Raw genomic sequence first — 288358 nt, forward strand, 5'->3', positions numbered from 1 at the left:
TAGTCACAAGTACAAGCTACGTTTTAGTGCATTTGTCGAAACCCTTCTTAAGCAAGTTAAGTAACCACTTTATGAGCGTACGTAAAGTGCTACAGTTAATCCCGCCCAGGCAGTGGCCTACAAAAAGCATCACAAGTCAATTCAAAAGCACTCTATTAATAACATTATATTTTTCTTTCAGGGTCCTTGAATGGGATGTCACACAGACAGACAGAGGGAGAGGGAGAGGGGGGTGGCAGAATGCACTGTTACAGCGCGTTACACACCATACGATGAACCACCTCAGGATCCCAAATTAGGACCCGAGCGCAGCTGTGCAACACCTCGGAATAGAACAGTATGAGGTTTGTTTTTATTGTGGCTGGAGTGCCAATTCTGCCACCAAACTCTAAGTTTTCCTTGCAAGTTGGAGGACCAGCTTGCATGGCTGGAAGCAGTCATACTCAAGACAGAGCAATTACAGGGATGTCGGTTTTGTTAAAAGTAAGCAGAAATTAATGGGCAGTTAAGCGAAAACTTATCTTTTTTTTCTTCTTTCTACTGCTTCCGTTAGTGGAGGCCATAGCGGATCATCTTCTTCCATATCTTTCTGTTATATGCATCTTGCTCTGTTACAGTGGCGGGGGGGGTAGGTTAGGGTCAGCGGCTTTATTGGCCACAAGGCTCAGTACAATTTGTGTGTAAGCAGCAGGGTTCGGAAAAATATCACTTATGTATGAAAAAAGTCAAATTCTCTGATTTTTTAACCACAAATGCTTGAAAAATAATGTTCAGACTGTCCTTCTGCATCAGACACAGCAGTTGAAATGTATGAGGCAATGACAAAAATAAACATAAGCATTACACCGATAATAATTTCTAGGAAGATAAACAACTAATTTATAATTTCGTTATTAATCCGAATGCGTTCTTGCTCTGCGCAGAAAACATCCCCACCTATCACTTGTACCCTACTTTGGTTGTGGTTTTCGTAGCGTAATTATATTAAACTAATAATTAGAACACGGCTTATCAGTGCGTCTATACTATATTCTTGTCTAGTTGATGCTTATAAATGTATATAAAAAATATTGCTGTTTCTTTATATATGAATAAATCTATGCAAAACGTATCTTAATTTTTCTCTATACGTCATTTTAATTTTCTATTTAAATAGTTTAACATATTCAGATATGTTGGAGGGCGGCAAATTGAAGCACCGCCCCGCCCCGAGCGGCACGAACTCGAGCTACGCCACTGCTCTGTTACATTCATCACCTGCATGTCCTCTCTCACCACATCCATAAACCTTCTCTTAGGCCTTCCTCTTTTTTCCTCTTCCCTGGCAGCTCTGTCCTTAACATCCTTCTCCCAATATACCCACAATCTCGCCTCTCTGACTTTGTCTCCCAACCGTCCAACTTGAGCTGACCCTCTAATGTACTCAATTCTAATCCTATCCATCATTGTCACACTCAATGTAAATCTTAGCATCTTTAATTCTACTACCTCCACATGCATAAACACGGACAGCTTTTGTTTCCAAGACTCATGCCGTAAAGTGGGCTTTTTATTGGACGAAGTTGCCAACAACAGACTTCATGTTGACTAAAGCATTAGGCGGGCTTTCTAAGTAGGAAGCAAAAAAATGTCAAGAAATAGCGAAAAGAGTAAAATGCTTGTAGTAAGGTGAAATGGCAAGACTTCTCACGTTTGGCCAAAAGGAGGGGAGCATAATTAAAGGACTAAGACGAGTCGAGGACTGGTGGGGGACATGTAACATCTTTGTACCTTGACCCAGAGGAGGAAAGAGTCCTGGTATACTAAGACTGTTGTTGCAAAGGGAATATCTGGAGAGAAAGAGGTAAGTTGTGAAGATATTCCGAAAACATCACTGCACATCTCCTCACCCCAGCTTCCATTATCCTGTTCAATAGCTATTAAACTGAGTTGACAAAATTATATATTTAACATTCTAGATTTATTTGGGCTGTGAAGAATGCAAGCAAGGTTCACTGCAAGCAAAGTCTTTCTGTTCAGAAATTAGTGAACAAAATTATGCCAAGGAAAAAAACTGTAGCAATGATGGCTCATCTAGCTTCCACATCATCCTCATATTCATCCCCTACTCTTAGAACAGGAATGTCCACATTTACAACATCCATTCATTCTTCCTTATCGCCATCTTCCTCGCCTGATTTAAAGGCAATATTTTCCAGCATCATATGCTGTTATTACCCCACAGCACCAGTGACAATCTGATACCACTCAATAACTTGCATGATGGTTGCGGAAGCACATTTTCCATATACCTTTATGGCATTTCATCACGCTGCAAGTTCGCTACAATGCAGTACAGTATTTGTTCTCTATCTGTAGGTTAGTTGTAGGTGTCAAAATGTAAGGACGTAACAGATAACCTGTATTACAGCCATCACCAAACCCACGTTTTTTGCCTTCTTGCACACTACTGAATTGACCCAGGAAAGGCATCATGGGTGCAGCCTGGCCATTTTGCCCCAATTATCCTGAAACATCCTCAACTCCAAATCACTTGTAAGTGTAATGCTGAGAATCCTTATCCTTAACAATCCTGGAAGTTGGTTGCAAAAAGCTGGTAGTATGAATGGGTATTAGTGTACCATTGCATGGAACCCAGTGTTAACTTCTGCAGGTCCTCAGGGGTGGATGTAACATTGGAGCCTGCACTGCAGAAGAGTAGTGTGGTGACTTTATGCACATTTTGGATACAGCTGCCTTGTGGATTCCATGCACATCTCCGACAGTTTGCATGAATCCTCTAGCCTAACAATATCTAAAGGGTGGCTAGGAGAAGGGTCTTTTCTTTGAGTATGTCTAGAAAAGTCCAGCTTCACTTGTTCAAGAAGTGACAAAATTTTTGTTCTCAGCAACCTGCAGCCTCTTTGTGCAGTCGATCAAGGTGACTGAGGTTCTCCAGATCCACAGCATTAATTCCCATGGTTGGACTATTGCGGCAGACAATGCATCTTGGACAGTTTTTGATTTAAGACAAATATTCTTTGATGTGCTGCCATTGCTATGAATCACTGTGCTTCATGGGTAAATACTGTTCTCGTATTAAAAAAAACATTTTGTTGGAACTACATTTTAATTAGTGTAACACGATGTATGCAAAATTTAACTATTATACTTAACATGTGTGTTGTGCACACATTACACTAGTTGATCAACACATATGGACCAAAATACAAGTTTTACCAAGTGACCCCAAACATCACAACAGACATGAAACAGAATTTGGACTTTAAATATAAATTAATGTTACTGTTTTATGTCACAAAAGTCAATAACCCGCTGTTATTATGGTCTTTATTACCTTGTTATACTAATCACCACTAAAACAAATAACCCAGCAAAAATGCACACATTACCGCCTGTGAGCAGAATATAGGCAGTGCGTGCTTTAAAAAAACAAATTAAGTACCACACTGGTAACGTTAACCAATGTACGAGGTGTGGCAGAAAAGTAATGAGACTGGCAACACTGCAAGCGATCTGGCAACGCTGCGCTGTTGTTCTTGATAGAGCACGTGTATCAGTACCCTCCCATAGCTCAGTGCGAGTTTCAACTCCTTCCGTTAACTACGTGATTTTTGTGACTGCTATTAGTGAAGTTGTGTTTTTGGTTGTGCATCACGCAAAATGGAACAGCGGAATTTGGAGCAACGTTGTGCGATTAAATTTTGTGTTAAGCTTGGAGAATCGGCAAGTGTGATGTTTGAAAAGTTAAAACAGGCCTATGGGGAACATTCTTTATCCCGAGCTCAAGTTTTTCAGGGAGGCCTTCAACTTCGAAAACCAATGAAAACATCGAACGTGTGAACACTCTTGTGAGATCAGACCGGCGTTTAACATTAAGAATGTTGAGTGAACAATTAAATTTGAACAGATTTACCGTTCATCAAATTTTGACTGAACATTTGCACATGCGAAAGGTCTGTGCCAAAATGGTGCCGAAAAACTGCCCTCTCCATAACAGAATTTTTGACCTCAAAAGGCATTCCTGTGGTTCCCCAACCCCCTTATTCACCTGACCTCAGTCCGTGTGACTTTTTCCTTTTTCCTAAACTGAAAAATGTCCTCAAAGGACGTCATTTCAGGACTTTAGAAAACATCCAAAAGAGTGTAACGGACATGCTGAAGACCATACCGGTTGAAGACTTCCAGCGCTGCTACCAACAGTGGGAACAACGTCTTCATCGGTGTGTAGCTGCCCAAGGGAACTACTTTGAAGGGGATAACATTGATGTTTGAAAAAAATAAAAACTTTGGTAAATAAAAAATCAGTCTCATTACTTTTCTGCCACACCTTGTAATCACTACCCCATAATTCCCAATTTTTAATGTTGACCAAGAATACAGCCTCATAGTAAGGGAACGAGGGTTCAAATCTCTGGTCCTCCCTGCGTGAAGTTTCCCCATATCCATTTTGGTTACATTCAGGTGCTCTGATTTCCTCCCACAGTCCAAAATCGTATAGGTTAGATGGACTGGTGGTGCTAAATTGCTCTGTGTGGGAGTGTGTTCTTCCTGTGATGGGCTAGTGCCTTGTCCAGGGGTTTTTCTTGCCTGTATGCATTGCTTGCTGAGAGAGGCTCCAGGTGCCTGGTAACCCTACCCTATACAACCAGTTAAAGAAAATGGATAGATGGACTTTTTACATGTACAAGACCAAATCTGGGCTCCCTGTCAGTTTACCCACACTGGATGAGTCTTTTGGGGCCAGTGTTGCCCTGATGTGCAAATCCCAATTGAACCATTGTTTGCTGCCGATATAAGACCAACATGTTCGTCCACACTGGGCCTATACTGGCCCAATGTCAGTATGTTTGCTTTGAAATTATTTAAGATGATGCCTTACTGCAATTAATCTATAACTAATATCCATCCATCCATCCATCCATTATCCAACCCACTATATCCTAACTACAGGGTCACGGGGGTCTGCTGAAGTCAATTCCAGCCAACACAGGGCACAAGACAGGAAACAAACCCAGGGCAGGACGCCAGCCCACCGCAGGTAACTAATATAATTTAGTAAAATATTTTAGTATTCTGGAGCATTTGCATGTTATTAAATTAATGTCTCACTATGATTTACGAAAGAAGAAGCCTGTTTAAGAAGCACCTATTGTGAAGAATTTAATGTGCTACTTTAGTTACAATGGAGTTCATAACTTACCAATCGGTCATAAAGTGGAGTTGAATTTCCAAACTCAAAGCTGCATTAACTCCATTTTACGACAGATCAGTAATTTATGGGTGTCTCTCAAACCCAATTGTGTCTAAAGTAGTATGTTAAAGCCTTCGTAATCCGCCTGTTTCCCACCCAGTCATTAATTGTTAAGTTCTTCTTAAATGGGCTTCCACTTGAGCCAAACCCTTCCAAAGGCAGCAGTTGCCACTCAAAATGTACTGTACATTAAAATCACATATGATACCTCCCTGAAAATTTTGAATGCTAAGGATTTTCCTGAGATTATATTATTTTCATGATGAAATGCAATAAAGATAGTATGCCATTTCAAAGATACATTGTTAAATACATTTAAATATTAAGACTGTTAATAATTGCAAATTCATAACTTAATATTTCTACATTCATTAAAAGTTTTGAAGAACTGGTGTTCTAAGGTTGCAGTCTGTTTTGCTTATAGAGACGTTTCTGTGTTGCAGTTGGTTATGAGACGAAATGGGAAGAAAGAAAGGGGAAAGACGGAAACTGGGGATTGATATGTTAGGAGAATAGTCACTTAATCTGACATGTATGTCATTTGGATGATGAAGGAAAAAACTGATTAACTGGAGAAAAAGTCACGCAGGCATGGGAGAACATGTAAATTCCACATACAGTATACAGCCACTGGGCATGGGAGTCAACAACAACATTTATTTATATAGCACATTTTCATACAAAAAGTAGCTCAAAGTGCTTTACATAATGAAGAATAGAAAAATAAAAGACACAGTAAGAAAATAAAATAAGTCAACATTAACTAACATAGAATAAGAGTAAGGTCCAAAGGCCAGGGTGGACAGAAAAAACAAAAACAAAAAAACACCAGACAGCTGGAGAAAAAAATAAAATCTGCAGGGATTCCAGACCATGAGACCGCCCAGTCCCCTTTAGGCATTCTACCTCACATAAATGAAACAGTCCTCTTTGGATTTAGGGTTCTCATGGAAGGACTTGATGATGATGGTCATGTAGACCTCTGGCTTTCAGTCCATCAATGTTGGAGCATCATGACGCTTTGAGTAGGTGGTGGTGGCGCAGACCTCTATCACAAAGAAACCGGAAAAAGAAACAGAAGAGAGAGTAGGGGTCAGTACGGATTTTAGAGCCACCATGAATAGTTATTATGATGAATTGAACATACAGAGTATCAGGATTAAATTATAGTGAAGTTATAAAAAGGCCATGTTAAAGTAATGTGTTTTCAGCAGTTTTTTAAAGTGATCTACTTTGCCTGACGAATTTCTGTTGGCAGGCTATTCCAGATTTTACGTGCATAACAGCAGAAGGCCGCCTCACCACTTCTTTTAAGTTTTGCTCTTGGAATTCTAAGGAGCTGCGGTGGGTTGGCACCCTGCCCGGGATTGGTTCCTGCCTTGTGCCCTGTGTTGGCTGGGATTGGCTCCAGCAGACCCCCGTGACCCTGTATTCGGATTCAGCGGGTTGGAAAATGGATGGATGGATGGAATTCTAAGGAGACACTCATTTGAGGATCTAAGGTTACAATTTGGAATATAGGATTTCAGACATTCCGATATATAAGATGGAGCGAGATTATTTAAGGCTTTATAAACCATAATCAGTATTTTAAAGTCAATTCTGAAAGACACAGGTAACCAGTGTAGTGACATCAAAACTAGAGAAATGTGTTCAGATTTTCTTTTCCTAGTTAGGATTCTAGCAGCTGCATTCTGCACTCGTTGCAAACGATTTATGTCTTTTTTGGGTAGTCCTGAGAGGAGTGCGTTACAGTAATCTAGTCAACTAAAAACAAAAACGTGAATTAATTTCTCAGCATCTTTCAATGATATAAGAGGTCTAACTTTTGCTATGTTTCTTAAGTGATGAAAATGCTGTCCTAGTGATCTGATTAATATGCGATTTAAAATTCAGGTTACAGTCAACAATTACCCCTAAGCTTTTTACTTCCGTCTTGACTTTTAATCCTAATGCATCAAGTTTATTTCTGATAACCTCATTGAATCCATTATTGCCAACCACTAAAATTACAGTTTTCTGTTTATTTAGCTTGAGAAAATTACTATTCATCCATTCAGAAATACCAGTAAGACATTGTGTTAGTGAATCAAGAGAGTCGGTGTCATCAGGTGCTATTGGTAAGTACAGCTGTGTGTCATCATCATAGCTATGATAACTCACGTTGTGCCCTGAGATAATCTGACCTAACAGAAGCATATATATTGAGAAGAGCAGCGGACCCAGGATAGAGCCTTGTGGAACACCATATAGGATATCATGTGTCTTTGAGTTGTGATTACCACAACTAACAAAGAATTTTCTCCCTTCCAGGTAGGATTCAATTTAGGATATAATTTAATACAACTTCACTGGTGTGGAATTTTAGTTGAGTATTATTTGCATAATTGATTTGGTATAGAATCAGTGATTCTGGTTTATGCAAACATTACAACAATACTAATAATTTTTTTAGACAAATTACACAATCCTAATTTTGGTCTAAAATAACAAAAAAAAAGGTGCTAGCAGCCTGCCTTTGGTTTGTTCCTTATTTGCTGACATTGCTGCTTGGCTCAGTGCTGACAACTTGTAGATTTGTACTGAGAAAAAATAGGTTCAGAAGAGGCGCATTATTCTGTATCTTGATGACTTCACACCATTAATGTCTGTGATTTAAGAAAATGTACAAGTTTGGCAGGATCTAATTAATAACATTTTGGAATAAACTTTCATTTTGGGGAAAAGGATACCCATTCATTTATAAAGCCAACAATAAGCCCATTTTGGCTTGCGCAATTCAACTCATTTACACTAAAGGCCTAAATATCACCCTGGTGATAAGCCCACAAATAACCAGCTTGGGCTTGGAACCCATCAGTATTTGTTTATAGCCCTTTCTGATCCCCTGGCAATGACAAAAAAATTTCCTCATGGGGCAGCCCAACTGAAGCCTAAGAATAGTCATGATTAGCCCAAGATTACCTTGAACACAACCCTTGAATTTGCCCATTTAGAGGCCATGCCCACTTAGATCTCATCAAACCCATTTATTCCCATGTGGACATGTTGGCTTGGATGAAAATAAAGGTTTCCTTTGAGATTAAAGGATATTTTTAGATGTTTTGATGAAATATATATTTTTTAATTTAAAAATGTATAGTACTTTAGGTGGAAACATGGCCTTTGCTCACACTGGATCTGAAACAACTCAAAGTATTCCAAATGTGGTGTCTGCGACAGATCCTGGGGTTCTCACATCGTGATCGCATCACCAGCAAAACCATTAGTACAAGATATCAACAGCAACCAACTATCGACTAACAAATTCAGCAGCGAAGGCCAAGGTGGTTTAGCCATGTGTGCACAATAGGCACCAACAGTCCACTGCACAGACTCTTCTATAGACAGTAACCCATCTAGTGGAGGATACAACAAGGCTGCGCTCAAGAATGAACCAAACAAGTGGAGGAAGATCTAAAGATTCAACGACTTGACCTGAATCAGGCCAGGATCATCACCATGGACAGCAAAGCATGGGAAAGCATTAGATAGATAGATAGATAGATAGATAGATAGATAGATAGATAGATAGATAGATAGATAGATAGATAGATAGATAGATAGATAGTTTATTAACCATTATTAAACAAGTCCGAAATCCAGCGCCACCCACAACACCTTACTGGTCACATAGGCAATCGCCTTCTCCAGTCGCCATCTAAGCGGAATCTCCGTGGATTCTGCACTCCATCTAGACGCTTGTTATGTTCCAAAGACTTGTTAGCTTAATTGTGCCCATATGAATGAGCCTGAACCGCTGTCTCTATACGATCTCGAACTTAGAGAACGGACATTTTTTTTTCACTCTTTCTTTTCACTTTTTACTAGCTAGGAAAATGGCAAGCTTAACTAATACACATAGAGCTGATAGTTATACTGAGCAAAAAACCAAAGCTAGGAAATAAAACCATAACACCGCCGTTATTTTTTCCTTAGTGTGTAACTGTTTTAAGTCTAAGCTCATCTGTACACACAATTTTACTAACGTTTTATATTTTTTGCAAAACCAAAATCCAATTAACACAACATCTATTCTCAGCTATAACTATATAAATGAGCTTGATGGACTGAATCGTCTTCTCTCGCTTGTCATTTTTTTCTGTTCTTATTAAATTCTAATAACAAACAGCAAGTGAGAGTGTTTAACAATCGGATCGAACAGCTGGAGAATATTAAAATGATTCGAACTTTGGCTGACGAATTAAAAACAACGTCTCCAATGATTGACAGTCAAGCCAATACTTCCTCTGACGTCAGGCGACGAACAGGAAGTGAATAGGCGAGGTCAGCAGAAACAGCGGCGGCCTCAAGGGAAGACGGGCATAAGTGACTAGAGTCATTCGTGTCATTTTCTTTTAGCAAGAGCTGTTTTTGAATTTGAATTTTGGATAATAAAATGGTTTCTCATTCGTTAACCTTGCCAATGGTTATTTTCACCATATTGTGGGGGCTTGTTGGAATCGTAGCACCTTTGTTCGTGCCGAAGGGACCCAACCGGGGGTAAATAATTCACCGTAAAATACATCTCCATATGTTGACTGTGTCGGAGTGTGCGTATTGTGTTGTCGTGTGAGTAGAACAGCAGACCCCTCACTCCTCTACATTGTGTAATGACATTTGTTCGTCTCATCTGCGTAATGAGTAGCTCTGCTTTGGTGTTTATCGTCCTACGTTTAAGGTTAAATATTAGAATATTGAAACAAGTACATGTACGAAAGGATAATGTTCTTGAGATGTTTATATAAAACCTGTAAATTACATAAGACAGTATAGTAGATAAAAGAGAAAATTTTATGTTGGGGCTTAATATGGCGCACTGTTCATTTTAAATGCGGATACCCCATGACGATATATTATTTTCTCCTAAATCAGAAAACCATATTGTTTCAGGGACTAATTGAAAAATCATATTCTGCAGTCCAGTAGGTTTCTAGTGTAGACGTTTTCCTATTAGTATTTTTATTTGAACCTTTTGCGGCAACTTGCTGTAATCCGCGCATGCTTCCAACCTTTTGCTCAATTGAATTTCTTTTTTTTTCCCACGCAAGTGTGCACTTTTAATAGAGGTGTTTTTTAATGTAAGATCACATACCTTATTTTTATTGGTCAGTTTACACTGAGGTTGTCAGTCTTTTGCGTCTTTAGTTTTGTAATAAATTGCCTCTGTGATATGGAGTCAGAAAGTGTTATCCCTTTGGAATTTACGTGTAAAAGTACGTAACGGTTGGAATTAGAAAAGAACACTGTAAAATGATTTCAGCATCCTTTTTCAACATACAGACTATGCGCACACACTCTTTTATGTGAACATCATTTTGCAACATTTTATAATGTATGTTGTTTAAAATGTTATTTGTATTTGATGTTATGTTCTGTCCTATGCATTTCCAAACCTGCCAGGTTAAATCCCCGTACTTAAAATAATTCTGATAGAGCTGGATAAGTCGGAATCAGTGTTTAACAATCTTACTGAGAAATGAGTTCATAATAATCTTAATGTATACAAAAGAAATGTATTTGATTAAGAATGAAATCATTTGTTTTATATAGTGAAATTTACTTAAACATTTTTATTTGACACATAAATGATGCAAATAACAATGACATGGGTAGGACCCATCTGCCAAATATAAAGAAAAAGCAGCTTGGAAATCGACATGGTAGTTTTGTCCCTTAAGAGAACTTGGGTTCAGGGGTTTATTCCTCTAAAGCCTGTAGGACGTCATCATTTGGGAATTAGGTTTTATAGTACACCACTGAGCTCCTGGAAGTGGCTCTGGAGTTCTGCACAGAAATATATCTTGGTGACATTGAAAGGTTGCACCCTGTCAGAGGTCAGGTAAGCCTGCAGTTGGTAAGTGATTTAGGAAAAGACCTGCTGCAGCAAAGGAAAAGGTGCCGGCAACATAATGTGGGAAAGTGTGAGCATTAATCTTTCTCATATTGAGGTGGCCCTGGTAGGCAGGACGTTGACCCTTATGAAACAGCAGATTTTTTTTTTGTTTTTTTAGATTTCCAAATAAACATGCATTTGTAACAGTTTAAACATTTTTGGCATTATTGTGTGTTGGTGAAATGTTTGCTTGGCACTTTCTTATTAGAGTTATCCAACTGCTCAGTGATTGATTGATTTATTTTTTTGTTTGTTTTCACATACAGGGTAATCATCACAATGCTGATAACAACAGCAGTATGCTGCTACCTCTTGTGAGTGGAACCATTTTTATTTATTTTGTTTGTTGATTCTGAAATTGAATGTTGTAATGTAAAAATATACTAAAATTAATAGTGTTAATTGTGCACAGTGCCAAGATTACATATGTTATCTTGTGGTTTGCTATGGTAGAACTACTGTATTTGCTACCTGGTTATTAGTAGTAATAACAGTTAAAGTTAATACTGCACTTTAGCTTCATCAAAGATAAAGAATACATCTCTGAAGTGTCTAAGCTCAGTGAGCTGCTCCTTCGAGCAGTGATTGTTCATCCCTGTTCCTTGAAACAGATGCCGTGTATGATGTCACAGAAAGTGATTGTTTAAATATTAGATAAGAATTTGTGATGATTCAGGATTAAATACATTATTTTGCTACATGCTTAAACTTAAGCATTATTGTGGGAAAACAGCCCCTTGCAATACCAGCTAGTATTATGTTAAGGCATGGATTCATATTAGCAATACTGACAACTAGTAGATGAGACAAGATCAGAATTGCTGGCTTCAATAGAACAAGCTAGCACGTGATAAAAATTACAGGCAATAATGTTAAATTCAAACCATTAAACAGTGGCAAGACAGAATCAGTTGGTAGAGTGGAGTGGTAGATCTCTGACTTAAGGATCTGGGCTGGTAACTCAAAGGTTGCTGGTTCGAATTCTGGCAGTGACCGAAGGAATACTGCTCTAATGGGCCCTTGAGCAAGGCCATTAACTTACAGGTGCTCCAGGGATGCTATACCAAGAGTCGATCCTGCGCCCTGACCCCAAAAAAACTTTGTCTCAGGAGAGTAATTTGGGGTATGTGGGAAATGATAAATTCCTAATACAAGAAATTGTATATGGAGAATAAAAGATTAAATACATTTTAAAAATGCATATTGATTTATAGACAATTCAGAAAGAGATGCATGGATATAATTAATAATTTCAAAAGGAATAAAACGGAGGCTTTGCATTTATTTTACACATGAGCATTATTACTATATGAAGTAAATATCAGTGAGAAGTCAAGCAAAATGACACCTTTTATTGGCTAACTAAAAAGATTACAATAATGCAAGCTTTTGAGGTAACTCAGGCCCCTTCTTCAGGCAATAAAAGGTGTCATTTTTCCTTGACTTCTCACTGCATTCATAATGGCTAAGATGGTACAAAAACCTAGTACTGTACTACCTAAATATCAGGTAATGGATGCATCACCAAAGACTTGGAGATCTGTTGTCATAGAGGACTGCATTGTTTCTGAAGTGACATACGGTCACTTGAGAATAGTTAACTGCACAAAGTTAATATTTTTTTTTTTTTTGTGCAAATGAACAACTTCTTGAGTGTGTACATAAGTGCTAAAGATCAGGAGGTTAGTACATCTGTTTAATAAAAGTAAATTGTTAGCTGATATTTCAGTTCTTTATTTTATTAACCAGTCTCCTTTAATGCAGTCCCATGCAAATGTATAAAACTAGCTGGAAGGGCAGATAATGTAGAATCAGCTAAATTGTTACCAAGGGATTTGAACAGCATACAGATTTTGTGCAGATTTGTGACAGATGAAATTTAAGTGAATGTAAAGTATTACGTCTAGGAATTCAGTATATTCAATTTGTATACACAATGTGAGGCCTGAAACTTGAAAATAGCCATTATGAGAAGGACCTAAGAGTCATAGTGTTTTAATCACTACGTGCATCCAAACCGTGTACAGAAGCGATGAAGAAAGCAAATAGGATGTTAAGTATCATCATAAGTGAAGTACAAGTCAAGGGAGGTTATAGATAAGTTATATAACACTTTAGCAAGACTTCACCTGAAGTTTTTCTTCACCATATGCACATGGAATAAATTGCTAAGTGGTATAGTGGATAGGGGGATCTATCTGGTACTATAATTTAGTGTAACTACCTTAGGTCCCCTAATTTAAAATTCAAACAACTTCAGAATTCCTATTAAAACTAGCTATTATAGAACATCTGTATTATAATCTGAGCTATTGCTTCAAATGGTCAAATTAGTGAACTAACGAAAAGTCATAAATACATTTTATTATTTTTAAAAATGATTAAGACCTGGGCCTGCCTATATCTACAGTGAAAGACATCATAAAACCCATGATGATCATGTAAACATGTGCCATGTTTATGAATCTATACTAATAAAAGGCAAAGCCCTCACTCACTCACTCATCAATAATTCTCCAACTTCCCATGTAGGTAGAAGGCTGAAATTTGGCAGGCTTATTCCTTACAGCTTACTTACAAAAGTTGGGCAGGTTTCATTTCGAAATTCTACGCATAAGGGTCATAACTGGAAGCTATTTTTCCCCATATAATGTAATGGAGTCTTGAGTTGGAGATGGCCGCGGGGGGCGGAGTTTCGTGTGACATCATCACGCCTCCTACGTAAGTACGTAGAGCACAAGGAAGAACTCCAAACAGCGATGAGCACAAAACGCCATTTCACAATTGAGAAGGCAGAAAAACATTATGAAGCAAATGATGCATACAAGCATATTCATAAGTACAGCTACTGCGGAAACAAAGCACGACGTGAACCGTAAGTTTATATTAAATTAAGTTCATAGGCTACCACTAGCGTTTGTAATTTAGTGCCTGCCCATATAAGGCCGTCCATCAGCGGCAATCCAATACAAACACTGCCGGTAAATATTCACGTGTGAAGGACTGTGCTTATGCAGAGGAAGATGAGATGGTCAGGGTGGTGTTTGGCACAAACTCATTGAAACTGCGAGAGAAAGTTTTAAGTGCGAGGTCTTAGCTGACATTACGAGATGGCACCAGTACAGCTGGGAACCTTCGATGCAAGAACACCAAGCGGCTCACGTGAACTGACGCAGTGCACAGACAAAAAGCAACAGTTCCAAAGAGTGCTGAACAAAAACCGAATTACACAATTGAGAAGGCAGCAAAAAAATATGAAGCGTCTTATACATACAATCATATTCATAAGTGCAGCTACTGCGGAAACAAAGCACACGGTGGAAAAAGTGAATGTCCTGCTAAAGGAAGACAGTGTAAAAAAAACCCGTGCATGCAGTTTGTCACATCACAGATAAAAGGAAGACGAGCTGTTTATTGATGCAGTAAGGAACTAATCGATGAATGAAACCTCTTATCTTTACAGCGATTGACAAACACGGAATGTAACTTGAACACATCCTACAAATACGAGCCTGATTGAAAGAAATAATGATAATCAAATCCTTGATGACAGCAACATTCAATAACACTCACAAAACAATTACTGTATATTGACAATCATGTTACGTTATTTTTAAAATGTTCCCTTTTCTTTTCATAACTTCTACTTCTCCACTGCGATACGGGTATATATATAAATGTATATATATACCCGATCTACAATACATACTTTAGCATAGACAAGCCACATGCTGTGGCAATTGTAGAGTCTTAAGCCTCTAGCGCCGACATTCGAGGTTCGATTCCCGAGAGGGATGTACTGAGTATGTACGCGCTACCGATTCATTTTACCTTCGCATCTCCTTGGTTTGGGGCGTATGAAAAATATTAGGTTAGCGCAGAATCATGTTACGTTATTTTTAAAATTTTCCCTTTCTTAGCACAAGCACAGCTGAGAAGCTTGATGCATGTACTCCATAGCGCGTTAAAAATAACGCATTTAATCACACTTTCAATTCCAAGCAAGCGGGAACTTTTGTCAATGCATGATTTCCTGGTACATCCATTACACTGATGCACACATCACAGCTACAAAAATGTTAGAGTCGGAATAAAGCGTTCCTACGACTGATCATTTCGACTACCCGAAAGCCTTGATAAAAGCATGGTTTTGTGCACACTGAAAAGCAAGCAAAATTAGATGCATTACAGAAAGCGGACTTTGTGGCTCTTACTGGGGATCATTGGACTTCCGTGACCGTTAGTAATTCTAAATACATCTAATTACAAAATGTTCAATGATCACACTGTTTTAGCCTAATGTACAAAATAATTTTGGCTAATGTTACTCAGAGTTTAAAGAGTAAGCTGGTCAAATTACCTTTTATGTTTCTGACTTATTTTTTAAGAAGAAAAACTGCACTTTATGGTGAAATTTTGGTTATTATTATTTAAAGACAATACTATTCTGAAAATGTACTTAAAGTACTTAAACTACCACTTTATTTTTAAGTCTGCCCAATTTTAACCAGGGATGATATTTTTGTTTCTGTTTTGAATTCAAATGCAGTTTAAAGGCTTTTTTTCAGAAATTAAAACAGCTTCAGTTTACAATATTCATGTCCATGTCTATTATTTGATTCTGTAAGCCCACTAAAACCGTTTTAAATAAAAAAAAACATTTGCGATTTGGGGCAAATTTACGTCGATTACATACGATTAATCAAGATTAATTCTTACACAGCCTCTAATTAATTGGATTAATTTTTTAATCGAGTCCCACCTAATATATATATATATATATATATGTAGATATATATATGTAGATTTGTATATATATGTGTATATACAGTATATATGTAGATATGTATATGTTGTATATACAGTATGTATATATATGTGTGTGTGTATATATACAGTATGTGTATATATATGTATATGTATATATATGTATGTGTGTATATGTATATATATATAAATGTATATATATATATGTGTATAGATGTGTGTATATATATATATATATATATATATATATATATATTGTCAGGGATGCCAGGGGCCATGACCCGGCCGGGACGCCAGGAGGGACCGGAAGAGGGTCAGAGCCCTGCCTGGATCAAGTGGGGTTTGCCTTCCGGGTTGCTTTGGGGCCACGGGTCAAGGGCATGGAAGCCCTTCCCTGTAGGAGCCGTGGTCACCGCCAGGAGGCCCCAATGCCTTGGTACTTGTTTCCCCAGCACTCCCGCCACACCAGGAAGTGCTGGGGAAGATTTATGACGGCGCCGGAGAGCAGCCGGGAGGACAGCCGGCACTTCCGCCACACTTGGGCGTGGCAGAAGATTGCCGGGAACACCTGGGGCTCATCCGGTCCTCCATAAAGGGGCCGTCTCCATTCATTCGGGCTGGAGTCGGGTGGAAGGAGGACGAAGCAGTGGAGAGTGGAGGCGGCCGAAGAAAGGCATTGTGGCCAGGACTTTGGATTTGGGGTTTGTGCACGTGATTAGGGTCTGTGTGACCATTGGACTGGGTCTTTGTGACCATAATTAGTTGTAAATATTGTATTAAATAAACGTGTGGTGATTTTAAACAACATGTCCGCCTGTCTGTGCCCGGGTGCCGTTCACAATATATATATATATATATATATATATATATATATATATATATATATTTATATATATGTTTATATGTATATATATGTTTATATATGTCTGTGTGTGTGTGTATATATATATATATATATATATATATATGCCAACAACACTCATATCAATGACAAAACAATTACATTAACAATCATCTTACGTTATTTTTAAAATGTTTGCTTTTCTTTTTCATAACTTCTTTAACACACTACTTCTCCGCTGCGAAGTGCGGGTATTCTGCTAGTTATCTATATAAGTAATAACCATAAGATATTTTTAAAAATGAGGAGAACAAGTCCCTGAAAAACTGACATTTCAGTACAGAGACCACAGACATTTCATGTTTTTCAGTGTTCCTGGTATTGTATGTTATTTATACCTCAGGTGCTTTTGTTGCTTTTTGAATGTGCAGACAGAAATTTTCACACTAAGTAACATTCTAGGTGTTTTGTTTACAAATGAAACCATCCGTACACATCGATGATTCTGTAACTGACTTTCTCACAAATGTTTTGAGTAACCTAAATGAGCACTGATCAATGCTCACCTCAGTTCAGGGCCATCTAAAATTTATCTTGTGGGTGCTGAAGTTACACCAATTCATAGTTGCCCACAACTGCTAATGCAAGCCCGCACGTAAATGAATTGGAATAACTAACCATTAAGACAAATAGTGAAAAATTCATTATTAGTATGTGCTAGCCTAGCAATTCATGTCACTGTGTTGAACAAACGTCTTAACTAATAACACTTTTGATTTTGTGATTTGCTATGTAGTTTGCAAACTGCCCTGGAATTACGGGTTTGATTTTGTTCAAGAATTTCTTGTGAATTGGGTGACTTGTTCAAAGGTTTAATGCAGTTTCCAACTTGAAAGAATCCGAATGATTTTTGTCAGGCGCAGTCAATGAGCTATAGAAAGTCTGCACTAAGGTCAATAAGAACCCTGAAAAGTCGAAAACAAATAATTGTTAGAAATAAGAAAATATCTTTATAGTGTTCAGCTCTGTGTGACTCTAAGTTAAATTGTTATACAGAAGGACATATATGTATTAGTTTTATATTATATTTCAGTGTTCCACTTTAAACAATGCTAATAACAAATTGTACAAAAAGAATCGATTTTAATAAACAAAATAGTGGAATTTCATGCATTGTTAATTTGTTGTACTAGTGTGATGAGCATGAGGATCATAGTAAAGAAGGCCTTGTTTGGCAGTAATGCCTTTTTTATAATGGGAAGGCATTTGCTAGATTCTTTAAATATGTACTCATTAACCTCCCTAAATATTCTAGGATAACTGTTATCTGGTCCTGGTAGCTTTTTGATTTCCGTCTTTATAATTTAAGTGGCATTTCACTCTACCGTTTCAAAACCACGTGTGTGCTATTTGCTGTAGAGTGTTTATTTCTTTAAACACTTTAGTGTGGCCTTGCCAGTTCTAGTACTTTCAGCTTCTCCTGTTTGATTGCTCATTTACTATTAGCATATGAAAATCCCTTTGGACCATCTTATGCATTTTCTACAATGTTTCTCTGTAACTCTCATAGTAGTTTGTGTTTGAGTTGGCTGATTATCATAAGCACTATTGAGATACATAAAATTATCTTAAGAGTTAGTGAGAAACATAACAGAACTGCTTTTTTCATTACCAAAGTGATTATGCAGCTCACTGTCTTTATAGTTGATGTAGGCAAGACATACCGTATGTCATTCCAAGCGAATAAGCATATTAATCTTATAATTCAGTAAACATATGACTGGAAAATCATTGCTTCTCAGTCAAAACTACATAACCATTCATTTTAGTCAAAAATCAGTCATCCTGATTGAAATATTTTTGGCACCATTTTGTAAGTTTCAAGATTACCTGGTGGCAGAGCACTATTCTAGCCTTGTGCAAAGAGTAACACACTGCTGCCTGGAGAGTCTTATCAGGCTTGTAATGTTAGCCTTGCATCTGATCTTTTAGGAGTCCGAATACATGGTAATCTAATGAATACGTCCAGATGGTAGGAGGGGCGTGGAAGAAATTCCTGGTCTTTCCTCTCACTTTTTTTCAAGCTGAGTTGACCAGTATGGGGCATTGTACTGTGCTGCTGCAGAATGATCTTTTACTCCTTTGACATTTGTCACACAATGCATAATAGAGCTTTTTGGGCATCTGCACATAGCAGGCAACACTTGATTTTACCTGGTGACAAATATTCACTCAGGAAAGCTTCCTCATCCTCACACAAGGCAGTTCTTGTAATCTTGGAGTACTCCATATATTTATTTTAGGCAATGCTATGTGATACCGTACAATGTTCTGTTTTTCGGATTGAGGATAAAAGTAATCAGTTCAGGTATTGTTATCCCTCAATGCTGTGAAGGAAGTTATTCTCTTAACACTGAAGTATTGCAGAAAGTGTGATATTTTTTTTCTTCAGACTTTGTGCTCTTTCATTAACCAGTAAGCTTAGTACAGAGTACAGTTTCCCATCTCTCATTTTCCCGTTTCCTGTACTGCATAATGCTCTATTCTAATAACAGCTGACACTTCCCTGATTGGGACACATTCTTTCTCATGAGCTCATTTAACTATTTTTTTTTCCTTTTTCTTGCTTTTGGTAGAGGAAATACTGTTTGGGTAACACCCAGTGGGCATTTCTAATTTTTATATGTTAAATCATTTACTTTCTCTGCTCTTTAGGTCAGTAGGGGACATGCACTATATGATCTGATCTGATCCTAATTAGATGTAGTACTCATACTCATCTGTATTGTGTGCATTGTAGAGAAAGTTTGAAATCAGTAATATAAGCTGTGGGAAATGTATTTAAAAACGAGAGGACAAGAGGTGCATTCTTGAAATTGGGAGAGGAGGATGTCAGAGCTCTATTCAGTGTTCTGTAGTACATTTGTGAATATTTAAGCTGTGATGAAATTAACTAGGGCCAAGTGCAATGTGAAGTTACCGTGTATTGGTCAGTATTCTAACAAGTACAAAAGAAAAAGAACTGAGAGCTACCAATTTCCTCCACCAAGAGTTTAGCATTAACGTTATACACCTTTTCAATTATCATTTAATACAAATACAGTAATCCCTCCTCGATCGCGGGGGTTGTGTTCCAGACCCTCTATATCCACCCCATATTGGTGAAAATCCTCGAAGTAGAAGCCATATGTTTGTATGGTTATTTTTATATATTTTAAGCCCTTATAAACTCTCCCACACTGTTTATAAATATTCCCCGCAGAGTTATACAGCATAAACCCTTTGTATTAGGATTAGATATTAGGTAAGATTCATTGAAATTATGCATATAAACACACTGTTTATATACAGTAAAACCTAAATATTATTTTAAAGATATCGAGTGTCTCCGATATCACATATGTTACAGCCATTACGATAGACAGGCCACCAGCAATAAATACGTACAATGCAAGAAAAATAGTATACAGTAAATGTGTGTACAATGACACTAAACGTACGTACATGTACTAAGTACTGTAAGTAGAAAATTAATTAAGGTTACTCACCAACAATGACACGGCGACTTGTCCGATAACAATGAGTTTAATTTTACTGCACAACAAAGGAGAGTGTTACAGCTCTTCTAAAGGAGCCACTTCAGGCTATTGTGTAGCACTGCCGTCGTTCTTCTTCTGGCAGTCTTCAATCCAAATCCCTAAAGCAGATTCCATCCAGACTACTGCCTTATTACATCCACTTACAACTTGTTTTGCACCCTGGTTCAAAGGACACTGCGCCCGTAGATCTTATATTCCTTTCCTACTTTTTAAATAAAAAAAATCGTAGCCTCATTGATGCTGTAATGGCGTACTACAGCAGTGTAGCTTTTCCCTTCCTTCAACAAATGCAAAACGTTTACCTTTTCGGCAATCGTTAATATCTTCCGTTGGCGCTTGGGCACGGCCCCTGAAGCAGTAGCAGATCGTTTTGGAGCCATAATGAAGGGCTTGACTATGCACAAAGATAAACACAAAAGAGCACAAAAGTTAACTCTTTACACAGCGAAACACGTTGATGCTGAATGAGCGAGACGAGACTTCCTGGTTAACACTGCATTCAGCACACAGGAACTTAACTGTGTGCTCTGATTGGTTAGCTTCTCAGTCATCCGCCAATAGCGTCCCTTGTATGAAATCAACTGGACAAACCAACTGAGGAAGCATGTACAGGAAGTAAAAAGACACATTGTCTGCAGAACCCGCGAAGCAGCGAAAAATCCGCATTATATATTTAGTTATGCTTACATATAAAATCCGTGATAGAGTGAAGCTGCGAAAGTCGAAGCGCGATATAGCGAGGGATTACTGTATACAAAATACCACAGATTATGGCATGTCTGTTTAGGTAAGACAAGAAATGGGCTATTACTAAATAAATTTGTCTAAATCCCAAATTTTTATATCCATGATGTAAAAAAATAAGCTTGTGAGGCTATCATTCTTGTGACATTCAGTTGTATTGGCGAGTGCTTTCAATAAGACTGCCATGGAACAGGCCTACAATTATTTATTTGTACTCTGGCCCACTAGGCATAGCTTCATTTATTGTCATAGACAGTAAATAAATTCAGTTTAACATTATATTTGTTTAATGCATTGCTTTTCAGCTGGCTGATCGCAATTCTTGCCCAGGCTAATCCATTATTTGGGCCTCAGTTGAAGAATGAGACTATATGGTATCTGAGGTATTACTGGGAATAAAATCTTACAGGTAAGCAGCATTTCAAGTGAACTGTATCTCCTCTTATAATAGTCATTTTTTGTGGTTAGTGTAGTTTTCCAGCTGAATTAGGAAAATGTGCAGGTTAGGGTCTTTGACCACTTTAAATTTGGTGCTGTATCCGTGAATGTGCCTTGTGGTGAACTGGTACTGCTTAGGGTTGAATCTCAACTTGCATCCGGTGTTGATGGGATAGACCCCAGCTTCCCACAACCCTTAACTGGATAACAGATTATATATGGATGGGGAACTATTGCTTTAAATGCAGTGAGTATTCTTAGTACTTGGTAGTGGGTTAAATTTAGTCTTTAGTATTTAAAAGCATACTCTGTAAACTCATCAGAGCCACACTCTTAACATTGTAAGATCAGAAAGTATTTATTTTTCTATTTACCGTCCATACTCATGGATAGGTTGGAACTTGATTTTACCGTATAATTTCTGGTATTTGATAATGTCGGTCTTATAAGTTGAAAACTCACACAATTGGTCCAAGAGATTATGATATGCTAACGCCCACCTGAGAGAGTAACCATGGAGCACACTGCCTTTTTTTCTAGGTATTGTGCCTACCTGACCACACGGTAATACCCGAACTATTCCGAAGCGATGTTTGCACTGATTTGTGTTTTTGTATCTCAAACCCTAACACACCTTTATCGTAAGAGCATCCCTTATCTACGATGAAGCTTTTGATCAGAAGAAAATATTAAGCTGGTTTTAAATTAAACGTCATTGAAGTTGCAAAAGAAATTGGTAACTGTGCTGCTGCAGCAAAATTCAATGCGTCTGAGAAACTGATGCGAGATTGGAGGAGACAAGAAGATGTAAAAATAAAAAGAAATTTAAGTGTCGCGTTTTTGAACGGTCATATAATTTGGGGGCTAATTTTATGATCGATTTTTCGGGTTTCAAGACCCGACTTATACATGAGTATATATGGTAACTCTGCACACATGTATTTAGAATTTCTGTGTGGATTTTCTCTTTACCAGTTATTTAATACATTACAATTTAATTATTGTGCCTGTATTTAATTTCAGGAATAAGCGTTTCAGGACCAGTCATGATTCCGGTTGAATATTCTTCCATTTTTTTTCTGAATGCTTTTGCTATACCTGCAAACCTAAATTCAGAAGTGATTATTTATTTTTGTCTGTTTTACCAACCAAGAAAAAAATGGTCCTTTAAGTGTGAAACAATGTAAAGTGTGAGAATGTGTCAGTGTTTAAAGACATTTTACTAAATGTGATATTACTAATGCACTACAGAGCTATTTATGTATTTATTTATATTTATTTTTTACTTATATGTATGTTTCAATTGTTATGTTTTAGATCATCTGTCTTAATTTAATAACATGAAAACATCTATAATTTATTGGAGAAAGCTTGTATGTGAAGTCTGCTTTGCCAGTGTTTGCCCTGAGGTTATATCTTGTTGTCTTACCAGCACGCCAGATGATCTTTCCTTTGCAGAATGTTTCCTCTTTCACCTAGGAACTGGTAGGATGAAAATCTGAGCTTCATTTAATTTTTTTAGCTTGCTTTGCTGCTATTTGGACAAGGGCAGACAAAATAAGAGCAATTAGGTAGCAATATTAAAAGGTTTCTGCAAATGAAAATAAGGAAAGATTTGAGTGATGAAATAACTACAGCGTGATATGAAGTTACTTAAAATAAGTTTCGTTGGTGTAATGCTGGTGTTCAAATAAATATATTTAAACCTATTTTCTGTTTTTCATTTTTTAGTATAACTTTTAGATTAAACAAAATCTCAGACAAATAATAAAAGAAATCTTCTCTTCTGAGAAGAGTTAATTCTGTGCTGAACATTTAATTCAGTTTAAAATTGCCAGAGAAAGAGAACAATATGCAAGGTTCCCCTTTTATTCTAAATCTGTAAATGTCATCCAGATATTTCAGTATGAAGAATTATTTTGATAAATAGCAGAGAGTGAAAATGTGCAAAACAAAACATCAGCGATTGCTTGTGGAATCTGACCCAACCTTTATCTCTGCTGGCACAAGAGCCAACAGTAATAAGAGAGAAGTCCCCTTGTGTTTCTCCAAGCTGGAATAAATGCCAAGATGTTCATCTTTTGAAAGCAGTTTGCACCACTAGTTACAGTAATAAAGTACACAGTGTTGAATCACACATAGTTAAAAGTCAAAGTACACAAACAAAGCTATCTCTTGACCCCTGGTTTCAGCCTTCAATGGTAATGGTTAACTTGCTTGCTTGCCCTGCTGTCAGTTACCATACCAAACCAATCTATTTTACTTCCTGTCTCTCTTTAACTTTCACAATCCTGCTTTGTCTTATCCTGCTAGTAAGCCTTCAACCAGGCCTTAAGCAAACTGTATTTTGATGTCCTGAGGCTGACTAACCACATCCTAAAGACACTTCCATGGTCAGAGGCAGCTGTCTTCGGCACAGGGACACCAGGTCTGAACTCTCTTCTGCAGCTCCTAATGTCCTTGTATAAGATTTAAATGGCGGAGTCAACTTTCTACCTGCTTTCACACTTGCCTTGTGGTGCCTTCAACTGTTGGGCGAGAAGATACTGAATTTTTGCCAGTTCCTCCAGACTTCTTTCTATATTGTTTCCAGCTTCCTCAGCTATGACAGCATGTTTTGCCACCTACTGTGCTTTTCACCAGACAGCCCTGCCTTGTTTGAACCATTCTCTGAGATGATGATCTGCATATGCTGTAGAGGTTCCCTTTAGCATCCTGTGCTAATCTGTTTTGTTCCCATGGTTTCATACCTGTATATTGCCATCCAGCCATTAAATGGCATGCCACATAAAGGACAGAACATTATGGTTGGGAAGTGTATTTATGTGATATCTTTGTTACATTTCTCCATCTATCTATTTTCTGTATCCACATTCTGCCTTGGGACTCCTGGAGCAATCATTCTCAACAGCAATGAGTACAAAGAAAGAAGTATCAGCCAGTTTAGAAGCTGATGTAGTTGGTGTCTTTGAAATATAAAAAGAGAAAAGGGGTTCCTAGAAGAACATCAAAGCACAGCAGAGAATGCCCTTCTGTATTACATGCCTCAGGGTCAGCTTATTTGGGGACAATGCCCTTTGGTAGCATGAGTTTTAAATTCTGATTAATTTAGATACTCTAGCTGTTCTTTCTAGTCTTTTTCTTCAGAATAGAAATAACAAGACTTTCATTTGATGGAATTATATATGAATACACAGTCTTTGAGAAAAAGTGGGGCGCCATCCACATATGTATATTATTAAGTAGGCTCCTGCTCTCTTTACTCACCCAACCACGCCAGCCACTTCGCATATCTGCCACTCGCGTTGTGAAGAGGGGGGCTGAACACATGCTAAGGAGATGCGGTCAGATCAGCTGCTGGCTTGCTGCTGCTCCCATACTGCGCGATCTGCATGTTGCACAGCACTTCGAACATTTAAAAGCCTTTTGTCTCACTGCCTTGTCTCGTGGGACGTTGAAACATAGTGGTGCAACGGATCACTGTTGATCCGTGATCCGATCCGATTCCTGTCCACGGTTCAGTATGCACGTGATCCGAAGATCCGAGAAAAAAAAAAAGTTCCACTGTATTGCGCGCGTGTCTCTCGCGCACTTTCTCAACCTCTCTCGCGCAACTCGGTAGCTGTCGCACACTGAACTGCAATTAAACTTCTCTCATGCACTCTCTCTCTCTCGCGCACTAACTCTGTCTCTCTCGCGCACTAATTCAACCTCTCGCGCACTAACTCAACCTCTCTCGCGCATTTTCGCTCGACTTTTGTCCAGTTTGCCGCCTCATACATGTGGTCATGGCCAGCGGTAGCAGTTTTAAGCAGAGGAGCTCGACAAACCTCCAGCATCATTTAAAAAAAACTTTTAATCAATAATGTAACTTTCCCTGCAGCACCAACAGGAGCAGACACATCTCCTCCTCAAAAGAAGTCGGCAATGGCGAAGCTTTTTGGCGAGACCTTTCAACAGAAGGACATGGTCAGCAAGGCTTTTGCTGAAACCATCAAAGAGGAGGTGGTATCATATGAGGCAGCAAGTGGCATTCCAGTCGATGGTGATCCACTGACTTGGTGGAAAAGCAATGAATGTAAATACCCTCATCTTGCCACAATGGCAAGACACCATCTTGCTGTGCCTGGCACTTCAGTGCCTAGCGAGAGGGTGTTCTCAACAGCAGGGGACATAGTTACAGCAAAGAGATCTACACATTCCCCAGAAAATGTAGACATCCTCATGTTTTTCAAAAAAAATTGAAATTATAAGCTCAGGTCTGCTTTGCTTTCTTTCTTCTTTTTTGATGATGTGGACATAAGCTAGTTTTTATTTCTCTCTCCATGTTCAAAGTAAGAAGCAATGATGCCTTAAATTGCATTTAAAGTTGTTTTTTATTGTGTCCACATTAAAGGAAATAGTTATCAGGCCCTATATTGCACCTTGATTTGTATTTATATAATTGAGTGGAATGAGTCTTGAGTTGAATGTTTTTTAATGGGCAAAAAAGAATAAACGACTAGGACCACACTGAAGCAGCACCACATAGTGCCCTCCATGTGACTGTGCAGCCGTCAAAGTAGAAGATAAGGCAGACCACAGTCAAACAGTCTGCATAGACTATAAGGCAAAGGCTCAGTGGAGGAATGAAAGTGTCAAGCCCTGAGCAATTCAAGGTGAATACCATCTCCTGGGGTCTGTAAGTGTCGGGATGTCTCTTGTGTATATTCATTTCCTAAGTCACTTTGAACAGTAAGGTTTCATATATTATTTTTGTTGTAGTAATGCCACAGTGCTACTTCATTTTAATTTATACTTAATGCACATACACATAAAAAAAAACATTTATTCATTTATCCTCACCCACCACAGTCATTATTTTTTTTTTTGTTAATCAAGAGCCACTTTTGATTCAAAATGCACAGCACATCTGGTGTTCAGCTAGTTGAGGTGTGCACATCACTCCTCTCTTCGGAACATTACATTGGCTCCCTGCGGTGGCATGTATTACGTGCAGGCCCTTGATGCTTGCCTAGGGAGTATTCAATGGATCAGCAGTTATATACATGGAGAAAATTGTAAGGTCCTCTTTTCCTTCTTGATCACTCAGGTCTGCTGATGACTGGTGTCTGGTGATGCCACCTCTGCATCTCATCAAATCTCAGTTCAAACTCTTTATGTGTAGATCCTAGCTGGTGGAATGAGTTGCCCACCTCCATTTGAAATTTCTCAACATGTTTAAAGACTCTTGTGTTTGGTGATTTTCTGTCTAACTGAAACCAGCTTTGTTAGGCATTTTTATTCAAGGAAGTGTTACTATCTTATATTTTGTTCTGAGCTGTTCATTTGTGACAATCAATTCTGTCCTATAATGCCTGTTCATGTTGACTTCTTTTGCAAGTCACGTTGGATAAAAGTGTCCCCTAATGTACTGTCACATGATTTCACCAATTATTTTAAAAGTAATGTCACATCGTATGCCGGAAGTTGTGATCACACATTTAACTCCAAGCCCCAAGCTCCACAGTCGATTAATTGAGCTGTCACACTAAGCCTTCCTGTGAAGTGGCCTTTGCCCTAATTTCACTGTGAACCTACAGTAGAGATGGAAACTCTGCAGACACTTAGCAAGATTGCATAACAGCTGTTATATCAGTGTCTCTTGGTTGGCATTGTATTTATAAGCTTGTTGCTCTGTTGTAAATCCCACTTAAAAGCACTTCATATGGATTGTGGGGCTTTTATATTTTCATACAGCTTTATAAGAAAATGATTCTGGCATTTATTAAAATTCTTGGTGTAGTCATAGATACTTATTTTAAGATCCGTCTTCAGTAGAGTGTTTCGACTTCAACAATGTGACAGTAAAACAAAAGTATTTTAGAACATAATGTGAGTCCTTAATGAAGTGTGTGTGTGTATACTGTATATTATATATATATATATATATATATATATATATATATATATATATATACATATATGGGGGGTTGGGGCTGCTCGCTCCGCTCACCAACCCCCTAGCCTGTGCTATGTACGAGCCACTTTGCGTCTCCACCACTAGCGTATGTGGATTTCACTTTCACCAAACAACGAATCTTTTAATTCTCACGGATATGCCTCCTCATTGGGAACAAACATTACTTTTCCCTGATGGCAACACAAATTAGACGATCTACAAGTCTCCGACTTAAAGTTTAAATCTGCACAATATATTCAATCTCTTTTCACTGTTCTGTTATTTCAACAAGTAATAATTTCCCTTTGTTTGAGCTAATGCGATCTTTACTATAATTTTTTTGAAACTTTTCAATTTTAGTACTTTCATTATCTTTAACCTGCTATGCATTTGTATCGCGCCAATGTTTTTGAACCTCTTTACGACGTTCTACTTTGTCATCTACTCTTTGTCTTTTATTTCAAGCCCCAGGCGTGGTTAAATCTCTTGGCACAAAGTCTCGTCTCATGGAACTTGAAAGTATCTCTCTGAAAAAGTCACGTCTCATCCCAGACGAAAAAGTCCCATCTCGTACCAGGATTTTTTATATGATAGATATATATATAAATGATATACAGTATATATACTGTATATATAAAGAAAAAGTCAATTAGGAGACATAAAAGAAAAAAATAATTTTCAGGAACAAACAGCAAAGAATGTGTCAAAGATGTCAGGCAGTTACCAGAAAAGATCAGGAAAAAGCTGACAACTTGCCAGTTGCAGATTTCCTCTTGCAGCATTTAAGACCACAGACCACACAACTCCATATGCTGGAGGCAGCAGGAAGATGTCAGCAGCCCATAATAATTAACACAAACATAACAAAGCATTCCCAAGTCAACTTAATCCAATTCAGCGGCTTGGGGGACACAATGATAAATAAATACATACATACATACATAAATCCACCGTAATAAAAGGTTAAGTGTCTCCGTACTTGTGTGTGCTTCAGGTTTCTATGTCTCTATCATTCCACCAGAGTGCCAATCACAACCATTTGTAGTAGTAAAATGCCTTGCAGTTGTCATTCTAATAGATGGCACATCACAAATACACTGTGTGCACAATTATTAGGCAAGTAAGTATTTTGACCATATCATCATTTTTAATGCGTATATTCCAACTCCAAGCTGTATTAACTTGAATGCTTATTGGATTTAAGCACGTCAGGTGATGTGTATTTGTGTAATGAGGGAGGGTGTGGCCTAAGGAGATCAACACCCTATATCAAGGTGTGCAGAATTATTAGGCAGCTAGTTTTCCTCAGGCAAAATGGGCCAAAAAAGAGATTTAACTGACTCTGAAAAGTCAAAAATTGTAAAAAGTCTTTCAGAGGGATGCAGCACTTTTGGAATTGCTAAGATATTGGTGTGAGATCACAGAACCATCAAACATTTTGTTGCAAATAGTCAACAGGGTCGCAAGAAACGTGTTGAGAACAAAAGACGCAAATTAGCTGCCAAAGATTTGAGAAGAATCAAACGTGAAGCTACCAGGAACCCATTATCCTCCAGTACTTTCATATTCCAGAGCTGCAACCTACCTGGAGTGCCCAGAAGTACAAGGTGTTCAGTGCTCAAAGACATGGCCGAGGTAAGGAGGGCTGAAACCCAACCACCACTGAACAAGAAACATAAGTTGAAACGTCAAAACTGGGCCAAGAAATATCTGAAGACAGATTTTTTTCAAAGGTTTTATGGACCGATGAGATGAGAGTGACTCTTGATGGACCAGATGGATGGACCTGTGGATCAGTAATGGCACAGAGCTCCACTCCAACGTGGAGGTGGGGTACTGGTATGAGCTGGTATTTTTAAAGATGAGCTAGTTGGACCTTTTGCATTGAAGATGAACTCAAAATCAACTCCCAAACCTACTGCCAGTTTTTCAAGACACTTTCTTCAAACAGTGATACAGGAAAAGACCATGATTTTATGCAGGCCAATGCTCCATCACTTGCATCAAGTTCTCCACTGCGTGGCCAGCCAGTAACGGCCTTAAAGATGAAGGAATAATGACATGGCCCCCCTTCCTCATCTGACCTAAACCCTATCGAGAACTTGTGGGCACTTCTTAAACGCTAGATTTACGGGGGAGAAAAACAATACACCTCTCTGAAGAGTGTCTGGGAGGCTGTAGTCACTGCTCCACAAAAGCTGATCACAACAGATCAAGAAACTGACAGACTCCATGAATGGAAAGGCTTATGACTGTTATTGGAAAGAAGGGTGGCTATATTGGTCATTCATTGATTGATTTATTTTTTTTGAAATGTCAGAGATGTTTATTTGTAAATTTTGAGGTGTTTGTTTATTATTCTCACTATGACAGATGAAAATAAACAAGTGAGATGGGAAAATTTTCATTTTTCCTTTAGTTGCATAATAAATCTGCACACTAATAGTTGCTTATTAATTGTGCGCACATATGTATTCCCCTGATGATGTTCACACTCACATTTCCGTTGTGAAACATTCAGGTTTCAGGTTTATTAAAATTTTGGATTGACTGATAGCACTGTGTTTGTTCCATATTAAAATTAATCCTCAAAAATACAACTTGCCTAATAATTCTGCACTCCCTGTATTAAGACTGCTTTTATAATTCCCATACCAAATGGCATATAACAGAGAGATATGCATTGCATTGGCCATTCCAACAGATGGCACATTACAAACACTTGTAGCAGTGCATTTTATTACTACAAATGGTTGTGATACTCCATCCTTTGGAATGACCAATGCAATGCATTTTATTACTACATGCATTACAAAATAAGTTCCAATAGATGGTGCACTGCATACTTTAATGCTGAGGTTTACATTAGTTACTTAGACTTCTAGTATGTACAGCTAGTCTAATATATGATAAAACATTAAGTCTGTGTGTCCAGTACCTCTGAGCAAACTGATTGGTTAGTTTGGCTTTGGTAACACAACGAAAGAGGAAGTGTGAATGTGAGACAAGCATGTGAGTTAGAAATGGCAAGGGAGGCACGAGGAGAGTCGTCTTCAAAGGCAGCAAAGTATAAAAGTGAACAGGATGTGAGAAAGGTGCCTGAAAAATAATGACAGAGTCTGAGAAGCGAACTTTACTAGAATGCACTCGAAAGAAGGAGTGCCAGAAGAGGAAACTTCATACACATGAAAATACTGAGTAAAGTAGCTGAAAGTGCACAAAGGGGAAGAGACTTCCAACATTTTTTAATGTATCACCTGTCACAGGAAATAAATCAAACATTTTGGTAATGCCACCAACTATGAATCTTTATATCTCTCCACAGTATTTTTCCTGAATTCAAGACTGTCTTTGATGAACCAAGGAAAAGTGTCAACTGGAAGTCATTTGTGGAACGCCATATGTCCATTAGTCACTATCTAGCCACCATTTAGACACTGTCAGTGAACTCCGTCTGGAACAGCTCCACTTTAGTCAAATGAAAGGAAGGAATGAAATAACTACAATTGTTTTTCCTTTGACTGTTATAAAGAATATAGTGACGACAATGGAAGAAGGGAGAAGAGATGCATGACGGCCGCATTAAGTTTTATTGTGGTGATTCAGTGAGCCATCTTAGGTTGCAGGGTCCAATGTTCTCTCCTGATCGCAAGATCAGATTGGTAAGCAGATCTCAGAAAAGCATAGGTTTATTTCTCTTCATACTGCCATACACAGCTTTGTCTTTCAAAACATTTGTTTAATGAGTGTCTTTTGATTAAAAAAAATAATAATGTCAAGATATTTAATGTGACAGATATAATCAGGTTACCTTCTATTGATAGGGGACCTATTGGTTCAAGTGTAATGAACACAGGTTTATTACATTTTAAAGATTTGTTTATTGATACATCAGTTCCCAAATCTAAATACGGTATGTTTGTTTATCCATGGCTTTCTTGGACACAGTTCTGTTTGGACTGACAAAAGAAAGATCTTGTTAGATGGACTTTGCTTTCTTACATGAACTGCACAGGTTCTGTTCATGGATCATTTTTCAGCCGTGCAGTTCTTACTCTCCCAGATTGCTATCAGGACTCCTCTGTTGTGTTCTCCAAGGAGAATTCATTGAAGTTACTGCCACTCACAGAATATCATTTTGGTAAGAGCATTTCTATCTAAAGCTGCTGGAAACTAAGATGTGGAGGAAGAATTAAGAAAAATTGGCAAATTACTTTATTTACCCATCTAGCAGTGCAGTTGTCATTGAACTTTTTCACAGAATAAAAGATTGGTCTCTGTGGCCCTGCATTTAACATATGAAGTGAAATAAAACTACTGATAAGAACAAGCGGGCGGCACGGTGGCGCAGTGGTAGCGCTGCTGCCTCGCAGTTAGGAGACGGGGGTTCGCTTCCCGGGTCCTTCCTGCGTGGAGTTTGCATGTTCTCCCTGTGTCTGCGTGGGTTTCCTCCGGGCGCTCCGGTTTCCTCCCACAATCCAAAGACATGCAGGTTAGGTGGATTGGCGATTCTAAATTGGCCCTAGTGTGTGTTTGTGTGTGTCCTGCGGTAGGTTGGCACCCTGCCCAGGATTGGTTCCTGCCTTGTGCCCTGTGTTGGCTGGGATTGGCTCCAGCAGACCCCCGTGACCCTGTATTCGGGTTCAGCGGGCTAGAAAATGGATGGATGGATGGATAAGAACAAGCAGCCTCTTACCTTTCTCCGTACTGGATCAAGTCTATAACTTCACCGAGTTGGATTTATGTGGTGCATTTAACTTAATAACACATTATGTTGGTAGGATGACTAGAAAACTCTTTCTAATTCATCCACAGGTTGTTATGAATATTTATTAATGCCATATGATTTAGCTAATGCTTGGAATTCTTCTCTGCAGATGGTGGATGACATATTTTGCAGTGTATTGAGTTGTTGTTGTTTCTATTGAGGATATTTTCATTTTGTTCTTATGACTTGATTTAACATCGGTTTTGTGTATAAGAGGTCTTGAAAAACTTACACAAATATAAATTATTCGTAGAATTTGAAAAGTATGACTGTAATAAATCTGCTATTAGATTATGTGATGACTAGGAAGGATTTAAACATGGACATTACAATGACAAAAATGGTTTTGATATGGCCAATGCCTAAATCAATAAAGCAACTCTAGAGATTTATTGAATCTATCGTTTACTATAAAAACAAATCTAAAATTTCAGCGCTCTGGTTTCTCCCATTACTTCATTAACTAAAAAATACAATAAACAACATGTGTGGTCAGAAGCAGGCTCAGCACGTCTTTCTTAAAACTGAGTTGTCATTTCACTGCCTCACCTACTATACATCATGCAGGCTGCACTTTGCAGTCCATATTTGTAGTAGTTGGGATAGCAGCTTTATTATCACATTTCCCTGATTCTGTGTAATCAGAATGTGATTTTTTACTGAGAAACTATTGCATGCAGAACTAATTTATGATGTATGCAAATAAATGCATTACATAGAGATAAAAGAAAGAGCCTTGTGTCTCTCTATTATAAAAGGAAATCCTGGGACGAGACTTTCTCAGAGATAATTTCAACTCCTGCGAGAGATAATTTCAGGCCAGAAATAAAAGTAGAACGTCGTAAAGAGGTTCAAAAATGTTGCCACGATACACATGCAGAGCAGGTTAGAGATTATGAAAGTACTAAAATTCGAAAGTCTCAAAAAACTGATAGCAAAGATCGCATTAGCGCTAACAAATGGAAATTATTACTCGGTGAAATAACAGAACAGCAAAAAGAGATTGAATATATGGACATACTGTAGGTGATATGTCAGGAGTATGTAGATATTGTAAGGCTTTAAAGTTTAAGTCAGAGACTTCTAGATCGTCTAATTCGTGTTGCCATCAGGGAAAAGTAGTGTTGACAACATGGATCATGAGATGCCTCTTTTCTGGTGGTCTTTTCATCACTCACTTGATGGCTACTAGGAAATTGAACATCCTAAAAAATCCCATGTGAACACATCCATCCATTCGTACGTTCTCCTGTGTGAACTTCACCATTCTTGGTGTGTGGAACTCCAAACCAACGTGGGTCGATCTATCTTTCTATCTATCTATCTATCTATCTATCTATCTATCTATCTATCTATCTATCTATCTATCTATCTATCTATCTATCTATCTATCTATCTATCTATCTATCTATCTATCTATCTATCTATCTATCTATCTTCTCAACTCATTCCACATTTCACATGAAAGTGAGCTCATCAAGGTGCTCCATGATGGATTTTTATCTCACTCTTGGTTGCTTCCTGCTTTGTGTGTGGTGATGCTGTGTTTGGCTCCAATTTCCAGTGCCTCTTTAATGGAAAAACATGGACGGAGAGATGGAAGCTTATTTAAAAAACAGTGATTTTTCAGTCATACTCAGGCTGGTCAAAGTTTCACCAGATGTGCAGATTATCAGTCTGTCTGTGCCTTAATAAACAGTTCAGAAAGGCTTTAGTAGATACTCTGTCTAATTCACGGACTTTGCCTCACCTAGCAGTTTGAATTGTACCTTTGTCTAAAATATCAGAAAACTAAGTGTTACTTTTGAAAGTACATGACTATTGATTCACCTTAGCTTTGATGATTTCAGACATAAGGTAAATTTGCGATTATCAGTGTCTTGCGTGAACTTGCTATTCACATTTTACATTACCTTTTTTACAACAAAAAGTGATATGACTCAAGTTTTCCTCATGCCAAAGTCATATGTGCCAGCCTAATTGATTATTTTAAGTCTCCTCGATGTAGGTGCCCTCCATGACAGACTGTCACATCATCCAGGATTTATTCCTGCTCTGTGGCCAATGCTGTCAAGATAGGCTCCAGCCCACTGCAACCTTATAATTAGGTTCTGTGCATGGATGGATGGTTTGGTACAATTGACCTCCACCTTATGATGACTCTGTGCTAATAACTGTTGAAAGAACAAAGAAAACAGACATTAAAAAGAGTACGCAATTAATCAATGAGTTCACTTACAAGCATAATTTAGCAACCAATCGTCAGACTGGTAGGGATGAAAACCAGTAGCCCCCGTGCTTATCAGCAGTGGAGTTTCCCCTTCAGAATCTCTCAGACAGTTTTACAGGCACTAATTAACAGGGTGTCTCAGTTGGGGGCTGCCGGCAACTACTAGAATCTCGTGGGCGGCCAATTAAGGGGCTGCATGGCATACCTTAAGTTTACATTTTTAATGTATAATGTGATCAGGGCGTCTGGGAAGGTGTTTGGACAAATGTGTTTAATAAAGTTTTGCTTTGTTGTTTTTATGACGGTTTACTTTTGTGACCACCGACTTCCTAATGGGGTACACAAGGGATTTAGTAAGGAAGATTACAAAAAAAATGACGGCTGTTGCTTTATTGTATAATGAAAGTACAATAGTTTAACATTTTTATGAATTGAATTGCTAATCTTTCCTCCAGTGCTGGCAGCTCAGCTTCCTCTTTGGTTTTACAGATTTTTTTTTAGAATTGTGGATTCTCTGAGATTTTTGTCATAATTTTGTGAATGACTTAAACCACATAAATGGTGTCAGCCTGCTAAAGAAAACCCATCCGTGCATCCATTTCTCTAACTCAAAACATAAAAGTGGAAAAAGAAAAACCAGGAGGAGCTGGATTGTGACTTTCTTATGTGCTTCTTGGGCCCTTACATGTACAGTATATACAGTACATTAATTCTCATCCACATTAATATTCTTTTTTTCTCAACCTTAGTAATTTACAGACTATTTTTTAAACAAACTATAAACACACAATCATGCTAATCCACCTCTTCCCTTATTTTCTTTACCAGCTTTTTCCCCAACAGGTGTCACAGGTAAATGGAGTTTATCTCAGGATCTCTGTTTTTATATATGAATCACACTTAGTTAAAATTAGTATAGCAAACAACGGACATGATCATGTAAAGTGGAATGAGTGCTGCCATATCTTCCTCAAAAGGCTAATGTAATGGCTCAAAGCTGGATAATGGTCCAAAAGCCAAAATGAGGGCTGCTGTGAATGGTAACTAAACATTTAGAAATACTCAGAGTGCTTACTTTATTTTTTGTGAATTTTCAAAAATAAACTTTACCCTGATGTGCCCTTTCTTACATAGTTCCTCTGTGTTCTGAAACCAATCCAGCCTGTCATGAATGTAGACCCTGAGCACTTCTAGGCAGTGGTGGGCCTACATTTTCAGAACTCTGAATATTTAACTGTTATAGGGTTCCCTTCACAACCAGCAATGAGGTTTGGGTAACCGCTGTTATCTTCTTCGATGGAGATGTTCCATGACAGATCACTACAAATCTTAATTTTTTGATACTTTATTAACCCTTTAATTTTTATTTTATTTATTCTTTTGTATTGAATTACACTATATTATTATTTTTAAAAAACCCTTCTCATACAGTAGACACCTAACATTTTAAGCAATGTGGACTAAAGTTGCATCTAGGGTCCTTAAGCTTCATTAGTTTCAAAGTAGATTTGCCCACTTGTAAGAGCACACCACCTCTACATTCACTCTCTGACTGGTGACCAGACTTGGTGCAGTGAAAATTAATAAAAATATGGAGATTATTAAAATGAATAATAATATGGAGAATCCACTGAACAGTATCATCTCCAGACAGAGGAGCAGCTTCAGGGACAGACTGCTGTCACCGTCCTGCTCCACTGACAGACTGAGGAGATCGGTCCTTCCCCACACTATGCGACTCTTTAATTCCACCCGGTTGGAGGTAAACGTTAACATTATACAAAGTTATTGTCTGTTATACCTGCATTTTTATCGCTCTTTATTATTGTTTTTTATCAGTATGCTGCTGGAGTATGTGAATTTCCCCTTGGGGATTAATAAAGTATCTATCTATCTATCTATCTGTGGTTTGCTGATATTATGCAGCCAATAAACAAAGATTTCCATGTGACTCCTATGTGTCTCATCCCCCTTATCAATACATAGTAAGTGCAGAATCATCTTAAAATTTCAGCAAATGACATGACCTGGTGTTCTATCTATAGGTGGAGGTGTACAGAATGAAGAGAAAAGGAAACAGGACTGTCCCTTAGAGTGCCCCGGTGTTGCACAAATTAGAAACACAGTCATTGAGTCTCACGAACTGTGGTCTGTCAGATGGGTAGTCCATTATTCAGGAAGCACGTTGTAAATAGGTGGTGTAATGTAAGACATGAACTCCTTCACATCCCTGGTTCGGTCTTTCCCCTCTGCTATTCGCGATGCACCCCAATGCACAAAGCTGTCAAGGTGTCACCGTTAATCGGGAGCTGTACAGGTGTAAAAGAAACAGCTTCTTCAGCTCGGATACATCTAACACTGAACTGCCGAAACTTTGAGGTCCGCTCGCACATATGGATGGTGTTGCAGAAACAAAAGAACAAAATAACCTAGCGGACTGTAAAGGTCAGGATAATCGTCTTAAATCCACTCCTGGCGCGTTCTCAAAGTACGAGTAATTCGTTTAACTTGCCTACATAATCTGTGTAATTTATTTTGAGCTGTTTAATACACAGCTTCAAATCCATGTACTCTGGAACCGAATCGGGGTTCGGTATCTTAATGAATACATCGATCCTCGCTCCTCCATCGGTGGAGACATGTTCCCGTCGTCCGGTGCTCTGCCCTCAGCGCCGCACTGGCCCTACTTACTGCCCAAATAGTTTCTCCGTTACATCACTCAGCCAAACGGCTTTGTGAAAGGGATCCTGCGGATGAATTTCAGTGAAAAGAAAATGAAGTGACGGGCTTCATTTTCACTTTCTCTTCTCCAGCATCAATGCCTTCTTCCAGACAACAGGATCGGTAACGTTTTTGCATCTTTCTTCTGTTCTTGTTCTGAGCCAACTTGGAATGAACCATTTGTTAATGTATCAAAATGCGGGGGCGGTGGTTTATTGTCTCTTTAATATATTTTCCGTGAATTACGGATATACGTGATAATCCCTCTAATGTTTACGGTCAGTGCTTTAGCTAAAAGTAAATACAGAATTAGCTTGAAATGCTAAACTAAAAATAGAAATATGAAACCGAAAGGTATCAGAGTCTCTTTATATATCCCCTTTGGTCTAACTACGTGGTTCAGTTCAGCATCAGCTGTTAAAAACTTCCTTTTGGAGAAATAATATACTGTTTCTTTTCTTGTTTATTATTATTATTTTAATGACGGCTAGAGTCAGGGTCGCGTCTGTACATCCATTATATCATTTATGGAGTTAATAGCTGGTCGCAAGCACAAGCGATAAGAAGCATGGGGGAAGCCCAGAGTGCCTGCAAAGGGAGACGCTCCACTTTGACAGACTTCCCCTAACAGCTGACCGGTGGACTTGCCTGATGCGAGCCACATGAATGCAGCAACACTGGGCGAGTGGCGCTGAGAAGTGGAGGCGACGGTGAATGATCGGAGCCGAGGGCTTACTGACAACGTAGCGAGACGACGGCACTGGCTCTCGATTTTCTTCTCTAGCCAAGTAAGGTCACTGCGCGTTCGGGGTGGGCAGCGCCGAGTTGAAACTTCCATAGCGAGTTTTCCTTATGTGTGGTGGGTAAGCTCGATTCTGCCAAAGAAGGCTTGGCGAGGATTTAGACAGTGGAAGATAAAGTTGCGGAGGGCTAAATGGCAACTCGATCCGACTGGCAAATGTACATGCCACCGGCCCCATTGCCCTCGTCTTTTTCCTTTATAATTTTGTCATCGTCTGGAGTCCCCTTTTCGCTCTCGTAAGCAACATCTACTAACCATATGCTTAATCGCTTCCCGTTTCGACAAATGCAACTTCCCGACGCTTGCTAATGCAGCTCTTAAATTCTAATGTATTAAGAATCGGGTCCGGTATTTCATATAGTTGAAGTTTATCGTGACAGGTCGAATCAGTTCACTCGTTAGCCTTGTCAATGACCCGAGAAAGGAGGGCGTGGGTCGGTTTCCATAGTAACCTGGTAAGAGAACACAAAAAGGGAACAAGTTCACTTGCCGTTCTGAGCCAGGAGGTTAAATTACAAGTTTTAATGTAACACAGGTCGACAGCAGTACACGAAACACGTTTAATGGTCAAGAAAGGGTGTTATGTACATTAAAATAGTTAAACGATAGGGCAATAAAAATATTACCATGCGCAAGGCCTCCTGCCAACTCCGAAAGATTAAAAACCCACATTACAAATGAGAGATAACGATCAGATACACTCATCGGATTCTATTGTTTCTGTTTTGCATGGCAAATTGACTCACATGACCGGCTGATGTTTTTTTTCCATCATTATACATGATTTTTTTTAGATTTTTGCCTATAGAAATCTAAAGTATTGTGATGACAGCGGCGCTGCCCAACCCGTGACAATTTAAAGAGCCTCGAGTGTATAAATGTGCCCAGTGTTCCAGCCAAGACTGGCATCGGTGTTGTTGCCTACGCGGTTAAAGAGGAAATTGTATTATTATTGAAATTTATGTGAGCTTTACTAGATCCATCCATCCATTATCCAACCCGTTATATCCTAACTACAGGGTCACGGGGATCTGCTGGAGCCAATCCCAGCCAACACAGGGTGCAAGGCAGGTAACAAACCCCACACACCAAGCACACACTTGGGACAATTTAGGATCTCCAAAGCACCTAACCTGCATGTCTTTGGACTGTGGGAGGAAACCGGAGCAAACCCACGCAGACACGGGGAGAACACGCAAACTCCTAAATGCGAGGCAGCAGCGCTACCACTGCGCCACCGTGCCGCCCGATCTTTACTAGGTCGTAATTCGAAATCCCATATTTTTATGTGAAGGATCTTTTTCTTAAATTGTTTTTGCAGTTACTGTCTGCACGTCCGGGAGACATTGTGGCGTAGTGGATAGCACTGTGGCCTCACAGTTCCAATAGAGTTTTTACATTCTGTTATTATTATTTTTTTTTACCGTAAAGACATGCACAGCAGTGAGTGGCCGTGTATGTGTGTGTGATCCTTTTTTGTGTGATCACTGAGATGCTTTGCGTTTGGTTCCTGATTTGTGCTCACTGTTATGCGAGGATGGGCTCTTGTGTCACTGCGACCTTGACGTGAAATGAGCAGGCTCTGAAAATGGACAAATGAACGAAGCAGACAATGATCAAAATATTGAATGAATGAATTAAACTTTACAGTCGTGCAGCAAGGTTGCTATAGGAATCGGCGCATCTATAACAAGCAGTCATACAGATGATAACTGTAATATACAGTTCGGCCGAACAATATATTATACTGGGTCGTGGAATAAAACACCTAGACAAATGTATTTAAGTATTTGTGAATTTTAGATTTGTTTTATACAGTTTTTTTTTTTTCAACCTAAACTTTTAAAGTAATGGTTCGATAATCGGCTGCCACAAACTTAAAAATAAAGGTGCCAGAGGTGGTCTTTAGAACGATGCCACTGATGAGACTTTTTTGGTTCCTTTATGTCCGTTACAGGCTTCATAAACAGTTATGAACAGATAATAACAGATTTTTAAAATGTTAATTGCTTCATGATTTTAAAGGGAGTCTTGCTGCATACAATAACACATGTTAAGTTCTGGTTCTGTTGGTCTGCCAGCATCTTATCCTACTAAACAATTGTGTCCACTTATTCGGAACTTCTTCCAAATCCAAAGTACCAATTTCACGGTACAAGATTGTTTTTTGTTAAGCAATGACACTACGAGAAACCACATAACCTGTAAAGTGCCGTTAAGGAGCTGATATTTTTGGAGAGAGCTGGTGGCATAACGGTTCGTTTCTTGACAGGTTTTCCTCGTACGAATTCTATATGACTCCATTTGGTGTACTTCACTAAATGTATTCATTTTCCGTTGAGGTACTGGGCTCTCATCTTAGCTGATCCCAGTCTTTTTTTTTCGTTAATACCCGAATGAGGGTTGTGTGTCTCCGCGAAATGGTAACTTAAGCAGATGGAGGAAATTGCTCGCTTCTTTATCTATATATTTAACAGATCACTTAATGCTATGGCTGTATTAGGTGACATGGTAGTGCAGTGTGTAGCGCTCCAACCTTTCAGATCCGGCATCCTGACTTTGAACCCCGTGCCAGATTGTTGTGTTTTTGTCCTTGTACTATTTTTTCTCCCACATCTCCAAAGACGTACAGGTTAGGATAATTGGGGACTCTAAAGTGCCCCAAGTGAGGGTGAATAAAGCTTTTGATCGTCTTAACCAGTGCTGCGAATCTGAACTGGAAAAACCGTATCTGAGAATGGTTGCCTGACATTTGAGTGACGGTAAGCTCATGCAGAAAACATTTGACGACGAAATGCAGTAGAAAAGTTTAAACAGACGGTTAAAACCCACGGAAGTCTGATTTTTGAATTTAAATTAAATGTTTAAATGCACACTTTAACGCCCTCTTTTAATCAATATGTAATTTTTCAGTACGTGTTCTTTGCGTTCGAAAACCACATAAAGTACGGCGTGAAAATCTTCCAGTACAAAGTGAGTTAATCAGAACGTTGCTTTCGTCGAAGGACAACCACTTAACTAAAATTGCATCATAAAAATATCCAGGGAATTAATTCACACTACACAGCAATTGCGCGCTTCTTTATTTTAAACTGTCTATTTTCGAACAAGATTCATCTTACGAAAGATGCGAACAATTTGAATTTTGACGTGAACTTTGCACCCAGTGCTGCACGTGATAGGCTAAGGGGACCCCTTGTTAATCAACGTCTTCCGTTGTTTCTCTTTGGGCTCTTGTTTTCTATTTCTACAGACCCCACCCTTTATTATTACTTACTGTTTGTCAGAGGCCTTTATCCAAGGCGGCATGCAAAATTTATTTCATATTTTCCTACTCGTGGTCACACAGTGTCAGAGCCAGTAGCGGAATCTGAACCCACAAAGTCCAAGCCCTTTGAGGAAAGGTTTTGTTTCCCGCCTTGGTTTGAATATCGCGACATTATATTTAAGGGGCGTGTTCAGAAAAGGCATGGATGCATACCTTACCTGTGCTTTCAGTCAAGAGGTTATGTGAATTGTACTGAAAAAAATTGCCTGTGAAGTTTTTTTTTTTATTATTATGGTAATGGATTGTAGGTATTTTTTCCATGTAAATCAACTAATTTACAATTATATTTTATACGCAAGTAGGGTCTTAGTAGTATGAGCTCCTCTATTTTAAGCTGAGTTTACAGTTTGTTTAATTAATTTGCACCTCATAAAATTACTTGATTTTAATTTTGTATGTCGATTGTACATCGTAATGAAACTAATATGTTACGCTGTGTTTATTATATGTAATTATTTTATTCTAAATTGATTAAATTATTTAATCCACATGTAGGTAACTAACAATTAAAAAAAAAAACAGATAAGAGTTGTCTCTCCATATGGGCATTGAGGTTACTTTAAAGGTAACCAGGCATATTGATTATTATTGATTTTTAAACTTGCCTTTACACTACTTAAACCAATAAGTAATATTTAAAATCCATGCATTTCTGTTAATTGCATACTGTTTTGGTTTATAATTTTACCATGTTGTATTGGAAGCAATGAAAAAACTGCAGTTATGATGTAGGGTGGGTCACAAGTTTGTAATCGTGTAAAAAAAGTTAAATCAGCTTATGCAATCACCCAAACTCCACAGCATTCGAAACAAGTAAATTCACTAAAGGTCTTCATTTTCTTTCCAACTGTGTAAACGTGTGGCGATTCTCTGGTGCACAATTCAACAAAACAGCCGGATATTTATGCAAATATCATACAATATGCAAAATAAGATCATCTTCTAAATAAAACTGGCTTATCTTAAGTTAAATCCACTTAATACAACTGTGCATAGTGAAAATGGACATATCGTGTTTTGAGTCTACAAATGTGTTCACTTTTTAAAAGTAAGATTAAGGTAAAGTAAGTGACTAATTACAAAAGTCCCCGATGCTGATTACGCCTCGTTATAAGAAAATGAATTGAAGGACTTTGTTTCAACATCGATTAATTGTGTTAATGCAACAGGTTTGAGAATATGGTAGCCTGTCATTTAATCCGCATATCTCGTTTAAAGTCGTAGGAAGTCGATGTCATTCCCAGTATGATGGATTACTGTTCAGGTCCATCAGAGACACACCTGCGCACAAACAATGTCGGGCTAAACTAGATTTGGGATGGAGGAGAAAGAGTTGAACATCCAGAAGGAAGCCGGTATCCACACGGGGAGAACATACTTTTTCTACATATCCGGTATAGACTAGCAGCTGTACCACCCAAAATTATTGTTAATAAAGTTTATTTATAGTGCTGGTATTTAATGCATTAGAAGGTCAGCTGCATGTAGGGGAACGGGAAAGTGCCAAGTGTTCTCTAGAAATAGGAACAGATTGTGCTTTAAGAGGCCTGGAAAGTCCTCAGTCACCCCATCAGCTGAGCTTTAATCAAGTCGAATCAAAACGCTCGGAAGCGAAACTTCAAAGGGGCTGACAGAGGGCCGAGTAAACTGGGCAGGCGGAGCGCTCCTGTGATTCTCAAATTGCGATTACCTGACAAAGCCACTTTATTATGTAAGTTTGCGAGGCGCTGCGCAGCACAATGGCCATATTAATCCTCGAAAAAAAATCATTAAAAAGATCAGCTTTTAGGCACTCCCAAGAAAAGAAAAAGTTAAAAAAAAAATCCCCGTAGCCATTTGTAAGTTTGGAACAGAGTGCCTTCGGTTTCCGTGATCTTCGATTGGAACAACGCCCTTTCCTTCGAAATCCGGCGGCGGCATCGCTAGCTTTGATCTGCGCGTTGTAATCTGCGCGCGTTCTGAAGTGGTCCATGGAGTGCTTTGTGTTTTCTTAAACCGTCTGCCGTCTCTGTTGCTAATAACGGAAAAGTCTCAGCTGCGCCTTCACTTCTGCCTACAGGACAGAAAATTCCTCCATGTAGAGTCCTTGATGTGACTGCAGTGCTTCCTTTCAGGAACTGCATTTTTTTAGTGGAAACATTAACCCCAAGGCTGAATCACATCTCGAATTTTCATAGCTGAAGTCCGAGATGCTTGCCAAATGTTGTAAAAAATCAGAAAATGTAGCTCTGTTGTTGACTGAAATGTTAAATATGTACTCACCTGAAGTACCACTACGTCGTAATTCTGGTGTGATCAGAAGAAAGTCACGTGATTTTTCCAGCTCTGTGTTTATGACTCAATGAAAGGTGCCATTTGTAACTGCTTTACACTGTTGATAACGTGTATTGTAATGGACAGCCTCATCATGGAAAGTGCTACATAATCAATCCATCCATCAATCCAAAACTGAATCTGAATAATTCAGTTTATAATCATGTGAACAATATAATTTAGTATTTTTAAATATACATACCGTTTTTGGCTTAGTCTAGTAATTCCTTATTCCTCTGGTCACATGCTGTCAAAATATGCTTTCGGGTTCTAGAATTCAACAAAAGGATGAATATATATATATTTTTTTGTTCTTTGCCTTGCACCCTTAATGCAAAAGGGGCTCATTATGGATATACGGCTTACACCTCTCTGAGGTTTCTCCTGGAAACTTTGCAGGAAAACGAAAATTGAAATTTAAAAAGGTATCAAGCTTAGCCAGTTTCCATCTGGTTCCTGTATGCTAATGGAAAAGTGGCCACAGAGAGCTCATTCTGAAGACTTTCATTTGGTTTTAGCCTTCACAATGTCTCTGAGTGCTGTGCCATATGGAGCTTTTTTGACCCGATTCTGGCGCCCCTTTTATTTGCTACGGAGATGAAATTTGTAATTCCAAGTCCATTTTCATACTGGTCAGTCATCTTAACTTGCAGTATTGATGATTCAGTTTTAGAATAAATGACATTTAGGATATCTTTATGGTTTGAGAACAAACAAGCTAAACTATATCGAGGATAAAATCCACTAAGGTACATGGTGAGTCAAACAGGAGGACATCTCTGTTTTCAAAATATGTATATATACAATTTATAAATCTTTGCACAATATACACTTTACAAAACATGCCATTTAGAAACTTTTTAGATTTAATAAAAGGGTGCTTTACTAAAAGCCTTTGCATTTTTGAGATTTCGAGGCAACTCAGGCCCCTTTGATTACATCTTGCCTGAAGAAGGGGCCTGAGTTGCCTCGAAAGCTCGCATATTGTAATCTTTTTAGTTAGCCAAAAAAAGGTGTCATTTTGCTTGACTTCTCACTACATTCATAATGGCTAACACGGTACAACACCATAGTACAGGGGTGCCCACACTTTTTCGGCTTGCGAGCTACTTCTAAAATGACCAGGTTGAAATGATTTACCTACATTAAAAATGATATATATATAAAGTATATATATATATACTAAGTATACTTTATACATAAAATGTTTGTTGTCCTACCTTGCATAACTGAATAACCTTTATGGCACAATAACAATTCAATTCAACATTTATTACTCTATTTGGATTCAATAATCATCATGTGGGAAAAGGCTGACTCGCATAAATAAGTAGAGCCGAATAATGCAGTCAAGGAGCTTTTGAATTCAGCCGAGTGAAAAATAACGGCTGTCAGATTAACTGCGATTTTAGTTCCCTCTCCTTTCTCTTTCTCAGATCGCCTTTTGAAAGGACGTCAGTTTCGTAGTTTTTATGAACAGTTCGAAAATGCCTTTCCACATTTTCCTTCTTTGGAATAGCAATGATAGATTGACAGATCAGACAAAGCGCTTGATTGTGACATTGTGAGAAAAAATTCCTCTTCCAATTCCACGTCCAGCCCATACCCTCCCCAAACATTTTTTTTAAAATCCCTTCTTTAGTTGATATAAATTGGAAGGCTAACTAGATCACAGCCAGAGTTTTGCAGTAGCTCTCGCGTTTGATCGTGCGTGCGGGATGACCAGTGTGTTAGAAGACAAGAGATCTCAGACTGGCCGCCTTGTATGTCAATCAAGTGGCAAATGCCATAGGGAGGATATATGATAGACTAACGTTTAAAAAAAATTGAATGCAACGCGATCTACCTGCACTACCTTTGCGATCTACCAGTCGATCGCGATCGACGCATTGTGCACCCCTGCCCTAGTACTAAATTTCTGAGCTGAAAAAAAAATATTTAAGATGTTTTTATATGTTGTGAATAAACTTGATTTATCTAAGTGCAGTGTAAAATTAATTAAAGTCACTGGTGGGTCAAAACTGATCCAAAAGACATGGCACGATATTTTTAGAAGCTATTTAAATGATGGGATTTTTTTTAAACTGTTATTTGATGTAAAATGTGGGAAAAGTCACAAAAGTGTCATCCTAAACAAATAAAAGTAGGGTGATTTTACTGATTTCAAACACAAAACCAAACCAAATCTGACCTGAAGACTTTGTAATGTTTAATTCTTCTTCTTTCGGCTGCTCCCGTTAGGGGTCACCACAGTGGATGATCTTCTTCCATATCTTTTTGTCCTCTGCATCTTGTTCTGTTACACCCATCACCTGCATGTCCTCTCTCACCACATCCATAAACCTTCTCTTAGGCCTTCCTCTTTTCCTCTTCCCTGGCAGCTCTATCCTTAACATCCTTCTCCCAATATACTCAGCATCTCTCCTCGGCACATGTCTAGACCAACACAATCTCGCCTCTAGTAATGGTTAATGCATAATAAAAACAGTGGACCCCTATATTTGAGAAATTATTTTAATAAAATATATTTCATAGCAAAATAACATTATAAACAAATTAAAAAATGTAACTTTACATTGACCTATTACTACTATCACTGCCTATATTTAAAGTGCCTCATTAAAGAGCAAATCTTTTGTAATACGATATACAAAACATAAATATATTTTTCATGACAAACTTTCTCTGAGCTAATAGGTGTCCATTCATCCATCAAACCTGCTGAGTCCAATTATGGGTTATGTGGTGCCACCGATTATCCAGGCAGCATCAAGAACAAACTGTAGTAAGAGGGCCAGCATGATAGCACGTTCTCCCATGAGATGTACAGCTTCTGGGTGGAGTTCATATCTGCAGGTTACTCTTCTTTGAAGGACCTCACAGCAGACATTAGTTTCTCATTAACTGCACAGCTTTTCTTTATTTATTGCATTCTCACAATTTGTCCTCATACATAACCAAAAGCAGTTTTTGACACTGGTAATTCTTAAATAATTGGAAATTTGCATAAGAATAGGCATGAGAAACTTTAAAAACAAGTGAAGACCATTCCATACATGTGTATACCTAACATTTGATGGTTCACTCTTTCACATTTTCTTAGTCGTCAGGGTTTCTGTTGCATTCACGTGACTCAGCAGTTTGTGCCAGATTCCTGTCACCATTTAATATGAAGAAATGCATTCATGCTTCTGTCTTGAGGGCATTTCAAGCTGTGTCAATTAGAACATGTCTCAATATTTTAAATATCAGAAATTCTTGAGAAAAAATTTAGTTCTGATGGACACACTCCTGAAGTCAAGAGACCAAAACATATAAGAGCCCAACAACACTTAAAGTACAAGCACTGTTGTCTAATGGAATGGGCAGTGGCCTGTACACGTTTGTAGTGCTGATTCACAGGATGTGTCTGAGTGAGTCATGCATGTAAAAAATGTGAACAGCTGCATTAAATAAATAACATGACACTGTGATTTGAAGACTGCTGAATAAAACACTTTCTGAAACATTATAAGAAAGCTTTGTACATAATGTATAATAAGTATGCAGCACAGTACAAGGTTTTTTAGTGTTGAGAACATGGCTCATGTGATTCCTCTTTGGTCACCGGTGGTTTTCTTCATCACACACTCGATCGCTACCAGGAAACTAAACATCCTAAAAAACCATCCATTAGTACATTTTCCTGTGCCCACTTCACCATTCTTGGTGTGTGGTACTCCAACTAATGTGGAAAGCAATGACCCAAAGAGATGGACTGATTTTGATGGGACAAGACCTTTGGAGTGCACTATGAAGATACTTACTTTGCACTTAGGAGCAGCACAGTGAGCTTGACTAATGGCTTGACTACCAGATTATTTATCTATCTATTTTCCAACCCACTAATTCTGAACACAGGGTCACGGGGGTCCCAGCCAACACAAGGCACAAGGCACAAGGGTGCCAGCTTACCGCAGGACACACACAATCACCAAGCACACGCTAGGGCCAATTTAGAATCACCAATCCACCTAACCTGCATGTCTTTGGACTGTGGGAGGAAACCGAAGCACCAGGAGGAAACCCACGCAGACACGGGGAGAACATGCAAACTCCACGCAGGGAGGACCCGGGAAGTGAACCTGGGTCTCCTAACTGTGAGGCAGCAGTGCTACCAATGCGCCACTGTGCCGCCATCTATCTATCTATCTATCTATCTATCTATCTATCTATCTATCTATCTATCTATCTATCTATCTATCTATCTATCTATCTATCTATCTATCTATCTATCTATATGTCCCTCTTTTGTCCACCACATGTTGGTTCCAAAACGCCTCTTTCTTATGTGGTCGTTGTTTTGCATGCTAAAGATATTGTTGTTTGTGATGAAATCACAAATAGGGCTTCCTTCTGATGGCTGTTCTGTGAAGGCCATGTCCACATAAGTAATACTCCACAGTCTGTTGTGCTTTCCAGTACAGATCACAAGCTGCTCTATTAGTTTTCTTGGTCTTTCAGATCTTGTCTTGACCTCCATTGTTCCTCTTACCAGCCATTTCTTCATGACATTTCAGACTATGGAAACTACTATCTGTTATACACATCTTGCTTTATAGGGATCAGTTAGTTTAATTTTAATCATGGTTGGCTTATATACTGGTACTGTGAGTGCTGTGCAGAGTGGAGGCAGAACCTCTGGGTTTTTTTGCAGTTGATTCTGGGGTTTGTCAGGGGTGTGTTCCTGGTCCTACTCTGCTCAGTGCTTGCATGAACTGGGTGTTGGGCACTCCCGATGTCTTTGCAAAATGATAAAGGTGAAAGTCTTTAGAGTCTTGGTGCTTCCTGTTTTGCTATATGGTTGCGATATATGGACGCTATCCAGTTATACGAGATGAAGACTGGTCTTCTTCGGTACTGTATCTCTTCTGAGAATCCTTGGGTACTGCTGCATTGTGAGGGAGCATCAGTTGTGGCACTATGGCCATGTGGCGAGATTCCACAATGAATGATCCAGCTCACAGAATACTTATTGTTGAGGACCTGAGTGACTAGACCAGGCCAAGGGGATGCCCACATAACACCTGGCTGCAGCAGATAGATGGTCATTTCTAAGGAGTGGGACTGGACCATGTGTCTGCCTGGGGGGTTGCCAACCAGGATCCTAAGCAGTTTTGTTGTGTGGTGGGTGCAGCAATGCGCTGTACTGGTGCATGCTCCCCCAACCCAACCTGACCTGACCTTGGTTTAATTTCCAGATCCTTAGTCAGCTGCTTAAATAAGACTACGGTGGCTGAGTATTCCACAATGTTTGAAAAGTCCACCCATCCATCCATCCATCCTCTTCCGCTTATCCAAGGTTGGGTCACGGGGGCAGCAGCTTGAGTAGAGATGCCCAGACTTCCCTCTCCCCAGCCACTTCTTCTAGCTCTTCCGGGTCCCTCCAGCGTGTCCTAGGTCTTCCCTGGGGCCTCCTCCCGGTTGGACGTGCCCGGAACACCTCGCCAGGGAGTTGTCCAGGAGGCATCATGATCAGATGCCCAAGCTACCTCATCTGACTCCTCTCGATGTGGAGGAGCAGCGGCTCTACTCTGAGCCCCTCCTGGATGACTGAGCTTCTCACCCTATCTTTAAGGGAAAGCCCAGACACCCTGCAGAGGAAACTCATTTCAGCCGCTTGTATTTGCGATAACGTTCTTTCGGTCACTACCAATAGCTCATGACCATAGGTCAGGGTAGGATCCTCAATCCTACTGACTCAATCCTGAGTCCACCAAACCGGACCCCCTCAACACCCTGTCTGTGCCTAGAAATTCTGTCCATAAAAGGGCAGCCCTGGTGGAGACCAAGCTCTGACACCATTTGTACAGAGACCGAACAGCCCTTATCAGGAGGTCCGGTACCCCATACTTCCAGAGCACCCCTCACAGGATTCCCCGAGGGACACAGTCGAACGCCTTTTCCAAGTCCACAAAACACATGTAGACTGGTTGGGCAAACTCCCATGCACCCTCCAGGACCCTGCTAAGGGTGTAAAGCTGATCCACTGTTCCTCCTGAATCCGAGGTTAAACTATCAGACGGACCCTCCTCTCCAGAACAGTTTGAAAAGTCAAAAAATTAATTAGGGTCTAGAATTGTCATAAGATATTCCTTAAGACAGTTCTTGTCCAGTTTAACACCTAACGAGCTATGCCAGACCCAACTATTTACATGTTCAAGCTCTGAGACCTTACAAGTGACATTTTCATAAAAATGAAATTGCTTTAGCTTATTTGCTGAAGTTGTATTTATTGTTCTTTACTTTAAATATTTAACAAAAAATGTAGCTAGGTATGTCAGGCCTTTTGCATGGAACTGCATGCCTGTACTCTGAGAGACTCAATGTGTCCTTGCACAGCTCTGAACTAAAATACAACTGAACAGAATAAGTCTTAGATATAAAACTACCTTTATTCTAATTTCTTACCAGTCAGTCTTCAGTCTTTTTTGTCTTTGGCCTTGTCCTCCTCCACTACCCCAGATGAGCTCTTGAACTCTTGCTACTACTATAGTCCTGACTTCAAACTCAAAGAGGAGAGGCTCCTTTAAAACCTGACCCAGAAGGACTTTCAGCTTATCAAACACATACAATTGAAGCAATTCCAGGTTAGCTGAATCGTCCCATTAATATGGAGGTTGCTTCCATTGAGCCACCCCCAGTGGCTCTGTAGGCTTTTGGCAGAGCTTCTTATTCAAACTATATTTCACATGCCACCGTATGGAAGTCCAAATTGGAGCAGCACCATAGATGTGCTGCTAGTAAGCTGGTAGAACATACTGTCCTGGTAGGTAATCCTTCAATGTGCTTTCAATGTACTTCCATTCAATGTGGCTTTCTGTCTGGGAATGGTAACACCAATCACCCTGGGTGAGTTGCCAATCCTTTGGTGACCCCGTTCATAATCTATACTAATAAAAGGCAAAGCCCTCACTGACTGACTGACTCACTCACTGACTCATCACTAATTCTCCAACTTCCCGTGTGGGTAGAAGGCTGAAATTTGGCAGGCTCATTCCTTACAGGTTACTTAAAAAAGTTGGGCAGGTTTCATTTCGAAATTCTATGCGTAATGGTTATAAATGGAAGCTATTTTTCTCCATATAATGTAATGGAGTTGAGCTCGATGGCTGTGGGGGCGGAGTTTCGTTTGACATCATCACGCCTCCCACGTAATCACGTGAACTGACTGTCAACGCATTACGTAGAAAACCAGGAAGAGCTCCAAAAAGCGCTGAAGAAAACATGCATTATATAATTGAGAAGGCAGCAAAACAATAAGAAACGAGCGAGTGACACATACTCTACAAGCATATTCATGCCTGCAGCTACTTCAGAAACAAAGCACGGTGTAAACCTAAAGTTTAAATTAAGTTCATAGACAGGCTGCCCACGGCTAATGCGGGATACAAGTTTAATGAGAGGACGCAGGGTATAAACGACAGTTTTGATCACTTTGTAACTAAGTTAAAATTGCTGGTCAAGGGCTGTGCTTATGCAAATTCCGAGAGACTGTGTTTGTGGGGGATTGACAGTTAAGGCGGGTGGGGGAGTCACGTCATCATCTCCCCTCCCATTCACCTCATTTCGCTCTGAGCTGAGCTCCGCAGCTAACGCGCAGTGTTACGGCGACTTTGTGGCGCTGCCACCAAATACTCACAGAAAAATCCACAAGTTAATACACACGCTGTCTCTACAGTTTCTCCACAGTGAATCCTCCAGGCACAACTTACAGAAGGTTGCATTGACAATCGTGTTACGTTATTTTTAAAATCTTTCCTTTTCTTAGCACAAGCACAGCTGAGAAGCTTCGATGCATATGCTCCATAACACGTTAAAAAATCACGCATTTAATCACACTTTGCAATACAAGCAAAGGGGAACTTCTGTCAATGCATGATTTCATGGTACACCGATTACATTGATCAGCGCTTCCCGATTCATTTTACCCTCGCACACCCTTGGTTTGAGAAGAAGTATGAAAAAATATGAGGTTAACACAGAAAAACAGATCACCAATTGAAGCTTTATGAATAATCGATTTGCCATCAATAATTGTTTTGGTAAAGCCATACTCAGTGTATTCATTAGATGAACGGTAAAAAAGTAAGAGTGAGGGGAAGATGACTTATTGAGGCACGCAGGCAAAACCACAATAGCACGCTGGCTCAATGTAGTCGCCAACTCGATCTGAATTGTGCGATCACATTCTAAAAAATATATCTTTTCAAGTTCTATTTAGTCCATATGTGTCAAACTCAAGGCCCTCGGGCCACATCCGGCCCGGCGTGGAATTATATCTGGCCCACAAGATCATTTTATATATTATTATTATTAATGGCCGGGGATATGAAGCGCTGGTAACACAATAAACTACAGATCCCATAATGCAGCGCTTCAGCTGCCTTGCCGAACACTTACCGTGTTAATCAAGTCTAGCTTATGATGCTGCAAGTTATTGCGAAGCTAGCCCACACGATGCCAAAGAGAAAAGTTGATTCTGAACATAGAGCCTTTAAAAACCGGTGGGAAGCTGAGTATATGTTTACTGACATTGCCGGTAAACCTGTGTGTCTCATTTGTGGAGCTAATGTGGCTGTAATTACAGAATTTAATCTAAGACGGCACTATGAGACAAAACATCAAGATAACCTGAAAGACCTGAATGCAATGCAGAAGATACAGAAAGCAGAAGAGTTAAAGAAGAATCTGACACTTCAGCAAAGTGATTTCAAGTGAAGCTGCTTTTATGGGAGACACAAATGCACCAGTGCAACTTGCCCCACTTTCCCTGTTGCCAAGTAATGTTGAACCAAGTCGGCACAACGGTGTTCCCAAATACGCACTTTGCTGATAAACTGAGCGCTGCGCACTGAGTTCGCGGCACTTTGGTGACTTTGAAGAACAAAAAAAGAATTTTGAGTTGTTTAGCAACCCATTTGCCGTCGATGTGGAAACTGCACCTGTGCAGATTCAGATGGAGGTGATTGAGCTGCAGTGTAATGGCACACTGAAGGCAAAGTACGATACTGCAGGGCCCGCACAGTTTATTCACTCCATTCCCGCAGAAATGCTCTAGCTCCGTCTACATGCAGATCGAACCTTGTGCATGTTTGGTACCACATATCTGTGTGAGAAGCTCTTCTCAGTCATGAAGACTAACAAAACAGCACACAGGAGTCGCCTCACTGATGAGCACCTGCAGTCCATCCTGAGAATCTCCACAACACAGAACCTCACACCAAACATAAACGAACTTGTTGCCAAAAAAAGATGCCAGGCGTCCAGCTCTGATAAAATGACATAAGAGCAAAGACAACTGAATGATTTGATTTGTTATTGCTGAAAAGAACAAATTTTATTTATATTTCCAGGTTTTGTTATGCAGCATGTTCATATTTGAATTTGTATAATTTTGACAGGATATATTTTTATGGAGAGCAAAATCTTTTGGGATATTTAAAATTTAAGTTTATTTTTATATAAAATTACATAAGAGTAAAGAAATTTGAATGTTTGTTCTTTTAACGTTTACTTTATTTCTAACTTGTATAATTTAGACAGGATATATTTTTATGGAGAGCAAAATATTATAAGTTATTTAAGGTTTGAGTTGATTTATTCGAATAATATTCCTGTCTGTTTTATTCATATTTATGTTCAAAAAAGTTAAGTTTTAAAAGTTTTAAAGTTTTAAAAGTTTAGTTTTAGTGTGTTCAATAAATGTTTATCCTGTTCAGCCCGACCTAAAGTGTGTTTTGGATTTTGGCCCCTGTGCAATTGAGTTTGACACCCCTGATTTAGTCGACAGAAATATCTTTGGTTGGAATGTAAGGCGAATTTACTCTTTACATTTGTATGGTGAAGAAAAATGTATGCAATGATGCCTACATTTAACTTCCATTCCTACCAAAGATATTTCTGTCGACTAAATAAAAATTCCTTCTATTTAAAATTTAAATAGAACTTGAACAGATATGATAGTTCATAATATCCACACAGACTTGCACATAAGAGCGGGAGTCATCCGTTTTAACAAACAGCGTATTGCACTGATACGAAATAGCCTGCCCATTTAATTATTTAGGAATGGATAAATAAATCAAGATTTTGTACAAATAATGTTTTCATTTTTCTTCCTTGATGGATTCTGCCACCCCCAGCAACAGTTGCTCGCACCCCAAAGAGTGTATGTATATGTATGTGTGTATATGTAGATATGTATATATATGTGGATGTATGTGTATATACGTATGTATATATATATATATATATATATATATATATATATATATATATATATATATATATATATATATATATATGACAGCAACACTCATCACTCACAACAGTGACAAAACAATTACATTGACAAATCATGTTACGTTATTTTCAAAATGTTTCCTTTTCTTTTTCATTACTTCTTTAACACACTACTTCTCTGCTGCGAAGCGCGGGTATTTTGCTAGTACTATATAAAAGAAAAAGGCAACTTTCCTCTTTTACACCTTTTTTCCTTTTATCCCATACCAAAGCCTTTCTCTCTTAACACTGCAGAGGACACAAAACTAATTTTCTTTAACTGCTGGTAATGCCGGTAAGGCACATTACCAGAGGCAGAAATTTGGACGTTCACATAGAAAATGTAATTTCTATACCACAGCCGCGTGTAGCCTTTCAAAAGGGATCTACTACCGAGAGATGATCCATATACATTTTAGCTGCTGTTAGTACTACTTACCTGTTGTGTTACACAGTCTTTAAAATGTAGTTTACCCGTAACCACTCCAGTAGTGCTCAATGTACCTGTACTTCTTAAAACGTTAATGTTTTACTGTTTAATAACTTATAGACTACATTTTATTATTTTTCCCTTGCACTCAGTGACCAAAGCTATACACACATATATAAACACATACATATATATACACATATATATACCTGTGTGTATGTTTGTATGTATGTGTATATATATATATATATATATATATGCACACACACACACACCTATCTACATTGTATATATATATATATACACACACACACATACACACACACACACACATATATAATTTGTGTGTGTGTATGTATGTATGTATGTGTGTGTATATATGATGTAGATAGGTATGTATATATATATGTGTATATGTAGATATGTATATATGTATATAGATAAGAAGATATGTATGTGTATATATATGTATATATGTATGTATATATATATATATATCCATCCATCCATCCTCTTCCGCTTATCCAAGGTCGGGTCGCGGGGGTAGCAGCTTAAGTAGAGAAGCCCAGACTTCCCTCTCCCCGGCCACTTCTTCCAGCTCTTCCAGGAGAATCCCAAGGCGTTCCCAGGCCAGCCGGGAGACGTAGTCCCTCCAGCGTGTCCTGGGTCTTCCCCGGGGTCTCCTCCCGGTTGGATGTGCCCGGAACACCTCACCAGGGAGGCGTCCAGGAGGCAACCTGATCAGATGCCCGAGCCACCTCATCTGACTCCTCTCGATGCGGAGGAGCAGCGGCTCTACTCTGAGCCCCTCCCGGATGACTGAGCTCCTCACCCTATCCTTAAGGGAAAGCCCAGACACCCTGCGAAGGAAACTCATTTCAGCCGCTTGTATTCGCGATCTCGTTCTTTCGGTCACTACCCATAGCTCATGACCATAGGTGAGGGTAGGAACGTAGATCGACTGGTAAATTGAGAGCTTTGCCTTACGGCTCAGCTCTTTTTTCACCACGACAGACCGATGCAAAGCCCGCATCACTGCGGATGCTGCACCGATCCGCCTGTCAATCTCACGATCCATTCTTCCCTCACTCGTGAACAAGACCCCGAGATACTTAAACTCCTCCACTTGGGGCCCCCCCCAACCCTGAGAGGGCACTCCACCCTTTTCCGGCTGAGGACCATGGTCTCGGATTTGGAGGTGCTGATTCTCATCCCAGCCGCTTCACACTCAGCTGCGAACTGCTCCAGAGAGAGCTAAAGATCACGGCCTGATGAAGCAAACAGGACAACATCATCAAGCCCTTCCGTGAGAATCCTAAATCCTAAGAGGACTGTTTCATTTATGTTAGGTAGAATGCCCAGAGGGGACTGGGCGGTCTCATGGTCTGGAATCCCTACAGATTTTATTTTTCTCCAGCCGTCTGGAGTTTTTTTGTATTTTCTGTCCCCCCTGGCCATTGAACCTTACTCTTATTCGATGTTAATTAATGTTGATTTATGTTGTTTTATAATTGTGTCTTTCATTTTTCTATTCTTTAATATGTAAAGCACTTTGAGCTACTGTTTGTATGAAAATGTGCTATGTAAATAAATGTTGCTGTTGTTGTTATCTGCAAAAAGCAGTGACCCAATCCTGAGTCTACCAAACCGGACCCCTTCAACACCCTGGCTGCACCTAGAAATTCTGTCCATAAAAGTTATGAACAGAATCGGTGACAAAGGGCAGCCCTGGCAGAGTCCAACTCTCACTGGAAACGGGCTCGACTTACTGCTGGCAATGCGGACCAAGCTCTGACACTGGTTGTACAGGGACCGAACAGCTCTTATCAGGGGGTCCGGTACCCCATACTCAGGATTCCCTGAGGGACACGGTCGAATGCCTTTTCCAAGTCCACAAAGCACATGTAGACTGGTTGGGCAAACTCCTATGCACCCTCCAGGATCTGCTAAGGGTGAAGAGCTGGTCCACTGTTCCGCGACCAGATGAAAACCCCACTGTTCCTCCTGAATCCGAGGTTCGACTATCCGACGGACCCTCCTCTCCAGAACCCCGAATAGACTTTTCCAGGGAGGCTGAGGAGTGTGATCCCTCTATAGTTGGAACACACCCTCCGGTCCCCCTTTTTAAAGAGGGGGACCACCACCCCGGTCTGCCAATCCAGAGGCACTGTCCCCGATGTCCATGCGATGTTGCAGAGACGTGTCAACCAAGACAGTCCTACAACATCCAGAGCCTTAAGGAACTCCGGTATCTCATCCACCCCGGGCCCTGCCACCAAGGAGTTTTTGACCACCTCGGTGACTTCAGTCCCAGAGATGGGAGAGCCCACCTCAGAGTCCCCAGGCTCTGCTTCCTCATGGAAGGCATGTTAGTGGGATTGAGGAGGTCTTGAAGTACTCCTCCCACCGACCCACAACGTCCGAGTCGAGGTCAGCAGCGCACCATCCCCACCATATACGGTGTTGACACTGCACTGCTTCCCCTCCTGAGGCGCGGACGGTGGACCAGAATCTCCTCGAAGCCGTCCAAAGTCGCTCTCCATGGCCTCTCCAAACTCCTCCCATGCCCGAAGTTTTGCCTCAGCAACAACCGAAGCCGTTCCGCTTGGCCTGCGGTACCTATCAGCTGCCTCCAGAGACCCACAGGACAAAAAGTCCTATAGGACTCCTTCTTCAGCTTGACGGCATCCCTCACCGCCGTGTCCACCAACGGGTTGGGGGTTTCGCCCCGACAGGCACCGACCACCTTGCGGCCACAGCTCCGGTCAGCCGCCTCAACAATAGAGGCACGGAACATGGCCCATTCGACTCAATGTCCCCACCTCCCTCGGGGCGTGGTTGAAGTTCTGCCGAGGTGGGAGTTGAAGCTACTTCTGACAGGGGACTCTGCCAGCCGTTCCCAGCAGACCCTCACAACACGTTTGGGCCTACCAGGTCTGACCGGCATCTTCCCCACCATCGGCCAACTCACCACCAGGTGGTGATCAGTTGACAGCTCCGCCCCTCTCTTCACCCGAGTGTCCAAGACATATGGCCGCAAGTCCGGCGACACACCACAAAGTCGATCATCGACCTGAGGCCTAGGGTGTCCTGGTGCCAAGTGCACATATGAACACCCTTATGCTTGAACATGGTGTTCGTTATGGACAATCCGTGGCGAGCACAGAAGTCCAATAACAAAACACCGCCGGGTTCAGATCGGGGCCATTCCTCCCAATCACGCCCTTCCAGGTCTCACTGTCATTGCCCATGTGAGCATTGAAGTCTCCCAGCAAAACGAGGGAATCCCAGAAGGTATGCCCTCTAGCACCCCTCCAGAGACTCCAAAAGGGTGGATACTCCAAACTGCTGTTCGGCGCGCACAAACAACAGTCAGGACCCTTCCCCACCCGGCGGAGGGAGGCCACCCTCTCGTCCCACGGGTAAACCCCAATGCACAGGCTCCAGTGGGGGCAATAAGTATGCCCACACCTGCTCGGCGCCTCTCACCGGGGGGCAACTCCAGAGTGGTAGAGAGTCCAGCCCCTCTCAAGGAGATTGGTTCCAGAGTCCAAGCTGTATGTCGAGGTGAGTCCGACTATATCTAGCCAGAACCTCTCCACCTCGCGCACTAGCTTAGGCTCCTTCCCTTCAGAGAGTGACATTCCACGCCCCAAGAGCCAGTTTCTGTAGCCGAGGATCAGACCGCCAAGGTCCCGCCGCCACCACCCAACTCACACTGCACCCAACCTCCTTGGCCCCTCCCATAGGTGGTGAGCCCATGGGAGGAGGACCCACGTTACCTCTTCGGGCTGTGCCCGGCCGAGCCCCATGGGTGCAGGCCCGGCCACCAGGCGCTCGCCATCGAGCCCCACCTCCAGGCCTGGCTCCAGAGGGGGGCCCCGGTGGCAAGGGAAAACGTCGTCCACAGTTTTTATTCTTCATTGGAGGTTTGGAACCGTTCTTTGTCTCATCCCTCACCTAGGACCAGTTTGCCTTGGGTGGCCCTACCAGGGGCATAAAGCCCCGGACAACATAGCTCCTAGGATCATTGGGACATGCAAACCCCTCCACCACAATAAGGTGACGGCTCAAGGAGGGGATATATATATACACTCACCTAAAGGATTATTAGGAACACCATACTAATACGGTGTTTGACCCCCTTTCGCCTTCAGAACTGCCTTAATTCTACATGGCATTAATTCAACAAGGTGCTGAAAGCATTCTTTAGAAATGTTGGCCCATATTGATAGGATAACATCTTGCAGTTGATGGAGATTTGTGGGATGCACATCCAGGGCACGAAGCTCCCGTTCCACCACATCCCAAAGATGCTCTATTGGGTTGAGATCTGGTGACTGTGGGGGCCATTTTAGTACAGTGAACTCATTGTCGTGTTCAAGAAACCAATTTGAAATGATTTGAGCTTTGTGACATGGTGCATTATCCTGCTGGAAGTAGCCATCAGAGGATGGGTACATGGTGGTCATGAAGGGATGGACATGGTCAGAAACAATGCTCAGGTAGCCCGTGGCATTTAAATGATGCCCAATTGGCACTAAGGGGCCTAAAGTGTGCCAAGAAAACATCCCCCACACCATTATACCACCACCACCAGCCTGCACAGTGGTAACAAGGCATGATGGATCCATGTTCTCATTCTGTTTACACCAAATTCTGACTCTACCATTTGAATGTCTCAACAGAAATCGAGACTCATCAGATCAGGCAACAACTGTCCAATTTTGGTGAGCTTGTGCAAATTGTAGCCTCTTTTCCCTATTTGTAGTGGAGATGAGTGGTACCCGGTGGGGTCCATCCGCCTCAAGGTTGTGCGTGTTGTGGCTTCACAAATGCTTTGCTGCATACCTCGGTTGTAACGAGTGGTTATTTCAGTCAAAGTTGCTCTTCTATCAGCTTGAATCAGTCGGCCCATTCTCCTCTGACCTCTAGCATCAACAAGGCATTTTCTCCCACAGGACTGCCGCATACTGGATGTTTTTCCCTTTTCACACCATTCTTTGTAAACCCTAGAAATGGTTGTGCGTGAAAATCCCAGTAACTGAGCAGATTGTGAAATACTCAGACCGGCCCGTCTGGCACCAACAACCATACCACGCTCAAAATTGCTTAATTCCCCTTTCTTTCCCATTCTGACCCATTCTGACATTCAGTTTGGAGTTCAGGAGATTGTCTTGACCAGGACCACACCCCTAAATGCATTGAAGCAACTGCCATGTGATTGGTTGATTCGATAATTGCATTAATGAGAAATTGAACAGGTGTTCCTAATAATCCTTTAGGTGAGTGTATATATATACTGTATATATGTAGACTCAAACCCATTATGACAGCAGCAATCCAAGCTGTGAGAAAACAGTAAAAAGGAGGCGTGTCGGACGTCGTGGTACATTTTCTGATGCAGCTTGACGAAAACAACTTCGTGACGCTGCCGCCAAATACACAAAACAATTACTTTGACAATCATGTTACGTTATTTTTAAAATGTTTCCTTTTCCTTTTCATAACTTCTTTAACACACGACATCACTGCGAAGCGCGGGTATTTTGCTAGTATAAATATATATCTATATATCTACAGTCTATCTGTATTTATTTTGAATTTTTTTCCCCCTTCTGTACCTCTTTGCATGTTTGGCTGAATTCAAGTCTCCACTCTTTGCTCTATGACGAGACTGCTCCTTTAATCTTTGTAAACAGTTTTGAGAAGAAATGTAATAGATACTAGTGAAGAATATTGGCTTTTCCTAAGATGTGCTCTCTCCTTGTGTTTATTTTAATAACAATATAGAAATAAGTGGATAACCTCTTAGTGAGCACAAAGTATCGAGGCTGCTAGGTGTAATTCATAAGAGAGAATGCACACATCTGTGACAGTAACTGACAATCCCTCACACCAATGTATGCTGAGGTCAATAATAAGTCAAGTTTTAAGGTCTTCAAGAGGCTGTTTTCCATCACAGTGTTATGCAGTTGTTTTCATATTTGTGATATCTTATTTTGTAAAGATGTGTTTTCTCTTATTTTGATTAAATCTCCTTTTTTACTTACTCTAAAATTAACAGCTACTGTCACATTTGCTTATTACTGTCAGTAATGTAAATACTTGTCTCAACTATAATAGTTTGATGTGACTTTGGTGTATGTGGAATCTGCACATTACTTGGAATAAGTAAAAACTGCATCAATTTAAAAATAAACATAAAATAAAGTGTCAGAAAAAAGGCTTTAAAATATTTTTATGATATACTGTCGTGATGGCATGAAAAACAAAAATTTAAAAAAATACCAGAACATTTCAGATTGTTGTCAGTAGCAACAGGGAGGATAAAAAGGGAAAAAAAAGGCACCGGTTGCCAAAAAATGCTTAACAGGCCCTAACAATAGCCTAATGAAACAGCTAAACCTGAAGGTCATTTATAGTCAAACCCACAAGTCTTTACATCATGCGTCTGATCCTTTATGATCAGATGTGTGTGTCTGCCAAGGGTAACTAACCTCTAAGTGACTAACAAATAAATGAATCAAATAAATAGACACCAACCAGGACAAAGCAGATAGTGCCAAAGAAGTTTATTTGTTTTTTAAGTAAGCAAAAGGAGTATTAGGGTAACAGTTTGGCTTATTATAAAGGATCAGAAGAACCAATAATTTCACCATGTTTCTATACTTTTTGTTATTTGAAGAAAAATGGCTGCATTCTACTTACATGGTCACATCTACAGCATCATATAGCCAAATGCTGTAAAAATGCAATGTTACTGCCATCTTTGATCCTGGATGTGCTATGGACACTGAGATAAAGGAGAGTACCCAAATAATAATACCAATACAGAGAGGATAACGAGAGGAATGGCACCAATGGAATAGGCAAAAATCATGGTCAGGGAACAGGTTAGGGTGGTAACCAGAAACAGCAGAAGAACTGATAGTCAACCCAAAAATACAAGACCAAAGTAAAAATATAGTGTAACAAAAAGGCCCCAACTATAGCTCAAAATCCCTAGCTTGAACTACAACAAATTGCAAGAGAAAATGACTGATCTGTAATATCCAAAGCTTGAATGTGGGAAACTGTGCTTGGCTGTCTTACATGGACATGAAATCCCAGCAATATGACAACAGTGATTTATTGATTGTTGATTCAGCTCTGGCCATGACAAGGGACATAAACATCACAGCCCTGAAAAGAGAAGGCTACATTTGAACATAATCTAGAACATAATAGTAAAAATAAGAGCAGCTCACTACTCAAAATGTTTATTTTGGGACATGGGAAGGCTCGAACCCATGAACTTTTGAATAGGAGCTAGCTGCCCTTATCGCTGTACTACCAAGCAGTCACTACAATGATGTACACTAACTCGATTTCTTTTTCTTCAGTTATAGTCTTGAATAAAAGATCACTTGTTCTGCTATATTTATACCTTTTGTGAAAGTGCTTATTTGATATTTGGACTTCAGTCTTCACATATTATATATTTCATGTCAAAATTTTGCTGTTAGTACTAAAACAGGAAAAAAGTTTCTTGTCATTCTACACTTACATAGATCTTTGTAGATACGGAACACACATGAAATGCATGCATATTTTTTAACCTATATAGCTCTATATAGTACTACCTCACTCCCATATAAACAAGGCTTGAGCTGGGAGAGGTTTTTGCCATTTCTGTGGCGGTGGGAGGATGGGATAGCAGGCTGATTGCTGCTGTTGCTTATCAGCACAGTTATAAGACAAAAGACGCTGAATGGAGAGGTGCGAAGGGATTTAAGGTGGGCCAGGTTTACAAATTTGTTCGTAGGCGTTGATAATTCTAGTGTTAAACATCACAAGTGGATGTACAGTGCTACGTTCAAAAGAATATGAAAAAGATTGCAGATTCATTGAAGAGAATGATAATTCCATGCATAAATAGTTTGTTAAGGTTAGAACTAAATTGTAGTTACAAGAAGGCCAAATTAAAAAAAGTGGGTTTTTATGAACTCACCTTTGATTTTTAATCAAAGAATAGAAAGATTCAGAAGTGTGGTTTGAACAGGAATAGTTCAGGGTCATATAAAGCCTTCGCCAATCTTGTGTACAAAAAATACTAACACTGCTGTACAAGAAATTTGCCCTTTGTGGAAATAGTACATTTTGTGATAATATTGAATACCTTATCCTTAACATCCTCAAAAAGATATTCATACCTGTGTATTTGCAGAGGAAGCAGACAGTAACTGTCATGTTGGTTCAGTTATCAGTACGGTGGTGAAAAGGCTCCATAATAACAATTAGAATCAGAATAGAGACAGATAGGTGCCTTCCTTGAACATGTATACTTACTAGGTAGTGTTTGCAATTTAACTAATTCAGCCATCCTTTAACTGCACTAGATGTCCACTGTATTGTGATGTTGAGCCAGAACCTGTTTAATGTAGTTGATGGGTCAACAATCCATCACAATGCACATGCTTGTGCATACAAATGTGCATGTCTTCAGAGATTTTCTGGAGAAATTTGTTTTAATGTCATTTTTGATTGTGTAGTTCCTATGTGGGCAATCAAGTTCCCTGATATTCCTTGTGTTTTGTGGGTGGATCCCCAGCAGATGGGGCCACCATTTTCTCATTGCAAAGGACTACTAAAGACCTACAAAGGCTGGATGATAAAGCAAGTACATTTACCTGTAATTTGGTGATAGAGTGTGATTTGTATTGTTAGCATTGCCATTATTTTTTATTATTTTTTGATTACTGGATTTTACATTGGAACCTGGTCACTGTGGATTGCCTTTTAAAGGCAATATTTTTTTTTCCTTGTTCTATTTTTGAGTATTTTCTTATTTTTTCCATTATTTTACATAAAAGCTTTTTTTAAATAAAGATTTATTTGGCATCTATCTCTTTACAAGCCAGGGGTTTATGGTAAACCTTTTTCTTGTAAAAACATTTTGATTAGTTTTTGGGATATATATACACTAGGGGGCTCTGCCTCCTACTCGCTTCGCTGCCAGCCAGCCTTAGTTGCATCTGTTGAATTTACGAAAGCTTTACGAAATTTCTTTAAACACTTTTTTTCTTTTGAGTCCCAACATACTGAATCTTTTAAATGAGGTCTGTGAGACATGTATTTTATGACTTTCTACCATAATTCAAGATAGGTTTCTCTTTTTGGAATTTCAGCACAGAAAAACTGATTGACATCATCAGCAGTTAATAATTTATTTTGCAAAGTAGCCAATAAATGCATGTGAGGCAAACCCCATTTTTGAAATTTGATTGTGTAAATGTATGCTCTGATTTGACCAAACATCACCTCTAGTTCTTTCAATAAAACTAAGACTTTCTGATAAAACAATCTACTTACAAAAGTCGGAATATCCAGGGCCGAAGTATCCGGTGGCATTGTTCTCAAAAATCAACGTATTTTTGGCCACTGTGGATTGCAAGTCATTGTAATAAATAAATCTTGCCATTGCATCATGATATAACTGTTTCAATGCTCTTGGACTAGCTTTATATGATGACCGTAATATTACTGCTTTACCTACTTTGAATTTGTCGGAATTCTTTGAATTTTGAACGTGATCAAAGAGACCTTGCATATGTTCCGTTCTAAGTTTTGCTTTATTCAATTTAATAAAGAAAAGACGATTAGCTTTTAGATACGCATTAATAATGTAATGTTGTGATAGACGTTGAGATGACAGAAGTGGGTTAAATACATTGGGACGTATTACTAATTTTGACCCAAAATATTTTGTGGGTGTTATTCGTTTTTCTGATTTTGTCTTTCATATTCTATGTTCATCCTGTTTTGTCATCAGGGAAAAGCAAAGGAAAGAGTAAAGGATCTTAATGTGGCAAATTATTAGACAGAAATGACGTTTCGTGCTGTGCTTTTGAATAAACATTGTCAGGGATGCCAGGGGCAACGACCCGGCCGGGACGCCATGAAGGACCGGAAGAGGGTCAAAGCCCACCCTGGATCACGTGGGGGCCACCTTCCTGGTTGCTCTGGGGGCCACGGGTTGAGGGCATGGAAGCCCTACCCTGTAGGGGCCTGTGGTCACCGCCAGGAGGCGCCCCAATGCCTTGGGGACCTGTTGCTGGGGGGAAGACTTTGGACGATACCCGGAGAGCTGCCGGGAGAACAGCCGGCACTTCCGCCACGCTGGGGCGTGGCCAACGGGGGAGTGTCGGAAGCACCTGGAGCTCATCCGGGTCATGTATAAAAGGGGCTGTCTCCCTTCATTCGGGGCTGGAGTCAGGTGGAAGCAGGACAAGGCAGAAGAGAGTGTGGAGGCAGCCCGAAGAGAAGGCATTGAGTGGCCAGGACTGTGAATTGGGGTTTGTGCACTAACGTGACTGTGTCTGAGTGACATAATTATTGTAAATATTATAAATAATAAACGTGTGGTGGTGATTAAGAACATGTCCACCTGTCTGTGTCCGGGTTGGCTCCACAACATGAATATCAACTCTGACTTTGATATCTCCGTCTTTCAAAACTGTTATCACTGACACTTTGTCACATGTTGGTTTATTATAAATGCGACCGTTCTCTTTCAGAATCATATAGAAATTGAAGAAAACTTCTTTGTCACTGTTTTGCAGATACATTTTATGTAAAGTGTGATACTTTTAGACGTATGGATTTGTATCCATTATTGGCTGTAGAATTTCCAATATGTCCCATCATTTTACTCTTTCGATTCTATGTTGCATCACTTCTCCTTGATCATAGATATAGACCTGTCTGAATTTTGGTTTCTTTGAAATTAAATTTGTAGTAGCTTTAATTGTTGTGGGACCACAGATCCTCATAGCGTATGGTCCAGAATCGTGTAAATCTATGTTTTGAGCATTGAATGATGTGTGGTTGAATATGGTTGAAAGGATTGTGGGACTTGAAAAGATCTCCTTGCAAATGAATGAATGTTGAGAGCGCAGGAACTGTGTCTGACAAAAGCATTAACATGAATGAGAGGAGATTGGACCGTGTGCATGGTTGAATATGGTTGAGAGGAGTGCAGGACTTATAAAGATCTCCTAGCAAAAGTCTTGTTTCATGGGAGTGCATGACTTGAAAAGATCTCCTAGCAAACAAATGAGTTTTGAGTGCGCAGGAAGTGTGTTTGACAAAAGCATTCTAACGAATGAGAGGTGATTGGACCATGGGTGTGTCACGCAGGACTTTAAATTATCTCTTGGCAAAAAGTATTGTCTCAAGATTTCCTTTTATAATAGAGAGATATGAACTTTTGAAGGCAAAGCTCGTTATATGCATTGTAGGCCATACCCATCCATCAGAGTAGATAGCTACACATAGCCTGGGAGTAAACTTATTTTGGCAGGCTGGCAGGGAGCCTGGCCTGCTTTTTGTCTCTGTTTTGGAGGTCTTGCATATACTTTTTAAAAAGTCGTTACAGTTTTCACTTCAGCTCCATGGCTTGGGATTTTGTTCCAGATGTCCATGACTTTTTATGTGATGAATTTTTTTCTTGGTTCCTTCTCCAATACACTTCCCCTAATTTACACTGGTGTCCTTGAGTATGTCATTGTCTATTTAAAAATTAAATAATTCTGTTGAATCGATTTTATAAACACCTTTGAAAACTTAAGGAAGGAACTTGAAATGGATCCCTACGTAGCCTTCTTTTTAAAACTAAAGATCCCTGCAAAGTAGGACATGTCCTTTTGTCCCAGATTCACTTAGTTGCTGTTCTCTGCACAGTTCGTAGAGCTGCTATATCTTTTGTATTGTAGTGACCTGAACTGTGCACAGTACTGCACATATACTCATACAACCATATTATAGTGTCTGAGCATAACAACATTTTGATATATTCACCACCACATTCTTTAAAGTAGTTTCTTTGTTATTGTTTGTCATACTAATGTTATATGAGCATAATGTCTCTTGTTTTATATTTAGCAGCTTTTACAATATAACATACAATTCTTAGGCCCACTCAATCTAACTCAGGGATCTGGGCAGAGCCTAGCCCAGCAATACCAACTGTGAAAAAGACACCAGTTTGTCACAGGACCCACTCACATACCCCCATTGTGAGAATGTGCTCACTCCAGACCATAAGATTTAAACCCAGGAGGAGAGGTCTGTGAGGCAGCAATGGTAACCACCGTTAACTATTCTCTAGACAATGAACATGTTGTGTTATTATACACCCCAAAACCATTTTAGGTTAGCGTAGTTCAAATTAATGTTACTTTTTTTACATGTCTGTTTTAAATTATTTGCATTTGTGCCCTGTTTTGGAAATGATCTACAACGAAAAGTTGTGCCACTGTAATCCATTTCATAAATTTTTCAAAGCCTTTCAGCCGCACTGTCTCATATTTCAAAAATTTACACTGAACTGTGCTTTTTAACATAAAATGGCAGTAAACACACAAAGAGCGGCTCCAGAAACAGAACAATGAAATGTACCACTAGCACAAAAGAGTCCAACTAAAACACTTTAAGCATGCTAATGCAGTGAAAAGTATTGAGTTGCCCAACAATACCCACATGAATCACTGAAATAATTTTTTTCAACAGTCTGGCAATTCACTTTGATTTAAAAAAGCCAGTATACCCTTTACAACTCATTTTTAGGATAATGAGACAGGCCCTTTTAATCCCACACTTATCCATCCTCCTGTCTTTCTGCTCCTTCTTTTCACTTGAAGTACTGGATTCTTGAAGAGTACTGTTAGAGACTGGCATTATCGAATACAAATTTCTCATAAAGTATTCTCACCCTCCCTCCCTCCTGCTCTGTCTCTCACACAGGGAGCATAGAGAGATTAGAAGGCTATTTTGGGGATCTAGGGCACAGACACAGGCTTCAAATAAACAGATTCTCTCTGAGGCACAGTGAGAAATGGAGATGTGCAGAAGCTGGCCATCTCTCTCTCTCTCTCTCTCTCTCTCTGAGGGATTATGTCTAAGGGTTTATCACAGGATCCATGCTGATGAAGCATCCCTGTCTGGAGCACATTGAATAAGCCTTGTTTGGACAACACAATGAAACTTTTAAAGTGTCTTGATGCACCTTATGTGGTATGCCAGCCACTGACAGGGTCATGTCTATTGGTACTCTGTCATTTCTCTAGTGACTAAGATAGGACCTTCTACACCTACAGTACATAGATTACTGAAGACTTGTACAATTGTTTCTACTCCCATGGTTGAAGGTGTTCTATATAGTCTGAAGAATGCTATCTCAGGGTATCTTTCAGCTTTACACAGCAACATTTTCTGACAGAACAGTGCAATGCCGCAGATGCTTCAAGCAGACATGCTTTGTGAGCTCAGCACTGTTTGAGTTCATTCATCCATTTTCAAACCTACTTAATCCAGTTCAGCTTCACAGAAAGTTATTACTATCCCAGTATTATTGGTCTGCCTTGCCAGTTTTATTCTGTTGGCCTATTTGCATCAGACTTTAATCCCTCTCATGGATAATAGGCCAGTGATGGTTATTTTTTACAAAATATAACTGGACTTTTGTGTTTCCTCTGTTGTCAACAGTAAGAACTTCTATAAAATGAGTGCTTTAGCATTGTGGAATATGGCTGGCCAGTCATCCCAGCCAATACCCCCAGGCCGCCAGGTGGAGCCCTCCCTGCAGTATGGAGGTGCTCTGAATGCCAGCAGGGAATCATGGACAGTGGAGTTTTCCTTTACAGCCCTGCTGGATACCTTGGGGGCCAAAAGAGGACGCTGCAGGGAGGCCCAGAGACTCTTACGTGCCCTATAACCCAGAAGTACGATTTGGCAAACAGCGACAGGAGGAATGACGTACTTCCGGGATGAAAAAAAGACTTTTGATTTGACCCAGAAGTGGACTGAGGGTTTGGATGCACTTCTGGGTCATGGACTGTAAAGGACTGGGAAACGTCCCAGACGGACGAGCTGAGCTGGGTGGCAGGGTGGCAACGCATCTGGGAGTGGAGGATTGTTTATTGATTAGTGAATTGTTTATTTATATGAGTATTGTGGAGTGGAGGGTGCTTTGTGCACTGTATAATTATAATAAAGTCAATATTTGGACTTTTACCTGGTGTCTGGCGACTGATCTGAGGGTTCAAGGTGACGACAGCACCCCCAATCTGTCACAACATATACATACTTAAGTAAAAAGTGTAATTATATGAGCCGCTTAGCAGTACTTTAGGCTGAGTTCAATTCTTCACATGGTTACTCTCTGTCTGGCGACTGTACACTGTCTCCCCATCTATTTCCATGCTGGCTTACTTTGGTGTACCAGTTACCTCTGCACTCTAAAGACATGTTTTTACTGTAGATAAATTATAAATAAACATAATTTATTAAACCCACTTAATTAAATTTAATGATGTGGGAAGCTGAAGCCTATGTTGGATACACTTGGAGAAATGTAGTGTAGAAGCCTTATTTATTTTCAGCCAGCTTTTATTAAAAATGTGAATAAAGTGCACTTGCAACACTAGAATATTCTTGTCTTGCTATCAAATGAAATGTGTGTTGTTCTTAAGTATTCTGTCATTTGGGCAAAGAATGCAGCTTACTGTGCAAACATTATTTAAACAAAGGGCTAAAGTCAGCATTTGCACTTGTTTGTGCTCTATCTTTTTACTTTTATAGAGGCCCTCATGTTTTTTATGCTCAGACCAGGCTAAAGTTGGGGCTAAGTAATCATTCGTTATAGCTGGGAGAGAATTCATTGGGGTCCCAGGGTTTATGGACAATATAGACTTGAGAGAGAGAGAAGAAACATTGCAAAAGTGTAATGGACAGTCAGAAGGGGTGCTGCCATCTGGCCGTAAAAGAAGCCAGTGAAGAAGGTGTGTGTGTGCTGTGTGTGTGTCTGTGACAGAGAGAGAAAGAGAGAGAGAGAGAGAGAGAAGATATCATCAAGAACTTAAAGGAATGTTACTTACTTCATGTGGTAATGTAATTTCATGTGGTATTTTTAATCTCATGTTTTCATACAGAATGGAGCTAACAAAGTGTAAGCTTTAATGGAAACAGACAGTGATCAATGCAGGATAAGAGCAAACATTATCAAAACATCCATGAAAGAATTTCACATTACTTGTGTTGTATAATCAATGCCAGATCATCCAGTCTTATACTACCAACATGTAAAATACAGGCATTTTTTGTAAAAAAATATTGTTTAATCGATTCCGGTAACATGAAAGAAACTTACTACCTGGGAGCCCTTTCACACAATGTCTCACTTTTGAATTGAAAACAGGATTCTTGGCCAGTGCAGCAATTTTCAAAAAGAATCCTGGCTTGAATTTGCTCATGGAATGGGAGAAAGAGAATGCATATGGTGTTGCGAACGAGCAAGGGGTGTAGCAGAGAAAAGATGCATTGGATGTGCATGGGAAGAGACATAGAAGATCAGAGCAATGAATGGCAGAGGTGTTGATGGTCAGCTGAGGAAGGAAACTGCTTGAAGTAAAGTTGGAATGGGGTATTAGGCAAGAGTACCAGTAATGACACCATCCATCTTCTTCCTCTTATCCAAGATCGGGTCGCAGGGGCAGCAGCTTGACCAGAGATGCAAAGACTTCCCTCTCCCCAGCCACTTCTTCTAGCTCTTCCGGGGGAATCCCGAGGTGTTCCCAGGCCAACCGGGAGACATAGTCCCTCCAGCGTCTCCTGGGTTTTGGTGTCCAGGAGGCATCCTGATCAGATGCCCGAGCCACCTCATCTGACTCTTCTCGATGCGAGTCTACTCTGAGCCCTTCCCAGATGACTGAGCTTCTCACCCTATCTTTAAGGGAAAGCCCAGACACCCTGCAGAGGAAACTCATTTCAGCCGCTTGTATTCGCAATCTTTTTCTTTCATCCATCCATCCATCCATCCTCTTCCGCTTATCCGAGGTCGGGTCGCGGGGGTAGCAGCTTAAGCAGAGAGGCCCAGATTTCCCTCTCCCTGGCCACTTCTTCCAGCTCTTCCGGGAGAATCCCAAGGCGTTCCCAGGCCAGCCGGGAGACATAGTCCCTCCAGCGTGTCCTGGGTCTTCCCAGGGCCTCCTCCCGGTTGGAAGTGCCCGGAACACCTCACCAGGGAGGCGTCCAGGAGGCATCCTGATCAGATGCCCGAGCCACCTCATCTGACTCCTCTCGATGCGGAGGAGCAGCAGCTCTACTCTGAATCCCTCCCGGATGGCTGAGCTTCTCACATTATCTTTAAGGGAAAGCCCAGACACCCTGCGGAGGAAACTCATTTAAGCCGCTTGTATTCGCGATCTCGTTCTTTCGGTCACTACCCATAGCTCATGACCATAGGTGAGGGTAGGAGCGTAGATCGACTGGTAAATTGAGATCTTTGCCTTACGGCTCAGCTCCTTTTTCACCACGACAGACCGATGCAGAGCCCGCATCACTGTGGATGCCGCACCGATCCGCCTGTCGATCTCACGCTCCATTCTTCCCTCACTCGTGAACAAGACCCCGAGATACTTGAACTCCTCCACTTGGGGCAGGATCTCTCCCCCAACCCTGAGAGGGCACTCCACCCTTTTCCGGCTGAGGACCATGGTCTTGGATTTGGAGGTGCTGATTCTCATCCCAGCCGCTTCACACTCAGCTGCGAACCAATCCAGAGAGAGTTGAAGATCACGGCCTGATGAAGCAAACAGGACAACATCATCTGCAAAAAGCAGTGACCCAATCCTGAGTCCTCCAAACCGTTATGAAAAGTTATGAACAGAATCAATGACAAAGGGCAGCCCTGGTGGACTCCAACTCTCACTGGAAATGGGGTTGACTTACTGCTGGCAATGTGGACACCAGTTGTACAGGGACTGAACAGCCCTTATCATGGGGTCCGGTACTTCATACTCCCGGAGCGCCCCCCACAGGATTCCCCGAGGGACACGGTTGAACTCTTTTTCCAAGTCCACAAAATACATGTAGACTGGTTGGGCAAACTCCCATACACCCTCCAGGACCCTGCTAAGGGTGTAGAGCTGATACACTGTTCCATGACCAGGACGAAAATCACACTGTTCCTCCTGAATCTGATGGCCCCTCCTCTCCAGAACCCCCGAATAGACTTTTACAAGGAGGCTGAAGAGTGTGATCCCTCTGTAATTGAAACACACCCTCCGGTCCCCATTCTTAAAGAGGGGGACAATCACCCCGGTCTGCCAATCCAGAGGCACTGTTCCCGATGTCCATGCGATGTTGCAGAGACGTGTCAACCAAGATAGTCCAACAACATCTAGAGCCTTGAGGAACTCCGGGCGTATCTCATCCACCCCCGGGGCCCTGCCACCAAGGAGTTTTTTGACCACCTCGGTGACCTCAGTCCCAGAGATGGAGGAGCCCACCTCCAAATCCCCAGGCTCTGCTTCCTCATTGGGAGGCATGTTAGAGGGATTCAGGAGGTCTTCGAAGTACTCTCCCCACCAACCCACAACATCCCGAGTCGAGGTCAGCAGCGCACCATCCCCACCATATACAGTGTTGACACTGCACTGCTTCCGCCTCCTGTGATGCCGGATGATGGACCAGAATCTCCTCGAAGCCATCCGAAAGTCGTTCTCCATGGCCTTCCCAAACTCCTCCCACTCCCGAGTTTTTGCCTCAGCAACCACCGAAGCCGCATTCCACTTGACCTGCCGATACCTATTAGCTGCCTCCAGAGTCCCACAGGATAAAAGGGTCCCGTAGGACTCCTTCTTCAGCTTGACGGCATCCCTCACTGCCAGTGTCCACCAACAGGTTTGGGGATTGCCGCCACAACAGGCACCAACCACCTTACGGCCACAGCTTCGGTCAGTCGCCTCAACAATAGAGGCACAGAACATGGCCCATTCGGACTCCATGTCCCCCACCTCCCTCATGATGTGGTCGAAGTTCTGCTGGAGGTAGGAGTTGAAGCTACTTCTGACAAGACATTCCCAGCAGACCCTCACAAAACATTTGGGCCTACCAGGCCTGACCAGCATCCTCCCCCACCATTGAAGCCTACTCACCACCAGGTGGTGATCAGTTGACAGCTCCGCCCCCTCTTCCCCCGAGTGTCCAAGACATTTGGCCGCAAGTCCGATGACACGACCACAAAGTCGATCATTGAACGGAGGCCTAGGGTGTCCTGGTGCCAAGTGCACATATGAACACCCCTATGCTTGAACATGGTGTTCGTTATGGACAATCCGTGACGAGCACAGAAGTCCAATAACAAAACACCGCTCGGCGCCTCTCACCGGTGGCAACTCCAGAGTGGTAGAGAGTCCAGCCCCTTTCAAGGAGATTGGTTCCAGAGTCCAAGCTGTGCATCGAAGTGAGCCGACTATATCTTAGCGGAACCTCTTGACCTCGCGCACTAGCCCAGGCTCCTTCCCCTTCAGAGAGGTGACACTGCACATCCCAAGAGCCAGCTTCTGTAGCCGAGGATTGGACCGTCAAGGTCCCCGCCTTTGGCCACCACCCAACTCACATTGCACTTGACCTCCTTGGCCCATCCCAGAGGTGGTGAGCCCATGGGGAGGGGGACCCATGTTGCTTCTTCAGGCTGTGCCCGGTCGAGCCCCATGGGTGCAGGCCTGGCCACCAGGCGCTTGCCATTGAGCCCCACCTCCAGGCCTGGCTCCAGTGGGGGGCCCTGGTGACCCGTGTCTGGCTAGGGAAAATGCCATCCTAATTTTTTATTCTTCACAGGAGGTTTTGTTCAACTGCTCTTTGCCTCTTCCCTCACCTAGGACTAGTTTGCCTTGGTTGGCCCTACCAGGAGCATAAAGCCCCAGACAACAGAGCTCCTAGGATCATTGGGACATGCAAACCCCTCCACCATGATAAGGTGGCGGGTGGTTCGAGGAGGGGCAGTAATGACACAATGTCAGCTAAATAATATTATACCAAATCATAGACAATGAAGATCTATCAATATATTATTTTTGTCATACAGTACATTCACCAAAGGATATGTCAAAATCAACACATAGATCAAAAACACAAATATATCTTCATAGATTGCCAACTTGTTTCACTGGACAAAGTACTAAATTGTGTTGTACAGAAATATTCAGCATGATTCATGATAATGATGACAACTACTCCAAAATAACAAGATATGCAAGTTCATGCATCCTGTCACAGAAAAATCAATCAATGTTTCACTTCGATGGCTGCTGGCCTTAAGTCTCAAAGCAAAACTGAAAAGTACTTGTTCACACTGCACAGTTGAAGGACATGCACAAACAACCCAGAAACATTGTAGTGGTACCAGGCACAACGAAAATTTCACAAACAAACAAAACGTCTATATGTTGGCAATTTCACTGTGCTCATCATAGAAAATTAGAAAAAAAATCTTATTCTCATCTGTAAGTACAATGTATAGACTGTAGTGAGGAAGTATAAGAAAAGGCGTGTTTAGAACCTCACAAACAAAAGAGAAAACATACTGATGCCTTGTATTTTCCATACCATAACAGAATGGAAAAAAGAATTAAAGGGCAGTGATTGCTGCTGAAGTTGCTTTAACTGTTAACCCTTCATAAACCACCGCTCCGTCGGGCAACAATTCTATTGGCTGTCAGAAAAGGGGCAAACACAACTGTACTGGAAGATTTGTTGGTTTGTAAATATCGCATGGAATGCGATGCACAGATCAGAAATGAGATCAGCAACTGTGATTGGCAAATGTGAAAAGCCCTATCACAAAACAATTGTGCAATGTGACATGAAATGCTATTGCAAGCTTATTATTTATTTAATTTTTAGACAACAGCACCATTCCTTGGAAGATGGGGGCAGTCCCCACTGGCTCGTAATACCGAGATTCCTCGTCTTATGACATAGTTCTATTTACATTTAGCATCTGAAGAAACAATAATCAGTCAGGGTTTTTTATTTTCTCGTATACAAAGTATAGGGAAAGTATTGTAATCATCCAGAGATTTGATGTAGTGCTGTGTAGACCTCCCTGACTTTCTTGTATACGAATCTTTCAAAAATTCTATTTCAAAATTTTGACGAAAACCGACGTTTTTAGACCTCCGAAAATGCCATTTTTGGAATTATGCCTGTGTGTCTGTCTGTGTGTATGTAAACACAATAATGTGGGTATGCTTTCACTTAGGTAAACCAAATTTTGCACACAAGTATTAGATACAAAATGTGGATTTCTATCAACTTATGTATTATTTCCATTAACCGGAAATGGTACTTTACCTTTTATTCATGCAGCTGCAGAATCCGATTTATTCAACTTTACTTTTATAATAATTGGTCAATATATTATTAATTTGATTTAATTTGTTGCTGATGGTTCTTTAATGTATCTACTCTATATATATATACAGTATATAAAATCCTAAGCCTAAAAGTGCAAGGATTGTGTGCAACGATTTTATGTGACTTTTTATGTCACATTTTTTGTCATGCTTTAAATCGGGCTTATTTTAAAACCTACATATATATGTTTGGTATCATTGTTTTCAGAATTTATCGAACTTTAATGTAATGTTGTTATATTTTCAGATTCTTATTCCATTTTTAAATTATAAACTGAAAAATATCAAGAACATGCGTCCCACAAGACGAGTCTTTGTGCCCAGACATTTAACCCCGCCCAGGGCCGAAAATAAATGACAAAGAGTAGGACAGCTGCTGTACAGGCTTTTAAATGTTCGAAGTGCTGTGCGAGATACACATCATGCGGCTTGGCAGCCGTAGCAATCCAGCAGCTGATCGAGTAAAGAGGAGGTTAAAAAAAAGCCGAATTTGTTTCCCATTGCTTAAGAGGGGGTTTCAGAGGAGCAGCAGCATCTCCTTGGGGTGCGTTTAGCCCCAGTCTTCACAACGCGAGCGGCAGAGACACGAAGTGGCTGGCACGTAGCGCAGACTGGGGGGGGATTGGCGAGTGAAGCGAGCAGAGGACAAACCTCCTAGTATAATATAAAAATATAATCATTGTCTTATAGTTTTGAGTCTGGCTGCATTTCATAGCCTTTTCCATGCAGAAATTCATTCCTGTTCTTGCTTTCTCGCTATTATTTTTCTTCCTTTGAAAGTTATTTATTTAGCCAAAGTATAAAAAGTATTTTACCTATAAATATGTGTGATGGTCTATAGTGTGTCCGCCTTAATACCAGTTAAAATGAATGATTAGACTGTAATTGATTGTAATTGGATCTTGCAAAAAATGCTTCATTAAATGAGTCCAAATATATCAAACCTTTTATCATTATTATTATTATATTACTACTATTATTATTATTATTATTAGGGAATATTCCTCTGATGACCTGGCATGATATCAACATATTTGAAAGTCAAAAATGCCACCATTCAGCAGTTTGACACTGTTTTATTTATTATTTATCTCTTAATGCTCTTGGCTTGTGCGTTGCAGGAGTTCACATTTACCTAATTTTAATGGGATACTCATTTTTACAGGTTGCAATGATGTCACACAGCTATGATGTGAATAATGTCGATACATCTCAGTAGTCCAGCATTTTGTGCAAATACCAACTTCTCTTGTGTCCATACTGATTCACTCCAGAATTGTTGAACACTCTTCAGAAGCACTGGACATGCCTCAGGTGCGTATTGTTTTGCTACACACATTCTTAAAGTTCTACATTTTTGAGGAACTTCCTTTGACTAACTTGTATTTTCATTTATGCTGTGTACGTTCAATGGAATTAAAACAAATACATAAAAAATCTTTTGAATATGATGATTCTTTGGGGCGGTTTTTATTGATTGTCTCCATACTGATTGCTGCTCCTTCACACACTCTGTTAATACCTGTTCATCTGATGCCTTACATTCTGAGAGAATTTCTTTCTTTTCCCTCTCTAGCCTGGAAATGGGATGGAACCTGCTTTTGGAGACTCCTACAGGATTTCCCAGACTTTTATTAATTCTGACCAAACAGCCTGTCAGTCAAGCTGCCGAGCTGAGCTTGATATTTATGAGCAGGTAAATCTGTAATTTCTTGCAGTGGGTGGATTGCAAAATGTGAATGCAGCTAAATCTCTCTTGCTCTGAACTGTTAAATAATGCAACGCTTGCTGCTATCATTGTACAGAATAATACGTAAACGAAAATAAAAATGGAAAATGTATTTGTCTTTCGGTTTGGCTTATAATAAAGCAAAGAGAAGATTATTGTGAGGCTGTGTTCCTCATCAATAATGCAGGTCATGTTTGCCTATTTGAAATTGAATTATTCACTTCATCATCTCAGTCTGCCATCCTCGGGTCCAAACAAGTGTAGGATATTCACAAACGTCAGACAATACCAACTCTACATTTCTGTGCATGAGACAAATGAGTGCAATCAAGTGGTGCACATAAGCAGCACATCTGGTCCAATCGATTGGTAGTACCACCTTGACTTTGTGTGTCTTTGTCCTCCCACATTTAAAGATGACTTGCTTTACTGTATGACAGTAACAGTGTAAAATGGAAGTCCATCTATTGTTTTTTTTTTTATACATAGTAATTTATTTGTCTCAAAAGGGAATTTAGCTTTTACAGACGTTCAGTAAATATGCAAATATTATAACATACAACAGCATTAAACACCTCACACACACAGAAGAATTGCAACAAAGGGAAAAATGTTTCTTGACACACTTCTGCTGAGCGATTTGTTTGGTAAATGTACTCAGAGTGTCGTAGGGAGAGGATGCACAGCATTGTTCATAACAGCACTCAGTTTTGTCTTCATTCTTTCCTTCACTACTACCTCAACCATGTTGAGAGTGCCTTCTATAACTGAGCCTACCTTCTCTTTGATTCAGTGGGCCTCTGTTGAAGCAAAGTTACAGGCCCAGTACACACCCTAGCACAAGGGCCATCTTTGTCAACACTAAGATGTAGAAAATTGCACAGGCTATCATAAAAAAATCTATAAAAAAAAATTTAAGGGACGTGACTACTGTCATTAAAGGAGTGCAGTCTCTAAAGATAAGAATCTATTATTCCTCTTTTTATAAAGTTGTTCTGTATTATAAGACCAGTCCAGGCTGTCATTGATGTGGACCCCCAACTATTGTGTCATCTTCACATGCATTCCCTGAATAGTGACTGGCTGCAGAGGCTCTTTGGTGTGGTGAACTTTAACAAGCAGATCCTTGGTTTTTGCTTATAATACGTTGCACCAAGTTCTCCACCTGAATCCTATATTCTTTCTCATCCCCCTTACCAATACACTGCCACTCACCGAATCATCTGAGAATTTCTGCAACTGATATGACCTGATATTATAGTTATAGCTGGGGGTGTACAGAGTGAAGAGAAAAGGAGACAGGAATGTTTCTTATGGTGTTTCAGTGTTGCTCAAATCCACATCAGAGACACAGTCTTTCAGCCTCACAAACTGCAGCCTCCCAACAGATTATGTCTACAGGGTGTCCTCGGGTTTATGACATATTTCCATTCCTACAACAGTGATGTAACCCGAATTTTGGTGTAAGTCGAAACGCACCCTATCCTAAGTCACTTACCTATCCTAACACATTTGAAAAATCATAATCTAGAACATAAAAACACAACTAAGCCACAGAAAAAGGAAAAGGACATAAATATACTGTACTATACACTATAACAGAAAAAAATGAGTGTAAAAAAAATCCTTTCTTTTATTCCTTCTCACTTCTCAATTTATGTTTTTATGGGAGTGAGTGTTGTAAACTCGAAATGTTGTATGTTGAGACGTTGTAACCCAAGGACCCCCTGTATTATAGAGGACACCATTATCTAGTACATTAGAATCCATTATCCAGGACACCACAGGCTTGTCCAGCTGTAGATCTCTGAACTTACCTACACCTTAACAAGCATGGCTGGATAGTACTGATGGCAATGGAGAAATAAAAAATAATAATCCTTACAGTGTTGGCAGCTTTGTCCAGATGGGAAAAAGCCTTGTGGAGCAGACAGATAATTGAACTTCTAATCTGATCTTTGACAAGCTGCAGAGGAACCAGGTGGTCTACTACAAGAGAACTCATATGGTCCAGAACTAGCTTCTTGGATGTCTTCTGTATGTGGGACATAAGAGCTTCATCAAAATTCACTTCACTCCAAATGCAATTCAACCAGAAAAAATATACTTCTGCCTGACCAGGTTATATTTATTTATCTTACACAACTGACTTGACTTGAGATGAAAGGTCAGCTTTACATCACAATATGAAGAATTTGGATAGCTTTGTTTTTAACTGAATTGTCCAATTTGCAGCTCCGAGTTTGTAGGGTGCTCACATGAAAGTGTCAACTTGAATACTTGTATTTACCACCCATCCAATAGTAACCAGAAATCATCTTTCAGAACCCAATGCTTTAACCAAGAATTCAAATCTCAAAGAAAAAGCCACAAGTCAGCAAACCCATAGGACCAAAAAAATTGTTTATAAGAAATTTCAACTAATGTATCCACAAACTTGGACAAAAATGCACATGCACCGCTGACTTAAATATTGTCACATTGTTGACATCAAACAGCAAACCTCCAGTACTGTGTCCCCTGACAACGAGCCATCACATCATAGTAACATAACATTTAGAATGGAGAGGCCAACTAGAAACAAGGTGGCATTGTACATATTTTCAAAGCATAATAATTAAATAAAATTACAAGTCCAAAAATTAACAGCAGAAAACTAAAGTGAAACCAAATTCTACATAGTTCAAAACTGGAAAAAAATAAAAGGTCAAAACCTGACATTCATAACAAAAAGAAATCCGATACTAAAACATTTAAAATTAGTCTACTAACTAGAACAAAAACAGATTTCAAATACTGGCACTCAGAAATGCGCTAATTGAAAGATCAAAACCACCTTTTAATAAACTGATTTTCTTTTGTTATGTAAAACCTTGGATACAGCCGAAGTTGTGCCACCATCTTTTATAGGAAGAACATGATGACTTAACTGCAGTGGGCTGGCGCCCTGCCTGGGGTTTGTTCCTGCCTCACCTTGTGTTGACTGGGATTGGCCCCAGCAAACCCCTGTGACCTTGTGTTAGGATATAGCGGGTTGGATAATGGATGGATGGATGATGACTTAATATGTCACATGACTTGTGTGACTGCAAATGGGCATATTAAATGTAAATAATATGACTGTAGCCATAGAAAATCAGAAGAAAATGGCAGTGTTGGGAAAGCCAAATGTTGTCACAATGACATCAACAAACAAAGCAATAAAAATGAATAGGAGTAAATAAAAATGTATAAACCTCTGCAAAAATGAAAAATTGAATGAAAAAAACAGGAATCATAACAACCCATACCAGGAGTAAGGCATGATAGCATTATTACAATTTGGTGCTGCTTTGCTGCTTAAGGGTCTTGACAACATTGAATCAACCATAAACACTGCTTGAGTATAGCCGAATTGTACAATGGATAGGAACAAAAAAGGGAAAGGTTTGTAGTGACCAAATCAAAGCCTGGACAAGAAAAGCTAAGTCTGAGCAGAGACATTTTTCCAATTTTTTTGCCTTTTATTCTACGTGTATAACAACCTTTTTTCTTTTTCCTTGTGTGGACTATATGCTTTGAATTTTTACTAAATCTTTTAAAATGGATTTTTGGACTGAGAGATTTCTTTTGGCATGCATTGGACCCTTGCTCGATCCTGCCTTACGTACCAGCAGCTACAGCGTTCAAATACAACTATTAAAGAGAGTTTAATATTTGTTAATGATCTGAAATTATTGCATTGTAAGAATACTTTGAAGGATATAAAAAAGGAAAAATGTATAGAATAGAAATGAGGACCAGATGACCATACAGTCGATCCACACATTCCAAGCTTGTATTCAATGTTTCATACTATACAAAAATACACTGAAACTGAAATGTTCACGTATGTTAATAGATACAATACTTTTCAGGGGAGAATTAACTTTTTCACAGTGCTGTAAATGTTCTCATGCTCTGACTGATCTACTAAACTGTAAATTAATGCCATGTCTTGACTTCTATTTAAAAGGCAGCGTGTCCACGTTAGGTCTCTTTAGTCCTCATCAGTCCTATTTGAAGATGTGCCATTAGCCAATGTTAATCAACTGGCCATGTACTATCAGTTTAAAGGTAACAACAGGCTCTTTACTAGCAGCTGATTTCTCAGAAAACACCATAGTAAAGAATAATAAAAAACAAATCACTCCTTCAGCTTTTCTTCAGTTGTCCGAGGTCAGCACAGACAGCGCCAATAAAGGATTCTGGCCAAAACATCTGGATTTTGGTTTACATTGTTATTTTCAATATCTTTGCAAATATGCACATTTTGGATCATTCTGAAGTTAGGAATGCTGCATTTGTAATCGTAAACTATTATGAAATTATCCTTTCAATACAGATTTACCAGCCAAGCCCCTTGCATGCATAAAACTCTTACATGAAGGAACAGACTTTTCTTTTAAAGGCTGATAACCAATGAATGCTCATATGGAAGTACAGTGCATTGTATGTAACAGTGCATAGGAATAAGGAACATATTGGTGTTTAGGACCTCACAATCGGAGGAGAAGGCTTGTCTGTCTGATGTCTCATGTCTTACATACCGGAACAGAATGTAAAAAGAAAAAAATGGGCAGAGACTGTGGCTAAACTCGCCATACCTGTTAACCCTTTGTATAGCTTCAGCTCCGTCAAGCAGCATGTTATTGGCTGTCACAAAAAGGTGTAGCGTGACTGCACTGGAAGGCACTCAGTCGGTAAATGTGACCTGACCAGCGATTTTACAGTCGTTCAAAAAGGACATGGTCCAGTGATGAGATCAGCAACTGCAGCTGCCAAATCTGACATACTACTCTACTAGAAATCACATAATGTGACATTGGCTTTACTTATTGTTGCCTCACAGTCAACATTTGAGTCTGGCTCAATAGCATCCCAAAGAAACCACAGCTTACGTATGTGGTTTATGATTGATATGAAAGTGTGAAACTGTCGCATAAATGAATAGATTCTTTTTCTGGGCTAACCAAAATCCCAGCATTACTTCTTTCACGTGATCAGCAAATTATGGCTCGAAAGAGTAATAAAGTAAATTTTTAATTCTGCTGTCACTCAAAAAATATGTTCTATATGCAGCATTGATTTCAAAATGTCATTATCAGTTTTAGTACTAAACAAAATGGTTACCATTTTTCTGAGAATATTTAAAAATTTTCAAAATTAAAAACTAGACCTAAATCATTCTTGATGTGAGATCTTTCAGCCTTCCAAAAAGTTGATTTTGCTAACGCTGTAGGGAAGTTGCAGACGGAGGAGAATAATTACATGACACAAGCTGGTGAGTTGGAGCTTAAAATGACATTTGTCAGACATACATTTTGCAGAGAAAACTTTGTTTGTGTGTCTACGTGGACATTGTGCTTCTACTTGTAAGTGCCATTCCACCATCAATGAGTTATTCCCATCCAAAGCTTAAACAGTATAGTAGTGCAATTCAGGTTTAAAATAATTATGGCTTGATTTTTTCATTTTAAGTCAGTCAATTTCCAACTTGCTTAGTCCTGAATAGGATCACAGGAGTGCTGGAGCCTGTCCCAGCCAGCACAAGGCACAAGGCAGGAACAAACCCTGGACAGAGCGTTAGTTCATCGCCGGGCAAATACACACATACACTCACACACAGCCACAAACTAAACACACACAGAGATTTTAGTGTCACCATTTCACCTAACCTTCATGTCTTTGGACAGTGGGAGGAAACCGGAGCACCCGGAATAAGCCCACGCAGACCTGGAGACAACATGCAAACTTTACACAGGGAGCACCCAGGATGAAAATAAGTACTGTTTAGTTTAAAATGTATGCATTTTTCTTCTCTATTGAAACAGAATACATTAATTGCTTCATTGTGTAAAAGGAAAAAAATGGTGTGCTAAATAAATGTGTTATCTGAAATGTCATTTATGTCTCTTTTTTTTTAATTTTTTATCAGCTGGACTCAACAGCCAACAGTAAGGGCGTAGTGCTAATGCTAGGCTCTTGTGGGACTCCACCAAAAGGACCAATTGAGTTGCTGAGTGACCTTGTTGATGATGATGTCAGGGAAGACCATCTGTCAGAGCGCTGGGACATCTCTGCCTTGGAAGATATTACTCGTTATGCCAAAGGAGGAGTGGAGAAAGAGTTTGGAAGCTCTGAGGGGGCACTAGTTTATCATGAGGCCCCTCAGCATCAAGACACCCCAGCACTAAATGTGACACATGATAGCTCTAGTGGTCAAAACACCACAGCTTGCTTAGAATCCATGAGAGAGCAGGAGGATGAACATGGTAGCAGGATGAAACTGGAGAAGCAGGCAAAACCACCAAAGGTACTAACCACCTCATGGAAGTGTTTGAAAGCTGAGCAGACTCTCAAGTCCAAAAGTGACAATCTAATGAGTACAAACATTGAGGTCAATGTGGCTGGCATGAAGAGACCAAGAAAAAGAAGTAAAGAGACCAGCTCGTCTTTATACAACCAGAAATCCTTAGATGCAGTTTTGGAGCTCACCAACGAAGAGCACAATTACTCGATGCAGGCTAATGCAGAGTCAAGTCACAGTGAGGATTCAGACAGCGAACGCACGGCCAGTGAAGGGGAAGAAGAAGAAGAAGAAGAGGATGTGAAATTGGCAGACCAGGAAATAAATGAATCCAGTTCATTTGATGAGTCGGGTGAGTATCTGATAGAGACTGATTTTGTGATATGTTTTTAGAAATTATATGTGTCAGTGAGATATGGATTTTCAAGTCCATATTAGCGCTTTACTGATTTTAGTGGTGGAGGTATCAGCTGACACTTTCTGTCTCCTGTATGGAATTTCTAACTGCACTGCATTGTCACTTTCTATAAAGGATGTGACTTCTGCCTTACTTAGATGTTGTCTATCCTTTAAATTTTATTTTATATATCGACCTCTTTAAATAGGAACTATCGTAACACATCTGGCAAAAATAAACAATAATGCAATAAAAGTAAGGCAGAAAAAGGGATAAAATTGTCAGTTTCCAAATTCATCAGATAAATGTTTTCACTTCATGTTGGATAAGACTGTTCAAATTAATGGGAGTCTAACAAAGTAAGCACAAAAGAGAGTTTCAAGAGCAGGCACAGTCAACCCAAAGGAGTGCTTTAAGGCTTTGGAATAGCTGCTGAACACACTTACCTGGGCTGAAAAGCCTCAACAGATACACCAGGGGTTTAATTTCAGAGCTTTCAATGTGAGCAGCAGGATCTATAACAGTATCTTCTGTTTTTCTACTTGAGGGCTACCAAAACTGTACTTTATGGGCTTTGTGCCATTTTTAAGAGAAATCATTTGTCATTTTTTATTTCTCTTTTTTAAGAAATAAGGAATTGGTCCTTGTATTAAAAACTGAAAAGAAATGATTATATACTGTACAAAAGAATAATACAATTTTTCATCCCTTCCATGTAAATTTGTGGCCTTTTAATTTTTTAGTAGTTGGTTAAATCTATAAAATTAGAATGACTGCAACTTAAATCTGCTTTAAAACCTTTATTTTTAACAACTAGCGGGCTCTGCCCCATGCTCGCTTCGCTATCCAACCCTGGGTGCTACATGCTAGCCACTTCATGGATCTGCTGCTTGCATATGGGGAAGCGGATGTACAATTTAAACAGATTGTTATTTTAATGGGAATTGTTATATGCATAACAGAACTACATTTTTGTTCATTTTGGCTTTAAAATTAACACGTAAATACGTTTTAAACTTACACTTTTACTTTAAAACTTCAGTAAACTTCAGTTTTTTGTCAATATTGCATTGAATTTTGATTCCCTGTTTGGACTTACATCGTGACAATGCAATACATAACTGCCTGTGAGTGAATATCGTTTCTTTCTCTCTAATAAATAAACTGACTTTTTCGAATGTTTGTCCCTGTGATTGGTTAATTGTCATAGCAATAGCTATTCTAACTGGAAACTGTAAACGTTTTAATATGAATGGCATATCAAGATCTCCTTTGGTGTCTAATGTTATCCGAGGAATATGTACTACATTACCTTTCTTGTCGCCTGTTAAAATTTTACATGTCATAATTGTTCGACCAATTTTGAATACAACTAATCTTGTCCTATTGCATTGTCCATCACTCAGACATAATTACGCAATAACATTACAATACATCCTTCTTTCAACAGTAATTCGGTTGCAGATATTCTACGGGATATTGTAAATTGATGTTTTCATCTTCCGCAATATCACCACAAACTTTTTCTGCATAGTCTATTGATACACATTTAACCAATTTGCCGTGTAACTGATCCAATAATTTTTGCGTTAATTCATTTGACTTCATCGTTTCTTGGTGCTAGGATTGCCTGTGTACTCATTTCTTCTGTTGCTAACTCTTTGGGATGAAATTCTTCAATATGATTTGGACATAATTTCATCTTTTATTCGGAACTTAAAGTGAGAAAATGTAAAAATTTATAAGAGCTGAGAGCGCAGGAACTGTGTCTGACAAAAGCATTCACACAAATGACAGGTAAGAGGACCGTGTGCATGGGTCATTATCCAAAAACATTGTTGACAGGAGGGCGGAACTTGAAAAAATCTCTTGTCAATAGTCTCGTCTCAACATTTTCTTTTATAATAGAGAGATATGTCACAAGAAACCTGTTAGAGCAGATATCCTATAATAATCAAAAGACAGTGCTCTAAGACAGCCATCATAGCAAATAAAGCTTCTCCTAGAACATAATTCAGGTGTTTGTTCTGGTTAACAGGAGACCCTATCTAATCTTTATAAACAGCCAACTGCTCGGCCACCAAGCCCTCTTCCAAAGACTGGTGCACGCGTCTCTCATATCCACTCACTCTGTGTCTACATCCTACATCCACTCACTCTGTGTCTACTAATTGACAGAACCGACCCTGTGTTTTGCCAGCACTGGCAAAGGGAGCTACCACTTTCGCTGTGCAAAGGAATTGAACACACCAAAACCTTAACAACAAGACTAATCACAGCTTAAAATATTTTATATAAAAAGAAAACGATTGCAAAAACAAGATTCTTTACCACAAATCAATAAAACATCACAATCAGGCAACATGAACAAACCGAATTCACCCTGTGGCTGTCTTACTACACTCCCAGTTTTCTGCAGCTGCACGAGTTTTCAGCGCTGCATTTAAGCTGCATGCCTGCATCCGCGTACAAAGTTTACCCGTGAAGCGGAAGGTGGACAGATGGAAACTCAAGAACAAACCCAACGGTACGACTAAAACCTTTTACAACTTTACAGTCTTTCAAATGTTTAGCAATGGGTAATGGACGATTTCTATTTATCTAAATTTGTAAAAGTATTACGCTGCGTGAATTTCCATGTTGGGCTGAATGGCCTACTCCCCTTAAATTTTTTGTCATAAACTTGTGTTCTTTAAAAAAAAAAAGTAGAAATAGAGGGAAAAAGGCACAAATACAGAATTTATTTAAAGTTCTAGGACATCAAAAAAACATACTAAGTGCACAACATCCAAAAATGATCCAGGTGTTTTGTTTTGAAGATGCTTTTGTGTCTCCTTGAAGTCTCAATTTTGTGAATCAGGTTCACCAAGCGACAGTGTAGTCCGGGACACTGAAACCAGTGTCTTCTGTCAATAATTCATAATTACAACCGTTATGGTTTGGGGAAATAAGGTGCTTGGAATTGATACAGCACTTATGTCCGACATTAAAAGTATACGAAGTATAGAGAAAGTTTTGTAATTGTCCATAAGATTGGATATCGAGATTTTGATGAATATCGACGTTTTAGAACTCCCTGAATCCGAAGATACTATTTTTGGAATTCCGTACTGTATGTGTGTCTCTGTGTGTGTATGTAAACACGATAACGTGAGTACGCTTTCACATAGGTCAACCACATTTTGCATACAAGTATTAGGTACATTACTATTAACATGTGGGCTCTTTCCGTTAACCGGAAGCGGTACTTTACCTTTTGTTCATGCAGCTGCAGAGTCCGATTTATTCAACTTTATTTTATAATAATTGTTCAATATATTATTAATTTGATTTGATGTAATGTAATTTTCTTGCGGTTTACTCCTCAAATATCCATCGTCATATCTGAGTATACGAGGAAGTTTAGAGACCACTACCGTTTTTTTCCGGTAGCATTTGGAACCGTGTGGAACCAAATTAACTAACTGTGGGTCCTATTTTACTTGGGCTGCTTTTATTTAAGGTTCTCTCTAACCTGTGAAATTTCTCAGCACGTTGCATTCATGCTCCAAATGACATACTAACTCGAATGAAAATAACTTAGGTAAAAGTTACTGTGATTATCTTCACCCGTTTTTTTAAATAAATATCCAATATTGTAAGAAAGAAACGTTGTTTTGGCTGACCTTGTTTAGTATGATTGTGTACTGAAAATATTAAAGAAGTTGGAAGAAATGGATGCCTTTCACTGCACAAAACAGTGCTTAGAAAAATAAATACAACTTAAATAAGAGTATACAGATAATTGGCAAAAAGTAAATAGCTTCACTGTATTTTTCTTCATATATTCCATATGAGTAATTCTGAAAATATCAGTATCTTATAATTTATGTCATCAGTAATCAAATAATCAGCATAATTGCTTGTAATAACTGGTGTTAGGTCATCAGGTTCCTCCTGTTTCCTAGAAAAGCAGAATTAATGCTTTTCAGAACTGGTACAAAATACACTGTCTTGATAATGTTTGTGAATTATTCCTTCCAACAATCGCATTTTCTAATCTTGTAAATGTAATCTTCTGGGGCCTCATGTATAACGCCGTGCGTAGAACTCGCACTATAACATGGCGTAAGTTAATAAAGTCGAACTGTGCTTACGCACAGAAAAATCCAGATGCAGAAATCTGTGCGTACTCCAACTTCCACGTTCTTCCGCTACATAAATCCCGATCAGCATGAAAACTAACGCTCATGCATGCGCTTTATGTAACGCCCCAACTCCTCCCAGAATTACGCCTCTTTGAATATGCAAATGAATATAAATCACCCTTAAGCTCAGCCTTCTGTGAAAAGACAATGGGAAAAGCACGGGGGAAAATATAAGAATTTCAGCGAATACCAAGTGGAGGCAAAGGAAAAACATACTATTTGTTCAAATAAACCGTGGTATAATCAACAAAATGAAGTTGATCGAGTGACATAGCGTGTTGGAGAAACTTGAAAGCTCACGTTCACAAAATCGCACAGTGCCGGAAATAAAAAAGAAGTCACATATCAAAGTCGCCGTGAAAAGGCGAGTTGTAGTCCACTGTCTTAGTGTCATGTGAAAGCTTATTAGGGTACAGAGAAAAAAAAGCACACAGTGGGGACAAAGCACGAAATGTCAACTTCAATCTCGACATTTCCACTTTAATCACGTAGTTTATTTTGTCATTAAAGTAGAACATCATAAACTTCATCTTAAAATCATTTAATTAACCAGTTTCTCAAATCACATCGTAATTAAAGTAGCACGATAAATGCTTTATTTTGTTTTTGATCTTCTATGTGCTCTATGTGTGTGAATCACTACTTGCTTCCTAAACCGGCTCTCTTCCTCCAACTGAACACAGAATCCATTACATTCGTAATATTACAGTTCTCTGAATAACTAAAATACTGAGATGTATACGTGATATCATTTTCATGATGATAGGAGTTAAAGCACGTTATTAAACATGGGTTTCACGGCACAGTGATTGTGTGTGACCTTCGATGAAATAATTTATTGCAGCAGTACTCATGGGCGGCTCTAGGCTTGTGGTGGCACTGGGCAGAGGAAGAATCAATGTCAATAAGGTAGCTTATGCACGGTGGATGGCCACGTCCGTTACGGACACTGCGTAGCCGCCTCGTGCTCATGACACAAGCATTTAACTTTTGCCGAAATTTTTTGCTGCGTTTTTAGCTGTGTTGTTATTTTCTCTTTCTGTTTTATATTAAATATATATTGGCGTAGCCGCCACTGCAGTCCTTGCTTTTCTTTCTCCAAGTAACCGATCGACACACAATCAGCTCTGTAATAGACGTTAAGCCATCTGTAAGCTTAGAGCGCCGATTCTTCAAAACGTTTAAGGAACATTGAAATATCTTCGTAGTACATGTTTAATTATTCTATCCTTCACGACACTCCCAGTGAAGAATATAGATTATTTAAATGAAGTTAAAGTTTTATCTGTATAATATAATAAACATATTTTGCTGCATTTTATGTTAGAAATGATATCGTCATCATATGTAAATACGCACTTTATAAAGTGGCACAGATTGTGTAATATTATAACTGTAGTGCAAGTTTACAGTGAGGTAATTATACTTATAATTACAAACAGTTCTACAAGGAGCACTTGATTGGCTGCATTTAAAGTTCTTGGGCTGAAACTGTTTCTGAACCACGAGGTCCGTACAGGAAAGGCTTTAAAACATTTTGCAGTGGCTGAGACAGCGTGTGCTTAATGCCGTATACCGATAATTCTCTTTCCGATCAGCTGCTGCTGTGATTCACACTCAGATATAGTTATATACAGTAAATACTCTGAGTGGTGCAGTGAGAATAATATGGAAAAAGATGATCCGCTGTGGCAACTCCTAACGGGAGCAGCTGAAAGAAGAAGAAGAAGGTGCAGTGAGAGTAACAACGGTAAAGCAGTTATGGTATTTGGAATACTATGGCTGTTCCCTCTACCATTATATTGTTACAAGTTAATTACAATCAGATGCATTACATTAATAAACAATATGTGGTTAGTTTCAGTGTATTTATAAAGCCGCGTCAGGAAAATAAGGTGTAACCACACAGGAACAGTAGCACTGCTTTGACGCTGGGTGCCGCCAGTCTGCAAAACCGTGGAAAAGTGCGTGGCTTTACGCCAAGTGTAGGTTTTATACATAGCGATTTGAGCGTGGAAAAGTTCTTACGCAACATTTCTGTGCGTATGCACCGTTTATACATGAGGTCACTGGTCTTAATTGTTCTATTCGGCCTTCAACTATATTTGTACTTTTGCCAAAGCATTATAGTATACCATGTTTTGATTATATAAACCAGCATGATGGATCCCCATGTTTTAATTCAAAATATACTTTAACGTTACTCATTTTTGTCAATTTAAGAATCTGTGTTATTGTCCAATTTCATTACTGTTCTGTATACCTGCTTCCTGCAAGAAAATATACAAGGTATCTTTAATCAATAATATGTAGCCATCTTCTTATATAATACGCTACCGTGGCTGCTCGTTTGTCTTTCCAGGATTTTAAATCACCTGTAGCACCAAACTGTTTCACCTATTGACTTGAAATTTTGTACACATATACTACGTGACGTCTACTATCCGCTTTCGTGGTGATGATTTTTATTACTCTTTTTATTTTATTTTATTGCAGAAAAAACTCTCAGCAGCGCGTGGCAGGGCGGCTGTGCGGCGCATGCGTACAGGCGCCATTCTCATTCCCTAATAGCCTTCGAGGTCACGTCCTCTACCTCTTCATATCTTTAATCATTCTTGAGGCAGATTGAAGACTTAACTGCCAGTTTAAGTTAAAAATTAAATTAAAAAGATGCAGATGAAAGAAGAAAAAGAACAGCTGCTCAGGAAGCAGCAAGTGCATCAACCTCTGAGCAAACAAATTCTAAACGTACAAAGAAAGAGGTGCAGTACGCCGTTACTGTTATAAAGTAATACAATTAAATACCAGGATGTCCTTATTCATAGTTGTATATAATTCAAATAAATAATAAATTGTGTAACTTAAATGGCAATCCAAAGAAGTTTTTATAAATGTGTAGTGTGATTGTTTAAGCACTTGGCAGTGGCAGAGAGGATTGGGCAGTCAGAGAACTGTTTTAGAGGCGGCAGAAAGGCAGGCCATTACAAATACGCTTTATACAGTGGTTACAGCACTACATGATAAATAAAAGTTAGCCTGTCCTCATAAAACAAAAATTACCCATGTAATCGCCAATCAAAATGTCATACACTTAGCACATGCATTTCATATTTGTAAATGACCTTTGGAGCAAGTGACACATTTACACTGTGTTTTTAAAACAAGTCACTCAATAGAATTATGTTTGCATAAATTTAATATTTAATATAATTATGATGTTTGTTCATAAATTCATTCTTTTGTCTAAATGTTTATACCTCATTCAACCTGTTTCCAATGATCAGCATGCAAATGAAGGCAAATATACAGGTATATAAACAAAGGCTTGTAAATGTTCATTAAGAGAGCACATTTTTTCAAGTCCTTCTCATTTATCATTGGGATTGGCTTGATGTGACACTGGCATAGATTTTATCCCATCTTTGCCATCCCTGCAGTTTCTTCAAATGCAGTTTTATGTCTCAAATGTTTGTCTACAAATCTTCTTTCAATTTATTTAATTTTAGACTATAGCTAGGAAAGAAAAGGAACAAACTAGTTCACATTCTGATCCAAGCCGCCCCTTATGTGTAGACCAAGGATGTCCTACTCTAGTCCTGGAGGGCCGTAATGGCTGCAGGTTTTCATTCTAACCCTTTTCCTAATCAGCGAACAGTTTTCACTGCTAATTAACTCTTTTTCCCTTTATTTTAATAGCCCTGTTTTTAAGGATTCAGTCCTCTGAATTGATTTGTTTCTTCAATAAATGGCAGCCAAACAGAAATGAGATGTGAAACGAGCCGACAGATGACCAGCTAAATTGGCTGGGGTTTGATGTTCCAATTTCACTCCAGTTCACTTCAGTTTCTTAATGAGAAGCCAATTCTTGTTGTTAATTAAAGCCGTTATTGAATGTCATGACTTGTTGCTGCTCTCATTCTGCCACAGCAGACTGCTGATTTTCTGTTTTTTCTAAGACCACCGTCAAGATGTTTTGTTGATCTGTGAAGATCAAATGTGACAGAGACCTTCACATTTTTTTATTTCCAGGTTAGCTGATCATGTGGCAGCTTATTTTGTGTCTCATTATTGTTTGGCAGCTCATTAAGGAAAAAGAAACAACTAAGGGGCCTGAGTCACGTCAATTAAAATGAAGGCAAAACAATTTAATCAGCAGCAAAAACGACTCACTAATAAAGACGGTTAGACTGAACACCTGCAGCCTTTGCCTCCCACGAGGACCGGAGTTGGACACCCCTGTCATAGACGATACAGTTTGCCAGTGAACATCCGGGCCTGTACTTGTGTCTTTTTGAGCAGGGGGACTTGCGGGCACTGCAAGATTTCAATACATTACAGCATAGTGTGTTACCAATGGTGTTCTTGGTGACTGTGGTCCCAACTGCCGTCAGATCATTAACATGCTCCTCCCGTGTAGCTTTGGGCTGACCCGTCACCTTTCACATGATCATCCTCACCGTATGAGGCAAGATCTTGCATGGAGCTCCAGCCCGAGGGTGATTGATGGTCATTCTATATTTATTCAATTTCCGAATAATCGCACCAACAGTTGTCGTCCTCTCACAAAACATTTTGCTAATGGTCTTGTAGACCATTCCAGCCTTGCGCAGGTCTACAGTCTTGTTCCTGATGTCCCTTGACAGCTCTTTGGTCTCGCCTATGGTGGTGGAAAGGTTGGAATGGAAGAAATTGATTATGTGGACAGGTGTGCTTTATACACATAACTAGATGAGATCAGGAGTATCTGTGATTGATTGATTGATTGATTGTAGTCTGTGTGTGCCACATGGGCACACAGCCAGTCTGTGGGAGCCAGAATTCTGGCTGGGTTGTAGGGGATCAAATACTTGTTTCTCTCAATTACATGCAAATCAATTTATAACTTTTATGTAATTTGTTTTTTTCTGGATTTCTGGTTGATATTCTGTCTCTCTCAATTTAAATGAAACTACCATAAAAAATAGAGACTGCTCATTTCTTTGTAAGTGAGCAAACTTACAAACTCGGCAGGGGATCAAATACTTATTTCCCCCACTGTATCAGTAAGTTGATGTCCTTATGGTTTTTTTTTTCAATTTTTTATAACTTGCACAGTTAAATTGTTACTTTCAAATAGGCTAGCTAACCAGGAAGGCAACATCCTTGTTGGTGTTGCCAGGAATACATTTGAGGGTTGCCTGAAACATTTTGTTGGCAGCCAATACCAAGAAGAGATGTTCTAAGGATTGGCAGAAAACAAAGGCACATGATGAAAGGGTGATCAATAAGGAAGCAAAGCGAAATGTTAGCTACTTGTGTACTTGCAACTGCTTTTCTAAGAGACCTGGAATCAGTACACAGGGCATTTACTGAATGAGGACAATGAATAGGATAATAATGTTATTTGTGAGAAAAATAGATGGTAAAGGCTGTAAGATTTCAAAAGATAATGTCATAAGACTGCTGATAAAGATAAGGATAGGTAAAGCACTGGCTCTGGAGTGGTCTCAGGAATGTTGCATGCAGAGCTGAATGGTTTTCAGACCTGTGCGATGTAGTTTGTGAATGAAAGAATCCCAATGATTGGAAAGAAGCATGCTCATATTCTCCCATACAAAAAGATAAGGGTGATCCATTGGAGTGTGAATCATATCAAGCAACCAAACATGTAGGGCCTTCAAATGAAGGTGATTGCTGGAGTGCAAGATAAGAGTCAAGTATCAGGTAAAAGGCAACTAAATGAACTTTAGTTTCATGCCAAGGAAGGAAACAACACGTGATTGTTATTGTCGTGCAAATGCAGGAAAAATGTCTGTCAAAGGGAAAGGCACTCCATTATACATTTGTAGGATGTAATAACAGCTGGTGAAATGGGCTTACAGAATTATGTGTGGATGATTAGTATCTGCAGTGATGTCCATTTATGAGGAAGCATGAATTGTGGTCAATATAAGATGGGGATAGTGAGTGCTATTGGTGCTACACCAGGGATCTGTTCTGAATCTCTTCTGTTTCATGATCGTGATAAAGTGGCAACCAGAGAAGCGTGTGAACATCTGGTGAACTTATATTGATGACTAAATCTGAACATGGATTTGAAGAGATGTTGAAATGGAAAGCTAGTTTGGAAGTAATAGGCTTCAATTTTAATACAGGAAAGACTGAGGTGAGGGTTAAGGACAAAGGGATAGGAGACACGGAAAAGGAGACATATGTGGTAAAGGTGTTAGGAGAAACTCAATCTAATGCATGGTTTGTGGGAAATGGGTACATAAAGATGTAATAATGTGACAATTAGTTTGCAGGTGGCAGGTAAAACCATTGTTCACAGAAAGTCTGTGTAAAGGGTGCAGAAGGTTGATGTAGTAAGTATAATTTTAAATATTAGCAACAGGGTTAGTTGTTTTGGAGAAAGTAGGGATGTTCTGTTACTTGGGTGTCATGTTGAGAGTAGATAATGGTTGGGCACAGTGAAGAGGTTGCTGTAATTCAGAATTCAGACCAGCATAAGCAGATAATTTTACATGGTTTTCTTGTTGAAGCAAAGCTGTTGAAGATTATTTGGGGAAAAAATTAGGAATCCATCAAATACATCTGGATATCATGCAAGTTAAAGAAATACCATTGCTATCTGGATTATGGCCACTGACATAAAAATAATTGGAATGTCGAGGCCCATGAAAACAAAATGGTAAAGTGAAAACTACTAAAAATAATACATGATACATTAATTACAACACTATTTCAGACAAACACATTTATCAGTTCAATACATAGAAGTTATGAAACAAATGGAGAGAAAGGTGCCATATAGATTAATTCATACCTGATAATCAAAGCTTAATAGCAAGTACTATAAATTAGAGTTTTACAAATATACAATACTGATGAAGCACATGGACCTACAGTCCTAAAATAAAATGCAAATAACATGTATGCACTGTATCCTGGGAGATTAACAGAGGCTCCCATTGATGCCAAAGATAAGAAGCCGTTGATACTTTTTATGTTTTCCTCATAGTTACTACTTTGTCTTCCTCTAGAAGTTTTAATGCATTTTATTACTTCAGGTAGTTCATAATAAAGCAAGCTGAAATTTTCCATTTTGGCAACAATTCTTCTGTCTTCACCCTTTAAAATACAGCTGCATAGCGATCACATTGTTCGTCTGACTTTCCTAAGTAACGCTCTTTAAACCATCATTGATCAAAGGATGCAAAAGCAATATTTACACATGGTCGGATCTTTTGAGTCTTTGTCGGCATGCATCTCTGTCTTGTTCTTATTCTTGCATTCTGTATCCTTCACTTTGTCTTGTATATGTACGAGTCAATGTCCACATTCAGGATTACCTCTTGCTTGTTTATATGCTTCAATGTGCTATTGTCTTATTATTTCTCTTTCGTTGTCACTTGTGTCTTCTGCGATTTGCTTGATGGTTTGCAGATGTGGCTTTTCTTCTTGTTCCTGCCATTATGGTGGTTAGCACCCCACAAACTATAACCACATGACCCCAGGTCACTTTGCCATTCTTGATGTGCTTTTATTGATGTTCGATGATCAATAAATACAGAAGGCAAAGTAAGGATCCTTATGAGTTAGGAAGCGGAATGTATGGCACAACAAAAAAACTAGACTAGATATAAACAACTGCAAAGTCTGCCTGTTTACACACATAAAAGCTTACACTTGATTATGAATTATGAAGTGTATTTTTATTTGACGATCCGTTGGCATTTGTCATTTTTATTATTCTGTATTCCATACTTAACACTTAGCAGATTTTGCTACTTATCATGTTCTTTGTCACGTAATTGACTTCTGCAATTTGCATGTTTCTCAGCAGTTAGCACTGCTCTTCTTTTTCTTCCTGCTATGTCACTTGGATGTGCAAACACTGTGCTTTAATAAACACATGACCACAGGTCACTTTGCCAAGGTTGTTGCTGCTAAGATATTTAGAATTTTCAGAACATATCTGGTTGTAAGCTTTCGATTAAGACCAAGATTAAGGTTCTAGCCCAATTATTACGTAACTGCATGTCAGACAGACAGATCTTAGCATTTTTTTATATATACAATTTAAAACAACATCAAAGAGAAGGTATCAAATGTCACTGAGAGAAAGTTAGAGGCCAGAAAGCTTTTATTACAGGCTTGCCTGAATGTTGACACATGGTCTGTAATTGTGATGTCACCACAACTTCACTGAGGCCTTGCCAGGCTGTCACAGATTAGATATGTATGATAAGGTGCCATGAAAATGCACTTGCCAATGCTCAATACAGCATCACTCACTCTGAATAGTCTGCCACCTACCCTGCTGTGGCCTAAGCAACATTGGGTGCTCTGACATAGACCATTTCTCTTTTCTGGTTCTGATTTGCATGTTGCCTTCTGAGTTACTTTACCAAACAGGGTCTAGCACACCCTAGCAGACCCAGCATTACAAACTGGTCCACTATATGGCTGTGTCTTTTACCAGTACTGTGTCTTTTAAAATTTGTATGTGGAACTTTATCCTGCCATATTTTTTTTTGGTGTTATCCTTGCCCTTCATAAACTTTTTGTTAAATCTAATCTTTGTGTTTGTGAGCTGTTCATAAAATTTATAAAAAAGCCAGCAGTTGGCTAATTCACATCAGTAGACAAAATAGAGAAAACATTGCTTTTTCTATGAGTCTAAATGGGTTTTAGATTTCTAAAATGTGATATTTCCTGCTGAGTAAGTAAAGCTGTTAAAATGCAATTGTCATTGCAATTCTATACTGGGTGACTTGTATTTTGCTGTGTTTCCATTTGGTTTTAAATTGTCAGCGGCATTTGTGACTCCGTTTAAAAAGGTTTAGAAATGCATCCAAAAGTTAGTTGTGTGAACCTACCGGAGTGCTGCCAGCAGATTGTATAGCCCCAATGCGTCTAAGCAAAAACATTTTTCCGAAAGTCCTGTCTAGCCTCAGCAACTTTTGTGTCTGCAGTTTGGAAAGTGAAACATTTTTTTCTGCATTCTGTTAGATGGAAGCATTCCATCCACTGTAAAGCATTTTGGAACGCTTTGCCAAGGCCATATTTTTGGTGGAACTAGGAGGGTAGCCAGTATTTTATTTGTTGTCTGTGGGAGGTTAAGCAACTTTCTGTTCAGCTGCAGATCTGGATCAATGATAAAGACCCTGTGTTCAGCTTTTCGTTAAAAATAAAATTCAGATTAGAGACAAATGATCTACTAAAGTGTAACTCCATTGGCTTACAAAATGTAAGAATGTGTTTTAAGAAAAGACAAATGAAAAAAGAAACTCCCAATATATAACATAAAATACAAATCCAGTGTGTTTCTGACTACAGAAACAGCAGAAAAAGGCCAGATAGTTAAACCAGCCCTTTATTTACTGCAATAACCCTTGCTGTCTGGAGCAGTGATTGATCCATTTGTCTGCTATATTAAAATACACAGACCTTCTTCTTCTCAGCTCTCTCTGTCCTTTCCTCTTTTTCTGTCTCAAACGTATCCTCTTCCTCCTGCCAAATGGCCCTTTGCACAGTCTATTCTTCCAACTGCAGACTCGGTTTTCCTCTTGCCATGAATGTTAAGAATTCACCCGTGATCAGTTTTTTTTTTCTTTTCCCTCTGTTTCCTGAGTGTTATTGATTTTCTTTTTCAAAATATTTTATTGTAGCACTGTTGTTAGAAGCACAATTAGGTCTTTTCCTTATTTGTTTTTTGAAGTTTCTTTGTGTTGTTATTGCCATTTTTTGTCATTTACTTATCTCCATGACATCATCACGGTATCAACAAAACAAGGGACGTTGTTTTATTTATTTATTTATTTATTTTATGGATGTTTTTATATTGTCCAGGGTTGGTCACTATTTTGTCCCATTCCTTGACTCAGTTATATCTGTTCAACACAAAAACAGGAGATTGAAAATATTTCTCAGTCATCATTACAAACTAAATGTGATAAACATAAAAAATTATTTTTTGATTGGAGACCCACAAAGGATGAGATTTATTATTGAGAATTTCAAAAAATAATCTGTTTTTAAGTTTTTTTTGCTCTTGATTAGTGGTTCTGATTAGTAATTTGGTTTTGAGAAACATTACATACTTCCAATCAAGGCCATGCCTCTGGCCTTGCTGGGATACTCGGAGTTCTGCATATCCACACTGCCACATGTAACAAAACAGTTTGTTTTTATTTTGCTGACATTGTAGCTCTCTCCCAACTGTGGTGGCTGTGAGACTTTGCCTGACTCTCAAGAATATGCAGGCACAAAGGCTAATTTTCACAATATGCGCACACATACATACATACCTAAATCTATATAAGAATAAATGACGATAACGAAACATTTGATCCAACAAAACCTATCCGTTCTTGTTTATGTACTGTCTGTCCAAAACAAGAAGTATTAATACTGTCACACGTACAGGGTACTGTGTACTGGTCGTCAGAGCGCCGAAGAGCAAACAGCAGCTGTGCAGGATGTTTGAGGTATTCTGCAGTACTTTATGATCTTGAGCTGAGCAGGTGCAGTACCAGGATGTGATGCACTTGGTCAGGACGAATTCCACTGTGCAGCTGTAGAGGTTAGTAATAGAGAAATATGAGTTGCCTTCAGACATTGGAAGCAGTAAAAATATTGAGCCTTTTGACAACAGCTGAGATGTCTTGTATGCATTTCAGTTGGTCAATGATGGCCACTCCCAAGAAATGTAATTGATTTAAGTGTAGTCTGCCTTCTACTTTTTGGTCTGTGACCATTGCGTCAGCAGGTAAATCTCCTCATCATTGTTTGTGATAGCAGTAGTATCAGCAGATTTAATGATGGAGCTGGAGCTGTGTTTGGCTGCATAGTCATATGGGGAATAATGAGTAGAAAACGGGGGCTGAGTACACTACCTGTAGGGATGACCTGATACCAGAATTCTGGTATTCAATACCAATACTAGTAAAATTTCATGATACTCCATACCTTGATACCACAACAAAAACAGATATATCTAATTCAACCCCTTTTTTTAAACTGTACCTCCACTATTAAAGTGAACAGTATTGTGCCTTTCTCTGTAATAGTATTTATATATTTTATACTCTAATACATTCACTTATTTGACTGACACCTTTATCTAAGGTGGCGTTTTTATATTTGATATATAACTGATTCAATTTCTCTTGTTTTTTTCAATTGGAGCACATACAGGTGAAGTGACCAAGTCATGGTCACACTGTGTCAGTAGTGGGATATGGACCCACAGCCCCAGGGTTTGATGTTCAAAGCCTTAACCACAAAGCCGCAATGCCTGCCAAAAACATTGCTACACTGCCACAGTAATAACATCAGTTTTTAAAGAGTGGTATACATATCAAGAAGTTGCCCAACTATCATTTAAGTAAACTAGTATAGACATTTATAAATATCAAAATATAGTGTAATCTTGAGGGGACTTCAGCGTAAGGTTTATAAAGGATGATACCAAAACATGGACTACCTAATTTCTTATCATATGCACATTCCAAATTTGTTCCCTGACATCTCTGTAGTAACTGAAAAATACAACTTATCAAACATTAAAAATTCAAATGTTTTATTTATACTGTTAAATTAGTGAAATCCAATATAATTTAGGATATTTTAAATTAAACAAACTCTTTAAATCTACTTTTGTAACAACATGCTTTTAAAATCTGGTTTGTCAGAGAATCCCTCTTTTAGGTTTGAAACATTTGCTATTGTAAGATTTATATTTATTTGCAGCATTAAGTGGTTATAAACAATCTAAACAGTAACGGATAAATCGCCGATTCAATTTTCGAATGTCACAAAATCCTGGAACTTTATTTTTACAAAATAGGACTTCCTTTTTTTTAAATTATTATTACCATATTTACATTTATCCAATCTAATTTCCTGCATGAAATCGTGTCAGCTTTACATTAATCCATTATTTCAGAACTCCTGTAAGACACTCTTTGTTGTGCTCTTTTCAGAATATCCTGTATGACTGATTGGACTTTGTTATTGCTTAGTCGGTATACAAGTCCAGAAGTAAAATATTAACTGGACCTGCAGTTTAGCTGGTGGATTGCATTACACTTTCCAACGTACCTTTCAATTATATGACATATGTGCTTTCACTATGTTTTTTCATATTTTAAGAGATTATACAAATGGATATTAGCTTCAAATACAAAATGAAACACAAATTTAGCATTTACATATATGTATTTAACAATGAAGTATATCGTTTTGCCCGTCCTGCCAACTGGCATAATCTCAGTGCTTTGTAGCACTAAATAGATTTTATTTTGGTGTATTAATAATTGGAGCAGCTCATTTTCATTACCAGAGTAGGCAAGCCAAGTAGCCATTTTATTTAGAAACTTGCCTGAACTATTGCTTGCTATAGCTGTTCGCACTGCCGGTGCATGCAATCACATATGCACAATGCATGGTGGATGCAACATTTCCTTGAGTACCACGAACTGTAGAGTACAAAACCTGTTAGAAAATGGATGGTTAAATGTACATCTGCAGACATGTCTGATGTAATCCGAGAAAGAGTGTAAAACATTATGTTCCTTTCTAGTGGCTGTATAGAACAAAAAATTAAAAAGCAATTCATCATGCCATCATTTTGCCTCCTCTTACAACATCATGACATTACAAGTTGAATTATTAAAACTTGAATCTGATCAATCGTATCATTACACTAACAAACCATGCATGAAGCTATTTATGAACTAACTCTGTAATAGGATAACTGTTGTAATAACAAAAGTCTGTGTGTGTGTTCTGACTTTATTAAAATATTAAGCATGAGCCCCAATTTCATGTGCTGATATTCTTCTCTCTTGAAGATAAAGTATTCCTAGACATGATTTCTGTTTTTCTTTTCGACATGTGAAGATGTGGTGCTGTATCATCATCACCATGAGTCATTTTTATATGGAGTTCTTATTCATGTTTTTCTCACATATTACTTTATCCACTTTCAATCACATAGTACTGTCCAGTACTTACTTTCATTGTAGCTTTTTTCAGTCTCGGTAGAATTGAATGGTTATGTTTTTGAAACATTAGTATTGACCTGTACTGAAAGTATCATTTGTTTTGACATCCCTACTGCTAATCTACATATGCAGCAATCTGCATGTTAGAAAGTCATAAATCCAGTTTCAAAGGGTGGTACTAAGCCCCAGTTTTAGGAATTTGTTGTACAATCAAAGTTAACCACCAAGTGGTCGCTTATGAACAGGATTTTGGCTTAAGTTTTTCTTAACCAGATGTGCTAGGATGATGGACAAAGGTCGATCCTCAGGTATGACTTCGCCCAAGACAGACTGCACTTAGCTGCTACAGGCAGGCTTTGGCCTGCACAGGCCTACAATGGAACTCTGACTTAAACTTCAAAATATACTTTTAAATATTCAAAATTTACAAACATATCCTTCAAGAGAGAGGGACCGTCTGGCTTGAATAGACAAGTCCCAAAAATAGTCTTTATTAGTGGAAAAATGCATACAAATCAGTGAAAAGTCACACAAAAAATAGCATTCGGTGACATCATCGTGACACCATCTCCTGGGTTTCTATCCATAAAACACAGAATCAGTAAACATTTAAAAACATAGTACACAAATAACAACAAATAATAAGCAAAACCATCTAAAATTACATAGACATGGGGAAAAAATCACAACTGACAAACAACAAAAAGAAAATGTACCTAAGCCAGGGAATAAACCCTGGCTAAAACATAACACTTGTGAAGTGAGAAGGCTATGGCGTTTCCCCTTGGACCCAGTGTGGTAATGTTGTGCAAGTGCAAAGTGGCTATTATAAGAATGTTTACTTGCAGGGTGCTATATAAGATGCTCCTTTATAGTGTGCTACATATGGTGCAATTTAGTGAACAGGGACTTAGGCTGTAATCAAAGTGCATTTTTTTCAATACTTAAATCTTTACTGCAGCAATGTGCTTATTCTCGTACAGCATGCACCAGTCTCGTGGACAGTGGTAAGTCCTTTGGGACTCAAGTCTTTTTTTAAGCTGTCCTTTCAAGTTTCAGACTTCTTACTCTGGAATTGTATCTAATATTTTCCTTCAAATGTGTAAAGACATTTACATATGTTTGCCACATACCATATCTGCCCATTTCTGACATATGTCCAGGTTTGTGTGTATTATTTCAAGTATTTACTGTTCAGTCTGGGCGGCACGGTGGCACAGTGGGTAGCACTGCTGCCTTACAGTTAGGGGACCCGAGTTCTCTTCCTGGGTCCTCCCTGCGAGGAGTTTGCATGTTCTCCCCGTGTCTGCATGAGTTTCCTTTCCTCCCACAGTCTAAAGATATGCAGGTTTGGTGCATTGGTGATCCTAAATTGTGCTTGGTGTGTGTGTCCTGAGGTGGGTTGGCACCCTGCCCAGGGATTTGTTCCTGCCTTGTGCCCTGTGCTGGCTGGGATTGGCTCCAGCAGACCCCCGTGACCCTGTGTTAGGATGTAGCGAGTTGGAGACTGACTGACTGTTCAATCTAATTTTATGTTTAAACGTTATTCATATTTTATATTAGCCTCAAATAACATGTTATTTTTAAACTTGCCCATGATTACCCCCCTCCCATCAAATATTTATTTTTTGGCGACTGCTGATTTAAACAGTTTCATGAAAAGAATCCATTTTTTTTTTTTTTTAGATGTTAAACCTACATTTGTTTTTATCAGATTTGGAGCCGGGAGAGCAGCCCTTGGAACAGACTCAGAAGAGGAAATGCTTCTGGGAGTACAGTTACGGATATGAGTCAACAAGCAAAAAAGGGCGAAGTGATTCTGCTGGAGCCTGGAATGCCAGCACGCTGCCAAGCAATCTGTACCAACGACTGAACACCTTGTCCACAGGTGGGCAAAGCAGGTCAAAAGTATGGTGTCTGGGAAGTAGCATTAATGCGTTCTTTATTCTGTTGACATTTCTTACCCATTACTAAAAACTGTCCATTTCTCCTCTCTCACTCCTAATAATCTCTAGCCTATCTGCCATCTTACCATTGTGCCTTTGTTTCAAATTGTGGGTATAATTTGCCACTGCCAGATAAAGGTACATTAAGGCCATCTCCAAGTAACTTCGGAGTTATCCCAAAAATCAGTACTGAGGTTAAGGACATAGTGCCTTTGAATGCCAACTAGACAGCCTAGTTCTTACCATTTTAAAAAGAATGGTCCATATTGCAATCTTCTGTCTTGAGCAAGAGATGCTACTGAGCACATGGTGAGCTAGTCTGCGTACCTCCAGTCTGCCTCCACGTCTCCCTTTTGTTTTGTTGCACACAGAGAATTAAATTCTGCAGTACCCTTTAATTTTGCCTGAGGTTATCACCTATTAATGACCTCTGTCTCCCTATCATGGCTTGCTGAGGTCCTTTCCATTTGCAAATTTACATTTGTTTCTTTACTTTTTCTGTCTTTCCTGTGCCATTCCTCTACTTTTGTTGGCAGTCTCTTAAAATACTCCAAGTTCAATAAAATGGAAAAAAGACTTGTGTAAAACATTCATGTCAATAGTATTGCAGCAGAGAGGCATTGGGTTTTTACTTTTTAAAAGCTTTGAACTCCAATTTAACAGTGATGAAACTGGTTTAATGTAACCCGTGCTGACTGTGAGTGGCACATAATCATTATGAATTGGCAAGTGCTTTTGTTGCTGGCAGTTTCGAGTTATTTAATGACAAAAACACTTGTTCTTTTGCTGCTCTGACATGTCATTATTTTAGAGATCAAGATTTATGAGAGGGTATTTTTTAACGAGTTTCTTTTTTTTGTCCTCCCTAATGGGGCGAGGCTGAGGCAGGGACATTACTAGGATCAACTAAAATGGACTTGGGGTTTAGTTTCCAAGCAAGCTCTTGCAGTGCATTTTGGCTTTTCATGCACCACTTGTTTTTCTGAGCATGGTATTGACTTTTCATATAGAAAGGTCAACAATAACTAATAAGATCTCGGACATTTGCCTGGGTGGGATTTATAAAGATCGGTAATAGCATTGGGGTGGGGGTACAGTACTGTTACGAATACCTGTACATCACTTTGGGTGGTTACATTGCTATAATGTTGGTAACCATCTTTGTTTCTGCACGTGAATCAGATGTCACATGGCTTTGTGTCACTTTACGATTTGTTGGGAAATTGTCATGTACTGGATTTTATTCGTTCATCCTTGGTATGCTGTATGGTTAGCCTTGATAGAGGACTGCTTCGTGTAGCACAGATTCAGTGTGAGACTCCATTAATGGTGTGTTCTACCTCCACTGTATCCCCTTAATCTAGGTTTTGTGACTTTGTTTTTTAGTTGTAGAAAGTAGTAGTAGTTATGCCCCTGCTGATGTTCAGAATTGCCCTTCACATTGCCAGATATTTTTTGATAAATGAGTGCATAGCCTTCCTTTAGATTTGAAAGTACCACATATAGTGCCTTCCTTCCCCAGGTGCAGTCTGTGGCCTCCTCTACTTTTAAACAATAGGCAATGGTGTGCCTGGGCTAATCAAAGAGATAGTATTGTGCAGGAGTTGCTGCTGATTTTTACTGACAATGGGTCTCATCTCTACTGGTTTATTGTAGACGCCAATATAATGTTCAGTGCCCATTTTAAATGTCACCCCCGAGTTTGGGTCAGTCCTCTAAGGAAAACCAAAGCAGTGATGCTTCATCTTGGAAACGATGACTTCCTTCATGCTTCCATTTAAAGTTTCAACGCAATGTTTCTATAACAAGAGATTAACAAATAAAATTTTACTAGAGGTGTTATTGGTTTGGCGGGACGGTTGCGGGGTGGGTAGCGCTGCTGCCTCGCAGTTAGGAGACCCGGGTTCGCTTCCCAGGTCCTCCCTGCGTGGAGTTTGCATGTTCTCCCCATGTCTGCATGGGGGTACTCCGGTTTCCTCATACAGTCCAAAGACATGCAGGTTATGTGGATTGGCGATTCTAAATTGACCCTAGTGTGTGCTTGGTGTGTGTGTGTGTGTGCGCGCCCTGCCAGGGGTTTGTTTCCTGCCTTGCACCCTGTGTTGGCTGGGATTGGCTCCAGCAGACCCCCGTGACCCTGTAGTTAGGATATAGCGAGATGGATGGATGATGTTGCTTTTTTTTTTTAACATAAGAATTTTACTAAAAATCCTTAAAACATTTTAGAGGATGATTTATTTTTAATCTTGCTTTAAACAACTGCATAAGATTGCAGTTAAGCTTAATCTAGTACTGTATTAGTGTAACGTCACCATCCTGCATTGAAGAAGACAAATTGTGACAGTGTTCCTTTAATTTAGCAAGCCACAGTAAGTTACAAATTTTTCCTATTCCACAGGATGGATAGGAATCAAAGAGTATGGGGCAAATTGTTTTTATTTTGATTATTTTACAAAGCTCTGCTATACAAACATTTTTTCCCTTGGTAATTTTAATTATATGTGAGTATGGTATATTACGTTAGATGTGAAACTGTGCTTGTAAAACATAAATTTAATTTGTAGATTTTTTTTTTTAAAGTAAGGTATTCAGCAGTGCTTTAAATAGGTTCAATAAATTCTTTATTGTATTGAATTTAAGACTTTTTTCTTAAATGAAAAATGTATTTCCTGAATCTCCCCTCCTGGCATACAGACAACCGCCAAACCTGCAGCAACTAATTGTCCGAAACTCCCTAAATGACCCAACAGAAAATGGCACATCTGCCTGCCTACAGAAAAGATGTAAAACGTGTGCCCACATCTACAATGCAGACCGTATAGCTATACCAAACTGCCGACTTGAACATCACATAAAGGGATCATTTTCCTGCAGATCATCTAATGTGGTCTACCTAATTCTCTGCATGAAATATCCTGACACTGCACTCTATGTGGGAGAAACTGGACAAACACTCCACCAGAGAATGAATTTACACAGGTTCCACATTAAACAGGGTAACACAGATGTTCCTGTAGCGGCCCACTTCAACAGCCATGGACACTGTGAGAGGGACTTTAAAGTCACAGTGCTTATGGGCAACTTCAAAACACAGCAAGAGAGAAAAGAATGGGAAGTTAAACTCGTGTTAAAATTTAATACATTACAACATGGGTTGAATAGAGACAAGAGTTTTATAGCCAGGTACGAGGACTGTTTGTATCTCTCAGAATGACACAGACAACCTGTCTACAGACCCATATTGACAGTTATCTTATCTAAAGATCTTGACCATACATTGTTCCTCTCCTCTCCTGTTTAATTAATCGTAGCCTGAATGAACCTGTTAATTTTTTACATTTAAGATTTTTCATTTAAAGATTTACCATTGTTGTTTCTTGTCCTAGTGTGTGGATATAAACACAGGAAACTTCAGTTTCTGTATTACATCTTGCCTGAAGAAGGGGCCTAAGTTGCCTCGAAAGCTTGCATATTGTAATCTTTTTAGTTAGCCAATAAAAGGTGTCATTTTGCTTGGCTTTTCTCTACATTCTTAAATGAGCTAATGCTTACTCTTATGTCATTATACTCAAAATTTAAAGTACCACTTTTGAAACTCAGAAGTTTTCTGCAGTGAAGAATGGTTATTGTCTACATTCATCAGTTATTAGATTTCCTTGAAAAACCAGCATTTCTAGGCCATTGACCAGTCAAGCACTTTCTGGTACTGTTTAATATGTTCAGTTATTTCAGACTTTCAGAAAGCACATTTCTTTTATTACTGCCTGCCCCACAATCTCTTAAGACCCCTATTCCTCCATGTTAACACTAATAGTCCTACATTTACTTTCCTACTCACTTCTTCAGTGAGCTCTGACTGGTTGCAGCCATTTTAATTAATTTTCAGTGACACATCTAGCTCATTATTTGATTTACTTTTCCTGCCCTAGAGTCTTCTGACACCATTCTATACGTTTCGGTTTTGAGTTTTGCATTATGCATCCACAAATGGCACTCAACTACCAGTTGTATATTCTAGCAGCCCAGGCTACTGATGGAGTTCCATTCAATGTAAGATGGCTCCTCTTTAGCTGACTCATTTACCAGGCTAGACAGTTGAGATTAATATTCCTCTTACATGCAGTATGCTATAATTGGAGATGTTCCTTGCCATCTTCCCATTATTATAAAGTGCTGGGCACCTTGAAACTCAAGACACAGGCTTACCCAAAATCTAAGTCACAAGGTTCCAAATTCAGCCTAGTAACAAAAATCAATGTGGCCTTAAACTTTGAATCATGATTTCAGACTGCACAGGCCCAAAATGGACCAGACTGAAAATTTTCTACAAGTCAAACAGAGAAAAGAGGAATTGAATGATTTTTTTTGTCTATAGCACATTTTCATGCAAAATATGTAACTTAAGAAATTAAAGAAAATTTTAGAGTTATGAAGAACAATCAATAAAGTACAGTAAATTAAAAAAATTAAATAAACAAATATAAGCGTACATAATACAATTACACATGTAAGCAACAGTGCCCTGGTCTCACACAAAACCAACATTTCCTTATTTTAAACACTTAATAAACAAAATCGAAAATAAAAATGAGCAAAAACTGAACCAAAAAGGGAATGTCTACAAAGCAAACCAAAGCAAACCATACCAAGTCCAAAAATGAGAAATCTTAATCTGTAACACAGAAAAAACAGACAGAAAATGTAGTTGAAGAACAAAAACATAAGCCACAATGTGACACTAATGCTATCTAATTCCAAAGTTAAAAAGGATAGAGGATGTTGTGTTACCACATCTATGGTGTCAGGAGGACCCACTCCCCAGTTCAACACATAGAAGAAATGTACATAGAAAAAGCAGCAAATATTACAAACTAAACATCTAAAATTAACAAACAAGGTATGCAAAAATAAAATTAGTAAAACTTACAAAGGCATATGTAAAAGGTAACAAAGATTAAATACAAAAAACATTGACCTGAATCAGGGGAAGAAAATTCTGGCTATACCATAACACATTAGTCATCTGGTTCTTATTGTCTTCTACGACATATGCAGATTTTTCCTGAAGTATTACCCTACCCTCTTGGTGGCTCACACCACGACAGATTTATAAATGAAAATGAAGACAGATGTGGTGGGTTGGCGCCCTGCTCCGGATTGGTTCCTGCCTTGTGCCCTGTGTTGGCTGGGATTGGCTCCAGCAGACCCCCGTGACCCTGTATTCGGATTCAGCGGGTTGGAAAATGGATGGATGGAAAATGAAGACAGAATATTTTCTATTAGCTAAAATTTGCTAGTATCTTTAAATGTTGTCATTCTATATATGCCATAGTTGTTTCCCCAAATAAACCTTGCTTTAACTAAAAAAAAATTAATTGGGATTTATATGTGTTAGTTAATATTCAAAGAAATGGAGAAAAGGAAGAAAAAAAAGTAGCTTCAGTGACAGATTTTGGTCGCTGTCTTGCTCCACTGGATTATGTGAATTTCCCCTTGGGATTAATAAAGTATCTATCTATCTATCTATCTATCTATCTATCTATCTATCTATCTATCTATCTATCTATCTATCTATCTATCTATCTATCTATCTATCTATCTATCTATCTATCTATCTATTATATAGTGCCTTTCATATCTATCTATCTATCTATCTATCTATCTATCTATCTATCTATCTATCTAAGATATATCAGACAGATATCAGCACTAACAAAATTTAGATCTTCAATAAAGTTTATTAAATATTTTTCCTGGAAGTACACACAATGGTATTTGCTTTTACTTCAAATATAAATTAATAGTACTTTGACTGCTTCTCACTTTGACATTCTCTTACTTTTCATGCATTTTTGTGTGACTCTTTATTTATGGTGTGAGTTACTGGCAATGTAACTAGTACCTGTGAACTAGTCTCCAAATTATAAAGATCCAGATATAAACCATCTTGACACTCAGACTTACTCGTTGTGCAACAGTTTTTTAAAAATCGTACTTAAATCTTTTTTTATTTTTCCCTCCTCAAGGCAAGAATGGTGCGCAGAAGGTTCGTCGAACCGATGCCAGTGACTTGACTCCTAATCCTCGGAAACTGCTGAACATTGGAGAACAATTGCACAAACTCCACCAAGCCATTGAGGACATGCAGCCTGTTGGCCATCTACCTGTTACTGCTAGGGCCCGCTCCCGAAAGGAGAAAAACAAACTGGCTTCCAGGTGAGGCAGAGTCTTTTGTAAGTAGTGGATACTGTTAGCGCATTTAGTGACCACTTGATTGGGTTGTGAATTTCTGTTTGTGTGGAACAATCTGGTCTCCTCTTTTTCCTAGCTCTTTCTATAAAGTTAGCATTTAAATGCACCTGCATAAAGCCTAGAGCATTTCTACAATTAGGGGAGGTGAATTCTAATTCAGTTCCATCATGGTGGGTAATCTGAAACCTGGAATGCTCTTTCTTGCTGAAACCTACGATACCACCAGTGGAATGACTGGTACCAGGCATTAGGAGTCAAAGTTACAGCATCACTGTTTTTGAGGAGTTGGGGAGGGAGAGGGAATTGGCAGTGTAGTAAGCTCACAAAGTCCCAGTAATCAAACTGTGTACCAGACCAACTCATCTGCTCCCCTTCCCCATGCCTTAATATAAAGACCAGCTCCCCCTCTATCTCTCTCTCACACTGAGGTTTACATGCTGTAATCAAATATACAAGAATCAGCAGGTCAGGGAATGATCTGATCACTGCTTCCCATAAAGTCTGTAGTAATGACAAGCTTTAAGTTCACTTAACTGGTTCAACAAATGAAGACCAGAGGAGAAATGGCTCTGTCGCTTATCTTCCTGCTTGCTTTTTCTCCCAACACAAAAGGGCTTGTCGTCTGAAAAAGAAGGCACAGCATGAAGCAAACAAAATCAAGTTGTGGGGTCTTAACCAGGAACACGGTGAGTGCATGCCAACAGAGAAATGTCTTCTTCACCAACATCAAGATTATTCAAAATTCAATATGGTATGTGCAGACCCTGTTGTTTGAATATCACTCAATGGAGGTGGATAATATCAGTAGTGGTTTATTTAGGCATGTTAAGGCCAATAAAGAAATACATAATAATATAAAAAAAAACTTTTAAGATTGTCTGTGGAAGAACTCTTTCTAGGTGAGACTAAAGAGCCAATCAGTGTCATTAAATTTTTGCGATCTGCCCTTGGACCATTTTTGTCCTTTTTTTAGTTTTTACCTCATGTTTATTTTATATGTGCCACAAACACACACACATACATTAAATTCAGCTGTGAGGTTTTGGTTTTACGAGGGTCATACCAAAAGTAATGAGAATGTTAGTTTTAACATTCAATAAAGATATGAATGTGAAATTACTACATGTCAATAGTAATGCATAGTTTCCATTAATACAAGCTTTACACGATCACCTGGATGAAATACTATGGTTTCTCAGTCCCCTTTGCCATTTCTCTGTTTGCTCAACACTTTGCTCTGATGTGCTCATTGCTGTTTTTCTTTGGTAATTTGTTGTGCTCTGTAGAGGCTGTTCTTGTTTGACTACTAAGAGGCTTTTTATTGCTAACCACCGGGGTGCAACCTCTGATCTTTCCCAGGAGCACTTCTATAATTCCATCTCTTGTTGGAATGTCCTAAACAGGGTTGTGCTGGTCTGCTGGAGCCTATCCAGCCAGCATAAGGCACAAGGCAGGAACAAATCCTGGGCAGGGTGCCAGCCCATTGCAAGGCGAAAATGCACACACACACCCCAATCACACACTAGAACGTTAAAGATGCAGGAAGTACACGATTACATTTCCAAATATTTTTTTTATGTTTGGATGGAACAATGGTCTCTGATCCATGTCAAAGTTATACACTGTAGAAAAGGCGCTATATAGGCGCCTGGCCCGACACAGAAAGACACGGAGGCACCTATAAAAAAGTACAATTACTTTTATTTTTTCTTCAGTTGTGTGACACGTCTTCCCTGTGCCACACAGTCCCAAAGAACAAAACTCACAGCAAACCACAATTCTCCACCTCGCTCCACCACTCCTCCCAGACAAGCTTCATCTCCTTCCTCCCAACTCTGGCTCCCCGAGTGGTGGTGGCTGGGCCCTTTTATAGCCCACCCAGAAGCGTTCCAGGTGATTAACCACCTGGTCCCGATTGCACCTCTGGGTGGGGCTGAAAGCTCGTCCAGCCGGGCTGTGGGAAGCAGGCAGCTCCCCCTAGCGGCCACGCCGGGCCCCAACCAAGCTGTGGAGGACTCCATCTCCCATGGAGCCCTGCGGGTGGTTGGGAAAATACCGTTGGCCAGGGAGGCTGCCACCAAGCGTCCCGGGGGAGGTACTGGACTGTCCATGGTGGCTCCCCTGAAACATAAGCAGCAGGGGCGTCCCTGTCGAGAATGGGACCCGGCTGTCCTTCACAACACGTAGACACTTTTTTATATTTATATCCAATTACCTTGGTTTATCCCTTGGTGTGAACAGAGACAATGGGAAATTACAAGAGCAGTGAAGTACAGGGTGGGCCATTTATATGGATACACCTTAATAAAATGGGAATGGTTGGTGATATTAACTTCCTGTTTGTGGCACATTAGTATATGTGAGGGGGAAACTTTTCAAGATGGGTGGTGACCATGGTGGCCATTTGGAAGTCGGCCATTTTGGATCCAACTTTTGTTTTTTCAATAGGAAGAGGGTCATGTGACACATCAAACTTATTGGGAATTTCCCAAGAAAAACAATTGTGTGCTTGGTTTTAACGTAACTTTATTCTTTCATGAGTTATTTACAAGTTTCTCTTTGTTTACAGCCATTGACATGTCGCAGAGGTTAACACGTGAGGAGCGGATAGAAATTGTGTTGATGTCTGGTGAACGCAGTAACCGGGTCATTGCAGCAGATTTCAATGCAAGACACCCTACGAGACCACCCATCTCCCATGCTACAGTTAGCAAACTGCTTGCTAAGTTTCGTGAAACTGGTTCAGTGTTGGATTTGCCAAAATGTGGACGCATGAAAACTGTCACTAATGAAGAAACATCAGTGGCTGTCCTAGCTTCATTCAGCAAGAGCCCACAGCGTAGCACTCGCCGCATGTCACTGGAGAGTGGCATTAGTCGAATATCCCTTCGGCGGATATTAGCTACTCACAAATGGCACCCTTACAAACTCCAGCTACTGCAGCATCTCAACAAGGATGACCCAGACTGGCGCACTGAATTTGCAGAATGGGCAAAACAAAAATTGGAACAGGACCCTCAGTTTACGCAGAAGATTTTGTTCAGTGATGAGGCAAACTTTTATGTGAATGGTGAAGTTAACAAACAAAACCACCGCTATTGGTCTGACACTAACCCACATTGGATAGATCCCTCCAAGACTGTTGGAACAAAAAATTGATGGTATGGTGTGGTATATGGGGTACAAAGATAGTGGGGCCATTCTTCATCAATGGAAACCTCAAGGCCACTGGATATGCGAAATTGCTACATGATGATGTGTTTCCCTCTTTATGCACTGAAGCTGGCACAAGTTTTTCCAGCAAGATGGTGCACCACCACATTATGGGTGTCAGGTCCGAGCATTCCTAGATGAACAGTTTCCTGGAAAGTGGATTGGTCGTCGTGGGCCAGTTGAATGGCCCCCAAGGTCTCCCGATCTGACCCCCTTAGACTTTTATCTTTGGGGTCATCTGAAGGCAAATGTCTATGCTGTGAAGATACGAGATGTGCAGCACCTGAAACTACGGATACTGGAAGCCTGTGCTAGCATTTCTCCTGCGGTGTTGCTATCAGTGTGTGAAGAGTGGGAGAAGAGGGTTGCATTGACAATCCAACACAATGGGCAGCACATTGAACACATTTTATAAGTGGTCAGAAACTTGTAAATAACTCATGAAAGAATAAAGTTACGTTAAAACCAAGCACACCATTGTTTTTCTTGGGAAATTCCCAATACGTTTGATGTGTCACATGACCCTCTTCCTATTGAAAAAACAAAAATTGGATCCAAAATGGCCGACTTCCAAATGGCCACCATGGTCACCACCCATCTTGAAAAGTTTCCCCCCTCACATATACTAATGTGCCACAAATAGGAAGTTAATATCACCAACCATTCCCATTTTATTAAGGTGTATCCATAGTATATTAACATCTGTACAGCAGAAAGTAGGTGATGTTCCCCCATAGTGAGTAATTGCCATTGATTTGATGTTACTGAAGGTACCTAAAATACTTATCTATTCATTGGGTGCTACAAAAAAGACAGGATGCAACTGCAGCATAATATTAGATTTGGTAAGAAAATTATTTTGCCAAACAAATAGAAAGATAGAGCATGCAGTAGTGGCACTAATTACTGTGCAACCAGGATTTATCTGAACAGTAAGACAAACCTTTGAAATAGTTTCCCTTTTTTTAAAAAAATAGGGGCGTTCTAGTTAAGCCTCTTCCAGGTAGTCAACATTCTTTGTTGACTTCTTTGAAAGTGAATTGAAATGATCACCCGTTTTGGCCCCTCAAATTTAGCACCTTCAGCCAGATATGGTGGTTCCCTCATTTTCAATGAGTGATGATTAAAAGGTGCGTCGCAGCCACATTGAAAGTGATTAGAAATCACGCGGTTGTTGTGCTCTTGAAACAAAAGCTGTTCTTGACACAACTTTTTTCTTTCTTCCAATTATTGTGAGAAATGCTGGATTTTCATTACTCACCACTGGCTTGCACAGTCAAGCCAGAACTGGCAAATTTAAGGTGGAAGCTCAACAACAATTTTCTGCTTATGTCGCAGACATTTCCTTCTTCCTAAGCCAGCGTTTCTCAACCTTTTAAGTATTTGTGACCCGAGTTTTCATAACAATTTTAATCGCGCCCCCCCTAACATTATTTTGAAATGTAGATGCATATTTTATTATACCTACTTAACTTTTATCGTCATTATCTAACTCTATATTTATTGTTCTAGTATCAGAATGTAGTTTAAGTTAATTTGTTTTGGTTTCAACAGATGTTTTTTTCATATTTTTTATTCTTGTTTTCTTTTTTCACATCTTCGCACCCCCCTTTTTATTACTTTGCGCCCGCCCCACAGGTTGAGAACCACTATCCTAAGAAATTCAGTCACCACACAGGCATCTATCTAATGGTCATGATCTTGCAATGAAGTAAAAATAAGCAACTGAGTTAGGTGATGCTGTTTTTCTTTCAGGTCTAAAATGATGGATGAAACTAGTAGCTGTAATATGCTGAATACTTTTGGTGCAACCCTCGTACTTTGACCTCAAATTATTAGATTTTAATTTTTTGAGATGAAGCTGAAACATACTTTTTCAAGAAAATACAATTTTACCCTAAAAATTGCATACTGTTTTAACAATGTAGTTTCATACTGTTAGATGTTTTGGGATCTATATTTCACATCTTAAACAAAACTATACAGCGATGCTTGAGAGCAGTTTAGACATATCATGTACTGTATAGACTTCAGAAAGACAACAGGGTGTTGTTGTTGATAGCACACCTACCTCGTACCTGTAGATGTGGGCTCTAATCTCATCCCTGGTAACTATCTGTGTGGAAATTGTACATTTTCCTGTGTCTGCATGGGTTTCTCCAGATATTTTCTGGTTTCCTTCAAAGGACATTTGGCTCAGTTTGGAAAAAATACTCTAAATTGACCCTGGTCTGGTTATTGTGTGCTCTTTGATCATCCAGCTCTTCAATGAAGGTTTGGGTTTTGCTTTTGTGTGTATGTTGTCATGTCAGGCTTCAGTCCAAATGTAACTCTACTGTAAAGTGGATCCAGGAAAATAAATGAAATGATACAGGATGCATTGCTTTGCTTTGTTTTGTATCGGCAATTATTTGCATTAAGTTTCTACTTAGATCTAGGATCTGTTTTTCACAAAGTCCATTCTTATTTAAAAAGACAAATTATGGGCTTGACAATGAAATTTATTTTGGTCATTAGGGGTGGTAGCCAGGTGCACCCAAACCCCATCTTACATCTAGGAAAGGAAATGGATTTGATTTGATTGTATTGATTAAAAAGGACTGTGGCCTTAACCTTCTTGGTTTTCCTGTTTGAAAACTTTTCCACTGTTGTCTGATGAATTCTAGGAAACTTAAAGTTAGATGCTTTTAATGCAGCATTTACATTGTATTTACAGCACACCATAAATATAAACAAGTTAGACAATGTATGCAGGGTGTAGTATTTGGATGCATTTGGCAACTAAGTTAACTGATATGAAAAGGGGAGCATTTGATATTTTTTATTTACTTCAAGAGTCAGTTATTACAGTTTTAAATGTTTACAATGGGTTATATTCAAAAATAGTGATAATAGGATGCAATTACATGTGAAAATCACATCGATTGTGTGTTAGTGGTGAAGGACCTATGACTAATTGTTGTTCAGTTTCCTTAATCGTTTTTAAAAGCATCCAATAATTAGCAATTGAAAATATCTTAATTCAAAATGACCAATGCTAGCATAAAATCAGTACTGCCATATGAAAAGAGAAGGGGAACTGAAATAAGTTTCCCAATCTATTAATATAAGTAAAAGCACAGTAATTTGTTAAAATTAAATAAGTAAAGAGTTGCAAATGAACTGATTTATTGTGTAACAGAAATACGAAAGGTACACGATGGACAAGAAGATCAGGAGCTTACTTCAATTGTTCATGTATATCTGGGACTGAAACATATCAGGGGCTTAAACCACTGAAGCCTCCCAACTTGACTGTCCATTTTTAAACTTGTCTAGCTGCACATCGGTCATGTTGTTAATTACAGCTGTGCTTGAAAGTTTGTGAACCCTTTAGAGTTTTCTATATTTCTGCATAAATATGACCTAAAACATCATCAGATTTTCACTCAAGTCCTAAAAGTAGATAAAGAGAAACCAGTTAAACAAATGAGACAAAAATATTATACTTGGTCATTTATTTATTGAGGAAAATGATCAAATATTACATATTTGTGAGTGGCAAAAGTATGTGAACCTCTAGGATTAGCAGTTAGTTTAAAGGTGAAATTCGAGTCAGGTGTTTTCAATCAATGGGATGACAATCAGGTGTGAGTGGGCACCCTGTGTTATTTAAAGAACAGGGATCTATCAAAGTCTGCTCTTCACAACACATGTTTGTGGAAGTGTATCATGGCACGAACAAAGGAGATTTCTGAGGACCACAGAAAAAGAGTTGTTGATGCTCGTCAGGCTTGGAAAGGTTATAAAACCATCTCTAAAGAGTGTGGACTCCACCAATCCACAGTCAGACAGATTGTGTACAAATGGAGGAAATTCAAGACCATTGTTACCCTCTTCAGGAGTGGTCGACCAACAAAGATCACTCCAAGAGCAAGACAAGTAATAGTCGGCGAGGTCACAAAGGACCCCAGGGTAACTTCTAAGCAACTGAAGGCCTCTCTCACATTGGCTAATGTTCATGTTCATGTTCATGAGTCCACCATCAGGAGAACACTGAACAACAATGGTGTACATGACAGGGTTGCAAGGAGAAGCTACTGCTCTCCAAAAAAAACATTGCTGCTCGTCTGCAGTTTGCTAAAGATCACGTGGATAAACCAGAAGGTTATTGGAAGAATGTTTTGTGGACGGATGAGACCAAAATAGAACTTTTTGGTTTAAATAAAAAGCGTTATGTTTGGAGAAAGGAAAACACTGCATTCCAGCATAAGAACCTTATCCCATCTGTGAAACATAGTGGTGGTAGTATCATGGTTTGGGCCTGTTTTGCTGCATCTGGGGCAGGGCAGCTTGCCTTCATTGATGGAACAATGAATTCTGAATTATATCAGAGAATTCTAAAGGAAAATGTCAGGACATCTGTCCATGAACTGCATCTCAAGAGAAGGTGGGTCATGCAGAAAGACAACGACCCTAAGTACACAAGTCGTTATACCAAAGAATGGTTAAAGAAGAATAAAGTTAATGTTTTGGAATGGCCAAGTCAAAGTCCTGAACTTAATCCAATCGAAATGTTGTGGAAGGACCTGAAGCGTGCAGTTAATGTGAGAAAAACCACCAACATCCCAGAGATGAAGCTGTTCTGTACGGAGGAATGGGCTAAAATTCCTCCAAGCCGGTGTGCAGGAATGATCAAAAGTTACCGGAAACGTTTAGTTGCAGTTATTGCTGCAAAGCGGAGTCACACCAGATACTGAAAGCAAAGGTTCACATACTTTTGCCACTCACAAATATGTAATATTCGATCATTTTCCTTAATAAATAAATGACCAAGTATAATATTTTTGTCTCATTTGTTTAACTGGTTCCTCTTTATCTACTTTTAGGACTTGAGCGAAAATCTGATTATGTTTTAGGTCATATTTATGCAGAAATATAGAAAATTCTAAAGGGTTCACAAACTTTCAAGCACAGCTGTAGTTCAAACACCGTTTAGCTGCAAGTTGAAAACCTCACGTTCTTTACAAAAATAATCAAATCAGCAGATAATTGTTCATTCTTATACAGTATATGCTGTGGCAGTAGGGGGCGCTAGTGCTCCCTTGAACCCTCAGGGATGACTCCAGACACCAGGTAAACGTCCAAGACCTTTTTATTTTGTTCTTCAGTGCACCAAGCACCTTTCACACTACTCATATATTAAACTATGTAATTCACAATCCCAATAACCACAATACTATCCGACAATAAACTCTCCTCCTCGCCAAGACACTTGCTCCTCTACCTCCCAGCTCAGCTCAGTCTCTGGACTGAGGCACCGTCCTTTTATAGCCCCTGACATGGAGGTGTTTCTGTCCTATCAATCCATAGTTCCTAATTCCTTCCGGGTCAGGGCAATCAGTCCTTTTATTCAACCCGGGAGCACGACATTTCTTCCCGTCACGTGACCGTGACGTACTCCCGGGTCATACGGCCTCACAGGGCCCATAAGCATCCCCCACCGCGACTCCTGGTGGTCCCCAAGGTATCCAGCAGTGCTGTGTATAAACACTACAAAGTCCATAAGGCCATGCTGGACCTCGGAGCACGATCCTGCTGTCGGGAGAGCTCCTCCCGGCGGCCTGGGGTGCTGACCGGCATGGGAAGCCGGCAGTCCTCCATAATGCTTAAATAATTACTTTCCCTTTCAATTTATTTTCAAAGAAGTGACTTTTTTGTACTTAAATGGTTAACTTGCCCTAAAGCAACAAAAGGTACTGCTGTGTGAGCTATTTGTGTGTGTGATTTCCCTGCCAGATGAGTGAAAAAGGAAAATACACACAATATACAAGTTCAAGTAAATACTCTCAAGATAAAATTTAAACCATTAACTAATTCTTAGTTATAGTTGCACATAACGTTTCTCTGTTTTAAGATGTGTAAGGGAAATTTTGAAATTCGTTCAGCGTAGTCTTGAGATATTTGAATGAAACTGTCTTGAGAAATTTCTTTGAAGAATACGCATGCCACATTTCGGCAAAATTGGTCCATGGGGGGCTGAGATGTTTCGTGTGAACAGTGAGACAGATGTGGGCTTTGGCAATAGGTGCTTTGTGCATTATAGGTGAACAAACCTAAATTGGTTTGTTTTGTTGTGGACTGACACACACCACGAGCCATCTCATTTCCAGTTCATCACATCCACCCCCATTCAGTCATGCTGAGCTTATGTAGAAATGCCAGGCAACCTTAGATATTTAAAAGGAAAACCAAGTATCCACAAGAAAACCCACATAGACACAGGGATAGTGTACAGGCTCCCTTTATTAGAAGGAAACTAGTGAAACCTTTAATGAAAAAAATCACTACTAGATTTAGGAAACCTTTCTCTCACAATTTTGTTACTTTTTTGATTCCATCAAAATGACCAGGTAGGTGTCTTTGTGTTTTTCTTATTGTCTTAGAATTAAAGAGCTGATACTTCCATTACTTTGCTGTGTGACTTCTAAGTAATTTATTTTCATGGTTCTGCAGACAAAATGTTTCTGAAACATCTTCCCTGACCCCCTCTGGGCAAACTGGGTGAGCCAATAAGTATTAAATGTACCACCTACAATAAAAAAAAAAATTAAAGGAAATCCCTAAAGTTATTGTCAGTATGTTGACAGCTTTAGTCAAGCACATCTTCTTTCTTTCATTATAATGGAAAGTAAGCACCTGCTGTTCTCACCACAAATGTATTGCCCTCTTTCTCAAGTACGGTGTAGTGGTGATAAAGTGATAATCTTTTAAAAATCCGGAACAGAATTCCAATGGAAATGAGATTGTTAGTCTTAAATGATGATGCATTATGAAATGTGTATCGGCTTTCAAGGCTGACATAGTTATTTAAGATACAGTTATATGAACACAGCCAAGACACAAAACATAAAAAAAATTCTTCCATACATTCCTACAGACAACCTGTTGGGGGCACTATTGCAGATTAAAGAAGTTATCAGAAGTAGTGTGGAAAACAGGGAAGGAACAACACAACTGGGGATGACTGAGAAGCTTGAATGTCTTCTGAAAGAAATGACTGGTACTCATTTTCATTTTATTATCCTTGTGCTTCTTAAAGGTATTTTATCTTGTCTCTAGACTGCAGCCATGGTGGCTGTGTTTGTTGGCTTGCATTATAAATTAATCACTTAACATATGCCAGATTGTTACTGCTAATGATTTTGTGAGGTCAATGACAATCACAGCTACCAGAAATGTACACTAGTGACACACACACACACACACACACACACACACACTTGCAAGAGAAGTAGCTGAAACTTCTGTATGAGCAAGCTCAAAAAATAAGTATGCAGTTGTAACAGGGTTGTGACAACTATAGGGTGGTCCAGATCTAATTATTTTCATTATGCTATAACAACGTGCAAAGCAGGATGTTGGAGGAATTTGGACCGCCTGCAGTGCATAGGGACACGATCTCCCAAATCAACAAAATGTTTCTCCGGACTGGTAGCGCCAATCACCCGAAATTGTATTTGTTTTCCTGCATTGCATTAAGAGTTGCATAATTAGATCTGGACCACCCTGTTTAGATAGATAGATAGATAGATACTTTATTAATCCCAAGGGGAAATTCACATAATCCAGCAGCAGTATACTGATACAAAGAAACAATATTAAATAGTAATAAAAATGAAAAATGAAAAAAAAAATAAAAATAAAAAAACAGACAATAACTCTGAGTAATGTTAGCATTTACTCCCCCGGGTGGAATTGAAGAGTCGCATAGTGTGGGGGAGGAACGATCTACTCAGTCTGTCACTGAAGCTACTCCTCTGTCTGGAGATGACACTGTTCAGTGGATGCAGTGGATTCTTCATGACTGACAGGAGTTTGCTTAGTGGCCGTCGCTCTGTCAATCAATCAATACAAGGTATTTAAATTAGGAATCCAAGTACCAACAGATCACTTGTGTGCAATTTAAAGTGCGAACAGGCAAGAAAAAAAGATTTAATGTGTTGGCAGTAGAACAGCAGGACCAGGAACTCTGCTGGGATTTTCAGACTTGGCAACATTATGGTCGTGTTGAGAATAAGTCACCGGTAAGAAGGCATTCATCCAAAGGCTCTTCTGTAGAAACTACTGAAGGCTTACAAAACATGTGCAGAGTAATGGAGGGTAAACAGTCAGTTAAATATTAATCAGGTGCTTATAAACACACATTGGTTAAAGCAAAAAAAAAAAATCCCAAACTGCAATAACTGAAATATGAAAATCCTCAATTGTGCAAAACTTCTACATTTAATAAATAATGTATGCAAAGGACACATTTCTGTAAACACATCAGTTGCACATATTTAAGTATTATGACAAATATATATATATATATATATTCTTTTTTAGCTCTAGTATGATGGTTGATGCTTCAGAAATCTCTGCTTTATCTAACCTTGCAGATGCAGAGTTCTAACTTTACCCACCTTATTGTCATAAAGTTGTACAACGACGTGTGAAGTGTTTTCCATGTTAAGGGTTGTGGCTTCATCAACATTATGTGAGAATATTCTAAAGCTTATCTTGTAAATGGTAACTGAACTGTTGGACATTACCACATGTAATTGAATAGTGGATTTGTATGTTTAAAACGCCAGTCTTGAGAGAGCATTTCAGTCCTTTGGCAGCAGAATACACAAGTTAATCAGTGGTATTGTGAGTGACTCGTCATGCTTTGCAACAAACCTGGCAGTATAATTTTATTTTTTTTTTTGGTTGCACACACAGTATGGCAGTTGGAGTGGCTGACACTCCTGGCAATGGTGCTGTAAACTTGGCAACACAAATTGCTGCCCTTGATCCACATCATGCTGTAACAGTATCTTTTTGTCCACTTCAGTGGCACTGCAGGTTCTTGTACCACAAAATTGCAAAAAAACAGTGGCAAGTAAGTTTAGTTGGTGACACCAAGTGCCAAAGCGTGGTCCTTCATCCAACTTTTTCTCTAATCAAGCCTACTTCCATTTATTTTTACCATCTTTTCCTATTACTCTTATGTCTTCCCCAGCTTTAACCAACTTTGAATCACACTTGCAGTATGGGCTCCGCAACAGACAGAAAGCAACGTGCTGCTGACTGGTTGACAAACTATCCTGCTTGCATACCACTGGCAATTGGGAAGATGCCATTAAAGTGTATCCAAAATAAAACCTCTGTTTACGCTTTTTAACTTGATTGTTGCTGCTTTCAATAGTTTTATGGAGTGAATATTTTCAGGATTTTTAAAAAGCCGTTTCTTGAAAACTTAATCCCTGTAAACACTTTCTTATTGATGGAGCAAAACTAATATGATGCCAATGAATTATTCAAAATAAAATCCTGCATTGATTCAAATTTTCACTTGGTTGTTACAGCTTTTAATTAAAATGGTTTAATAGAGTGAACATATTTCATGATTCTTAAAAGCTGTTGCTTTAAAACGTAAGCCCTGAAAAGACTTTATCATGGAGCTTGGTCTTCAGCAGCTGAAGTGAACCTCAGAGGCGGCCTTAGGAGTACGCGGGGCCTTGGGCGAGTGTCATATGCGGGCCCGAGAGCCATAAGTGCAGGCTATATACCGTACCACCACACTCACGGGCTTGTCCGCCTCTAATGCTGTACGCCTTATCATTGTTAAAAAACATGGTGCCTTATGTAGGTACCATTGGCCGTTTGATTATATTACGTATTGTAATTGTTCTTATATTGGTTTAGTGGCCTTTAACCAACTTAATTAATGATTCAGAAACATTTTGTACGAAAAATTAACAAACTAGATAACAGTCATTTGTGCCGAACCCACTGGAGTCGGCAAATTTATTTCATTCCGAAGAACCAGAACACTTGTAATAAAACGAACACTTACCAAACAGCTGCTTTGACAGTCACAGACGGCGTGCGACAGGAGCTATTTCTTGGAGGCGATGACTCAGAGGCGTTCGTTAGGAACGTCCTGCTGAGGACCACTGTTTTCACCCAAAAGCAAGAAACATGATTTCTCACTCTATATTTCGACAAGAAAGAAGAGTCGAGATAAGTTCCATTTGGAGACACCTGCATGGTATTACCGTCGCCTTCTATGCTGACCCAGTGTAAATCCAAAACTGAAGAGAGCAATTATTACGGTATTTTGGAACCAAAAATGTCGTGCTAAGAGCTTTCTTGGTTATTGGTATAGATGCCGGGATAGGCTTCTAAAGTAACAAGTCCTCGTTTATGAGTGGTTTCCGAAGAAATCCACCACATACCGTATTTCAGTCTATAACGGATTTAAATGTCTTGCAGAGGCCCTGCATATTTGTATGATGAGCTGACGGTGACAAAAGAATCTCCTATCGCGGGGTTTGGGGCGATTGCCCTAGTCGCCACCCCCAAAGGCCGCCTCTGTCAGATCGATAAGTGCAATGTATAATGGTTTGTCTTGTTCTCTGCATTTTTCTTGGAGCTGATATATAGAGAAGATCATGTCAGCTGTGAATCTTTCAGCCCTAAAGCCGCACCGCAATTCTGGATAAATGCGATCGGCATGGACTTGCAATCGAGTTAGAACCACGTGGGCAGAGACCTTGCCCAAATTGCTCAGGAAGGAGATGCCCTGGTAACTGTTATTATTTTTATACAGGGTGACTATCTTGCCATTATGCATGTCCTGTGGTACCTTACCTTCCCTCCAGCAGAGGCACAGGAACTCAAAGTGACTTTAGTAAGGCTGGCATTCCACATTTAATGATCCTCTCCCGCTACCTTTCCACATATTAGGGCTTTAATGATTTTGCTAAGTACAGCCACAGTTTGTTCTGCATCTAGGCCTTCTGGGACAGGCGGGTCTTCAATGATGTCTAACACTACTTAGATGGCAGGTCTAGATAGTGTTTGAGCCATTTGTTTGCATTTGTCTGTGATTACCTCTCCTGTCTTAGACATCAGAGTTGCATACTTCTTCATTTGTTTACCTATTGCATGTTTAATACCTTCATACCTGCTCCTGACGTTGCCAGTATCTGATGCTGACAGTTGAAGCCAATAATAATTTGCACAGCGGCGAACAGTTTGTTGGACCTTGCGATGGGCATCTTTCAGATTTTTCTGGCTTTGGTCGCACTTGTAGCGCTAATGACTGGCTCTAACACAGATATGCCAGCCTCAAACCAGTCTGTATTATGGCGCTCTTCTTGCCATAAGTCATGATGGCAACACTGTAGGTGGTGTTTCAGAGGGATTTCCATCTTGCTCCTGTGCACTGCTGTTGGTCGCTAGCCAGGGACTTTTAAAGCCCCTCTATAAACTCCTTGTTTTTGTCTGTGTAGGCGGTCTTGCCGATGTTTATTCTTGGTTGACAGTTATTCTTAGAAAGATGGGATTTTTTTGTTTTGAGCATTACCTTTGAGACAATCTAGGAGTGGTCATTATCACAGTCTGCACTGTGGTAAACTCTGGTATTGCATATGCTGTTTAGGAAGTCATGTCTAGTGATCACCAAGTCCAGTGGGTGCCAGTGCTTTGACCCTGGGTGTCTCCAGGAAGCTTTACGATGTGCCTTGTTCTGAAAATAAAAATTTGTGACACACAACCTGTGATGTGAGCAGAACTCAAGTAACTTCTGGCAATTTTCATTCATTTTTCCTATGCTGTGATGACCTGACATGCTTGGCCAGGCTCCTCGCTCTGCGCTTACCCTAGTGTTGTAATCTCCAAAGAGGTAAATGTGCTCTGATATTGGGATTCTGTTAACAGCGCTACCTAGGTGTTCTAGTCTTTGACTTCTGAAGTGGCTTTTAGGGTTGGTGCATAGATACACAGAAGGTTTACAATACCTGCTAATGTGAAGAGGCATAAGATGGAAACTCTTTCTGTGCCACCCGTTGGAGGTTCAATCATGCGGAGCAGGATGGTCCTGATGGTAAAACCAACTCCTTGTTCCCTGGTTTTCTCAACACCCTTCCCCCTGCCAGAACAAGTTATAATGTTCTTCCTTCAGAGATCCACTGTCTGGTAGCCTTGTTTCCTACGGTGCTGCTATGTCAACATGCAATGTGCAGCTTATGATCAATTACTGCATTCTTATGAGCATCCTCAATTTCTTTCAAGTCACAGGACAGGCCAGGGCACATTGTTTGCATGTTCCAGCTTGATGATATAAAAAAACTGGGGTCTTTTTCCAGTGAGATTTTCCTGGTGCGTGGTTAACAATATGCTTGTTGAGCAAAACTCTGAGCTCCAGGCACCCACTGAAGCAGACACACCATGGAGTATCAACACCTTACTGGTTGAGGGCTGCCTGGCTTGAGGCGGGTGACCAATGGAACATGAAGATCCTTCCCACCATCGAAGACAGCCCATGGCGTCCAGCTGTGTGCCAGTTGAGCAGGGACTTATAACCCATAGTTGATGTCTTCCAATGCTGTGCTTGCACTGTGAGGTGAGACTGGAGTGACCTCTCCAGGGCACAAGCCTGGGCAACAGTATATGAGGGCCTTGTGCTTCCCAGACAACAGATTCCCCAAACCCCCCTTTAGGCCATGCCAACTAAATACAAAGAAATGCAAAACATTACATTTGGAGCCAGCTTGGCTGTAGGAGTTGCTGGAAGGAGGTTCAGTATTGACATCCAGCAGCCTTCAGGGCTCGGACTCTGGATTTTTCCTCAGGGTGGACTCGCAAAGCCTTTTCTATGAATGGGTATAGCTACAAGGCAGCAGAGGTTTGTAATCCGTGTTTTCCTTCTCTTAGATGAGCGGTCCACCCGCATTGATGAGCCCCATCTGCCCAAATTGCAGACATCTTGAAACCATCTTGCTGAAGATCCCTGTAGAGACATTGAAGCAAAAAGAAACATTTTTAAACTCAGCCCTTACACAGTCATCCTTATAAATAGTCAGTTACTTAAAAGATTTACGGGTTGCCAATATCTGCAATTAGGCCTGCAAATTTCAAAATGCAGTTCTAAAAAATATATCTGGCAAAATTATAAGGACTGTTATTTTGATACTTACTTTAGTACATAAACACCTGGTGGTCAATGAGGAAAAGTAATATTAACACTGAAAATATTCCTTGGAAGGAAAAATTCATTGCAGTGTATTGGGTTCATAAGAGGATTAACCAAATGCAGACACTGAAGCAAAAATGGCAGGCTATATACAAGCATGTAAACAGTGCTATAAAAACAATGGCTGCACACTGGCATAGCATTTTTTTTTTTTTTCATTTAGAATAGCTAAAAAACATTATATGACAAACAACTGATGTTTAAAAAGAAGCACAAATTCTAGAGCCGTAGTTCCATTTTCACCAACAACAATCTGGATGTGTACTATGAAAAGCTGCTGTGGCCTCTGTAAGCCTGATGCCACCATTACTTATTGGTCATGGAAGGTTTCCTGCAATTGTAAGCTGGGCATTAAAAACAAATGCCCTGTTTCTCTCCCAATACACAGCTCAAATGGATTTCTAAAGGTCTACAGCATATAGATTCAAATTTGAAATATCATTGCAGCAAGCAACACAGTGAATGCCCAAAGCAACTGGTTATGGTGCCAGTAACATGCTGTCCCCACTTCTCCTGTTAGTAGAAACCGTTCTGCCGGGGTTAGAAACTAAGCCAAACATGAAGGCCAGGAACTGGACTAAGTTGTCAGAAGCTATATGAGATGCATGTCATTGGAGTATTTGTAGATGATGGGAGCTTGTCCCCACCACCACTCTCAGCTATGACACCTTTTGGAAGTTAGCCTTGGTAAAGTTTGAAATTTCTGTTGTAGTGGTCCGAATAAATTGCTGTATAGATAAAGGAAAGAACTAATTATTTTGTGTTCTTGTAACAATTATTCTTTTATTCAACAAGAACAAATTATGTTTTACATGCTATTAATTACATAGGATAAATTGGCAATTTTTATTTGTGCTGAAATTTCATGTTTTCCCCTGCCACCCAAGCTGTTAGTAGTTTACTCAAAAAAAGTAAAGGATACGTCCACCACAAGGTGAAAACCAAAAACAATTTGATTTAAACTTAAAAAGTTTAAATCAAATGCTGCAGTGACAGAGCACATGTTGCAAATGGTGTGTTATTGGAGTAAAACTTTAACATCTTGTATTTCAGATTTTGAAAATGATTTTTGAAATCAGATATTTTATTTATAAAAGTTGGCTCTTGGAAGTGAAGGTGGCAAAGTGGTGCAGTGTTTAAAGTTCCAGATGACTGGCTCAGTCACTGCATGCATGAAATCTGCACATTGTCTGTGTGTTTACTTTGGCTTTCCACCCATAATCAAAATATGTGCATGTTTGGCTAACCGGCACTATATGAGTAAATGTGAGTGTACAAGAGAGGACCGCAAGGTGGGAACACTTCAGCTGAGGGGCACAACCGTACCACCCAGAATTTACAGAGGTTTACAAAAACAATGGACCATTAAAAGGGATAAAACATGTTTCTCATCTGACCATCTAATAAACAAAATTAAATGCATTTAATGTGAGCACATATTCCAGCCATCTGAAGCTACTACCTCTAAAAACAAAGCAAAGAACTCAAGTAAGTAGGCATATTTCAAATTTATTTTTCCACACTAGATTGAAACGCGGTGGCAATGCAGACTTCCCTGCACGTATTTAACTGGTGCATGACAGGCATACTTTTCCTAGCAGTACTGACATTTGGGAGATGGCAAAATTGTGTTTACTTGTCTGTTGCTGGTTTCCTTTTCAAAATTTACACTTATTACATGAAGCAAAACCAATCTAATCTGCTGGTTAAAGATTCTTGGTATCCAATCAAAATTTTCAGTTTTATTAATTTTAGGAGCATACTGGTCAGTTTCAAACCCTGCTGCCACAATTGTGTTCAGTTGTGTTTAGATTTATCAAAATAAAGAATAAAAAAACTGCCTGCTGTCTACAATATAGATTTTTAAATAAATAAAGCACAATGTAAAATGTTATCTTTACAGACATTTTTTGCTTACTTCAATACAGACATGCAAGAACACAAAACTCCCAACTCCTATATATAAAAACTCAAACCGGAACAAATGAGAGTTTCTGCTAAATCTACAACCAAGTACAAGTTACTATACCTGACAAATGTGTTAACTTTTCAGATAGTTCTGGATATTTTCCAGCTCGAGGCAGGCTATGGTAGAATGAAGTTATTCCAAGTTTCGGCCATCTACCCTGTTCTGAGCCTACCCGTGTGTGTGTCTTGTTTTCTCTGCTGGGTTGGGAAGTCTCACACTTTCAAATGCTTTCCTTGACAGGGCCACAGGTAGCAGGCCACACCAAAGAGTTTGTGCAAAAGATACTTGAGAAGACGGCAACAGGAGAAGCACAAGAGAGCCTGGGCCAGAGCTAAAGGGTCCACACTACTGGTCGTGGATTTTAAAACCTTTTCTATTGGGAGACCCTACAGCAACACCAACACTTGCTCTTCTTCTTCTTCTTTGTCTGTCTTGTTTAAGCAAGATGGATTTAACAGGATAAATGAAGGAGCGAATTTCACCAGGAATGAATTGTCTGAAATGAGATCAAAGGCAAAATATTCCAGTCTTTTTATATGCTAATGAAGAATTAATTTCTGATCACCTGTTTGCAGACATCTTGCTTTTTGCACTTGTTATTGACAGGTTCATAATTCATTTTGTTCCAAAATGAAGTCAGACATAATTATTTTCTTATTCCTTAGTAAGTGTGGTAAGCATTTATTTACCTTCCAGAAAACATATGCATACTTAACAAGAAGAATGTTACAGGTAATGATTAACAGAGGCATTCTTTCTTGCTCCAAACGTTCCAGAACTATACGGTATAGTGAATCATCAATAGTATAAAACTTCACTTATATCTTATTATCTTAGTACTGTATTTGATAGAAGCTAACTCAGCAGGGATTTGGTGTATTTTAGATCCAAGTATTTATTTCCACTTTAATGGAAAGCCTGCTTTCTCCTGACATGTAAAATGTTTTAAGTCTGCTCCTTAAATTCTTTACCAAAATGTGTAAACTTAAATTAAAACCATTTTAAGTGCCGTGCAAATAGGACAGCCTTGTATATTAAATATTATTTGTTCCCCATCACCAGTGTATACTGTATAACTTGTATAATATACTATTTATATGCAGCACCTCTTATTAATAAATATATATTTTTACAATCACATACTCTGTAGCCTTTATTTAAGGTGTTAAAAAAAGAATCTTAATCTGACATTTATAAAAAATGTGCACTTTATTTAAATTAATATTTTACTATTATCCACACAAATTGACATTAAAATACATATACCCTGAGGACTGCAATATTACACTTGAATCATATTTTTAATTTATACTGGTTTTCTTTTATGAATATTCCAAAGAAAGAAATTAACTTTTTTTATTCACAGTTAATGGAAAAATATTTAGCTCTCAAACAAACTTGACTTTGGACCCTACTACTTCATTATAAAATGTTGTTGTAAAAACCTCCTGGCTCATAAAATTATTCCCTCCCACACAACTGCTCTCCAAACTATTGTGTGTCCATTTATACAGGCAGTGGCTCTGTCACTTCAGCCCAGAGCAGATCCAACGTGGCAGCTGAACGATGCTCCCGCCGATGAATTCGTTGCAGACGGAGGATATAGAGCAAGATGGCAAGGACCACTACGAGGATGCAAGCAAACAGTAAATAGTGGTTATAGACAACAGAGAAACGAAGCCAGCTGGAATGTGCTTGTTTGAAACCATCTTGCTGAAGATCCCTGTAGAGACATTGAAGCAAAAAGAAACATTTTTTAAACTCAGCCCTTACACAGTCATCCTTATAAATAGTCTGTTAGTTAAAAGAATTACGGGTTGCCAATATCTGCAATTAGGCCTGCAAATTTCAAAATGCAGTTCTAAAAAATATATCTGGCAAAATTATAAGGACTGTTATTTTGATACTTACTTTAGTACATAAACACCTGGTGGTCAATGAGGAAAAGTAATATTAACACTGAAAATATTCCTTGGAAGGAAAAATTCATTGCAGTGTATTGGGTTCATAAGAGGATTAACCAAATGCAGACACTGAAGCAAAAATGGCAGGCTATATACAAGCATGTAAACAGTGCTATAAAAACAATGGCTGCACACTGGCATAGCATTTTTATTTTCATTTAGAATAGGTAAAAAACATTATATGACAAACAATTGATGTTTAAAAAGAAGCACAAATTCTAGAGCCACAGTTCCATTTTCACCAACAACAATCTGGATGTGTACTATGAAAAGCTGCTGTGGCCTCTGTAAGCTTGATGCCTCCATTATTTATTGGTCATGGAAGGTTTCCTGCAATTGTAAGCTGGGCATTAAAAACAAATGCCCTGTTTCTCTCCCAATACATGCTCACACAGCTCAAATGGATTTCTAAAGGTCTACAGCATATAGATTCAAATTTGAAATATTACTGCAGCAAGCAACACAGTGAATGAGTTTGTAAATAAATAAAAAAAAAAAATTCTACTAGCCCAACTCTAGCTCTGTTAAACCAGAAAAATTGAAAATAAGTTCTGGTCCTACACTGACTTAATGATCTGACATTAAGGAAAAACAAAGTGTTAAATTAATAGAATGCCCTGCAATTACAATGCATACTCCCATTATTGCTTTTAAAAGATGTAATTCTTACCTGAGTGGAAGAAATCGGGTTTTAAAAAGAATAGCACCTAACGTCCACTGTACCTCCTTATCATATACCAACTGGGCAGTTTTAAGACTGGAGTAATCTTTTGGAAACTTAAAACCAGTATGTAACACCTCATACATCCACGCAGATTTGAAGCACTGGTACCTAATCATAAAAAAAAAATTCAAAGGTGTTATACTATTGGGACTAACTTGTTACCTGAAGTGATGCCATTATGATTATAATGGTATTAAAACTACACTTTTCAAGTCAGAACTGTTAATTATAATCACATTTTAGATTGATTCTGACTTTTCTTAAGAATAATATAGTGTATCATAAAATTATGACATTCTAGGTGAATAAGATAACTGTAGAAAAATCTAAACCAAAAATGAATGACACTTACTTCAGTCTATGAATATCCGCTTGTGTAGAAAAAAGTTTCTGATCCAGTCGCTGTTTTAATGTTAACCACTGGGTGCCACAATACTCCTACATAAGGGAGAAAAGAACACTTAAGTTAAAGAAAATGAATACATCTTGAGAGCGCTGAGGCATAAGTCATTCCTTGACAAGGCTCAACTTAAATTGGGCTTTAAAGGGCTTAAAATTCAAATTGATCTTAATTTTGACAATTTTCCTTTTTCAAAAATAATGAACACCTTTCACATACAAATCCAGATTTCTTCTCCAACAACCTTAACATGAACAATGTATGTACGAAGAATATATAATTTTTTTGCTGCACTTTGGTTATCAGGTCACTGGAAAAACCAATCTAGCATTTTGATTGCTGTTTTAGATCTGCAGGGAGTATTTTGTTCTTCCTATAATAAAATAAAAATGTAACCATACTAAAATGGTGAGTTCAGCTTATTCTCTATTGAGCAAATAGCAGGTGAATGCTATGATACCATATGAAAGAGACAGTCTTCTTCTTCCTCAGCTACAAAAGCTACTTTAGGTATGCTGTAAAGGTACAAACAATAGATTTTATTACTTAATGTGTGATATATAACCATTTGTTTTTGAACTCTAAACTACCAATATTAGTACGTAGTAGTATGTGGGAACAGTGTTTCCACTTTGCTGTACTTAGCAGTATCGGAATTTATTAAAAACTTATTACACAGCTAGAGATAGATGTTTTGTTTGTCCAAAAGGGGAAATTTTACAGAAGCTCAAAATAAACATATACTGTATGTATATATGTATGTATTTGTGTGTTAGAATAAAAACAAAGAACCCTCCAAACACATGTAAGACCTTTTCTGGCTTGGATAACAGAGAGCAGCTGCTGTCAAACACCGGCTTGTAGGTGGCAGTAAGATGAGGTCAGACCTACTCAGATCGGACCACAGGTTTATATTTAATTTGAAAAGAGTAGGCCCTGCTTGTGGTGTCCAAGCTGACTGAAGTTTATTTCTTTGTTTGAAGTCACCTGCACTCAGAATCATTCATCATTAAGGTATTGGTACAGAGTGAATCATTTCTGTTGCTCAGTCACCCAGGCAGATGTCACTTGTCTCACTGGGCATTAACATTGACGAATTCAGTCTATATTTCAGTGTCTGGATAACACAGTTTAATTTTTTATAATATGTGCCCATTTTCACTACTGCTCATTCATATAAATCTCCAGTCCATCTTCTGCTTTTGCCACTCAGCCTGACATAACCCTTCCAGCATTAAAACAACGACTGAAATAAGAGGTGTAAGCCGGTTCTCAACGGTACTCTAAAAGTCACAGTACATCATATCATTTTCAGGCTTGTGCATTCTACTCCACTGAAAGTTCAGTGTTTAAAACCCGAATTTTCCAACATAGTGTTCATATAAGACACTGTTATATGAATAAACAGTGTAAGCTGGGGGTCCTGAAGCAGTTTAGTCCTAATAAGTTCCAAAAGCACTTCCATCAAATGCCCACTAGAGGGGGATATATTTGTTAAACCCTGGTTATTGATATGGGCAAGCACCAAATGTTTATTAATTCACAAAAAGCTCTGTAAATACCTGAAGCTCCATAGAGCACACAAGGCAAAAAAAGGAGTTACCAACAAGGCCCAATACACAGTCCAAATGCTCCAAAAGCACAGAACTAAACTAAGAAACACCGAACTCCCAAGCACATTTGAACTGAACCACCAGGAACTATGGAAGACCCTCCAGATTTATAGGGAGGTGGGCAGTTTCTGGCAGTTATTGGCAGACGGCCACGCCTATTGGGGGACCACACACAAAACACATGAAATATAACAAAGGCAGATTATATACAACTAGCAAAATACCTGCGCTTCGCAGCGGAGAAGAAGTGTGTTAAAGAAGTTATGAAAAAGAAAAGGAAACATTTTAAAAATAACTTAACATTTGCTTTCTATTCATTTGCATAAGCACAGTCCTTCACCAGCAATTATTTAATGTTAGCTCAGACCCAGCACTTAAAAGTTTCTCTCACACTTTTGCTGAGTTTGTGCCAAACACTATTCTATCTCTGACCATCTCATCTTTGTTTGCATAAGCACAGTCCTTCACCAGCAATTTTAACTCAGTTACAAAGTGATCAAAAGTCTCGTTTATACCCTGCATCCTCTCAGTAAACTTGTTCAGCTGTGCTTGTGCTATCTCGTGCAATGTCCACGGCTTTATTTAATGTTAGCTAAGACCTGGCACTTAAAAGTTTCTCTCGCACTTTCGCTAAATTTGTGCCAAACCCTGACCATTTCATCTTTGTTTGCATAAGCACAGTCCTTCACCTGCAAATATTTAGCGGCAGAGTGTTTCTATTGGATTGCTGCTGACGGACGGCCTTATATGGGCAGGCACTCAATTACGTGGGAGGCATGACGATGAGGGACGCAACTCCGCCTCACACGGCGACCGAGCTGCAGGCTATGGCGTATATATGTGCGTAAGTAGGTTCCAGTTATGACCGTTACGCGTAGAATTTCGAAATGAAACCTGCTTAACTTTTGTAAGTAAGCTGTAAGGAAGGAGCCTGTCAAAGTTCAGCCTTCTGCCTACACGGGAAGTTAAGAGAATTAGTGATGAGTCAGTGAGTTAGTGAGTCAGTCAGTCAGTGAGGGCTTTGCCTTTTATTAGTATAGATGACAAAACTCAAAACAGGGAATGATGCACATAAAGAACAAAAAAAATCAATAAAACATGAATTTGAACCTCAGCCAAGGGAGGAACCCTGGTGGAGACATGACATTTTACAAATACTTTAAGTATATTTAAGAGAAATATAGTTAATTTTTTATTTTAAAACAGTACAACCAAACAGTAAGCTGACTGCCGTTTAATGCTAGCAGTATCCATTATGGAAGATATTTAAGTAACTGTACATATTATATAATTAATTGCAGTTATTTCTGAAGCAGAGCTTCCTTCATTATATACAGTGGTGTGAAAAACTATTTGCCCCCTTCCTGATTTTTTATTCTTTTGCATGTTTGTCACACAAAATGTTTCTGATCATCAAACACATTTAACCATTAGTCAAATATAACACAAGTAAACACAAAATGCAGTTTTTAAATGATGGTTTTTATTATTTAGGGAGAAAAAATCCAAACCTACATGGCCCTGTGTGAAAAAGTAATTGCCCCTTGTTAAAAATCACCTAACTGTGGTGTATCACACCTGAGTTCAATTTCCGTAGCCACCCCCAGGCCTGATTACTGCCACACCTGTTTCAATCAAGAAATCAGTTAAATAGGAGCTGCCTGACAGAGAGAAGTACACCAAAAGCACCTCAAAAGCTAGACATCATGCCAAGATCCAAAGAAATTCAGGAACAAATGAGAACAGAAGTAATTGAGATCTATCAGTCTGGTAAAGGTTATAAAGCCATTTCTAAAGCTTTGGGACTCCAGCGAACCACAGTGAGAGCCATTATCCACAAATGGCAAAAACATGGAACAGTGGTGAACCTTCCCAGGAGTGGCTGGCCGACCAAAATTACCCCAAGAGCGCAGAGACGACTCATCCGAGGTCACAAAAGACCCCAGGACAACGTCTAAAGAACTGCAGGCCTCACTTGCCTCAATTAAGGTCAGTGTTCACGACTCCACCATAAGAAAGAGACATGGCAAAAACGGCCTGCATGGCAGATTTCCAAGACGCAAACCACTGTTATGCAAAAAGAACATTAGGGCTCGTCTCAATTTTGCTAAGAAACATCTCAATGATTGCCAAGACTTTTAGGAAAATACCTTGTGGACTGATGAGACAAAAGTTGAACTTTTGGAAGGCAAATGTCCCGTTACATCTGGCGTAAAAGGAACACAGCATTTCAGAAAAAGAACATCATACCAACAGTAAAATATGGTGGTGGTAGTGTGATGGTCTGGGGTTGTTTTGCTGCTTCAGGACCTGGAAGGCTTGCTGTGATAGATGGAACCATGAATTCTACTGTCTACCAAAAATCCTGAAGGAGAATGTCCGCCATCTGTTCGTCAACTCAAGCTGAAGCGATCTTGGGTGCTGCAACAGGACAATGACCCAAAACACACCAGCAAATCCACCTCTGAATGGCTGAAGAAAAACAAAATGAAGACTTTGGAGTGGCCTAGTCAAAGTCCTGACCTGAATCCAATTGAGATGCTATGGCATGACCTTAAAAAGGCAGTTCATGCTAGAAAACCCTCAAATAAAGCTGAATTACAACAATTCTGCAAAGATGAGTGGGCCAAAATTCCTCCAGAGCGCTGTAAAAGACTCATTGCAAGTTATCGCAAACGCTTGACTGCAGTTATTGCTGCTAAGGGTGGCCCAACCAGTTATTAGGTTCAGGGGGCAATTACTTTTTCACACAGGGCCATGTAGGTTTGGATTTTTTCTCCCTAAAAATAAAACCATCATTTAAAAACTGCATTTTGTGTTTACTTGTGTTATATTTGACTAATAGTTAAATGTGTTTGATGATCAGAAACATTTTGTGTGACAAACATGCAAAAGAATAAGAAATCAGGAAGGGGGCAAATAGTTTTTCACACCACTGTATACTGTGATGGGTCAAAACATTACAACCACCTGTCTAGTAGGCTGTTGCTCCTTTGTGTTCCAGCAAAACAGCTCTGATCTGCTGAGGTATGGACTCTGCAAGACCTCTGAAGGTGTCCTGTGCTATCTGGGCCTAGGACTTTACAGGGGTTACAGAATCTGCTGCTAAAGGTGTGAACTGGAACTTCCATAGACTGGACTGGATTGGACTGAGACCTGTGGAATTTGGAGTCCAGGACAGAACCTTGAAACCTTCATCAAACCATTCCCAAACAATTCACGAAGTCTGGTAATACTGCTGCCATTAAGTAACGTACCAGGTCTGCCATAATGTTTACGTAATTAAAATTAGCATCCATATGAATACTCAGATCCAGGGTTTCCCAGTAGAACACTGCCCAAAGCATTACACTCCCTTCACCAGCTTGTCTTATTCCCACAGTACATTCTGGTGCCATTTCTTCCCCAGGAAAACAAAGCACATTTACCTGGCTGGGATTTGTCAGAACAGATGAATTTCTTCCATTGATTCAAGTTCTAGTTCTGACACTCAAGTGATCATTGTGGGAATTGTTGATGGTGGACAGCAAAGATACTTACTGTTCTAAAGCCATTCAGTCCCATGCACAGTAAAGTTTGTTGCGCTAAGTGTTGTGACAGAATATATCCCACAACCATCAATAAAACTATCTGCGATTTGTGTCACCATAGTCCTCCTGTTGGTTCATACCAGACGGGATTGCCTTTGTTTACCTTTCTCATCGATGAATCTTGGCCCCCTGACATCCTTTCGTTGACTTGTGGTTTTCCTTCTTCGAACTATAATTCGAAGGTACTCACTGTGGCTGACTGTGAACACTTCACAAGCCTTGCTGCCCATACCTTCTTCATTCAACATGTCGACAACAAGTACATAAAATCAGCTTAATGTCTAAAATATCTCTGACATTAACATTGTTACCAGACACTTAATGTCATTCACTTCTTTTGAGAATGGTCATAATGTTTTGGCTCAGCAATGTATATCAACCACACAAAGTGCCTAAAGAAAGGTAATCGGTATCTTGAAAGAAGGAAGAAGTAAGCCATCCTACAAAGTCACTTTTTTCCCATCCTTTCTGTCCTACCAAATTAAACAGGACCACTAGGTTTAGGGACAGTTAGATGATAATGCTACACAACAGCTACTTATACAGACGACTGCAAACCTGCTGTAAGTTTCTTACGCATATTTATCGTCTGATATTGTATTTAATGTATGGTATGGTATTCACTGTCTGTTGATAGCATTTCATTGTATTATGTACCCATGACAGTAAACTTGAACTTGAAAAATATGACATTCCACAAAAATGTTACCACAATGAAAAATAATGTAACTGGAATCAACCTGACCACAGACCATATACAGTATCAGACCAACAAAAACTGAACTTCAGAATACACGACACATACACAGATGTCACAAAGAACAACTTGTCTGGCCAAGACAGCTCACACTGCTGACAACAGGTCTCCATTTTGGAAAATTCTATATATTTTGCTCTTTTGCTGCTGTAAGAGCTGGGACTGTACAGAATCAAAGTTCTGTAGAGCTAAATCATCTGAGAGCATAGAACTCCATACAGAAGCTTTTCAACTTGGCTTACTATTTACTGTAACATTTAAAATGACTAATATGAAAAATAAAAATGGTTAATTTTGCCTTTAATTTCTGTAAAAGTATATTATTCAATTTAAGCATAGTTACCGTTGCTGCTCTGGAATATTTCCTGCTGCTATAACGACCACCAATACGCAGCACATCTTCTGTGCAGTAGTAGAATTCAGAAAATCCATAGAACTCGCTGTTACTGAAATCAATAGGTGCTTGGTATATGCCACCAAGAGAAGTATTCCTGCTGCTGTCTGACTTGTTAAGCAAAGGTCTTACAGCCCCTAGACACTGAGGCCAATCCCCACTTCCTCGTAGAAAAACTTTATTTCCATCTCTGTCCAAAGTATCTGTTAGACCAAGTGGAAGGCATGGGTCTAGGTAAGGTTTAGAAATGCTCATACCAATCTGATCATCAGTGTTCCTGAAAACAGAGAATGTTGTATTACACAATTGCAAAAATAACAGTTTCTACCTTCAGCAAAGTGGTATATAAATTTTATATGGGAAGTAATTAACTGAATATAATGGACATAATTTAAAATGTTGTACAGTAATCTCTCGCTATATCGTGATTCGACTTTCGCGGCTTCACTCTATCGCGGATTTTAAATGTAAGCATATCTAAATATATATCATGGATTTTTCGCTGGTTCCGCATTTCTGGGACAATGGGTCTTTTAATTTATGGTACATGCTTCCTCAGTTTGTTTGCCCAGTTGATTTCATACAAGGGACGCTATTGGCGGATGGCTTAGAAGCTACCCGATCAGAGCATGTACAGGTATTACATATTAACTAAAACTCCTCAATGATATCAGATATGCTTCCCACGCGGTGCTTGATTGTTTGCTTTTCTCTCTCTCTCTCACTCTGACATTCTCTGCGCCTGACGGAGGGGGTGTGACCTGAGGGGCTGTTTGCACAGTGGCTATTTGCTTAGAAGATACGGACGCTACTCTAAAAAATGCCGCTTTATTGCGGTGGTTTGGCATACTTAAAAGGCCAAAAGCATGTATTGATTTTTTGATTGTTTGCTTTTCTGTCGAGCGCGCGCTCTCTCTCTCTGACATTCTCTGCTCCTGAGACACATTCTTTGAAGAGGAAGATATGTTTGCATTCTTTTAATTGTGAGAAAGAACTGTCATCTCTGTCTTGTCATGGAGCACAGTTTAAACTTTTGACTAAAGGGTGTTATTTCATGTCTAGAGGGCTCTAATAATGTTAACATTGTGGAAGAGTTTATAAGGGCTTAAAATATATAAAAATAACCATACAAACATATGGTTTCTACTTCGCAGATTATCATCTATCGCGGTTGGGTTTAGGGAGGGGGTTCTGGAACGCAAACCCCGCGATCGAGGAGGGATTACTGTATTTAAAAACCCATAAAACATTTAATGAATAGATACAGTTAACTACAAAACAGATATTTTAAATGTACATGTACAAAGTCTACAAAGGATGTGAGATATACACAAAAATACATCAAAATAATATGTGATTTTTAAATTTGCCCATAGACTAACATTTTTGTTGTTTCAACTCATGTATCATTTACAAACAACAGTCTGCGTTAGTTAGACCATACCGGCTTTCAATTACAGTCTGATTAAATATGATTTCTTCATAACGTTGTCGAGCCATGTTTCCACCGAAACCCAAGAAGGTTGTAACATACACACGATACACATGCTGTGTATGCTGAACATCACAGCCAAGATTAAACTCAGCAAGAAGGCTCTTTGCTTCTTCCTCCTGCAGGATAAAAAATCACTTTCAAAATGGTAATATCAAAAGCATGGTACCGTCATATGTTATGCCCAATGCATATTGAGATAACTCGGGTTTGCTACAGCTTGGTCAATTGTTAGTTATATTAAAACTTCACATTCAATAAATTAGTAAAGCGAAAGTCTAATTTGGCACCCATGGCATTAAAATGTATCATTTTTAAGCTGATTACTTTACATAGCAACATGATCATGAAAAAGTAGTTAAAGTTGGATTTGAATAAGTTGATTTAGAAAATTAATAAAATAAATAGGTATCCTCAAATTAAACTAGGATAAGGCAAATAGATAGATAGATAGATAGATAGATAGATAGATAGATAGATAGATAGATAGATAGATAGATAGATGGGGAAGCCACTGTAAAATAAACAATTGGGAGAAAGTTTATAAAGTGGGAAATATAGTACAACTTTAATGTATATAGCACAGAAAGACAGCCTGTCCAGCAGAATATGTATTTTATTGAAATTACCTGTTCATGAGAACTAAATGTAACTGTGGGGGACACTTCATAGGCAATCTGAAGAGAAGCTCCACCCATATCTATTATGCCAACTGTACTTTTTCGCATATTTGGACTTTGACTTTGAAAGCCTAATGTCACAGATGATATTGCATCTTTGTCTGAAAAGGGAAAAAAACTGACTAATACAAAATTGAAGGAATTATTCTTTTAAATGTAATGCTATTCCCTTAAATCAGAATTGGGTTAGCACTTAAATACAATAAAATATAATTTTATTTAACTGTTTAAACACCTAGACTTCAATAAAACAGAAAGTGTACTCAAAATAATACACAGCAGGTTTGAAGTTATCCATGTTATCAAAGAAGAAAATTCAGATTCTTCCACTATTATAATTTACACAATTTTATAAGTTAGCATAATACTAGTATTATAAAAACATCAATACAATATGAATAATCATTTTATTTTTATGAAGAATATTTTACAGTCAAAATGTACTTAGCCAACAAATAATATAAGATGCAGTTTACAGGTTCTTTTACTTGCCATTAAACCAACAAATTCTTTTAAGAACTGAGACATCAGACTAACAATTTTGCAAAATTTATCCAGCAGATTTCTTGGTAAGCACTGAATATTTGCTTCTGTCAGCTGGCCTAGAATTTCATGCAGCAGTTAAACTATTGTTTCTGCACAACACAAAAAGTCAACCATTTTTATAAATAAAAAATTTCAAAAAGTTAACATTTTTGTCAGCTACCCTTTATAATGCACACGTATGAGGGGAGATGAAAAAGGCTTTGAGCCTGAACCTAAGAGGTGTATTCTGTGGTGCTGATTTTTAAAATGGCCAAAAATGAGTTCCTGTAAACTAGAACATGTGAATGGAAAGTTTCTAACATCTGGGGTTTATAGTGTACTAGCTGCCCTTACCATCTAAGGTGGGTTGATCTCTCAGTAATCAAAGTAGACCTCAGCAGTAATGTTTGCTGTGCACCATGCAATGCATATGCCATTTGGTATGAGATTCGTAAGGGCACAGTTAATGTTTGTGATGTGCCCTCTGTTGGAATAACAAATGGAATGCATTTTATTAATAAAATATTTTGTGATGCTCCATCTTTTGGAATGACAGAAACATAGCAACCGGATGGATATAAAAACTGATACACGCTTATTCTTTTATTAAGGTGGACCTTTCTTGTTTCAGAACCAGGTCAAATCAAACATTGTACTATCACTAAATTCCTAAAACTAAAGAATTGTACTTCTTTGGAGATTCTTTCTATCTTAGTACATTAAGTGTACGAGCACCACTTTCTGTCAAATGCATAATCAAGAGATATACTACACAACTCAGTTATGAGAGGACATCTCTTGAAGATGACTCAGGCTAGCCTTTGACATCCATGATAGAAGATGTTGCCACTGTTCAGCACATTGTTATCTCATGTACCATCACTCTTTGTACAGACATTACTGCCATTAGTTATAGATCAATTAAACATTGAGGTCTGTGCATGCTGGGTGCACATCCAATAATTCAAGAACTACAATCATGGCCGAAATTATCGGCATCCCTGGAATTTTCCCAGAAAATGCACAATTTCTCCCAGAAAATTGTTGCAATTACAAATGTTACGGTATACACATGTTTATTTCCTTTATGTGCATTGGAACAACACAAAAAACAGAGAAAAAAAAGCCAAATCTGACATCATTTCACACAAAAATCAAAAACCAGGATGGACAAAATTATTGGCACCCTAAACTTAATAATTGGTTGCGCACCCTTTGGAAAAAATAACTGAAGTCAAGTGCTTCCTATAACCATCAACAAGCTTGTTACACCTCTCAACTGGAATTTCCGATCACTCTTCTTTTGCAAACTGCTCAAGGTCTCTCAGATTTGAAGAGTGTCTTCTCCCAACAGCAAGTTTGAGATCAATCCATAAGTGTTCAATTGGATTTTGATCCGGACTCATTGCTGGCCACTTCAGAACTCTCTAGCGCTTTGTCTTCAACCATTTCTGGGTGCTTTTAGAGGTATGCTTGGGGTCATTGTCCTGCTGGAACACCCATGACCTCTGACGCAGACCCAGCTTTCTGACACTGGGCCCTACATTGCAGCCCACTATCTTTTGCTAGTCTTCAGATTTCATGATGCCTTGCACACAGTCAAGGCACCCAGTGCCAGAGGCAGCAAAACATCTTAGAACCTCCACCATGTTTGACTGTAGGTACTGTGTTCTTTTCTTCATAGGCCTCATTCCGTTTTCTATAACCAGTATAAAGATGAGCTTTACCAAAAAGCTCTACCTTGGTCTCATCTGTCCACAAGACGTTCGCCCAGAAGGATTTTGGCTTCCTCAAGTACATTTTGGCAAACTCCGGTCTGGCTTTTATATGTTTCTGTGTCAGCAGTGGGGTCCTCCTGGCTCTCCTGCCATAGCGTTTCATTTCGTTCAGATGTCGACAGATAGTTCGAGCTGACACTGTTGTACCCTGAGTCTGCAGAACAGCTTGAATATGTTTTGAAGTTGATTGGGGCTGTTTATCCACCATTCTGACTATCCTTTATTGCAGTCTTTTATCAATTTTTCTCTTCCATCCACGTCCAGGGAGATTAGCTACAGCGCCATGTGTTGTGAACTTCTTGATTATGTTGTGCACAGTGGACAAAGGACCATGAAGATCTCTGGAGATGGACTTGTTGCCTTGAGTTTGTTGATATTTTTCCACAATTTTTGTTCTCAGGTCCTCAGACAATTCTCTGCTCTTCTTTCTGTTGTTCATGCTTAGTGTGGCACACTCAGACACACAACAGAAAGGTTTAGTCAACTTTTCTCCATTTTAACTGGCTTCAGGTGTGATTGCTATATCGCCAGCACCTGTTTCTTGTCACAGGTGAGTTCAAACGAGCATCATATGCTTGAAATAAAATGATTTACCCACAATTATGAAAAGGTGCTAATAATTTTGTCTGACCCATTTTTGGAGTTCTGTGTGACATGATGTCAGATTTGACTTTTTTCTCTGTTTTTTTGTGTTGTTCCAAAGCACATAAAGGAAATAAACATGTGTATACGAAAACATTTGTAATTGCAACAACTTTCAGGGAGAAATGGTGCATTTTCTGGGAAAATTCCAGGGATGCCGATAATTTCGGCCATGACTGTACCTCAAGCTAATGAATTAAGAATGAGAATTTTTTTAGAAGCATGTTGTAACTGGAGATTTAACTTGGTTAACATCACTCTGAAAAATAAGACTATTAAGCCAACTTCAGAACAGTGGCTATATAAGTAAGACAAAAGTTTTTATTTGAGTGGCATATGTAAGCATTGAGGTCATTAAAATAATTGTAGTTTTATTTATGAGAATATAATGGAAAATATAATTTGGTTTTACTGATGCTTCCCATATTAAATCCAGCTCAAAACATTTTAAATCACACCATTTGTAAAAGGAGGATGTTAATCGGAATAAATTTATTGACATTTACCGATATGTTTGAATACAGTTAGGTCCATAAATATTTGGACAGAGACAACTTTTTTCTAATTTTGGTTCTGTACAAGGCCACAATGAATTTTAAATGACACAACTCAGATGCAGTTGAAATGCAGACTTTCAGCTTTCATTCAGTGGGTTAAACAAAACGATTGCATAAAAATGTTAGGCAACTAAAGCATTTTCTTAACACAATCCCTTCATTTCAGGGGCTCAAAAGTAATTTGACAAATTAAATAACTGGAAATAAAATGTTAATTTCTTGGTTGAAAACCCTTTGCTGGCAATGACAGCCTGAAGTCTTGAACTCATGGACATCACCAGATGCTGGGTTTCCTCCTTTTTAATGCTCTGCCAGGCCTTTACTACAGCGGCTTTCAGTTGCTGTTTGTTTGTAGGGTCTTTCTGTCCGAACTCCAGCTAGATGCAATCAAACTGATTTGGCGGCGTTTTATGATACAGATGGAAAATGACCCAAAACATACAGCCAAAGCAACCCAGGAGTTTACTAAAGCAAAGAAATGAAAAATTCTTGAATGGCCAAGTCTGTCACCTGATCTTAACCCAATTGAGCATGCATTTCACTTGTTGAAGACTAAACTTCGGACAGAAAGGCCTACAAACAAACAGCAACTGAAAGCCACTGCAGTAAAGGCCTGGCAGAGCATTAAAAAGGAGGAATCCCAGCATCTGGTGATGTCCATGAGTTCAAGACTTCAGGCTATTAAATGTTAGAGCTTTAACCAACAAAACGTTTTTTATCAAGGATCTTATTAGTGATAAAAAAAAATAGATTTTATTGCACTAAGTGAAACGTGGCTTAACTCAGACGGGCGGCTGTTTTAATCGAATCTGCGCCTCCGGATTACAGTTTTACTCGTGCAGACCGCCAGGGAAAAAGGGGGCGGTTTGGCAAACATTTACTCGAGCCGGTTAAAATGTAAAGATGTCAGTTTTGGTAAGTTCAAGTCCTTTGAGTATCTCGCCGTTGTTATTCATGGAGATTCTCAAGTTCTAGTATTATCCGTGTATAGACCTCCAAAATTCAACGCGTCTTTTTTTGAGGAATTCTCTGACTTAATGTCAATTTTAATTACTAACTATGACACACTCCTAATAGTTGGTGACTTTAATTTTCATATAGATAATCAGTGTGATCTAAAAGTAAAAGAATTTATGAACCTCCTGGATTCTTTTGATTTGAGGCAGCTCATAAATCAGCCTACACATAAAGCAGGTCATACGTTAGACTTAGTGATTACTAAAGGACTGAAAGTTGATATAAAACAGATCATTGATATTGGTGTATCAGACCATTTTCTTCTACTTTTTAATATAGAAATAATGATAAAAACACCATGAGAAGCATATTGTTAAAAACGCTTCTTTGACTCAGCAGCAGCTTTAAAACTTACAAACATTCTAAGCAATCAGTCCGTTTATAGTGCCAGCTATAATAGCGAGGATAATGTAAATAGTAAGGTGGAAAGATTTAATACTAAAGTGAGAGCTGCTGTTGACATAGTTGCACCTGAAAAGACAGTGAAAAAATCTTCTAGCATTGTTATACCATGGAAGACCCAAAGAGTGTCTGATTTAAAGAGAACATGCCATAGAGCTGAGCGTAAATGGAGGAAGACTAAACTTACTATCCACTATGAAATATTAAAAGTTAAAATAACAGAATACAATAACACTGTCCGTCTTGAGAGGCTGCTATTTCTCTAAGATTATAAATAACAATGCTAGTAATCCCAGAGTCTTATTTTCTACAATTGATCGCCTAATAAGTAAATAAATAAGTACTTCCAGTAAAACCTGTGAGGCTATCGCCGTATTTTTCAATCAAAAAATTAATGATATTAGAAATAACATAGTATATCCCTCCAACACTAAGGATCCTCCTAAACCCCAGCATCCTGTTATAAACAAATTAAACTCTTTCACTAGGATAGATTTACCTGATTTACAAAAATAATATCTCAATTAAAACCCTCCACCTGTCCTTGACCCAATACCAACAAGGTTTTTCAAAGAAGTATCAGGCGTGCTAATTGATAATGTTCTTGACATAGTAAATTCGTCATTAGATACGGGGTCTTCCCAGACTGTCTTAAGACTGCTGTAGTTAAACCCCTACTTAAGAAACATAATCTTGACCCTCGCTCTTGAAAATTTTAGACCCATCTCTAACCTGCCTTTCTTAAGTAAAGTTCTAGAAGGCAGTCATTATGCAGTTAAATGACCACCTAAATAAACATGCTATTCTTGATAAATTTCAGTCGGGTTTTAGAACAAATCACAGCACAGAAACTGCACTCGTTAAAGTAGTAAATGACTTGCGGGTAAATGCAGACAGAGGCCATTTATCTGTTCTCATCCTCTTAGATCTGAGTGCTGCATTTGACACCATTGATCATAATATTCTTAGAAATCGCCTTAGTCAATGGGTGGGCCTCTCTGGCAGTGTCTTAAATTGGTTTGAATCCTACCTGACAGGGAGAAAATTTTTGTTAGTTGTGGTAATTACAACTCAAAGACACATGATATCCATATGGTGTTCCACAAGGCTCTATCCTGGGTCCGCTGTTATTCTCAATCTACATGCTTCCGTTAGGTCAGATTATCTCAGGGCACAACGTGAGCTACCACAGCTATGCTGATGACACACAGCTGTACTTATCAATAGCACCTGATGACCCGATTCTCTTGATTCACTAACACAATGTCTGACTTGTATCTCAGAATGGATGAATAGTAACTTTCTCAAGTTAAATAAAGAGAAACTGAAATCTTAGTGATTGGCAATAATGTATACAATGAGGCTATTAGAAATAAACTGGATACATTAGGATTAAAAGTCAAGACGGAGGTAAAAAGCTTAGGGGTAATTGTTGACTGTAATCTGAATTTTAAATCGCATATTAATCAGATCACTAGGACAGCATTTTTCACTTAAGAAACATAGTAAAGTTAGACCTCTTATATCACTGAAAGATGCTGAGAAATTAGTTCACGCTTTGTTTTCAGTCGACTAGATTACTGTAATGCACTCCTCTCAGGACTACCCAAAAAAGACATAAATCGTTTGCAACTAGTGCAGAATGCAGCTGCTAGAATCCTAACTAGGAAAAGAAAATCCGAACACATTTCTCCAGTTTTGATGTCACTACACTGGTTACCTGTGTCATTCAGGATTGACTTTAAAATTCTGCTTATGGTTTATAAAGCCTTAAATAATCTCGCCCTATCTTATATATCGGAATGTCTGACACCTTATATTCCAAATCGTAACCTCAGATCCTCAAATGAGTGTCTCCTTAGAATTCCAAGAACAAAACTTAAAAGAAGTGGTGAGGCGGCCTTCTGCTGCTATGCACCTAAAATCTGGAATAGCCTGCCAATAGGAATTTGCCAGGCTAATCCAGTAGAGCACTTTAAAACACTGCTGAAAACACATTACTTTAACATGGCCTTTTATAACTTCATTTAACTTAATTTAACTTAATCCTGATACTCTGTATGTTCAATTCATCATAATAACTATTCATGGTGGCTCTAAAATCTGTAATGACCCCTACTCTCTCTTCTGTTTCTTTTTTCCGGTTTCTTTGTGGTGGCCTGCACCACCTCCACCTACTCAAAGCTTCATGATGCTCCAACAATGATGGATGGATTAGAAGGCAGAGGTCTACGTGACCATCATCATCATCAAGTCCTTCCGTGAAAACCCTAAATCCAAAGAGGACTGTTTCATTTATGTTAGGTAGAATGCCCAGAGGGACTGGGCGGTCTCATGGTCTGGAATCCCTATAGATTTTATTTTTTCTCCAGCCGTCTGGAGTTTTTTGTTTTTCTGTCCCCTGGCCATTGGACCTTACTCTTATTCTATGTTAATTAATGTTGACTTATTTTGTTTTCTTATTGTGTCTTTTATTTTTCTATTCTTTATTATGTAAAGCACTTTGAGCTACTGTTTGTATGAAAATGTGCTATATAAATAAATGTTGTTGTTGTTGTTGCTGTCATTGCCAGCAAAGGGTTTTCAACCAAGTATTAGAAATTAACATTTTATTTCCAGTTATTTAATTTGTCCAATTACTTTTGAGCCCCTGAAATGAAGGGATTGTGTTAAAAAATGCTTTAGTTGCCTCACATTTTTATGCAATCGTTTTGTTCACCCCACTGAATTAAACCTGAAAGTCTGCACTTCAACTGCATCTGAGTTGTTTCATTTAAAGTTCATTGTGGTAATGTACAGAACCAAAATTAGAAAAAAGTTGTCTCTGTCCAAATATTTATGGACCTAACTGTATATTGTTAACAAATTTAAGACACTGTGCTTATGATGTAAAATGTACGGATATAATTTGCATATTAAAAATAATCATCATCATTAACTCTTTTACTCACAGAAAACAGAACATTAATGAGACACTTAAAAAACAGTTAATCATCTTAAAAAATAATCTTATGGAATTTAACATTTGTTACACTTATAAGCCATCACAATAAATCACTTACCATCTTCGGCATGGTTAAAGCGGCCAAGTACAAAATTAATACCAATCCATGCATACACACCTGAGGGAGAAACAAGGTAAGTATGTAACTGTCAGTCTAAAAGGAAGATCTGTAGTATTTTGAAAAATAACACATGTAGTCTCTTACCTTCCTGTTTTCCAGAAATCACCTCTGCATGAGAGCTGGAATATAAAAAATCAAACTCCAAGGGCACATCAGTATTCAAGTCCTCAAGGATTGCCAACTGTTGACTAAAACACAGTGGTGACTATTAAAATAGGTAAAAAATTAATGAAGGGTGGAGGTCATTCATTGTTTTCACCTTTTACAGTGGTCGCCAGTTATGGCTTTGAATTTAAAATAATAAAAGAAAGGGCAATTGGCATAATGCAAAGAGCACAATGTTAAATATCATAGTATTTTAAGTGCAAAGACATTTTTCTGTCAAAGATACACGCTACTTGATCAGAGAACAAATGATCACCTCAGATTCACCTCTCAGTCCCCACTGGGGTTGGATTAAAAGCCATCTTAAACCAAAGGATATTGTGAGTCTAGAGGCAGTTGGGCTGTGAAAAAAGGCTGTGAGACACATACAAGGGGGATTCAATAATTTATCTACCTCAGTAGGAAAGAGAAAAGTTTTCAAAAAATGTTTGTTTTACTTTTCAATATAGTCCACTGATAGCTCCATACACTTCATCCACTTTTCCTGCAATGACTTTAACCCCTTTGAAAAAAACCTTCTGTTTGACTTTCAAACCAGGATGTCACAGCTGCCTTGATGTCTTCATCACTTGATTTCCGCTGTCCATGGAGAGATTTCTTCAAAACTCAGAACAGGAAATAATCTGTGGGAGCCAGGTCAAGACTGGAGGGTGGATGGTTCAGCTGTTGGAACCCACATTCTGGGATGGTAGCCTGTGATTGACGTGACATGTGAACCAGTGCATTGTTTTTCTCGTCTTTTCTCCTAGTTTGAGTCCTGCAAAGTGATCACTGTGTTGGCGTAACTCTCTCCGATTATGGTTGTCTTGTGTGGCATGAACTTCAGAAGCAAAAGACTTTCAATATCCCAGAAAACAGTTGCCATGACTTTGCCTGCAGATTTTTCTGTTTTGAACATTCATGCGGTGGGGGATGACTTGTGCCTCCACTATGTTGAATCCATTTTGGACTCAGGTTCTCTGTGATTGACCCAAGTCTCATCTCCAGTCACCAAATGATGAAAAAAATTCACTTGGTCTTCACGGAGTAACTCCAAGCTCTAATGACAGCACTGGAGCCTTGTGGCCTTCTGACATGGCATCAGAATTCTTGGAACCCATCTTGCACTGACCTATGACATGCCCAACTTTTCATGAATTATTTTCCAAACTGTACCTGCCGAGATGCACATTTTTTTTAGCTTTTCGGGAAACCTTAATTTGTCTGTCTGACAAAGTTAAATCCTTGACTTTTTTGCATATTTCTGTGGAAGTTGCTTCCACAGGCTATCCAATGTGAGGGTCACTTTCAATACCCCACTTAAACTGCTTGCTCCAAAATTTTACTTTGTAGAATGATGGGGCAGACTCACCATAAACTGTAGACATACAATTATGGATCCCCTTTGGCTTTTTCTCCCTTCTTTTGTGAGAAATTTTACCACTGAACATTGCTCCAAACCTAGCATTTTCTTACTGAGGTGAGGACTCACCTGACATCCTTTTTCATGGAATGTTAGACAGGCACTGAGCTACAACTGTACATGGGTAACCTTGAGTGATGTCACAACATGTCCACATTTGTTTCAATATGCTTTCTACTTTCTTTCATACTCAGGTAGATAAATGATTAAACACCCCTAGTTTATGTGAGGAAAGAGGGAGTGTCTGGTGACAGAGCTTTGTTTGCTTTTTGCTTTACTCTTCCAATAGATATTGCTCCTTTAAGTGTGTTTTCTAAATTAAACAAACTCTTCTTTGAGTAATATGTGTCCTTGGATTTATCCTGAGTGAGGAAAATGTAAAACAGGGTGCTCTCCAATGTTTACACTATAAAGATTTGTTGAGAAAGGAGAAAGGTTGAGTTGCATTTTTATACATGTATTTTTAAATTAAATTCCTGATATATGAAAACTTGCGGTATCAGATTCCACAGTACAATATTAGCCTTGATGTTTTATTAACACTTTCCTACTTGTGAGATATATAGTTGTTAACTGTCCTTATATATCTTTGCCCCTCCTAATTATTATGCTAAATTTAAAAAAAACAATCATATAAGATAAATGTGGTCTAACAAGAAGACCATTTTCTTCCTTCTAAATAAAGAAAATAACTCCCTCTCTCAAACCTTTCAGGAAGAAGTCTCATGCCAGCAGTGCACAGGATGTACAGGGGAGTCTCCTTATGTTTATTCTTAGGAATGTGTTCTGCTGCAAAACTCAAAAGAGGGCGGATATAGTCACTTGCTTTGTCTGGTGCCAAGGCCAGTGTTGATATCCCTGAAAACACACAATAATGGAAATATTTATTATTTGTAGGGATTAAATCAGGACTAATGTAACTGGCAGTGTACCTCACCAGTTTTTTTCAAATCATTATTGTTTTAAAGATATCACAAGTTTTATTACCTTTAGATTAACCTTGTCATTAATTTATTCCTTATTAAATGCCCCTTCTGGGTCAGGGGGGCCAATCCTGGGCATCCATCCCTCCTTGCCTGCCCCCCTCGCTCATGCACTCACACATGTAGAGCCAATTTAGAGTTTTTAATTAATCTAAAATGCATGTCATTAAGATGTTGGTACAGAATATTAATCATTATTATAGTAAGTCACTTTTCGCTTTTAATCTGCTTTCCCTGAAGACCTTAATAGGGTTGGGATAGGGCTTGTATGCCTCAATCCTTACAATTTTACTGTCTGGAAGTACATGCTTCTAATAGAAAGTGGACTAGTGAGTCAAAGATCAATCCAAAAATATCACTCTTATGGTGATTTAAATAGATGTAAGCATACCATGCCCAAAGCAAGGATACTGATTTCTACACCTGGAGACTGACTTGGGTATGTTGTTCACAAAAGAGTAAGCCATTCAGACGTTACCCTACAAACCTACTTTGTGTCATGAATGATTCAAGGAGTCATCTATTAAATGATTCTTCTCTCTTCATCAATATTATATGGAATACTGTGTCTAAGTAGTATTCCTCCTTTGCTCCAGTGAGAGAATAAAGTCTTTTATTATCCAGTCCTGCCCCTAACCCAGCCACATGAGATGCACAAACCAGTGTGTTTCTTCATGCCGGTCCCAAGCCCGGATAAATGGGGAGGATTACATCAGGAAGGGCATACGGTGTAAAATTTTGCCAAATTTCCATACCGGATCGGTCAAGCCCCGGGTTACCAACGATCGCCACATCGGCAACAGGGTGCTGGCGGAAATTGGGCTACTGTTGGCTGAAAAACAAGGAGAAGTGTCTGGAGGCAGGAGGAAAATAAAGAGAGTGGAACTGAGGGTAGGAACTTTGAATGTTGGCAGTATGACTGGTAAGGGGAGAGAGTTAGCAGATATGATGGAAAGAAGGAAGGTTGATATATTGTGCGTGCAAGAGACTAAATGGAAGGAGAGTAAGGCCAGGTGGATTGGAGGTGGATTAAAATTGTTCTATCATAGTGTGGCTGGGAGGAAAAATGAGATAGGAGTTATTCTGAAGGAACAGTATGTCAAGAGTGTTTTGGAGGTGAAAAGAGTGTCAGACAGAGTAATGATTATCCATCCATCCATTTTCCAACCCGCTGAAACCGAACACAGGGTCACGGGGTGAGTAACGATTATGAAGCTGGAAATTGGAGGTGTGATGATGAATGTTGTTAGTGCATATGCACCACAAGTTGGGTGTGCAATGGGTGAGAAAGAAGTTTTTGGAGTGAGTTGGATGAAGTGAAGTGAACAGTGTACCCAAGGGACAGAAAGTGGTGATTTGAGCGGATTTCAATGGGCATGTTGGTGAAGGGAACAGTGGAGACGAGGAGGTGATGGGTAGGTATGGTGTCAAGGAGAGGAATGAAGAAGGTCAGAGGATAGTGGAGTTTGCCAAAAGGATGGACATGGCTGTGGTGAAAACGTATTTTAAGAAGAGTGAGGAACATAGGGTTACGTACAAGAGTGGAGGAAGATGCACACAGGTAGATTACATCCTATGCAGAACAGTTGATCTAAAGGAGACTGAAGACTGCAAAGTGGTGGCAGGGAAAGTGTAGTTAAGCAGCATAGGATGGTGGTCTGTAGGATGACGTTGGAGATCAAGAAGAGGAAGAGAGTAAGGGCAGAGCCAAGGATCAAATGGTGGAAGTTGAAAAGGAAGACTGCAAGGTTGAGTTTAGGGAGGAGGTGAGACAGGCACTGGGTGGCAGTGAAGAGATACCAGACAGCTGGGAAACTGCAGCAGATGTAGTAAGGGTGACAGCGAGAAGGGTGCTTGGAGTGACATCTGGAAAGAGGAAGGAGGAAAAGGAAACCTGGTGGTGTAATGAGGAAATACAGGAGTATACAGAGGAAGAGGATGGCAAAGAAGAAGTGGGATAGTCAGAGAGATGCAGAAAGTAGACAAGAGAACAAAGAGATAAGGCGCAAGGTGAAGAGAGAGGTGGCGAAGGCTAAAGAAAAGGCATATGATGAGTCGTATGAGAGGTTGGACACTAAGGAGGGAGAAAAGGACCTGTACCAATTGGCTAGACAGAGGGAACGAGCTGGGAAAAATGTGCAGCAGGTTATGGTGATAAAGGATAAACATGGAAACGCACTCACAAGTGAGGAGAGTGGGTTGAACAGATGGAAAGATTACTTTGAGAGGCTGATGAATGAAGAGAAAGAGAGAGAGAACAGTTTGGATGATGTGGAGATAGTGAATCAGGAAGTGCAATGGATTAGCAAGAGGAAGTAAGGACAGCTATGAAGAGGATGAAAAATGGAAAGGCCGTTGGTCCAGATGACATACCTATGGAAGCATGGAGGTGTTTAGGAGAGATGGCAGTGGAGTTTTTAACCAGATTGTTTAATGGAATCTTGGAAAGTGAGAGGATGACTGAGGAGTGTACTGGTGCCGATATTTAAGAATTAGGGGGATGTGCAGGACTGCAGTAACTACAGGGAATAAAATTGATGAGCCACATCATGAAGTTATGGGAAAGAGTAGTGGAAGCTAGGTTAAGAAGTGAGGTGATGATTAGTGAGCAGCAGTATGGTTTCATGCCAAGAAAGAGCACCACAGATGCAATGTTTGCTCTGAGGATGTTGATGGAGAAGTACAGAGAAGGCCAGAAGGAGTTGCATTGCGTCTTTGTGGACCTGGAGAAAGCATATGACAGGGTGCCTCGAGAGGAGCTGTGGTATTGTATGAGGAAGTTGGGAGTGGCAGAGAAGTACATAAGAGTTGTACAGGATATATATGCGGGAAGTGTGAAAGTCGTGAGGTCTGCGGTGGGAACGACAGATGCATTCAACGTGGAGGTGGAAATACATCAGGGATCAGCTCTGAGCCCTTTCTTAATAGCAATGGTGATGGACAGGTTGACAGACAAGATTAGACAGGAGTCCCCGTGGACTATGATGTTTGATGATGACATTGTGATCTGTAGCATAGTAGGGAGCAGGTTGAGGAGACCCTGGAGAGGTGGAGATATGCTCTAGAGAGGAGAGGAATGAAGGTCAGTAGGAACAAGACAGAATACATGTGTGTAAATGAGAGGGAGGTCAGTGGAATGGTGAGGATGCAGGGAGTAGAGTTGGCGAAGGTGGATGAGTTTAAATACTTGGGATCAACAGTACAGAGTAATGGGGATTGTGGAAGAGAGGTGAAGAAGAGAGTGGTGGCAGGGTGGAATGGGTGGAGAAGAGTGTCAGGAGTAATTTGTGACAGACATGTATCAGCAAGAGTGAAAGGGAAGGTCTACAGGACGGTAGTGACCAGCTATGTTATATGGGTTGGAGACGGTGGCACTGACCAGAAAGCAGGAAACAGAGTTGGAGGTGGCAGAGTTAAAGATGCTAAGATTTGCATTGGGTGTGACGAGGATGAATAGGATTAGAAATAAGTACATTAGAGGGTCAGCTCAAGTTGGACGGTTGGGAGACAAAGTCAGAGAGGCGAGATTGCGTTGGTTTGGACATGTGCAGAGGAGAGATGCTGGGTATGTTGGGAGAAGGATGCTAAGGACAGTGCTGCCAGGGAAGAGGAAAAGAGGAAGGCCTAAGCAAAGGTTTATGGATGTGGTGAGAGAGGACAGGCAGGTGATGGGTGTAACAGAATAAGATGCAGAGGACAGAAAGATATGGAAGAAGATGATCCGCTGTGACAACCCCTAACAGGAGCAGCCAAAAGAAGAATAAGATTATCCAGTCCTGCCCCTATCTATTGCCAGCTTCTTTGACCTTCCCCTATATTTCTTACTGGCTTCCCACTAAATAGCAAAAACATGAAAAGGTTCACCTAAATCTGACCTGGTTTGATCTTTTTCACCACAGGTTTCAAGTTTTGGTCTCTCATTTGTCGGATGTCAAGCAGTGAATGTGGGTTTCCATTGTGTGGTGGCCAGTAATACACAAAGACACGTGAGCCGCTGCTGCCACAGTCTATTACCACTCCAAAGTTCAGACTTGGGTTTGAGGTATCTGTTACTTCCATGTTTTCCATAAATGCCAACTGCCTAAATGAAGAAAAATTAATTTGAACATGTATATATTATTTTAGTCTACACAAAGTTAGTACTTTTACTAAGCAGAACCTAATTATTTAAGATCTATATTAGATTTATTGCAATAAAGGCTAAATTTTCACAAATTTATACAGGTTTAAATTGGTAAACATATAACCTAAAAGCACCTTATTTTTTAACAAAATGTGCCTATTGATAGTTAAATACAAGTTTTCAATTACTAAAATACAGCAGACCTATGGAATGCTTTTATATGGAGAAAACTATCTATAAAGCTTTTAAATAATTAGCAACAAATCTTTCAGAAATTACACATATACTTGACTTTTACTGTAATGTGATATTTTACATAATTTACTTATTTGCAATGATATTGATCCATTCAAATTTTCATGAAGTTACATTTCTTTGCTCTATTATTGAAGCTTATAAGCACCAATAAAATATCTAACTGGACAGAGTACGAAATAATCAACACCTACAAAAAAAAGTATTTAAATAGTACCATTATAATTACAATCATTGCATTTGCCCAGTATATACATCAACTAAATGTACTGCATCTAAGAATTAAGATAACTATTCAAAAATCAAAAATATAGAAAAATACTTAATATGAGATAATCTAAAATACATGCACCGAATGGGCAGCTTTAACAAACTAGCAAGCAAGAACATGTTCGACTGAAAGACACTTTATGCTGGAGAAAACCTGTAACAAAGTTGCGTAAGGGACATAAAGCAAGCCTAACTGTAAAAGTGCATTTCAGCACTGAAGGATGATTTAATTATAAAATTACAAAGCTACTTAGTGATTACTTAAATTATACTGTATTTCATATTGTAAGTATAATAATGGATTTAATAGTAAAAAGGTTCACAATGAAAAAAATATTTATACCTGAATTTACGTCTAAATTAAAAAAAAAAAAAGAAAAACCAGACTACTGCATTTGAAGCAAGTACTCAAAAGCAAACTAATATCACCAGTTTTGCTTATGCTGTGTAAATCTATACTCTAGCTTCCTGTGAATTGGATTTGCCTTGAGGGAAAAATTAAATCCTCTGTAATTTTAGGGTTGCTGTTTCCTGAACACATCACTCTTTCTCAGCAGAATAAAAGAATTAAATACCTAAGAAAAATTGAAGTAGTCAAACGCATCTCAATACTTATTTTACAAAGCTTTTGAAAATTGTAAAGATCAACATTAACTTGGTTAGTATTTGATCATTTTGTTCTGGTAAGCAAAAATTAACATTTTAGTCACTCTGTTGGCAGAAATTCAACACCATCTTATATGACAGTAATTTTTCTTCATAAGGATGCAAACTGCATTAACAACAGAAGCCCAGGATATTAAACATGATTAAATCGCTTTGAAAAAATCCACTCATTTGTTTCTCTCCTAAGAGAACAACAATAACTGGAAGGTGAGTTTCTTAAGTGTTAATTATTTAGAAGGGGTTTTCAATGCAAAATTTCACTTTCATGCTGGAGTACTAGTAAATGGGAATTATAATTAATATTAAACAAGATTCCAGCCAAAAAAAACCAAAACATATTCTTCTACTACCACAAGGGGACACTAAAGACTGAATATTTGGTATTTACTACTGCACCACATAGACTGTAAAAAATGACAGCTAATTCAACTCTATGTATGAAACCCAGATTGGTCTTTTATAGTATGACACACTATAAAGAAGCAGCTGGAAAAATACAGCAGATTCAAAATATTTGCTTATTTCACCAGAACATTTTGATCAAGGTGGCACAAAAAATGTGAATATACAATTGTATTCCAAGATACTACAGCTTTATGAATGACTCTGGATTGAAAACTGAGTCAATGGTGGGGAATGAATTGGCAGACTGGTGGCTTAAACATAGTCACTATGCTGCATTGTCTGTTTAAAAACTAAATTATTTATATACCTATTGATTCAGAAATGGTATGTCCTCACTACCAGTATCAAGAGCATATATTACAAAACCCAGGAATACACTGAAAAATAAAACAGCCTAGTCAAGTTCAAGCTACTACAAATTTCTGGATAAGTTTTACAGGTACAGTATATATACATCAGTACAGTGTGGATAAGCCTGTTATGCCTCCAATATAGTTTAGTAGACTACTTGTCCAGCATGTTGCAGTGAAGCAAACAAGTCACATAAAGCAAATTATATTTCTCTTCCCAAAGGTACCAATTTCTGGGGTATTCTCAAGCAATCTCTAAAATACTGTATAATATCTCTGCCATGCCTGGATTTCCTAAAAGATCTCCACCATTTGTTCTACATATGTGTTACATCGAAGACAAGGAAACTGTATGTAACCAGATACTCAAACCATCTGAGATCCTCTCACTCTGGAAGAAGAATAATTTCAGAATATGCTGGGGATTGCTAAACTTCATCCTGTCATTGATGGCTAAATTCAGCAACCCAGGGGAAAACTTTATGCATGTTAGTCTAATTCAACATAGTGGAACTATATAAAAAATTATCTGCAATTTTTCCACTTACTGTATACATCTACAGAGTATTGAATTCCCCTCAAGGACGCATTTTATTTTTAGCTGCTGGAGATAAGTGTGGAAGGAGCAGTAACAAGCCAAAGGAGTGGCTCTTTATGAGAAAGACATAAATATTTTGGAGGTATTATTCATGGTTTTAGAGGAATCTATTCAGAAGATCAGGCATATACAGTGCTGTGAAAAACTATTTGCCCCCTTCCTGATTTCTTATTCTTTTGCATGTTTGTCACACAAAATGTTTCTGATCATCAAACACATTTAACCATTAGTCAAATATAACACAAGTAAACACAAAATGCAGTTTTTAAATGATGGTTTTTATTATTTAGGGAGAAAAAAAATCCAAACCTGCATGGCCCTGTGTGAAAAAGTAATTGCCCCCTGAACCTAATAACTGGTTGGGCCACCCTTAGCAGCAATAACTGCAATCAAGCGTTTGCGATAACTTGCAATGTGTCTTTTACAGCGCTGTGGAGGAATTTTGGCCCACTCATCTTTGCAGAATTGTTGTAATTCAGCTTTATTTGAGGGTTTTCTAGCATGAACCGCCTTTTTAAGGTCATGCCATTGCATCTCAATTGGATTCAGGTCAGGACTTTGACTAGGCCACTCCAAAGTTTTCATTTTGTTTTTCTTCAGCCATTCAGAGGTGGATTTGCTGGTGTGTTTTGGGTCATTGTCCTGTTGCAGCACCAAGATCGCTTCAGCTTGAGTTGACGAACAGATGGCCGGATATTCTCCTTCAGGATTTTTTGGTAGACAGTAGAATTCATGGTTCCATCTATCACAGCAAGCCTTTCCAGGTCCTGAAGCAGCAAAACAACCCCAGACCATCACACTACCACCACCATATTTTACTGTTGGTATGATGTTCTTTTTCTGAAATGCTGTGTTCCTTTTACGCCAGATGTAACGGGACATTTGCCTTCCAAAAAGTTCAACTTTTGTCTCATCAGTCCACAAGGTATTTTCCCAAAAGTTTTGGCAATCATTGAGATGTTTCTTAGCAAAATTGAGACGAGCCCTAATGTTCTTTTTGCTTAACAGTGGTTTGCGTCTTGAAAATCTGCCATGCAGGCCGTTTTTGCCAGGTCTCTTTCTTATGGTGGAGTCGTGAACACTGACCTTAATTGAGGCAAGTGAGGCCTGTAGTTCTTTAGACGTTGTCCTGGGGTCACTTGTGACCTCTCGGATGAGTCGTCTCTGCGCTCTTGGGGTAATTTTGGTCGGCCGGCCACTCCTGGGAAGGTTCACCACTGTTCCATGTTTTTGCCATTTGTGGATAATGGCTCTCCCTGTGGTTCGCTGGAGTCCCAAAGCTTTAGAAATGGCTTTATAACCTTTACCAGACTGATAGATCTCAATTACTTCTGTTCTCATTTGTTCCTGAATTTCTTTGGATCTTGGCATGATGTCTAGCTCTTGAGGTGCTTTTGGTCTACTTCTCTGTGTCAGGCAACTCTTATTTAAGTGATTTCTTGATTGAAACAGGTGTGGCAGTAATCAGGCCTGGGGTTGGCTACGGAAATTGAACTCATGTGTGATACACCACAGTTAGGTTATTTTTTAACAAGGGGGCAATTACTTTTTCACACAGGGGCATGTAGGTTTGGATTTTTTCTCCCTAAATAATAAAAACCATCATTTAAAAACTGCATTTTGTGTTTACATTGTGTTATATTTGACTAATGGTTAAATGTGTTTGATGATCAGAAACATTTTGTGTGACAAACATACAAAAGAATAAGAAATCAGGAAGGGGGCAAATAGTTTTTCACACCACTGTATATCTCTGTATTTTCTTAAATTGTGTTGGAGCAATTCCTTGAATAAGGTCATGCTTAGATTCAGTTAGGCCTTTCCATTAATAACTTAATTGGGAGAGAGCCTGATTACAATGTAACACATTATTCAATTAGCATCTGAATTTCCAGCTGAGTAAGTGTTCATTTTCATATCAATTATTGCAGTGACTTTCTCAAAATGTAATTGGCCTATTGTGTGTTTGCTTTTTTTATATTCATAGCTGGGTGTTAAATTATTGTGTATCTCACTGACAAGATTTTCAAGCAGCAGTTGGTTACATACCTGGCCATTGTTTCATGGACGAAATATCAAAATGCAATTACAGCTTGTAGAGTAGCCTGTTTAGAAAACTATGGAATGCTTTTCTACATTTGCAGATGGTTTCTTCCTTTTGAGTTCATCAGACTGTGATCTCTGGCAAAACTAGAATGGCTTGCACCTGGCATGACAATCAGTACCTACAAATCTGAGCACATGGTCCTCTCCCTGAAAAAAATTGCTTGTTCTCTTTAGGTAAGGGGTGACCAGCTGTCCCAAATGGAGGAGTTCAAATATCTTATGGTTTTATTAACAAGTGAAGGAACAGGTGATTGTATTAGTGCCACCTATAACACTTTTGTGGATGTTGTACCAGTCTACAGTGGTGAAGCCATTGATTTATTACTCAGTCAACCCACCCATCCTCAGTTGTGACCTACTAGCTTGAAGTAGTAATCACAAAAATAAGACAACAAATACGAGCTCCTGTTCAGGTCTGCTAAGTTCACTGTCCGTGATACAATGAGGAGCTCACTAAAATGGTAGAACTCTGGAGTAGGACACGTGTACCTTTGTATTTAGAAGTGCCATTTGAGATGATGTGGACATAAATAGAGGGTTTATCTTACTCACCTGACACATACACATTATATTTTATGTGTACAGTACAGTGCAGAAATATTACACACATGCAAAAAAATTCTATGAAGTTGCCCTCAAAAATAATGAAATGGAAGTTTCTTAATATGCAAAATTAATGTATAGTGCAGTAAACAGTATCTGGTGTAACAACCCTTCGCCTTTAAAATTGCACCATTTCTCTTATATTTACTGTCATGCAGTCTTACAAGACAACTGGCTGGTAGTTTGTTCCAGCATCCAGCATAGCGCTTCTGCAGACATTGTCTGTATCACTTGCTTTTGCTTCTCTAGGTAAACTCAGGCAGCCCCAATCAGTTTGAGATTAGGGCTAGTGTTGATCGTATTATTCAATAAAGTATGTATTCGCAGAGAATATGCTGCCGTTCGTGTGAAAGCCTGGAACCCTGGCAAAGTTCAACTTCCTCTTTTATGTCATTTTCATTCATTTTTAATTCTTTAATTATTATTGTTTGGTATTATTGGTATTTATGTTTTTTCTTTATACAATTATGAACCTTTTGTCATTTTTGTTAATTGTTTAGTTTCTATGTGTGGACCAATTTTCCGCCATGTCCTCTGTGTTTTGTAGGTGGTTCTCCAAGACGTAGACCCAACTGTCAGTCTATACTGAGGGACTGCTCCCAGCCCAATAAAGGCTCATGGGAACTGCAGTCCCTCTGCAAAGAAATAAGCAGGTAGAAACCATAAACTTAACTGGAATAACTTATGCACCAATTGTTTCTTTATCTGTCATTCTGCCTTGGTAATTAACGCTACCCAGAGTAGACTTGATCCAATTTCATAACATAAAGGCATAGCAGTATATATTTCAGAAATTCAAATTTCAATTAGAAAAACGATTAACAGATATGTTATTAGTATATACTGCTGAGATAGTGGTAACTGTTACGGCATTACAGTGGGTAGAAGATGCTCAACCTAACTTTGTTGTCTGTTCCCATTTTCTGTACTGTGTAGTCTTTTTTTTTAATTTTATTAATTCTATTGTAATAATTCCATACAGATAGATACATTTTTACAAAAAAATAGGATTGAAAACAAGTCCCCCACCCCCCACCTCTGAGAGAGAAAGCATGGCCAATGGAGTAAAACTTAAGGCTTGTAAATATACCTATATTGATGAGTTTAATAGGACAATAGAGATGAATGGAGAAGAAAAAAAAATGTGGAGATAATTGCTTCCTCTGTGCTTTAAGAGCTTATTCTAAAATATTATTTATTAGATCCTGCCAGGTTTCGAAAAAATTCTGTACAGATCCTCTAACTGAATATTTGATTTTTTTCCAATTTCATATAGTATAAAACATCGGTTTCCCACTGACTTAAAAGAGGAGAGTAAGGTTTCTTCCAGTTTAGCAAAATAAGTCTGCGTGCCAAAAGTGTAGTGAATGCAACCACAGTTTGTTTGTCCTTCTCCACTTTAAACCCATCTGGAAGAACACCAAACACAGCTGTTAATGGGTTAGGAGGGATTGTGACACCAAGGCAGTCTGAAAGGCACTTAAATTTTGGTCCAAAATGATTTTAATTTGGTGCAGGCCCAAAACATGTGACCCAGTGTGGCTGGGACTTGATTGCAGCGTTCACAGGTTGGATCCTGCCCTGGAAACACTTTGGACAGTTTTAGGAGAGACAGATGTGCTCGATATATAATTTTGAGTTGAATAATTGTATGCTTTGCGCATATGGGACTCGATTGAAGTCTCTGCATTGCTATTTTCCACTCCTTTTCTGATATATTGATTAAGAGATCTTTTTCCCATTGTCCTCTTGGATCTTTAAAAGGCAGGGACTGTGAAATAATTTTATATATTGCAATGATGGTGTCTAAGTCCTTAAAATTGAGCAATATTTTTTCCGTCATGGAGAAGGGTGCAAGATGAAGAATATCGGGCAGGTTCTGTTTAACAAAGTTCCTAATTTGAAGATAGTGAAAGAAATGTGTAGCTGTACTATGTAGTCTTAAGGTAGGTGTGTCTAATAGCCGTCAAGATATCATATAAAAAGTCTGACAGAGGTTATTAAGCCTTCAATATCTGGAAATGCATGTCTCATTTTTGTGGATGCTGGCACATGTGGGGGTGGAAGGTAATGAAATATTTTATAAGCTGCCCAAACAGTCAGTTGATTGCAAATTTCATTAAGTAAGGAGGAGGCAAAGGTGTTAATTAAATATCATACTTATGCACTGTGAGAGGCAAAGGTCACGGGACACACAAATAAAGGGCAAACGTTTATAAGCGATCCAGAAAACTGTTAAAGCACTTTGGAAGGGAGGGGGTCCAGAAGGGAAGAAGTCATAATGACACGATTCAGAACTGGACATACTAGTTTAAATTCAACTTTATTTTAAACTAGCAAAATACCTGCGCTTTGCAGCGGACAAGTAGTGTATTAAAGAAGTAATGAAAAAGAATAGGAAACATTTTGAAAATAACGTTATATGATTGTCAATGTAATTGTTTTGTCACTGTTGTGAGTGATGAGTGTTGCTGTCATATATATATATATATATATATTTATATATACATATACACACACACATATAAACATATATATATATATATAAACATATATATATACATACATATCTACATATATACATATACACACACATATATATATATATATAATAATAATAATACATTTTATTTATACAAGGCGCCTTTCAAAGAACTCAAGGACACCGAACAAACAATAAATAAATAAATAAAAAACACAATTATAAACAACTTAAAACATCAGAAAATCTTAAAACCAAACAAAACCACTATAATTAGGAGGAAGAAGAAAAAGCCATTTTAAACAAATGTGTTTTAAGTTTACATTTGAAAGATGAATATGATTTGATATTTCGGAGATCTGCAGGTAATGAGTTCCAGTGCTTGGGAGCAGAACGGCTGAAAGCTCTGCTCCCCATGGTGGTTAGACGGGCGGGAGGAACGGTCAGATGGGTGGAGGAAGAGGATCTAAGGTTACGGGATGGAATGGCAACATGTAGAAGGTCAGACAGATATGGAGGTGCGAGGTTATGGATGGCCTTAAAAGTTAGTAGCAGAATCTTAAAATCAATATGAAACTTGATCGGGAGCCAATGAAGCTGCTGCAAGACCGGAGTAATATGGTGAAAAGATGGGATTCCAGTGATGATACGTGCTGCAGAATTCTGGACTAACTGAAGCTTGTGAAGAGATTTATTAGGGAGACCAAAGAGGAGTGAATTGCAGTAGTCCAGCGAGAAGTGACAAGACTATGAACAAGAATGGCAGTAGTATGAGGAGTGAGGGAGGACGAATGCGATTAATATTACGTAAGTGGAAGTAAGCAGACCGGGTGATGTTATTAATGTGACATTGGAAAGATAGAGTACTGTCGAGGATGACACCCAGACTCTTGACCTGAGATGATGGGGAAACAACAGAGTTATCAATAATAAAAGAAAGATTATTGGTTTTGGATAATGATGATTTTGAACCAATGAGGAGAACCTCAGTTTTGTCACTGTTTAATTTAAGAAAATTTGAAGAGAACCAGGATTTAATTTCAGAAATGCAATCAATAAGTGAGGGTGGTGGAAAAGAGGAGGTGGGTTTACCAGCAAGGTAGAGCTGGGTGTCATCAGCATAACAGTGAAAATTAATGTTATATTTGCGAAAAATATTGCCAAGGGAAGAAGGTAAATAATAAAAGAAGAGGCCCCAGGACAGAGCCTTGGGGCACACCAGAAGTAACAGCGTGGGTTGGGATGTGAAAGTTTTAAGCTGTATGAACTGAGTGTGGCCTGAAAGGTAAGATCTAAACCAATCAAGTGGAGTGTGAGTAATGCCAATCAAAGATAATCTATTAAGGAGAGTGGTATGACAAATAGTATCAAAGGCGCACTCAGATCAAGAAGGATGAGAATAGTGATTAGACCAGAATCAGCAGCCATAAGGAGGTCATTAGTAATTTTAACAAGTGCTGTTTCTGTACTATGAAGGGGGCCAAAACCAGACTGGAACTTCTCATATAGATTATTGTGAGACAAGTGGGTGTGAAGTTGGATAGCTACTATTTTTCAAGAATTTTGGAGATAAAGGGCAAGTTAGAAATGGGGCAAAATTATTGAAATTAGTAGGATCACAACCAGGTTTTTAATATTGGGGTTATAGCAGCAGTTTTGAAAGATGAGGGAATAATACCAGTAGTAAGAGAAGAGTGAATGATGGCAGAAATAAGAGGGACTAGAGAGGGAGGCAGGCTTTAACCAAAACTGTAGGCAGGGGTCCAGCTGACAAGTAGATGACTTGGATTTGCAGATGAGATCTGAGATTTCAGAGGAAGTGGGAAGCTGGAAAGAAGAGAAAGAGTGAATAGGTGAGTGTAGTTCAGAAGAAATACAGAAAGGATCTGGACCAAGGTGCTGATGTATCTTTTGGATTTTCTCATTGAAAAATGACATAAGAGAATTACAGAAGGCAGTTGAGTGAAGGTGAGATGGTAAAGAGTCTGGAGGTTGTGTAACATTATTAAGTAAAGAAAACAAAGACTTGGTGTTACCTGTATTACTAGTAATTAACTGAGTGTAATAATTAGATTTGGTTTGAGCTATACAATCCTTGTAATTGAGTAGATGATTTTATACATCTCTTTGTGGACAGAGAGTCTGTTTTTTTTAAACAACCTTTCAAGTTGCCTGCCTTTAGCTTTCAGAAGCGAAGTTCAGTAAACCAGGGGCAGAAAAGGAAAAGAAACAGATCTGGTTTTAGCGGGCCAGAGAATTAAGAATACCATTAAGACAAGTGTCATAATATGAGACCAGTTCTATGGGAGAGGATAAATTATAAAAGTCCATTTGAATCAATTCTAGAAGACAGCAAATTCAAGTTGATATTCTTAATGTTACGAAGGCTATGAGGCGTGGAAGCTTAGGAACAGAAAAGGTAAGTTTAGCGTTGAATGAGAGGAGAAAGTGGTCGGTTATAGTGAGTTCATCTGCTGTAAGATCAAAAGGAACAACACCAGAGCAGCAAATCAGGTCCAAGATATGTCCTTTACAATGGTAGGAACATCAGTGTGCTGCTGGTATCCAAAACTCTCAGGCAAGATAAAAAGTCTCTAGTGAGAGGGATATTGATATTGTCCAGATGTATATTAAAATCCCCAGCAGAATTATATTTGGAGTAATTACAGATAGATTGGTAAGGAAGGTAGCAAGATCGTTCAAAAAATTGTTGTTACACTTAGGAAGACGGTAGACAGTTGCAATGATGGTTGGAACTGGCCCAGACAATTGACACACAGTCGATTCAAAAGAGCTAACAGCAGGAGCAGACAACGGCAGGACTTTCCACTTCTCACTGTAAATTATTGCGACACCTCCTCCACGGCCAGATGCACAGGGTTGACAAGTGTAAACAAACCCCGGGGGGGGTGCATTCATTAAGTTGTGAAAAGTCTTGAGGTTGCTGCCAAGTCTCAGTTAAACAGAGAAAGTCAAACTTACGGTCAATGAGGAGATCCTGAATGAGATGTCCCTTGCTCGTAAGTGAGCGGATGTTCAATAGACCAAAGCTGACAATGTTGCTGTCGCATTTGACAGTGGTGTTAGTCGACCGAGCTAAGCTGGCCAACACGCTATGGTCAGCGTTCCTATCTGTGTTATGTGGAGGGTGCCGAAAATCAGACCAAAAAGAGTTAATTCCTTTCGAGGCGTCCGTTCGGAATCTCCGGCGGGACCCACGACGAGGGAGAAGTATGACGTCCGGGTCGAAATATAGCACCGACAGCAGAGGCACAGACTGGAGAAGACGCAGTCGAAGCAGCTCAGCAGCTGGGTACTGGAGGAGGCCAGTCGCAGGTTGAATAACGAGCGACAGAAGACTCCAAACAAACAACCATGCAAATATCCTACCAGTCCACATTGTAGGCAGGAGGCCGCAGGCAGCTTAGACGTCCAGAAAATAAACCGGTAAGTTTCAAACAAAACGGAGGTTAGGCTGAAGCTAAATGCAGACACAGTATATAGTATATACCATATATAGCCACGCAGAGATGTCAGCAATATGGCAAAAGAAATACCATCAAAATCACTAGTCTAGCAAAATCAATATTCTAGTTACCGTCGAGCAGCGGCGACCAGTCCCGCGTTCGCTCAACGAAATATATATATATATATATATATATATATATATATATATATATATACATATATATATATATATATATATATATATATATATATATATATATACAGTCTTTGGGGTGCAAGCAACTGTTGCTGGGGGTGCCAGAATCCATGAAGGAAGAAAAATGAAAAACATTATTTGTACAAAATCTTAATTTATTTATCCATTCCTAAATAATTAAATGGGCAGGCTATTTCGTATCAGTGCAATACACTGTTTGCTCTTACATGCAAGTCTGCCTGGATATTATGAACTATCGTATCTGTTCAAGTTCTATTTAAATTTTAAATAGAAGGAATTTTTATTTAGTCGACAGAATATTATTCCAGAATAAATCAACTCAAACCTTAAATAACTTATAATATTTTGCTCTCCATAAAAATATATCCTGTCTAAATTATACAAGTTAGAAATAAAGTAAACGTTAAAAGAACAAACATTCAAATTTCTTTACTCTTATGTAATTTTATATAAAAATAAACTTAAATTTTAAATATCCCAAAAGATTTTGCTCTCCATAAAAATATATCCTGTCAAAATTATACAAATTCAAATATGAACATGGTGCATAACAAAACCTGGAAATATAAATAAAATGTGTTCTTTTCAGCAATAACAAATCAAATCATTCAGTTGTCTTTGCTCATATGTCATTTTATCAGAGCTGGACGCCTGGCATCTTTTTGGCAACAAGTTCGTTTATGTTTGGTGTGAGGTTCTGTGTTGTTGTGATTCTCAGGATGGACTGCAGGTGCTCATCAGTGAGGCGACTCCTGTGTGCTGTTTTGTTAGTCTTCATGACTGAGAAGAGCTTCTCACACAGATATGTGGTACCAAACATGCACAAGGTTCGAGCCGCATGTAGACGGAGCTAGAGCATTTCTGAGGGAATGGAGTGAATAAACTGTGCGGGCCGTGCAGTATCGTACTTTGCCTTCAGTGTGCCATTACACTGCAGCTCAATCACCTCCATCTGAATCTGCACAGGTGCAGTTTCCACATCGACGGCAAATGGGTTGCGAAACAACTCAAAATTCTTTTTTTGTTCTTCAAAGCCACCAAAGCGCCGTGCGAACTCAGTGCACAGTGCCCTCAGTTTATCAGCAAAGTGCGTATTTTGGAACACCGTAGTGCCGAGTTGGTTCAACATTACTTGGCAACAGGGAAAGTGGGGCAAGTTGCACTGGTGCATTTGTGTCTCCCATAAAAGTAGCTTCACTTGAAATCACTTTGTGATTTTGCACGGGTAAAAACGTCTGCTGAAGTGTCAGATTCTTCTTTAACTCTTCTGCTTTCTGTATCTTGTGCATTGCATTCAGGTCTTTCAGGTTATCTTGATGTTTTGTCTCATAGTGCCGTCTTAGATTAAATTCTGTAATTACAGCCACATTAGCTCCACAAATGAGACACACGGGTTTACCGCAATGTCAGTAAACATATACTCAGCCTCCCATCGGTTTTTAAAGGCTCTATGTTCAGAATCACCTTTTCTTTTCAGCATCGTGTAGGCTAGCTTCGCAATAACTTGCAGCATCATAAGCTAGACTTGATTAACGCGGTAAGTGTTCGGCAAGGCAGCTGAAGCGCTGCATTATGGGATCTGTAGTTTATTGTGTTACCAGCGCTTCATATCCCCGGCCATTAATAACAATAATACAGTATATAAAATGATCTCGCGGGCGGATATAATTACATGCCGGGCCGGATGTGGCCTGCGGGCCTTGAGTTTGACACATATGGACTAAATAGAACTTGAAAAGATATATTTTTCAAATGTGCTCGCAATTCAGATCGAGTTGACGCGCACTACAGTACATCGAGCCCGCGTGCTATTGTGGTTTTGCCTGCGTGCCTCAATAAGTTACCCTCCCCTCGCTCTTACTTTTTTACCGTTCATCTAATGAATACACCGAGTATGGCTTTACCAAAACAATCATTGATCGCGAATAAAGTATCCATTATTCATAAAGCTTCAATTGGTGATCTGTCTTTCTGCATTAACCGCATATTTTTTCATACGTCTCAAACCAAGGGGATGCGAGGCTAAAATGAATCGGGAAGCATGCGTACATACTCAGTGCATCCCCTCACGGGAATCGAACCTCGGACGCCGACACTAGAGGCGAAGCCTCTACTATTGCGCCATGGCGTGTGGTTTGTCTACTTGAGCGTAGCAGTGTAATTCGGTTTTTGTTCAGCACTCTTTGGAACTGTTGCTTTTTGTCTGCGCACTGCGTCAGTTCACGTGAGCCGTTGAATCTGGTTTTATATGTCACTCGCTCGCTTCTTATTGTTTCGCTGCCTTCTTAATTATATAATCTATGTTTTCTTCAGCGGTTTTTGGAGCTCTTCCTGCATTTCTACATACTGTGTGATTACGTGGGAGGCGTGATGAAGTCACACGAAACTCCGCCCCCCACGGCTTTCGAGCTCAACTCCATTACAGTATATGCAGAAAAATAGCTTCCAGTTATGACCATTACTCGTAGAATTTCAAAATGAAACCTGCCCAACTTTTGTAAGGAAGCTGTAAGGAATGAGCCTGCCAAATTTCAGCCTTCTACCTACACGGGAAGTTGGAGAATTAGTGATGAGTCAGTGAGGGCTTTGCCTTTTATTAGTATAGATGAGCATGTATCAGGAAAATGGAGATGGTGTCAACATACAGAGACATTTTTGCATGTACTATTGGAATGTAACGGTTATGAAATGTACAGAAAGCAGACCATACAAAATAAACATGTTACAATGAATACTTTGGGATCTTTGACCACATCTAGCCAAAGAAATCATAAAAAGATACTAAAGTACTTGCAGCTTATTTGGCTATGTAATGCCATTTAATTTAGAACAGTTGGGTGGTAATTTAAATTGTGTAGGTTGTGCAAGGTAAGTATTGGGTTCAATATTCTGACTCCACTCCAGTTCAGTAGGTGGCAATAATGCAACTTTACAGTTGGTTTGTCGGCCACCAATAAAAAGATGATGTCCCTCTGCAGTACATTTGTGTATGCTGGTGTTGGGAAGTTCTCCTCTTATTGTTTAATCTTTGGATTTTTTCAGGCTTTTTGACATTTTTGCTCTGCTTAAAGATTTTAACTTCACTTTAGTGTTTTGGGACTTTATTACTGTGGATTGTTTTTTATGCAACTCATTCATCATCCTCCAAGTAGTGGAACTGAGAATATATTTTTTGAACATATATTTTTGAACTTTTGAAGCCAAAGCCGTTTTGGCATGATGTAGGCAGTCAGGGTGCCTGGGAGTAAGCCTTATTTAGATAGGCTAGTGTGGCTTCTGGCCTGCTTTTTGTTTGAACTTTGCAGGTGTTGCACCTTTTTGCCATGTGTGTGCTGCTCAGCACACCAGTTCGGTGGTGACCTCATTTGACTATTTATTTTCCTGGAAATTTTCCATGTGGTAGGCTTAGGTGAATATTTTTCCCCCAGGACTCCATTATATTTTGCAAGGCCAGCTTGACAATACAGAGCTATAGCAGTCATACACAAAACTTTCATTGCCTATAGATTGTTGCCTATTTGCTTTGGGCAAATGCATTCTATTTCCATTAGGTCAGATTATCTCAGGTTACAATGTGAGTTACCATAGCTATGCTGATGACACACAGCTGTACTTATCAATAGCACCTGGTGACTCCGACTCTTTCGATACACTAACACAATGTCTTACTGGTATTTCTGAATGGATGAATAGTAATTTTCTCAAACTAAATAAAGAGAAAACTGAAATTTTAGTAATTGGCAATAATGGATTCAATGAGGTTATCAGAAATAAACTTGATGCATTAGGATTAAAAGTTAAGACGGAAGTAAAAAATTTAGGGGTAACTGTTGACTGTAATCTGAATTTTAAATCGCATATTCATCAGATCACTAGGACAGCATTTTTTCACTTAAGAAACATAGCTAAAGTTAGACCTCTTATATCATTGAAAGATGCTGAGAAATTAATTCACGCTTTTGTTTTCAGTAGACTGGATTACTGTAACGCATTCCTCTCAGGACTACCCAAAAAAGACATAAATCACTTGCAACGAGTGCAGAATGCAGCTGCTAGAATCCTAACTAGGAAAAGAAAATCCAAACACATTTCTCCAGTTTTGATGTCACTACACTGGTTGCCTGTGTCATTCAGGACTGACTTTAAAATACTGCTTATGGTTTATAAAGCCTTAAATAATCTCGCTCCATCTTATATATCGGAATGCCTGACATGTTATATTCCAAATCGTAACCTTAGATCTTCAAAAGAGTGTCTCCTTATAATTCCAAAAGCTAAACTTAAAATAAGTGGTGAGGTGGCCTTCTGCTGTTATGCACCTAAAATCTGGAATAGCCTGCCAATAGGAATTCGCCAGGCAAATACAGTAGAGCACTTTAAAAACTGCTGAAAACACATTACTTTAACATGGCCTTTTTATAACTTCACTTTAACTTAATACTGATACTCTGTATGTTCAATTCATCATCTATATATATAATTCACTAAGGCAAGACAACCATGAAAAGCACGCCGGAAGGGGCGTGGATTCACTAAGCTGCCGACAAGTGAGACACCTATGGCGCACGCAGGGAGGAGCCACGCCCACCAACTCCAAGACCATTGGATATGACGACAACTCGCAGGGCCACGCCCACCAAGTCGGACGCGAGGACACAGAAAAAGTGGCGTCATTTATATTCGTCTGTCGTGGAGGCCACATGTGGTGCAGGTCAGGTTAATGCCATGTTCATGTCATGCACCTCCGAGCTACGTTGACTGTTCATAGAGGCATGTTTCTCGCGGAGGTGAATCGCCATATGCAGCGTGTGAAACGGTTTGCGAGGGGTATCCCATGGGATCTTCAAAACAATCATTTACAACTGAGGTTAAAACACAATGAATTAAGCAGTCTACGAGTTTTCGGCTACAACGCATGACCGCTTGCACCATAGCAAACTGTTTTACACACTACATACAGCAATTCGCATTCGCGACAAACATGCGTTTTCTTAGATGCTCCTGCAGGAACACGGAAGACGTTTTCCTGCCCACCAACACTCCTTTTCACCGCCCGCGTCTACCCTCGCTCTCTACGCATTCACACTGCCTACCCATGTGCCCTGGCCGCAAAACTCACCGACCACCCAGTTAGCCCCTTTCGTCTGTGCAAGGAGTCCACATGCACGTCTAAGCCACGTTGACTTTTCATTATTCTTTTCGGTTTCGACACCAACCGCGTCCACCATGAAAAACCATGCGAAAGGAACAACGAAGCCCGCCCACAAACTCTACCCCTCCTCCCACGTGCTCAGGAATGCACCTCAGACCACTGCCCGCCAAATCAAACAGCTCATCAAACACATACTCACTCGCTTTGGTCTGAGCTGTGGTCCAAACCCAGCTGTGAGCCACGTTGACTATTCTTTTGCCCTCCATGGCTGCCGCTTCAAATGTATTTCATGGAAACAACACTTCTTTCAATGTTATAGAAATTCCTGCTTCAGGTAACTGTTTGTTTCTGTCAGTCGGGTTTTTTTGGAGAAATGTCATTGACGAAACTGTTGCTCATAGCAAACTGTTTTACACGCTACATACAGCAATTCGCATCCGCGACAAACATGCGTCTTCTTAGATGCTCCTGCACTTTGTACACACACCCCCCCCCGTGGTCGGGTGTCTTGGTGGATTATATATAGAAAGTCAGTCAAAACCGCACAGAGCAATGAAAAGTCTTCGTGAGTCACAGGTAGGGTTACCACTTTTAATACAAACAAATAAGGGACGCATACTGCAGCGGGGGCCACATCCCTTGGGGGCCAAGACCACGGAACGCGCAATTTCATTCTCAAATATGGGACGATTCCGTATTTTAAACGATGGGTGGCAACCCTAGCCTCACAGGTGCATCTGCACTGTACAAAGACGACAACGTCTCGAGCGACGAGTTGGAGGTGGGCACTTGAGCAGGCGGTGTATACTGAACGAGAAATCAGCAGACTAGCATGACGGAGGGAGCGGAGTGGATGTCGTCCTCCTCTCCTCCCGTTCCACCCTCCGCGCCTGTGCACGGCACAGACGATTGTGTGTTGGTTCCTTCCGTGCATTGGTTAAAACCCAATGAAGAAAGCAGTCTTTAAAAACCAATAAGCCCTGTGCATCTGTCTCATTACCGTCTCACCTGATTTACCAATGCAGGCCCCGCAACAGGCGATCCGGCGGCGTCATTCCCATGACCCGCCCAGCAGCCAACCGGGTAACCAAAGTCTTTGGGTTCAGGGGGGAGTATGGTTACAAAGCTGAAACTTAAAGGAATTGACGGAAGGGCACCACCAGATGTGGAGCCTTTCGCTTCATTTGACTCAACACAGGAAACCTCACCCGCCCGGACAAGGAGAGGATTGACAGCTCTTTCGATTCTGTGGGTGGTGGTGCATGGCAGTTCTTACTTAGTGGAGCGATTTGGATGCTTATTTCCGAAAACAAACGAGACTCCTGCCTGCTAAATAGTTACAGGACCCTACAGCGGTCGGCGTCCAAATTCTTAGAGGGACAAGTGGCTTTCAGCCACGTGAGACTGAGCATTAACAGGTCTGTGATGCACTTGTATGTCCAGTACTGCACACACGCTACACTGAATGGATCAACATGTGTCTACCCGGCGTGGGTAAGCCGTTGAACCGCATTCGTGATGCAGACCGTGGCTTGCAATTGTTCCCCACGAACGAGAAATTCCCAGTACGTGTGGGTGATACGCTCGCACTGATTACGTTCCTACCCTTTGTAACCCACTCCGCCCCCCCCCTCCCCCGTCGGGTGACTTGGTGGATTATATATAAAAAAGCACCCAGAACCGCAAAGAACAATGAAAAGTCAACGTGGAAACCGACTGAGGCGGTGTTTGGAAAATTAACAGTCAACGTGACTCACAGGTGCGTTTGGACTGTACACAGATGAAAGCGACTCAGGTAGGGAGTTGGGGGCGGGCACATAAGCGGGCAGTGCGTACTGAACGAGCGCCGTTCAACCCCGTCCTTCGCTTTGGAAGGAGAAGGCGCACCTCCGGTTTTCAGTCACGGACAATTGTATGTTGCTTCGTAGCGTGCATTGTTGCAATGTTACTTTTCTTGGTGGTTTATTAAATTACGGATTTTTCAAATGTTTATTTTTTCCTCTGTGCTTAAAATTCATTTAAAAAGCGGCCTGATTATGCGACGTATGCTACGCCGCGGGTTGGCTAGTAATAACTATTCAGAGTGGCTCCAAAATCTGTACTGACCCCTACTCTCTCTTCTGTTTCTTTTTCCGGTTTCTTTGTGGTTGCGGCCTGTGCCGCCGCCACCACCACCTACTCAAAGCATCATGATGCTCCAACATTGATGGACTGAAAGCCAGAAGTCTACGTGACCATCATCATCAGGTCCTTCCATGAAAACCCTAAATACAAAGAGGACTGTTTGATTTATGTTAGGTAGATTGCCCAGAGGGGACTGGGCGGTCTCTTGGTCTGGAACCCCTACAGATTTTATTTTTTTTCTCCAGCATTTGGAGTTTTTTCTTTTGTTTTTTCTGTCCACCCTGGCCATCGGACCATACTTATTCTATGTTAATAAATGTTGACTTATGTTTATTTTTTATTGAGTCTTCTATTTTTCTATTCATTTTGTAAAGCACTTTGAGCTACATTTTTTGTATGAAAATGTGCTATATAAATAAATGTTGATTGATTGATTGATGCATGATGTCATGACATTACTCTAGCCTGATTTCTACCCCACATGTGTTTAAAAAAGTGTTTGAGGGTTACATTACCTGACTATATTGAGTTTTCCGCTCATCAGAAAGCAATGCTGATACTGTGAAATAATATTATCAAAATTTATTACTATTTACAAGAAGTTTCTTTCTTTTTGATGGAAAAAAGTGTCATCTGCACAGATACACAGGGAAAAGAAAAGATGATACAGCATACCCAGAGTCGTGATTTACAAAAATGGATTAAGCCACTTTATGGCATGGCCAATGTGTGTTCTAAAATTGGAGCTCTATGTACGTAAAGATCTATATTTTACTTACTGTACCTATTGCTGGTTTGTCAATGTTTTTGTATTTTGTCTGTAGTATTCATTTTGTCTGTTTCTTTTGTCGTTTAGCACTACTGCCTCACAGCTTAGATCACAATTTTTGGCCCAATAATTGGTCCAGCTTCGCTAGCCTTCAGGGACCATTAAAAAACCATTGCACCATTATAACCCACTAAAACTAGTTCATTTCCTCCATCTCTATTGACTTCAATGCATTCTGTGTAGTTCTGTAACGTTTCCGATTATATCCATGATTCTCCCACACTCACAGTAAAGCAAACTCCTCAGGTTTCACTCATCACTAATTTAGGGCTCTATGAAGGCCACTAACATTTTGCTTAAGATGGTTGTTTATGACCTTGCGTGTGTGTTTGGGGTTACTGTCCTCTCTTATTGGTATTGTGTGGTGGATGAAAATCATTTTGTACTTCCCTGCACTGAGGTTTCCATTAATTCTGACCAGATCACCAACCATTTACAGACATGCAGCCCTACACCTTCAGAGAACCTCCACTGTGCTTACAGACACTAATCAACATAGTGCTTTCCAGCTTTTCTGCAGAAAAAAACTGCCTTCTGTTTTAGGCAAAGACATCAAATTTTGACTCATCAGTCTAGCCACTTGCTGCTGTTCTTTATGACCTCGGTCCTTGTGTGTTTGTGCATAGGTGAGTCTTTTGGCTTTGTTTCTACTTTGGAGGAATACCTTTTTGGCAGCAACTCTTCCATAAAGACCACTTCTGACAAGATTTCCCCAGACATTCCAGTGGTTTCTGTGAGATCATAGTCAATTTAGACTTCTTCTAATTTTAAAGGGATATCAGTTTGAAACATCTCTCATCTGCTGCACTCAGTTACCATGGCCAGCCACTATGTTTCTGGTACTCAGCCTTGCCTGTTTCCTTGTGCTTCTTCAGAAGAGCTTAGACAGAACATCTTGATATTCCTGTCTGCTGCAAAATATCTGCTTGGGAATGACCTTGCTTATACAGGATGACCATGTTGTGTCTTGGTGCTATACTAACTCTTGTCTTGACAGGTTAAACTGTCACATCTGCCAAACCCTCACCTTTAGTTTGGTTGTCCTTCACCAAATTTGATTCTTTCTACAACTGTTTTGGTTACGCTATTAACTCATTAGTTCATTGATTACTAGCACCTGCTTGTTATGTTGATTTAATTATGCACTGGGGTATAGACCTAGAAAGTAATTATGTTTAATCTGAAAAGTAAACTATTACTTAATAAGTCATATGACTTATGATACCAATGGGGCACAAGCATCACACATTTATGAATTTCAGACAACAAAGAATACCTGATAACATGCTATAAAAGATATTATTTAAAAATGGCAACATTTTCATACTTCTTTCTCTTTAGGAAGCAAATTTTACAACCAAGAATAAAGATAAAATAAATGACACTAATCTGTATAAATATTTCAATGTAATATAAACAAGTGCAAGGTACATGCTAAAAAGTCATGATTTAACACATTTTATTCACAAACTTCAGTGGGTGCAATATTTAATTCCTTAATTACCATTAATACTCACTTATACAGATAGCGATCTCTGAACAGCTGGCTTGTTCCTATAGTATGTATTATATGCAAGAAGAACAGCAAAAGGCTGACGAGTAAAAACATGATGAAGATCATGCGGTGGCGCTGCAAAGTATTGACCAGTGAAAGAGGTACACCAAAGTGCCATGATGCTGGCAGAAGGCAAGAGAAACCAATCCTGTGGAAAAATATGAAATTATTTAACTACTAAAAGAAGTTCAAAAGGAAGTAAAACAGACATTTTATTACTATGAATTATGCAGGCTCAGTTTAACATTACATTTATTTAAAAAATTACAAACAAAACACGATTGAAAAAATACGCCCATTAGCAAGAAGGACAAAGTTAGTGTAGGCCAGAATTTGTGCAGCATTTTTTTTTTTTTTTAAGATTTGCACTTTTCCCTGTGTAGGGTTGTTTTCTTCCTTAAACCTGATGTTGCCAAGATATACTCTGGCTTTCCATCACTCTAAATTGAAATAAACTGGTAAAGAAAATGGGTATGTGTTTCGATCCTGATTAGAAATGTCTAACATACATATACATTTAAAGTGTTAAATATATCATTTATCATTATCACTGGTTTAAAGGTCACCTAACAGCTTTATCCAGGTTTTCCGGTTGCTCCCAAATCTTTCTGCTCGACTCTCTGCTGTCCTAGCATTCTCTGGGGGCACATTTTATCCTTTCATATAATCTAATACCATGTCAAACCATCTCTTCTTTGGCCTCACTCCCCGAAACCCACCTCCATCTTGGTGCAACGTTTCACCCAACCATCCTTTGTCTTTCGCTCCACATCCCGAACCACTTTAGTTTGTGACTCCTCAGCATAACACCTATCATCTCCACACCAAGTAGTTCTCTTAACTCAGCATGCATTTTCTTTTTACTTTGTGACACTTGACACAACCATCTGATCATTCTCATCTCTGTTCTTTCCAGCTTTGCTTAATGTTTTGTTTTCAACTGTCCTATTTTACTCCCATAGAGCATACTATTCTTCACAAAGCTTTCATAAACATTCTCCTTCAATGTCAGAGACACTCTTTTAGAAGACAGCTCCCGGAACTCTATTCTATGTACCTCTCACACTTACTATCACAATTGTGCCCGCATATCTATCTACTCTGAACATGTAAACTAAAATTCAGCTAAACAAGTTCGGCATTAGGATGGTACTCGTTGATTGCAACAAATTTAACCAAATTGTCTTCAGGCTTAATGGACAGCCAGGACATAGAGCAGTTGAACAATAAAATAAATCCAACTGATTGCAAACAGCTAAAGAACTTCCACATGAATAATTATAACATTGATCTGTGGCTACAAAAAGATAATGAATGAACAAACAAACAAACAAACAAACATTGTTTTATATAGTGTGTATCTATGCAGAACAACATCCAACAATTTTACAAGTACACAATGTAGCTACAATACTGTTATTTATGGAGATATATACAGTATATATAAAAAACAATTAATAATTGGCACACAGATTAATGGATTTGTTCATGAAGAAACCAGAAATACTATATAAATATACAATAAATTTACAATATATCAATGACTATGTTATTATATAACACTGATTGATAAAAAAATAGTAACCAAAATATATATTTTAATAATAAACCCAGATTTCTTTCCTATATCCTTTAGCACATAATTTAAATAAAATGCTGTAAAAAGATCCAGAAAATGACCAGTTTTAAAGTTTAAAAATGTTTTTTTTTAAATATTGCAAATGTTTTAGGAAAGCATTTTTTTCTACAATGCTCCCTTTAAACATTCAATATAAAGGTACCCGAGAGCATTTCATTTCACCCCTTTCCATGTCTTCTTATAGAAAGTCTTCATACATCACTGAGGTCAGCTTCCATGCACACATTCCTCTAAACAGTCATGCTGCATTCTGGAAGTTGTTCAACCTTGAAAACATGCCCAATTCACTTGCCAAGATCTTTGGAGGCACCACAGACCATATGAAACATTACTAGCCTTTATATGTTAAACCTGTTTCAGTGCAATTGTATAACCAAGAAACAACTATGCATTTAAAGAGCATAACAATCTATCTCTTAAGCATATTGAAAGACAAAGCTTTACTAGACAGCATAGATGCATAAAATATACTTTGTAGACAATGTTACAAAACAAAGCAACATTTTTTAGGAAAATTGTCTTTACCAAGGCTAAATACAATGCCTGGAAATGCTCAAAATATTTGTATCTCATACTAATACATTATGTGGTTTGATAGGTAAGAAACTACTGTAAATTGTGAATTATAGATTTTCAAAGTCTACCTCCACCAATGAAAGATTTTGTTAATCTAGAGAAAAAAATATATAATCTGATACTAATCAGGCAGCAGACCTAGGCAACCAATGGAATTATAAATATAAAGTGCACTGAAATAATGGTCACTACTAATTGTGCAGTCTTTATTTTCCAAAAAAGCTATTATTACTATTAATCAGAGTATTCTTTAAATATTTCTTAAAATAAATTTCCCAGCAAAATATAAATATTTATTTCAGAAAAATGAACAGTGAATATATATATATTTTTATAAAGCCATTATTGCTATCAACCACAGAGGTAAATAATTACTTTTTTATTTTAAACAAATGAAAAGCACAATACTAAAAGTTGTCTCCTGGGTATAAACGTCTAACCACACTATTTTTAGATTTTGTTTACCTGAACTGTACTATATATACATTTTTCTTACCTTGCCATGTGAGTAGGTAGCACTGTTTGGAATGTAATGTTCCTTCAATCCATTAATCACTGTCACCTCTGCATGATGTTTTGATTATGAGGCTGTTCTTCTGAGCAAACCCGTAGAAGAGGAATATGCAATAGTGGAGCAGATGGAAGAGTGATGTGGTTATTGAAAGGCATGCTTGCAATGCACCAGCATTGTGATTAAGATCTTTTCTTTTGTAACCTGGCATGAAAGAAAAAATGCTTTTAAATGTTTTTGCTCAAAAAAAATATTTTAATTGTAATTTTCAAGCATAAACACTATTATCATACTGTACAATAAGCTATTGTATATTGAGTGCTATTTTATAAACCTAAGCTATGCAAGCTCATTTGCTGAGTGCCAACATTCTTGAATTGTATGAGTTAAATCAATGACTGTTAGGGTAGTATATCGACAGTATACAATAATAAAATATACATGCAGTATATGATTAACTGTAAACCAAAGTCTGGCTGAAATTAAACATTTGTGCCGGGTAACTTTGTGTATCACATACGTTCTCAACATACACTCAAAGTACTTTTCGCACTATCTGCTCAAGTAAACAGTAGATACTTTCATATTACACACTGAATTATAGGAAATATGTTGTCAGTTTTTAGGTACACCTATCTAGTTGTGTTTTGTGCCTCCTTTGGTCTTCAAAACTTTATGAATTACTCTGAACATGGATTGTACAAGATGCTGGATGTGTTGCTCAGGAATGAACTGCATTGCAGAAATAACTGTGTTGCACATTTGCCACAAATTGGATGGCTGCACTAAATCCCAAAGACACTAAACAGGCTTGTCATCTGTGGACTGTGCAGGCCACTTAATCAATGAAAACTGGCCAGCATGTTGCTGAAACCACTCTTTGACAATACCTTCCTAATGACAGAGTGAATTATCATGTTGGAAGCATCTTTTCTTGTATGGAAGAAATGAAGCCGTGAAGATATGAATTTGGTCAGCAACATAAATCAGATATATCATGCTATTATGGCATTCTTCAATGACTATCAGCAGCTCTAATGTATATGCCAGGCAAAGACTTACCACTGCAACACAGACCTGTAATCTTGACAAAAGCAGGGCCTCTTGTTGCTTACATCAAATTTAGATTCTTCCATCAGCATGATGCAAAAGGAATCTGGATTTGTCTAACCAAACAACTTTAGTTTTCTACTCACATATCCAGTTTTTATGAATTTGCCTACTGGAGGCATTTTTCAAAGATAAGATCAGTATCTGAAATAGTCTTTGTCTGCTGCAGCCCACTTGAGACAAAATTCTCAAAAAAAAAAAACTAGAAACTCAGTATGTATGCACCATTACATTTTCAATTTTTTTTAAATTTATTGTAAGTCATAGTTATAGGAAAAGAATGATCTAATTTATAATGCTTAAAAATCTAATTCAAGATCTGCAGATGCATTATTGATAATAAATGCGGTACGATATTCAAATTTCTTTTTTTATAACTAATAATGTGCATTTAACCGAAATACATGTGTGTGGATATTTTATTACCCCAATCAGTCACTGAACATTCTCAAACTTAATACAGGCAAAGACACCTTTTAGACATAAATGTCAGAGTCTGGATTTTTCTTGGTATTTGACAAGCCATTCTTATTGGTATAACGTTACATGTAACTCTAGAATCTGCAGATTGAAAAAGTCATGAAAGATGTGGAAACTTGGCTGAGGACCAGTATGCTGCATATGCACACTGATTTGGGCATGCATGATCTGTTCATCTAACTAAAATTCCACAGCATAAGAACAAAGTTTTAAATATATGAATATGTTCGGGCAATAGAAGTGCATACTACATCTGTTCAAGCAACAGTAATTTAACTGGCATATAACCGAGGCTGGATTAACACTACCTCCACCGAAAGCATCCACCGATACTCAGACCAGGGTCACGTGGGGGTACTGGAGCCTATTTCAGTTAGTATAGGGTGCAAAGCTGGAACAAACCCTGGAAAGAGTACCTGCCAATCCATCACAGGGCAAACACACACACCCACACACTAGGGAAAGTTTAATATCATCAATTCGCCTAACATGCATGTCTTTGGACAGTGGGAGGAAACTGGAGATGGCTGCACTATCACTGCCCCACCATGTCGCTCAATTATATGGACATTACATACATAAATAATAAATCATGAATAAAACAGGAATTAAAGCTGAAAAAGGTTCATACCTTTATAGTTCAACTTCACCTTCCTTTTTTTGTTTGGTTGTGTATTGCAATGAAAGCAACAAATTGATGAGTGCGACACGTTCCTTAATTTTCTGGCTCAAAGATACGGACATTCATGGGAGTGGATATATATGTGACCTGAGGTGGACTGGTGCATTGTGCAGTTTATTGCTAGGGTAGCCTCAGGTTCCATAATTCTCTAAAACCAGGATTTAGATAGTTTACCAAATTGATAAATGGTAATCTCTGTGCTCCACTGGTGGTATAAGATCACATGCTGAAAGCTTATGAATTATTACAGTTATGAGTTTAAGCTTAATAAAAAAATAACCTTTCCATTAAATGGGGCCAGGTGGTCATTAACACACGTTAATTAAAATGTAACTGATACTATTATCTTTAAAATTATCATCAGCAGGTGAACCCATTTTCAGTACAACCAAAAACGATGCTTTAAACATCACAACATAACTATGTGCCCAAAGACATGGCTAGTGATTACAAAGGGTTAAAATAATTTTGGACAAGTCTTATTGTTATGTAATGACTGTTAATAAAGGAATGTGACAAGCCACGATGCTACACATTTGTCCCTATTTTACTCATGAAATAAGGGCTTATTCTGTTAATCCTAGGCTGAATATATGTTCATCCCATATTTATACTAAATTTAGAGAATCCAATCACCGCGTACATTTTAGATAATTGGGGGACAAGAAAGAAACATTATTCTCCAATACACTACCCACATAAGCTTCCAAAATAATTACAAAATAAAATCAAAAATCTTTCATTAGATTTACTGACAAATTATGTTCGACGCTGAAGCAAATTTACCGAACAAGCTTTTATCTAGGCTAAGGGGAGATGTAACAACGGAATTTAATTAAACCAAGACATACACATCAATCATAATAATCGTGAATTTAACAATACCGTTGTTTCAAGAGTATCACAACATACCTATCCCAATTCTAAAAACAAAAACTGAACAATAACGAAAAATAAAACTATGCAAGTAAATATAAATATAGTTTCACATTTTAAATAGACAGACAGAACTCACACGTCAGTACACTCAGCGGAAGCAGCAGCCACAAGAAATCCTGCGCCACGTCACCAAGGCAACGGAACCATCTGCCGTAAAGTGTCGCGTTTCCGGATTTTTACTCTCGAATTTAGTAAGACATTTATGCGTTGGTTTATTTAAACTTTAAAATATATCGTTTTGTGTATTTCTTTTTGGTACCAATTCTAGCATCTGGTGCTACTTTGTAATAAGCTAAATTGTTTTAACCAAAGTGTAAAACTTTCCGAAACACGAATACCTGCTGTTAGTGTGTAACCACGGTAATCAGCGTACTATAGATATATCGTTTATTCATTTACTAGAAAAAGCGATAAGAAATACAAAACTGGAAACATTTGTTTAAAGCAAAACTAGTCCAAATCAGTATTTACCACTGGGGTCTTGAGGTCGGCATAATTCAGCAAACTACAGAGTCTTTTCTTTTATTTGATCCGTCTTTATCAAGAAATTGTGATGTTAAAGATTGTGCCCTAAAGTCATATATTTTGAATGAAAGAATATACACGTGTATATAAAAGACATCAATTGCAACTAACATTCTGTAAATAAGGGTTCGAATGGATACGATGGTTGCACTCCATATGACTTCGCATCCCAGGAGCACAATTGGACAACCTGTGCAGGAAGCATTGCTTGAGCTAATAGAGCCCAGTTTCATATGTCGCGCTGCACACAGGTTTGAATCCAGCAGAAAGACTGTTGTCGGTAGGGAATTCTAATTTTGTCGTCGTGTCTTCTCTCAAATACAAAGATGTGTGGGTTAGGCCCAGGTATGAAGGAATATGGGGGTCTGATGTAATGGTGCCCTGCCTAATGCTGAAAACTCCACAGATCCCAGTATTACATGAAAAGATTTCACCCAAACACCTTTAAAGGACCAGGCAAATGTCAGAATGTTAATATTTTATAAAATTCCAGCAGGGCTAACTGGTCGGGAGCTGCAACCAGTAATGTCCGGAACGGTGGCACCAATAAAATGCGAGAATGAAGGACAAGCTGTGTTGTTCTACTGTACAAATGGGGAATCGGTGCAAAAGTTTGATTGAGATAAGTTTAACAATACGGATTTGCACACCGGGCAAAACACAAGTATATGGAGGAATATTCTAGACAAAATTAAAAATTATTTCAATTTTGTCTGAAATTTTTCCCCATAAAAGTTGGGTACCTGGCACTACCCTGGGCAGGGCCACTGTCTGAATTTTGGAATGAAACATAGCCAATGTTTTTTCCCCGTACAAATGGGGAATCGGCACAAAAAGTGTCAGGTCACAGAAGTTTTTACCTGAACAATCTCACAACACACATTACAGAACAATCATTCAGATCTTTCTGTTATTATTCTTTTGTGCTTTGAAATATTTTAAAAAATGCATTTTTTGATTGTCATTATGAATGTGAGTGTGTGCATGTGCATTTTAAATCAGGAGGTTTCTTATGTAAAGGGTAATTAAAAGAAGTTGCTCAATGTATTCATTTTAATTTGTCAGACCATATGTGCTACTTAGTCTTGGTGTGCTGTTCTTGTCATCTCAGGAACTGTGTCCTATAGTATTAAGGTCCCACTGAAATAATTCACTAGCACAAGTGAAAGCTTTATTTTCCATTTATGCTGTATTTTTAAATATGTCTTAGCTTAAAATGCAGTTAAAGTCTATTGAGGTCATACATGGGTTGTCTCTTTTGATAGCATAAAAATAAATCTGTCGTAGAATAACGATCTGGTAATCATTTGATTCAGCAAGAGAAATGCATTACATTTACATTTGGTCTCTTTTGCAGTGTTCTTCAGTAAGGCTGGAGTTAATGCAGCATTTATGCTTCATTCTGTTATGGGCTGACCTCCACTAGAATTTCCTTAGGAATAGAGGAACCCAAAGACTTTATTAAGGGCCACAGCCTAGGTAATAGAGTGTCTACCCAAATTGAGCAGCAACTTAGTCCAGCCTAAAAGCACATTGCACATTCAAAAATAATAGGTTATATGTTTCCTACCAGGCGGTTCAGTGTGCATTCAGTAAATCTAAGCTTTTGGTTGACAATTGGTGCATAGATTTGTCTTGTTAAGTCTTATAAAGATGAGTTATGGTTATTTTTCTTGCTGACTAGGCAAGAGTGCCATTTAATTGTTTTTAATACTTCCTAGAGACAGGAGATGTTGGAGCTACATTGACTAATAAGAGGCCTAATTTAACATTTCCACAGAGAAAGCCATACTTTTATTACCTATGAATTTCACTTTGGCTAAAGTGGATTTTAATATTAACTGTACAGCCACATACAGTATTTCTTCTCTGAGACTCCAACTGAAGTTAAAGGCTTACTTGCCATGTTAAATAATAATAGATCAAAAAGGGCATTTAACTTTTTTCCCAAAAGGAAAAATATTTTCTGTTCTTATCAAAAAATTTCTTTATGCTGTCGTTTTGATTATTACATCTTTGCACATACCAAATTTTTAATTGTATCTGCACTAGCAAAACTAAACATGAAAATATATTTGTCTCACACCACTGGAAATCTATAGGGTAGTATCTGCTGTACTGCCATGGAAATGCAGACTGATATCTAATGAGATAGCTATGTCATGTGGTAAATAGGACAACTGTAAAAGGAAGTACCTCTAAAACCTGACTAAATCATTTTTAGGATTTTAATAACTGTAAACTGATTTTATTTATATTTTTGGATTAGAGGGCATTTTAATTTTTTATGGCCTTAATGAAAATAGTAGATGGAAGAAAAAAAAAAGAAAAAATCTACTATAAAACTAAAAAAAGTAGAACACCTGCATTACGTAAATGACTGCTACCAAAAAACCAAGTTCACACATCATTTAAATTAAATGACAGAAAACCAGCCAATGAGTCATATTAATGGTGTCTAGTCTTTAAACCCCAAGGTGGAACTGAAAACTTCAAGCTGCACTCGCACACACTTGAGCAAAGTTATGCCAAGAACACTGTAGCATCAAATGACCTGCCCAAGCAACCCAAAATCAGGGAAGTGCCAATAGGCACAAACAAAATTTCACATCCTTCAAAATGAAAAATATTTCTAGATTTTCTAAAATTGCATTAAGCAAATGATGGAAAATTGGAAAATTTAAATATGATAAACATTTCAACAATGATTTAAAATACTAATATGAATTTACTATTTATGTTTTAAACTACAACACCATTTGTTAGGAGATGAGGGCAATGCTCAGTTATCCATAATATAGTGATGTCACTGCTTATGATATAGTTCTATTCATATTTAGCATTCAAAGCAATATTTATCATTTAAGATTTTTTTCCATGGGGTTTCAGATAATGGGAGCACAAAAACATGAGTAAGGATTACATTAGGTATTCTGATTTATGTTTTTGATTAATTAAAGTTTTCTATTTTAGTACATTCTTGTTTATCATGGCACCAGAGAACTGACAGATAGAACTTTATTTGTTCCAAGGGAAAATGTAGCTTTTAACAGAAGCTCTTTAAATAAATAAATACATAAATAGATAAAAAAATGTATATACACACACTAGAATGACAAAAAAGGAAGAGAAAAAAAGAAAACTTCTGTGAGGCATTATACAAGTGTACTACTGTTGGTATAAAGGAGCACCAGTAGCATTTCTTAATGTACTTTTGTTGATTCATTGGCTGAAAGTTCCCAGTGTGTCAGAGAGTAGATGTGTAGCATTGTTCATAATGGTACTCAGTTTTATTTTAATTCTCTCCTTTTCTACTACGTTCATGGGGCCCAAAATGTGTCCCATGAGTGAACTTGCCCTTTTCATTAGCTTGTTCATTTGATGGGCCTCTCTTGAAGTGATGTTAACAGCCCAGCACACCACAGTGTAGAAATTGCACTGGCCATCACAAGAGTTGTAGATAATGTGAAAAATATTGCTTCCCACATTAAAGTACTGTATTACTACTAGGTGGTTTACTGTACTTTAGACTCATGCCAAAGCTTTCAATTCAAGCACAAGTCTGGTGACAATACACCATTTCTTTTGTTTGCAGCAATACACGGAGCCCTTCAGGATTCAGAACTTCAAATAATTATTTTTATCTTTGTTCAAAATTAAGATGTAAATTAAACATATAATAATCATTTTCACTCATATGTTAATGGCGCTCAACTATCGGTATATTTATCAATAAAAACAAATTCATTAATTACCTGCTTAGGTTACTTGTTGTGTACAGAAGATCTTTTGGTGTAAGGTAATTCTGTCAATTGCAAGATAATTCTGAATAACCTTAACTCAAAGGTATTACACTTTACTTAGGCTGAATTCTGTCATGTTTCCACCAACAAACCACTCTTTTAGAAGCTGTCACTCAGTTTTTCTGCCTGACATCTGACAAATAGAAATAATATTAGACTGAATTGAAAAATGATTTGAACCCAAATGAAATATGTATGGAGGGGAACTATAATCCATAACAGTAAAAATATATTATTATAAATATTCCATGAATAGTCAAAAAGGTACATATAAAAGCCAGGATATCCATAACAATATCTAGGGTTCAAGGTTATTATAGTTAATGAAAACTAGGATCAAAACAAACTGTTATTAAAAAACATTTTCATAAACTGAAATAAAATAATTAACAAAACTGAAATGAAAAACTAAAACTAACCAAAACTATTAAAGTAGCTGGAAAGACTAACTGAAATAAAATAATTTACTAAAAATAATTTTAGTTTTTGTTTTTGAATGAATATTCATGCTGTTAGTTTTAACCCTTATAACTTTTAACTCTAAAACTGGAAGTCATCCACCACGAGCTGCCCGCATATATTCATCCAGTGACTGGCAGCTGGTGATGGAGGGTGGGTGTTCACACAGCATTTGTGGTGACAGAGCAAGCTGAATGCAGGTGTATAAAGCATGTGGATTTACGTGCCACCTTTCTCTGCGCTTGTTGTATATCAAGATGTGATTCAAACACCTGAAATCGGAATGTGCTATTCAACAAAAACTTTACAAAAAAAATCATGAGTGAGTAACGTTTCAGTTTGTTTCTCAGGGGCCCGCTTTTTCTTTAATTCACCTGCCACTTCACACATGAAGTATACTATGTAAAGAGAAAGTATAGTAATCATGAAAAAAATCTGTCCATGAGATTTTGATGAATCTTGATGTTTTAGACCTCCTTGAGTCTGAAAATACCATTTTTTGGAATTATGTATGTGTGTAAACATGATAACTCAAAAATACAACTAAATTGATGAAATCTGGCATGTGGTTGTTAAACCACAATTGTAGATCTGTATTTTTTGGCCCAAATCCATCAACTGGAAGTGGTACTTTACCTGAACACATACTCGATTTTATTTTTTAATTAATGCAGCTGCAGAGTCTGATTTATTCAACTTTACTTTTATAATAACTGTTCAATATATTATTAATTTGATTTGATTTGTTGTTGATGGTTTTTTAATGTACATAATATAAAAATATAATCATTGTCTTGTGGTTTACTCCTCAAATATCCATCCCCATATCTGAGTATACAAGAAAGTCTAGGGGAGACCACTCCTGATTTTTGAAAATAAAATGGCACTGATCGTGAGACTGACTAGGTCATCATGCAGGATCAGCATATTGTTGCTGACCAATTACTTTTGCTTTAAAAATGTTGTTTATCAACGAAGCGATATAAACCTTTTAGAATTCCTGAGTTGGCAATGTCTCTACTGAACTATAGGTAGGTATGCGAAGAGAGTCTAAGTTATGAAAAGCTAAACATACTAATGTGTTATTGTATTTATGCTATATTTATTAATTTATCTTTTTTAGTTAATATTCACAGCTCAAAATACCTGATATTGTGAAAATAATCCAGTAGCAAAATGATGTTTTAAAATATCTGTCCCCATTTCTTCAATGTTTCTCTCTCTCTCTCAAAATAGATAGTTGAAATATCATATTCTTTTTGTTCTTAACATCAGCTATATCATACATATTTCATACCAGGGATTTTTCCTGCCTTGCATCCAAACCTGCTGGGGTAGGCTCCAGGTTTCTTGCTATCCTGCTCTGGATAAACAGGTTTAGATAATGTATACATTGTTTTTAATCTCAGATGCTGTTTCTGTTGTTTTGTGTATGTCCATACTCTTCAAGTTTCACTACCCCTAACCTTGACACTACATGCTCGTTTTTCTTTGTTTCCCTCAATACAGCTAGGTGGAGTCTGCACACTGATTCAAGCCTAAGAGTCTTGTTCATCCTAAGCCCCCATGGTTTTCTTGATCACACCTGTCAGCACACAGTAGATTCTGTTTTGTAATTTTTTTTATCTTTTCAGGCCTTCAGGTGGCAAAATTCTGTAAATTCTATATACTGTTTATGCCTGAGATGGAATCACAGATCAATATGGCTGGTAGAAAATAACAAAGCCCAGTATTTGAGAGTTTTGAATGCAATGTTGAAGGCATTCATTATAAGCACATTGTCGTTGGAGCAGGATATGTTGTGTGCTGTAGACATTTAGAGTAAAAAAACCCTCACACCTTAAAATTCACAAAAATTTCATTACTAATTTGGCCCATTCTGGGCAATAAAAGGAAAAGAAAAAAGTGCCAACAGCCAGCGCAGATATGTTCAGCACAAATGACATAGAAAATATTTTACAAATTATAAAATTGTGTAAAATTGTTAATATTCAGTACCTGGTTTTGATTATGCTTGTTTTTATCAGACAAAAACAAAACCAAATAGTAAACTGTGTCCTGTAGTGTAGTAAGCTTCCACTAATGTTAAACTCATATTATATCCAAACCTGTTAAGTGTACAGTTCTGTCTCATTGTGACACAAAAACTAAACTCCATAGTAGCTCTTGAACAGTACAGTACTATAATTACTAAAACTGAAATTAATATATATAAAAATAAAATAGAAATGTCTTTGTAAAATAAAAACTAAAATTAAAACAAAAAATACATGATGAAGGAAAACTAAAACTAAACTGAATTTCCAAGTAAGGCCAGAAAAATATAGAAATAAAAACTAATATAAAAAGGCAAAACTATAATATCCTTGCTAGGGTTTTAACACCTATATTATGCTGTAATCGTTTTTACAAAACAGATTCCCAAACTTTTATTATAAACATTCCAATAACATGGCACTATCATAAGATTAACAAAGAAACACCACAACAACTTAAAAAGGAGGCAGAACCTAAACACAAAGGAGGCAGAACAGAAAACAAAAAGAAAACCTTTTTGATGATATTTGTTCCTATCTTCATGTGACTGCCAAGTAATTAGTGTTTTCAAGAGTAAACCATATGTTTTGAGCTGCAGCACTTGAAAGGACTTATCAGCTGTATGTATAGTCATGGCAAATTTGTGGTGGGTGTGGGATTGGCTCTGATGAGTGCCTGACACACCCTCCTAATATACAGTTCTTATTTCCGGCTATGCTCTAAACTTAAGTTGATAAATTTTTACTTCCAACGACTGAATTTTACCAGTTAACAGCGCAAAACGAATTGGGTGTCTTTTTGTACACAATATAGAAATACTATGTTTTTTAATTGTCTGTAGTAGAATTGACTACTGTACTGTTTACTGCCGGACTATTCAAATATTTGGATTACTTTTCTCCAGTTACTTTAAAACATAGCAAAAAACATCTCTACTACAGCAAGGAAATACGAATGTATAACAGTAGCTCTTACTTCATATTTACATTCACTTAATTTTTAAATCCATAAATATGAAACAATCTATCTGGCAGTATCATGTCTGCCTTTTCAACCTACAGGTGCCGGTCATAAAATTAGAATATCATGACAAAGTTGATTTATTTCAGTAATTTCATTCAAAAAGTGAAACTTGTACATTAGATTCATTCATTACACACAGACTGATGTATTTCAAATGTTTATTTCTTTTAATTTTGATGATTATAACTGACATCACTTCCTGGGGTATTATGTCTTATAAGAGACTTGATGATTTTTATCTGCCTTCTTGGAAATGTCCTGCATGTAAAGGGATTCTACAAGTCCCCCATTCTATCTCACCCTACAGAACTACAATCAGAAATTTTTAACCCTAGAAATTCATACATTATATTCATTCACACATAATGTTTAAAATGTACAATTTTAGAGAAGTGAAGCTTAAAATAAACAAAGAAGGTTTGGAAAATTATATTTTTTAAAAGTCTTAGCCTACCTCGGTAGTTTTATGTATACAGTAATGTTGGGTCAGTGGTACAATCATCGCTTTCAATCACTAGAGGGTGCAAAAGACCAAATCGCTTCAACTTCACCAAAACTGATTTACATTTTGTTTTTAATTTTTTGGAGAGATTAAGTGCTTTCAAGAATTCCACATCATCACTTGTTTTATCAATAAGCAGTTGCTATACCTATAAGGTGCTTTTTATAGAAATACATGTTATTTCATAAAATGATGGCTTGCTAAAAATAAGATACAAATCGTATTAGCATAGAAATTATCTGTTGTATATTTTCACTGATGTCTCTGATTTGATCAAAAATAGAAACATTGCATGTACTGTATACTTGTATCTAGATTAACCTATTAATCAATCCATAAATACATTTAATGGTCTATAGTGTACAGTGGTCCTAAAGTGCAGTACATATGCTAATAAAAATGCAAAATATGTTGAAAATGCAAGCAAAAAGATAACATAAGTGCAAAAAGGGTGTAAATGGGTTGAAGAGTAAAAACATCCAAATGGAAAACATCAGGTAGGGCTTTTATTGATTTTGATAAATCCATGCAAAAATGGAAAGCTTTTCACATTTGTAAACTTTCTTTTTATATCCCCAAAGTTAGGCAGCACATTAATCAAAATGGCAAACTTATATATTTATTATCTTGTCTTACAGTGCCCCAAACCTAGAAACCATAAATTGTGGTTTACAACAGTGTCCTTGAATAAGCAAACATGGTTCTGCGGTAAAGTAAAAATAACACCATTTAAATATAAAACTTATTAATGAAGTCCATTGGAAAGGGAATAATCTCCCAATAAATTACCCATGTTTAAAATTCTTTTTAAGAATACAACCATACCATACTATAAAAACATTTATTTCTTGCAGGAAAAATGTAATTCTAACTGGGTGTTGAGGGAACACTCCTTCTATGCTACGGTCTCCAAATACGCTCATAAGGCTTTCTAGAGAACTTTCTGTGGAAGGCACAGAGCAACACAGGTTCAGATGAGTTCAGTTGAGATGAAGCATTAAACAGATTGAGCTTAAATCTGAACAAACATTCTTTAGAACAATACATTGTGTGGAAACTCTGCCAGAGGCAACAGTGTTTTCCAGTGATTGTTCTGGAAGAGGTTAATAGAACACCTCAAAAACCTCTTCAGGTTCTGATTAATATGTTCTGTCTGGCCATTAGTTTGCAGATGGTAATCATAAAAAACCAGCAGCAGAGAGAGCTCTGTTTTAGCACATAAAAAGCCAAAATCTCAAAATAAACTGTAGACCCCAGTATGATACAATATAAGACAGAAACTCATACAAACAAAATATTTCTGCTATAAACATTTCCACCAACCTAGTAGTAGTAGGAAGTTTTTTGAAAATCGATCAACCACCACCAAACTTTCTGTGTATCCCTTAGAAGAATGAAGATTGGTAATAAAATTTAAACTGACAAACATGCAAGGTTTTGATGGTATGGGCAAAGGTTGTAACAGTTCTAGTGCACATGCACATATTGGACACTACAAAATCATGAATGGCCCAGGACATATTTTTGCACCAAAAATGTATACTATTAGTTCATGCCAAATATCCTTGAGTCCATTGAAGGACTTCTTTACAAAAGAGAAAGGGTATGGAAACTTTTCCCATTGAATCAAATTTAACACAGTCCGAAACAGCATTAATCTTTTCAAACAATGAATGTGGATGAATAATATTGGTTACTCCTGTAATTTTTCAACAGGCATAATAGACTCAACTTATAGCAATTTCCTCCTTAGCTTCATGAATACTGGAAAAAGTGTCTACTTTCCCATTGTTATCCCTCAGTCAATAATGGCATAAAATGACTTAAAAATAACACCCAGAGAGTATGACAAGCATTCAGTCTTATTCTGAATAAATTAAATTCTTATGATCTTTAAAGACAGTGAAAAGAAATTTAAAATCCTGAAGCCAATGGTGCTATTCTTCCACTGTAAGTTTAATGGCGAGCAACTCCCAATAGCCCACCGTGCAGTTTCATTTTGTGTAGATTAATTTCCTAGAAATGCAGGCACATAGGTGTTTTATGCTAGTGTCTAGGAGTTCCTGAGACAATACTACACCTACCCCTACACTAAAAGGATTCACCTCCACTGAAAACTGCAGATTGTGATCTGGGCGATATATAATAGTGGCTTGAGTGAATAACTTTTTCTGATTTCGAAAAGCCAATTTTGCTTCTGGAATACGTTTAAACAATCTGGTTGTTTTTTGTTTTTTTTTTGATTATTGCAGTTATCTGGGAGATTGTGGAGCTGAAACCTTAATAAAATCTTGAAAATATTTAAAGAATGCCACAAATCTTTGCAATTGTTTCCCATTTTTCAAAGTTTTTCAATTCAATATAGTGAAGACCTTGCTTGAATCCATACTGATTCCTGATTTTGAGATTTCATATCCCAAAAATAATTCCAAGTTCATATAAAATTCACAGATTTGCATAAAGATTATTATGATACAGATACGACTTTCACATTCTCCTCATGATCGAATGTGGTCTTAGAAAATACTTGTACACCGTCAATATAAACTAATAAATACATAGATGCCAAGAATATCATGGAATTTTTCAGTTAGAAAACTTTGAAAAGTGGCTGATGTGTTGTTACCATATATAGCTGAAATCCCATTATAGCGAATACTGAAGTAAGGACATTTTCAGATAACTAATACTTTTTTTTGGCCCGGACAAATATTCATACAACATCTTCGTTAAGGAATTTTGTTGTAGTGAAATGTAGATTTCATTATAACAAACGTTTTTTCCACTAAAAATAATATTGCAATACAAAAAATACTTAATGCCATGCCTGTACTTTCACCGAGTCTCAGGAACCCTGCAACAGGCTGTGTTCTTGTTAGAGCAAAAGAAAGTGACAGTCTGTTGCAAAATTTTCTCATCTTGGGGAATTTTTGGCAAGAATATAGGTGCAACATCTTACAGGTATAGATTCTGAGTCAGTACTCCATAGAGTGTCCACGTGGCTAGTTGTGCCATGTGCAGATACTGTATTGTTTGAGTTTCATAGCGTTCTCAAAGTTTTCTTTGAGATGAACAAAAAAATGTGAGAAACGCCATTACTTTACGCTGAACAAAAAAAAAGTTACATCTAACGTCTTATTTTCAAATAAAATATTTTTTGCAGTTATTAAGAAGCGATGTTTTTTTGTACAGGTACTGTATTGTCAAGCTTGGGTTGCTGAGTTGCATGAGAGACAGGAAGGTGAATACAGGTTTCCAAGGAAAATACAGGTACTTTATTACTGAATAGAGAAGGCAGGTACAGTGTCAAGACTTCATTCAATAAAGCAGCTGTTAGGAGCTGTGACATTGGCAGTTGTTCTGCTTTAGTGCCCATCTTCAGATTAGAAGAACACCAGTGGCTCGAAATCACCACTGTATCAGACCAGGAGAGTGTGAGAAAGAGCAGGTCAAAGCCTGGTGTTAAATGGTCTAAACATTGTGTGACAAGCACGTTACGTGGTAAACCTAAATCTGCAGAGGACAACCAATTACTTTGCCCTTGGCTTACTGTTTACCAAACTCAACAGAGCAGCTACAGAGCTGTCCTTGCACGATTTCAGTTAGAGGTGGCGAATTGCCAGCAACCCTGGTCACAATAGTATACATATTCTCCCCATATTTGTTGTAACAAAATTTCCGTTAAAATGAAATTTTTCATGGTCCCATGAATATCATTACAACGGAATTCCACCTGCATTCATAATGTCCACAGGTTGTGCTGTCTTCCACTCACCCCCTCCTGAAATCAAAATAACTTACATGGCCTATGTAGATCAATTTTAGTAAAAGATGCAGATTCAGATGCTTGATTGATAGCTGAAATCAACAGTAAAGGATGACTATTCTCGATAGTAACTTTATTAAGTTCCCTATAATTAATACAGGGATGGAGTCCCCATCCTTCTTTTGAATTAAATATTGAACTTATTCATTAATATGAGAATCAGTGACTCTTTGATTGGAACTATTTTGTCAAACTTGTCTCACTGTAAATATTTTTTTAATTTACTGTAGAAAGCTTGGTTTTTAGACTATTTTTCTGCTGACATTTTGGCTTGGTTATTGCCCAATTTTGATTATACTATTCCCCACTAGGAACTCTTAATTTCACATCACTACCTACTATGAAAGATGGATATTTGTGTATTACCATGCATATTTTACTGTTGTTGCTGTAACAATTTTCATCTATACATAAAACTTTACATAAGAAAAAAAATGAATAACTAGCTACAGAATGAAGCTGAGAAACAATAAGGATAATACAAGAATAAGACAGTCCCAGAGTAGTTACTGAAACAGCAAAAGTCACAAACTGCCTTACAAAAACTGCCAGAAAATCTTGTTTCTCTAGTTAAACAAAATGCTGTCCCTTCATTGAAACAAAGTTCAGACAATAGTATAGTACATAGCTCGCCTTACATAAGAGAACTACCATGATGATACACACACACACATTCACGTATGCATGAACACACACTCCAGTTATAAAGGTATCATGATGTCCAAAGCTCTAAATTTTAGATGAAAAATGGTAGAAAAGGACAAATACATCATATTGGTAAGTACATTTAAGAAGATCAAAATATGATTTCCAGTTCAAGTGTGCCAACCTGATAAAAATCAGTAGTTTTAGAAATGTATCACCATGAGGTGCAAGCCTGGATCCAAACCTGGTTGGCACGCTAGCCCACTGTAGAGAGTGTACACATGTGAACATACTGTACACATACTTATGGTCTTTAATAACCTAACATGACCTAAAATTGAAAAAGGAGCTGTAATTCAACAAGTGGCAACCTTGATGGACAAAATAGTATGCCTGAGAGCAGGCACTGCTTCTGTAACCGGAAATGATCTTGATCCAATCACCCAAGGTCAATCCTTCCTTCAAAAACTAGCTGAACGTATCTCTCGGCACTCTCCAAAAACTCACTCTGAAACCTAAAACCGATGAGCTACTGTCTCTTTGAGGAGCTGAAAGCTGGCAATCTCTTCTGTTTTTGGACCTAAACGCTGAGATATACTCTGCCAAGACAAGCTCGGTGCCAGGGATTGTGCCCAGACTGAGAACTAGCCATTACTTCATGATAGTAACTTTAGAACCTAAAATCTTGTGCCAGATAGATTAACGCTTTTCATTATGAAGTTGCAGAGAACACAGCAAAGAGCCTAGCAGCAAGCTGAGAAAAGCATAGCACACCAGGAACAAAGGACAATTTTGCCAAGAGAAAGGGTGCACTCCAATGCAGTAAGAATCTGGAGCAACAACAACAGCAACAACTCCACACAACATTGGACATCATCCTTTAAGCCTTGGTACTGTAAAACTGTTAAATCTGTGACAAGATAAATTAGAACTCTAAATAGCAAGTAAACAGCCAGCCTCTCCTGTGTTATGTGTTTGGTTTTCATCCTGTCTTCTATGTCAATAAATATACAGATTATATTTCTATAATCCTTATGTTTATCAATACATTGTACAAGGAAAAATTGTTAATTAACTTACTGAGTTTAAATTCTCTCTTCTTCCTACAAGCCATTTAAAGGTAGACTTGTCTTTGTTTGTAATGGATAATTGCATTGTTGTATGACCTAGGTGTGTTTAGCTTCAATATACCAATATTCTTGTAAGGAATTCATAGATGCATAGCAGAATTTATGGTATATTGAATAATGTTAAAGTATTTAACTTCTTAATGCAGCAATGCACCTCTTAGCTATGAATTTATCACCATAATGCTTAACTGTTGGCATGAGTTTCTTGCCATATGCAGTTTTAGCTTTTCTCCAAAAGTAACAAGGTACACTTTGTTCAAAGAATTCCTCTTTTGACTCAACTGTCAATGCAGGTACATTTTGGCAAATTTGAGGTAAACACTTGCATTTTTATTAGCAAGCCATGACTTCTGCCATGATACTGTTCCTTAGATCACATTTTTCAATCATGGTCTTTGTGAAGGTGGAGTTAAGAGGCAATTGAAGGCAACAGATCCTTAAATGTTGTACTGTGGTATGTCATATACTTGAAGAGATAATGAGTAGATAGCCACAGTTTATCACATCAACTTCAGTCTCATTTCTTCCTTTTGGACAGCATTGTTCTGACGGTGATTCAGTGGAACTTCTTCAACCGAGAAATGGGTGTGTAACCATTTCCTGGCTGATAGAGGTCAACAACTTTTTTCCTTTCTTTTTTCTCCCCATGACATATTACAAAAAGCATTTTGATTGATGAATGATGTGGCTCTAGAACCAGTGTTCTCAAAACCTCACTCTTATGGTAAGATCTAAAGTTATAAACATTATTATAGGATACACTTATCTCATTCTGGCCTTAAGATAACTACAGTATTTAAACTGTTGATTTCAACTACCCATGACTTTGCCAGGGACTAATAACTTTTTCACACCTGAACATAAAACATTTAATAACACTGCTTACCAAACAAACTTTAATATTGTTTATAAAAAATATGAAAGCACATAACAAACCCTCTCTGATATGAAAAGTAAATTCAAATTTAAATTAAAAACATGACTTTCTATAAACAATGCTTATCTCCATTTTCCTTCATTGAGATTAGTACAGATGATAATCTACTGTAGTTATTTTACTAAGTGCTGACAATTTTATTTTCCATACTCTACAATTTTTAACAGACAAACAAATATAGGTAGGAAGAGTGAAATAAAACTACCAGTCCTCTGGTAAGTATCTACAAAGTGAACAATCACCTGTAACATTATTTTAGTTGCTAAAAGAACTTGAAACTATACAACCAACATACCCCTGTCACTAAAAGAAGCAATTCTAGTAATTAAGATCTTACAATCTCAATGTTTTGCTCTACTTTCAGTGGCTCATTGGTGCTATCTACATGTGTCAGTCATTAAAGCTTAAATCAAATGTCTGTTTGGATAATATTTCAAAACCTCCAAGGAGTGCAAAATAGTCTCATTCAATGTTTAGTACTAAGTTTCTGAGTTGTGATTAGCTCATTAGTTTTCTGGTAACATGGTGATCCAAGAAAAGGGTCTATGAATTGAACCAAATGTTTACTTGAAGTCTGTGAAACTAACATATACTTCCTGTTGTTTTTCTGTACACTGATCATTTATTAAAACAACATTTGGCAGGCAGGAAGTAAGTTTGTTCCTAGTAAAGGTGTCAGTTTACCTCAGACCCATTGACAATCACTAGTGGGTGCATTTGCAAAAAACAGTAATAGAAAAAAGATATCTCATCATTTGTAGTGTGTGAGGTGTCCTTCCTTTGACAGCCTGATGATGCCACCATCTTTCCAAAAGACCTATAAACTAACACCAAGAACTATGTAAAAAGTATAATCTAATTCTGTAAACCAGAGTTGTATTCGTTTGACTCCTAGCTCTTCTCTTGATAAGGAGTGAGGGTCATTTGAGAATTCCTTTATTGTGCACACATTTTATTCCACCTAATCAATAAAGATTTTCTGAAGATATCATATTTACTATTACCCAAGGATGTGGTTGACCTTTGACATATACAGTGCATCCGGAAAGTATTCACAGCGCATCACTTTTTCCACATTTTGTTATGTTACAGCCTTATTCCAAAATGGATTAAATTCATTTTTTTCCTCAGAATTCTACACACAACACCCATAATGACAACATGAAAAAAGTTTACTTGAGGGTTTTGCAAATGTATTAAAAAAAAAAAATTGAGAAAGCACATGTACATAAGTATTCACAAGCTTTGCCATGAAGCTCAAAATTGAGCTCAAGTGCATCCTGTTTCCCCTGATCATCCTTGAGATGTTTCTGCAGCTTAATTGGAGTTCACCTGTGGTAAATTCAGTTGATTGGACATGATTTGGAAAGGCACACACCTGTCTATATAAGGTCCCACAGTTGACAGTTCATGTCAGATCACAAACCAAGCATGAAGTCAAAAGAATTGTCTGTAGACTTCCGAGACAGGACTGTCTCAAGGCACAAATCTGGGGAAGGTTACAGAAAAATTTCTGCTGCTTTGAAGGTCCCAATGAGCACAGTGACCTCCATCATCCCTACAGCAATCCACCAATCAGGCCTGTATAGTAGAGTGGCCAGACGGAAGCCACTCCTTAGTAAAAGGCACATGGCAGCCCGCCTGGAGTTTGCCAAAAGGCACCTGAATGACTCTCAGACCATGAGAAACAAAATTCTCTGGTCTGATGAGACAAAGATTGAACTCTTTGGTGTGAATGCCAGGCATCACGTTTGGAGGAAACCAGGCACCGCTCATCACCAGGCCAATACCATCCCTACAGTGAAGCAAGGTGGTGGCAGCATCATGCTGTGGGGATGTTTTTCAGTGGCAGGAACTGGGAGACTAGTCAGGATAAAGGGAAAGATGACTGCAGCAATGTACAGAGACATCCTGGATGAAAACCTGCTCCAGAGCACTCTTGACCTCGGACTGGGGCGACAGTTCATCTTTCAGCAGGACAACGACCCTAAGCACACAGCCAAGATATCAAAGGAGTTTCTTCAGGACATGTCCCTGAGTGGCCCAGCCAGAGCCCAGACTTGAATCCAATTGAACATCTCTGGAGACTGAGAGATCTTAACATGGCTGTGCACTGACGCTTCCCACCCAACCTGATGGAGCTTGAGAGGTGCTGCAAAGAGGAATGGGTGAAACTGGCCAAGGATAGGTGTGCGAAGCTTGTGGCATCATATTCAAAAAGACTTGAGGCTGTAATTGCTGCCAAAGGTGCATCGACAAAGTATTGAGCAAAAGCTGTGAATACTTATGTACATGTGATTTCTCAGTTTTTTTTATTTTTAATAAATTTGCAAAAACCTCAAGTAAACTTTTTTCACATTGTCATTATGGGGTGTTGTGTGTAGAATTCTGAGGAAAAAAATGAATTTAATCCATTTTGGAATAAGGCTGTAACATAACAAAATGTGGAAAAAGTGATGTGCTGTGAATACTTCCTGGATTCACTGTAGCATCATGCATGCAGGACAGAAAAATTCAGTCATGCACGCAGGTATACCATCAAGGATAAATACCCAAAAAAAACACACAAGTAGGTGCATCATCAAATTTACCAATGCATTTCAATAATGATCACATTCAGATTTTCCCCCACTGTATATACTGTGCCATAACTAGGCAGCTACTGTACATGGCCACTGATTAAATTTTTAACATGAAAAGATATAAAGATAATGACTGCTTATTGCAGACTTTAAACTCAACTTTATTTTTCTTTTCCCCTATAAACATCTTTGAAGACAAAAAAGGTAAAGCTAGAGTTGGACAAGGACATATAGAAATGGATCAATGTGTTAATCCAAAGTTTGTAGCAAAAGGGAGGAATTTAAGTCCATGTCAAAATACATAGAAGAAATCCTCATGTACTATCTGGTTGGCTGTCCGGACATGTTACTAAGTCTTTCAAAATTGTCTTTCTACAAGCTCTAATAATAATTCAACACTGTGGAAGCCTAGCTACTTTTGCCATTTCTGGTACAGTAGGAAACTGTTAAAAAATTCTTACCTGTAATAAGAATTAAGCTGCGAGTATACATAGATGCAGGATCACCATACACTTTTACAGTGGAACTGTGGTGACAGTACACTCCCAGTAAATGAACTCTTATCTTCAAACAGTTTAATCTTACCTTCAGATATTATTTTACATCTGTAAACCACTGACTCTTAAAGTTGTGTAAATAGAGTTATTTAGGATAGTTTATTAGATAGAATAATGATTTAACAGAAATGTAAGCAGTTGGCCTGCTGTATCATGTGTCTCAGCTCTCAGTAAATTTTGGGCTAAGGATTGAGCTTGTGAGAAGAGAAGGAAGTATGATCTGGAGGTGCAACTGATCTTTTTTGTTGTTGGAACTTTTAATAGAGAAGTTCCACAGAAAACTGCAGGAAGCCCTGTAGGCCTGACCTTTGTCACCTGTAATTGGTCCAGAATTCTGAAATTAAGGTCTTAGAAAGAAATAAGACAACTCAAAATATTATTGTTCATGGTTCATGCATTATTTGAAGATCTTCTTTTTTACCAGCTGCCATTAGATTTTACAATAATGCTATGTTTTCTGTCATCTTAATACACTGCTCACAAAAATTAAAGGAACACTTTAAAGAAACACATTAGATACATCAGATCTCAATATGAAGTTGGATATCTATACAAATAACGACAGGGCAATGTCTTAGGAACAAAAGGATGCCAAGTCTTTTAATGGAAATAAAAGTTTTCTGCCTACAGAGGGCTCAATTGTGTAGACACCCTAAAATCAGAGTGAAATGAAGATGTGGCAGGCTAGTCCATTTTTTCAAAAACTTAATTTCTGCTACTCAAAATGCTTTTCAGTATCTTGTGTGGCCCCCATGAGCTTGTATGCATGCTTGACAACGTCGGGGCATGCTCCTACTGAGACGACGGATTGTGTCTTGTGGCATTTCCTCCCAGATCTGTATGAGGGCATCCCTGAGCTGTTTTACAGTCTGAGGAGCAACCTGGCGGCGCCTAATGGACTGAAACATAATGTCCCACAGATGTTCTATTGGGTTTAAGTCAGGGGATCGTGAAGGCCATTCAATTGTTTCAATTCCTTCATCCTCCAGGTACTGCCTGCATACTCTTGCCACATGAGGCCGGGCATTGTCGTGCATTAGGAGGAAACCAGGACCTACTGCACCAGCGTAGGGTCTGAAAATGGGTTCAAGGATTTCATCTCGATACCTTATGGCAGTCAGAGCACCATTTCCTACACAGTAGATGTCTGTGCGTCCCTCCATGGATATGCCTCCCCAGACCATCACTGACCCACCACCAAACCTGTCATGTTGAACGATGTTGCAGGCAGCATATCGTTCTCCTTGTCTTCTCCAGACTCTTTCACGTCTATCACAGCTGCTCAGGGTGAACCTGCTCTCGTCTGTAAAAAGTACAGGCGCAGTGGCGGACTTGCCAATTCTGGTGTTCTTGAGCAAATGCCAGTCGAGCTCCACGGTGCTGGGCAGTGAGCACAGGGCCCACTACAGGACGTCGGGCCCTCAGGCCATCTTCATGAAGTCTGTTCCTGATTGTTTGGGTAGAGACATTCACACCAGTGGCCCTCTGGAGGTCATTCTGTAGGGCACGAGCAGTGCTCAGCCTGTTCCGCCTTGCACAAAGGAGCAGGTATCGGTCCTGCTGATGGGTTGAGGACCTTCTACGGCCCTGTCCAGCTCTCCGAGAATAGCAGCCAGTCTCCTGAAATCTCCTCCATGTTCTGGAGATTGTGCTGGAAGACACATTAAACCTTCTTGCTGCAGCACGTGTGGATGTGCCATCCTGGAGAAGTTGGACAACCTGTGCAACTTCTGTAGGGTTAAGGAATTGCCTCATACTGCCAGTAGAAATGATTACTCATGCCAAAACTAGCACGAGTGGAAAACCAGCCAAAAAAGATCAAGAAGGAGAAACTTGAAATGACCTCCACATGTAAAACCAATCCTGTTTTGTTGGTTTTCTAATTGTTGCCACTTTAGTGCACCTGTCGTTAAGTCCATGAACACCAATACAGCTGAAAGTAATTAACAATGACCTCAGCTGCTTAACCAACCAGAAAATTATCAGACAGGTTTAATTGATTTCATGCCAGGCCCAATAAAAAAGTGTTCCTTTAATTTTTGTGAGCAGTGTATTTTAATTGTGATTAGATTAGGGACATATCTGTTTATATTTTATTCTACCATTTCAGGTTGAGTATATTTTGTAACACCAACCACCTTTATTGTGAGCAATAAAAGTATCTATCTATCTATCTATCTATCTATCTATCTATCTATCTATCTGTCTGTCTGTCTGTCTGTCTGTCTGTCTGTCTATCTAACATCATTTCTGGCCCCATTTCTGTCCTTTGTTGTTTACTTAACTTTTGTTTATTCTTATTTTGGTACACTTTATTTTACAATTACCTGAACACTACTAATAACAATTGTGTCATTAATAAATATTGTTTTAATAAATTTGAATGTGCTCAGTATGAATCTGAGAAATACATTAAAGAATATATTGGTTATAATTTATAAATATTTCCTAATTGAGACAACACAACATGCACTGGGTAAGTTCCGAAGCACAGGAAAATGGCAAATATTATCCTATTATATAAAAAGGGTGATTGGGCAGATCCAAGCAACTATAGGTTAGCAAGCTTAACAAGCATCACAGGTAAATTAATGAAAGGGATTATTAAGAACACATGGCAAGAACAGGAGATTTACTGAACAGTCAGCAAGGGTTCAGAATAGGGAGGTCAAGTTTTACTAACACGCTAGATTTCTATGAGGAAGCAACAAAAGGATATGATCAAAGTGCAGCATATGGTATTATTTATCTTCACTTTCAGAAAGCATTTTATATGGAAACATATGAGAGGTTGGGCATCAAACTAAAAGAAGTGGGAGTTCAGGGAGTTGTTTGGAGGTGGATGCAAAATTGGCTCAGATACAGGAAATAGGATTATGGTGTGAGGAACCCCATCAGAATTGGTTGAAGTTAAGAGTGGTTTTCTGCAGGGGTCAGTGCTAGGGACGCTGCTATTTTTAATATATATAAATGATTTGGATAGGAATATATGTAACAAGCTGGTAAAATTTGCAGATGATATTAAACTATGTGGATTGGCAAATAATCTAGAATACGTTGAATCATTACAGAGGGACTTGGACAGCATAAAGGGTTGGGCAGATTTGTAGCAGAAATGTAATGTAAGTAAATGTAAAGTATTACATGTAGGAAGTAAAAATGTTAGGTTTGAATACACAATGGGAGGTCTAAAAATTGAAATTACACATTATGAGAAGGATTTAGGAATTGTAGTGGACTCGACACTATCAACTGCCAGACAGTGTTGAGAAGCTATTAAGAAGGCTAACAGAATGTTAGGTTATATAGCACGATGTGTGGAATACAAGTCCAAGGAGGTTTTGCTCAAGCTTTATAATGCACTAGTGAGGCCTCATCTGTAGTACTGTGTGCAGTTTTGGTCTCCAGGTTCCAAAAAAGACATAGCAGCACTAGAAAGAGTCCAGAGAAGAGCAACTAGGCTGATTCCAGAACTTCAGGGGATAAGCTATGAGGAAAGATTAAAAGAGCTGAGCCTTTTCCATTTAAGCAAAATAAGACTAAGAGGAGACATGGTTAAAGTGTTCAAAATTATGCAGGGCTGTCTTAATGCATGGGCATGCTGGGCAGTTGCCCGGTGGCCCCATGCTAACCTATGTATATTGTGATTTGCTGAGTGGTTGTATAAAAGGGGCCCAGGGGACCTATAATGTTGTTAAAATGTCCCTGGAATTATGAAGGGTATTAGTACAGTGGATTGAGACTGTTACTTTAAAATGCGTTCAACAAGAACACTGGGACACAGTTGGAAACTTGTTGGGTGTAGATTCTGCACAAACATTAGGAGGATTTTCTTTACACAGGGGCCCATAGACACTTGAAAAAAGCTACCAAGTAGTGTGGTTGACAGTAGGACTTCGGGGATTTTTAAAACTAGACGTAATGTTATTTGAGAAGAATTAAGTGGTTAGGAACGCCAGCTTTAGGCTGAATGGCCCTCTCTCTTGTAGATTGTTCTAATAGCAACAATGTACAGTCGGTGCATGATTAAGCTTTATAACTTAACAATAAAAACTTTCTGTGTATTTCGTTTCTTTTTAACCACTTTTTTTTAGCTAAAATGAATACTCGAAAATGTATACAATAAAAATGATTAATAACGAAATACAGTATCGTTGCAATAGAAACGGCAGATGATGTCCGTTACGCAGCGGTATTGGAGCCAATTTCTAAATGGTTTAATCTGTTCGGCGTATAAGAAATCCCAACGATATCCTGGCAGCGTTTGGGTCGAGATGGGAACTGACTTTATTGTCTGCTCCCTTAAATTGATAAACCATAAAAGCAACTAAAACACGTGTTTAATCTTTCAGGTAACTAATATTGTTACGCATTTATTCTATCTATGAGAAACGTGAAAAAATACTGTTCATTTTTAAGTTTACATCTCTTAACACACACCCACTTTCCAGTCTCATGAATGAGTGGCTTTGGTTGATCATTTTCTCCCGCCCATTTTTGCTGCTGTATTTACTGTGAAAGAATCTACCCAGACCCAATGAAAATCCGTGACGTGAACATTAGTTTAACTTAGTTGGTGGGAAAATATGCTTATTGCTATAGTTTATCCAATCACGTGTAAAAAAGATGAGGTGGGCGGGACGAAAAGGTTTCGACCCTCTTGTTAGTCTATACTCTCTTCCCTGCGCGGCAACGAGGCGAAGCGGGAGGTTGGGGAGGGCACGGTATAAAAGTAGGGAGTAAAAAATATACCACAAGTGTAAAGGAAAGACCAATCTTGCCCCCACCCTCCCCCAAAGAACTTTTAAGCATCCGGACAGTGCTGTATATCCGTTTTTTAAATGGAAGCGGATAGTTTTATGACGAGACGCCGGATGACTTCGGAAACTGCCGGCGGGGACAGCAGTGTCACTGGTTCAGGAGCTGCTGCGGAGATTCGCTGGTTTGGTAGACGGTTTCTGGACGTATCGGACGGGATTATGAGCAGTCTGGCTCCAAGGAGTGGAGGTGATACGGAGCTATATCACTTGCAACAGCAAACCTCTTCAGAGGCCGACGTTATCCCCCAGGCTGATTATGAAGGTCTACCGCAAGGAGCGTCAGTTTCAACGCACATGTTGGCTGGAGCTGTGGCTGGAATTATGGAGCACTGCTTGATGTATCCGGTCGACTGTGTTAAGGTAATAAGTATGGCTTTTGTAAATTTCAAATAAGTCGTAGGCCGAGTTGACCTTCTGGTAGGTAATACAACTCTAAGTGTGTTTCATAAATATAACGGTGAAAGCGTTTATGTTGCCCATAGAAGGGGAAACGGCATTTCTTTTCCTATTGGCAAAAGCTTTGTGCGTCAATTAGTCTCGCTATATATACTTTCATTGTTACTTTTTAGCAGAGACATACAAGTTATACATTTTATCCCATAAAATGTCCACGTCCTTGCAAATATAAATTGTTCAGACAAATTCGGCATCTGATTTGTAACAGCTCCGTAACTTTGCAGTTGCTGCAATAATCTAGAATTGTAACCTCTTGCACCACTCTGCTTATTCAGAACACTTGCAGTGTGTTTTTTTGTTTTGACACATCGTCTTTTAATAGTGTGTCTTAAGCTTAGACCACCGGTAAGAAATTCACATGCAAGAAATATTCCGGTTTCCAAGATTTTTTTTAACTGGGTAAGACAGTACATTGCAATATGAAGTTCGGTGTACTGTGTTTTAAGGCGGGCTGAGTTTTTACACAAACTTTGCTTATTGGGTGTGTTGAGGAGAAACTCTTTTCTTAAGCTGTCGGTTGTGCGTTGTGGTGTACGACACATTTGTCAACACGGCACAAGAAAGAGTACATTTCGGAATGTGACGTCGCATTTACCAAATGAATTACGTATCATTTCGACAGTTGCATAATATCTGGCCTAGTCGGAGACCTTGAGCCTGAACTAGAGTTAGGTCAACAGGATTGGCTGACATCCAAGGTTAGACGGTGCCTCGAGGTCTTGTGGCACGATAAGTGGAAGTTGTGTTCTCGCATATAAGTAATTTTTTTAGCAGTTTTATTGAAGTTCTTTCTGAAAACGCATACACAATGTAATCTTGCAAAAGAACGACACGTGGAGTTACAGTAGCCTTTGGTCACGTGACCATATTAAAAAAGCCTTCAGTGATTCGTTGGGAATACGCGGCCAATGTCAAGGTTGCCAAATTAAGCAAGCAGGACCAGGTCGGGGCCAAAAGAGGGAAACAAAAGCTGGGCTAACTTTCTGGAGGGTTTATAATAAATATTTAGTTTTTCTCATCGAATACATTGTTTTGTGTTTGTTACCGGCATTGCTAGTCACGTTTCACCCCTTACGTATAGTTGAGCTTTATTGAAATAGAATGAATTTCACCGAGCCACTTGTTGTGATGTGGGTTAATAATTCCTTTTTAATTTTAAAACAACCTTTATTAAAATACTGTCTCCAGCATCCCTCTTTTACGTTTTTGGTTACCTTCAGCTGTTTCCAGTCCCCTTATATTTTTCATATTTCCTAAGCTCAAGTGTATTTTTCTCCTGTTATTTCAGTACTTGTTAGCTTTGTTCTAGTTTGTCTGGAAAACCTAACGAATGCTTGTGTTTCCCCATTAGCATGATGGAGTCGAATAATATGCCATCCGCATTTTTAGAAGCTCCTCCTTGCATAACTTTCCTGCACATTTGCATGCTTGGAATACTTTAAGATATCTGTGAAATCTCTCAATTTTCCCCATTGCTTATTGATTAATATGGTGATGCACAGATGTGTGTGTTACCCCCATTTTTCAGAAAGGCTTCAAAAGTGTTTCTAGCAAATTACCTGCCAATGTCTGTTACCATTTCCAAGGGATATCCAAAGTGAGGTAAAACTTTCATTAGCTCCGTTAACACTGTGTGATGAAATGTCAAGTGCTTCTGGAAAGTAAGTGTAATAGTCAATTACAGTAAATATATATTCACCTTGAATTGTACCAACTAAATAGATTCTTAGCTTAGCCCATGGCATAGTTAAGTAGAGAGGTTGTAATGAGCGATCTTCAATAAGAGGCTGGTTTATAAAACATTCTATGCATTTTCTATTTCTCTCTCCATCCATGTAGACCTTTCCTAGAGTTTAATTTTGCAAACACCTTTGCACCTTTCATATCTTGTGCAACGCTGTATATGGTAGGAACTGGACGCCTTTCCCCAACTATTATTTTCTCTGTCAGTAGTCTCACCTTTTTTTAAAGTATTTTTCTTGGGAATCAAGAGCAGATTAGATATCCACTCTGTACCTTTGTTAACTTATTTGATAATTCTCAGTCATCTTGTCTAGTTCTTGACTGACTGCCTCAGTAATATGATCTGAAACATGTCACAAGTCCCTGAGTGACAGGTGCAACTTTGTCATCTACAGTGACTTTGTGTGAATATCCAGTGATCTGTCCCTGTTCTTTAAAATGTAACTCCTATTCTTTAACCAGTTCTGCAAATTTTCCTGAGAAATTATCTACTTTGCACACTTTCTGAAGAAGTATACAATATTTCCAAATCAAAACACTTTCTTCCTAGCAATAGTTTCATATTTTATTGGATCACATACATAATGTTTGTATTATTTGTATTATAACTGAGCATCAGAATAACCTGCACATCAATAAGACCATCTTGGCATAAGCAAAACATTTTTTACTTGTTTTACTAAGAACTATGCCTTTTCTGTGCAAGTATTCCTAGTCCTCACTGATAAGCCATTTTTCCACTGCAAGTATAAATTTGTAGCTTTTGCCAGTTTACTCCATTTACTTTGATTCTTTACTGTCAGGGTCAGTGGAGTAGACCAACTCCTCTGAATCTTCTGAACATGGTTTATGAACTGCTCTTAAGGATTTTTATTTAGAGGCATTTCTACCTTGTTTTCTGGTGTGAGCTTGAGTCCGAACACCATCAGGCTAACACCAGCACTTTACCAAACACACGTTTATTAAACACCTAAGTCCCACACAGTGCCTCCAGCACCAGTCATCCTCTCCACGGGTCTCTCTACCAAATGTCCGTGGGCCGCCTTTCCTCTCCTCGCAGGAGCTTTGTCCTGCTCCCGACTCTAGCTCTCTGGTTGGAGTGAGGCGGCCCTTTTTTGTTCCCACCCGGATGTGCTCCAGGTACCTGATGACACTCTTCCAGTAGCACTTCCTGTTGTGGCGGAAGTGCTGCTCTTGCACCCAGAAGCACTCTGGGCTTCCCTGGAAGGTCCTTTCTCCACCCTCCCAGATATGGCGGAAGTGTCAATCTCCCGGGCTCCATGATGCTCAGGGTGCCCCCTGCCAATACCCACAGGCTCCATTGGGCTTCAGCCTCCTTGCACCTTCCCCGTGGTCCCCTCAACATCCAAGGCGGTTGCACCCTCGTGGCCCGGGGGACTTATAGAACACCTCCCGGTCCTTCCAGGCGTCCCAGCAGGGTCTGACCCCCAGCATCCTGTGACACTGGTCATTTTATCTCTCTTTCTGCTTGCACATACATAATGTCCAATTTTTTTTGCAATATCGTCATTTTGCTGTCTTTGCTGCAGTATTTAGCTTGATATGTTAAGCCCCCATCTGTAGCATGTCTGGTCATTATCTGTAATTTTGATTTGTTCTATGTTTACTCTTATTCCTCTGCTCTATGAGTGCGGAATGTGTGGTGACATGTCATTTTCTTTCAGACTGCTCACCTGGTCTGAGAGCATTTTCAATTCTGCATATTCTACTTAAGAAATTCTTACATCTGTTAATGCTTTGTTTTAATGTTAATCTTTCTTCCTGCAGCAGCTTTTCACAAAGACAATTGTCATCAGAGTTCATCTCTCAACACTTCTGACTCGAGATCACCAAACTTGCATGATTTTGCTAACATGCTGAATGAATTTAAAAATGCATTGACTGTTTCATCTGCTGGCTGAACTTTGCAGGTTTGAGTACATACTTCTCGGCACAGCAATGCTGTTGTGAATGCCGTAAGTTTAGACAGACTGCTCAAATGTATTTTTCTTATATGGGAGATTTCACATTATCTTCCCCACCCTACAAGGTTAGGCACACATTAAGCCAGGATTCCATGATCTAGGTAAACCAGGAAGGAAAAACTAGGAGGATGTAGATGTGCTGTTTGGGAAAGTCTCTTTCCTTGCCACATGCGTCCGCATTAGGAGTATCCTGGAGCAACATTTAATGCCTTTTAGTTTCTCATGGCTGTGCTTGATCATACTCAAAAGAAAAAGTAAACTGGAAATACAAGGTCTGGTTGGAATTATGGTAGGCTAAAAATTATCTTCAACGTTACATTGACACACATCAGGACCCAACTATATAATGTTGTTCTTGTCCATGTACAAAGATGCTGTTTTCATTTAATTCCTCTAGTTTTGTTGGCATCTGTAACGTAAACTTCATGTTGAAAGAGCATTGTGTGATTTGGGACCAAGGAGTCCTCAGAATAGACTTTCATTAAATTGAAGGCTTAAAATGAGTTAAAATATTCTTGCACTACAATACAAAAAGTCAGGAAATTGGTTTGGATTTTTCTGGAAATTCATATGATCTAGATATACCCATGGATAAAGCTTCCATTTCTCAAACTCTTAATCGGCATAAACTAGGAGTTTTTAAATCACCTTTCCCTGTAATACTCCAATTTACCCTTTTATTCTTTTATGGTCTTTTTAGAAAAGCCTTTTGGATTTGACAACAGTTTAATGTAATCTGAAAGCAAATGTATTCACTGATAAACTACTAAAGTCACTGTCATTCTCGAACCCAGTCACTCAAATTCAGAGGAGCAGGGAGTGAGATCCTATCCTAAAAGTACCAGGCAAAGTGTTGGAAAAAGGTCTAAACAGGGTACTGATCCACTCTTGCCCACACTCATACAGAGATTAACCAAACCTACAAGGCTTTGAGAATGAGGGAGGAAAACTGGAGTACCCCAAAGAAAAGAGATGCAGGGATAACCTGCAGACTCCACACAGACTATTAGGGTCTACATTTGCATGTAGTACAATGGATATGTAAAGCTGCAGATATAATCAGTATGTACTGCTGTCTGGATTTGGATCTCTGCATGCAAAATTTAAAGAATTATTTATTTCAAGCTAAAATAACAAACAACTAGTTATTTGAAGTCTGACGGGGGAACTGTCTACTCAATTTTAGAAACTGCCATGAACATCAAAAAATAAGTCATGACATTAAAAACACCTAATAATTTAGGCACTTTTTAAAACTGTAGGTTTTTGACTCCCAACACACTTGTTCTTTTCAGAGTCCAAAATGTTTTAAGTTTAAAGAGGTTAATTACAAGGCCTGTTTTTAAGATGTTTGGAGATTTGGGTAAATCTCCAATAGAAAAATCAGACTTTTCAACTGCAGACAGAAGTCCCTTGGCTTTAGAGAAAATTTGCCCTTTGAATTGTTTTAGGTGTTATTGAATTAATGAAAACTGCACCATGGCTATTATTTAAGACTATCCTGAAAACAAACGACTGGTTTTATAGATATTATAGGTGAGTCATCCAGTCATTTATTAGTTACTAATATCTGTAGACTCATCCTGATTAAACTCTAGAATAGAGCTAGCCTTAACTGCAATAATTCCATTACTCAACATTTAAGAGTTTAAGATTGCATCTCGGTTTCTGCCATACTTACACTGGGGTTCTTAATTTCTGTCCTAGGGTGCATGTTTTTGTTCCAGTCGGATTCACAATCAATGAGTCATTTTACCTCCTAATTGATCCAATTTAATCAGCCAGTCTTTTTTCTCATTCTGCATACGGAGAAGTAAATTTTTATGTTTAACATAAGATATTTAGAAATTTCCATTTAAAGCTGTAGCAAAAATACACATCTTTTGTCTACCTAGTAGGAATTCATAATGAACAGAAAATAAATGTAAATAAATTTCAGTGTAACTTTGCTCCCTTAATTGTATCCTAATTGTGATGCATAACAAGCAAAAACCCAGGTAAATGCTGGAGGCTGAAAGACTACAACCACTTAAGTTAGAGCCCTTGGCATGCCCATTATTTAATAATTGATTAAATAAGCAGAACTCTTACAAAAGCAGAATGAAATTTATGATTCAAACAAATCTTTAAAACTAGGCCAGTTCACTATCTTTTCATCAATATATGTAACATGCATAAATGCTTGGAATATTATTTATAAAAAAAAAAAAAGCACTCCAAATGCAGGTTTGTAAATTCTGTATTGACTGAAGAGTATCGAATGCTTTCTTAATCAGGCTATAATCCAAAGAAAAATTAGAAGTTGTAGGGAACAAAAACCTGTAGCTACAGTATATATAGTAGGGTCCTCTGGGATGATTTGAGAGCCACTGTAATACTCAAATACTGTATGTCATGTGCTTTCATTTTATTAGTACTAATAAATTGTCCATTGTTTTCAAAAACCCAATAAATCGCATACATTTGGAACGTTTGCCATTTCTCTTTACTCTTTGCAGTCTTTACTAAGTGAACATGTGGACCCCTAACATGTTACATACAGTATTATTAGACTGGTTTAGCTTATGCTTCCATTTCAAAGCAGTGATGTTAACTGAACCAGATGAGTGTTTGGGCAAAGTAGGGATTTTGGAAATACCCTCTTGTAAATTTTTTTATATTTCATCTTATTTCATCACCACTGAAAACTGGTTAGAGAACCGTAAAGTAGATCCATTGGGTTTTAGAGAATGAGTGCATTGAAAATAGTTACTTATTGGATCTGTTTGTATTTTGTGTGTGTGTCTCTGGAGTGTTTTTTGCTAGGCATCTGTTTTACTAGAATTCATTTATTTATTCAAATAAATCAACTAGGCTAGCACTTCATATTGGAAGTAAAACAAGTATCCATAACTAGTTGATTGTTCTCCTCATTACACTGACAAAGGATGTAGGAAATGTGCATTTTGTTGCAATAACAGTAGAAATTTTATTTATTATTTTTTTAATTCTTAAAAGCACAGATATCTTAATGCTTTATTAATCAGGCCGTGAATTTTAGCCTAGTGTTGTAAAAATTCTCCCTGGTTTAAATTAAAGTGCCCGTATACTTTATTTCTTTGTGTTAAATGTCAAGTTTTTGTATAGGTTGATTATATAGGTTGTTTGTACAGCTACCTTTCATAACCTACATTTTTGCTTTGATTTACCTATAGCTGTACTTTGCTGAACATTGGGTCACTTAAACATATTTCAAATAACAGATGAAGTAATTATTTTTTTGAGGCCCAGAGAGCTTACATCTGTCCACTTCTAATTTGGATAACTTGAAAATTGTAATTGAATAAGTGTGACAGAGTGGTTTGGAATTCGTTGATGCACTGCATGTGTGGAGTGTTTTTTTTTGTTAATGTGAAATCTTAATTTTGACAAATGTGATCAAAAGATCCCACAATATTTATAATGCTTAAAGCTGTTTTTGAAAACATGCCCAATTTTATATTGATATCTGCAGTACAACCTCCACCCTGCTTCTTGCTTGTTTTCAGCCAGTAATAAATAACTTTTGAGGATAAGGGGGAAAGTATTCTGTATATCCCATATCTTTGAGGAATAAAAGACCTTGGCAGAGAATGGTTTATTCTGTGACAAGAAAAAATTGTTACTTTCTAGAAATAATTCTGAAATTCCACATATTTGTTTAAAAACAATGTTCTGACTAAGGCTTTGGGACATTGAGTACTTTTATTATACAGGTACAGTTTTGTATCTGGGGTTGAACTTTTACCATACATTAATGAAATTTAGGTTTATTCAGTAATTGTAGCATACAGTTTTGGCTGATGTTTAAAATATTCAGAATTACTTCCATTTTTTATATTTTTGGAAAAATGACTAAGTATTGAATAGTAAAATGCCAAAAATAAAAGCCATACCAACCCAAATGCAGAAAAGAAATGAATTCATCTATTTACTCCAGTTTTAGTTAGGAAAGGTGTCTTGTTGTTAGTTTTAGGAGTGCTGTACTTGATCATACAGAATCCAGTTTTGGATTATGTTAAAGAATTGCATAGGCATTTTAAGAAGCAGGATACTTGATTTTCATTGCCTGTTATTCACAAAAAAGGTTTATAAAGGGATAATTTCATTGAGTTCAAGGTTGAGGCATATTTTTTTTCCTCCAGGAGAGGCTGATTCATTTTACTGTAGTTGTCCCTGAAGAGAATACTCTTCACTTGAGTAAAGGAAAGGGAGGTTAAATAACAAAAGAAAATGCAAGGGGATAACTGAACATCAAAAGTCAGAAAAGTAGACACTGACAGCGTTGAAGACAGACAGAATGGGGGGGTTTGGGGGGGAAATGAAGAAAATTCACACCATACAGAGACACGTCAAAATCAATTACAGTATTTTGAGCCACTTTTTGTTTTTTTTTATTATAAACCTTTTTATGTATTTAGCAGGTGTGGACAAATTTGTTGGTATCCCTCATGGCAAAAGAACCCGCACATTTATCTGAATAACATGAAACTAACAAAAGTAATTAGTACCCATCATTTGTTCTGTTTTTAACAAAAATCAGACTTTGTTAGAGTTTTGATTCATCGGAATGATTCAAATAACACAAATGAAAATTACCTGGACAACAATGTTTGAACCCTTTTACACAATGTTTTGTTGCACAACATTTAGATGCCATCACTACAAACAAGTTATTCCTGTAGCTGTAAGACTTCTGCACCTGTCAACAGGTAGTTTGACCCTTTCCTCCTGTCCAAGCTGCACCAGCAGTGTCGGGTTTGAAGGGTGCCTTCTCCAGACTGCATATTTAGTTTCTTTCTATACATGTTGGATTCAAATCGGAGCTCATAGTGATACTTCAGAATAGTCCAATGTTCTGTTCTTAGGAATTTGTGGAGCTTTTAGCAGTGTTTTGGGGTCATTTTCCTGTTGGAGTATCTATGACCTGTGACTGAGACAGACCTTTCTGACACTGGACTTTGTTTCTCTGCATGAAATGTCTTGATTTCATTGTTCCCTGCAAAGACTCAACGTACCCTGTGGCAGATGGAGCAAAGTGGGCCCAAAATATAACTGAGCTTCCTTCATGTTTCACAGTAGTTATGGTTTTCTTTGAACTATGTCCACCAGTGAAAAAATGTGACTCGCTGAACAGCTTTTTTGTTTTTCTTTGACAAGCGAAGTTATCCTGAGTCATCTTCTGTTGAGCCCTCGGTTTCTGAAAAAGCAACGAATGATGTGATCAGGCATTAATGAATCTTGACCTTGGTGTGCAGCTTGTATACCTTTTGGAAGTTGTCATTGGCTCTTTGTCTCCCTTTCTCGTTATCATTATGGCCATTCTTGGGTCTCAACATCTCCCACAAAAGCCCAACTTGTTGCTGTCTCCAGGATGGTTGACTGCAGTCCCTATGGACCTTAAACTTCTTAGTAATACTCATAACTGTTGTCATAGGAATATCAAGTTTCTTTTGAAGTGGTCTTATAGTCTTTGTGTTTAACAAGCATATATATATATATATATATATATATATATATATATATATATATATATATATATATATATATATATATATATATATATATATTCATATTCATTCACTAAGGCAAGACAACCATGGAAAGCACGCCGGAAGGGGCGTGGATTCACTAAGCTGCCGACAAGTGAGACACCTATGGCGCACGCAGGAAGGAGCCACGCCCAAAAACTCCAAGACCATTGGATACGACGACAACTCGCAGGGCCACGCCCACCAACTCGGACGCGACGACACAGAAAAAATGGCGTCATTTATATTTGTCTGTCATGGAGGCCTCATGCAGTGCAGTGCAGGTTAATGTCATGTGCATGTCATGCACCTCCGAGCTACGTTGACTGTTCATAGAGGCATGTTTCTCGGAGGTGAATCGCCATATGCAGCGTGTGAAACGGTTTGCGAGGGTATCCCATGGGATCCTTAAAACAATCCTTTACAACTGAGGTTAAAGCACAATGAAGTAAGCAGTCTTTAAAAAAACGACTTTTCGGTTACGAAGCACGACCGCGTGCACCATAGCAAACTGTTTTACACGCTACATACGGCTATTAGCATCCGCGACAAGCATACGTCTTAGATGCTCCTGCGGGAACACGGAAGACGTTTTTCCTGCCCACCAACATTCCTTTTTCACCGGCTGGCGTCTACCCTCGCTCTCTAGGCATTCACACTGCCTGCCCATTTGCCCGGACGCAAAAACTCACCGACCACACAGTTAATCCCTTTCGTCTGTGGTGAGAGTCCACATGCACGTCTGAGCCACGCGCCGTTTGTTTTGCCGTGGGTTCAATATTGTGTTGTATTTTGCCCTCTCCAGAGTTCCATCTTTTCATTCACTTTCCAGAAGTGTTTAGCATACCACATTCCGCGCCGTGCACCCCCATCCCTCCGTCTGGCAGGAGAAGGCACGAGGACGGTCCGCCAGTTTTCAGTCACGGACGATTGTGTGTTGGTTCGTTCCGTGCATTGTTACAATGTTGCTTTTCTTGCCGATTTATTACGTTACCGATTTTTCAAATGTAAATTTTCTCCCTGTGCTTAAAAATCATTAAAAAACCGGCCTGATTATGCGGCGTATGGTACGCCGCGGGTTGGCTAGTGTGTGTAATTTTTCTTCCTAATCTCTTAAGACAACTCTCTTCTTTGCTTTCTCTGGCAGTGTTTGACACAATGAAACCAAAAGGCAGAATGATTACTTTTCCTCCATTTAAATATCCCAAATGACTTTGAAACATCACTTTTCTCCAATTATTTTGGATTTATTCTAGTTGTTAAAACAGATGTGTCCAGGCTATTTTGCACAAACTTGCTTTAGTGCTGCTTAACACCCTATCAAAGGAATGTAGGTATACATAGGGCAATTTTGTCACTTTTTTTTTCAGGAGACATACAACACTTTTTCAATGAGCTGAAAGGGTACCAATAATTTGTCCACATCTGTATTTGAAATCGCAATTAGAGCTTTTGATTCAGTGGTTTGATAATTCTGATCTTTACTACTATATGTCAGTTTCTAGTAGCTTCTGTATTGACTTTTTCTGTATGGTTTTCTTAGTGGGCAGGATTTTTGAGAATCGTACATGTTGAATTAAAATTTCAGTCAATGTTACTATATTGAAAGCAACATAGCATACTGTATTTAATTAGAAAATGTGCACCGTCCTGTCTATGTAACTCTGTAAAAGTGGTTAAATTAGATTTAAAATGGACTAAATTATATTTGCAGTTCCACATTGTATAACTGCAGAATTGGCCAAAGTATCTGATAGGTATTACTTCTGTTTTTTAAGTCTTAAGATTTAAGCTTAGCAATTTTGTTGTTTCTGAAGCAAATTGCTCCAGTCTGGTATTTGTTAAACAATTACACCATTCATATAGAGCCAAAGTAAGCAAAATTTTCTCTGTTTTGCAAAATGACTGCTTCTGGATCCAATATTTAATTTGCAGTTGAACTATAAAACAAATTAGGTTGGATTATCCTATCTATGGTGTATATTGTTTACTGTAATCGGAGTGTCTTAATCATATGGTGTGGGTTTTTTTTTCCCCCCTCTTGAAAGCATACTCTTTTTTAATTTACTTCTTGGAGATGTTGAGTTTTAGAAAGCATGTTATGTATGTTTTGTGTATACTAAAAGGTGCATATTTGAATCCCTACAGTGTCAACATCCTTTACTGTGCAAAACATGGGTTACAGTGACAATGTTTAACCTTTAAATACATTTTTTGAATAGGTTGTTTTTGGCATGTTGTGTGGTCAATTTTCTCTCCATTTTAAGAAAGAGATGAAAGAAGACTAAATGTGTATGTCAGCCTGAATGTCTTAAACACCGTTGTTTTATAGGTTTAGATCAATTCTTTAAATCTTTTTATAGTTTTACTAGCAAAATACCTGCACTTCGCAGCGGCAAAGTACTGCATTAAAATTTTTATTAAGAAGAAAATTTAACCCTTTTAAACTGAGGGAAAATATGCCAATAATTATTTGTTAAGGATCTCTTTGTATACCATGTTGTCAGTTCGGCCCTCCGGTTGTAACATGACCAAGCTGTGCGCTGAGCTTACTCTTGAGCATGCAACTTACAGTTGGCCATGTGAACAGTAATCTTGTCTCAAATCTCACAGGTTGGATTACTGCTGTCATAATCGGTTTGAGTTTCATGGTTTGTTTCAATTACGTTGGTATTTGCAGGATTTGTTGTATTGAAGTGACATTCGGCATCTGTCAAGCGTTGTAAGCACACAACCGGTTTCAGCAATAAAATCACATCCAGCTTTTGAGAGTTTAAACATTCATAAACATCAAAGAGTCCACTATTGAAATCGTCACCTGTGAATCTAAGATGTTTAAGAGGCATTGGCAGTTGTTGAAAGGTGTAAAATATTTGGCCATTTGGGTACACTTGAAAGTGACAACCGAACAATTCAGCGGCAGCCATCAACTCACATGCAGAACCATAGGTGAAGGGCTTAAGCATTTCACTTTTATACTGCTTCTGTGTAGTATAATTATCTACTGTACCGTCATCAGTCCACACCTTGAACCTGTCCCAGTCATTCAATACATAAGACATAATGTTCCTCCGAATATCAAGGGTGAGGAGTGAGCCTGATATGGCTGCGCAATATGTAACAAAGAGAATGGAAAAGGTAGGTGGTATCTCCAGGCATGGAAACCACTCGGTAAGTGATAGTTCTTTGATCGATAGTGATCATCTCGATAGACATGGTAATGGGGGTTGGAATGATAAAGGAAATGGGTACCTGAGCAATATAAAGTAAGTGTAAAATACTTATACAATAACTATAATTGTAATAAACAAACAATAAAACAGCGGAGAAGCCGTGGATTAAACAAAAAGGCTGTAGTTATCAGTAGGGAGACGTGAATCCTGTGGCGAAGCTAGGAAGTGAATGTAGAGACTGGAGCGATGGACGGCCTTATATAGGCAGGCAGTCAACAACGTGGGAGGCGTTGGGATGGGGGACCCAACGCCGCTTCACACGGTGACCGAGCTGCAGGCTATGGACGTATATATGTACGTAAGTAGGATTCAGTTAGCGTTGGGAACCCGTGTACCAAATTTCTTGAAGATGGGCCCATAAGTAACAAAGACTGTTGAAAAGTTCAATATGGCGGCCGACAGTGTCGTCATACCACCGAAATAAGTACGTACATCGGTTTTGGTTAGCGCAGGGAAGCCACCTACCAAATTTTGTGAAGATGGGGTCAGCCTTCTACCTACACGGGAAATTTGAAAATTGGTGACGTTGGAAAGTTCAATATGGCGGCCGACAGTGGCGTCATACCATCGAAATAAGTAAGTACATTGGTTTCGGTTAGCGCAGGGAAGCCGCCTACCAAATGTCGTGAAGATGGGGCCATAAATAAAGTTCAACCTGGCGGACGTTGTCGACCGTTGCGTGTAGAATTTCGAAATGAAACCTGCTTAACTTTTGTAAGTAAGCTGTAAGGAATAAGCTTGCCAAATTTCAGCTTTCTACCTACATGGGAAGTTGGAGAATTAGTGATGAGTCAGTCAGTCAGTCAGTGAGGGCTTTGCCTTTTATTATTATAGATTATTTAAAAACATATTTATTTTGTAGAAGATACTAGTAAAATCTAAATTACAGGTGGCAAATTCAGTTTAACTATCTCAAACTTTTATAGCCACCATGGCATGAACAAGTGGCACCAATGCAATGTCCCATGTTAGGGGATATTCTTGTAAATGTTAGTTTGCCTCCAAAAACCAAATGACTGGCACAAATTTAACGTTTGTAAATTTGTATTCTCTCATGTTTTGGCAGCATTGCTGTAACTATGCGTCTCTTAAATGCGTTTCTGTTAATGCAGTGTATGTTGTATTAAAAAGGGAGACATTCTTTGGAAGCATTGTAGCTCAGGACACAAGTTCTCTTTGTTGTCCTGGGGATTTCTCCAACACCATGTATGTAGCAGTATTCGGCAATGTTCTTGCAATGACTGAGCGGCGATTCATTCCAAAGTCATAGCAAATTTTTACAAATTGCTTAGCCCTATTGGCATGAAATGCTTAATGTCCTATCTGCCTCATTCAAAAAGCATATGAATAACCATTTCCAGCACTACCAATAGGAATCTAAAAATGAGTAAATATGCTGTGTTTGAGTGAGTAAAAGTATTCAATTTTTTGCCACCTTCTGAAGGAAAAAAGCAGCTTGATGTGTTATACGGAAAAAAAAAATCATACTTCCTTGTTTCATCATGGCTTGGCTATAGGGCATATTTTTCCTTTCTTGTAATGTGAGCAAATACATTTTATGCCACAAAAAGCACTTGCCAATTGTTGATTTGGTATTGCGAATTTGCAGTGTACAGTGTGCATGCAGGAGGACAGTGGCACTACTTTGATATAGTGTAATCCAGTTTATTTCAGATTTATCTTGTGTACACAGTATAGTTGCATTATTGTTTGTCTGCAAGTGGTTCTTGAAGTATAAACAAATTACTGGCGGAAGTCAGTTTTATTACCATCTTGTTCCACCACTCAATTGATTACTGGGTATCCTATGACGGCTTTGAAAACTTCAAGTACTGCATACAAGATGTAACAAGCACCACTTTGCTGTCACTTCATGTCCCGTACTAGAATCTCACTGCATAGGCTATATAAAATATAACACCACAAGGACAGGCTAAAGGCTGACACTCAACCCTAACCAGGATAAGCAACTGGTTAGCGATATCCATTTTCTTAACCTGTAGTACCCTGGGGAATTGGTCTCCTGCACTCTGGGCTGATCATGCAAATGAGTGACTTCAGGGGACTCTTTAAAAAGAGCAAACCTGCCAAAACTTGTGCGACCAAAGAGAACAGTCATTTTAAGGCTAGCGAATTAACTGAAAGAGGTGTGGTGTGTGTGTGGTGTTTTTTTTTTTTTTTAAAAAAAGCAAGGAACCTTGCATTAAACATAACATGCTTGTTAAATAACTGGATCTAGAACACTTGCAGACTTGCAGCTAGTTGTTCCGCCTTTCAAAGCAGAGCACCATTTTTGCTGAAAATGTGGGGTGGGGTATTGTCAATCCCTTGGCATTGTTTATTACTACAGAATTTCAGGTAGCCATTTGGATATAAACACTCCTATTTAATGGGATGTTTTGGTATTTAAAGGGGTCAGTCGTGTGACCTAGATTAAATGCTGCAATGACATATTAGAAAGTGGTATATGAGATGTTCTTCTGGAGTATAATAGGCAGTGGACAAAATATTGGAAATGTCTTGACAATGTATCAGTTTCAACAACCTATTAAGTACCAGATATACTTTTTTGTTTTCAAAATGACTTCAGTTCTTTTGGAATGCTGTCTCAAGTTTTGAGCTGTGTATAATCGGGTATTGCACCATTCTTTGAGGAAAATTCTCATTTTTGTTCGAGCGATGAAGATGGTAGAAATCAGCCAGTGCTCCAGAACTTTCCATAAATATTTAATTATGTTTAGATCTGGTGAGGCCGTGAAAGGTGTTTGAATTCCTCATGGTTTTTTTTTTTTTTTTTTTTTTTTTATACCATCTTTAAATTAGTTTTGAAGTACCTATGGGCACATTATTTTGGAATAGAAATACATAAGGAGAGAACAGAGATCGCACCATAGGATCATGTTTGTTATTGGACTTAATGACTCCTAGGGGGAGGTGAGACACCCTCCCCCCCCCCGACATAAGCTGAAGGCATACTTGCCTTCTTTAAACTTGAACTTGAAACTTATTCACACTTAGGTTACAAGAGAGCCTTTGATTTTATGATTGGATGATCTGCTTTGTAGCTGTTGTGACCTCCATGCATTCTGGCTAAACATGCTATTTTTCAAGTTTTAGATCATTGGTTGCTCCAGTAACCAAGTTGGACTTAGTCAAATTTTTGTTTCTGAAAAACACAAGTGGCACCGGACCGCTACAGCACTTATTCATTTCTCCTTGCTGCTGATTAACTGTGATGCATCCCCAGCTGAGTGTTCGTGTTTACCGTTCCTCTTAACCCTTAAACCACCACGCCCGGCTATACAGTAGTCATTTCCCAGTACCACTTGCGAGTGTGCAGAAGCTGATCAGTCAGTGCCATACATTCATTGAGCAGCCAGCTCATGACCACTGCCATCCCCTTGTGAGCAGTGGGGCTGTATGCACCCCTAGAAGACATGGACACTCCTCAAACGCTGATAGACTACTTTCACATTGCTCCCGTACTTGCTGGGCTTACTTGCGGCTGCTGTGTCGCATGATATGCTTAAAAGCACGTACAGCACCTGTCCTTTTTGGCTGATTGCTTTGTTTCTCTCTCCTTTCCCAGACATCCTCTGCTCCTGTTGGGGGTACCGCTCCATTTGTGCTCCCCTATGATGTTTGTTTGAAGTGTTTGTAGAGACAGGAACTTTATTCAATCTCCTGTGTTTCTGTGACCCAAGCGTGACACCCTGTAGTCTCACTGTCCCTGGGATTGAGCCACTGCACTAGACTAGCCTGCCTGCATCCGCGCTTACCTCTCTGTGCTTGCGTGTAGCCAGTTCAAGTGCAGCTGGCTCTGTGATTTACATCCATGGCGTCAGTTGCACTTTGTACATATTGTTCCAGTAGTTTTTCTAAATAGTTTTTACAGTTCATTAGCAGTGTGTAAAATGATTAGTGTTGCAGTAATTGTGATGCTCTTTGCTTGAAAAAAGTGTTCCATTATAATTTCACTTTTTCTTTTTGAATTGTGACATTTACTTAAAGTGCAGCAAAAAAGTATTTGATGTCCAGGGATGCATTAACCCCAAGTATGAAACACCCTGCACCTTCTAAGGCTTCTGGCAATGAAAACACGCTTGCATGAATTATAGTGTGTGTATATATAGCGGTAACATCAGTATTTTACATTCTAGCACTGCGGGTGACATCAGTACAGTACTGTACAGTATGCAGGTTTACCTTTGCATACTTTTTTTTTTTGGTAATGTATTAAGTAAGATGAGTTTTAAATTAAAGTGTTTTGGTGCATATTTAGGGTTTAAACTGTGAAAATAGGCATTTTTTAACCACATCCAAAAGTTTTTTACAATTCACGGGTGCTCTAGGAACATAACCCCTGTGAATTTTGGGGGTGTACTGTGTGTGGATGGATGGAGTAAGTAATTTTGTGGGATTTTTTTTTTTTATTTTAAAGAGAACTTTTCATTCAGAGTTCACCATCATTCAACTAACATGCATCTCCACATCACAGTCCACACTTTAATACAATGCAATGGCATCTACTTGAATTAATCAAAATTTAAAGTTACACTGGGAAGACTCGTGTCTTTGTATAATTCTACAAGTTACGCATCTTCAGTTGCTTGTGTGTAGCAGTCACAGGGCTCCAGACGGCGACTAAAATGGTCACCAATGCGACTTGATTTTCTATTTTGCGACTAGTTTTTTCATTCCAGTTGCCGGTGGCGACCCTCTCTCTCAGTCTAAGTCAAGTTTTAAATTTAAAGCAGCAAAAATGGCTTTTAATTATGTGCGAACACTCTCAGCCCGCGTCTGCCTTTCCTATTACACTATCACATGATTAAAGCCGAAGCGAGGCATCAGCTGACACGCCCACTCTGCTTCAAACGTCATCTCGCTACCTGCTGCGGATAGGGATCTGAAATAGAAGAGAATCGGGCCACGACTACTCCTCGAACTCCGTCCTTACTTTCCATGTAACACGCAAAATGGCCAAACGAAAAATTTCCGACTTTTTCTCAATGCCCACTCGCCCAAATCCTGCCTTGTCTACTTCTTAACGAACTGAATATAATTCAGTCAGTGGTTTATCTGAGGTACAACCACCGGCGTCCGGAAATGTACAGTTAATAAAGGATGACAACTCCGTCCCGTTAGCAAAGTCTTCTGCGCCCACGGCTCCGACGCCTGGAAAGATAGTTTAAAGCGGCTTGGTTACAGGAGTTCGCATGGTTACGGTATGACAAGGGGAAGATGTATTTTAGCTTTTGTGCACAAGCCGGACAAGAAATTGCTGGTAAAACAATATTCATTTGTGGTACGAGCCATTTTAAAAAAGAAACTGTGAAAAAGCATGGTGAGAGTAAGAAACACAAGAATACCAGAGACTGATTGCTAGGTCTGCTCCTCGTGACACACCCATAGCAAAGGCCGTGCAACGTGCTTGTGAGAAAGTAACAGAAAATGAGATGAAAGAATTAAAAATAAAATTCAATGCAGCATATATGATTGCACTGGAAGAAATACCGTTCACAAAGTTTAAATCTCAAATTCTGCTGATGAAGAAGAATGGCATGGATGTGTCAAAAACATATGATAAAGATACAGCATGTGCAGAGTTTGTAGGTTGCATTGCAGATGAATTAAAATAATGTGCTGGAAGGAGCTTTTAAAGGTAAACTACATCTCTGTTATAACTGATTGTGGAACAGATGTCCCAGGGAAAGACAATGTCATCACATACTGTAGGTATGTATCTGATGGAACACCTAAGACTCACCTAGTAGGTTTGGCTGAGATTGATTATGGTCATGCAGAAGTGATTCAAAACACCATTAAATCCCTGCTTCAGAACAAACCCAAATTGGTGGGTACATAAAATGAGTGCTTTTGGAGCAGATGGTGCAAGCGTGAACATGAGTGCAACAGGGGGAATAGGGGCACTTTTCAGAAAAGACATAGGTAAACATGCTCTGTCTTTCCACTGTCTACCCCATCGGCTGGAACTGGCAATGCTAAACACAAAGGTCAGTGGCAATGATTGAAAAAGTTTGATCTTCTACAACTAGTGTGGAAAATGTATCATTTCAGTCCCAAAAGCAAGCGGGAGCTGAAGGCTATAGGAGCAGAGTTAGGATGCACAGTATGAAACCCATCAGCAGTAAAAACTCTGCGCTGGTTGCCACACATTTATCGTGCACTCTGTTTTTCTCCATTCAAACTATGCAACAGGTCAGGGGCAGTACACTGCTGTGCATCATCATATGCAGCACCTTGCAGTCATGTCCAAAAACATAGACATAAAGGGAAGAGCCAAACGCATTGTTCGGCAAATGAAAAGCCTGTCTTTCGTTGCCTTTTGTCACTTTTTACATGACATTTTCAGAGGTCTCAAAGCTGAGCCTTACACTTTTCAAAACATTCCTCATATACTTCCTCAGGCAGTTGCTGCAATTGAGGGCTGTGTGGTAACAATGAAAGGATTGAAGGTAAATGCTTTGAGAGAAGGGAAGCTGCAGGAATTCTTACAGCACATAGGTTCTCAACCTGAAGGTTCAGTGCAACAGGAAGGGCTATCGGCAAGCAGCAGTGAGAGGGCTGCAAGTAGCCACACAATCATAACCTTCCAAAATGTTAAATTGAAAGGCCTTCAAAATCAGGCCACATTCAGAAGTGATCTAAAGGCCGCAATTTTAAAAACAGTTGACATTACTGTTAAAGAATTAGAGATCAGGTTTGCAAACATGTCAAGTGTTACATAGCACGAACATTCAAAAGGATCAGAAATCATCAAGTCATTTTCAGTGTTTTGTCATGGTGCATGGCCAGATGACATTGATAGCTATGGCAAGTGTGAGATAAAAACACTTGTTAAATGGTACAGGGAGCACTTATCAAACAATGGCTGTGATGTCACAGCTGTGCAGAAGGAATGGCTAATGTTGAAAATATTAGTGAAGGGTCAGTTTATGGATAAGACTTATGGTGACCTATGGACAGTGATGCTGAGCAAGGACCATTCTGTACAGATTTTAAAAATCTGCTTCACTTAGTCGAAATAATGCTGGTGCTTCCGATATCTGCAGCTCAGTGCGAGCGAGGATTTTCAGCACAAAACAGAATAAAATCAAAAGTGTGCAACTCCCTAAGTGTAGAAATACTGGAAGACTTGGTAAGGATCAGTACAGAGGGCCCTACACTTGAATGTTTTGACCCAGAGCCCAGTGTAAAGCGCTGGTTGTCAGCCAGCAAAAAAAAGTGCACACCAAAGTATACTGGCTGGCCTAATGATGCTGACATTGTAATGGTTAGTGACAGTGAACTTGAAGAGTAATTTCATATATATAAACTGCTCAAAAAAATTAAAGGAACACTTTGAAAACACATCAGATCTCAATGGGAAAAAGAAATCCTCCTGGATATCTATACTGATATAGACTGGGTAATGTGTTAGGAACGAAAGGATGCCACATCGTTTGATGGAAATGAAAATGATCAACCTACAGAGCCCTGAATTCAAAGATGCCCCAAAAATCAGAGTGAAAACATTGTGGCAGGCTAGTCCATTTTGGCAAAATTTAATTGCAGCAACTTAAAATTGTACGCAGCACTTTGTATGGCCCCTGTGTTCTTGTATACATGCCTGACAACATCGGTGCATGCTTCTAATGAGGTGACAGATGGTGTTGTGGGGGATCTCCTCCCAGATCTGGACCAGGGCATCACTGAGCTCCTGGACAGTCTGAGGTGCAACCTGGTGGCATTGGATGGACCAAAACATAATGTCCCAGAGGTGTTCTATTGGATTTAGGTCAGGAAAGTGTGGTGGCCAGTCAATGGTATCAAATCCTTCATCCTCCAGGAACTGCCTGCATACTCTCACCACATGAGGCCAGGAATTGTCGTGCACCAGGAGCCACAGTACCAGCATAGGGTCTGACAATGGGTCCAAGGATTTCATCCTGATACCTAATGGCAGCCAAGGTGCTTTTGTCAAGCCTGTAGCGGTCTGTGTGACCCTCCATGGATATGCCTCCCCAGACAATCAGTAACCCACCACCAAACTGCTCATGCTGAATGATGTTACAGGCAGCATAATGTTCTCCATGGCTTCTCCAGACCCTTTCACTTCTGTCACGTGCTCAGGGTGAACCTGCTCTCATCTGTAAAAAGCACAGGGCACCAGTGGTGCATCTGCCAATTCTGGTATTCTGTGGCGAATGCCAATCGAGCTGCATGTTGCTGGGCAGTGAGCTCAGGGCCCATTAGAGGACATGGGGCCCTTGGGTCACCCTCATGAAGTCTTTCTGGTTGTTTGGTCAGAGACATTCACACCAGTGGCTTGCTGGAGGTCATTTTGTAGGGCTCTGGCAGTGCTCATCCTGTTCCTCCTTGCCCAAAGGAGCAGATACTGGTCCTGCTGATGGGTTATGGACCTTCTATGGCCCTCTGCAGCTCTCCTAGAATCTCCTCCATGCCCTTGAGACTGTGCAGGGAGACACAGCAAACCTTCTGGCAATGACACGTATTGATGTGCCATCCTGGAGAAGTTGGACTACCTGTGCAACCTCTGTAGGGTCCAGGTATCGCCTCATGCTACCAGTAGTGACACTGACTGTAGCCAAATGCAAAACTAGTGAAGAAACAGTCAGAAAAGATGAGGAGGGAAAAATGTCAGTGGCCTCCACCTGCTAAACCATTCCTGTTTTGGGGGTCATCTCATTGTTGCCCCTCTAGTGCATCTGTTGTTAATTTCATTAACACCACAGCAGCTGAAACTGATTAACAACCCCCTCTGCTATTTAACTGACCAGATTAATATCCCATAAGTTTCATTGACTATATATATTTATAGATCGCGGGGTTTGCGTTCCAGACCACCCCACCCCCCATAGCGATAGGTGAAAATCCACGAAGTAGAAACCATATGTTTGTATGGTTATTTTTATATATTTTAAGCCCTTATAAACTCTCCCACACTCTTAACATTGTTAGAGCCCTCTAGACATGAAATAACACCCTTTAGTGAAAAGTTTAAACTGTGCTCCATGACAAAACAGAGATGACAGTTCTTTCTCACAATTAAAAGAATGCAAATAGATCTTCTCTTCAGGAGCAGAGAATTTCGGAGAGAGAGAGAGCGCTGGCAAAGAAAAGCAAACAATCAAAAAATCAATACGTGTGCTTTTAAGTTTGCCGCTGCATTTTTTAGAGGATCGTCAGTATCTTCTAAGCAAACAGCCCCTCTGCTCACATCTCCTCCGTCAGGCGCAGAGAACGTCAGAGAGAGAGAGAGCGGGATTAAAGCAGACCATCAAAAAATCAATAAGTGTTCTTTTGAAAGCACCCCGATAAAGCGGCATTTCTTAGAGGTGCGTCCGTATCCACTAGGCAAACGGCACCTCTGCTCACAGCCCCTCCGTCAGGCGCAGAGAATGTCAGAGAGGGTGAGAGAGGCAGAAAGAGACAAGCAAACAATCAAGCTCCGCGCGGGATGCATATCTTTTATAGCATTGAGGAGTTTTAGTTAATATGTAATACATGCTCTGATTGGGTAGCTTCTAAGCCATCCGCCAATAGCGTCCCTTGTATGAAAGCAACTGGGCAAACAAACTGAGGAAGCATGTACCATAAATTTAAAAGACCCATTGTCTGCAGAAATCCACAAACCAGCAAAAAATCTGTGATATATATTTAGATGTGCTTACATTTAAAATCCGCGATAGAGTGAAGCCGCGAAAGTCGAAGCGCGATATAGCGAGGGATTACTGTGTATGTGTATATAATTGTACACTCATTGCGAAATGATTATTTCAGAAATGTTTGTTGTGTTAATTCTTGTGGTGTTATGTGTAAGAAATTTTCAGTGTTTGTATTTGTACTGTTCCTTACATATGTTGTGTATGTGGACTTGAAGTATTGCTTATTTGCACTGTTCACATTTGTATCATTTATTCTGTTATTATCTATAAGACCTTGCAGAGGACACTAGTAGGCAGATCAAATAGCTCAAATAGGAGAAAGGAAAGGCAGTGTGAGGTAGACCGAAGAAACAAATAAACAATACAAGTAAATATTTGTTTATTTCACATTTGGCATGCAGTAGAGATTATGGCTCCCAAAAAAGCATTTGGCTCCTAAATATTTTGGGTTTAGGAGCCAATGGCTCCCAAAAATTTTTTTTTCCTGTCTGGAGCCCTGAGTCATGTTAATCCGTTCCCAAAAATGTCCTCACAGTTCCTCCTCAGATAAAAAGGAAGCGTTTTAAAACTAAGACCTAGCGCTGATGCTTGTTGACACAGCGTTGGATAAAATAGGAGATAAACGTCCACCATAGTGACTAACAATGTGGTACAGCTTATGGAGCTACTTCCTATTGGATGCTTTACACGCACACACATTTTGACATTGCAAGGTGCACAAAAAATTCCATCAATTGCCCTCTTGCTCAGCCAGGCAACGCACATTAAACTTTTTTTTCCACACCATAGCAGTATAGTTAGCCACATGCTTAAATAGAAAGCAATCACAAATGTGTGTTGGCAAGTCCAATAAACATTGATGTGGTTATACAATGGAATAGTACATTGGAGATGCTAGAAAGGTTTTTTGGAGCAACAGCTAGTCATCTCAGCAGCTCCACATATAGGCAGTGAGGTTGATCCCGCTGTGGCTGTTATCTGCAACACATCTGCCACAGGTGCCAGGTCATTTTTCAACTTGGTGATCATGTGATTGTCATGTAGTAATCTGCTGCCGTGGATGTTCAGATGTTGCAAGTTAGGGCTACTCTCTCCACTAACCTGAGAGAGATAGTGATGCTGAAGAACTTAAAGCTTGGGGTACTGTAACTTCCCTTATTAGATTTCTGGTTTTTTATAGCATATCGCAGTTCCAAAGCTTCTATCATTTTGTGAAAAGGTCTTGTTTTCAACAATGATGTAGGGTCTCTTATCTTTACAAATAGCTTTTTTTTTTGGTGTACAAGGCGAATTTAAATGGAAGCTTGGAGCTAAATGCTGTCTCCAGTGTAGATTTATGGTGTACTCAAATATGTTACAATAATACTTAACATCTGAGTGGCACAGTTTGCATATGGCTTTGCTTTTATCCAGTTCTTAGTTACTGACGCACTGTTTGAACCCGTAGTAAGTCCACACATCTAAGTGTCGAAGGTGCTGATTTCAGTTGAGAAGGACACATCTTTAAGCGAAGTAGTAAAGTGCTTTTTCTGTAAAAAGTATTAATAGGCACATTAGTGACATTTTTACTGGATTGAACGAAGACAAGCAAAAGTCTACATATAGTAATTGAGCAGAATAGAGATTCGCGAGATCTATCTTGAGACATTAAGAATTGTTATGAATAGTTTAAATGAAAAATAACGATTAATCTGAAAATCTATTTTTACCCAGGCCTAACCACAAGTAAACATAAAATGCTGATTTAACAACATCAAAACACCTACATAATCCACTCAAGTATTCAAAGACCACAAATATAAACAAATCAAATGAACAGCACTGAATTAAATCTCTTCATAAAGAGTGCTTCTGCCTTTAAAGGTTTATTTTCTGTCCTTTTTTTGTCGTAGTGTATTCAACGTGGTATGTGTGCATGTACTGTAAACGTGCACAGGTTTTACCTAAACTATAACAATTCCTGCTCCCTTCTAGAAATTTTTGCATTTTCACAGAGCACAGTTTGCAAATAGAATTTCTAGTATCATCTGCACAAACGCTGAAGTGATCACACACTACAGACATTTTCTGTCTGCTAATTTTTGTTGCTGGAGCATCATGGAAAATGTTTTTGCAAAGGGCTTAATCGGCAGTAAGTATCAACTTATTTCTAACAATCGGCCAATGGCCAATTGCAACATTTTTGTTGCTTTATCAGTTGATCCTGATAGGCGATTGCTACAGTTGGTGCATCACTAATTCAAAGTCTATAGTTTTTCCTGTCAGTATAATTTTCTTCAGTTTTAAGGCAGGTGAACAGTCAACATAAGGCTTATGTTGAATGCTCTTAAGAATTTGAGCTATTTAGCCAAAATGTTTGGATCTGAAAATTAGCAGTGCTACTCAGTCTCAACATCTAGTGTAATCTGTTCAAATCAATTATCTAATCATCTGCGTGGACTTTGGGTTGTGTGTTTGTTTTGGGGACTGATACCCTGTCTTTTCCAGTGACCAGTACAGCCTGGATATGCTCTCACTCCCTGCTCCTCTGAATTTGAGTAAATGGGTTTGAGAGACTGTACATTATTAGTTTGCCAGTGAATACATTTGCTTTGAAATTATCAAAATTTAAGGACATTTCTGAAAACACCATAATAGAATGTAAAGGTGAATTGTGGTATTATAGGGAAATGTCAGAGTTAGAAAGATGTTGGCTTTATCCATGGTTTATATTTACCATTTCGTTTACTTGTAAGTTTTCCTTGAATTGTTCAGTTTTTTTATTTGTGTTCACTGATTTTTACTTTAGTTTAAAGAAAGGTCGGTCCACTGCAGATGTAATCATTTCTTTAAATGACTGAGTTTAAATTGCAACACTGTTTAGTCACAACATAGCTATGAACTGGTCGCTGTCAGTTTTGTCAAAAGGAATCAAAACTGAATATGAATTCACTGAACAATACAAGTTCCTGAATGTTTTTTTGTATTGATTTAAGTGCAAGAATATACTTTAGCCTGGTTTTAGCCTTCTACTTAAAGTTTAGGCAAGGTTCTACAAAACCACATTTTAAACAACGAGTACCACAATCTTGCCACATCCTTGCCACCTCCTTTGCACCTAGGCAGCTCCACTGCTGCACCACTGAACAGATGATTGCCAAACTCCGAGCTCCATACTGGATTTTAAAACAACTGCAAGTTTAACCAAATGTAAACGCATGTAAAAAATTAACTCCTTAATAAAAAAAAAAGTTGAATATTTTTGCAATAAGCAAGAGCTTGCTCACCATGTACAGTAAATGTTTTAGTGCATTAAAAAATAAATTTTCAGGAATTACATGCCCTGATGTAATGCTATTTAGCCTCCTTAGCATTGCATTTTATTCCGAAAACATGTAAAATGTGTTGCATTTTTTTTGGCATGAAATTTACATTATTAAATCTCTAAAGTATAATAATGATATAAGTAATAGTAAAGATGCCTAAAAATAGGAAATAAACAATAACAAAAATAACAGTACTAATGGTGCCAAAACAGTACATAATCTCAATTAGTCCTTTTCAGTGTGCTTTAAAAATTACCACACAAAAGACCCAATCCAATGTCAGTCGGAACAATAATAGCCTGCTTCTTTTTGGATTTTCTTTCCAGATTTCAGTTTTTGAGCAGCACACTGCACAGGTACAAGTTGGATTCTGTTTCTTTGTTGTTGGCGTTGTTTTTTTTTTTCTGATGGAGGTACTGTATATATAATAAAGATGTCTACCAATAAGATGCTCTGGATTGACCCGCGATGCTCTGAGTCAACCGCATCTCCTTAGTGGCAGTGATTGTTCTACAAGCTGGCATGCAAAGTTTGCATGAGAGTTTCTCCAGCTTTTTGTTTGTATAAGGCGCACTGTTCCACCAGATGATGAAATATCTTTTTGTAGTATTTCTTTTGTTGCCTCCACATAATGGGATCGAAAGTCAATTCTTGATCCACACGATCTACGCTACCTATCGTGCTATTGCATCAACCACAGCACAAGTCTTGGTAAACTGTTTGTTGCCTTTTGGCTCATACAGTGATTGTGTCTGCATTATGCACAGTGCTAAGACAAACCACTTTTTTGTCTTTCCATTTCAGCACAAGCATTTTATCCTTTTGCCAAGCTACTAGTGCACCTCGCTGTCATTTAGCTCTGCCAAAGTCTTCAGGCATGTCATGACTGTTGGAATGCACTGCTTTATTTGCGTCAGTCTTTCTTTGCAGCAAGATGTCAAAGTATAAAAATTGCCTATGGGTTGCATAGTAACCTTGATCCAGCAGAGCATCTATCAAAGTCCGCACCAATGACATAGAGACATCGTATTGATTGTATTATGGATCCAACATAGTCCCTTTCTCTGTGTATAGTACCAAATTCCAACTCTATCCTGTTTATAGATTTACAAAGCTTGTAAAACTTTATGCCAGATCTTATTTTTGACCCGATGTACTGTATCCATGACAGTCTGTCCTTATAAGCTATGAGACTTTCATGGATGCTGATATTGCATTCCAGAAAGTCTTTATTATTGGTAAAGTGCAGATATTTCATATTAGTGAAAACATATAGTCAAATGTAAATTCTCTAAGGCAATGGCAGCACTGCCAGCACTTTTACAACCAGAGTGATTCTTCATTCTAATGGCTTATGCAGAAAATCTGTACATTTTCCCAAGTGACACTCTGGACTAACGCTTTCATCACAGTTTTAGCAGCCCGAGTAATGCCTGGGTCTAACTCTCAGGAGGTTAAAATGTATACCGCCTTGTCCAGTCGGATCACTGTATTCCAGTGTATGTGTAAGTGAAGCTCAACTCTTCTTCAAGGCCGGAAATAAACGTCGTCCTTTAAAACTTCAAATGAACAAAATATGCTGAATAGATCACGCTGTGAAATAAACGCTGCAGACTGCTTGATAGCATATACAGGATAATGCATATGCAGTGAAATATGTAACATTAAAGCTTCATACCGATTTTTAGCGATTAACAAATTAAACTGTAATTACCTAGCTTGGGTAGAATTTTAGTGAATTTATATGGTAATTGCAGATGACATCAAACCAGAGCACTTAGAACATTCAGGTTAATCATGCAGGATTTTTCAGACAGGATCGGGATTTGGCTTCTTTTTAATGTTTGAAGGGACATGTGAAAGGCAAGAAGTTGGACAGCTTTTGCTTGTTTGATTATTATAGTGCTGAGAAGGTATATGTTATCTTTGTATTCCCATTATTTGAGATGATTGCCCTAGTAGCTGGTCCATGTTAGAATATAAACAGAATATATAAATTGGTTTGTAACTGCTCATGGGGATTTTTCTTGCTTTACCCCAGCTCCCCTTTCAATGTATGTCTAATCTCCTGAAATCACATCGGGGAAAACCATGCATTCATTACTGTACATAGGGGTACATTAGCAAATACACCTTAAAATGAGTAATGTGACTGATGACTGGAGTTGTAATAGGAAAAAATAGTGGTTTTGTTTTTACTGTTGAAGCTTTCAGTTATGCTGTACATTATATTGTTTGCCACTGAAGAAGCTAATTCTGAGCATGTTATCTCCATTTGAGTTGGTATTCATCATCTTGAATGCTTGTACATTTAAACAAGCTTAACTTGCTGAGTATTCTTTAAATAATTGTATTAGTCAGGATGACATTTGAATATTTATCTATAGTTACTGAACATATATTTCTTGTTTTCAACAGACAAGGATGCAGAGCCTTCAACCTGAGCCTGCTGCACGTTACCGGAATGTGATGGATGCTCTCTGGCGCATCATCAGGACTGAAGGAATTTGGCGCCCTGTGCGAGGCTTAAATGTTACAGCAATAGGGGCGGGTCCAGCGCATGCACTCTACTTTGCCTGCTACGAGAAGCTGAAAAAGACACTTGGTGATATCATCCATCCGGGTGCAAACAGCCATGTGGCTAATGGTACCAGTGCCCTTCCTCCAACTCTGGAGAAAATTACTTGCATTTTCAATAAGCTGTTTAAAGATGTCCACATGAAACTATAAGCTTAATAGAGAAGTGTTTTTTTTTTTTTGTTTTTTTTTTAGGCTTTTTAAGACTTTAGATAAAAAAGACTAATCTGTTACTATTGCTAACCTGTTTCAAAACTTGATTTGTTTAGTTGGAGGTAAATTTACACAGTGATATCTGATGCACTGCACTTGCTAGAGTATTCATACTTTAGGTTCAAAATATTCTGTTTAAGTTTATACCAAAGAGAAGACAACTACTCTAGAATAGGATGTGGATGTGTAGAGATGTAGAGATGTTTTCTTTTGCATGTTTGTCACACAAAATGTATCTGATCATCAAACACATTTAACCATTAGTCAGATATAACACAAGTAAACACAAAATGCAGTTTTTAAATGATGTTTTTTATTATTTAGGGAGAAAAAAAATCCAAACCTACATGGCCCTGTGTGAAAAGTAATTGCCCCTGAACCTAATAACTGGTTGGACCATCCTTAGCAGCAATAACTGCAATCAAGCATTTGCGATAACTTGCAATGAGTCTTTTACAGCGCTCTGGAGGAATTTTGGCCCACTCATCTTTGCAGAATTGTTGTAATTCAGCTTTATTTGAGGGTTTTCTAGCATGAACCGCCTTTTTAAGGTCATGCCATAGCATCTCAATTGGATTCAGGTCAGGACTTTGACTAGGCCACTCCAAAGTCGTCTTTTTGTTTTTCTTCAGCCATTCAGTGGTGGATTTGCTGGTGTGTTTTGGGTCATTGTCCTGTTGCAGCACCCAAGATCGCTTCAGCTTGAGTTGACGAACAGATGGCCAGACATTCTCCTTCAGGATTTTTTGGTAGACAGTAGAAATCATGGTTCCATCTATCACAGCAAGCCTTCCAGGTCCTGAAGCAGCAAAACAACCCCAGACCATCACACTACCACCACCATATTTTACTGTTGGCATGATGTTCTTTTTCTGAAATGCTGTGTTCCTTTTACGCCAGATGTAACGGGGCATTTGCTTCCAAAAAGTTCAACTTTTGTCTCATCAGTCCACAAGGTATTTTCCCAAAAGTCTTGGCAATCATTGAGATGTTTCTTAGCAAAATTGAGACGAGCCCTAATGTTCTTTTTGCTTAACAGTGGTTTGCATCTTGGAAATCTGCCATGCAGGCCGTTTTTGCCCAGTCTCTTTCTTATGGTGGAGTCGTGAACACTGACCTTAATTGAGGCAAGTGAGGCCTGCAGTTCTTTAGACGCTTGTCCTTGGGTCTTTGTGACCTCGGATGAGTCGCCTCTGCGCTTTGGGGTAATTTTGGTCGGCCGGCCACTCCTGGGAAGGTTCACCACTGTTCCATGTTTTTGCCATTTGTGGATAATTGCTCTCACTGTGGTTCGCTGAAGCCCCAAAGCTTTAGAAATGGCTTTATAACCTTTACCAGACTGATAGATCTCAATTACTTCTGTTCTCATTTGTTCCTGAATTTCTTTGGATCTTGGCATGATGTCTAGCCTTTTGAGGTGCTTTTGGTCTACTTCTCTGTGTCAGGCAGCTCCTATTTAAGTGATTTCTTGATTGAAACAGGTGTGGCAGTAATCAGGCCTGGGGTGGCTACGGAAATTGAACTCGGGTGTGATACACCACAGTTAGGTTATTTTTTAACAAGGGGGCAATTACTTTTTCACACAGGGCCATGTAGGTTTGGATTTTTTTTCTAACTAAATAATAAAAACCATTTAAAAACTTCATTTTGTGTTTACTTGTGTTATTTGACTAATGGTTAAATGTTTTTGATGATCAGAAACATTTTGTGTGACAAACATGCAAAAGAATAAGAAATCAGGAAGGGGGCAAATAGTTTTTCACACCACTAGAGATATAGATATATATAGATATAGAATTTTTTTTTTCATGTTTCTTTTTAGCATATAGCAAGTATAGAAATAGGATTGTTCCTATTTTTGTAATTATAAAAGTATAACTTTCAAAAACTCTAGTCCAATAGTAAGGTGTGGGGTTAGTGAAAGAGGTTAAGGTCCTGACAGCACAGGGCGCAAGGCAAGAAAAAGCTCTACACAGAGCGGCAGGTCCTGCTCTGGTTACCTATACTTACATGGGGATCAACTTAAATTCACTAATAAACCTCACCTACACATTGTGGATGTGACAGACAAACCCATTCATACCCAGGGTGCTTGATCAATAAGGCAACAGCGTTGCTCACTGCACCAAAGCACAACCTTTATGTAGGAATTATTTTCACAGTTAAGATCTTTGAGTCTGCTATGATTTCAAAACTAATTTTCTTACTAATTACTAAAATACTAAGTAAACTAATTACTTACTTTGTCTCACATACTTAAGATTAGTGGCACATACCCTGAACCTGTTAGGGAGCCAAAAAGTCAAATCTTTTTCCTATGATAAGAGTATTAAAAGATGATAAAAATTTATTTATTTTTTTAAATGATCTGGTTTTAGTAGTTCAGCTTATTTTGTCAGCAAGCTGAAATTCTAATTGTGTATGGGTGGAAGTGCATTTTTTTTGCTTCAGTATTGGATAGATAAGTAGAAATCTGAGCTACGTTAATGTTTTATGGCAATTCTGATCCTAGGTTTTTTGATGATCACTTTGATTTCAGAATATATTCAGAAGTGTCATGTACAGTTAGGTCCATAAATATTTGGACAGATTTTTCTAATTTTGGTTCTGTACATTAACACTGAATCTATACTAATAAAAGACAAAGCCCTCACTGACTGACTGACTCACTCACTCATCACTAATTCTCCAACTTCCCTTGTAGGTAGAAGGCTGCAATTTGGCAGGCTTATTCCTTACAGCTTACTTAAAAAAGTTAAGCAGGTTTCATTTCGAAATTCTACACGTAACTGTCATAACGGTTGACCACGTCGGCTATGTTAAACTTTCATATGGCCCCATCTTCGCAAAATCTGGTAGGCGGCTTCCCTGCGCTAACCGAAACCAATGTACGTACTTATTTCGGTGGTATGATGCCCCTGTCGGCCGCCATATTGAACTTTCCAACGGTGTTTGTTACTTATTGGTCCATCTTCAAGAAATTTGGTACGCGGGTTTCCAACGCTAACTGAATCCTACTTACATACATTATATACGTCCATAGCCTGCAGCTCGGTCACCGTGTGAGGCGGCGTTGGGTCCCCCATCCCAACGCCTCCCACATTGTTGGCTGCCTGCCTATATAAGGCTGCCCGTCGTTCCAGTCTGTATGTTCCCTTCCTTGCTTTGCCATGGGATTCATGTCTCCCTGATGATGATAACTACAGCCTTTTTGTTTAATCCACGGCTTCTCCGCTGTTTTATTGTTCATTTATTACAATTATAGTTATTATGTAGGTATTTTAGATTTACTTTACATTGTTCAGGTACCCATTTCCTTTATCATTCCAACCGTACCCCCATTAACATGTCTATCGAGGTGATCACAATTGATCAAAGAACTGTCACTTACTGAGTGGTTTCCATGCCCGGAGATGGCACCTGCCTTTTCCATTCTCTTTGTTACATATTGCACGCCTTATCAGGCTCACTCTTGATATCTGGAGAAACATTGTGTCTTATGTATTGAATGACTGGGACAGGTTCAAGGTGTGGACTGATGACGGTACAGGAGATAATTATACTACACAGGAGCACTATAAGAGTGAAATGCTTAAGCCGTTCACCTATGGTTCTGCATGTGAGTTGATGGCTGCTGCTGAATTGTTCGGTTGTCACTTTCAAGTGTACCCAAATGGCTAAATATTTTACACCTTTCAACAACTGCCAATGCCTCTTAAACATCTTAGATTCACAGGTGACGATTTCAGTAGTGGACACTTTGATGTTTATGAATGTTTAAACTCTCAAAAGCTGGATGTGAAGTTATCGATGAAACAATTTGTATGCTTACAACGCTTGACAGATGCCGAATGTCACTTCAACACAAGTCCTACAAATACTGTAATTGAAACAAACCATGAAACTCAAACCGATTATGACAGCAGCAATCCAAGCTGTGAGATTTGAGACAAGATTACTTTTCACATGGCCAACTGTGCGTTGCATGCTCAAGAGTAAGCTCAGCGCACAGCTTGGTCATGTTACTACCAGAGGGCCGAACTGACAATGTGGTATACAAAGAGATCCTTAACAAATAATTATTGTTTTTTTTCCCTCGGTTTAAAAAGGATTAATTTTCTTCTTAATAAAAATTTTAAGGCAGTACTTCGCCGCTGCGAAGCGCTGCTATTTTGCTAGTTTTAAATAAAACAACTCGGATGCAGTTTTAATTCAGTGGGGTGAACAAAACGATTGCATAAAAATGTGAGGCAACTAAAGCATTTTTTTTAACACAATCCCTTCATTTCAGGGGCTCAAAAGTAATTGGAAAGTTGACTCGAAGGCTATTTCATAGGCAGGTGTGGGCAAGTCCGTTGTTATGTCATTATGAAATTGAGCAGATAAAAGTCCTGGAGTTGATTTGAGGTGTGGTGCTTGCATCTGGAAGATTTTGCTGTGAACAGACAACATGCGATCAAAGGAACTCTCCATGCAGGTTAAAGAAGCCATCCTTAAGCTGCGAAAACAGAAAAAACCCATTCGAGAAATTGCTACAATATTACGAGTGGCAAAATCTACAGTTTGATACATCATTAGAAAGAAAGCAAGCACTGGTGACCTCGGCAACGCAGAAAGACCTGGATGCACACGGAAGACAGCAGTGGTGGATGGTCGCAGAATCATTTCCATGGTGAAGAGAAACCCCTTCACAACAGCCAAGCAAGTGAACAACACTCTCCAGGGGGTAGGCGGATCAATATCCAAGTCTACCATAAAGAGAAGACTCCATGAAAGTAAATACAGAGGGTGCACTGCAAGATGCAAGCCACTCATAAGCCTCAAGAATAGAAAGGCTAGATTGGACTTTGCTAAAGAACATCTAAAAAAGCCAGCACAGTTCTGGAAAAATATTCCTTGGACAGATGAAACCAAGATCAACCTCTACCAGAATGATGGCAAGAAAAAAGTATAGAGAAGGCGTGGAACAGCTCATACCACATCTGTAAAACACGGTGGAGGCAGTGTGATGGCTTGGGTGTGCATGGCTGCCAGTGGCACTGGGACACTAGTGTGTATTGATAATGTGACACAGGACAGAAGCAGCCGAATGAATTCTGAGGTGTTCAGAGACATACTGTCTGTTCAAATTCAGCTAAATGCAGTCAAATTGATTGGGCGGCGTTTCATGATACAGATGGACAATGATCCAAAACATATAGCCAAAGCAACCCAGGAGTTTATTAAAGCAACAAAGTGGAAAATTCTTGAATGGCCAAGTCGGTCACCTGATCTTAACCCAATTGAGCATGCATTTCACTTGTTGAAGACTAAACTTTGGACAGAAAGGCCCACAAACAAACAGCAACTGAAAGCCGCTGCAGTAAGGCCTGGCAGATCATTAAAAAGGAGGAACCCCAGCATCTGGTGGTGATCAAGACTTCAGGCTGTCATTGCCAGCAAAGGGTTTTCAACTAAGTATTAGAAATGAACATTTTATTTCCAGTTATTTAATTTGTTCAATTACTTTTGAGCCCCTGAAATGAAGGAATTGTGTTAAAATTTACTTTAGTCCCATCACATTTTAATGCAATCTTTTTGTTCAACCCACTGAAATAAAGCTGAAAGTCTGCACTTTAACTGCATCTGAGGAGTTTCATTTAAAATTCATTATGGTAATGTACAGAACCAAAATTAGAAAAAAGTTCTCTGTCCAAATTTATGGACTAAACTGTAGATAAATCAAAACATAGTGGTAAAATGTTGTAGTTTAAGCAATGATTTTAATGCATTTTTTGTTAAAATGCAGTGAGTATCGGGTTGATGTGGGATGCATTACTTGACATGAACCAGCTTTCTCCCAATGCAAGGCTTAATTGTTTCTATTCCTTCGTCTTCAACCCTGGTCAGAATTTTGACTTCTACTTTCTGGCTAATTTCTGGAAGCCTTTATACTTGGTTCACTTTTGACTTTTTTGGTTCACTCAGTGTCTTGAGAAAGTCTGTTGCAATGAAAGTGCACTATTTAAATGTGTTATAGCATTGCAGGGTTATAGGATGCATACAGTATGTTCCAGTTGGTTATACTACTTGTAAGAATCGTGCTGTCGTGTAAAGTTCTTTCACTAACCTCAAGCTTGACACGTTAATGTTATAACTGTTGTTGCATGGGGGTGGACTAAAGTAACATGTAATACACCTGCCAAATTCAAAGTTCAGACTTAACAATAGCGCACTCATTGCTTTGTTAAAAAGTGTTTCAAAGGTGTCCACTACTAGAAATTTAACCCCACTCCCACTTTAGACTGTCTAGTTTCCATAGAATAACATACACAGCAGGATCTAACCTCTCGCCTTTGTGAAAACCGTTGGGAGTCCAAGCCCAATTGGAAGGAGGCCCTTTTGATATGAAGTGAAAGGGCATGAGAAAGTAGTGTTATAGAGGACTGCCTATAAGCATAGACTTGCATTATGGTCAGTTTTTAGTTGCCTAGTTTCAGCTTTGTTGAGAAACTTGCTATTTTTCTGTGCTGTTGACAAATTTTATTGAATAGTTCAATTTCTAACAGAACATATATACTAAACTGGATGAAAGTAATTATGAACTGTTTCTTTTAATATGCCATTTTTTGATTGTGCTTTTTCACTGTTAGCTTTCAAAGAAAGATTGCCCCTTTAAAATGAGAATAAGTCATGGTAAGTTTGGAATGCAAACTTAGATACAGAGCATGCAGTTTCCTGCACACTTTACTCACTTGTATGAAAACATTTGGAACAGAGCATATGTAAAATAAGTGGATCTATCCATTTGACAGCTTTTTTAAATATGGTTGAAATGGTCTGACTGGGATGTGGTCACAAGATTATTTATTCCTGGTTTTTAATGTGTCAAGTGCTATCCAATTGTGATCAGATCACTGAAAAAAAATCATGTTAATGCCTCATGTAAACAAGGCTGGAGGTTGGCTGGACTGAAGAAAGACCATTAATTTGTAGAGGAGATAATGGTTAACAAATGCTCGTTGGTTTTACTGTACTGTATATTTTTAAAACCTGCTTATTTTCATACTATCATATTAAAGAGGAAAATGCAACCTTCAACGAACCAGCCACTCTGTTGTGCCATAATACCATTTCCTTTATAGGGCTTAAATTGTTAAAGTAAGCCGTGAACAAGTCCTATTCATGCAGATGTGTGCAAAGGTCGCAGATTATTTAAGTAACCATGGGATATAAACATATATAAAATATGGTCTTACAAATGTGCAGTTAAATTTTTTTTTTTTTTTCCCCTCCTCCTCTGGTAACAAGTGCAAGTGTTCAGGGAAAAGTGTAAAATGTTTAAGTTTTTAGAAAGTGTTTATAAAGTAATGAAACGTGCATGTCAGAACTTTTATCAGAGTATATAATTCCATATTAATTGGAACCAAATGTTCACAGTAGTGCCAGAAATTATTTGTCTATATAGATAATGTGGACAAACAATAAAACTGTAGATGGACGGATATTTTTGTTATTTATATGCATTTTCAAAGTCTTTAAGCTTACTTACAGCAGTGATATTGGAAAGGCAGCACTGATTAGTTGCTAACAGTTGAAGAAAGTCAACTTGAATGCATGATGAAGAAATGTGCTGTGGATGGGATGGTACAGCGAGGTTGACAGCATGTTGTGTATATACTTAACGTTAGTATGCAGTTCCTTTTGAATTATAGATGTATTTAGATACTGATGAAAATTAGTTTAGGTTATTTAGTTATGATCTGCAAATACTGTTTGGATGTTATGTTTACAGTAAATGGCGAGACACTGAACTCATTTTTCAGAGGTATTAAGTGTTTTAGTGCTGTGCAAGTATTTTAGTAAAGATAAAGGAAAATTAAATGTTTTCTTTAGTACTCTGACTATTCAAATAAGAAATCCTTTACTGAAACATGCCACAGTCTTCTGACACTTTTCCATAAATTGAACAACCTTGTTCAGTATCGAGTGATTTTGCTTCCCCCACAAGAGAAATATTTAACGGAGAAAGTGCTACCAGCAAATGTTAAATGTATGTCCTTTTTATAAACTAACCATATAAACATTTTTTGTAGAAATACAACCGGACATTCTCTGCATTAATTAACAGTTAAACTGTGCACACATCACTTGCAAATATAACACATCTGCACCCTTCTTTGGTAACTGCTTTGTAAATTTGCATCTCCATGAAATGCAAACAAAATACAAGGGACTCAGATTTTCATAGAGGTACAAGTTTGGCAACCCAAGCAAAATATGGGATTTAGCCCTAGATACTAATCCATGTCAAATTCTTTTTAGAGCAGTGCCCAAGATATGTGAGATATTGATTGCGCTACTGTACTGATTTGCTTCCCTTTTTGGAGCTTCATGTAACTCTCCTACGGAGTTCATTAGAGAGCACAATACTCTTTGCAAATGCAGTGGATAAGTTGTTCTAGCCAGTACCAGTGACAAAATTTCATAACACCGGCTGCATTTGTTGGTATACTTTTTGAAAATTTCATGTTTCGTTTTCTTAGCAAGCCCCTCAGGCATTGCTTCGTGTGTTTTTTGCATTTATTAGAGTGTGATACAATGCATGCAGAGACCTAGTGTTCATTTTGTTCATGCATCCAGACTAACTGCATCACACTTAAGACTTTGTTGAGAACCATCCCAAAATCGGCTTTATAGTACACTAGCTGAAGCCCGCCGTAGCTTACGGCGGTGTAAGAATAGGAACGGAAAATGGTGAGAAAGGAATTCGGTATAACAAAGGCTTAGGAAACCACCGTCTCAGTATAACGAAAATAGCAAGGAGCGAAACCAATGCTAATGGTCGTAGCAGGCTATGGAAAACAGACATATATATAGATAGGCGCCGCATTCACTGTGTTGCTCAGTCGACACGATAAGTCAGCGCGTCCGCCCTTTTGTGAGTGGTAAAAGTGCCATTTAAACTAATACAGGTAGACGTGGAAACCGGGTTTTCTGATGAAAAAACAACGTTTTAAACAGTATCGTTTACATATAACAGATTTTGGTGAATCATTTACATGCAATTATTTGTATCCATTTATACTCTAAATGCGTGCGTATCCCATGGTCTTAGAGTTGGGGGGTGGGGCTCTGTGTTGGCGATCATGGCTCTCTGTCTTGCGTGCAGTGTAAAGTCCATGTGGCTCAGAGGTGCATGTGGACTTTTGCACAGACGAAAGCGACTGAGGCTGTGTTTGGGGAGTTGTTGCATGCCTCGAGAGCGACGCTGGACTCGGGAGGACGGTTACAGTTGGTGTGCGTGACTCTGTCTTGCATAACCTATGACGCGGTAGGAGGGTTAGAGTTGGCATGTGGGGCTCTGTCGAGCGTATCCCATGGTCTTAGAGTTGACAGGCGGGACTCTGTCTTGCTTGTGCTCACTGTCTTGCGTGCCCTTAGTGAATTATATGTATATGTATAAAATACTCTGCCCCTTTATTGTTAACAATTAGCTACCAATAGCTTCTTCTGCTGGTCTTCATTTTTTTGAGGAAAATGTTTAACTTTTCAAGTAAAAACTTGAAATTGTACAAAATATGCCTACCATGTTGAACATAACAATAAAGGATGTTGTGTTACTAATTTATAACTCCATTTTCCCATCAAAAATGTATCTTCTAAAGAAATATTTAAATGTTCTATAGTAAATGCAATTAGTGTACAGTTATTTGCAATCTGTCCACTTACAATTGGAATAAAGGTGCCGTGTGTAAGCAGAATATTCATGTAGTTCAAATCATCGGCAAAGGGAATTCTATTGGCAGTGTAAGTAGTCAATCAATTGCTGTTGGCACAAGCCTATAGGTTTGAAAGAAGTCCAAGGATTTAGAGAATTTTACTCTATTCTGTTCAGTCTTCAAGGCAGTGAAACTGGTAATTAAATCCAAAACACTCCTGAATAGCTGCATTTTATTGCAGCTTGTAGTATATCATTTTGCTGTTTGACAAAACTTGACTTTAAAAATTCTCTCAGCCATCTTGATGAGTGCCCAAAATTCCAGTACACTTGGCCTTAAGAGTTGTCTTTACTTGAAATATAGGAAAGATGCTGTATAATAGACACACAGGACTTTCTTTTTTTTTTTTTGTCCCCAGGGAGAAATTTAGCTTTTTACAGTAGCTGTTTAAATAAATAAATCAATACATAAATCGATAAAATATTTGTATATACACATACACTATGGTCTGAATACACACCAGAATAACTAAAAAAGGAAAATTGAGTTGTCAATTCAGGTGAGAGCAGTTAGTGTGGGTGTGTATGTGTGGGTGTGTATGTATGTATGTATATATGTGTGTGTGTGTGTGTATATATATATATATACACATACACACACTATTTGATCTAATTATTATTGCAGGAACTGCCTTGTTACCCAGTAAGTGGTGAATTGCTAGGAAAGTGCAATATTTCAACAAAATTGAACATTTGGAACATTGTGAGAAAATTACTGGATAACTGTCATTTAGAATATATAAGTAGTGGGTGTGTTTTTTTTTTTGTTTTTTTTTAATGGACATTTTCATGTTCTTGCTTGCTGGATTTTCCTGTTCTCCATGAATATGTGAATTTTTCACTAACCGACAGATACACAAATATTTTGGAGGAGTGTGTGCTTTAAGATTATTTGAATGGTATAAAAGAATGGGTTGTATAGAATGGCCATTTCTTAATGGTTTTGCCTGTGTGCATAACCCCATTTTAAGCTTTAAAAAAAAAATTTATATTTGATATTGCTCTGTGCCATTGTGGCACTAAGCATGGTAATTATGTAAAGTTTTAACTTAAAATATGAATTACAAAGAAAAAATGCCAAAGAGTTAAATAAAATTAAAATTACAGAAAACTAAATGCAGAATAATTTTGAATGTGATATTTTATTTGTGGCAATGTCGTTAAGTTAAAGCTCCTTGAAAAGCAGGTAAGATTGGTTATTGTACCAGATAAGTGAAATAATGCACGGCATATACTCTTCAAAGCAGTCAAAAGAGCAGAAATCTTTTCATAACTAATTTAATTTTAGTATCTAGGTACTACCATAGCAAAAACATGTTTTTTATCAAAATCACATTTGTAGACAGACTATTTAATTGCAGCTCATTCAGAAACATACTTGGCAAACAAAACCTATCACTAAGCAGTTCAACAAATGAAAATAGCTGGGTTTTGTTTTGAGCATTCTCATTTTCATGTGGTATCCCCTAAAATGCACTCATATTTACTGTGCTAGTTTTGTCATTTTAGAGCCATTTGTTTGTTTCTCTGATTATGAAGTTCCTTAAATGATGCACAAATAACTTGCATATGGAATATGTATCTACATATATACTAGGTGTTTCCTGCTGCAAAATAATGGTTCAGTGTCAATGATCAGAACTGTACGTTTTGAATACCAGTGCTGTTACATTGGTGTTTTATACACCATGTCATGATTTCTTTCTTTCTTCTTTTTATTTTTATTTTTATTTTATAAACTTGTTTTATTGCAGATGTGCAAGATGGTAGGTAAGTGAATACTTCCTTTGCCTAATGTGTATTTGTTATTTCAGGTGCAGAGTATATTCTAGGGAAAGACATTTTTAAAATAAGCAAAGATATTTAGTGCCAGTACCACAAATTTTTACCTATCGTCTGTTCTTGATGCTTTGAATATTAGAGGTTTGAATAATAAAATGTTCAGTTGTAGACTCTTGACTACAGATTTTATCTTTTAATAATATTGCAGGTACTGCTGGGTGTGTAGCTACATTACTTCATGATGCTGCAATGAATCCAGCTGAAGGTATGAGAGTTACATTTTTTTTTTTTATTTTTTTTTTTTGTCTCCTGAAAATGACAATTAAGTATTTGATTTATTTTATCTTATGGAATATTAAGGATTATGGGACAATTACAGGCAACTATCTTTCACTGCAATTGGGCTATTTCTGTATTTTGTTTAGGTGGCATGAAACAGTATTTATATAGTAATATGAAAATTGATAAACTTCCATTTTTGCATGTTTTGTTAACAATGACTTGAATATCATAGTACTTTTTTTTTTTTATTTCACCTTGTATATTTTCTTGTATTAGAAATTTGTTTTATATAATTATTGGCACCCCTGGAATTTTCTCAGAAAGTGCACCATTTCTCCCAGAAAATTGTTGCAATTACAAATGTTTTGGTATACACGTGTTTGATTCCTTTATAAGATAACACAATACTATTATATACGAATTCAGGAAACAGTGACTGTTTTTAACTGGCTAAGTAATAAGTAGAACTTTCATAAGTAATTGGGTGAATTCACACATTTAACTTTTCACAATCCTCCTGTTGCCACTAGTGTCTCTGAATCCCAAACTAGACACATCTACAAAGACCCCAGCCATGGGTTCAAATAACTACTTATTTATTTGGGAAAGTACCTTTTTATAAGCTTCTTGTTTCACAATAGAATTCTCTCTCTCTCTCTCTCTCTCTCTCTCTTCTCCCCCCACCCCCATATTGCTCCCCTGATAAGCTTTGCCCTTCCTCCACATCCAACTCCCAGAGTGATGTGAGGCAGCCCATTTTATTCAGGGCCTGGGAGTTCTTCTGGTGCCACAACTTTGTACCCAGTAGGTACTTTCAGGTCCGGTGGAAGGCCCTCAAAGTAGGAATCCTTGCTGGGAGCACTCTGCTGGGCTGCCCAACAAGACCACAATTCCTAGGTGGCCCTGTGAGTATGCACTTTGGTGATCCAAAAGTTAGAGCACTGCCATCTAGCTCATTTGGAGAGTCCATAGCTCTGATAGGCGGCCCTACTTTCCTTCCATTATATGGGTCTTCTGGGCATGTACAAGTTAGACCTCCCAATTCTGAGAGCCTATTCAACCTAACCCACTATTACACTGTCTTATTTCTATAACAATGTGTTTTGGTTTTTTTTTTCATTACAGTGAAGAATCTGGAAATTTTGTATACTTTTAGAGCAGTCACGAACTATTACACAAGATATTTTTGATAAAAATGCATATTTGTGTGCACCACTTTATGCCATTGCAGTAATCTTGCCCATTAAAATAGCATATACTTCAAGATATAACATTTTACAGTGCCTTTAGGTAACTGATTAATGAACATATGTAAGTTTTAAGCAAGTCTAAAGAATGAAATTGTCACTTTAAATGCATACTTATAATAGTGTATCTCACAATAAAACCTACCAGGACTGGGATGGGGGTCCACCTTTTGTCTTTCCACCTGAAACTGGTATCCTGGTTGGACTGGGCATTTAATTACCTTCCATCGACTTTTAATCTGCAATGTTTCTTTTTATTGTAGTGGTGAAGCAGAGAATGCAGATGTTCAACTCTCCTTACCGCAGCGTTTTAGACTGTATGAGAGCGGTATGGCAGAAGGAAGGCCCAGGGGCTTTCTATCGCAGCTACACTACACAACTCACCATGAATGTCCCTTTCCAAGCCCTGCATTTCATGGCCTACGAGTATCTACAAGAATTGCTCAATCCTCATAGACAGTATAAACCTTCTACACACATGATATCAGGAGCACTTGCAGGAGCACTGGCAGCAGCAGCTACTACTCCACTGGACGTTTGCAAGACGCTGCTGAATACACAGGAATCGCTGGCTCTGAACTCCCTCAACATGAATGGACATATCTCGGGTCTGGCCCATGCTTTTCGGACTGTCTACAGGCTGGGTGGTATTCCTGCATATTTCAAGGGAGTACAGGCTAGGGTCATCTACCAGATGCCTTCAACAGCTATCTCCTGGTCAGTCTATGAGTTCTTTAAATATTTTATTACCAAACACCAGCATGAAAAAAGAAAAGCACTCTAAACATTCAGTGTTCCCTATAACCAAAAGATTTTTTTTTGACTTTCCATAGAAAGAAATGTGCTTATAGACAAGCATAAAATCTATCTTTCACCAGAGAAGGTGATTTACTTCTCATTTCACTAGTGTATTAGATGGATATTATACTCTTCAGAGGGTATTAAATTTGTTGCAGCAGTGCATTTGAAAAACAGTTCCAAAATCCAAAATGCAAGTCAAAATGCAGTTGGCCAGAAGGTGGCAGTATTGAGCTTTTCACCTGCTCTATAACACAGTCGTGCTAAATAGCAGAATACAGAATCTTTTAATGATGATGGATGATGATGGATAATCAAGTCATTCAAACCTAAGACGTGCAGTTTTTGTTTAAATTCAGAAGGTAGTATAACCTTTCAGGTTCCTGTATAACACCAGGCTGTTTATGCTTTTGAGATACAAAGATGTGAACTGTGTCAGTTCACATTGTTAGGCTGTATTAATTTTTACTAAAATGGTAAAGATGTCCTACAGTGATTTAGGAAGGCATCTAAATATGATCACATTCTGGTATCTATTCCATCTTTATTGATAAATTTAAATAAGGACATTTCCAGTCTTATTCCAGAACTTCAAAAAGTGATAAATTTAGAGTACCATCATTTTACTAAAATATATTAACATGTGCCTACTTTTTGTGTATTAAGAACTCCTTTTTAAGTGACATTTCCAATTCATCAACATTCATAAAGACTAAATGTGCTTCACAGAAGTCACACTAATGTATAAGATTTGTGATATCAAATCTGCCAGGTGAGAAGGGTGGAAACATTTAGGAATATGCCTTTTTTTCCCCAGTTATCCTACAATTGTGTGGTTGGTATTAATCTATCATCTTCAAGTACACACTGTTTTAAGTGTATTCGTAAAGAAGATACATTTCTGTATTTTGTATGACTAAATTGTGTTACTAATGTATCCTTATTGGATGGATTTTCTTTCTCGTATATGGATGCATTTTAAAAATGCCATTAAGTTATCAATATAAAAAGGAGGCCACAAGAAATAATCCTGTTTTCATCTGTGAGAAGACATGTGTAGATGTACTGAATTTTGCTTGTCTAATAATCACATTCACTGAACATCTCAGTATGTTGCTAGCTTACTCTGAAAATGTAAGCAGCGCACAATTATAAAGAGATTTTGTAATTGCCACTAAACAAATTTTACGTACAAATTGCCTTAATGGGTGGTATAACAAAGGATCACTGTTTACTGTTAATGCATCTTTCGAGGCAGCTGCTGTATCGTTCCTGAACAAGGCAAAGTTGCATAATCCAATTGGCTTTGCTTGAAAATTTTTGGGGAAATGCTTTAATATGTACTTTGTTCCAGGGTCAACATTTTAGCTATAATTTGACCATCCTAAAGGATTCATGTCTGGATTACCTGTACTTTCTATTAACCATCAATAAACCAAAGGCAAGAGAGGTTCATCCATGGAACATTAAGCCTGAAGTGTGAATTCTGTTCATTCTCTCTCTCTCTCTCTCTCTCTCTCTCTCTCTCTCAAATAATTACTAAGAATTGGATGCACTCATTTTTACCGTACTTGTAATTATAAATTTTAAAATCAGTTGCATCAGTCAAGCATTTATCCGTTTCATTTTATAAAAGAGCAAGATTTATGTTTTTACCATTTTTTTTTTTCCGCTTGCCAGACTTGAAATATATTTATCTATTTGCTGATTTCTGTGCCCAAAGCAGATGTGCTGTTTGTTCTGAATTTTGATGTAGGTGCTGCATCTTATTAGACACATTTGTTTTTACTAGGAGAAAGGATGCATGAAGTTAGGCCTAAGGTATGTATTTTTGAGGTAGAAAGAAGTGTCTGGTGTTAAAGTTTGTTTGCTTGTGTCAGAGTGATGTTTGGTCTAAGATACAGGTGTGACCCTGACCTTTTAATCTAGTAACCTTAAACAAGTGTGGGGTTGTTTTACATGTATTACCTGATGATCTTGTCAGTTAATGTGTGTTACAGGCTACTACGTCTTCTACAGATTCATTTTAATGTTTAAGTTTAGTATTTTTTCTGAAATAACTGTCCAAAAAATGATAATTTGGTCTTTTAATTTGTGAGTTTAAATATTGAACTTTTATATTTTCAGTGCCTGTACCTAGAAGGTGCCATACAGTTTTTTTGGGGTTTTAAAAACTGCGTTGTAAACTTGTAATCTGTCAGTAGTACAGTTATGAGCTTGGTTTATTCACTGTAGTAGAGAATAATATCAAAAGCTTTATTAATTAACTATAAAAATTCAGATCGGATTTGTAAAAATTAAGAAACCAGTGATTTCAAACCTCCAGAACACCTTTATGTAATGACCGGTTCACTTCAATGGCACAAGAGCCATGATACATGATGTCCTACCTCTGAGCTGGTGTTTCTGGTCTTTGCAACAGAACACCCTAGATTAATATAGAGGTTGTGCTTTGCTTAGTTAAACATGACATCTGAGAAATTGATGACATATTAGAAAGCTCCTTTAGATTATGGGAAGTGATTTTAACCATAAACATTGTATGCAGCAGGTGTCGTCGTTTTTTTTATGTATGTATGTATGATCAAAATGTGTGGATTTTCAAGAAAGTGATCATAGCTCCATTATCTAATCCCAAAATTCCAAGTAAAGATGAAAGGAAGAAATTTTGGTGTCTCTTCAACAGTTATTCACATAATTATTGAAGATTTCTAGCACAGAAATCCTGAAGGCGGTGTGGTGGCTCTGAGACTAAGGATCTGCACTGGTATCCTGAAGGTTGCCGGTTCGAATCCCCGTCACTGCCAAAAGAGATGTTACTCTGCTGGGCCCTTGAGCAAGGCCCTTTCAATTGCTCCAGGGGTGCTATAAAATGGCTGACCCTGTACTCAGACTCCCAAGGGGTATGTGAAAACCAAGTAATTTCCTTCGGGATTAATAAAGTATATATATATTAAAAAAAAAAAAAAAAAGTGGATTCTTAGGTTTTTGGTCATTTTGTGTGTGCAAAAAGTAAATCATTTCACAACAAAAGTTTGTTTTTTTTGTGTTTGTTTTGTAAAGGATGTTTTTACTTTTGTTTTCATACTTCTTGCTTAAGCACATGGGTTTGTTTTATTAATCTTTTCATTAGCATGTTCTTGTTGGGTTTGCTTCTTCCAAAATCATAAGATCCATGTGAAATCAGCCTTTATTACAACCTGCACTTGTGCTTTGAAAAAAAATGTACTTCTCTTCTATATAAAAATGTGCTCTGCGTTCATCAGTGTTGACACATGGCAGAAGCCAGTTTCACATGGTGGTTTTATTGATGTTGACTGGTCTGAGGCTGCTGAAGTAGTTATAGAAAAACTATTGCTTACAAAGAACAGACAGGTGACACATCTGGCTGCCTTATACTCCTATTTGTTACATGGACATTATGGTTCTACTCATTACAGAGTTTAAGCATAAATTACGGAGCTGCCCTAGTAATTGTGTACATTGATGAGGAATGCTATGAGTCTTCAGCCTTTGCCCTGGAGGGCAGCAGTCATTGCAGGGTTTTTTTTGGTTTTTATTTCCTCCTTCCAAACATCATTTTTAAAGGTAGTTAATGTTGTTAATGAAACAGCTTATTTTGTGCTTGGTCATGTTCTGCATAATATGCTATTAAGAAAGGGCAGTCCTTCATCATGTTTATGCTGAGCTGCAGTGCCTGGTCCCTTTTTTCCTTTTCCTTTTTAATTCAGAGCCAATTACTGCTACAACTACAATTTATTTTGTTTTGGGATTCATTTTACCCGCATAAGAGTCACAACCCTGCCCTTTTTTTTTTTAAATCCTTAAAACTAAAACTGTCACAATTTATCTATTTGTAGTCAAATTCATTTTTTGGGAAGCAAGCAAATAAGTAAGAATTACTAAGCTTGTTTGGTTCACAAAATTACATTGATAAACCAAGAAACATATGTGTAATATCCAAAATGTCGAACTAAGGATGACAGTGCTAATGCGACAGAGAATTGTATAATGTGCTACATTTACAGCAGGAACTGGCTTCTAATGTGCAGGTCTGTGGGAGCATAAAGCTAGCACTCCTTAGAATCAAGACTGGAGACCATTCAGCAGACTACAACTCTATGTGCCAAACTTAATCATGCAGTTATTACATAATTTGAAGTGAAAGACAAAGTCTAGGTAAGCAAACATCTTGGGAGCAATACTTACTGAATTGCTTCCCATTATTGGTCTTTGTGACCTCTAATGTAGGTTCTCATCTAGGTATTAAGAATCCCACTTGCATTAAAGTTAGTGAAGGGAGAATAATTGCTTGTAATTTTATTTACTAGGCTACATTTTCTCTTTATCTGGCTTTACCTCTATGTGCTTTAAGTTCTTGGTAAGCATTCATGAGCAGGTGTCATCCCTGGCCCCTTTAACCTGAAAAGAATTATTACAAAAAGGTTTTCCAACTTGACTTATTGTGTGCTGAGCCTCATATCACTTATGCTGCAATACTAAAGTATTTTCAAAGAAGGCCCTGGACAAAATAACCATCAAACAAAACATGTAATTTATATAAGTAGGAAGGTTTTAGTACAGATGTGGCACATCTTTTGATATACATTTTTAATAAAGGTAGTATAAAGGCAATATTAATTACTACAGTGTTCAAAATATGCAACTCAATTTTCACTATGTGAGAGAGAGGTTTTCTCAAATCAGTTTGGTAAATTAATCTGCAATGAGCAAAAGCTGTGTTTTATCTTCATGGCCTGTGCTTTGGAAAAGGACGTCCAGCTGCAATTAAACACCTGTTTATGACCCAAATCCTTTAGCTTTATCTTGTTAGTTGTAATCAGCACCTTATTCATTCAAGGCTATTTCAGTCCCTCCTCTGCAGCCCTGCTGACAGTGTGTTCGTTGGATTGAGGCTGTACATGCAGACTGCTCTTTTGGGAGCCCCAAGAACTCTTTGTGAGCTCATTAACCAAGCATTCAGGCGGAGGCCTGTATTACCTCTGTGTACTCTGTCTGTCATTACTAGCTTTGAGCTGCTGGGAACAAGATTATTTTATTGGAAAACAAACCACAGGGATGACAGACTGGGAGTTGGAACAACCCTGAGACACGAGACATCGCTGAGAATTCTTGTACAGCGTTTTCCTAACCTATAGAATAAATACTTCTTTCCCTTGGCCAAAAACACACATATGAAAAGTTTTCTTAACAGCCTTTTGAAGATTGTCATCTTAGTGAAATGTCAATGAGAAGGTCTTCAAAGTTGTGGAATTAAAACAACGCAACTTTACTGTCTGCTGGTGTGATTTGTAGGTTTCAAGGCGCCAGTCTAAACATTTAGTGTAATCTTTTTTTCTTGGTAGTGCCTTTTGTAGCAGGCATCATCATGATTTACTTTATTCCTTTTTATTGTATTTTTTTTCTTCCTTTTTTAGGGTGAGTCACATTGATCTCCGGTTTATTGCAGGAGCTAAAGTAAATTGTACATTTAAATGATTCATTGCAACATTAGCTATATGGAAAAGTACTTTCTTGTATATTTGTTTGCTGCAGGAGAGCAGATAAAATTAAAGCATCACAGGTTAAACGCAGGGATAAATTGCAAATTTAAATTTCAAGTATATCAGGATCTTAGAGGACGATATGGTGTTACTTATTCCAAGCATGATCTTCTTTGAAACCAATAAATTTTTAATATGTAGAATTCAAGTTGTAAGCTACTGTAAATTAATCATTAGTCTGGATCATTCATGTTTGATAATATCAAAGTGCAAGCCAGGAATAGTGTAGATCCTGAAGTCTACAGTGTGATATGCCAGGATCCTATTTTGAAAGCTATAGTTGTACAACAGCCTTAAAGAGTCATGTCCAGGTGCATGCTTACTCTTTAGCTTTGTAATATAGTTCAGCATGAGACAGATGAAGTATAGCAGAATATTTGTTTAGGAAGAGTGTGCTGTAGTAGGGTGAGGGGCAAGTCCCTGTTCTGCACCTTAGATACTTCACCCCCTAATAGCCATTTTAGATAGTTGTATAGTCAGTCAGTCATTCTCTAACCTGGTTAGTCCTGAACTGTTTAAACAGAACCATGAATGACTTGATGTTGATGAGACCCTTTCCGTGTGGGGATATGCCTCCTACTGGGTTGCCTAAGATTACTTGTCTTTCTGTCTTTCAAGCTTTTACCTTTCAACCTTCTCCCAGTGCAGATTGTGAAAATAAAAAGTAGAAGTTGTTTATCACCTGCCCTAAGGTCATAGCTCTGTAAATATGCACAAATTATTTTTTGTGAAAGTCTATCACGTATGTCATGTTCTTGTAAAAGTCAGTTTGGCATTTATGTCTTAATCTGACAAATACAGAAACACAAGATTCTTTTTGGCAGCACAACTTGTGTATTAACATTACAACTCGGGTAGAGTTATGATTGTAAGAGTAGTGACTTAAACTGGGACCCTTATGCTTTTGTTTTCACCAAACAAAAAAACTCTTCTATAGACTGTGTAGAAGTTAATTCTCACATCCATTAAGTAATTGTGGCACCAGGAATTCAAGGTTAGTCAAATGCTGTCTTTCAACAGAAGAAGTTTGACAAACGAGCAGAGACCATTCAGTCCAAGCAGTTTTGTTCAGCTAATAGTCAAGCTATCCCAATATCTTCTCCAGATACAACCAATCGTATGAAGACATGTGCACAGACGGTACTTGTCAGTCACAAGACTATCACAGTCTACAGTATAACAAATAAATTAATTTGTGAAAAAACCCCATTTGCACTCACTTGATAAAACTGGAATACAACAAAGACTCAACACACAATTGATTATAGAATCATTTAATATGTAGTGGATGCCATAGGTACTGTCACACAAAAAAAAAAATCACTATCATATGCTACTACGTACAGAAACAACAATATGACAAAGTTGACATTTCATCTTTAATCTCACCATAGACTTTTTTTTTTTTTTACTTCACTGTGTTCCTATTTTGTTTTTCTTCTCTTTGGCCCTAACACTCTTCCATAATTTACCACTACTTCTAGATATACAACAATGCGCAGCATTGTGTGTTGAATGTTGCTTGGCTCGACAGAATTTTTAAATTTCATGGTCTGTACTACTGCAGGAATTTCTGAAGGCTCACAAAATGTGTTTTTCCTCTGTGTTTCTGGCAGAACCACTGACTGGGCCACTCTGAATTTGCTTTTGGGCCCATGTGGCCTGTGGGCTGCCATTTGAATAGGCTGGCTGAACAGGCTGGTGTTAATAGCTGCCAAAAATGGTTCTAGCTGACTCTGGATATGAACTAGCCCTGTGCTGAATGATCTTTTATGAACTTGCTGTTAATTTTCATGTGTTCTTATGTGCATCATTCACTGTATAAGTGAAGAAATTCTGCTTTTTCAACTTTATTGTTGGCTTAGAGAATTTTGAGTCTTTTCTGTTCAAGGCAATGGGTTTTTTAGGAATGCAGGTCATTATTCCTGTCTGGGTAATTTCAAGTTAATGGATGCAATTTTTAAATAAAAAAAAAAATGAATAAATAAATCTGGCCTTGCAAGTGGATATTTGATCATTTTATACACAAAAAATGTTGGTCATAATGCCTTTTAAAATTCAGCTTACTTATTTATATAAATGCTAGCTGTGCTACCCAGATTTGCCAGGGAAATTTAAGTCTGTGAGCCACAGTTATGATACATCTGATTAACTAATAGCATGAGAATTACCAAGTACTTTCCTGTATACAATGTTAATATTTTTTTTAAATGGGGGCTAATATTATTAGTTCAGGTGAGGTGCTTACTTTTGAACATGCTATTTGCAGACCTTGGTTATGTTGGTGTGAAAGACATGGCAGCAAGACACTGTATTAAAACTGTATTTGGTAATGTTGGAAAAGAGGTTTAAAGTTGACTCATTCAAAGTTAAAAACTCTCTCTCTCTCTCTCTCTATATCTATATCTATATATATATATATATATATATATATATATATATATATATATATATATATATATATATATAAAATCTCCACTTTCCATTGGCATCAAAGCCTAAAACTAGAACTGCTTTAGTATACAGTGGGTTTCAATAAGCATCTAACAACAACAAAACAAAAGTGACTAATTACTTTTGCTCATTTAATGCACTGTCCTGCACTCCTCTTGTCACATTCTGAAAATATGCATCATATACAGAAAAAACTCGTGATTCATTCTGTTCAATCGATTGTCTGGCCCCATTGGTTAATGTGTGTGTGTGTGTTTTTTTTTTATTATTTTTTTATATATATACTTCATTTCCCGATTTGCTTTTTTAACTTCAAAACCACTTAGCACAGATTGTTGTTTAGTATTGCAAACTTAATAATGATATGCAAGTGGAGGAAAATGTTGCTTTTTTTCCCTCAAAAAATGCTATGCTATACACTGATAAACGAAAGTAGTGTAATCAGTTTGTCTCATTTATTGTAACTCGTGACACAAACTGGTCTAGCAAAGCATTTGACAATGCTGTACAATATTTTTTTATCTAAACAGGATATTATGTAGAGGGTGTCATGGGTGGCAAAACAATGTAGTGAAGTGTCACAGTATGTAGACCCAGGTTAGACTGCCCTCCTCCTCCTTTTTGTTCCATTACCGTACGCCAGGTTTTGGTGACCTCATGAATGTGATACTGTGTTTTGGTCTTTTCTCACACTTACCTAATTTATAGTCTGCACAGTTTGCCGATCCTTATATACGTTTGGTCAGCCCAGCTTTTTGAAAATCGCAGGATGTTGACCCTTAACTGTTCTTTGCATGTAAGCCCTCTGAACTGAATCTTTAATACTGGGTATGCAGTATTTCTGAAATAGTATAGAAAGTTCTACAATTATTTTAATATCTTGATGTGCCTATTTGCTAAGTTCTTGTACTATGAGTTGTTGATGGTTTTCTGAAAACTCCCATACATTGAATTAAAGTATTCAGACCCCTACTTCATACATACTCCATGCTTTATTGTGTGTAGGTTTAACTTTAAATTGATAATTTTGCCATTTTTGTCCATCAGTCAACACCTAATAACCCAAGGTGACAGAGTGAACCCATGTTTTCAGGAATTTTTGCAAAATTACTAAAAATCTAAAATTGAAATCTCCCATTTATACAAGTATTCAGACCCTGTGCTGCATCACTCCAAAATAGTGTCCTAAATTTTTCATTATGCTTGTGCTTTATCTAAAACTTGATTGGAGTCCACCTTTGACAAGCTGAAGTAATTGGACACTGTTTAGAAAGTCACACACCTGTGTATATAAGGTCCCATAATACACACTGCATGTCAGGACAACTACCAAGCCATGATGTCCAAGGAATTCCCTGTTGGACTATTCGTTCGGATTTTAGTGAGGCATAGGTCAGTGTGAAGGTATAAAACCTTTTTCTAAGGCTTTGGTTGTTCCCAAGAGCACAGTGGCCTCAATTGTTATGGAATAAATTTGGGAGTACTGGGACTCTTCTTGCAATTTTGCTAAACTGAGTAACTGGGCAAATAGGGCCTTGGTCATTCTAACAGAGCTTCAGTAATCCTCTGCTGAGGTGGGGCAATCTTTCAGAAAAAGAACCATCTCAGCAGTACTCCATCAATTGAGAGTTTCTGGTAGAGTGGCTAGATAGAAGACTCTTTAGTAAAAGGCATATTTAAAGTAACCTAAGAGCATGAGGAAAAGTATAGGGTGGTGCAGGAAAATGGGAAATTTTCAATTGATGTTCAATATACAAATAAATACATTACAAAATACATTTAATGATGCAATGTATTGTACAGGATATGCAATTAATGATGTTAATCAATATTCAGTTTATCTTTAGAAGAAAACATCGTGAAGGTGTTGTCTATTTCTCCGTACTCATTCTGTCAGCCTGTTGCGGAAATTCTGTATTGCTCGACTCAACATGTCAAGAGGAATGCCTGCAATTTCCTCTTCAGTCCATTTCAGTTGCAGGACGTGTGTGATACATTTGACTTTTAAGATGTCCCCACGGAAAGAAAATCACAGATCGGGGGATCTCTCAGGCCTTGGAATGTCACCATTGCGTGAAATGATGTGCCTTCCAAACAGTTGTTGCCATCGAATGTCGGGCAGTATGTGAAGTGGCCCCACCTGGGGCACACAATAAAATTGACCACACAGTGGCCAAAGGAAAAAAAAGTGAATGTCCTTGTGTGGCCCAGTCAGAGCCCAGACCTAAATCCTTTTGAAAATCTGTGCAAAGATTTGAAGATAGCAGTCCACCAACGCTCACCTATTTGACTGATCTTGAACAGTTCTATAAAGAAGAGTGGACAAATATTGCTCAATCTAGATGTGCAAAGCTGATAGAGAAGTATCCCAACAGACTCAAGGCTGTCATTTAATGCAAAAGGTGGTTCAACAAAATATTGACATTGGGGAGTGGGTGATCCTTTGCTAATCTCAGTATGTTTTGTTTTTGATTTTTTGAATTTTTTTTTTTTAATCTGAACTGTAGCTGTGATATCTTTCACTTGGATGTTATAGGTTGCACTGAGTAAGTAAAGCTGGGAAGAAATATATTTTATGCGTGTTTTCATTTAAGGCTGTAAAGCAAAAAAATGGGAATATTTCGAAGGTGGTGATTCTTTTCTATACCCACTGTAGCATATTTTGAAGGTACAAAAATATTGATTTTGCTGGACTTTGCTGTAAAAAATAATGAGATGTAATGTTTTAAGATATATACAGGTAATTTTCAGTAGAACATAAGGTAAATTTACTTTTTTTTTTTTAGAAAAGGTATTTTACTTTCACTATTTACAGTATTTTTACCATTAAATTTACTGACTTTTTTTTTTTTTTTTTTACAGTGCATCTTTTTACATGCATCTGACTCCTTTATAGTTTAGGCTTCAGTCACTTAGTTGCCTAAGGCGTAAACAAGCTTCAATTTAGTCTCTTCAGTTTTTCATTAGTTGACTGTTATGGATTAGTCGGTTGATAGTCTTTGTGTTTTTTTTTTTTTTTTTTTTCCTTTTTCCTTCAATCCCACCCACATTTTTGTTGATGAGGAAGCCCAGATAATTGAATTAACTTACTACATCAAATTCTTCTCTTGTGTGTCCATATACTGTATGTATGTATTTACTCTTTTCCAGTTTTGTGCCCACTACGGTCCTAACAGGGTCTTCCCAGCCCTCTGTTTAGTGAAGCAGTTTTAGAAAATGGTCTGTTTGCAGTTTGCCACCTTAGCTGTCCAATCAACAGAAATGCAGTTTAAGGTATGCAGTGACTTGCTTGACGGTAAGTGGTGCATATCTTAATAGAAAGTAAGCTTATGTCAAAGGGACAAAAAATTCTGTAAGAGCCCAAATATACATTTGGAATTAGATAAGATCGTAGCAGAAAAATAAATGATCAACTGTGGACAAATAAAGTTTACCATTTGATTTACATTTGTGCCACTGTTCATGAAAACATTTTTTGTAGCTGGTTTGACAAGGAGCCAATTGTGTGTTTACTTGCACAATATTGATTTATGTAATGACTGGGATGAAACTGTCTCCAATGCAATTACCTTTTTAAGTACAAATAATATGATGCTAAACCACCCACCTCCTCCCCCCCTAACCTAAAACAAAGACTAGGGAAAGGATTTGATACGATTGGAACTTCAAAAACTATCACTCACCTCAGCTGAAAAACTGCTGCACAGAATACACAATACTCTTTCCCAGCAATAAGTTGCAACACATTAAAGAAATAAAATCATAAGCATTTCACCCACCATTTCCTGCCATCAAATTGAGTCATTTATAAAAGATTACTTCTGCCATTTCTCAAGTTTTGTCTTTTTCTGCTTTCTTGTTATACATTAAGAATTCAATGAGACACCTCTTTTCTCACTCCCATGCTGCTTTATAGTCTTCTGGTCATTAAGGTGCTATCAAAAGGCTAGTCATGTAGATTATTTATATTGGGTATCATTCTGTAAATACTTTAAACTAATCACATGATGAGAAGATTAGTTTAAGAAGTATCTGGATGAGATTTTAGGACTGCTTCGCTGTTAGGTAAAAGTACAAGTTTGATGGACAGAGTGGACTGTTGAGTTGTTATGATGCATGGCATTTTTTTGTATATCATATCTATATCATAGTTAAGAACGTAAGAAATACAGTATTATACATAATAGAAAACTGGTCCATTTATCCAGTTTGTTTTGTTTCAGGTTTTGCCACATTGCTGTTTACTATGTGGGTGCAACCATAGAGAGTTTTTATTTTGGAGATATTCATAGTTAGGCTGTTATCATATGAAAATAAATCACTTGACAAACCAGAAAAGTATTAAGTGTATTAAACTTGTTTGGTTATCTAATAGCTCAATTGCCTTAATACCTCATTTTAGATGCTTTCTAAACCTGTTACAGTTTTTGTTTCAATTAAATAATTCCTTAGTTTAAGTGTTCTATGACCCTTTTTTGTTATAAAAAAATAAATAAAAATGATTGCCTCCGGGATTCTGTCTTGAATGTGCTTCCTCCTAATTTCCACAGGTAATTTTGAACATTCCATGTTTACTGACAGAATTCTAATGGTCCACAAACATTGATGCCTTTGGTGATTATGGAATACAAATCCATAACTGACTGGCCTTATTGCTTCCCAAAAAGTTACATTATTCCAAAGACAGGATATTTCAGGGAGGCTAGCAGCTGGTGTCTTGATGACTACATAAAAGGTCTCAAGGGTGAGCAAAGAATACCAGAGTGTTTGCTGATGGACGAAGTGCCAACCAAGTAAACAACGTACAGCCTGCAAAGGCACATCTTCTATTTTTTTTTTCTTCTAAGTACTGACACGAAGATGGGCCACAAGAAGACATTATTCTTAAATGGCCCACTGACATAGTAATCTGTCCACCTCACAAAACTTAAAATGCAGGTTTTACCTCAGAAACCGCCCTCATGATTCTATTGAAAACTACTATCAAGACTTGTGAAGAGGCTTTTAGTCTGCAAAGTCCCAGCAAAAGGGGGCAGAGCTCAAATTAAAAAAAAAAAACTAAATATAGGAAGAGGGGAACCATTAAAATCCCTGGCCCATGAACAAATCTATATTCTTTTATGTTGAAAAGATTTATTTATAAAAAGTATTGAGAAATCTTATCGGAGCAAGGTTAAAATTAACATTAAAAAGATATACCTAATAAAAGGCACACAACCACAGCAAAAAAACAGCCAATCTACAATCTGAAGTCCTATCCTTTAAACATGGTTAAATTCCAGAATATCAGAGTAAATACTCTTAGAATTTGGAATCCAAATTAATAAAAAAAAAAACAGCTGAACGAGGGAGTATTTAGCAATTTTCAAGCACTCTGTAATGGCGAAAAGCAGTCTCACAGCTGCAATGTTAGAGGTGCAGCCCCTCCTCAGGTTCTACACAAGCCATATAACTTAAAAGACCAAATCATATTAACATAAAATAAGTTATAAATAATATTAAATTTGAAATATATGAACATAACATCAAAAACAAAATCTGCATAGTATTGTATATAACAGATAACAAAAATATTAAACAGGAAATCCATTTTTAATCAAGGGATGAAACCCCGGCTGTACTATAATAAAAGCATTATCCTGTTAACTTGAGAAAGTATATGGAGCTTGGAATTGTGCTCTCAGTGTGAACTATTACTGGATTTTCCAGGTGCTTCACTTTCACACAGGTAGTTGCCACTGCACTCAGACATGTTTCCATGTAGGACAGACACACATAGTTAAAGATTCTGAGGTTAATAGATATAGAAAATGGGATGAAATGTGAGCTTCGGCTCCTTTGTCAGTTTTGACCTTCTGAAATGCCCTATTCATACCTTATTCACAGAACTGTACCAACAACCCATTGGGCACAGAAAGGGAACACATCCTTCTGCCAGGCTGTGTGTATGTTAAAGAGGGCAGAGACTCTCATTGAAAAAGTGTAAATAGGAGACCAACGCAGCCTGTAATGCATGGCTTGTTCCTAGTGATGCTGAAGAGTGCTACTAGAATAGCAGAGAGGAACCAAATTTACTGATACCTTGATACCGATGGTATTCACATTTTTAAGGGACACTGATTTCATCTGAAGACGACATGCTTCTGACATTCTTGCTGTTAACAACCACAGATGCATCACTGACCTGTGACAGGGTGGTGAACTGTATCACGGATTGCGTTTACTTAAATGTATATGATGAAACCAACATTTTTTCATTTCACATACTGCATGGAAGTTTGTGTGTCCTGAAAAGTGGCTGTTTGTGTGATGTGAGTAATGAGTTGTAAGGTGGCATGAGGTTTTGTATGCAACTTGCCTATCCATGTATGATGCTATTTGTTTACTTAAGATATGCATATTCTATCTGATACTGTTCTTCATAGCTGATTTATCGTATAATCGTTCCAGAGAAGGAATTCAACATTCAATCAACACTGGAGCATTAACATGACCCTCTTAAAACTGAGTAATGAGGAGTCATGTTATTATCTCCATGTGAATGGATTATGTGGATCCTATCAGCCCCCACCCATAGGCTGCAGGCTTTGGCCTATACTGGCTCAAAATGGGAGCTGGAGAGTTCAAAATAAAATAAAAGTCCAAAAATGTCTTATAATGAAGAGAGAAAATGCAAAATCTGGCTTGTAGAGACAACCTAAACAATGTAGCTTTATAACTTGAGAATTTATTAGCAAACATCAGGAAAGAACAAAAAGCTCTAAAAGGCAATCCAAGGCCAACAGGTCCCAAAGCACAATCCCAAGGCAAATCCTTGAACAAGAAAAGAAATATCCCTCAAAAAAAGCTGAAGTAACAAGAAAAGCATTGTTCTCAAATGACCCCTACAATTTTCAATAAACCAATGTAGGAACCCTTTCATTGAACTCAATCCAAAGGCCGGAGGACGAAACAGCAGTGACATCAGGGTGGCCCCATCTCCTGAGGTTCAAATTACAAAACACAAGAAATGGCAGAACATTAAAAGACATGGTACACAAAAAAAGTATATAAAGAAATAATGTAAAAACATTAGAAATATTTTTTAAGAATTAAGAAGAATAACAAGCAAACAGAAGATACACATGAGCTAGGTATTAAAGTAGCAGAAACAACACTATACAGCTTTCTTCCTTTGTGACCTTCCATCCTTTTTTTTATCAGAATTTTAAATAATGAACTTATTTGCCTGTTATGTTAAAAGCCATATTGCTTTATTCACTTTACAAAAATATCTCAGTCTTTTTAACCATTTATCCATTATCAAATTAACTTTACTGAGTTCAAGTTGGCTGCTGCAGCACTGAGGCACTATAAACTTACAAACCCCAGACACAATGTCACAATTGCTGACACCTTGCCAATTAACCCAACATACTTATCTTTTCAAGGAATGAATAAAATTGCAGTATGTTGCAAAAAAAAGCCAAACCACAGTATCTAAACGTGAGAGGCAGCAGTGCTAACCACTGCACTACAGTGCTGCTTCTCAGCTAACTCTAAGTTGGTTAAATATGGCAAGACAATATGTAGCGGTAGCTGATTTAATTTTCTTTTAAATGAGTTGTCATGTTTTCTTTTACATATATTTTTCTTAATCTCGCACTGGTTTGGCAATTCCCAACTTTTACAGAATATGCAACTCACCCAATAACTGACCAAATAACCCATAATGCTCTTCAGCTGCTACGTTCTCTTGTCAGTGGGTGGCTGAGTTGGGGGTAGAATGCTTTGTGTTTTCCTTCCTCCTCCTCCACAGCCTCCATAATCTAAATTATTTAGTCTGGAAAACGAGCTGACTTGGCTGGTTGTACAACTTTCAGGAAGCCTTTCCGTCAGAACTGTAAAAATATTCAGCTGCATACAGCCGAGAATGCATATATGATCTGAGTTAAAGAAAAATCAATTCAGTTTGTTTAACCGAAGTCAAAGGTGTGCATAAGGTCAAAATCAGGAGTTGGCTCTAAAAATCTAATTTGAATTGATGCATCCTTTGGGCAGTGAAAGAGATTTAGGCACAAACTGTTTCTTTTGTTTGTATGAATGGAGATTCATTTCAGCTGTCCTACAGAGAATCCTTATGTGTGCCCCTCAGAAGGACAGAAGAAGACAGATAGATATTTACCTCTGGGAGCTTTCATAGCCTTAAGACCAACATACAGTAAATATTCTCTTCTGTTCAATCTAAGACATTGACACCCACAGTCTTCAAATTTACAGTATGTTTATATGTTCAGCATGGTTGTAACCAAATGAACCTTGAAATCTTTCTTGGAATATAAATGCATAAACATGTATCAATGTATGTATATGAGCACTGATTAAGGTATAGGAATGCTTACAACTAAACTCCACTTGGGAAGCAAATTAAATTACAGTAATATTTTATATTTGACTGATGACGTTATCCAAACGGACTTACATGATTGTGACACTTTATGACTTTACCATTGTTGTGCCATCAAAGCTGATCGTTGAACGCCTCAACCATGAGACTTTGTTTCACCCTGTGCAACTTGATTTTTAATTCTTACCCAGCAAATATGCACACGGTGGCCCCCTGTGGGCAGAGCATGGCCAATATGAGCTTTGGAAAACCCAATTAAATACTGTAATGGCCCATTGTTGCTGCTGCTACAAGGGCCTACCTAACAAAGTTTCCCCTAGTGGCCTAAATTGATTAATTAATTAACTAATTATTTAAAAAAACAGCTAAACACTAAAAAAAAAGATTCTAGGAAAGGAACAGTAAGGGCTGGCATAGTGGTAGCGCAGCTACCTCACAGTAAAGAATAGGGTTCCTGGGTCCTCTTTGCATGGAGTTTGCATGTTTTCCCCAGGTCCTTGTTAGTTTCCTCTGGGTGCTCTGCTTTCATCCCACAGTCCAAAATCATGCAGGTTTGGGGGACTGGTGGTGCTAAATTGGCCCTTTGCTCCATGTGTAAGTGTGTTCACTGTGTGATGGTCTGGTGCCCTATCCGGGGTTTGTTCCTGCCTATGCCCTTTGCTTGTATGTAAGGGGTGCTGAGAGCTCCAGGTGCCCGGCAACCTACCCTGGATAAGCATGTTTGAAAAATGATGGACTATTTTCAAGTTCACAGCCGAATTTGGGCTCTCTATCTTTTTGCCCACAACGGACGAGTGTTTTGCCAGATGTGCAAACCCCATGGGCCATCGTTGACTGTCCATGCATATTGCCAGTATGTTTACCCACACTGGGCCTACACTGGCCGAATGTTAGTATGCTTAATGGGTAACTTCCAGGCCCAAGCATATTTGATTGAGCTGCATCACATCATTCATGCTGACCTTCCACGCAGGCAGCCCACTTCCTAGTGTGCTGAGCCCCCCTTGTGTACTCTATGTGAATCAACTGAATCATTACATTTGTCTGAGATGCCTTATCACCAGCTGTGAGGGGACAGCTTAGAGCAGGAATGCCCATCTCTGATCCTTGAAGGGCAGCAGTGGCCTCAGCTTTTCCTTCCTACCACTTTCTTAATCAGTAACCAATTTCTGTTGCTAATTTATTTCTTTTGTCTTTATTTTAATCGACTTCTTTTTAAGAGTTAGTCCCCTGAATTGCTTCAAAAGATAAGTATGTTGGGTTAGCCAAACAAAAATGAGATGTGTAGTAAGCTAACATATGAGCAGCTAAGTCTGGCCTCAAACTCCAAACAGTTTTTTAATTCAAAACATTCTTATTGTTAATTAAACCTGCTATTAAATTCCTCTCATTCTGCCACAGCAGACATGATTTTTATTTTTCTAAGAACATCAAAATGCTTTGTGGACCTGAGCAAATCAACATGACTGCAACCTTCACCTTGCTTTATTTTCAAGTATTTTATGATGGACACTTGTTCACGAGTGAGGGAAGAATGGAGCGTGAGATCGACAGGCGGATTGGTGCGGCATCCGCAGTGATGTGGGCTCTGCATCGGTCTGTCGTGGTGAAAAAGGAGCTGAGCCGTAAGGCAAAGCTCTCGATTTACCAGTCGATCTACGTTCCTACCCTCACCTATGGTCATGAGCTATGGGGTAGTGACCGAAAGAACGAGATCACGAATACAAGCGGCTGAAATGAGTTTCCTCCGCAGGGTGTCTGGGCTTTCCCTTAAAGATAGGGTGAGAAGCTCAGTCATCCGGGAGGGGCTCAGAGTAGAGCCGATGCTCCTCCACATCGAGAGGAGTCACATGAGGTGGCTCGGGCATCTGATCAGGATGCCTCCTGGACGCCTCCCTGGTGAGGTGTTCCGGGCACGTCCAACCGGGAGGAGGCCCCGGGGAAGACCCAGGACACGCTGGAGGAACTATGTCTCCTGGCTGGCCTGGGAACGCCTTGGGATTCTCCCGGAAGAGCTGGAAGAAGTGGCCGGGGAGTGGGAAGTCTGGGTATCTCTGCTCAAGCTGCTGCCCCCACGACCCGACCTCGGATAAGCGGAAGAGGATGGATGGATGGATGGATTTATGATGGACACAGGTTAGCTGATCTTATGTTTGCTTGTTTTGTATCTCATTATTTTTGCCAAAAGAAGTTAACTAGCAACAAAAACTGGTCACTAATTAAGAAAATGATTAGAATGGAAACCTGCAGCCACTTCTGCCCTCCAGTATGGGAATTGGACACCCCTGGCCTAGAGAGATGAGGTTTACTGTAACTGCTTACACAGTGGCACCAGAAAACAATCTCACCTTAAAGTCAGCAAACCAAAGAGCTGGTCAAAGAATTTAAGGACAATGGAGGCAAACCACACTCATATCTACATCTAATGGGATGCCACTGAGAGTGAGGGCAGCTTCAGATTTTTGGAGTGACTATCAATGATAAACTGAAGTGGGCGCAACAACTTCAGGTATTATCAAGAAATCTCACCAACTTCCTCAGACGTCTCAGGAAAGCTTGCATTCCTCCATCTGTTCTAATTTGTACAAATCAACAGTAGAGTCCATCTTCAATGGTTATTTAACATCCTGCTCAGCTCGAGGTCATAAAGCACTATAGAGGGTGTTGAAGGTGGCACAGAATATTATTGGCACCCAGCGGCAATCTGTTCAAGACATAAACAACACTCACATAGGCAAACAGTATTATTAAAAATTTAATCCATCCACATAGTCACTTTTCTCACTCCACCTTTCTGGCCAACAGTATTGGACCATAGGCACTGACACCATTAGATTCAGAAATTGTTCCTATCCAAAAGGTGTTCTTCTGTATATATGTTGCATTCTATGTATGATTTTTTGTTTTTGTGTCTAACGTTGGTAGTGTTATCCTGTTATTTTTCTGAGGAGATATGCAATTATCTGCGGTGGGCTGGTGCCCTGCCCAGGGTTTGTTTCCTGCCTTGCGCCCTGTGTTGGCTGGGATTGGCTCCAGCAGACCCCCGTGACCATGTAGTTAGGATATAGCAGGTTGGATAATGGATGGATGGATGGATATGCAATTATTATGCAAATTTGACAACAAACTTGAAATTGTTAACCCCTGGAGCACTGGCGGCCAGTTAAGTGAATTGCTCAGGGTCACACACTGAATCATTGCTCAGGGTTGGAATGATAATCTTGAGGGTTCAAATTCCAGTAACTTAACTGCTACACCACCTCCTGCCCAAGAAAGACCAAGGATTTATATCTATATATATTATATGTACTGTATATGTATGTTCACTATTGTAAAAGAAACTGTTCTGATCGTTATACAAGAGTAAATCACAAAAACAGATAAATCACATAAAGTCCATAATATGCATGTCATGTCTCTGTGGTTAAATGAAGTCTGAAACAGTGGTTCTGCATTGCTTTTCAAAAACCATCAATGGTTTGATAAACTGAGTAAGAAAACCTCTGAAGGTACACAGGGATGGCTTTCCTGGTAGCCACACCTCAATAGGTTTTACAAATGGAGGCAGTTGAAGGACGTTATGTGCAATAAGGAACTTAATGGGCAGACATCAGATGACATGGACTCATAGTGCAGCCATTATATGACAGCAGGTGTGATCCATCTTACATGTCACCTTTACTTTCTATAGTACGCTTCACAGGTCCATCAGTCTTTAAAATGATTGTTTAGTACAGTTTACAGTGTTTAGAGTTTTGCATGAATATTGCATGTTCTTTTCTTGCCTGCATGGACACCCCTTCATATGTGTCCGGTCTTTCTCCCACATCACAGTGACAGAAGTGTTTGGTTAATTGGTCACTCTAAACTGTCCCTTTTGTTAGATACCTTGTATTGGACTTCCTAACCACCCAGGGTTGTTTCTTTCTCAATCCAAATGCTGTTGGCATGAATCCCACTACATGACACTGAAATGAATAAGTGGAGTTGAAAATGTACATATGCGTGACAGAGAGTTCATCCAGAGCTGTGTAGTGATGCATGTGGAAAATGTGGTTGTCTCACAGCCTTATTCAAGATAGGCAACATAGACAGAAATGTTTGATTTTAGGAGTTTGAAAGTGAGTAGTACAATGTTGAAGAAACCTTTAAACAGTGTGTGGCTTCAGCATCTGGTTTGAAGTAACATACAGAATTTTGTGTTCAGTGCTTTAACAGAGCAGAACTTTTACAAGAAAAGAAAATTTGGCAGTAATTGCTCAGACAATTTTGAGCTTCACAATCTGGTTGCTTAACTGCTAAGTCCGTCACCTAATATGATCCCATGTGGGATCATTTGCTGATATCAGAATGTTCCCCCAATGCCAAAGAGATTTATATGTGATCAAGTCTTGTAATGAAGTAGTAGTCATAGCACTGCAGTCACTCAGGAACCTGAAACAAGCAGGCTTAGTCAACAGTATGGTCTCACTTTAGCTGTCACTTTGGTTTATTTAGAGCAAGAAGTGTAAAAAAAAAGGAATGCGGCCATGTTAAATTCTTCTGCTTTGTTGATGACTAGCTGAGTTTTGAGGATTTTGCAAATATGAACAGTAAGCCAGTACAATTGGACTGGCTATGGGGTTATAAATTATTGGCTTCGTAGAAAGTAAAGCAACATTGTTCACCATTTGCTGTCTTTCAACACTTAAATGACTGACAAGTGGCATTTAAATATCTGTGTTTATTTAATTTTTGTTATATATAAATGGAAGCTTCCCAATAAAAAAAAAACGGGAGCGGTCTCCCCTAGACTTTCTCGTATACTCAGATATGGGGATGGATATTTGAGGAGTAAACCGCAAGATGATGATTATATTTTTATATTATGTACATTAAAGATCCATCAACAACAAATCTAATCAAATCAAATTAATAATATATTGAACAATTATTATAAAAGTAAAGTTGAATAAATCGGACTCAAAATCGCAGAAATAGCTCAAAAGTTTTTTCAAATCAACGTTTTGTACCTAATACTTGTATGCAAAATTTGGTTGACCTGACTGAAAGTGTACTCAAGTTATCGTGTTTACATACACACACAGACAGACACACAGACGTAATTCCCAAAATGGTATTTTTGGACTCCCTGGGAGGTGTAAAACGTTGAGATTCATCAAAATCTCAAAATCAAATTTTTGGACGATTGCAGTGCTTTCCCTACAAGAAACTAAATCAGACTCAGGGAGGTCTAAAACTTTGAGATTCATCAAAATCTCGAGGTTGAATTTTTGAACGATTACAATACTTTCCCTATGCATTGTATATGAGAAAGTAAAAAGGAATGTAAGAAATTGTACATTTATTGGTAAAAATAAACAGCATTTACCTACTGCTGTAAAGATACTAATTTAATTTTATGAAATATGCTATTGTCATGGCTAATAAAATGCTACTCCAGTGAAAAACATATGTTGTAAATATTGGGCTGAATTGTGCAATCTCATCGCAAATGTTCATCAATACAGGTGACAAGTGCTGGAAGCTTATATCCTCATCACTCTGTACTGTAAATTTTGCTTGTTCTTCCCATTTCTATGTGGGGTTGTCTCCTGGTATCCTGTTTTACTTCATGAACCACAAAGCTGTGCTGTTAAATTTGATGACTGTAAACTGGCCGTGCCAGTGACGTTTGTCCTGGACAGGACTAGTGCTTTATTTATAATTCACTCCTGCCTTGATTTGCCTATAGATGCCCCCCTAACCCTAAAGATGGATTAAGTAGGTTTAGATTATGAATGAAGTTAGTTGTCCACCAGATAGCCAAGTGGTTACAATTATACAGCAAATATGGTAATAATAATCTCAGACAGCAGAGGGCATCTTGATACTACAAACAATGAAATCAATAGGAAGAAAACTCTAAAAGACCACCCAGAGCTCTCTCATATCTGTTTTAGTTACGTTTCTGCGGCTTTGTTTGAAAATGTATATTTATGATGAAGATTTTGCACCAATGACTTCTCAGCAGAAAGGTGATTCATTAAGTTATAGTCAACTGTGTCATTGCTGTTCACCAAATGAGCCTGATGGGCTGGATAACTTCTCTCATTTCTTTGAGTTTAGGTATACCTTTACAGTAAGCAAAAAATAATCGTAAGCCATGCTTTAGGAGTATTTAAATTATTCTCTTCAGTTGTCTGCTTGGTGATCTATTCAGATTGTCAGCCCAGCAGGCTTTCTTGACTTAATGGTAGCACTGAAAAATCCATAGTGATACACTGTTATTGTAGTGTGAAATTATTATTATTACTATAAGAGGAAGAAGAATCTCTTTTCTGAATCTAATTATTCTTTACATGGCCTTGGACAGCTAGAACTCATTCTAGGCAAATTAGGCACAAGGGTTGACCTCACTGTGGTTTGAACACACTCACATATACCCCTATTCATATCACACCAGTTTAAATTCTCCATTTATGGCTTTGATTAAATTTAATTATCTCTGCAACCTACAGTTCACATCATTGAGAAGGAGGAGGAAATGGAAAAACCTTTTAAGACCTGGCAAGAAAACTGCACACAGACCTGATGGTGCCAACAATCAAACTCAGATCTCTGGAGTTACAAAGCATCACCACTAACAAACACATTTCCAAAAATAATTATAATAATAAATCAAATTTTCAAACCCTTTATTCCATTCTAAAGGTGTGAGCACACTGAATCAGTCACAAGGCAAGAACCTTCCTTGAAGGAGACACCATGCCATCACTAAGAATATTGATAATCATGAAAGCTAAAACATGACATATGTACTAAGTAATAATTCTTGAATTTTGTTCCTCATCTGCAATTGAGGTTACAGAACAGACCTTTTTCAATCAATCCATTAATTTTGTGACCCTGGTTTTTACCATCCAGGGTTACAGAAAACCAGAGCCTATGCCAGAAACACTGGGCGTAAGGTAAGAACAAACCCAGAACTGGGCACCAGTTCATTGATCTACAGTCCACAGTCTTTGAGGTGTGAGAACAAATGGGAGAAATATGTGGAAAAAAACCATAAGGACAATGTGCAAGCTTTATTTAAATTGAGACTGAACCAGGAATGCACATCCCATCGATGACAATTATAAAAAATAGCTAAACATGCATTATATCTCTCTATTACACAAGAAAATATTGAGAAAATTACTTTTCCCAAGAGATTTCTTCTAGTTCCTGCGCTCTCAGCTCTTATACATTTTTACATTTTCCACTTTAAGTCCCAATAAATGAAGACATTATATGCAAATCTTATTGAAGAATTTCATCCCAAAGGGTTATCAACAGAAGAAATGAGTACACAGGCAATCCTAGCACCGAAAAATGATGAATTTGTCGATCAGTTACATGGCAAATTGGTTAAATGCGTATCAATAGACTATGCTGAAAAAGTTGGTGGTGATGTCGTGGAAGATTAAAACAACAACAATATCCCGTAGAATATCTACAACCGTTAACACTGTCTGGTCTTCCGAATTACTGTTGAAAGTAGAGTGTATCGTAATGTTATTGGGTAATTTATGTATGAGTAATGGGCATTGCAAAAGGACAAGATTAGTTGGTCAAACAATTCTGACATGTAATATTTTAACAGGCGACAAGAAAGGTAATGTAGTACATCATCCACGGATAACATTAGACACCAAAGGAGATCTTGATTTGCCATTCGTATTAAAATGTTTACAGTTTGCCATTAGAATAGCTTTTGCTATGACAATTAACAAATTACAAGGACAAACATTCCAAAAAGTCGGTTTATTAGAGAGAAAGAAACAATATTCACTCAGTTATATGTTGTGTTGTCATGATGTAAGTCCAAACAAGGAATCAAAATTCAATGCGATATTGACGAAAAGTTAATTCAAAAAATTGTTTTTACGGAAGTTTTACAGTAAAAGTTTAAGTTTAAAAAGTATTTGCATGTTAATTGCAATGTCAAACAGAACGAAAACGTATAACGCAACGAATACCTCTAATGCAACATAAAACATCATTTTCAATTTATTACGTTTTACTATTTTTTACTATGGTTAATTACTTGCTGCAATGTAAAATAGTTAGTTCTATTATTCATATAACAATTCCCATGAAAATAACATTCTGTTTAAATTGTACATGCGATTCCCCATACGCGAGTGGCAGATCCACGTAGTGGCTAGCGCGTAGCACCCACCTGGGGGTTGGCAAGTGAAGTGACCAGGGAGCAGAGCCCCCTAGTAGTACATTAAAATTAAGAATGATTACAAAAAAACACACACAAAAAGGAAATCTGCTAAGCATGTTAAATAATTCATCTTCCTTATCGACAATTTCCTTAGATTTTACAGACAGAAATCTATTTTGGAATATGGCCAGCCAGTCATCCCAGCCAATACCCCCAGGTCGCCAGGTGGATCCCTCCCTGCAGTATGGAGGTGCCCCGAATGCCAGCAGGGAATCATGGACAGTGGAGTTTTCCTTTACAGCCCTGCTGGATACCTTGGGGGCCAACAGAGGAGGCTACAGGGAGGCCCAGAGACTCGGACATGCCCTATAACCCAGAAGTACGTCTTAGTCACATCGACAGGAGGAATGACGTACTTCTGGGATGAAAGGAAGACTTTTGATCTGACCCGGAAGTGCTAGGAAGTCACATGGACTCAGGGTTTGGAAGAACTTCCGGTTTACGTACTATAAAGGACTGTGGGAGATCCCAGACGTCAAGCTGAGCTGGGCGGAAGGGTGGCAATGCGTCTGGGAGCGGAGGATTGTTTATTGAGTAGTAATTGTATTTGTTTATGAGTATTGTGGAGAGGAGGGTGCTTGAGCACTGTACTATTGTCTAAATAAATAATAATTGAACTTTTATCTGGTGTCTGACGTATTGTCTGAGGGTTCAAGGGGACGACACCGCCCCCTATCTGTCACACTTTATTTCTCTTACGTCAATCCATAAAAACTTTTTTTTTTTTTCAACAATTTTTAGGTTGTTTCCAAATTAAAGTATTTCAAGAAAATAAAAATAATATACACAAAATATTTTTGAATACCTCATCCTGTCACCCATGGTGTGAAGCCTGTAGTGAGTTTTCCCCTGGTGTCCTGTCCAGGACTGGCTCCTTATTTGCACCCTGTGCTGCTGGGATAGACTCTGGCCCTATGACACTTAAATGGATTACAAGTGTTACATTACTTTACTATTGGTCTATCAGCAGTTAAATGTCTCTTGCAAATCTAAGAGCTATGGTGAGAAGCATATCTGTTCATAGAGCTTAAAACTTTCACATCCCAACCCACCGCTGTTACTTCTGGTGTGCCCCAAGGCTCTGTCCTGGGGCCTCTTCTTTTTATTATTTACCTTCTTCCCCTTGGCAATATTTTTCGCAAATATAACATTAATTTTCACTGTTATGCTCATGACACCCCGCTGTACCTTGCTGGTAAACCCACCTCCTCTTTTCCACCACCCTCACTTATTGACAGCCTTTCTGAAATTAAATCCTGGTTCTCTTCAAATTTTCTTAAATTAAACAGTGACAAAACTGAGGTTCTCCTCATTGGTTCAAAATCATCATTATCCAAAACCAACAATCTTTCTTTTATTATTGATAACTCTGTTGTTTCCCCATCATCTCAGGTCAAGAGTCTGGGTGTCATTCTCGACAGCACTCTATCTTTCCAATGTCACATTAATAACATCACCCGGTCTGCTTACTTCCACTTACGTAATATTAATCGCATTCGTCCCTCCCTCACTCCTCATACTACTGCCATTCTTGTTCATAGTCTTGTCACTTCTCGGCTGGACTATTACAATTCACTCCTCTTTGGTCTCCCTAATAAATCTCTTCACAAGCTTCAGTTAGTCCAGAATTCTGCAGCACGTATCATCACTGGAATCCCATCTTTTCACCATATTACTCCAGTCTTGCAGCAGCTTCATTGGCTCCCGATCAAGTTTCGTATTGATTTTAAGATTCTGCTACTAACTTTTAAGGCCATCCATAACCTCGCACCTCCATATCTGTCTGACCTTCTACATGTTGCCATTCCATCCCGTAACCTTAGATCTTCTTCCTCCACCCATCTGACCGTTCCTCCCGCCCGTCTAACCACCATGGGGAGCAGAGCTTTCAGCCGTTCTGCTCCCAAGCACTGGAACTCATTACCTGCGGATCTCCGAAATATCAAATCATATTCATCTTTCAAATGTAAACTTAAAACACATTTGTTTAAAATGGCTTTTTCTTCTTCCTCCTAATTATAGTGGTTTTGTTTGGTTTTAATTTTTAGATTTCTTGATGTTTTAAGTTGTTTATAATTGTGTTTTGTATTTATTTTTTTATTTATTGTTTGTTCGGTGTCCTTGAGTTCTCTGAAAGGCGCCTTGTATAAATAAAATGTATTATTGTTGTAAAATATCACAAAAGGTTTTAATGTTTATAAAATTTAAATGTGAGACATCTGAAAACATTTTCACAATAGCCAAATAGCAGGTTTTTTTTCATTTATTGAAGTCTTCAAAATTGCTCAATGGCATCTTCTGACAAGCCCAGAAAACAAGTGGTTTTCATATTCATACTTATGACAGAAAGATGGTCATAAAAGATAGCTTTACTCCTTATCTAATATTTAATTTTATCTGAACCTATTTTGCGTCCCATTTTAGTGACTTCACTTACAATGATGCTTGCTTGTATATGCAAAGCTAGCTGTGCTAGTTTAGCTAAGGCATTTTGTATTCAAAGTAATCAACATAGACATCAGCATAAATGTTTGCAGTGCACCATCCTTTGGAATTTATTTTGTAATGCATGTCGTAATAAAATGTATTGTATTTCATATTGTAAATGATAGCAGGCTACAAACATTTGCAGAAGTAAAATGCATCACTACAAATGTTTCTGATGCGCCATGTGTTGTTTGCCATTTGGTATGGGATTTGTAAAAGTAGTGTTAATATTTGTGATGCACCATCGGTTGGAATGACAAATGCAATGCACTTTATTACTACAAATGTTTGTGATACAGCACCGGTTAGAAAAACAGGGACCTAGCACCCAACAGAAAGATACACAGACACTTGTCCTTTTATTAAGGTGGATAAAATGCTGTGGTAGTGGCCAGCAATTACCAGTTCTCTTTCATGGCCCTTGAATATTGAGTTCTACTGGAAAAAGCAATAGACTGCAGACCATACAGCTGCGCATTCAATTTGTGCTTCAGACTCATTGTGTGACCCTGACTAAGTTACTTAACCTACCTCTGATCCAGATGTTAGAAATATATACATTGAGTCTCCTTCAGGATCTGATATTTTCTTCCAGATCCACGTACATTGTGTGGATGGGGACACTATGTAATGCATGAACGTTTGTGTACACTCTAATGAAGTGACATCCCACCAGGCCTGGATTATTTCCTGGAGCCAGTTGCTGCTGGTAAAATTTTGGTCTTCCTGTGAGTCTGACAAGCCTGTAAAGGCAAGGATGCAGTGTTATTTTTATGCGACGGAAGCTGATCATCCAGTTCTTTACATTTCATTCTTATCTGTAATTTATGGGCTCAAGATAGTTTGGTAAAAGTTGTATCTTACTATCATTTTTTTAATGTTGAAAATGGTTTTGGGAATGTAAGACTTTAAGTGTAATCCTTCTGTTGCATAGACATACAAGCCTGGAAGGTGCATTTTTACTTCCCTATGCCGCTCAAGTGTAATGTGTTGACATCTCAATTGCCCTGCAAAAAACACAGCAGAGTGCAACATGAAAGCTTTGTTTTCAGTATTAGTTCTTTCAAAGTCTAATCTATGCTAGTGTCCGGGGATGTTTGCATATTTCACGAAGGTGTGGCCCTTGGTAGCTAAATATAGTGTTGACGAAGTGTCAAGATGTCATTGAAAAGACTACCCACTTTTTACAATACTCTTGGAACTACTTAGAAGACTGAACACAATTTCACAAAACTGAAAATATACTCATTTTTCTAATTAGCAAAAAGAAAAAGCTCAAAACAGCAAACATGTGACAAACACTTTGGTCAAACTAACAAAAGCATTGTATTTCTGCACTGCCTTCCTATCTTTTAAACCGTTTAGACACTCACCTCATTTTCCCTCCCATCATCATTATTGTATATTTTGTTGGCACTTCAATCCATAGCTGTATACATTTCAATTGTTTATATATATTTCTTTTACAGCTGAAGTGTTGGTGGGTTGAGTGACTTGCTTAGGGATTGCGACTGGGAACGAAGCAGCAACCTTGTGGTTTAAGGTTCAATGCCATGGCCACCATACCACACTGCCTGACGCCTGCTCTCAGGTGGACTGTCACTGGCAGGAAGGATCCAATTACAGTAAGTTGTGGAGGTGCTTTCAATGCCTGCACTTCAGTGAAACATGCGGGCACAACACACAGTTGCTAATGTTTGATTACCTTTTTTTTTTTTTTTTAGAAAGTTGAGGCACCCCAGAAAAATCTACATTCATGACTGGTAATGCATCCAGCGATGCTACTTTACGTAGACCAGATACCTAAAGGACTTCTTGTGTTTTCGTACTTGAGATTAGGACCAACACAAGCCTATCAAGTCCTTTTACTAAATCCAGTCATAACATTACCCGGTAATGCAACATTCACCTGAGCCAAAAATAATAAGCACAAAAAAAATACTTTAAAAATGGTGTGATTGTAAACTGTGCTAACCAAGTAAACCAAGAAGACATGATAAATATTGCTTACCCTTTGACTTCCTCTGACATTTACACTGGAGTAAATCAGCTTATGGATAACAGGGTGACCCAATGCAGTATTGAAAAGGTCAATAAAAGAACCTTGTAACATGCTAGAAGCCTATCATAAATAATCAGTCAAGAAAGGCCATTATTGCCTGATTGTCCCAGCATTTTAGGTGCAGGACAATGCTGAGAGAGGGGGGCTGATATAACACACTGTAAGTATAACGTAGCACATCATTGGATGAACCACAAATAACTTTTGCCTGTCTAACCAAGAAGCTATTCATTTGTGAGCAAAGAAAATACATTTTTGCAAATTAATTTTGCAGGAATTAATTTGACCTTGTTTTCCTGCATGGTGCAAAAGCCCACCCTATTGGGCCCAGTGTTTTACTATGGACACATTTCTAAACTCTTCTTTGTAGCTTATTCAACCATCCAATTTGCTGCATGCCTAAGGAGAAGGATCTTCCCAATGCTTTTCTCTTGGTCATGAATGTCATATGAGGTGACTAAACTGGAAATTGATTATCACAAGTGATATAAAGAGGTCTGACCCACAAACAAAGGCACCATTCAAGCAGATTAGGAAAGAGAGTGGAGACCTGGTAAACAGGCTAGTGGCAAGGATGCCAGTCTAAGGAAACTAGCCACTCAAAATAATGATTGCGTTATTTCACAATTGTGAAATGTTTTGCAAAAAGAATAGTCTTATCTTGCATTAAATGCTGCATTATTTTACAATAATTATTGCTTTATTTCTCAAAGATACTGCAGAGGGTAAATTTAATCATTCCAGGTTTTGGTCACAGGGAGCCATTGATTATTGCAGCATCACTGGGTGTAAGACAAGAAACAAATATGGTGGACAGCACACTGGTGCTATGCAGGGCTAAGTCACAAAGTCAATCATAAGGCAATGTGCTGTGTGCCTTCCAGTAACAAAAACCTAAAGGTAAAGTGTCAGTTTAGTTTTAATAAAATTATTTGCTATAACTACGAGGGGCATTCAATAATGTATCTACCTCAGTAGGAAAGAAAAGAGTTTCCAAAACGTTTTTGTTTTATTTTTCTCTTAATAGCTCCATACACTTCCTCCACTTTTCCTGCAATGGCTTTAACCTCTTTGAAAAAAAACTCTTCTGTTTGACCTTCAAACCAGGATGTCACAGCTGCCTTGACGTCTTCATCACTTTAATTCTGCTGTCCATGGAGAGATTTCTTCAAAACTCACAACAGGAAATAATCGGAGGGAGTCAGGTCAAGACTGGAGGGTGGATGGTTCAGCTGCTGGAACCCACATTCTGGGATGGCAGCCTGTGATTGACGTGACATGTGAACCAGTGCATTGTTGTGAAGAAGCAGCACACCTGCCGTGAGTTTTCCTTGTCTTTTCTCCTTGATTGACTGCCGCAAAGCAATCATTGTGTTGACGTAACTCGCCCCGTTTATGGTTGTCTTGTGTGGCATGAACTCCAGAAGCAAAAGTCCTTCAATATCCCAGAAGACAGTTGCCATGACTTTGCCTGCAGATTTTTCTGTCTTGAATGTTTTTGGGGTGGGGGATGACTTGTGCTTCCACTGCATTGACTCCATTTTGGATTCAGGTTCTCTGTGATAGACCCAAGTCTCATCTCCAGTCACCAAACAATGAAAAAAATTTGCTTAGTCTTCACGGAGTATCTCCAAGTTCTTCTGACAGCACTGGAGCCTCATGGCCTCGTCAGCATTCTTGAAACCCATTTTGCACTGACCTTTAACATGCCCAACTTTTCATGATTTACTTTCCAAACTGTACCAATAATGTACAGTCATAAAATATAGGGTGGTCCAGATCTAATTATGCAATTTCATTACGCTATAACGTATTAAGTTTATTACATAGAAAATCATCCAAAAAATCCCAGACCATCGAGAAGTGTTCAAACTGAAGACATGAAGAATCATCTTTGTGCTGAACTGGAATCATCCCCGCATGAATCAAAGTCATGCAGACGATCTGGATCTGCATAATTAGATCTGGACCACCCTGTACTGTAATTTTTTCTGTCTGACAAAATTAAATCCTCGACTTTCCTGCACATTTCTGTGAAAATTGCTTCCACAGGGCATCCAGTGTGGGAGTCATCTTCAATGGACTCTCTACCCCACTTCAACTGCTTGCTCCAAAATTTTACTGTGTATGATGATGGGGCAGACTCAACAAAAATTCCAGTTTTGCGTTCATTGACCTCCTTTGGCTTTTTCTCCCTTCTTTTATGAGAAATTTTATTACTGAACATTGCTCCAAACCTAGCATTTTCTCACTTGATTCCTATGAGGACTCACCTGACATCCTGTCTCTTGGAATGTTAGACACACACTGAGGTCAACTGTAGATGGGTAACCTTGAGTGATGTCACAACATGTCCACATTTGTTTCAACATGCCTGCTACTTTCTTTCATACTCAAGTAGATAAATTATTAAGCATCCTCGTATCTTGAAACGATGTGCATTTATACTTTGAATTTTCATGGTCTCGGGTTGGAGATAAATAAAATGGATGGATGTTATTTACTTTACAGAGAACCATACACAGATTGAATAAGTTACCAAGCAACATGGTCGACACTAGGACTTTACGGATTTTTAAAACTTGACTTGATATTATTTTGGAAGAATTCAGTGGTTAAAACTGGCAGGCTTTGTTAGGTTGAATGGCATGTTCTCATCTAGATTGTTCTAACGTTCTCATGTTCACAGCACAAGACGACTAAACCTATTTTGTTAACTGAATGGCATTACCGACACATTTGGAGTATTCAGCTCTAGAACAGGTAATCAAATGCAGTTAAGCATAGTTAATGATACCAATCAATCCACCAATGCACAGGTAGACTATGCCAACCCATTGCAGACCCTGACGCTGTAAGGTGGGAATGACAGGTCTACACTATATGTTAAAACATCTGCACTAAACTATTACATTTTAACCAATTAACCTAATGTACTCCTTTACCTTTTTTCACTTCTTTCAATTGATTGCTCTCTGTGCATGAGCTTGACCTCCCGCTCAGCAGCCGTTACTAGACCAGACGCATGTGCACCGTGAGCTCAATGGCAGCAGCAATCAATATTACAATATCACAATAATGTAATAAACATTTCAAAATGATGCAATACTTTTGCAAGATGATTTAATCGCATATTTTTTAATTTTTGGTTTGGTACCATTCAGGTACACTTCAAGCATCTGTTATAAATTTGACTGGAAAACAAATAAGTCACTTGTGTCGTTAAAAGAAAAAGGAATTATCTACACAAAGTAGGTAACGGTGTTTTGTGTTATTAGAGAATGTGTGTGTTGTACTGAGATTAAATATTAGGATTATTCCCCGTACTTTGAAATAAAATTTCACATCAGTCATTAATTAGATGATATAATTTAATTATATCCATTCATTTTCTAACCCACTGAATCCGAATACAGGGTCACAGGGGTCTGCTGGAGCCAATCCCAGCCAACACAGGGCACAAGGCAGGAACCAATCCTGGGCAGGGTGCCAACCCACTGCAGGACACACACAAACACACCGGCCAATTTAGAATCGCCAATCCACCTAACCTGCATGTCTTTGGATTGTGAGAGGAAACCGAGCGCCCGGAGGAAACCCACGCAGACACGGGGAGAACATGCAAACTCCACGCAGGGAGGACCCGGGAAGCGAATCTGGGTCTCCTAACTGCGAGGCAGCAGCGCTACCACTGCGCCACCGTGCCGCCCTCTAATTTAATTATATCTGCACCTTATTTAGTTACTTCCAACATTTAGGAAATATTAAAAAATAGTCCTCAGCCATGTATGTTCTAACTGGTGTATCAATATTATTTAATGAAGAGGATTATGGTTTTGTAATAATATTCACCTTCAGACATTTATGCAGCAATTTCTCAGATTTTATTCTGTTTTTTTATGATAAGAAAACACTTAAACGTGTGGCATATACTGCTTCTTAACAATGGTCTTTGTCATGGAAAAGGTGCATATTTGAGTCACATGCTGAGAAAGCTCAACAAGCTGATGGCTCTGGAATTATTTCTATTGTGCATTTTTGTGAAAGCTTGGCATAGTTTTCATAAGGCAAGTTTCTATTAATCAGAGAGGCTGACACATGGTTTTGACAAGGGTGTAAGGTAGGCCTGCAGGCAGAGTATGAGCTGACATATTTACCTTGAGCTGCACAACAGATCTTCTTTCACAGCTCGCCACAAAGCCCAGTCTGTTTTCATTCTCGGTGGGTGACACCTCCTTACTTCCCTTCCCATGTCCCACCCTTACTTTTGTTAAACAGCACAGGTTTATGTAATATGTCTTCTTTATGTAGTTTGTTATATTTTTGTCTTAACTCTGTTAATTTGTAATGCTTTTAACCCAAGCTATTAAAATATTAGAACAGCTTTCATGGAGTATAAGTAACTATGGCCTCTATACAGTACAATATGAGATTAAAGGCAATCAGTTAAAGTTGAAAAGCCATAAGGCAACAATTCCCTCTGACTGGGATTGACTTTCCATCACTGAGGTGTGAAATGTTTTAATGGTTTAATCAGTTTATGCAATCCTCCTAACCACAACCCCCATCTTCCTCTCCACTCCCTCGCCCATAGCTTGGGCTTCTAGGCCAATATGGTTAACAATTACAGTGTACTTGAGGAAAATTTAAAACACAGAACTGGTTAAGTGTTAGTATTGCTGCAGGCTGAGGATTTCATTTGACAAATCTGAACAAGATTAGCAAACTCTTGCAAAAAAACATATGCGAAATGTGGCTATAATAAAGTATCTACATTTATATTCACAAACTGTGTGGCCTCTTCATTAGGTATTCCAACACTCCCAACACTTCTCACATAATTAACTGCTTAAAAGATTACTGCATCAAAGCAGCTAAAGAGATAACAATAAATCTTTCTTGTGGAGAATGGGCAAAGCCAAACATTTAAAGGGCCTTGAATATGGTATGATAATGGGAAGCAAAAGTACCAGGAGCAGCAACCCTGTTGGGAGTTTTGAAATATTTTAATGACATGACTGAACTGAAAGTGAGCCAGCAACTACAATAACATCCAAGCAATCAAGTTGTCAGGAACAGACCATTGATGCAAAGTGCCAATGGAGTATTACCAAACCTGTGCAGATTGTCAGATGAGATGCAGTTTGTCAGCTGAGTATGACAGTGAGACTGATATCGGAATGCACAACTCATTGTACCTTGTCTTAGATAGGATATGACATCCCAGTCCTGACAGTAAAAATGAGAAGGTGTATTTGTGGTGTGCCAACGAGCACAAAAACTGGACGCTAGAAGATTAGAATTGCACCATCTGTTCTGACAAACCTTGATGGCTACTGATTCATGCTGATGCAAAGGCTTGGATATGTTGATTTTTTAGTAGTGCAGCCATGCTATTAGTTTAGGCAGATGAAATATGGATTACAGTTCTCTGGTAAGCATAGAAGGTGTCTAATTTTAGCACAAAGAGAATAAGAAGGTGGAAATTACCAAAAATGAGGTTGGTACTTTTGGGGTTAAAACCAGGGGGAAAAAGTAAGCTGCCTCTGGCATCCATTAGGCCTGTAATTTTAATAAGATCCATTAATGGCAGACGAAATAATTCTTGTTCTGTGTGTCTGTTTACTTCTTCCTTGAATCTTCTCCCGTTTGATTAAAAAAACTTCTATGAAATCATGTTTTCTTTTGTCCAACACTCTACACTAAACAAAATTTCTAGGCAAATTGGCTCACACAATTACAGTGAAAAAAGAGATCCTACAGTGTTCACTAGCTACGCTTAGTGTCCTCACAGCACTGAGGATTGATGTCCTAAACCAATATGCTACTTGCTCTTAACAGTACGGAACCCAAGTATTGTTGATGACAATGTGCATCCCTGTTGTGCAATTTACCCATCTTCTAATGGCTACTACAGCATGGTAACACACCATATCACAAAGCAAAAGTCATCTCAAGCTGGTTTCATGAACATGACAATGAATTCTGTAGTCTTCAGTGGCCTTCCCAGTCACCAGATCTGAGTCCAATAGAGTACCTTTGGGATGTGTTAGTATGGGAAATTTACATCTCTCAGATCTGCAGAAATCATGTGACGCAATCATATCCACATGGATCAGAATCTGAAAGGAATGTTTCCAACATCTTGTGGAATTCATGCCATGAATAATTGAGGTTGTTTTGAGAGCAAAAGGAGACCCTACACAGTATTAGTATAGTGGTGCTAAGAATTTGCTCAGTGAATGTATACATATGAGGGGGTACCCAAAAATAACTGGAATTGAAAAAAAAAAATTGTTTTAATAATTTTTACATACTGAAACTTCAAAGTAATCTCCATGTGAATGAATGTACTTGTCCCAATGGTTTTCCCACTGGTGGAAACATTTTGGGAATTACTGAGGAGGAATGTTATCCAATGCCTGCAGCGATTTTTCCTTGACTTCATCCACATTATAAAATTGCTTTCCTTTGAGTTCTTTTTTCATATGGGGGTACAAGAAAAAGTCTCACGGAGCAAGAAAAGGTGTGTAGGAAAGGTGGCAAGAACTCCAAGACACACAAGTCAATTGCATTGCAAACGTTTTTATTCCTAATTGTGGAAGATCAGCCAGATATGAGTTGGTCTTCAAGCAACATCACTGTTCTTTATGATCACTCATCACAAAAATTGCTGAACATATTTAATAGCACCAAGAAAAACCAACACGGAATGCCGTACGAACAATACAGAGCAATGCCATTTGGCAGACTGCCACAGAATACTATATGTATGCTATACCTAGCAGCGAAATTCGCAACTAAATCTAGATTGCACGCCAAGAACAAGTACAGATATATATGTATATATATTGTGATGGATGTCCGGCAAGAGTTTCCGGCCCTCACCCCCAGGCCGCCAGGAGGAGCTCTCCCGGCAGCATGGACGTGCCCCGAGTTCCAGCAGGGCCTCATGGACTTTGTAGTTATTATACACAGCCCTGCTGGATACCTTGGGGGCCACAGGGAGTCGCTGTAGGGAAGTTCATGGACTCTTATGTGCCCTATAACCTGGAAGTACGTCCTGGTCACGTGAACGGGAGAAATGACGTACTTCCAGGTTGAAGAGAAAGATTTTTTCCCTTACCCGGAAGTGATAAGGACTTGTGGACTGTGGGGCAGGAACACCTCCGGGTCAGGGGGTATAAAAGGACTCTGGGAAAGCCCAGACACTGAGCTGAGCTGGGAGGAAGGGTGGCTAAGCGTCTGGGTGTTGGAGGATTGATTGCTTAATTGTATTATTTTATTTATTGAGAATAGTGGAGTGGTGGTGCTTGGTGCACTTTATTATTATAATAAACTAGCAAAATACCCGTGCTTCGCAGCGGAGAAATAGTGTGTTAAGGAAGTTATGAAAAAGAAAAGGAAACATTTAAAAATAACGTAACATGATTGTCAATGTAATTGTTTTGTCACTGTTATGAGTGTTGCTGTCATAAATATTTATATACACACACACACAGACACACACACATATAAATATATATACATATACATATATACATATAAACATATCTACATATACACATATCTACACATACCCATATCTATATATATATATATACACATCTACATATATATATACACATATCAACATATATATACACATACATAATCACACATACATACACACACACATATACATATATACAGTACATATACACATACATACATACAGATAAATATACATATATACACACATACACATACATATATATATATATATATATATATATACATAAATACATACACACACACACATATATATATATCTATTCACACAGACACATATATAAATATATATATATATATATATATATATATATATATATACAGATATACATTGTCACGCATGCGCGAGTAGGAGGCCGCAGATGGACCTTAAAACACATCGAAAGACGTTCGCCAGCGGGGAATGGCGGGGGAGTAACCTTTCTCCTTTGTTTTCCAGAAGTAAAGATGCTCCGCCATAAGGCACTGTACCGCAGTACGTCCACTTCCGCCCTTCCTCCGCCATCTTCCCTGACGTCAGCAGTCCCGTCATCCCTCACGCCTCCTTCCCAGCATTCCTCCACTTCCGGCTCCTCCCATATAAAATGGCCGCCGACGCCTAGTATGGCGTCGCGCAGATGAATGTTTTGTTCTTTCTGTTTGACCCGTTTTTTTTGACTTGATCTGTGGATTTTAGACAATATACGGGGCCGGAAAACCGCAAACCTTTTTTCTGTTTGGCTCTGAATCTTTTACAACATATATATACATATCTACATATATACACACATATATATATATACATATCCACATATATATATACACATATATATATACATATCTACATATATATATATATATACACACACACATACATACATACATATATATCTACATATATACTGTATATAGCAAAATCCCAGCACTTCACAGCGACGAAGAACTGCTTTTAAATTTTTATTAAGAAGAACAGAAAACCTTTTTAAACTGAGGGAAAATATACCAATAACTATCTGTTAAGGATCTCTTTGTATACCACGTTGTCAGTTCAGCAGTGCGGTTGTAATATGACCAAGCTGTGCACTGAGCTTACTTTTGAGAATGCAAACGTATAGTTTTGTCCAGCAGGAAAGCAATGTTGCCTCAAATCAATGGCAACCTTTTGTAGGGTGTGTCCCTGAGACTTATTAATTGTCATCGCGAAGCAGAGCCTTACTGGAAATTTGAGGCATTTGAATTGAAATTGGAGATCAGAGGGTATAACGGTCATGTAAGGAATACATTCAGAGTGTGGCACTCTGCTGTTTTTTTGTGTAACTGCCTTCACACAGCTTCTCCGCTGCTTTATAAACGAACAACATATAAAGGCCGTCGTTTCTCCTTGCTTTGCGGTTCTGTAATGTTTTATTGTTCGTTTATTACGATTCTTATAGTTATTGTGTAGCTATTCGAGACTTACTTTACTGTTCAGGTAGCCATTTCCTTTATTTAATCCGCGGCTTGTACGCTATTTTTTGTTTGTTTATTACGATTATAGATATTTATTGATTCCCTTCTTTAGCTGACTGCCTGCTCATATAAGGCGCTCCGCTGGTTTTTTGTGAAGCAGCCTTTACACAGCTTCTCCACTGTTTTATAAACGAACGACATATAAAGCCATCACCTTGTCAATTGTGTAATGCGTTTTTTGAACAGGTTTGATGCATGGTAGTGATCACTCGTACTGCGTTCAGTCAGTTCACGTGAGCTGCTCTCTTGTGTAATGTTGCGATGTCCACGGCTTTATTTAATGTTAGCTAAGACCCTGCACTTTAAAGTTTCTTGCTACAGCAATTTTAACTCCGTTACAAAGTGATCCAAAGTCTCGTTTATACCTCTTGTCTTCTCATTAAGCTTGTATCTCGCGAATAAAGTATTTGACGTTTTTCTTCAGTGCTCTTTGGGAGCTCTTCCTTCTTTTCTACGTACTGCGGTCACAGGCAGTTCACGTGATTACATGGGAGGCGTGATGATGTCACACACAGCTCCGCCCCCCACGGTCATTGAGCTAATGTCCATTACAGTATATGGACAAAAATACGTTCCAGTTATGACCATTACGCATAGAATTTAGAAATGAAACCTGCCCAACTTTTGTAAGTAAGCTGTAAGGAATGAGCCTGCCAAATGTTAGCCTCCTACCTACACGGGAAGTTGAAGAATTAGTGATGAGTGAATGAGTGAGTCAGTGAGTGAGTGAGTGAGTGAATGAGTGAGTGAGTGAGTGAGTGAGTGAGTGAGTGAGTGAGTGAGTGAGTGAGTGAGTGAGTGAGGGCTTTGCCTTTTATTAGTATAGATAATAATTATTGACTTTTTTTACCTGTTGTTTGGCGTGGTACCTGAGGGTTCAAGAGGTTGATAAGAACCTCTACTGCTACAATATATATATATATTGCCCTAACCCCAACACAGGCAGGTTCAGCATGCAACACACACTTTTATTTATAACTGAGGAGCACTTTTCTCTGCTCCCCACAAAACAACACAGTACAGCAAAGCACCAACACAATCCCTTTGCCACTCCTTCAATCCTCCACACAGGCTTCTTCCAGGAAGACCCCAACAAATGTCCATGTGCCCCCCCGGTGGTGGTCATGAGCCCCAACAGGGTTATACTCATGACCCATGGCCCCGCTGGAAACCAAGAAGGTCTGCCCTCTGTCGGTCGGGGGGAGAACCTGTCCTAGAAGTACTATATATGTGTGTGTGTGTGTCTCATTGATCAAAATCTGGTTAAACCTGTATTGAGAATCTTACCTGACCAAGATGCCCACAGCTGGAAGGACAGGGTGAGATAGTTTGTACAAACCTATGTCTACCCCCAGAATGCTAAATTGCAGCCCCCCAGGACTGTGGCATCACCACTAATTCCAACAGGGCATCTTGGGAACTGGAGTTAGTCAGCTTAGTCTTGTTGGGTTCCTTGGGTGCCCCCAGGGGGTGCTGGGAGGACTGATGAGCCCTGTTGTGTCAGGCTCCAACTCCACCCGGAAGTTCTTTTGAGCCACAGCTTCGGGACACCAGAAGTGCTCCTGGGTGCAATATAAAAGGAGCAGCCCTGCTTCAGACCCAGAGTTGGGAGTAGGAGGACGAAGCTTGAAAGAGGAGCGAACGAGGCTGCAAAAAGTCAAAGTGAGAGAGGAAGAAAACCAGAATAGTGTTGTGTGCTGTAATTGTGGAGTGGGAAAAATTTACTTTGAGAAAACTTTCTCACAATAGAAAAGTCTTTGTAAATAGCAAACTTGTATCCAAGCCTGTGTGTTGGGAGTTTGAGGAAATGCAGCGTCCCCTGAGGACCACAGCATATATGTAACCATTGTGTAAGTCATCACATCCAAAAACGTTCAAGCAACAAACATATTTAATCAGGTATATATTCCATAAGTGGCAGTAAAATGGCATTGAAATATTTGATAAAGTGATAAATTGCTTATTAGGTGAATTTGGATTTGCACTAACAAAAGTGTGTTTAAATCTTAGGTCAATCAATGACACAGGCTTCCAAATTAGCATCATACTTGCAATTTTTTGGATTGCCAAGTACATTCATTCAGTAACTGCAAAATATAATTGCTTCAAGTGCTGAACACAGGAAGCTGTGCAGAAAAATTGAACTGGAACAACAACCTGCTGATGTAAGTGGAACAGCTGGAGGACTAAGGATACATGCGGTGTGGTGAGGGCAAGACAACAGAGCAGAGGAGGAGAAAGGGCCACAATTGTGGACCATGTAACCAACAGTGTTCTTAAAAATGACATAGGCTGAGCAGAGTGTACTGTCTAAAGTTGGATGGTCAACTATGTCCTCCATATTCCAAACACTTCAGAGAGAAGCAAAAGTACTTTCATAAAATACTGTTATTTTTTGTGCTATTCCACTTATAGCTTTTACTCTAAATCAATGCATGTTTCAAGTGATAAAAGATTACATGTACGGTGCTGTATATGACTAAGCGGTTAACTCATGCTGGTGACAGAAGGGCAGTATTCTCAACAGGAAGACAGTCTCTGTAGTATAGAGATTGAAATAATTCTCTTAGTCCTTAGAGAAATCCAGACTGAAGTCATGGCAGATAACAGCATCTTCCAAAACAGCTAAATCACTGAAGAGACATCATTTGGCAATGAATCAACTGTACAAGGTACCTTTTTAGAGGAACTGCAGTACCTGAATGTATAAGCAAATGGTTGTGCACCACTACCAGTAGTGTATTATACAGCACCAGTAACAGCGCACTGCACGATAACGTGCAATGAATACACTTGACTTGAGCATTCATAGTTTTCATCCTCTTTCTCTGTATGTTTAGCATTTGTTTGCTCAGAGGTTGATGCGCTTGCTGCTTTCTGATCAGCTCTTCTTTTCTCCACCCTAGCGGCCCGCTTCTTCTTTCGTTGGCAACTTTTCGCATTAAAACTATTTAAGTCAGTGTTTGTGTTGCAATTACTTTGTACTTTTCCTTACTTTTTCACTTAAGCTGGCATTTAAGTCTTCAATCTGCCTCAAGAATGATTTAAGATATGAAGAGGTAGGGGAAGTGACAGTGAAGGTGGTAACGATGAGAATGGCGCCCATACACATGTGCCGCAACGCCGCCCTGCTGGCAGCTGCCAAGAGTTGATTCTACAATAAAATAAAATAAAAATAAAAAGAGAAATAAACTTGGAGGTCAATCATCACCCCGAAAGCGTATAGTAGACGTCACGTAGTTTATGTGTAGCAAATTTCAGGTCAATAGTTCAAACGGTTTGCAAGCTACAGCTGATTTAAAATCCTGGACAGACAAATGAACGGCCATGTTAGCGTATTATATATAAAGATAGATAATCTTTCAGTATAGCCTAAATGTACTTACTATATTTGCCACAGAAATCAAAGAGAATATTTTAAAAGAGCTGATTTTGTATACTATTTGCTGTAGAGTCTTGAAGCAAACCAAACCCCAATTATCCCTGTGTTTGTGGATGATGTTTGTGGATGACTCTGGTTTCAAAATGGCCAGGGGTGAAGTAATCAAGCTTCTGTGGACGTCTCAGGCCAGCATGGGGGGATATAATAATGTATGCTGCAAAATAAGAGATTTGTGTGATACCTCAAATGCCTTTCATTGGGCCTTACAGTGTGCCACATCTCTTGATTATCTTGGTTGTTCCTCTACATAGATCTGATTTCACAAAATGAGAAACAAAAATGAATTTTCTTTTTTTCAGTGTTGTGTCAGGAGTTCTTTTCAGTAAATATTTCTTTCCAAACCAATTCAATGTACAGTACATGTGAGTGCCTTTCCTTGTCAGTGATGTTTTTGTCATTCTGCCATGTGGAACCTGGCAATTTTGAATGCTGTGTCTGTGACATGAATGATATTCAATTTGCTAAGGAAAAGTTACCAATCAATCTCTAAAGAGAAAGTATGGAAAGACTGCAATTCAGAATTTTGAAGAGAAAGAGAAAACTTAGAGTGTACAGACATTTTGACAATATGTCTAAGCATTTTGACTGTCGTTAGTTAAATGCTGATGAAGGTACCTGTTCATTTTGAAGACATTGACTTATTAATTGACTGAATTATTCACTTTTGAGAAATGAGTTAAAGATTTTGGGTGAGTTATGGCCCTTTGCAGCTTAACCATAGTATTGTGCTTAACTGTATAAACAGTTTTGAGAAATGAACTCATAGAAAATGAGAATGTTAAGAATGTATCTGGAAAGGTGCCAGAGCAAATCAATGCACGCCACCATGGATGGACACAGCTGAGGAAAACTGTACTAAAAACAGGAATCTGACTTGTGAGTGATTTATTTGCTCTGGTATATGAAAATATACCCTGTATAATTACTAAAAGTATACTTTATGCAGTTAGTAGGAGTGACTGGTGTTCCTAAATAAGTGTAAATTGTATACCATAGTATATACAGTAGTATATTAACAGACCCCTCATTCACTATCCTCCACACTCTCAAGCCATTATAAATTAGACAGTTTGGCTTCCTTCCCTCTTGAGTTCACTGTGTACATTAAACTCAGATCCAAAAT

The 288358-nt window shown here is 38.6% G+C and overlaps 4 protein-coding genes across 9 annotated transcripts; 3 read left to right on the forward strand and 1 right to left on the reverse strand.

Annotated features, from left to right (window-relative positions):
• Window positions 1-9558: 9558 nt before the first annotated feature.
• atpv0e2 (ATPase H+ transporting V0 subunit e2) lies at window positions 9559-23287 on the forward strand. Its single transcript, XM_039774613.1, has 4 exons — window positions 9559-9796; window positions 11456-11503; window positions 21446-21549; window positions 22602-23287. The coding sequence occupies exons 1-3, from the start codon at window positions 9693-9695 to the stop codon at window positions 21537-21539; spliced, it is 246 nt and encodes an 81-aa protein (XP_039630547.1). The 5' UTR covers window positions 9559-9692; the 3' UTR covers window positions 21540-21549; window positions 22602-23287.
• A 13542-nt stretch (window positions 23288-36829) lies between these two features.
• Window positions 36830-127872, forward strand: LOC120542292 (CREB3 regulatory factor-like). 5 transcript variants are annotated; one of them, XM_039774645.1, is made up of 9 exons: window positions 36830-37361; window positions 75840-75988; window positions 76251-76370; window positions 82360-83083; window positions 102022-102195; window positions 108280-108469; window positions 109118-109191; window positions 118638-118760; window positions 126973-127872. In XM_039774645.1, exons 2-9 carry the CDS (start codon window positions 75980-75982, stop codon window positions 127065-127067), a joined length of 1509 nt encoding a protein of 502 aa, XP_039630579.1. In that variant the 5' UTR covers window positions 36830-37361; window positions 75840-75979; the 3' UTR covers window positions 127068-127872. The 5 variants fall into 5 exon arrangements, with proteins under 5 accessions (XP_039630579.1, XP_039630588.1, XP_039630570.1 ...); XM_039774654.1 differs by lacking the exon at window positions 36830-37361 and adding an exon at window positions 37672-38026 and having other exon boundaries at window positions 120744-127065; XM_039774636.1 differs by lacking the exon at window positions 36830-37361 and adding an exon at window positions 37673-38026.
• Window positions 127873-127922: 50 nt separating this feature from the next.
• LOC120542285 (ectonucleoside triphosphate diphosphohydrolase 7-like) lies at window positions 127923-180262 on the reverse strand. Its single transcript, XM_039774623.1, has 13 exons — window positions 180159-180262; window positions 176857-177075; window positions 174108-174293; window positions 152818-153023; window positions 148667-148817; window positions 146477-146580; window positions 146330-146389; window positions 138296-138447; window positions 137619-137785; window positions 136124-136451; window positions 129773-129858; window positions 129367-129528; window positions 127923-128455 (listed from the first exon to the last, which is right to left on the reverse strand). The coding sequence occupies exons 2-13, from the start codon at window positions 176862-176864 to the stop codon at window positions 128239-128241; spliced, it is 1827 nt and encodes a 608-aa protein (XP_039630557.1). The 5' UTR covers window positions 176865-177075; window positions 180159-180262; the 3' UTR covers window positions 127923-128238.
• Window positions 180263-202777: 22515 nt separating this feature from the next.
• Window positions 202778-247011, forward strand: slc25a28 (solute carrier family 25 member 28). 2 transcript variants are annotated; one of them, XM_039774685.1, is made up of 4 exons: window positions 202778-203288; window positions 231307-231535; window positions 243429-243485; window positions 245013-247011. In XM_039774685.1, exons 1-4 carry the CDS (start codon window positions 202950-202952, stop codon window positions 245531-245533), a joined length of 1146 nt encoding a protein of 381 aa, XP_039630619.1. In that variant the 5' UTR covers window positions 202778-202949; the 3' UTR covers window positions 245534-247011. The 2 variants fall into 2 exon arrangements, with proteins under 2 accessions (XP_039630619.1, XP_039630628.1); XM_039774694.1 differs by lacking the exon at window positions 202778-203288 and adding an exon at window positions 238311-238353 and having other exon boundaries at window positions 231420-231535.
• The last annotated feature ends 41347 nt before the right edge of the window (window positions 247012-288358 follow it).

This window comes from Polypterus senegalus, chromosome 1, assembly GCF_016835505.1.
Source record: "Polypterus senegalus isolate Bchr_013 chromosome 1, ASM1683550v1, whole genome shotgun sequence".
Lineage (NCBI taxonomy): Eukaryota > Metazoa > Chordata > Cladistia > Polypteriformes > Polypteridae > Polypterus > Polypterus senegalus.

Coding starts and splice junctions, on each gene's coding strand:
- atpv0e2 (XM_039774613.1), top strand. CDS start 9,693: ATGGTTTCTCATTCGTTAACCTTGCCAATGGTTATTTTCACCATATTG. Junction 9,797..11,455: donor CCGAAGGGACCCAACCGGGG/GTAAATAATTCA, acceptor TTTCACATACAG/GGTAATCATCACAATGCTGA. Junction 11,504..21,445: donor GCAGTATGCTGCTACCTCTT/GTGAGTGGAACC, acceptor ATTGCTTTTCAG/CTGGCTGATCGCAATTCTTG.
- LOC120542292 (XM_039774645.1), top strand. Junction 83,084..102,021: donor CAGTTCATTTGATGAGTCGG/GTGAGTATCTGA, acceptor TGTTTTTATCAG/ATTTGGAGCCGGGAGAGCAG. Junction 109,192..118,637: donor GGGTCTTAACCAGGAACACG/GTGAGTGCATGC, acceptor ACATTCCTACAG/ACAACCTGTTGGGGGCACTA.
- LOC120542285 (XM_039774623.1), bottom strand. Junction 138,448..146,329: donor CTTTAACCATGCCGAAGATG/GTAAGTGATTTA, acceptor TTCCCTTTTCAG/ACAAAGATGCAATATCATCT. Junction 129,529..129,772: donor GCGGATATTCATAGACTGAA/GTAAGTGTCATT, acceptor TTTTATGATTAG/GTACCAGTGCTTCAAATCTG.
- slc25a28 (XM_039774685.1), top strand. CDS start 202,950: ATGGAAGCGGATAGTTTTATGACGAGACGCCGGATGACTTCGGAAACT. Junction 203,289..231,306: donor ATCCGGTCGACTGTGTTAAG/GTAATAAGTATG, acceptor TGTTTTCAACAG/ACAAGGATGCAGAGCCTTCA. Junction 231,536..243,428: donor AAACAGCCATGTGGCTAATG/GTACCAGTGCCC, acceptor ATAATATTGCAG/GTACTGCTGGGTGTGTAGCT.